We start from the raw sequence: 288,358 nt of genomic DNA on the forward strand, positions 1-288,358 counted from the left end.
CTTAAGTCATTACTAAGAGATGTATCGGTACCATTTTATTGGAGCTAAGATCAGTTTCTTAAGTCATTACTAAGAGATGTATCGGTACCATTTTGTTGGAGCTAAGATCAGTGTTCAACTCAGCTGTATTGCCTTTCATAATCATTCGTGTCTAAACGGAACGAAATGTACATATCCTTTGGCAGTAGCGTGATGACTGGGACAGCGGTACATGGACCACTAATTTTATGAATTTGCCATCATCAGGACGATTCAACTGTAAGGAAAGATCCATCGAAATTGTTTCTTGGCACGGTGGCGCTCATCATCTTTAAATGAAGGAAACTGGTCTGCAACAAGACTACGTAATGTTGCTTACCAGTTTTCTTCATTTGATGCAGTGCAGTAATGGTTTAAGAGTATTTCAGAGATACGCGCCATCTTCTTTAGACTCATTAGTTATTACTCATTATTTAGACTTAACAAAATTTTAATAGAAAAAAAATTAGTCGCCTTCATTCTATGAGATAGTATCAAGACCACTATTTTTTCCGCTGAAGGAAGAGCTGCTCGATTTTAAGTTCATTAATCTAATATTCTGGTGGGAGAGTGTATGGAGCCATCATAGAAAAATCATCTTAAAAATAAAATACAAAGTAGGAGTTCTTTGTTTTCTCCGACACTTCTCTCAGATGAAATACATATGGGATAGAACAAAACGTGGTATAGATATTGAGAGAAGTATTTAGGAAATACTCTTGCTTCTATACCTATAATCTATATATATTTTTCTGACAAATGCTGGCGTCAGCGATTCGTAAAACTAGCAGACTGTTGTTTTGTTGAGTATAACATTTCGAAGCAAAGATATATCCCCGAAATGCTATACTTAACAAAGCCACATATGACAGGAATCAGATAACCTTTCAAACAGGATTCTACTGTATAACTCAATTGGGCGATTTCATCTTCAGCTTGAAAATGTAAAATACAAGAAAGCTTTCAGAATTTTCACCAATGTGGAGCATTGAAATAAGTCCTTTCTGCAGGCTCCATACCAAGCTGCATACCAAGGATTGTGAACTAGGCAGAATGATTGCAAGCAAACTTGCGGAAAATATACATACTCAGCCGACTTTTGGTCTTGCTATAAAGTAGGCAGTGACGTAGCTGAGTCAGCCACACACTACGTTGAATATATTAAAGAATCTAAATTTACCAAAGCAATTCCTTCCAATAAACTTTCTATAAAGGATGTTTTTCCTTCGTGAAACCTCTAAATAGTTTAATTATCCTTAGTTCATTAGCACATAATCCGTTAAAGACTAAGCAGTTTAGTCCTCCAGTCAATATTACACAACATTAGACTGTTTAGTCATTACAATCTCGATTACTTGGACTAGTACCCAATTATAGGTGTAACTGCTTAGGGCAGTTGCCACACTAGCAGTTGATTGCTTCCGAAGCAGTCAAACAACGGGGTGGTTTGTTTGCTTACTTCATTAATATACTACACAAGGGCAGGAGACATCAACAGAACTACACAGTAAGGTTAATTGCTTAGCACCATTGCTATCATACAGCAGTTGATTGCCCGAAGAAGTAGCTATGCTGTATTACTCAGTTGCTCTGCCGGGTAGCTACATGTGTAGGGGCTGCCTGAGCTAGCTGAAGCGCTCTGCTAGAGGAATCGATTGGCAAGTGCAGCAGATACAATATATGGAACATTTGTTTGGATTTAACAATCCAACAGTACTCTAGGATGCCCTTTACAACAGAAAAGTCACAATATTTCTGATGTTATCAAGTATTTATCATATAAAGGGAACTCTCAGATTTCATCTACTTAAAGATATTTTTTTAAAACAAGAAAGGAATCGCCTGAAAACTCACTTGATGCATTTCGTGATAATACAGAGTACTGACGTCCAGTGTGCTTTTTATAAACGGATAATCCCATTAATATTAGTGCATTATTTACAGTGAAAGCTCAATTTATTAGACGAAAGATGTAGCGCTCCCCTCATTAGCACAGTGTACAAGTTATCTAAATAAGGACATTCTTTGATAAATACTTCGCCTAAGTGGTTTAATTATCTTCAGTTCATTAGCGTGTTTTCGTATTTTGCATTAAACAACCTCATATAATCCTTTAATAGCTAAGCTACTTAGTTCACTGGAAGATTAAGCAGCTTTCACCACCGAAATTGTCTTGCCCTGTCTCTCTCTCTCTCCTATTTGTAGCCACTTTAGTGGCTACAAAAACAAATACGCTTATAGCTTTCGTTCATCATGCAGTATGAAAGTTTCTGTATTTCAAGTAAATCAGATAACTTTATTTTTTGTCCGAAAATATACTGTTTAAACGTGGAAAGTAAGATGAAACCGGATGCGCTATAATAGAAAGCTCACATAAATAAATAGATAAAAATGTGGTGTAAGAATAGGGTTCGATGTCACGTGTACGTATCCATATATGATACACGAGCATCACAGCCAATTCCTGTATGGTGGGATTTTGGATTATCCATTGTATAGATCTCCTCCCCCTAGCTGTTACTAACAATTTTGCAGCAGCTAATAGATATTCTATACATTTGGTGATGACCTATAGCTACTTGATCTTTCTCCATCTGGGAACCTATAGAAGCCTCCAACAACAGAAACGTTTATTCAGAAAATTCGTGTGATGCCTGTACTCCATAAATAAATTAATATAAAACCATTATGTTTCTTTCGGTATGACAAAAAAAAAGATATCTCGTGATTAAATATGAAAATTAAGAAAGGGGCTGGAATCAACAATTAATTGTCCTTCAAAATTTTTTATAATAACTTAGACGTTAGCTTTTGAATTTTCACGCATTAGTGAGTCTTGATATTTATTAACCATCCTCCCCAACAAATGTCTGAGAAGGAAATCATCGTGATATTTCTAAGTTCGGAAAAATTACCGTTTCCTTAAATTGATTGTAGAAATGTATTTAGAAGTGACAAAAAAAACGAAATAATATGTTAAGGCACAGAATACATTACATTGCATCACCAACGTGAACTGTGGTGCGAAAGTTGCAGATGACGGAAAATGGGTCGTTTATTGATCCTTCTTAAAGCGACTGCAACAAAACGAATTCCTGCAAGAGACGTTCAGGCTTTTTGTTAATTTCCAATGCACACACACACAGGAACCTTCAGCTATTCCAAACCGTTGGATTTCTTAATATTTCGCTTGTCAAAGTAAATTAAAAACCGACATTTTAGCTTATATATCGCAAGATAATTTCTCCAGAGTAACAATTAATAAATATAGTTCATCATTTAATTAGGACAATTAAAGGGAGTGAGTATTTTAATTCTATGGCTAACATATCGGCATTTCTTAAAAAAAGTATTTGGAGAAATTTAATCTTATCTAAGAAAATGACAATCGTAAGTCTTGGCTGTTTGATTAATAAGCTTAGTATTGAACAAGACGTAAACCGGTATGACTTTCGAAGGATGCTCGGAGCGAAACGAATTTATGTCTGCTAAAAGTGAAATATCTTTAATGTGCTGGTGTCATATTGATTTATATAAAGTAAACGCAATGAATTTAGTAACCTGGTATGCGAGATGTGTTTCATAAGTGAACAGAATAAAGTGTTTTTTAAAGCTGCGAGTATATTATTAAACCAATTTATTTTTTAGCTCTCAATGAATTTGGTAATTATTCATCTACTTCTGATGAATACACTTTCCTCTAGTGGGTGCGGGAATAACAGACCCACCTCCCCGTGGTGTAGACGGTCATTGGGCAGGCTTTCCCGGTGACAAAGAGGCCAAAAACAACACACACACACTTCTGGGCTTTCACAGAGTTCTGTATCCATCAGTGTACCAAGGAAGAGATGAACTGACGTTCAGGTGGTGTCCTACACAAGATGTCACTGAAATTGATCCATCTTGAAGGAGCAAATGGTCTCTTTTGAAACCCGTAAGAAAAGGTTTAGCAATGTTACTTTTGGTCTCTAAAGTCTACTCAATTTTCCCTAGCGAAGTTAGGGAAAATGGATTTGAGTTTCATATCCCTTAAAGGATTTAGATATGCTTACTACAGGCGGCATACAAAATTTTCTTTTACCCTTGATTGTGTTCATATGGGTAGTGGTTATGATCACTGTGAAAAAGGCATGGGTTTGTGGAACTTAAGTGCTCTTTTTGTCATGCTATGGCTGAGCCAAGTACGGTTACGTGATTTCTCTTGGAAACTCAGGTTAAAACAGGAAAACCGACTAAAAAGACATGTGATTTTAAATTGTCACTATGGACAACTGGAGGATCAGATTAATAAACTCATCCCCGTCAATGTTGACATTCTAAATATCACTTTGTGTTTAGTGTCTATTATAATAAAAATTGTTTCTTTCTTTCAAGACTTCTGAGTGAGTGTAGTTGCGTTGGAATACTTCTGGAGACCTTGGAGTAGCAGAGCAGAATATAGGCTGCATCTGGAAAAATCCTGGGAATTGTTAAGCAGTTTTCTCTGATTCAGCTCAGATTGTACTCTACAAACAGGTACTGCTCCCGAACCTGGATTATGTAGATGTTGTTTGGTGACACTCCCAGTGGTACCTGTTCTCTATTACTGAAAGGGTTGAAATCAAATAAATCAGGTTCATTTTCGTTAGAAACCATATCGGATTTAACTATCTACTACGAGTCGTTGTTGAATAAATCTGACCTGATAGTTTAGTTGTGAGACGACCCTTTCCAATTCAGAAGGTATTAAACAAATCATTTGATTCACCCCCAATATAGAACAACTAGATATCAAATAATTGGTCAAGGGACAGTCATGATACCCACAGCCGGAACTCTTGACAAATGCAGTGCACCTATACACATTTTCTTTTAAATTAAGAGCACTCTCCTGAATTTAAAAGAAATTCCATGATGGCGGTTTGGTGTTTGTTGATTATCTATCCCTTACGTTGATGTGAATTTGCTGCCATAATTTACTATTTTTTTCAGCTCATTTAAATGTACTCTTTTGGTTTAAAAATGTTTTCCATCCCTTGTTTAGATAATTCTTTGAATTACTTGAACATTTTACAAATAAAATAAACTAATGGAAGAGAACTTTATAGTTCCAAAATTCGCCGTTAGGAACCACCAACCCCTTCCCCCCCCCCCCTCCACACGAAATTGAAAGCTACTCTGTCCATTGGCAGTAATGGATGATTGACAATAACATTTTAGGAATTAGAAAAGACTGTGCACTGACTGACTTCAAAAAACGCAGGTTCTCCAGGCATCATTACGGATACCATCTGGAGGATGTGCTGCTGCACTATATACGAAGATTTCTTTAATATTTACCGATACAAAAGTCCAACAACTCCCTGGTTATTCGTTAGGTTGAATTATTTCTGCAATGATGGAGAACAGATGGTCACAGAGTACTTGAAGAAAAGTGAGCAGCTGGAAATGTTGCCTTGGGTAATAAGAAACATTTACAGCTGCACCTCATCCATTTAACCACGCAGAAAGGACAACTTTTGAATATAAGTGATTTCCGATGTATGCATAAAGGCCACGGAATAGGCAAGACATTTTAAAAACACTCCTTTTAGAATATAGGAAGTGCATTCATAATTGTCTTATAATTTCAGTGTAACTAAGAGGACTGTTTCAAAAGTAAGGTAACAGTTGCTTTTTTGTTAAAAGACAGACACTTCTCCCACCATATCACGAACGTTAAGTAATACCTCTATTGTAAAATTCAATGCACTGTTTAATTCATAGTCACCAAATTGGTTCTCTGCAAAATATTTTCTTAAAGGGCCGAGCCGATGTAAGTCAGACTGCTATCATTGTATCGTGTGAAGAAGACGGTGGTTTATTTGACAATAAATTTACGTGAGGAAGTCCTTCAGGCATGCAGAACTAAGTAGGATACGCACTTGTAAATTTTTACATGTTTATTACAGTAGAAAGCCATTTTTGTTTAGTCAGCGAAGGTGTAGCATCCTTTAAGCAGAATTTTATATATTCGTTTGTCTTTTTACTCACGCGATATCTCAATATTAGAAAAAAAAACCCATCTGTTTCGTGCTTTGCTTCTGAGAGTATAATAAAGGATATAAAAAAGTATCTAATTAAATGGAAACAACTGCTGTTCTGTGAAACACCGACCAGACTCAGCGCCACAGTTCGGAGATAGAAATAGCTTAGAAACTTTAGATGTTTATGGGTTGTGAGCACCTCTTGTTATTTTAAACACATTAAATTCTTTCAACAAATTTCATAGAGTTAAAATGCTGTATATTACGATGGCTAAAAAGGAGTAGTTGGAAACTGTCTTTCTTCATCTCTGCGCGGAGACAAACTTAATTCATTTAATAATTAAATGTTCTCAAGTAAAGAGGCATCAACCTTCAAGAGTTACGGTTCACTGTCTCCTAAAGCTACCTTGGAGGCTTTAGATCGCAGCAGACTTCGACACAATAACAGAGAAATGGGAAAATATTTTTGGTTCTAGCTGAAGACTTTCTCCAAAAGTGCCAGTAATTCCACCTGGAACTCCTTTCTCAAAGTTTCATGCATTTATAATTCAAAAATTTATTACTTTGTCTTCTGTAATTCCCGTTCCTCTCTTCCAAAGCAGTCAACATCCTTTTTACTGAAAATTACAATCTACAAGAATTCAAGTATCTTCTTCTCAGCCCCTTCTCTTTAGTTAGAAATAAATAACTAATTTTAGTTTATTTAACACTAGCATTATGGAATTTCTGCTGATCCGTTGAGTTACCTCCCTTCCGGCTACTAAAAGAAACAAATAGCTACAACTTATGAATTCTATTCGTGGCATTAATGCATCTAATAAGTCTGTGAATAGTCCCATTTAAAGCTATCATTGCAGTTATATGCATTAAGATCAGTTTCACTTAATATTTTAGCATTAATATATTGCATTCGAAACCGAAGGGTGATGTTCTCTTTGTTTGTTTTTAAAATAAAGCGCCTGCATGTGTCATTCGATGCGGTTTCCATCTTTAAATCACGACAGAAAAGTCCCTGTGCTTTGCAATTTTAATGATTTCTTATTCATAAAGTGTCATATTTTGATTCCATCACTCATTTGCACGGTGTTTTCTCTCCAGTTTAATGTCCAGCTTATTTTTCCTTCAGTCCTTTTCTATAATGTAATCTGCTAACATCAAATAAACAGATGATGCGCACTGATTTCTTTAATACCGTATTAAAAACACATTCGATTTAATTCATTTAAAATGCGTGCTCTTCTGGAGAATTCAATGACCGGATTATCACAATCATTTATTCACCTTTTTCGTTAAGCTGAAAGGATTAGTAGAAATTAAAAAAAAATAAAGGTCCTCGATTAATCACCTCCTTATAGTTCCTAAAGTGACGAAGAATCCATAAAAAGTCTATCCAATAATTATTTCTTCTTTTTGCGGCGATCAACATCGAACTGAACTACCATCGAAAACAATTCTGTAAATCAAATCTCAGATTGCCTGCTCTTCTACTTCCATCAAACTCGTGTTTCTTACAAAGTTTCACAAGAACAATCAGCAGAACCACTGGAAGTCCAATCAAGATGTGTAACGTAGAGAAAACTGTGACAAGAAGAGAAAGAAAAGAAGTCTAATCTTCGACCAAACGCTAATGACGCACTGAGTTAGAAAAGAAACTACGTACAGACAAAATCCCTTAAAGGCGGTAGAAACTTTATACTTCTAATCCATGTTCTTGCAGTGACCTCTTTTAATGCTATTATTCTTTCTCTTAGAACACGACATGATTTTAAGGTAGGGAAATCTTCCTCGAGGATATGATATAAGCTACAGCGAGTTTTAAAACTCATTTGAGGTCTGGATGTCTATTGTATTCTCTTACAAATGGAGAAAATAACAGCTGAGTGAATTATTGAAATAACTCTTACTAGATAACACCGATGTATTGAAAATGTAGTTCCTCCTTTATATGATAAACTACTTAGAGAAAAACGTTCGTTTAAGAAAATTATTCTTCTCAGATAAAAAGATGCAAACCGATTATTTATAAAATTGATATTTAATTGTAAGAAGAATACAAAATCTTTATTTTGATATTTATAATTTCTTTTATTCATATTTTTAGGTCTTCTGAAATGCAGTGGATCAGGAAGATGCTGTTAACAGGCGATGTTTAATATTACCGGTTATTTCTCTGAGGACCAATAGTGGTGTCGAACGTATTTTTATAGCAGGACTGCGCTTCAGGAAACTATCGAATTTTGCATAAGAGGCGATGCAGAACGGAATATAAATAACCCCAGATATAGCAATGTTTGTTATACATAACTCTGACATGCTTCTTATTCGATGCAAATAGAAAATTATAGTGTTCAGACTGAGAGCGGCGACTACAATTTCGATGTGCAGAAAGTCATTTTTGGAGGACATACAGGCTCCCCATGTTGAATATATTGATTTTTCTAACGTATCAGGACAAGATCCCATCAACATTCACGGAAGACAGCGCATCTAGGATTCACCACTTCGGCCGTGGGCGTCTCAAATTATCATGATTCAGACCAACCAACATCTTGTGAAAACACAGCCCACAGCGTATTATTTCAGCTTTTTTCCCTGGTATTTGGCACACTTCGCTGAATTTTCTATAGACAATTTTTCTCCGCCGTTGGTGACTGTTCATTTAGGTGCCACATTAAATTCATCTTTGTCTCGAGATAAAACAACCAAACCTCCATTTTCCAATCCAATTAAGAATGACAATTTGTAATATTTTTTGCTCATAACTCGACTTATGTAAAGGAAAGTTTCCAAGTCAATTTATTGACATGAAGTTAGGTGTCAGCTACTCACACTTCTAAGAAAGAAGAAGATTGCAAATGCTCCAACTTAACATTTGTGATGATGTGGATTATAACAGTTCCATTACCTGTCATGCGAAAGTGGGGGATGCAGGCAAAGAACATTTGAGACCAGACTGATGTAAACTTGATAATGGAGAATTAACGGTTTCATTTTGTAGCATTTCTTTCTTTATTATATAATATTCCTCTCTGTTGTGTACTTGTCTATCTCACTAGCATGTATCGGAGTGAAACTGTATATCCAAATAGAGTAAATAAATAAAAATATTATTTATCTTTAGAGTGGTGTGGATGGGATTTCATTTTTGTTAATGGTCCATACACAAAAATAAAATCCCATCAGCATCACTCGGCAGAACTGTTTTACTTTTATGTAACAAAATATTTCAATCCAAATCACATTATCTTACTACTCCTTTACTATACGCATAATATAATAATCAGATTAACTTTTAAATAAAAAAAAAAACTCCACTAACCTGGTCACCGTCAAGGAGAGATCATCCACCCATTAATGGGTTGTATTTTACATTCTTTCCTCACTTTATCTCAGCATCTCCATTGATGTTTGGATTGTTCCAAATTTTATCAAACTGAAAAGATTTATAGATGCAACGAGTCTTCTTCACCTCCTATTAATTGTTGAGGAACTCTGCACAACTTTACTTTAAGAGTATTCGAATCTAAACAAACTCTTCCCACCAAATGTTTTTACTTGTGCTCCATAGAAACAGATTTATATCTCTTTTTCTTATTTAATAAATGTTTCTGCTTTGATATTAACCAAGTCCTTTACTTCTTCTGTATATTTATATCCTTGATATTTCTGTTAATTCTTTATTCCTAGTTTGTACATAATTTATTTCCATTTGGTATGGATCATAGTCTGTTCATTAACCGTTGTCAAATAGTTGGTATTATTTTATTCCACTTTATTTGTTAATTATGTCAACTTCTTTAGGGCCATATATATATATGCTTAATGTTTTCTTACGCAATATTCTATATTATAGGTACTACTTCTTTAGCAGCCCACTATATATTATCTTTCCCTTCCACGCTCCTACAGTTATTCCTTTTCTCTTATAGAGTTCCTCTAATCATTGTTTGTAGTCGAGAAAGGCGCTAGCTACAGTCTGTTTATGATTATTATGTTTTAATAATTTATTGTAGTCACTTAACCATCGGTTATATGATTTTAAAATTGCAATAAAGACTTCTTTATTAAAGTTGGTATTGTCATCACTAGGAAAGCTAAGTCGCATACTTTATCTGTTAACTCTGCATGTTTAAAATTTTTCTCACAGTTCTTGTATCATTACTATTAGACAACAAAATAAGAAATATTCATCTCAGAGCTCAACCACCGACCTACTTGTAAAATGATCTTGGACAGAACAATTTAAGAAATAGGATGCTCAATTGTGAAATTCATATTTAGTTACTGCGAAGATGCAAACTGAAATATACTATTGCGAAAGTTCACAGTAACAAAAGCTGTCTTATAACCACGATGGAAATTCATGTACCTTTCGGAACTCGTCGTTTACTTAATCTTATGTAATGTCGCGAGCTTCAGCACTCTCTTTGAGCTTGATCATTTAATCTATAAATCACCAAGAAGAAAAAGAAACTAAAATAGCATGCAATGTGTCGTTTACTGACATTGAGTAATAACTTGAACTGCTCAATGATATAATCTTACGGTACAATCTCGAAAATACTCCGCAAGGCAGAAGCAGTATTCCCTGAATTTGTTTGGCCTTCAGTATTATACCTAAGATCAAGTATATGTCATATAATGGGTTTTCCCTTGTGATGTTGATAGTTAAACTTTCAGTTACTCATGTGCGAGTAACTTGAGAGTTTATTTTCCCCAACGGAGAGAGAAGAGAAGGGATTACAGTTCAATGAAGAAAACGTTTAAGAAGAGGAATTCTTTAATAACATTTCTACCGTTAGTGATATGTAAAAGTGTGCTCTATTGTCTCCTAGAGAGATTTGTACAAGATGAAGAGACATCTCTTCTTCATATAAAACCGATTTTTTTACAGTCCATTTGGAATCTAGATTTCCACTGTATTAAAGAACCGTCACTTTCAGCTCGTCTAGAGAAGAACAGGACTCGTGTTCTGAGGGACGATCAGCAATAATCGGCTCAGGTTCTTTATCTTCCAAGTGGGTTTTGAGCAAGCTAGAACAAAGAATAGAAATAATTACACCGGTTATATAACTAAAGAAGGAAACGCTACGTTTACAATTTCGCAAATTTGGTGAACTGTATTCTGATGGAAAAATATTTTTTGATAAAAAGCACTTACCTAAAAATGGGTGATTCTGGTTGAGACCATCTGCTTCGCAAGATTCCATTCCTAGGATCGATTCTGAAAATAGAGACTAATTTTTAAAATGTTAATTGCTTCCACTTTAAAAAAAAGTAAACTAATGGAAAGAATGCTGTTCCAGTAAGTGGATTAAGTACAAAGAAAGTATTCTTAATAGACTATTTAGGAGCAAGAAACTTGGTTAAAAGGTTACTTAAAAGCGCTGTTTTCGAAACGACCTATTTTGCGGGAGTTGAGCTTCTTGGACTAGCCGCACAGCAGCGGTCTTAATGCTTTTATGCACAAGTAGAGTGCTGTAGATGAAACAAATGCAAATATGCAGTCTCCTAGAAGTATCTTGCGATTAATCTAGATAAATGAATAGAAATTGATGCGACACTTCGGCTGGCTGCTACTGTCTTGCAACAGAGAAAATGCTTTAACGAATATTCGCAAACTAGTTTTCATTAGAGATATTTTTATACCATAGACAATGGAGAAGGATTGAAAGAAATAATAAGGTGCTCTTGGATAAGCCATAACGAGCAGAATAGCGTTGATAACTGCACAGAACCTCAGACGTTTTTTGCACTTTGGCCACCAAGAAATGTTATTTCCACAGAAGACGTCATTTAATTGTGCATAGTCTGAATCACTCATGCAATTATTTTAGGGAAATTGCGAGAGAAATCATCTCTTGATAAATTTACAGAGATAAGAACTTTGTCTAGAACTAGACTAATATTGAGTAACCCACAGCTTGGCTATTTAATGAGATTAGTTGGTGACACTAATTTTCGCAATATAATAAGTAAGAATCTGGGATTAGCAATGGATAAGTGCACATGGAATGAGATTATCAAAAGACAGCGGTGAAGATCCAGTAACTTGCAGTTTATCAGATATCGTGGGTTTAAGTATTATATTCAGTCATTAAAATAAAAGAAAAAAGAGCTCGTATGGTATATTAAATAAACATTAATTACTGTGCTTAGATTATCGAAATATCAATGATTGATTTGTACACTCTACAAATCAGGCAGTTAGATGACAAAATCTAGTTCAACAATTGCTTTTCAGACACTTGAAATAGTTTACTAAAATTCTTTATTTTCATTCACTTAGTGCCCAATTAAGAAAGCTACTCATTTCCAGAAACATCTCACCATCTGTCAAGATTTCAATAAAATTCAGTTAAGGCATGCACATTGATAAATGAATAACTTATAAGCACAATGAACGTGCATGCCATGAAAGAATAGCCATACTAAAGAAAATATTTACACAAAGATTAAGAGTAATCATCCCCTCACACTGCCAACCATGTGAATTGAGAATGCGTCCCCCAAGCACTCAATGCATGTGCTGTAGAGTTCACGTCTGGGAACCTTGCAGGACACTTCGCTTTTGAGAAATTGAACAAAAAATTAACCTTATTAGGGAAGTGCATTATCATCCATAAGATGGAACTGCGAGCCAGCTGCATCCTAATATAGGACTAAAATTTCTTCTCTATATCGCTAAGCAGCCAAGATTTCACCATCGATGATAGGAAAGACTTTTCTCTTCAAACTGTCCATTCATATCGCACGTTATATTTTCTCGAGATGTAACACCGTCAAGTTCTTGACTCCATTGTTCAGCATCTCAAGGTAACTGGGCTCTCTTCATAGGATTTTAGAGGAGCAGAAAATCTGAACTAGTCTAGAATAGAATTCCCTTTGTTTAAACCTACGAGACATATCTTTGTATATAAGAACTTGCGTCCGATGCAAGATTATGTCATTCGGACATCTTTATTTTGATGTTAAGGCAAGATGTTTTTGTCTATAACTTTTCCTGTTAATGGAATTGTTTCCATAATCCCTGATATGACCAAGGCAACCTCAACCGATGATAATCCGAATGCTATCTCTATATTATGTTGTACAGTCCTGTTAATAAAACTGTCATATACCTTCTCTCACTTAGCAGTAAAAATATATTTAAACTGTCTTACGACTGTGAAAGATAACTCGACTGAAACAATCATCAAGACAGGTACTTAAAACGGCAAGGAAGTGGAATTAGCTGAAGTAAATCGATATAACACAAGATACCTGAAGAACCAACAGGATCCTACTAAAACCACACTTGTAAACTAATTAATTCTGCGCAAAGAGAGGTGTATCAATGAAACACAATTTAAACGTATCTTTTTCTTTTGACGGTTCAACAATAAAATATTTCATTTTTTCAAAGACTGTAATGTTTATCAGAATTTAATAATGTAGAAAGATCAGTAGCAGGATAAGAAATGAATATCTTCACATTTCAAACTGACAATTAGTAGTACAAGTCTTCTAAAATTTAATGCGCGCGATTTTAATAATGTCAAACACCGCTTTAGGATATTCTCCCGCCACTAGTGACCAATATTTCCTTCAGTTACCGAATCACAGTAATTTCAAATATAGGATGGCAGAGAATTATCAGCACCGAAAGTAAAGGGATATGAAGAAGCTGAATTTGTCCTGTGCCTACTCTAATAGGATTGTAACGTAATCCTATTTTCCTCTTAAATAATAAGTACAGGATACATATGAAACAAGACTTCAGTAGGTTTCTCTTTAAATATATATATATATATATATATATATATTTTTTTTTTTAAATTTTCATGACCTACCTTATCACACTCTTCCTCTGCAGGGAGATGTAAACATTCAGTCAAATCTTGAAACTGCTAGAACTTTGGACAACCCAAAAATTTTCCTACAATACCGGAGATCACATCTATTAGACCATTTCCTTCCAAAATCAACTTACGGGACAGAGTTCTGGTACCTCATCCACATCCAAAAAAACCTTCTGATATTAACGGCGTGCTCCCTAGTATTCTCCTATTCACACACCATCTCAGATACTATATTAAAAAGCTTGTGATGAGTGTCTATACCTTGCCGTGGATAAGTCCACATCTGTGGCCATGATGTACTATAGCTTCTTGCTGGATATTCGTCTCCTGTGAAGTGGTTTCTACATTAGGTCTCTGCAAATATCAATTAAATCTTCGAGCAATACGCCCAGAATCATTATCGTCAGTATAATAAGCTTATGATGTTATCCTACATCGAATAGCCAATTCCAAGCTGTTGTATAAACTGGTCTTATTAGCAATAACCCAAAATCTCACGACCATTTCATAGTACTCTTTATACTATAACTTGCATTTTTGAATGAGGCTAAAAGTCCACATTTCATCTAAAACGGACTAATGAAAATTTCTTCAAGTTAACAAAAGAATTGAGTAAATAATGAAGACATAACATTTCGATATGTTGTATTGAACTTTTGTAATCCTTTGAGCAATGTTTAAGTGTTTTAAAGGCCATATTCGATATAATTTAAATTCACTTGATAAAGTTAAAATAAATAGGTTTTACGTATCATCTTATAGCAAGTTTTAAGGATAAATAAATGTAGAAATCCAAGTTTCTTTGAAAAATTTTATAATGCAGTGCAGTACATTTTTTGGCTGACTTCAAAATGAAGTTTTAAATCTGTTGCTAGAGTGCTCAATTAATAATGAGCCATGAGATACTGGCGTACCGAATTTTATTGTAAAATGAGTACTTTTCGCTCTTTTATAACAAATTATTATTTCTACGTTGCTATACAATATAAGAATATCACTATATTGGAAAAGAAAATATTATTGCGTCTGTTATCTTTCGATGGACTTACTTTTCTGACTGATATCTAGCGCAGTTCCTACAGGACCACGATGATTCACACTGGCTTTCGCTCTCTATGGTTGGGGCTTTCAGAAAAGTGAGCTGATGAGTTTCTGGCAGTGCTAGAGCAACAAGACCCCCAAAGACATGAAGGGTTCCAATTAATGTGAGCGGCAGACTGTGTATTGTCCTTCCCTGAAAATAATACTTTTCTATTAATGCTTGCCATGCGTTAAAACTTTTATTTAAATAAATGTAGTGAATACATAAATTAGTACTCCATATTTTATGCATCATTTTATAGCAAGTTTTAAATTTTTCAAATAAATGTAGACATCCAAATGTCTTTGGAAACTTTCGAATGAAATTGTTTAACAATGCTACTTCACTGCATAGCAGCAAAGCTCTACGGGAAAGAGTTTTCTAGTTTAAAATTAGGCTGAAGAATAAGTACCTGGTATATGAGAAGAGGTAAAAATACTGGACATGAGAGGCTAATAGCTTCCATCAGATTAAGTCCTATATCCCTGACTACAGTAGGAAGTATCTCTGCTGTCCACGATGGGAGGACGAAGTAGGACGTAGAAACGCTCAGTTTGGTGGAAACGAACAGCGTTAATGAGGCAGTTTTACCTGTAAAATAAAAACAATCGTGTCAAAATACCAGTTTTAATAAGTTAGAATAAAGAGTTCGAGAAATTTATAATCAAAATGCAGCGACCAGGTCGTATGTTGATATCGTGTCAAAGTGCAAGGAGTACCCTTTAATATCACAAAGAATATTCTTGTCATGTACTGTGATTATGATTCTGTATGATAGATCTCCACTATACTGCTTTACAAGTGATTGAATATTCACACATTCTCATTTTGATTAGTCAGTTTCTTACAGCTAGTATCAGTGAAAGGAAAGCGAACACATCGAGCTTGAACTACACAAAGAGATGCTGGGAGGAAGCTTTCATCATCATCACTCTCTCGGTGACTGCTGAAAGTAAAGATGTGCATGAATCAAAGAGAACTTGCCAGCTAAACATGAGACTTCCATCAAGCTCTTCTAAGAATAGCGTGAAGAATTATCTTTCGTAACAACATAATAGATAATGAGCATTTCTGTTGCATGTACCTTGATGGACAATTCATAATCTAAATTATTTAATGTGCTATTAATAGAGTTGAAAGAGTCTATTGTATATCTTACACAAACAAAATTCTGCATTGTATAATGTTTGGGGTTGATGGCACAATATTCAAAATTGCTGCTTCAAGACCTCTTAGCTTTTGTTCTGGAAAAGATCGTCCAAGTGTTATAATGGCAAGCCTACAGTCAGCAAGTCTCTTAACATAATGATTGTACAGAAATTACCATCGAAATTCGTACGCGATGTGTTGACAAAAATTAAGAAGTTGAATCTTTGTTTATTTTCTCATAGTTTTAACTCAATCCTTAGCTAAAAGATTCTACAAACAAATGTTTGTTCTATATATATATATATCAAAAATGCGAATAGAAGATAAAACGTTGTTAATGTTCTATATGTCATTATGCAAATAATTTAAACTTTATTGTTTCCTTGCAAACGTCCAGCATTTAAATCGACATCTACAGGTAAAAATCAGCAGTCTTGCAGCATATCTTCGGTCATTTAAGAATTCCGCCACTAAATTTTTGTTTATCGGAAACAAGACATCTAAAGGAGTCTCTCTTTTTGTTGGTATTAGTCAGATCATCACAACGAATGTGATTCGGGAATTTATCACACTTAATCCTGCTTGTGCAACTACCTTTTATTTTTAAAAAATATATTACTTTAAGGAGTGGCATACCTCTTCGCCTTGTTGCCATAGTAATACACAACACTCCTCCTAAGGCACAACTGACGCAGTAGGAGCAACGACGGCCGCAGCACCGTAGTATCACGAGCGACAAAAGCCATCCGAAGACTTCGGTCACAGCAGAAAGAAGAAAATTAAGATAGATGTCTCCATGGAGTTCCATACAGTAATAGTTAAGTCCGATGAAGGCAGTGGTGTTGGTTAACCTAACAACAAAAACAGGCAAGAATTAATTACAAAATTTGACCAAATAATGAAACTAAAAACAAGCAATTGAAACACGTTAGCATTGATTAATTATAGGTGTGAGATAGTCGAGGGAATTTTAACAAGGAAAGAGTTTAATATTTCAAACACTCTGACCACTATCTGGAATTTATTTATATTAAAATATCGTAGTACATGCTCTTCTGGACGGTTCAAAGAGAATAATTATCGATTGATCCAGTGACCTGTGCAATTTTCTCCAACTTCGATCTCATGTAGTACAAGAAGAACATTAAGAGAAATTGCCTTTGGTGCCTAAACCTTAATCCATAAACAATGCTCAATTCTCTCAGACCTACCCAAGGAATTAATGATAGATATTAATTTCTCACCAAATTCCACCATCTATTTTTCCAATAGTCATTTATCTCGCATCTTTTGTCAAGAACTACACACGTCTTATCAGAAAACAATAAATGAACTGTTCATTATTCTTAGTAGCTTGGTTCGTAAACCATCAGTGTTTTTCTACCATATTTGGGATTGTCCTAAAATATGCAGAATCGAAGTTTATATAGGTGGAACTTTCCATGTAATTCGCTTTTTCAAGAGGAGTCTTGCAGTTAATACATACTATAGTAGCTATTACCCGCACCGCATGAGAAGACCAATATTCGAAATCCACGGGTCGCGGAAGAAAGATGCATGTTTTAATTCAAATTTACAGAGTCTAAAACTCAGATTTAGAGAAAAAGTTTACTTTTCTCGAAACCTTATCTGAAAAACCAAATTTTGTCTCTGATGACTTCAGCAGTTTAACTCCTCCGTACTGGCACACCCCCTCTCCACCAAACGCCTTTAAGTTTCTGGAGCCATCATATGCCCTGCGTACTCCTTTGTAATATGTTCCAATGGTTCTACGTCCCTTGTAACCTTTCTTGTCAGTTCTGTTTATATTAATTATATTTATTTTAGAGCTCACTTTTCCAAAGCGACAGATAAAATCACATCACCTCAGGGAGGAGACTGTGCACTATTCAGTTTAAAAACATCTATTATTCTGCATCAAAGTCCAGAATAAAATTCTTTCATTAGCCGGAAGGGGGGGGTGAGCTATGTTTTAGAGCGATTAATCTCCTTACTTCAGTCCTACCACAGTTCCATCTGATACTTATCGATTTGATTTCAACTACATTCAACTTTTTCATCTCTTAATGGAAACCCAAACAGACCAGTCAATTTTGGATTTCTATTTTCTTCAACTGCAGTTAACCTCGCAAAGATGTCGCACTACAGTAATTAAGGTCACAAAAGGAGGTTACAAAGTGTTTTTATGCACTTAACTATGATTATCTGTAGAGATTTCTGGTCTCTCATGTGAAACTAATACGACAATCCCCTCCCCCCTTAATCAGGAAAACTACTAATAATAACAAGTACTACCCTACGAAAAGTATTAGAATGCCATCAAGTTTGGAAACCCAAAGTTAATAAGACGCAGACCCACCAGGTGCGCCGTGCTAAATTTTCGACAGTTTTTATTATTATAAATCGGTTTATTGAAATATGCCTACCCCTTGGATGGCCCAAATTTGACCGAGTGGACAAGTAAAGTATAAATCATCAGGCAACAGATTTTCTGAGCATGCGCTTTTTGTATTCAGTCCATATTCGTTCCGTCCTAAGCCGGCTTACCAGTTCATCCCAAACATTTTTCAATCATATTCAGGTCTGGACTCTGGGAGAGTCAGTAACAGTATCGTTCAAGAATACAAGAGGGTCCATGTATGACTGTCAGAACCACAAAAGGTGTTGGTATTTTACCCGAAATTGATGATTTTCGACACGAGTCCTAACCACGAGAAGCAGTCCACACCATAACACTGCCTCCCAAGAACTTCATTGTGAATACAATAAACACTGTGGTAGCTTACATTCCTCGGGAATTTTGTAGTAGAGTACGTGTAGAGCGATATGTATTCTCCATAAGATCTTTTCCACAATACCATGACCACAAACCCAAGTGAACCGTATCGCGACAAAGTTAATATTGTTGAAAGATGTTAATGGTACCAGTTTGACGACAGAATATGAAACAGAGAAATTAAAAACTTTGATAACAATAAATGACCAAACTCAAAGACTAGCATTAATAATGCAGACGCTTACCAACTGATCAAGAGGACAATTGTTCTTTTGCGCATGCTCGCTGGATGAAACAAGTCTCTCGCATTCTGTAACTCCGACTTCGTCTTCGTTTCGTTGGTTCTCAGAGTGCTCTCAAGCTGAAATTTTCTCTGCAAGATATAAGGATTGAAAATCGCAAAGAAGATTAAACAGGAGCTAATGGAAACATTTCATTTAATCCCTCTGATCCCAACTCTAATTGAAGTGCCAGGCGTATTTTACTAATAATCTTACGTTAGAAAAAAAAATATCCCAACGCTTTTTATTGAGATCAAGCGATAGTAAATAAACTCTTCGTGATGTAAAATAAATGCTGACTATACTTCGTAGCATTTTTTACAATTAATCATCAAAATTTTCCCACTCGTTTCATGTTAGCTTTGAAAAATTTAAATCCATGAACCCAATTGCCATCATAAACAAAAGGGTGGATATTAGAGGAAATCTGCATTTACATAACATTATATTTTATTAAATTAATGAATACAAAGTGTTTGATAAGAAATATTATATAACAGACAGGAATACAGTCTTACAAAAGACGAAGTGCATATTAAAACTATTTGAATGTCAATAATCGAAGTCCATGAATAAATCTCAGGAACGGTTATTAATGTATATTACTCTGCCATCGTAAGATAAACATGCCTTATCTAGGGCAGCACAAGCCCATGCAGAAATCCTAAGAAGTACTTTAATATTTCCAAATTTTCCCCATGTCAACATAATTTCACGGTGCGTGCTGAGCATCCTGAACTTTTCCACTGACTCAAGAAAATAGAAGTTCGTTCCCCAAATTCCTAAACGAAGAAAATAAGGAACGATTTCGAACCATTAACAACCATTTGAAGGTTTAAGTTGGTCAATTAAGACAGTGCCTGGAATCTCGATACAAGTAAAAGTCATTATCAGTAGTATTGATTGTTTGGACTATCCCTACTGGTGTTACAAATTCATTCTTAATGACAAGGCCATTTGTTGTAGCATCATTAGTCATGGCTTAATGGCTAAAGTGCCTAGTCACTCTTTAAGACCTCGATCTGTCTCTGAGAGAATGCCAGGCTGAAATTACTAGCAAAAGATTGCGACTGTGTCAGTTATGCTAAGCGATATTTAGACTGAAAGAATGTATATATATTGCACTGCCAAATAATGTCATGAATTAAATTATACGCGTCTTAAAAGAAAGCAACACCTCCTCAAAATGCAGGCATCCCGATTTCTTTATTTTCCAATACGTAGTTTATGGCCATACGTCAGATTTCACTCACAACGTTCTCGAAAACTGTATTGCATTTAACAGCTTAGAAAGCATGTAATACTCCTGATAATCAATGGCAAAACAATCTATATTGCCTACAACGTATAGCTCTAAAATCTGTCATTCATTGAAATGAAAGATTCCTTGTTATTTCTGGTTGATCTGCTAATGCTATTAACTACAAAAGAATGCCTTTCAGAATAAATAATGCATCGTTAACTTCTTGTAAATCAGATTAATACTTAAAATATGTTTTACAACTCGCAGAAAACTAAGCTCCTTTTAAACGTTATGCTCGATCTCTTATTTTATATTCATATAAAAATTTAAAATTATATTTACCTTTGTGCTTATGATGTAATCAGGCGTTAGATGCTTCCCGTTCATCTGAGCAATTGACCGAAGAAGTCGGATAGTTTCTTCAAAACGCCTTCTTGCCAGTAGCCATTTTGGAGACTCTGGAAAAACCCTGACCGACTGTTGAATTATTGCATGCAGCAACAACACCTAAACATACTCTTAACTCTAATTAACAAATCGATATTTCATTAAAAAAAAGAGTTAAGTGACAATCTTTCCCCATTCCGACAAACATTTCGGTACATGACGCTACACGTAATTCAACTTTCACCATCTCTCTCTCTTAAGAGATGATAATGAAATTACCATCAAGTTGACCATCTCTCTTAAGAGAGATGGTCACCTCGATGGTAATTTCATTATCATCTCTTAAGAGAGAGATGGTAAAAGTTGAGTTGGATTACCATCTCTCTCCAACAATTATCATTCCTCTTAAGAGATTATAATGAAATTACCATCTTTTATAATTGTCTTAACAAATGAGAAGAAACTTTTAAAAGATGGTTATGTAATTGTTTACCACTTCTTCGATGGTAAACTTGTCAAACCGGGAGTAGCTAATATTTAATCATTTATTTTAAAAAAATTCAATTTTGTACGAATTCAGCAGGTTACCATAGCAACCAGCTGCTGACGTCAAAAAACTCGAGGGAGGGATACATTAGCATTTTTCAGACCATTTTTTTTCCCTTTATCAAATATATAAACATAGAATGAGCTTGCCAGTTTATTGGCCTAACCAAAAGGTCAAGACAACCTTTCTTCGTCTTATCCAGGATGTGGTTAGTCTTTAGCTGATTTAAGACAATTCCTACAGAAGATTTGTTAAAATTTATGCACTTTTTCTGACATGTGGCTATTTTTAAATCCCGCGTGAGCTAGGAATGGAGAAAGAGAAAAATAAGAAAATCAATTTTTCATGCCAAATGTTAATATTAAGAAATAACATTAATTTCACTCCCAATAACACAAAAAAACAGTACATCCCATCCTCGCCATGACCTGTAGGATTTTTCTCTACATATTCGGAGTAATAATGTTCATCTCTTACAACTTTCATCCATGAATAGACACGATAATGAAATCCATCCTCTTCTTAGTTCAGTATGAAAAAGATTTTACAACGTCATCACATCCCTATTCAAAGTTCTCTTTACAAAAAAAAGTCGAGAAACCTTAGAGTCTGCTTCTCCTCTCGCTGTTCCTCAAGTCCCCTCACCTTAAAGAATATATTACGCAGATAACTCCTACTCGTTTCCTTTCAATAATTTCTGAATTAGAGTTGGGCTGAGATGAGACTGCTCAACTGACATCACACATATGGAGGGAGGTGTAGCGAGGTGTGCTCTGGAACAGAGATAAGAATCTGCTGAAATAACGATAGGACAAAAGCGGAAGAAGATGAGAAAGCAAGTATATCAGGCGTGAAAGGTTTTTGCGAGGTAGATTTAAAGATAGCGTGCCGCCAGGTCATTTAGCTGGGGGGAGGGGGGAAGAGAATGAAGCGAAGGAGTTTAAATTTTTTTCCAAGCTTCGTAGGGCCCTCTTTTATTCTTCGTGTTACATTATTTTGTAATTGAGCTGAGAATTAAATTTTCCAAATTCTCGGTACAATTTCCTCCCTGAAATTATTGTGGATTACTATCACACACCGGGGCAAGTTTCGATTTAAGAACACCTGTTTTACTGACGTTTCCATTTTGTTCAACGTGGTACAAAGGAATTTAAAGTTGGCAAAGAAAATAAGAGGCGCTGTACAAGCGGAAATTTTTGATGAGCTCAATATGACTCAGTGCACGAAATAAAAGAGGATAAGATGTGTAATGGCACAAACGGATTGTCGAGAGAATCAGAATGTGTTTTGTTTTGTTTGATATCGGTATAAATTTTCAACTCTAGATAAATTTAATAATCTTTGGATCTAGTTTGTAGCAAAGAAAGTTTCTGATTCCACTCCAGCAGTTCATTTACAAATAAGGAAATAACAATCCAGACAAAATTATTATATTATTTCTCAGTGGACATCACTGAATCATCTCTCGGGAATTAAGCTAAGACCATTCAATAGAAGAGAATTGAAAACAGATTTCAAAAGAAATTGTCGAGGAGTATTTTTTTATATTAAAGGATTGTAACTATGGTATGTGAAGAAACAGTTTCTTCTCTTAAGTATAATATAGTGAGCAACAACCTTCGAAGAACTGAGAGTAGGCAGTCCGAGTTATTGGCACAATTTCAATGTGCCAATTTATAAGAATAAATAACTATTCTTGTTTTAAAAATGGCGCAGAGTATGAATTGTTTACGGCTAATCTGGAGTTGTTCCGAAGAAACTATCCTCAGAAACTGAGAAAGCTCCAGTTCTGATGTATCATCACCAGCACAGATTTTGTCTTATCTCAAGATCAGGATGTATTCGGCGTCTAGACGGGTTTTTTCCTCTCACGAGCCAGAGATTCAGATTTACTAGCACTGAAATCAGTAAATCTGTCAGATCGCGCCACAGCAGGGTGTTAACACACGATATTGGAGCAGTTTACGCAACAGGGATTTCCTTTGTTTATCAAATGACAAAGTAGCAGCTAAAGTCTTCTCAGAAGATCTATGAATGGTATTTTTAGACAATGAAAGAAGATCCTTGGCATAAAAAAAGAAAACAGTGGGCAAAACAACAGAACCTTACAGAAATTAGTTAAAAATGATAAGGAAATAAATCGTTCTTCCATTACACTCAATGCCCTGCTATCCATGTAGAAAAATAAAGGCATAACATCGATTATTAATACTGGAAAAATGAGGCATTGATTAGATATTCAGGTTTAAAACACTTGACCATGCACAATTGCTATTGTATACCTGCTTTAAATTAAATTTACTATTTTCGATCTCTAAAACGTAAATCAGGAGTTTATTCCAATACTGGACTGCAAAAAATGTTTAAAACTTTTAAAGTTCTACAAGGCAGAAATTAGTTCTATCTCAGGCGTAGGCAGCAGGAATTTTCCTACAGAGTTATTGCAAAAAAAAGTGTCTATAACCTTTTACAAATGGAGGCAGTCAAAAACACCGAATATTTGGAGAAATCAGCTATTTTGTCAAATCCTAAATGTGCAATCTTTTGCCACACATCATCGGGGACGTTTCCATGCATGCTCCGTACAAATCGGCCAACTTAAATGAAACCTTACGCCCGTAAAAATAATATGGCATCGAGTCAGCAGCGGCTCTTTCATCCTTCGTGATGTTTTTTACTCTGCCTCGATAGCATTTTGTCGACCTCTCTTTTCTGTTATCTCGGCCCTATGGCTAGTGACGTCATCATTGAGTTGCCTTAACACTTTTCCTTAATATCTGATGGAATGGCGATGCGCCTCTCGCTGGAGGCGTAATGCTCTTGTGTGCTCTCTTACTTGTAGCACCAAGCGAGTCCAAATAGGTTTGTTAGATCTCGTTGTCGGCCTAACTTGCCAAATCCCGGTCCTCCATAGAGAATGTGGCAGGAACCATAACACTGACAACACAGCGATAAAAGGATTTTTAGCTTTTCGAATGTGAGCGTAGCTTTGAGTGCACATCGAAATGCAATCTGCTGGAAGAGCAAGAGTTTGTCACAGTTTCTTTTGTCGAAGAGTAAAGTCAGGATTCTTGGAGCTATTTGCATATGGCCAATATATAACGACTGCGAAATTCTTTTAAAACGTCCTTATAGCTCCTCAAAAGGGATAAATAAGTTTTCTTAATAATAAAGATACTTTCTGCATTTATAGAAAAATACACACCGGCTTTGCCAAAGGACAGTGTAGTACATATATGCATAACCAAAAGTTACATGAACCTTCAGGTGACTTTGGAAGAAGAGTTCCAATTCCATCTATAGTAAATTTGAACGGTTTCCCCTTCCCCTCAAAGAAATACCATTTTTGTATACTGGTCTTCTACATAATATTTCTTAATAGCGAAAAGATCCGTACTTTTTATTGCAAGCCGGGAAGTCCGTTCTCACAATATAAGTTCATGTCTTGGCATTTTAGATAAGCGCATGAGCAACGAAAGTCATCAGACAGGTAACAGGTATTTTTCGAAAAAAAAAACATTCAATCACAGAACGATGAAAAGGCATAAATAATGGCACATCGACATAGCCACCCATTACATTCAGGAACTTGCCTCACCGTGTCACTAATGCACTCGCGCCTCTATCATAACTTCAGAGATATTCTCTTCCCACTCAACCACGTTTCGACGCACCATTTAACTTCATCGTCATCACCGAATCGGATCCCAGCCATGCGTTTCTTCAATGGCTCGAACAAGTGAAAGTTAAAAGAGTCAAACTCGGAACTGTGTAGTGGATGAGCACGCACCTCTCATCCGTAACTACTGCAGCTTTGAGTGTTGAATTTTCTTGAATAAAAGGTCTCGTCTACTTGCTTCTTATATATGACTGTTCGAACCATTCTCAGCTCGCTGTTGCTGATGGAATTCTGTGGAACGTAGTCCCTTTTTCCATGCAGAGATCGAATAACGTAAAGAAAAACAAAGCTGTTTTGTTTCACCTACAGAGGATTAAACCCGATTACCTTGGAAACTGCAGCTTTGAATCAATTCACGGTATTTGTTTCGTTATGTTGTGAATTCAGTAAACGTCAACATAATCGATGAAGTCGTTAATTTCTCTCTTCTACGCTCTCGCTCAATGGCATCGATCAATATCTGCCATACTCCCTTTTGCGTGTTGCAAGAACAGCATAAAGGGAATGACGGCTGGGTTGGAGTCAAATGCTGACGTCGTAGCTGTTTCAGAAATGACGCCAAGGTCACTGATGTGGTCCTTTCTGCCAGCGCATTCTTCTCGAACGTGTAACTGACGTTGGACGAGTTCTGCTCGTACTTGACGTGTAAAACAATAGATAATGTTAATTCCGAGGCCAGACAGCGAATTTGTTGATAGAATTTAGTTTTAGACAATCATCAGGCTTTGTGACTGTTGTAAAAAAGTGCTAAACTATTTGGGTTATCAAATACCTGAACAATATCGTTCGAAACACGCCGAAGAACTGTGTACGTGAGAGAAATCTCAGAAAGTCTCTAACCTATTCTTGAAATATACATTACAGATGGAGCCTGATTACATCCATTTAATTCTGGCATGGATGCAGTTCCTATATCTAGCTTTCTGTATAGTTGGTTTCACTTTATTCACGTGAGATCGATAAAAAAAAACTTCAGTAAAATATAGTTTAAACTTATTTGATGGACAGCATCTTTTCTGAACTGCCAATCGATAAAATGTCCACTCCTAAATACATTATTTTAATAAAAATTACGTCAATTTCTTATAAATTGTAAAGCTTTAAAAACAAAGTTTGTATTTACAAAAGGAAAAAGACTTTGATTTATGAAAATCGCGATCGCCTTGACTTATCTCATATTGAGGATCTAAACTCTCCCCCCTTCTTTAGGGCAGAGACGCTTGAAACAGAGTAGCCGCACTGTACTAACGATGAATACTTCTCGAAGTTGTTGTTGGGTTTTAAGAGCATGTCTGTAAATTGCGTGTGTTCTGAGGTCGATTTTCTGTTTTGCTCGACGAAAAACCACGCTACCCTCGCCTGAGACCGACTAACTCATCCACGTTGTGAAAACGGCCCATAAAAATTCCTCCCATCATCGATGGTATTCAAACTCAGGTCTTTTCCACCATGTGTGCTAAGGATGGCGATCCTTCCAACTGTGCTATCCACAAGGGCGAAAAAGAAGCAACAGATTCTTAGTGCAATACCAAGGCAGCCATGGCGATAAGGTCACAACATTGATATATCGGTGCCTTTAATTAAAACTTTTTTCAACCTTTAAAATATAAACTTTGTTCCTGAGGTCTTCCGATTTATAGAAAATGGATCTTGCTAGAGGGAGTACAGGATCTTCTTTATATTTATCGATACTAAATAAAAACAAACTTCAATTGAGATCTAAAAAACGCCTTCCTGTAGGCTTTTTGTTGTAAATGTCGACGGTCAATTTTCGCTGTCGTTCAAAATTGATTTTCTGGAACTGGCGAGAGGGTGCCACTGTTGAATATCGTGGACAGAAACCCAAACTGCGATGATAAATGAATTACATTTTATTGTTGAAAACAACGCCCACCAACACCGCACGAAAAGTCTGAAAAAATAAGAAAGCAATAAAGAGAGAAGTGTACTTACCACCAGTAAAGGTAGAAGGCAAGAAAAGGCAATGTTGAGACTAAGGCTATGTGTGACCAGTCACGCAGAAGGAAGACAGCTCCAGTCAAAAAAACGGCACCAAGACTGCGGTAGAGATAACTCAATATCAGCACTCTCCTTCGATAAGCGGGGCCCACTAACTCCTGTACTGTAGAGAAAATACGCACTTACTTTACACTGATTATTAATTTATGCGCAGTATTAGCTAATAGAATTAGGCATAATTTTATTCCATCCGAAACTTAAATCCTAAATTACTTTACTCAGCTCAAATGAAGAAAGGTATTGAAGCATTCAGCGCTTTTTTTTTCTGATATGTGCTGATAATCCTTCACATTAATAGATTTTAAAGTGAGTATTGCAAAAATAACAGGTTTTACTTTCAAATCGACTCAAAGCACTTTTTCAGAATATATTTGATCAAAATGAAGGAAGCATTCTGCACCTAGTTGATGTATAGTATATTACTATATTATAAAATGTTTTCATGCGGGAAACGTTCATAAATGGGGGGGGGCGAAAATATTAAACACGCCTGTGTTTATCTTCATGCATAAATAGTATAGAATTACTGAATAGACTTGATCTGTTTTATATGCGACTCAAACTGAGTCTTATCAACAAGAAAACCGAACTTATGAAGCTCTTAACAATAACCAGCCCACGTTACACTCTCCTAAACAGATAAAATTAACAGTGTGAGCATTTTGATTCTTAAAATTTAATCCGAAGTACAGAGTCCTACCATTAATATCTGGACACCTGCATATCTATACGTAACCATTATCTATAGAAAAACCAATAATGTGTACTGAAACCTTTAGACTTTATGACAACTGTATTCTTCGCGGAACACTGCTCACCAACGGACCGCAACCAGTTCAGCTATTTTTTTGAGAGGTCACACACGCACCCGCAGATCCAATTCATACCAGAAGTTCTCTATAGGATTCAGATTAGGACTCTGGTTTGCCCGTTCCAACTTTTCGAAGCCCATATCCTCAAACCAGTCTGTCACAATGCGAGCAGTGTGACATGGCGCGATATTCAAGGGATACAGGTATGGGTCTTCCCCGACGTGCTACTACCACAACGTAGATTTGCGTATTATTGACCAGGACTTCTAGATAGACCTCAGTATTCACGGTTTTGTCCAAAAACCAATGTCCCAAAATCCCAGGCCAAATAATGAAAACTTCATTATCGAGACGATATCAGGCAGTTAGCTTTCTTCGGGAATCAGGGAAAAGCTACGTTGCAATTCACAGGATATGGTCGACCATAGCTTTCCGATGGTTTTTGGTCCAAGATCGGCGAGCCTTACATCAAGCTAGACGGCAACTCGCAACAGTCGGGTAATTAGTGGATTGTGGATGGCTGTACGGCCATGGGAACCATTATCATGCATCGGAAGTGATGTTAATTGCCGATCTACGACCTGGCATAGCACTACACCAGATCGCCGGGGAACAAGAAATGAACAAATATTCGAGGAGTTTTTAGAAAACACATCCCTGGCTCCAATAAATCAACCACCAACTTCCAGCAACACTCTCTGGGAGACGACTATCGACGTCACTCTGGCCACCAATAACATAGCCGGGTACATCTCCGACTGGACGGTACAGAACTCCTGGATGACGTCCGACCGCAGAGTGATCCCCTTTCAAATCCTCAGAACTCCAATAATCAGACCGGCCCTGAATCGGTTTGATGTTAAAAGCGCAAAGTGGAAGCTCTTCGCGGATCATCTATCCATTGCAGCTAATGAACTTCTCCAGCAGGATCCCCAAAGGAAGGATCCCAATGCGCTTAACCAGGAAATCACAGAAATTATCACAATAGCAGCGAAAGTTGCAATAAAAAGAAAGAACCCAACACCAGGGGCAGTACCGTGGTGGACACCAGAAATCCAACTGCTAAGGAGAGAAGTAAATGCCCACCGGAGGCAGTTTCAGCGAGCCCATCGCAGCTGGCCTGAGGCTAGGGTCGCCCCTCTGAGGGAGCGATAAAGGGATGCCAGAAACCGTATGCCAAACTGATCAGGAAAAATAAAAGGAAGGCTTTGGAATACCTCGTCTCCACAAATGGTAATGAAAACCCCTCGCGAGTGGTGTACAAACTCTCCAGAGGTGAGGTGAAGTCATCGCCACAATGCAAACTGCGCAGGGTACATGTGGGAAGAATCAATAAATAATATCCTGAACGCAATCTTTCCGGAACCACTCTCACCCATCACACTGCAGCAGCACTAAATCCATCAAGCCAATGAAAACTATACCACCGAATAGCTAGAGGCTCCCTTCACGTAAGAGGAAATCCGTGCGGCAGTGGCTTAACTCTAAAACAAAAAGTGCCCAGATCTTCACCTCCTAGAGCCAAAAATCGTCAGAAAGGCTGTAGAAACTGTACCAAAACTATTATACAACAGATGCATCAACACAGGCACTTTTCCTGAAGACTGGAAAACTGCAAACATGAAACTGATATTGAAAAATCTCAAATAAACCCCAGACAGACCAGATTCATACCGGCCAATAGCCCTGCTAACGGTTGCGAGCAAACTCCTTAAAAGGATGTTGTTCAGAAGAAAACTATACCAGTGCGACACGGCCGGACTTGCGAGTACGAACCAGTTTGGGTTCAGGCCCGGAGTCTCCACCACCGACGTACTCAAACGTCTCTTAGACGCTGCTGCGGTATGCGATAAGAAGTATTTTCTAGTCCTTTCGATTGACTTTGTGGGGGCATTCGGTAGTCAAGCGCCCTCGCAAGACTGAGACAGACCTCTATACCAAGGAACCTCTATGACGTAATGAAAACTTACCTCTCAGGATGGGAAATAGCCGTATAGGCTATATGGAATCCTAACCAGACCAAACCGCAGCTGCCTCCAGGGTTCAGTCCTGGGGCCGCTCCTGTGGAATATGGTTCTCAACGAGTCCTCCTCCTGGACTTGGGTGATGCCCGCTCCCAAGCCTTTGCGAACGATCTCGTCCTTATGATATTGATAGACTCAAGAGCCCAATTTGGAGACCATTGCAAGCCAGGCAATAACAAAACTACAGGAATGGGCTTCGACCCACAAAGACTTGCACCTCCTCCTGAAAGGAAGACTGGATCCTCGACGGCCGCCACAAATAAAGATTGGATTTAAAACCCTCAAGCTCACCACGGAACTTAAATATCTAGGCGTAGTCCTGGACACCAACTTGATGTTCCAACCTCACTTGAAACATATAAGGAGTAAAATAAGAAATACGCGGCAGTAGTTGCAAGAATCACCAGAAGGGACTGGGGACTTAAACGCACCCTGTCGCTATATTACAAAACCAACTTCATCCCTGTAATCACATATGCCTCACCTGTGTGGTATCACAAAATCCACAACTGCTGTAAACAGAACAACCCTGGATACCATCCAAAGACTATACTTCTTTTTATCTCCCAAGTATGCCATGCGCTCTGCAAGTCCTCGAGGGAGCCGTCTCGCTGGAAGTAAAGACAGCCAGGCTATACCACCTTGCAAAGGGAGTCCCAATCACCTTTTCTGGATACAGAATAGATCCCACAAACAATCAGAAGACGGAGAAAGTCAACCTAATCCAACACCTGCAGCGGACATGGCAGAACAGATCGGCACATTCGACGAAAGAAGTGACAAGGGAATTCCTAACATATTGACAGCGTGTACCCCCAGCTTGTTTTGTTTGTTTGTTTGTATTGAGGTTTAATGGCGCATGGACTACGGGGGTCATAATGCGCCAGTTCATACGGTGTGATGTGTTTCAAGGGTGTTTACTTAAGATTTCAATTGTTCATTTTAACCTGATTTATACGTTCTTGTGTTGGTCTGTTGCTTATATTCATTTCCTTAGAGGAGGTGGTATAAATTGATAGCTTTAAGAAAGTTGAAAATATCTGTGTAGTCATGTTTATTTTTCAAGAGATCTGTTAGTGTAATGGCGTCATGTGTCTCATAAATATCTTTGAAGGCTTGTTTACGTTCATTTGTATATGTAGGACAGTCTATTAATACGTGTTTTACTGATTGAACGGTGTCACAAGTCTGGCATCGTGGTGGTTCCTCTGCTCGCAACAAAAATGAGTGCGTAAGATGGGTATGGCCGATTCTTAGCCTGGTGAGTGCTGTTTCTTCTTTTCTCGACCTTCGACTGCTAGAAATCCAGTTTTCAATATTCGGCTTTATTTGGTATAATTTGTTTGCAGTTTGCTGATTCCAGGTTTCCTGCCATTTCAACTGGCAAATACGCCATATCGCAGGCTTGTAATCTGAATACGGGACTGATATATCCTCTCCGATCTGTAGTACGGCTTCTTTGGCTGACTTGTCTGCTGCTTCGTTTCCCGCAATCCCTGTGTGTCCTGGGATCCAGCAGAAAAAAATATCCTGTTCATTTTTGGCGCAGTCTGTTAATATTTGCCGTATGTGCCAAAGGATTGGGTGTTTGGATGTACCTATGTTTTGCATGGATTGTAAGGAACTCAAGGAATCTGTATATATTACACTTCTCGTGTAATGCTTATCTTGTACATGAGTTAAGGCTATTTTTACTGCGTATAATTCTGCTGTGTATACACTGCACTCTTTCGGTAGCTGTTGTGTTAAAGTTATATCTGGGAATACAGCTGCTGCTCCCACTAAAGTGTCTGTTTTTGAACCATCTGTGTATATTGGAATATAGTCAGCAAATTGAATTCTGTGCTCTGCATGTAACTGTTGGAAGATTATTGACGGTATCGCTTTTTTATTCCATTTCTGAAAGGAGAAGTCGCATATCGGGATATGCGAATCCCATGGTGGAGGAGTATGAACTGGCATGTGTGCTATTTTGTCTATGTTAAGGTTATGTACTGCCAGAAAGTCTTGCATTCTAATTCCCAGGGGTCGGTTTGCTTGTTGGCGATTCTCATATATGTTTCTGCATCGTGGATCAAAGAGGGTCTCCCAAGTAGGGTGTCCATGCATAGATTTTATTTTAAATGTATAATACAATGCGAGTTGCTGTCGCCTAAGAGTTAAAGGTGGTTCGTTGGCTTCAGCATAGAGACTATATATGGGAGAGGTACGATAAGCGCCAGTAGCTATACGCAGTGCATTGTGATGAATTGGATCCAGCCATTTCAGAGCTGTTTTCCGTGCTGAATCGTAAACTGGGGCTCCATAGTCCAATTTTGATCTAATTAGTGCTTTGTATAGGTTTAGTAAGGAACATCTGTCTGCTCCCCATGCTGTTGACGAAAGGATTTTAAGTATGTTCATGTGTTTTGTACAGCTTTTACGCATCTCTCGGATATGCTCCACGAATGTGAGTTTCTTATCTAAGATTAGTCCGAGAAATTTTGCCTTCGGCTGTGTTGGTATATTTTTGCCTTCTAATTTTAGTTCGGGATCAGGATGGAGATTTCTTTTGCGACAAAAATGTACACATATTGTTTTTTGTGTTGAAAGTCTGAAACCGTTATCTAGTGCCCACTTACTTATATTGTTGATTGCGCATTGCAATTGTCTCTCGACAGTTCTCATGTTCTGTGCCTGACTAGAGATACTAAAGTCATCAACGTAAAGTGCATGTGAAACCGAAGGAGGGAGTTGACTTGTGATCGAATTAATCTTTATGGCAAACAAAGTGGCACTCAAGACTGAGCCCTGTGGAACGCCTTCTTCTTGTTGGTAGATTTTAGAGAAAGAAGTTTGTACTTTGACTTGGAAGGTTCTGTTCATAAGGAAGTTCTGGATAAACACAGGGAGATTGCCTCTCAGTCCAGCATGGTGCATATCTCGCAGGATCCCATATCTCCAAGTGGTATCGTAAGCTTTTTCGATGTCAAAAAATACTGTAACCATATGTTGTGATCTGATAAATGCATTTCTGATGTTGGCTTCTATCCTAACTAGATGATCCAGAGTAGATCTTTGATGTCTAAAACCACATTGCGTGTTTGTGTAGATGTTGTTTTCCTCTAGATACCAAATCAGTCTTTTGTTTATCATTTTTTCTAATAGTTTTCCTAAACAGCTGGTGAGGGCTATTGGTCGATAGTTGCATGGATTTGTCAGGTCTTTGTCAGGTTTCGGGAAAGCTAGCACTATTGCATGGCACCATGTGTTTGGAAATACATTTTCTTGGAATATTCTGTTATACAGTTTCAATAAATTTTCTAATTCAGTCTTGTTAAGGTGCTTGATCATGTCGTAATGTATATCGTCTGGGCCTACTGCACTTGGCCTGGCTGTGAACAAAACTTCGTGTAGTTCGTTTATTGTAAATGGTTTGTTGTAGGGTTCATTACCTTTTGATTTAAATTTGATCTTATGCTTTTCTGCTTTTTCCTTTTGGATCAGAAATTCCGGATGGTATGAATCTTTCGCTGATACTTTTGCGAAGGTCTCGCCTAATGTGTTTGCAATAACGGTAGGTTCAGTCAAACTAATTCCATTGCAGATCAGGATTGGTGATGGCCTATTTCTATATTTACCTGTCATTTTTCTTATTTTATTCCAGACTATATGTGCATTTGTTTTTTTGTTTATTGTAGATGTGAATTTTATCCATGCTGCTTTTCGACTCTGCTTCCTGGTAAATCGCGCTATGGCACGCATTCTTTTGAACTGAATCAGATTTTCTGTTGTGGGATACCTGCGAAAACGGTTCCATGCCCTATTCTGTTGTTTTCTTGTTTCTGTGCAGTCATCATTCCACCATGTTTTCGGACGGTTTGGAAAACGTGATGAAGTCTTAGGGATTGTTTGCTTGCCTGCGTTTTGTATGGTTTCTGTGACATGTGCTAGTGCAACAACTACTGTTTCCTGCTCAATGATAGTGGTGTTGAAAACAGCTTTCCTCCTGAATGCTTCCCAATTAGCTTTTTCTATTTTCCAACGAGGAGTCCTGCTGGTATGATATGGATATTCACTGACCAGTGTGGAAATTACTGGATAATGATCACTCCCAAGAGGATCCTCAAAAACTTCCCAATTAAATGCTGTGTAAAGTGTAGGGGTACATATGGTAAGATCTATAGCTGTGGTGGTCCGAGTTGGAAAATGGAAGTAAGTGTGGTTACCCCTGTTAAGAAGTAAGAGGTTATGATTATCTAGCAGTTGTTCAATGATGCGTCCTCTTCTGTTGTAGTCGGAGCATCCCCACAAAGGGTTATGTCCATTCATATCTCCCATCAGACAAATTGGGGGTGGTAGTTGTTGTAGTAATGCGTCTAGGTCTTCATAAGAGACATCATCTCCTGGTGGAATGTATAATGAACATATGGTTAATAGGGACCTTGCTATTGTACGAATTGCTACCGCTTCTAATGGGCTATTTAAATGCACCTGTTGTGTTGGTATTCTGTCATTTACTAATATAGCAACTCCTCCATGTGTTATACTTTGAGTTATTCGGTCTCTTCTGTACATTGAGTAGTTCCTGATATTCAGGGTATCTTGTTCTTTGAGGTACGTTTCCTGGAGACATATACAGATTGGTGTGTAATGGGTGATCAGATACTGTACGTCGTCAAAATTAGTACGTAATCCACGACAGTTCCACTGTATAATTTTATCCATTATTTGTATTTGTTCAGCCCCTCGAGCTGTTTTCGTTGTGTGACTGTCTTTTGTTTTTCTGTCCTTACTCTATCTCTTTTGGGAAATATCGGTTTTCCGGTATCCATATCTTCTTCTTCTGATTCTTCGGCATGGATTTCCAACGTATCGTCATCTATCTTTCCCGTTTTCTCAAATTCCATAAATTCTGAGTTAGGTTCGTGATTTCGTGGTCTGCTATTACTCTTACACTGTTGCAAGGTTGGAGAATCTGAGGGGATTGAGATGGGTGTGTTGACTGTTTTCTCTTGTTTATCTTGTTGCTTTGCTCGGAGTAAGTGTTTGACTTGTGGAGAAAACGATTCATTTGGAGGAACTGAGATTTCAGTTTGACATTCCACTGATTTAAATTTAGTTGTTACTTGTGCGTACGTTGGTCTATTGGTTATGGTTGGCTGGACCATTTTTCTTGCTTCTTGGTATGTAATATTGTGCTCTGTTTTGTATTTCTGTATTTCTTTTTCTTTTTTCCATCTATCACATGCTCTGGAGAATGCGGGATGTTCTCCTTTACAATTTGGACACTTTGGGGCTGTGGCTGGGCACTCATCAATCTGATGTTCTTTGGATCCACATTTCGCGCATGTCGGTGTGTTTCTACATGCTGTTTGCGAGTGTCCAAATTGTTGACACTTGAAACAGCGCAAAGGATTTGGAATATATACTTTTACTTGGCAGTTCAAATATCCTGCTTTTACAGTGCTTGGGATTTTTGGTGTGTTAAATGTCAGGATTAAGGTTTTGGTAGGTATTACATTTCCATCTCTCCGAATAGAAATCCGTCTTACATTTGTCACTCCTTGTTTTTGGAGTTCTTTGCTGATTTCCTCTTCAGTAACGTGTAAGAGATCCCATTCGGAGATTACTCCCCGCGAAGAGTTTAAAGTGTTATGGGGGGTGACCACTACTGGTATACCTCCAAAGTTCAATACATTCAGTAGCTTTTCTGAATGTCTAGTATTAGACGTTTCAACTAATAAATCCCCAGATCGGAGTCGCCTGACCGTTTTTGGTGTTCCGGCTAGTCCTTCCAAGACTTTTTGGATGAAAAATGGGGATTTCTTTCCTAATGTCTCCTCTCCAGTGGAGTGGATGATTAGGAACAAAGGAGTCGGTGATGGTTTGGAGCCGTCTATTCTTTGTCTTTTGGCAGTATTTTCTGGTTCTTCATCAAGCCGATTTGGTGGGGTCTTTTCTGAAGACCCTTGGGAAGTAGTAACTTTACTACTCATGATTTGCTCTTTTAGCCCTGGGAGCGTACCTTCCAACTCCCAGGTTTCCAGCCCCGCCACGAGGAGGCAAGAGCGGTGCCACCAAGTGACCAAGCAGCTGCTATAGGTTAGTAGAGTTGGTGGTTAGTTTGAGATAAGAGAAAAAAGAAAGGTGACTTTCCTTTCTGTTAGTTTGCTAGATCCTTTTAGCAAAACTTACTTATGAAGTACTAAAAAATTAAGATCGCTATAAATATAATAAACTAAGTATAATTGAGAAGCGCACTCTAGAATCACTTTAAATCACTTGATCACTTGGAAAACGCTTGGCACTCGGGGCCGTACCCCCAGCACCCTTCCTTGGTTTCAACCAGGACTGAATATAAATAACCTTGCATTCTGAATATAAATAACCTTCATTGCAGGATCATTTAAACAAGACTTCAGCTATAGCTCGGACACAGCATGGTTTTGTTAAGGGGAAGTCTTGTCTGACTAATTTGATTGGATACTATGATGCAGTCACAAAGGAACTGGATGCAGGGAATAACTTTGATATTATATACTTGGATCTTAGAAAGGCTTTTGATACTGTTGCACATGGAAGACTGCTACACAAATTGGAGCAGTGTGACATTGGAGGCAAATTGCTGCTATGGATAAAGGGGTGGTTGAGCGGGAGAAGACAGAGAGTGGTAATCAATGGACACTGCTCATCGTGGACTAATGTTATTAGTGGAGTCCCTCAGGGCTCAGTGTTGGGTCCATTATTGTTTTCTGTATTCATAAATGATATTGATGATGGTATATCAAGCTTAATGTCCAAGTTTGCAGATGATACAAAGGTTGGCAGGGTTGTCAAGGACACTACTGACACTATGCTGCTGCAACAGGATCTGGAAAGGTTGAGCAGATGGGCTGAGAGGTGGCAAATGAAGTTTAACATTGACAAATGTAAAGTACTACACATGGGAAACAGCAACCCCAGAGCAACGTATCAACTCTGTGGTACTACACTGACAGTGGTAGAGAATGAAAGGGACTTGGGGGTGGTTGTGCAGGCAGATATGAAGTTCTCTGAACAGTGCAGACGGGCTGCAAGAGTAGCTCATGGAGTATTGTCAATGATATATAGGAATTTTTCCAGCAGGGATAAGGAGGTGATTATCCCATTGTATAAGGCAATGGTCAGGCCACACCTAGAGTACTGTATACAGGTCTGGAGGCCTCATTTCAAGAAGGATGTAGAGCTGCTGGAACGAGTACAGAGAAGGGCAACAAGATTAGTGAATGGAACAAAGGGGTGCTCTTACGAAGAAAGGCTTAAGTTTTGCAAATTACAGTGTCTGGAGACTAGGCACCAGCGAGGTGATCTGATAGAGGTGTATAAAGCCCTGAATGGTTTTAAGCATGCTCAATGCTGATGGGATTCTTCCTCTAGCTCAAAAAAATCACCTGAGAGGACATAAATTCAAATTGAGGAAAGACGTGCGGAAATTTGCCTTTAGCCAGCGGGTGGTTGGTTGGTGGAACAGACTCCCATCCCTTGTGGTGGAGGTTGATAGCCTAAATAAGTTTAAGGCTCAGCTGGACAGGTATTTTGAACGAACAGAGGGGTGAAGTGGAAGTGGGTTTTTTTTTTTTTTTTTTTTTGGCTGATGCTGCATAAGCTTGCTTTCTACATCAAATGCCTCTACTAATGCTAATGCTAACCTTTCTAATCACAGGACATGGCCTACACAACGCCAAATTTACAGTATTTGACTTGGTTGATAGCCCACAATGCATTTGCGGGCAGGAGGAGACATGGTGCCCGCAGATGCACCGATGTAAACACTATGAGGACCTGCGATACCTACTAATAACAAGGACAAGATACTCGCCGTTGAACCAAGAGTTGCACCTACTCGAAACGGAGGAAGACAACAGAGCGCTCTCACGCTTCGCCCAGGACTTATCCACGGTACCAACTAAACACAACCCGAACTAGATGAAAAATAGGCAAAACACAAAGGAAATTCGCATATGGGACTTCCCACCCACTGGTTGGACACCCACACACACACACGTATAACCCGGCGAGTCACGTAAATTTAACCTTGAGTTGACCAAAAACCACCAACATCAAGACAACCTCACCGTGAGTCATTCATGGGGCTTTCCCCATGAATGGCTCAGAGCGGACCTCCGACAACTGATATGGACTAACACAGACTGTGAAAAATTCCAGCTATGCTGGCGCCATTGTCGATCTGTACCTCATTCTTTTGTGAGGTGTCCTATCTTTCCCCTTCTTGGGCGGGGGGAATAGACGAGCTGCAGTCCCCTTCTCTCCCCGCTACCCCACTCTTCGCCTGGTGAAGCATGGGCCTGCTTCAGTGATACTCTGGGGCCTCTTCTCTAGTGTCCACATGCTGCCTTTCCCCCCACTCTGCACTTACCCTTTTTTTTTTGTAAAACTTCAAACTACTGGGTACCTGGTCTGCCTCCACGAGGCTAAGTGTGGGCAACGGTGGGTCCTAATTAGGTGCCCAACGGCTAAATGGAGACACTTTTAAACTCTGGCCGGCCTAAACAGTGTGTACTACGCGGAGATGGAGGAAACCTCTGGTGCTGTTAGACATGAAAACACTTTATCATGCACTGTACAAGTGCTGACGTGTATCCTAATCATCTCACTGAGGACCTGTGTTTGTATGCGTTCCGAGGGGCGATTCTTTACCGAGCTGTCCTGTCGTGCTCCATCAGCGTCAGAAGCTTTCTGGATCGTTTCGTGACGGTTTCAGCACTAGTTGGCTTCCATTTGCAGATGACATCACTAATCTTGGGTGCCGCTGAAATGCCACGTACAGGGCGATAGTGCTTATGTGGCACCCTATTGTGGCACCCTATTACCATTCCGTGCTGGAAGTCTGTTAACTACGTCGACCGTGGCATCCATAATCTTACTACACCCTCCTCGAAGGCATACGAGCATATTTATAGTCGTGTATGGCACGTGACGCTTGGGTAGGATGTGACGAACTACCAACGGAGGGGTGTCCGGGTAGGGCAGTGTATACACACCCGTTTTATAACATCAGTGGAATACCTAGCCGTATATGCCACAGATCTTAATAGGTATTTGAAAAAAAAAAGAATTTTTGTTTTTTGAACTGTTCTTTGAATGTACTGTTTGACCATTTACTAGTATACTGCAATGCTTTTTAATTTTCTTCTTGTTTATACATATAATAACTGAAAATTTTGTTTTTGGCCATTAAATACACACACTGGCAAACAAATAAGAACCTTTATTCAGTGTCAAATCAAATCGCCTTTGTTTCGAATAACAGCAAGTGTACAGCACGGTATGGATTCTAAACGATGTTTTAATTCGTTTTGGTCTTATTGTAACCATCCTTCCAACAAAATATCGCGCAGCTGCAACAAAGTTGAGGGAAGAGGACTTCATTGCTGAATAGCTCTCTCTCTCTCTCTCTCTCTCTCGAGCATATCCTCAATAGGATCTGATCCGACGAATGTGGGGGCCAGGAAAGATGGTGGAGATCCATGTCATATTCTCCGAACCATTCTTGCACGATGCGCTGTTGCATTGTTATCCATAAAAATGCCATCACCTTCAGGATAAAAGTGAAACGTTTGATACAAAATTCAGATACTCCCTGAATGACATTCGAGCTTCTTCTGGTATCAACGGACCCAGACTGTGCTAATGAAATGTTTCCCATACCATGATACCACCTTCAGATGTTTGGGGTTGTCTTAACCAGGGAAGCATGGTCCATCACTTCGTGAGGTTCTTACCACACTCTCTGCCTACCATCAGTGCAAAAAAACGTGTCGCGATTTGTCTGACTACCTGGCTTTCTTCCATTGTTCCAGAGTCCGATCATGACATTCTAGCACTACGGCAAGAGGATTTTTCTGTTTTTCTCTGAAAACCGTGACTTCCGAAAAGGCAGTGACTGCCAATACTCAATTTCTTCAATTCCCTGCGCATAGTATTCCCTCCTACTTAAGGAGAATTTTCACATTCGAGGTGATATGCTGTGCTTTTTGGAATCACTTCTCAGTCACAGAATACTTATTCTCCATCGGCAGCAACATACCCTATCCTGCGACATTACTGCTGGAGTACCGCAGGGGGGTGTCCTGTCTGGTGTCCTGTTCACAGCCATCATCGTGCCCATTATTGCCTCAACGAATGGTCTCCTATGCTATGCCGATGACTTCAAACTGCTGACTCCAATTAACCCTGGCGACGACCCCGCCCAGCTTAGCAACAGGATCAATTCCCAACTTAAGGATCTAGAATTGTACCTGGCAAACTTCAATCTAAAAATCAACCCTCTGAAGTCTGCTCAGGTTATATTCTCCCTTAAATCCATGCCGACAGTACTCAACGTTTCACTCGCAGGGGTACGAATACCAAACGTACCCTCGCACACAGACCTTGGCGTTCTGTTCGACCAAAAGATGTCCTTTGTCCACCAGATCGACAAACTCAGTACCAGATTTTCTCGTCTACGGTGGATCTCAAAGCAGCAGCTGCTACACGTCCGACATCCTGCCACTGTTAAAAGGTTCATCACCTCCACCGTCTACCCTGCCATTCTCTATGGTGCAGAAATATGGGCCTCTGCTGCACATACAAACCTTAAGCGGGTGTACACTGCTGAATACTGGCTACTGAAATGGGCGAATAACAAGCTTCGGCTACCTCCCGCTACCACAACTACCATGATGGCACAAGCACTCGACATCCCGAGGTTGAAGTTCCTGATCGTTGAAAAGAGGCTGGTCTTCACAGCCAAACTCATCTCAGGCCAAATATCATCTCCAAATATTTGGAATGCTTGCTCTTGGAGGATTCCACAGCCAAGCCTAAGGTCGGTACCAGCACTTGTGGCTCACCACAACAGGCTTGTACTCACCGAAAGATTTCTGCCCAAGCAGATGCTCGCTGCCCTCAACCGTGTGGACGCCGACATCGACACCATAATAAGTAAAAAGAAGGACAGACACAAGTTTATCAAAGCTCTTGAAACCTGAATCACTGCCAACTTGTATTTGTTTTTCTTTATTTGTGTTCAGCTCCTTGTTTTTATGATGTATTTGTATTTCTTTTTGCATTTGTAATCTGTATTTTGTAGCCTTTTGTATGTGTTCGCTATATTTTGTAGCCATTTGAATTTGTACTTATGTTATCTATATGTGAACCCCTGGCGCTCGTCGCCGTGATGGGATATTGTGCTGTAAATCTACTTCACAATAAAGATTTATTTATTTATTTATTTATACACCCTTGTGATACACAAAAGTGTATCGGGAATACGCTATCTTCGTAATAGCATCGCCCTTTGTCAAACGGGGATAGTGCAATTTCTGTACCACCTCCACAATAGAGTGACCCATGCGTCGGGCACCCACTATCATCCCTCTTTCAAAGTCGGTTAACTGAAGACATTTGTCCATACTGACATCGAATTACCATCTACGTGAATGCAGTGTGCCTATATATACTGGACTCCAAAACAAAAAATGTTCTCTCCTTTAAAGAGAAATTGGAATTGTTGAATTGAAATCCGTATCGTCAACAATTTTCAAAAAAAAGAAAATATGAAAGGTCGAATAGCATTTTGTTATAATTATAATGTAACAAATTAAATACAGAATATTTCTGTCCATCTTTCCTTTCATAATACTTGGACTATTGATGAATTTTATAACATCACCGGCTATTGTTGGATGTTGACATCCAACAATAGCCGGTTATAGTGCACCAGACAGAAACGAAAAAAATGAAAACTAACTTCAGGTAGCACAGGCATGAAAAAACTTGGGTTTCCGAGCGATCAATCAGTGTCCGATACGACAATATTCTAACCAACAGCTGGGTGACATTTGACATTGTTAACCAATAGCTAAACACACTTGGCACTCTCCAAGTTGAATGCTTCATTTTAATTAATTTATTTTTTTAATTTAAAATTTTTTAAATGGATTTGATTACGAAAATCATAGATCGTTTGTGTAATTAGAGCTAAAAATACAGTAAAATTTCCACCTTATTGGCTGTATAGTCAGTCGATTTCAGACAATAGGCTCTGGGAATACTTGCTCACCTCCACGAATAATTATTCTGAGTTTCAACAATGTGAAAATCGGTTCGGGAACACACTTATCCACATGTTATAACCCTCTGAAATTTGGCACCATAAGAACTGACGCACTATAGCAAATTCCCATGGAACAATGGTCGTTCATTTAAAAATATTCAGATATCGCACTGTTGATCAATACTTTCACCAGACGATCTACAATGTACAATGATTTCAAAACCTTTAGATTACCAACACCTACCTAATATGTAATACCTTATGTGATCAACTTTCCCCTTAGTACAGCCAATACACGTCTTGGTATGGACTCCACAAGGTGTTTCATGGTGTCTTGTGGTAGAGCTAACCATGCATTTCACAATGTGTCCAATAAGGCCAGCGCATTGTCAGGTATATGGCCGTAGCATCGAACCTTCTTTTCCAGTAGATGCAAACATGCTCATTGGGTTGAAAAACTGTCATCCAAGTGCATCCTATCATGATGCGACGATAAAAGGGTTGGCGTTCCCATCGAGCCAATGATTAAAGGAGATCAGCGGACCCAGAGTATGCCATGGAAACAGTCTCCAACCTGCCAAATAGCAACAGCGCATCCAGGTGCCATATTGCTTTCTTCAAATGCAGATACGCCCATCAGCATGATAGAGTCGGAAACGGGATTCATGAGACCAGGGACAGATTTCCACATGGCGCTCCCGCGTTGGTGCTTACCTGCCCATGAAAGGCGCAGTTTCTTGTATCTCGTGGTACCCGTGACGGCCGTTGATTGCCATAGCACATACGAGCTAATGTCTAGCGCATAGTCCATATAGATTTGCAAGCAACCTTTTTATTAATAGGACACGGATCATTTCAGCAAAAACTCAACTCTATGGGTATCGAATCACATCCCTTCTGCCATTGTGAAAATGAGGAGTCCTGGACCCATATTATGTATGGATGCCCCTCCTATGAAAACCCCCGGTTACAACTGTTTATAATAATGCGAGGAATCCCAGCAATCAGGATAAATATCTACTGAATGACAAGGATACATAAATTGCATTCATTCGATTTGCCCAGGCTGTCTTCACCACAAGGCGTGCCAAAGTCACCGCTGCTAGGACAGTCCAGAATACTCTCCCACTCCACGCTTGCATTTTCATTTATCCTACTGCTTCAGGGGCAGGATAAATGAAAATCCGTGCTAAGGATAGTATGCTGCGAACCCTTAATAGGTAGGATACATGCTGGCACCCACTTTAGGGTGCGGAATCCACACACAGAGCACTTAGTAAATGGTGTTCGCGCAGGGGCACCTGCTTCTGGGACTTTTAATCCCCTTCCATACTCCCAATTCGCCTAAATCCATGGTGGACTGTCTTCACTTTTAGTCTATCTTTATTTCACCGAACCGTCTGACCTCCTCCTCTCTTGTTCCCTGTGAACTCTCTTCAACAAAAAGTTTTTTTTTTTTTTTATTGTGACCTGTGCCAGGAAGCTCTGGCGACCCTGGCAGAGACCACCCAGAGTGTGATGGACAGCCTGGCTCGCCTCCCAGTGGTGGTGGGGGCGGCGGCGGGAAACGTAGGGTCCCATTAGGAGCCCTGCGGCCAAGTAGCCAGAGAAACAACAGAACCCAACACAATACTATACACACACAACATGCCACACACACAGTTCTGGCATTTACAGAGTCCTGTACACTTCACAAAAGTACAGATGGCGCCTTACCCTAAACACTATTAGTCCCTGTAGATACTGGTCTTGTTATTCGTACGTTTGCCGAGCCGCTGTACAGCTTCGTTACTAGTCGAGGCACATGACGCTTACCACGGGCGTCAACTGTACGTGGTTGTCCTAAGTGTGACCATTGGCTGGTTGTTCAATTGCTGTTGAGCCAGTGACGATAGACTCCTGACACCACAGAATGGTAGCACTTAACCATGTTAGCTGTTGTCGAAATTCTTGTGCAGGTGCAAGTATCATTGCCATTATTGTCATTAGCAACCCTAAACAATTAGTGCCTTTCTTATGTTTAACTTTAACAATTTCTCTTCCACTTTTCTGTCGGTTATTACAACACCATTAAGCATCCTGTTATAGTTTGATAAACTTCTGGCATTTTCCTCCCTGAATAATTCCTCGTGTGTGAATGTAGAGGCAAAATACTCATTCAGTTTGTTTGCTATCTGAGCAGGATCATCAACAGTCGAACCATCGATGTCAAGTGGACCAATCTGATTCATCCCCTTCCTTCTAGAGTTTATATAAGTAAATAAGTCCTTGTTGTTTTTCTTAGCATTCTTTGCCAAAGATTTCTCGTAATCTGCCTTCGCCTACCTAACCTCCTTTGTGACCTGATTACAGACTAGCTTATATCTGCCATAGGCTTCTGTGTCACCTGATAATTTATATGCTTCCCACATATTTTTCTTCTCTGACATCAGTCTCATTAGTTCACTGACTCCATTTAAACTAAACCTTGAAGAGTATTTATTAATTGGTATGAAAAGCCTAGTAGCTTCCCACTTAGAATTTGCTACGAAAGCAAAAACTCTTCCCTTTACCCCTGATGGTAATTATATCTTTAAGTAAATCCCACATCAGTAAACACTAATCACTGCCACCTAGTAGTTCCTTTATCTGCAAATTCTTTATACACGAATAATCACTGCTGATAACCAGATCAAGGGTATTACCCACTCCCCCTCTGGTTTCCCACAGAAGTCTTACTAGTGTGCGAGTGACCAACCATAAGTTCCAGTTAATATCCACCATTATAATACAATCTGGTTTACTGGCCCATTCTATTTCTCTGCACAATTGTTCGTTGTACTCATCAGAGTCATTAAGCGTATAACACACTCCTACTCTCATTTAGGCCTCCTTCCACGATCATAGTCGGAAAGATGTCGACGCTGACCCATTCTTCCTCGCATATGCTCAAAAACCGATCGCCACCTGTGCGAACTACAATCTTATTCCAGCCGTTCCGACTCTGAGCCTCCAGCAGCATCACAGAGCAATCCAGTCCATTCATACTCAAGTGGAGTGCTGTTAACTGGAAAGCCAACTCAGTGTATAATAAACCCTACATATTTGAGCACCATAAGAGCTGACGTTCTATGGCTTGGTCAATCGATGCGCGAAAAGTCCCAAAGGACAATTATCCTCATTGAACTACCCCACCTTCATCATAACAGGGTCAGATATCCCACCGTTGATCAAAACTTCAAATGGACAACCTGAATATGCAGCGAAAAGTTGAGAAATGGGGGGGGGTGAAGAATACACTTTGAAATCATTAATCAATAAAGCATTAAATAAATCAAAATAAATGAAGTCTGCTTGGTAACCTCTAGACATCACCATAAGCCAACATCATTACTTAATTGAAAGAAATAATAAAGGCCTTTATCATTTATTTTTAAAGGAATTACGAATATGTTCTTTTACAAAGTAACTTTTTAATTTCCGATATTTATTGACTCAATATCAGTATGTATTTTTAAAAAGAGTCTGTTTAATCGCTTCCAAAATATGAAAGAAGTGTCATTAAAAACAATTTTACTCTTCTGTAATTTGTTAATGGCAGAATTCAGATCCTCCAAGGTGTTAATAACGTTTTAAGCACACAATAGTTTTTATACAGAACGCAGAAAGAGCATTTCTATGTGAAGCGAATACGAGATCGATGCCAGTTATAGGGAAAAACTTTCACGTTTTGGCTTTAACCATCCAATGAACGCTGATATCCTAAGTTCGAGAAAAATGGCATCTCGTTAAGAAGAATATTTCATTAAAAACTCTAATAATAAAACAATTTGCAAGTATTCAACGATAAACATTCAATAGGGTAAACAATACCTGATCCACCCACCTAATGCAGCAGGTGAAGCAACTGTGGCGGGTACTGTAATTCCAACCAAGAAACGTAATACGGTGAAGCAGATTATATTTGGAGACACTGCAGTCAGAGCTCCACAGAGGCACTGGGTGGTCAAAAACAGGAAGAAGGCGATGCGTCTTCCTTGTCTGTAAAGCATGGTTTCCTAAAGTAATGTTCATCTTCAGATAAACAGATTATCGTAACTTTTATCAGAATTTAAAAACTGCACCAGCATTCATTTGAACACGCATATACGGGGTATAAAATAAAGTCCATGTCCAGGAGAAATCTCGCGAACCTGTGATACTACAGGTGTATGTAGAAAAAGGCCTTTACGATGGCCTAACTGCAGCGCCATGTAGGGGATCATATAAATATTAACTCAGTAACTATGACAGGTTGGACAGAAATGCTAATTACAGTCCTGGGACCATGAAAATATGATAGAAAGCAACAATTGTTAGTCCTGTAAAAAGACAGATTCGAAATCCAGAAGAAAACAGACCAAAAGGCTGGGGTGTACATGTTTTCCTTTGAACATGTAGTTGTATCATGTTCAAAAGAATGACATATGTAATATAAAACAATAGTAATAAGCAAATGAATTTTCAAATCTTAAGTTTAAAAAGCCGGATATCCTCCCTCACTCCGTCCGTCTCCAAGATTGCTAAAATGCTAGCAACTAATCACCTTAATCAAAACCAGAAGCGTCCTCAAGGACTCAACAACAGATTTGAACTTTCAGAAGTTGGTCTGCAACCTCTACGTATTCTCCACCAACGCTGAGCGCAGGAAGTCCATCTTCTAAGAAGATACAGGAAGCTAAACGATGCTCTCGTCTTCTCCTTGTAATAACCTTGGTCTACAACCAAGACCCTGTGGCATGTTATCTGTTGTGATCAGTGATCACGGCAAGCACAGACCCCTCCCTCCCGAGTGTCCTAAACTGTACCTTGAGAGTCTTCGAACAATCATGTTATCATGATCTTCATTTACAGTTTCAATACACGTTTTATTACCATAGAAGTAAACACCACCAGATAAGGCTGTCTTTGATCTGATTTTTCTCTGAGAGCTCTAAGCCAGGAACCTTCTCCAAACTATGAAGAAATTATCTACGACTACATCCTGAGCCGAAGCCTTCCTACAATAGCGATTAACTTCTCCTATATATAATTCAATTATTTTATTCATTTATCTTTATAACCACACTATCTTTTCATGCTTAATTATTATCTTTTAAGTGCGCTGTGAGGGGTTGTTTTACTTATCCTTTGTACAATATTTATTTATTTATGAAATTTACCTTAGCCAGCGTTTTGTGGAACGTTGGAATAAGTTGTATTCAAGGGTGGCTAAGGTGCAAGGTCTCGCAAAATTCAAGGAAGAATTGGACAGGCGCTTTATGGCGATGGGAAGAGCAAGAGAGGAAGGGTTTTTTTTCGATAGACGCAAAACAACCTCGCTTATTTAATGAAGCTATTTTAATAGTAATATCAAAGCTATTACATGCACAGAGTAACATTTATATTACAACATGGACATGAATACAGTATGCTGCTGTAACCGTTTATAATAATAATAACAACATACGTAAGCGATAATGTGAAGAAAAATAAATACAATCACCATCTGCTTCATGGTTAAAGCTCATACAACAGTATTTCAAACAAGATTTCGTGTAGTTCCAGAAGCGTAAAGTCGATGACCTGAGTATCCATCGCAGAGGGAAATCGGTGCTGATCCAGTGCTATCCAAAGTGCATTTGGTCCTCTTGCAAACATAATGATTTGGGATTTTTATTAACCGCTGATGTTGCCAACTTTTCAACTTTAGAACTGACTTTTTGCGCTACGTATCACAGCTAAGGAATCAGTACTTCCAACTTAAGATACTCCACTAGTGGCGCTACAATATCGAAGAGTTCTTTCCAATACGCATCCGTTGCCTCACAGGTTCCTGAGATTTTCTCCTGGACAGGGACTTTACTTACCTCCCGTATAATGAAGACCGTTGACTTGAACTGATATCGCTCGCTCAAATGCGAATTAATTTTGGTGAACTAAAAATAAAATACAGTATCTTAATTTTCGTGCCATACGTGTTCAAGTCGTGGAATATTGAGACTGGTTATCTATCCGCCTCGGTTTGTCTCCAAAGTTACAATTAATCTGGTAAAAATTATATACTTTTTCAAATACATATATCATAAGGAATTTATTGACCACAAAATATTGCTAGAGAGAACTTGGAGATCGTTTAAAATTAATTTAGTTTTATTTAAAAAAATTCTCCAAGGACCGTAAGGTATGGAGAAAAGTGCACGATTAAAGTTAAAACGAAACAGGAAAAAATCCATAGAAATACTGGTTAAACTAATTTAGAAGCTTTCAATTCCTACTGTTAATAATAATTATTTTTAAAGATACACTAAATGTCTTAAAGCGATCAACTATTTTCATGCATGCATAAGTTCCAAACTACTTACCTCTGCATAATAAGAAAGTAGAGAGGCAGGCTTAAAAATTCTCCTGCTCCGAACAAGGCCAGAGCTACACTAGGAAGCCAGTCTTGCTCACACACTAAGTCCCACTAGAGAAAACATAAATGAAACACATTAATGCCTTTACCGTTATTGAACATTGCAATTACTTCTGCACAAATATTAACATCGGCATGCATGGACACACCTGTGATAAGGAAGATAAAAAGAGCTAAGATATCACTATAATAAGACTGAAATAATATATGAAGCACGCATAATCGTGGAAAACTTTAAATTAAGCACTCTCTAACCCTAGAGTAAAAAGGGGAAAAGAATATTGAATTATAAAGTCAATATGACGAAGTTGAAATTTTCATCCCGGTTGCGGCAACCAGATTTGGAAATTTCGTACGTGTTGTATTAATTAATAAGCAACTAATCTTGGATCAAATGAAAATATCCGTTATTTTACAATGTGGAAAATAAATTCAATTATTCAAACAGTGTCCAGTTCGCTTAATGAATATGCTGGTAATATTCGGATGCTTTCATTTTTCCCCACTTGGACACGGGAAACAAACAAAATGGAGTCATTAATCAGTTTGATAAATTAACTCGCCTTTCCGCTGCAATGATATCAATCACTCGTGCAATATTACTCTTTCATAACGCCCTTCTATGGCCAACATCTCTCGCTTGTTCAAACTAATGAATCGCTAATAAATTGTTCTTAATGGAAGTATACCGGCTTTGTTTCAAAAACATTATGCAGCTCAAATATACGTTTCTAGTAATTACTCTAATCAGTAGCAAATTCATCCAGATTGGACGTGCGATGTAAAATACGTATCCTCAGTCAGATTGTGTTGGCACAACGATCTTTAATGTGGATAGAAAATTAAATACCTTGCAGACACTCGAATACATTCCAAATTGGATAACACGCATGCGTTTTTCAATTTCAACGAACCAAATGTTTAACATTTAACTTCTGGACACAAAGCTGTAGATGATTTATATAATTAGAATAAAAACTGCACACATAAAAGCAATTTTCAACACAAAATGCCCTATTCACTTTTCTTTTGCATCTACTAGATAAACATCAAATTGGCATCGCTTTATAAAAAGTTCTTACCATAGTTTTGAGTGTTCTGAACCTTCCTTGGTGAGATAATGAAGTTTCAGCGCACCATATCAAAGACCCGAGTCGTAATTCTACACCAAAAAGCAGTTCCGTGTTCTCTTTAGAGCAAATAGGATTCCCAAATTCCCAGAGCGCTGACTTTTGCTTAGTAATAGTAAACAGAGTTAAATTCACTTTAGACACGTGTGGAAAGCAAGATCTGTTTCACAATAACTCAAATGTATTAACAGTTGTCTTTTGCATGAACGCCAAATCCCAAGTCAAAAGCATCCAACCATATAGAAAATAAATCTACAAGTAAGCCGTTCCTCCATCGGTAGTTATACAACAAAAGCTTTAGAGATATCAAATATACAGAAATAAATCAGATGATTATTGAATAAGAGGGTTAAAGCTCCAAAATATTTTTTGTTTTCCTAAGTGAAGGGGGATTTTCTGAAAATAGGTTCTTCACCTTTTTTTCTTGCTCGTTTAAGAGAAAAATCGATGTCTGCAGATAGAAGCTGAGTTGTGCGTTCGGAGATTGATCACGGTGGTGGTCGAAAACGGTATCTTGTCATTACTTGGCCGGGAGAGACAGTAAAGTTGCTGCACTTGGGCGAACGAAGGGCCTGCAATCTGTTCCTATTACAAAAGACGTTGTGAGATGCCAGACTTTCTTTACCATCTAAGCAGTATTGTAGCCAAGAATGGCAGGCGTGGTTGGGGCATTTATCGCCTCTCGCCATTCAATAGCTGACATAGATGCACAATTTGGCACCAAATCTAGTGAAATTAATTAATAGGCTGGTTTTTTTGTGTGTGTGTTCTTTTTCTGTATCGGAAAAAATAGTTCGGACAACTTTTGTGCTTAGTATACGACTTTGACGAATTTTTTTTTCTTCCTTTGGAAGATGGGAGAAGGTTAATATTTCTGCGCAATCATTAATCGATGGCTATTGCCATAATTTCTAACTTTTCCTTGCAGAACCGATACCCAGACTATGTGGGGATTATTTTAATAACTAAATACAATGCAAGGACTAAAATGAAACTAAGCAGATTTATTTACTATGTGATCCAATCTAAATTAGATTACATTTGTTCTGGTCCAGTTATTCTCACTACATTCAGCAAAATCCGCATATTCGAAGCCTGGCCATTAGTCAACAAAAGCATTCACAAGGTGAAGCTACAAGAAGTTGAATGAGTTGTTTAAAATTTTCGATTGAGGAACTAAGACCATTCGCGTCAGTACAACTGGTCTGCAAAATTTGTGTATTCTATGGTCGATCTGCCTGTTTTTTCGGAGTTAAAAACCATAAATTGTGCAACCCTTATATCGAGGGTTGAGAATTATTTTCGATGATGGTATTTCTCAAATTTTTGCAGCAATGGAATCAAACAGCAGCCTTTTCTATAAGATATGGGGGGAATAGGACTTTTTTCAAAATGTTAGTGATTATTGAAATACAAATAGGTAATTATTAACCAATTATTGATTATGATCGTGAAAATAAATAGCGGAATGGAATACAGAATTTGCTGTATGCTATAAAATATGATTAACGCGCATATTAAAATTGCCGATTATTAGTTCTATTTAACAATATAAAATGTTAAATCTATAAAATATTTAAAAATATACAATATAAAAATAAAACTATATGAACTACAGCTTGATCTACTGTTGATTTTAAGTTAATATTTTTAAACAGAGCTAATTAATCGGCCATTAATCAGATAACCCCTCTTTATCAACTGTTTAATTCTTCACGGGTCGTGTTATCCCGAATAAACACGATGAGAAACGAAGTGACCTTTGGCCAGCGCGAAGAACAAGCGATACGACATCGACGAAGCACAATTAATGCAAAGAAATCAGCGTAGTGATCTTTTTTTTTTATTAATAAACAGGATTTTAACCATTTAAGATTATTACTTGCTTATTAAACAATTTAGTTTGTTTTTTTTTCGAATATCGCCTTCTTAGCTCAGTTGGTGGGAGAAAGAAATGAAATGTAGGTTCCGAATATTTCAAATTAACTTTAAAAAAATTACTAGCTGTTTCTTATTCTCTAATAAAATTTGCGTGGGTAGCCAGAGATTAGAAAAAAAAAAAGCAAGTTGAAATTTCATACATCCCAGCGGAAAACCATTTAGGAATTAGGAAAAGGAAAGAAAAACTTACCTCGGTTAATTGATTTTCTTAATTCTGAGAATTGCGCCAGAATAGAGTACCGCTATGGAAGTCATTTACAAACACGATGCCGTAAGGTAAATTCTTTTTTTTTTTTAGGGAAAAAAAAAACATTAAGCTAGCAACAACAGCCATCGAATTAATCATGTTTTCAACTCTCGATGGCTACCTTACTAAATGATGACAGTTCTGCCTTTGATCTCCCATCAATCTTATTTCTCATCTCTCAATGGGTGGAGAGAAGGATTTTTATTGTGGTTAATAAATACGGGCATTTTTATTAAAGAAAGTATTATGAATTGTATCATCAGTTGAAAGATGTTGGCTTGATACCATAATGGTCCACAAAAATGTCCAGTTTCACCATAAACAAAAATTACCATCAAAATATTGACATCCAGACAGCATCAGTTGTGTGTCATGGTAGAATAACAGAACCACTCGTTCTGTTGCTAGGCGACCCGTTGGCAGTCTCGAATCTAGTACAAAGATGGGAACTAACGAACTAATGTAATGTGCTTATCAAGCAGGAGTGTGTGCTAATGGAAATATGGAGTGCACAAACTTGAAGGCGGTTATTGAGAGTCTCACCAATGCGTGATGATTCTGGTTTTGAATGGATTTAACCAGAGCTTAATTAAGCTAATGAATCTCACGATACGGATGGTCAAGATATATTCACGAAAATACAGCACGTCAGAAGCAATGCAGTGAAAGCACGCGTGTGCTTATGTATTCGATGCAAATGGCAAAACACAATCCTTAGCTTACGAATAAATCAGAAGTTTGAGATTACAGATACCCAAGCTTATGTATTACAAATCAAACCGACGAACCACCCCAATACTGAAAGAGTGTATTCTGATAAATATCAGAAATCGCGAAAATACTAGAAGCTCTTCGACTGTAAAAGAATTATCGTGTAGTACAAATGAATTGTACTTTACATTAACAAGTACAATGTGTTGAACAAATCTGGCATTTGTTGATATTAATCACTGGTTGCTTTATCTCTTTTCTGGAAGAATTAAATTATATTAGTACGCGGGATAATTAAAAGGGAATTAGCGTCACCTCTTATCACTCAGTGGCTATTTAATTAACTAATAATTTTTCTTCTTCCTCCGCTGCTAAGTAATGAGTGCTATAGATGAATTCACTACTTGGTATCATCTACCCAAGTTTACAATTACAGTGTGACAATCACGCTAATGAAATATGCGCGAGTTCTATTAACACGTGAAATTTAGAACGTGGCTTGTCTTTCAAATTGCATTTACTCGTGACTGTTCGCGCGCTGCTGCATTCGTCAAATATAAATGAAAAGCATCGAATTAACTGTTGATTTAATACTTCTAAAATTCAAGTATTATAAGATACTAAATATTTATTATTACAACATTTAAATATTATTTAAAAGCACTACTTTCATCGCGAAAATGAATAACTACGATAATTATATTGTAAAATGCACGTTGTTTGTTCTGAACGCAATTAATAGAAGGAATAAAAGAAAGTTATCCACGAAAGGAATTATTTATTAGAACAGGCCTCGCTGTACAGTTGTCTCCTTGGACGATACAACAAAGCTATCAGAGTACTTAGGCAACTCCCAGCATCTCTCTTGCTTACAGCTATTTGCACGCCCGAAGGAAAGTTGTGTAGCCAGTCGTTTGTATAAGATAGCGCTGTTATTACATTTCTCCTAGAAGGTCGACAGCAAACAGACTGAAGTCAGCGTAGGGTCGAGAATGAAAATATGAAGAAAAGAGTGTTTGAACAGCCATCCTGGAAATACGGTTACACTTCGCGGAGTGTCTCAACTCTGATTCACTAATGAAGTCTTGATTAATCAAAGCAGATTACTCACAGAAGCGTCAACGACCATTAACGTCCAGTAGGTCGAATAAAATCGTTTGTTAAGGCAGTGTCAATAGTAAAATAATGACTGACGAAAGCGCCACCTAACTGACACTATAACAATTAGCGAAGCAAAATTCGCATAGTTTGCACCAAAAAGTTATCATTTAATTTCTGTAATGCTGTCCATTGCTTCTTGTGCAAGAAAACAAAAAAAGAAGCTAGAGGCACAGTAATCAAACTTAGGACGCCATCTAAAGTCATCATTCGTTTTGTGTACACGTTAGAAATAGCTCGGAGAACTCCATCCAAGACGTTTTTAAACTTTCACCACCCATCGCCAGCTTTAAGAGAAATAAAATGCTCTGGAGACCACAAAATCTGATAAGAAATAAAACATTTATCCACTGCACTTGTGTAGAGTTCTGTCGTTACGTTATTTCAGTAATTGCAAACATACAAGTACTTCTCTAGAGGGTCTAAACTTTCTTCTTCCTGGACTTCTTCATTTTTCACTGTCACCAGTCAGCGTCTTAACTCGTTCGATTATAGAGAAGCTCGGACGCGCGCGCTGGCAGGGAATGAAAGTGAGACCACGCACTTTCTTCCAAGGGGATAAGGTAAAAAAAAATTGAAAGAAAGTAAAACACTTCCTTTTTAGAGAAGTAAAAAAAATAAAGCGACCATCATCAATCTGGAGATAGAGATTTCTTCTGTCTTAGCCAAACATCATTCATTATACTGTAGTCTACGCATGACTGACTGCTTTCTCCCAATATAGCTCAGCACAAAAACTACACTCCCAGTTTCAATAGAGTAGTCCAATTGGGAAACGTGTCTCCTTCAGAATCTCGGATACATACAAATTTTCCTTTTTTTCTCTCTATATTTTACTATTTCACACTAATTTAAACCGATTTTAAACTATAATAATCTGACAAGTGATTATCGTTGTCAGAAAGAGTGTTTATCTTTAAAAAAAAAGAAAACTATCAAAGTCATTTTAGGACGCCAGGTTACAAATGTTACAATGGTAACATTAGACTATAATTATAACCATTACAATACTAAAACAGCAAGCAAGTTTTATGGGACGTACACTACGTACCAAAAAAGTGAGACTGTCTTATGAAAACTTCTGAAGAACCCATTCAATGCATTAAATCAGATCGAGTCCATAACGACAAAATGGGAACTTGGACGGTCTTATTTTCTACCAATAAACAAATATAAGTAAATATTACTTCTATCCAATCAGATGAAACAAGTGACACTCCGCCCAGATGCCTTATTTATTTATGCACACGCGTTCTTTCACGCGTATTTTTCCAATAACTGATCGTACGTCCAAGGTTCACTCTTTGGAAACATAATCCAGTGACTAGAGTTGTACTTTTTTTTTCTCTCATTTTCTCATTCAATCTATAATCTCCATAAATCGCTACGGGAATTGAGCATACGAGGAACGCAAACTAAGAAAAGCAATTCAAAGATGCTGTTCCAGATTTTTTCTTTCTCTAACGAACTTCGTCGCAAGCGTCTGTTTAAATTTTATCAGCATTGATCCAGTTGCTAGACACCTCGAAGTATCAGTCAATTGTTTTTACGATGTTAAGTTTCACTATTACTTGTAGAAGTGTATTTTCCTTTTTTTTTTTTGTTTTGCCGTGTAATTTGTTCAATATGACACGATGATAAGGGTGTAAAAATAGCATGAGTAATAGGAAGAGCAGCATTTTGGTGTAAAAGAGATTTTCCGTTTTCTCGAGTTCAGCAATTAGATTTGTTCACTATAAATAGAAAAAGTAGTTTGCTCAGTGATGGTACACATAAGGCACGCTTCGGGAAGGTAATTTCACAAGGTAGGATTACTACTATAGACCTATCATTAATACTAGGCTGAATCTAATTCAAACGAGATCTCGCGTTTTTAAGTTACTCGTCGCCAGGTGTGTGTGCGTATAAGTACTTCGCAATAAAGATTATTTTATCTTAAATTCAGTGATTGGAACTAATTCTTCTACTGAACAAGGCGGGACATTGGCTGTTCTGTATGCGCGAGGAATGACGTGCAGCACAATATGGCGTTCAATGTGACTGGTGCATCCAAATTGGAGGCAGCTAAGGCTATGAGTTACTAGTATATAATATTTGTAAATTTCATTAAATTTATGGTTGGTTTGCATGTTTTCCTGGATTAAAAATCAGACTTTCCAGAGTGATAAACCAACCAAAACTTGGCTACAGTATAAAAGAAGCCCATAAATATTCCTCCACTGTCAACGAAATCCAAACCTAGGTCTTTGCCACAAGGTAGGAAAAGACAGCGATCGTAACTACTGTGCTAGTCACGATGGGATCATAGCCTCACTAGTCACGAGGACTGATGAGGTATGGTCCTATCTCAAATTTAGAGGAATGGCATAAACAAATGTCTGTGAGGATCCATGTGGGTCACAGAAGGTCAAATATCATTGCAGAATTTAAAAAAAGCGAAGGTTTATCATTAAATTTTTCAACAAGTCGTTGGTGGTCACATAAGGTCTCCAAAGCGAATCCATTCTGAAGTCCATTTTGCCAACCCTGATATTCAGATTGTACTTTAAATAATACAATTAAAGTAAAGCCCATCCTGAATGGGTCAACAAGGCATAGAAATCAATGGAAGAAAGTATTTTTCACTGAAGGATACTCAGTATAATGTTACAGCCCACTGTTCTAATGGAATTATTAAGACATAAGGCCTATAAGCAAGGCCAAGGGTCAAAAATTCTAGCCACTGTATAGAATAGCTTTAATCATAGAAATAGTATGTATTCGCGGCGTATTTTTCTTGTGTGGTTTGTTTACAAGATTGTTCATGGAAATGTTATGGATTTTCCTGTTAAATAAACATAAAACATTAATTTATTTTCATATTTTGAAAGTGTCGTATTATTTATTATTTTCATAGAAAAATAGTACATAAGCAAAACAATACCAAATCTTGTAATGATAGGAAAGTACAGTATAATGAATTTGTGTAAGGAGGGAGACTTAAAAATCCTATGAAACTCTGTGGCAGATGCAGGTGTACATCCTCTCAGACTTCTAAATCGAATGCAAACTTTTCAAACCTTTTACAAAGTTTTTGATCATTCACACGTTTCTTTCAGATTATTAGCATCACCATACATTAATATTCGTAAAAATGTTATAATTTTTACGAATATTAAATACAGGGATGTTAAATTCATTTCTTTATTCTATTCTCATAATTTTCGAGTTCCAAAAATTTTTCAGTTTCCTGAAACTTTAATTAAGCCGCTGCATATTTTATTAGAAATGAGATGAGCCGAAAAAAAATACATGCGTTCTTTTTACTGAGTAAGATTTGTTTAGATTTTCACTGGGCCTTAGTTCGTCTTAATTTAAATTACATTTCTTAGTTATATGCGAATCAAATATATACCTATTCTTAAAACTGCCCACGCTATAATCATGATTCGAGTTAAAGAAGTATTTTTAATTCAAAAAGTCGCAAAGAACTTTAATTGACATCACCACCTAAATTTACCTTTTCTTTCTCACTGATTCCGTTCTTAAGAGAAGTACATAGAAGGCAGTGGAAAATCTGCAGCCAGAAGCTCAAAAAAACTTTTAATTATTGTTCGTTTTTCAAGGAATAACCATTTAATATACAGGGAAAATTTTAATCATTTTCATTTTTGGTATATGAAACAGTTTCATCTGCTTTCTCTGAAGCTAAGCTAAGCTGAATTCCTAACAAAATATCTTGGATGTGTGCATAAAGGAGTGAAACTATTTTAACTAGTTGTTGATGAATATAAAAAATTAACTGTTGATTTAAGAAAAAAAGTTTAATTATCGTTGGATAAGCAATAAAATGTATTGTTTATTTTCGACTCTTCTAAAAATCCATTAATAAGTTATTGCCCAAAAGTCTATCAGCAATGATATATGGATTAGGTCGAAAAATGTTAAGCTGCGGTAGAAATGAACGAAGTTTATTACTAAAGAGAACACACACACACAGAGTAAGTTCATAATACACATCACGGTAAGATACCAGAGAGGAACAGGATATGTATACACACTATTTCAAAACTACGTAAATGCAATTGCTGTTACCATATTTAAAATTTTAATACTGACGCCAGGAGCAAGTTCACAGAGAATCGGTCAAAATCATTTGTTCGCCCCATATAATAATTTACCTCATCCTTTATTAAATTTAGTCAAACTGTCCACTTCCACAGCACCAGATGAAATTTTTTTCCCAACGGTTTCTCTCTAAAGATTTCAATCAGGTCTCCTAGCAGACATCCTAGCATCTGTTTTGCAAGCGCTGCAATTTAGAGAAACGTGGTCTTTCATGGTAATAGTACCCTTTTATGCCCCTGACTAATCATGCTGTCTTTTCTGCACCCGCTCCAACATGTCCACTTCCTTCCTACAGTGCTGCAGTAGCATACCCTGATTTGTATCATTACCCACCCCAAAAACCTATGTATCCTCTGCAAACTGTGTCAAAATAGCCTACTATGTTTTTTCCCTTAACAAAGCCATGTCTTGTTTCTTTCAGGATGCCATATTTATCTAAATGTCCCTGGATTGCACTCTTAATCATTGCCTCTAAGAATTTTCCTACCACTGAAGTCATACTAACCGGTCTGTAGTTACCAACTTCACTCTTAAAACAGCTTTTATATATTGACGATACATTGACACTTCTCCAGTCCAAAGATGCCCTCATAATTAACCTCAATGGTTCAAATGCATTCCCTCAAAACTACAGGGTATATGCCAGCGATTCTGGGAGTCTTATTTGCCTTTATAACTCAAACAAAAAATATAACTCAAACGTTTTTCTAATAAACGATCATCTGTAATTACGATATCGCTAATTAATTTCATATGGCTCAGCCTTTTTCTGCTCTATCTGACCAGGCAGTTCCGCCGTCATCCATTTCGGCAATATTTTCTTAGAGGTATATATGCGTTCATGGGGCGTGTGATTTTTGTTTTAAAAGTATTCCATAATTCAAATATATTCGCCATCCCTCGGCAATCCACCCAGTTCAGATATATAGAGCTTTAAACTGCCAAAGTCTCCCTCTTCTGAAGTTAAAACCCGTGCCCTTACCTTTAACTACTGCGAAATTTTTCTTCATCTTTAAACTGACGATAGCATGATCCCTTTCTGAAATGGTTCCTACAATTTAAGCCATGTGATATCGTCTGATTCGTAGTAATGAAGAAGTCAAGAATATTCTCGCCCCTAGTACTTTCTCTAACGTGCTGGTACAAATAATAATCATCTAGATTATGTTCAAATGTTTTTCCTCATCATAAGTTTCCCTCCCACTTATTCCAATCAATCTGGGGCACATTAAAGTCACCCATATTAAGACATTCACGCTCGTTTGCCTATTCTATCTGCATGTAAAGCCTCTCGTCACATTCCTCACAATACTTCTGGTCTGTAGATTACTCCCATTCTCATTGTTCCTTTGCTTCCGACTAACTCACACCACACAGAATCTATGCTGGCAGACGTAACTTCAGACTGAGCAAAAAGGTATTTTCGTGCTCAGGCTGCTTTTGATAAGAAGCATGACCCTTGCACCCCGTTTATCTTCTCTATCTTTCCTAATATACATTGAGTGAACAGAAATCATGGGATATCTACCTAGTAACGGATAGGCTCATATTTCCCCCGGATAAGGGCAGTCACACGGTGAGGTACTGAGTCCACTAGTTCACGAAAGGGTTCCACAGGTATTTCCATCCATGCTTACTGCATCGCTATGCATAATTCCGTCGCATTCCTGGGTTGAAAATCCCAAGCTCGAACGGACCTTTCCACAGCATACAAAGATGCTTCTCCCCAGGGTTCATGCCCGGTGAATGGGGGGGGGTGGCTTTCCATGGTGGTATAATCTGCGGAATGCTCTTCGAACCATGTTCTAGTCACCACGGCTCTGTGGGATGGCGTACTGTCCTGCCCCTAGTCCATTGCCCTGTGGGTGCACGATGACATTGAAGGGATGCAGATGGCCTGCAAGGAAGGACACGTAACCCTGGACCGTTCATATATGCGTGTAGACATACCAGAGGTCCCAACGTATGCCAGTTGAACACGACCCAGACCATTACCAACCGTCCATCTGCCTGAACAGTTCCTTGTTGATACGATGGGTGCATTGCTTCGAGCGGTTTCCGCCAGATACGCACCTTCCCATCTGCTCGAAATAACTGGAAACAGGACTCAGCGGACCAGGAGAGTTGTTTCGCCCAGTTGAGGTGTAGAGTCCTGTGTCGTGGTGTTAGCAATTGAGACTCTGGTGGGTCGGCGGCTCTCATAATCTATTGCAGCTAATGATCGCCTGACGGTCTTGGTGAAGACGTTTCTGGCACTTCCCTCGTTGAAGTCGGCGGTGATTTGTGCCACTATCGCTGTCCAGCTACAAATTTTGCGTAGCCAAACCAATACGGATTCCGATCGGGACGCTCCATCGCGGATGCCCACCTGATCCTTGATGAGTTCCTCACTCTTGACTTGCAGGGCATGCTTTCCCAAGCCTTTGCGGATGACTTGATCCTGATGGTTGCTGCTAATAACAGGGCCCACCTTGAAGAAAATAAGCAAACCAGGCAATGACTATGCTCGAAAACTGAGCTAGGATCCATGGCTTAAAAGTATCGTCGGAAAAGACTACATCCATTCTACTCAAGGGCAGACTTGACATCCGCAGGCCACCCCAAATTACGATTGACACCAAAACTTTCATTTTGTCGGTTAAGCCGACAAAATGAAATACCTTGGCGTTGTTCTTGATAACAATCTTTCTTTCAAGCATCACCTATCCTACATTCGCACAAAAATAAAAATATACGCTGGCCTACTAGCAAAAATCGCACGACGGGACTGAGAGTTATCAAAACATACTCTCAACCTATATAAAACAGTCTTCCTCCCAGCCATCTTGTACGCAGCTCCGGCTTGGTACACCAAAACAGCAATGGTTGTAAATCGGAGGACCCTGGATGCAATTCAAAGAACTGTTTTACTCACTATCACGCGAGCCTGTAGCACCACAAGCACTAACGCCCTGCAGGTTCTGGCAGGGGTCCTACCCCTAGACTTGGAAATTGCAAACAGTGGAATCAAATACCATATAGTGAAGGAACTCCCCTGCACCTTCCTAGATTACACACAGTTAACAACAGCACGCAGTGCAAAGAGAAAAATAATAGGCTTCAGAACCACCTCACACGGATCTGGCAACGTCGTTGGACTGAAACCATCAAAGTCTGCATCACCAAAATATTCATATAGGACCTGTGGAAACTATTCCCGCAAACGCCCACTTGGTTCAAACTAGGACTTCACACATCATATGTACTGACAGGCCATGGCGCCTTCAAAGAAAAACTGGCCCAGATGGGATTGTAAGAAGACCCAAGATGCGTGTGTGATGAAGTTGTTGGGCACACGTCATGTATAACTGCCCAAACTATGAAGACCTGCGATGTAGGTTAATGACTACAATAAAGTACTTCCAAAAAAATATGGAATCACACTTGCTGGACTCCAGTGAAGAATATGGAGCACTAACAAACTTTGCTCAGCAGCTTTTCACCAGGCGAAGAACACACATCGCGTTACACAGAGTGACATAAACATGGTGATACAGAACAACGCAACAAAATGCCTACGTTCTCACCAACCCTCCCAAGGTGAAACCAGACAAGACAACAACCAGAAAACTGGACTAGACAAAACGAGAAAACCGCAATGATTAAATGGAAACGACAAACGGTCTCTATCCCCGTGCACCACTGAGTGCTCCGCTGGTGTGATGACCCTGAAAGGACTACCTAAATACAAGGTCTGGAACGGACATCCTCTGAACCTGGGACGGTTGCCCTGAAAGCCGAGGAAGGCTATCTGACAAACGGGGCTGGATATCTGTTACAGTCTGCTTTTACCCCTTTCCCAGGTGAAGGGGGGCTACGCTTTCTCTGTCTACCCCCTTATGCCACCCCACTTTTCCTTCTGGTGCGGCATGGGCATGCCCACTGAAAAACGAGGGACTGCCTTCCCTATCTGTCCCTTTCTTCTACCTCTACCCCCCAGCCTTCTGCCTTCCCTCTCAAAACTTTTCCTATACAGCGTATTACCCCACAGGTCCAAATCTAATACACCAAAATTACTGCCTGAACTATTAGACCTCCAGAGAAACTCATTCAGCGAAAACCCCACTCTATGTTTAAACAAATCGTATTATTAAGCAAACGGCGAATATTTTGGTTTTTTTTTAGGTCCTAGCCACTGAAATCTCAGGAAAGTAAGTGGCAGGACCTGCCAGAGTACAATTAGTCTTATTGGTACACCCGGTCGGCGTCCCCGTCGCTGGATATGGTAACGTCGGGCCCCATTAGGGGCCCAGCGGCTGACAGGCCGGATGAACAATGGGCACTACATTCTACATGACTCACACACTGTCAAACCTCTGGCATTGACAGGGCACTGTCACTCGATACAGAGAACGTATGCGGAGATGGGAAAAATCTCAGGAGCTGTTAGACCCTCAACATACCCAATACCCACTTGAACCCCATCAACAGAGCCGGCAAAAGGATAACAAATACTTCTTGATGATCTCAATCGACTTCGTCGGGGCATTCGACACCCTATGGTAGCCGAGCCTTCCTCGCTCACATAAGTTTAGGCAACTTGCCAGAAGAGTTCATAACGGCTGTCCCCAGGGCTCCGTCCTTGGGCCACTGTTATGGAACATTGCAACACACGTCGACGGCCACGTTCATCTACAACCTTTCTCCGCCCACAGCTTCTTTGTCCAAGATAAGATGTATCCCGATACCCTCTTGGTATTATCAAACGGGGATAGTAAAATTTCTGTACCACGACCACCGCGATAGAGTGACCCATGCGTCGGGCACCCGCTATCATTCCTCTTTCAAAGTTGGTTAGCTCACGACGTTTATCCATACTGACATTGAATTATCATCTACGTGATTGCAGTGATCCAGTGTGCCTATATACCTGCCAAGCGGTGGGTTCGCCCAGCGAGAGGGGTGACAGCATCGCGTTGCCCAGGAACCCCATGAATTCTGTCTTTTCACTGTACATACCGTAAGGGAACTCGTCATCACCAATTTCCGGATGGCACCACGTTTTTGTTAGCCCTTTTATATCAGCATTAGTTGTCCTAACTAAGAGTTCAAATTCGCCATTTTATTGACAACGCTGCTGACATTACTGTAGACACAATCAAGACTAAGTAATTTTCTATAGTTTACTACCGTGACAAACCTCTTGAAGTTACACTATTTAGGTTTGTGTCCTAATCTTTATCTTCCCCCTCATTTGACACGTTGCTACCCTCAGTGCATCTTATCAACATCGGCTGTTGTGGCAACAAACAGGAATTCATGAGGTAAGTGCAAGCATTACTTTTACCCATACCAGTGGCGTATCTAGGAATCATCGTAAGGTGAGACACGGCGACCAGGTTTTTGAGTTTCTTTTTTATAACAACTCCTGCGTTCTTTTTCTTTAATTTCAAATTTTTGGTTAGGGGGTAATGTTCCCCTTCTCGCTGCCCCTGAATATGCCACTGACTCAATACCATCAGATAACGCGGATTTAAATTACCTTTCTTCCCTCTACCCTGCAGCTTCCCCGAACCCTTAGGGTACCCTCAATGATACGGCCAAAAATCCTTTCACCACTTTTTTCAAATTAATACCATCTCTACAAAATAGATTCCTTCTGTCTAAAATGTGGGCCACGCTGATAAAAATTTCCACCTCCCCCTAGAGCCTTGCAGATTCTCTCAAGTCTCAAGTTAATCCACAAGGCTTTCAGCATATAATCCCTCCTATCGTGTCTGGGCAGAATTGCAGACACATACAGATTTTGACCTAACTGGCATTTTTTCAGCATAATCTTATATTTATCCAACAAATAGTCATGTCGTGTACATTTATTATAGTTAGCCTCACACGAATAATAATTCTCTCTTTACCTCCCTTAAATCCTGACAATCTGTTGGTAACATCATCAATTATTTCTCTTCGCAAACACACTCAGGGTCTGGACTACCTATCTTTATTACAAAAAAAATAAATTTGACCTGTTTCCCTGACAATAGAGTATCCCAATAAAACTAGATCACTTTCTACAAGAGCAGTGTGCACTTGGAGATGTTAAATTTAATTTAAATTAAATTGCAGTGCTCAAGATGAAACCAGACCACTGCCTTATACAATGGGATAATCACCTCCTTATCTCTGCTAGCAAAATTCTTGTATATCTATGACAAAACCTTATGAGCTGTTTCTGGCAGCCTGTCTGCAGAGATCTTCATATCTGACTGCACAATTACCCCAGGACTTTTTCATTATTCAATATCCCTTAGTGTAGTATCACATAGTTAGTACTCTACTCTGAGATTACTGTTAGCCATATGCAGTATTTTGCATTTATCAATGTTAAACTTCAATTGCCATTTCTCAGCACACCTGCCTAACTTTTCTAGACCCTGTTGCAACATTACTGTCATTAACCACCCTGTCAACCTTTGTATAAACTACAAACTTGGACATTAAGCCCGATATGCCTTCATCAATAGCATCGATAAATATATAAAACAACAAGTGGGCCCAACACCGAACCCTGGTGGACTCCACTAATTACATTGGTCCATTTAGAGCAATATCCACTGATTACCACTCTGTCTTCTCCCACTCAACCGTCCCTTTATCCATAGCAGCAACTTGCCCTTAATGCCACACTGCACCAATTTGTACAGCAGACTTTTATGCAACAGTATCAAAAGATTCCCTGAAATCGAAGTATATGATATCAAAATTATTTTTTTGCATCCAGTTCCTTTGTTACCACATCATAGTATCCAATCAAATCGGTCATACAAGATTTCCACTTAACAAACCCATGCTGTGTCTGAAGTATAATTGCGGTCTTGTCAAGATGATCTTGCATTATTTCTTTTACCAGTGACTCCATTATTTTCCCCGGAACAGAAGTTAAACTGACATGTCTGTTACGCATGCAACATTTTGATCCCCTTTGTGAATTGGCATACTTTCGCACATCTTCAGTCCTCCGGGACCTCCCCTAAATCCAAAGATGTGCTCATAATTATGGCTAAGGGTTTGCTTACTTCCTTCTCTGCCTCCCTTAATTGGATAGATTCCATCTACCTCAGGTGCCATTCTTATGTTTAACTTTAACAATTTGTCTTCCACTTTCCTTTAGTTATTGCAAAGTTATTTAGCTCCCTATTAGATTTTGATAAACTTCCGGCATCCCCTTTCCTAAAACATTCGTCATGTGTGAATATAGATGCAAAATACTATTCAGTTTGTCAGCAACCTGAGCAGTATTATAAACAGTCTAACCATCAATATCGAGTGGACCAATTTGATTCATCCCCTTGCTTCTAGTGTTTACATAAGATCACAAACTAGCCTATGTCTACCATAGGTTTCTGTGTCGCCAGACAATTTATACGAATCCCATGCATTTTTCTTCTCTGCCACGAGTTTCATCAGTTAATCTGACATCCATTTAAGCTCACGCCCTGAAGATTATTTCTTAGTTGGTATGAATGGACTGGTAGCTTCTAAGATTAATTCGTTGAACGCTTCCCATTTAAATTTTTTGATGGTAACATCAGTTGTAGAGAATTTAAAAGAATGTCTGAGACTACTTTACCTTTACGAAAGAAAAACCTAGCCTTGATGGTAGTTACATCTTTAAGTAAATCCCAAATCAATACACTGTGATCTCTTCCATCTTTTGTGGAGCATATGGATAATTTGTTTGTGGTGGACCATTCAGAGAAATTCTGCATGGCTAAATTGACAGTAGTTTCAAGAGAGTCACAGGATTTGCCCTAAATCAGCAAAGTGAGACCATCCGCTTAAATCAATTTAGAAGTAGAAGGACAGGTTTAAGGAGCCATTCGTCAAGAACGATGTTCCAGACGACTAGTCCAAGAATAGAGACCCAGTAATAGAGCGGGACACGGAGTTAGACCGACCCATAAATAATAGAAAAATGTTCGATTTTCAACATAACTTCTTAGAATATTATAAAGAGAAAGAGGACGACAATCAGCAAAACGGAATCGCGCAAACAGACTAGACCACTATAACAGATCAATGGTCACAGAGAAATCAACAAAAATTGCAAAAATGTACTTAGAGTTTGCAGAATGAACTCGAACAAGGAATTCAGCGAGTGCCTCTTCAGTACATCGTCCAGGTTGCAAATCATACTGATCAAATGATACAAGAGTATCATTTGATACAAATACTGATTGCTCTTGTATCAAATGATACAAGAGCAATCAGTATTTCAAGTGTTTTGGCCAAATCAGACATCAGATCAATACGACGAAAGGACTGGCCATTCGAGATGTGATGTTGGAAGGTTTAGGAATTAATTTAAGAAGAGCCGTCTTCCACATAACAGGAAAAGTACTTTCATTCACACATTTGTTGAACAGAGTTGTAAGAACCATTGGATGGAGCTTGTGCAATTTCTTAATAAAGATGACTTCATGAAGGTCGAGGCCTCGGAAACCACAGTTATTAAATTTAGGACAGCTTGTCCACTTCCAGCTACGTAAGTTGCTGAGGTTCAGAAGTAGTAGCGTAGGAGTGGGTGAGCAGTCTTATTTGTTGATGAATAGTCAAGTCATGCTCTGAGAAATCAGAGGGAAGCTAAGTGTCCAAGGTAGTGTTAATGGTGTTCTTCCAGGTGATAGTTTCGGTACCGTTGGCAAGTAAGGAAAAATAAACAACATGAAAATGGAATTTGTTCCTGGTAAGGCAATAAACAAGGCCCCATTGGTCTCGGTTGCCAGTGGAAGTAATCAACTCCTGCAAATATTTGTTCTTATAGGGTGATGGTCTTTAATGTCTTTTAAGAACATAGTGTTCCGTTTTAAGATGTATGGTTGTTGGGAGCATCGGCGACTAAGGCCATGTTGCTCCGTGTGTATTGTCTGTAAATTGCATGTGCTCTGTAGTCGATTTCTGTTTGCTGGATGGAAAACCTGAGTTTCTGGGAGAAAAAACCATGCTACCTGAGACTGTTTCAAGCCTTTAGATGTCAGAAGTTATACTGATCAACTAAGGAATCTAATTCAAAAGCTATAAATTGATGAATGAAGTTTATGGTTTCAAGTGGGAAGTCAATGTTGATCGAGTCATCGAACCGGTTCCACATGATGCGTTGCAAAGAAAATCTTCTAAGGTGTCCTGTAATGGAGGATTATATATTTGTGCAGAGCAAGTCAAAGAGAATGTAATTGGGGTAAAAGAAGCAACAGCTAGTGTTGACGTTTAATGAATGCCAAAGGAAGCCAATCATCCTGTGCCAAGCGTCAAAAATAAAGGAGGACCAACAATGGTTTTAGAGGAATTTTTTGGTATTATTTAGGTCTTATTACCACTCTAAATGCGCGAATTACTGCCATTGTTTTCCACAAACGATGCTATGTTTTCAGACGATAATGCTCCAATTGTGTCCACTCTTCGTTTGAGGAACATAAAACTGAGGACAAGAATCTTTCATGACCTGCACAGTCGAAAAACTTAAATGTTATTTAGGCAATATTTGGAAAGGATATTGAGAAGTATATTTGCACTGCCTTCATCGCCCAAGGAACTTGAAATGTTGATAATGATCCAATTCCTCTTTAAGACAGTTCAAGATTTATTTGAATCTATTCCACGTAGAATACAAACTGTTTTAAAAGCAAAGGGTGATCCAAAGCCATATTAGTGCATACCTGTAACTGTTATCAGAGGTGTTTCCATTATTTTCCTCCCTTATATATTAAGTGAATTATATTCACTACCAAAAAACATTACTAGTATCTTCTACACGGTGATTTTTTAATCATGGTAATACGTATTTCAGTTTTGCAAGCTTCAAATTTTTCGTACCAATGAAATCATTACTCAGCAGGGAAATCTTTAGAGAATTGGTTGGAAACGTTCAATACTCTCCGTGCTATCGTATTAAGAGAGAAAATGGTGGTAAACAGCCACCTTAAGGAATACCAAAGACAATTTTTGTATAGCTTGAGTTTGGACCTGGATAACAATCCAGGTCAATACTGGATTGTCAGATCGTCGCAGATGGACTGGATTGTCAGTCCATCTGCGACGGATCTGAATAAATGTCTCTGCGGTCCGTATATCTGAACAGCAATTTTATTTCATTCTTTCACTTCGAAAGAACAATTTATTTCAGTTAAGCCGGCACGAATGAAACTTAAGTTATTTTTTTTAGTAGGTAGTCACATACCTCGCTTGTTTATTACCATACAATTTAAGAGAATAAATTACAGCAGTTACTTTCAAAGACGCTAGATGTGAAACTGAGATTTAAGAGCATAAAAGTAATCTGAATATGATAAAAGAGGTCTTTCAGACTTTAACAATAATTTTCCCCGCCTCCCTCTGCCCCTTACAAATGTTAGCTATAAAAGTCCTCGTTGGATAAAAATTCTGTCCGCGAATAATGTAATGCATCCACCGAGCAAACATTAATAGAGAAAAAGCAGTTTTAAATTGCTGACTTTGAACCTAATTCTGTAGTCGTAAAGCTGAAAGGAGTAACTGATATTTAATCACTTTTAATAATCCACGGTCACTTCTTTTTGCAATGTGGACGAAATTAATAGGGACCTAAAGTATAAAGAAAGTTGACCATTGCCTGGTACGTAGGAGTTTGTTTTTTTGTGGAAGATAAACGCTTAGGTAGATTTCCAAATACATGATCATTTATCAGTTTATAGACGCATGAATTGGTAAATGGAACAACAACCATATGGAAACAAATACTTAAACTGTGGCTGAAGGAAGAATGTCAAAGGAAAATGGCGAGCTCCTGAAACATAAAATCGTCACCATTAACAGAAAATTTTATTTAAATTGAAAGTTAAATGCATTGTCGTACTGGACTGTAGCTGATTCTTTTTCTATCTACAAGAATTGATATTGGTTTAGTTTTCCGGATTTTTCTATTTGCGCCAGAGAAACTAAGGCAATGAGGCATCAGTATATTACGTCTTCCTATAAAACCAAGGCGGGTTATACAGACATAATGTTGACGCAATATGGCCTAAAATGTGCTGTTGGGCCACGAATACCAGAAATCTTTGAAGTACTCTTGTTCTAGAAGCAAACAGCAGTCAATTTCATTTGTTTTATTTATTAATTAATTTCTTTTATTTGTTTAAACAAAACAGCATACCTTCCTGAATGAGCAAGGTATCGATCTTGCTCTAGGATAGCCTAGATTACGTATGATTGATTCAGTGACAAAGTTCCATTTCCGGTAGGATCATTTATGTATGTTCTGCTCCACTCATCGATGGAATTCAAGCCTGGGCTTATTAAAAAAAAATGGCGATACCACTACACGCTCCACAAAAAGACCTAAAACCTAAGTCCTAAAACAAGTGTATTAGGATCAGAATTATTAAGAAGTAAATTAAACATACAGCAGTGTGTCTGGAACATAAAATCGTGACTAAATATTGGAAGGCGTTAACATACGGCTTTGCAACAAACTAATAACAAGCACTCGTAACTGCCAACTGAAAGGAGAATTTAGTTTTTCTAAGCATTTCTCTGTAGAGAACTTCTGAAGCACCTTTAAATGCAAAATATTTATAAAACTCTTCCATACAGAGTAATTACGGATAACATGAAATAAAATTTTTGATGTGAAAACATCTATAGCTGCAGCTAACAATGGAATGTAACGGAAATTTAGCAATGACGTCACACTACCCACGCGACTGGTGAGAAACGTGTGTGAAATACTGAAATTAAAGCGATAGCATACGGGGCCACGGTGGCCTTGTGGCAACGTTGCCGGCGTGCTGAATAGCTGATCGAGGTTCGATTCCAGCACTACCCTCATGGGGATTTTCTCAGGGGCATTCAGCATTGAGTTTGGCGGTCTCAAACCGTGGTCGTGAGGTTTTTCACCGGGATTGACTCCGGTTTTCCCCTCACAACAGACAAACCGCCCTTCGCGCCGAGGGGTACACGAAAATTTGATAGGGCTAGGGACGCGAGTAGACTAAACTCCGCAGCGTTTTCGCTGCGGACTTTACTCTTGAGGGAAGGGGGTTAGTGGGGCAGCTGCGCCACCTTCATAAGGTGAGTTGCGGGCAGTCAATTTAATAGACACTTTCTGCTACTAGAAAGAATGCATTGCATAGGCTAAGGATTTCAACTGCAGCTAAAATCCATGGATTAAAATGCGAACAATTATGTCGTTCATCAAAAATAAATTTCTGTGGTTTGCACAAAAAAAAAGGTAGTTAATGTGCGCACAGCATTTCATTTCAGACTCGTTAGCAAATTTAATAACCCATGATTTATAGTAAAAAGCACTTTTTTTTTTTTTTTTTTTTTTTGCGCGAACAGAGAAAATTTCGTTTCTGCGCATGTCCAGTGTTTCAGAGTATATGGATAGCCCGTGTGGTATTACAGAAAAATAAAATAATAATAATTGCTGGAATTCTACTGGAGTGATTTTAATGAAACGTAGAAAGATCGACAAATCTTTCTCACAGAGCGAAATATAAAATTTCGTTAAAATCCATCCACTGGGAAGAGTTATTGCATGCAGACGGACGGACAAAGAAATAATAATTGTAGCATTTCTATTAGTTCGATTTTAATGATATTTGGAATGCTCAACAAATCATTCCAAAAGGTCCAAATATAAATTTCATGGAAATCCGTTCTCAGAGTTGAATTATTACATGCTAGCGGGGGAGGGGGGATGCGTGGTGAAGACAATAGGCTCATTACATTTCAAAGAACACCCGTACCGCTCTACGCTTCGGTACTCTGGTCAGGAGCCTCCTCTACTCAACTAAAGAGATTTCAGGGGGTTGAATATTGGCTCCTGAGATGGCTAAACAGGGAGATGGGCTACCTACCCAGAAGCTTCAGTCACCTGGACAGATGATTCTGGGTACTCGTCCACACCACGGGAAGGTGGGCCAGTCCCAGTAAAACACGTACCGTCTCAAAAGAGACTCTGACTCACCTGATGTTGTCAAAAGGTGGGCCAAGTTCCTCTGGGAGCCCATTCCAGAGGAAGAGAGGGAAAAAAATCCCATGGTGTAATTGGGAAAAAAAAAAAAAAAAGAAAGAGAGAGAATCTATACTAGTGGAAAGCGGGGTGAGGAATGAGGCGGGGGGAAAGTCGCTAGTGCAGAGCGCGAAGAGAAAATGAGAAAAAAAAATAATAATAAACAAAATAAATAAAAAATAATTAATAAAATAAAATAAAAGCAAATATAGATAATTAAAAACTTTAGATTAGTATAAAAAAAAACGTAAGCTGCCGTCTGGGGATCCCCATTCGTAGCCTGCGTTATTCTGTAGGAGGCTTTCCTGCGCATGAATACTTGCGTCGAGAATTCCTGGAAGGCAGCAAGGTTCTGTGGTGTCTGTAACAGAATGTCCAGTTGATTTTCAGTGAGAGGGATGGTATTTGCTAGGTCTTGCCTCAGGTCCTCAAAGATAAAATTAGGAATCATAAAATTAATCACAGCGCATGCATTATAATGCATGCGCCGTTTCGATCTTCCCTGGCGTAGCATTGCGCCTCAAATTTATTTGTCAGCAAGAAGACACTTTACGATACGACGAGCTGCTGGAGGTGAACTCCAATTTGGCCACAAAGCACTGGTTGAGGTGCGTTCTCGTGACTATAAACAGTGATACGTATAACACGAGGGCTGTTAAGTAAGTAACGGCAGCACTACTATTACCAAACAAAAAAAAAAGGGCGCTCTTTACAAAGATTTAACAGTTATAATCGTTCGAAGTAAACTCTGGTCTCCTGCATAACTCAATTTCGTTTGATTCAGACGTCACCAGATGCCTATAATCGAGCAGCAGTCTGGTTTTGTTGAGAAGGGATAAGGGTTTGTTTGTACATTCATTTCTTTAAGGATTTACCAGCGCATCAGCAGCTATGGCTATTGTGTGTCATGCATAGGGTGTGAGGGTACAAAGTAATAAAAAAAATGTGATGTGTTCTAAATACTCTTTAAAAATGGTTATATCTGCAAAGTATTTTTACAAAGGAAAAGACTTTCAGCTTTAGTTTTGGTTATCTAGGAATGATAAGATGGTGAAGGAATCCTGTGGTGTGAATTCTGAGTGGCATGCATGTTCATAGACTGGACAGCCCACTAGAACGTAATGAGCATTAAGAGCCAAATTACATCTACGCCAGATGACAGAGGAGGAATTTTGCCAATGGATTGTGACATATTACCAACTTCGAAAGTACATTTTATTTTACGACGAAACTCAAATCTTATCGAGAAAAATTCATATTTAATACACAGCCTTTAAATTTAATCGCTCAAATTTAATACACTGCCTATCGTCGATTACATAGCCCTCACAGTACGATGGAAACTAACTTTCAGAAATGATTTCCGTCAGTGGAAATTGGTTGACAGGATCAACTGTCATTGAAAATATTCATTATCGCATCTTCTTGGATAACTATCTGTATAAAAGCCATTTCCTACAAACAATGGCATGCCACATCATATTGATAAGCATGCAACAGAACATTTGAATCCGCTTAACCCTACTCGTTGCATTAGGTGTGGCGACCCACAAGCCTAAGGATCGAGGTCTCCGGAAGAAATCAATCCTTAATTTCTTCCTGTTGGAGTACACAATAAGAACTTCGCTTAACAGTAAAAATTCCAAACAAGGAAGAAGTTTTGTTTTGAATCGTGATGTTGCCCAAAAATTGTTTGGAAATTCCCAAGGCTGTACATAAAGAACAACAGTGGTCATTTTGAAGAGTGTCTAACATAAATTTACTTTAAGGATACAAAATACTTCTTTCTAAATCTACTTTAAGAAAACAAAATACATCAGTTTCCAAATATATATGTTGAGGAAGTCTTCCAGATATATATGTTCAGGATTGGTCTTTGAAGCTGTCGCAGGTATTCTCTCAGGTATGCCAAGCTTGGCTTGCTACCTGGGAGTCTAAAACGGGGATGGAACTGATATTCAGGTGACACTCGAGTCAAGTAGACCGAATTTCAGCGACATCCGGTCGTTCTGTGACAATAAAATTCTCGGCTTGCACCTTCACGATGGTGGGACTGTTAGTAATCCTGTATATAACTCCCACGTGCAAGTACTGAAATACGGCACCCAGCTCACTGTAGATGACCATCCAGGCGTGAGCCAACGTAAGCAGATGTCGAGGTGTGACATCCATACCACATGGAGAAATGCCAACTCTCTGTGTTACCAGGCAATATTAGTTGGTAGATGACTCTCCTCAACCGGTGCAATACCACCACTTGCTTACTGAAAACAAGAAGTGGTGGAAAATGTTTAGTCTCTGCCCCTCCCTCATCTCTTCCATTCAATCATGATGATGGGCACATCATTATTGAATGGAATCTTTCTGACATTTTGAATCTACAGCTCTAAAACGGTGTTCGCAGACTAGCCACCAGTTGGTCCACTGAACCGAACCTATTGATAACTCTCTAGGAGGCTTCCGGATCAGCTTGTGTATAATATCGCTGCCTTTACTCTGCCAGATAGCGACTGGAGTAGTCCGAGTAGTGGGTGTGCCGGGAGCGTTGTCTAGGCCACGTTATATCAAGGAGCTGGGTTGTTATTGCTGTGTGTACGCCATATCCAACAATTTCATCACTTCATACAGCATGTCCTCCCCACCTTTTATTACTACTGAATACATAATGAATGGTCAAAAGTAATATAACAAACTTATCTGCGAAAAGGCTTAAACCTCCAAAACACCAAAACACTTCCTCGTTCATTTCAAAATATATGTGGTCTCAGTGATGTCCATTTCCACTTACATTTTGCTAAGCCCCAAATAGTTTTTCTAACAGAATCCCAATTACCGGTTTATTCAACCACTACACATCTCAGTTGTCCTAATTTTCGCTGTACGATTCCTTTCGCTTCAAAGACGACACTTGTGCGTAGTTCCGATCCGGTATTCCCTGTCAGAGATTAAGTAATTTGGAATCTCCTCTTTTCGATGATCACAACTTGGTGATGGGCTCGTCTCCAACGAAACCTTTCTCTCGTGGCCATTTGAACCTCGTGCTGTTTGGCATTACAATAATGGAACATGGGATGTACGATTTCTATTCTTCTTTTCCTTGGTCGGATTACTCTTTCAAATCTTCCGATGTCAACGTGTGCTCAGATCGTATCAGTTAAATTATTCTTTTGGGAATAAAATCTTTTATACCATATTCCACCTTAAAATATCGCCCTTTATCTAAACCTTAATTTTACAATAAATGTGCTAAGGCTGTTCAAGATGAGAATGTTCCATATCGCAATTGGCTTGTATCCAAATCTTCGGCTTCATTTTCTGTCTACACCAAGAGCTCGCAACAATTGTAAAGCAGTTATTAATCCGCCCAAACTAGATTTTGAATTGGATAAGGGGAGAAAGAAAACTTGCTTCTTGTCCCAATAGTAGTCGAACATTTTGGTCTCTTGCCAAAGCTACTGGCCGCAAATTTTGCCCATCTCCATCCCAGCTATTGGCCGTAACATTTGCCCATCTCCCACTTCTGTCAAAACCGAAAGGTTCCATTAACACCTCAACTAAAAATAAAGCTGACGTGCTAGCATCCTACTTTTCTCATGTATTGATGACCTTGGAAAATCACCTCATTCAGTTTCCAATACACTCCATTCAAAGCCTCATGTGGTTTTCCATCAAAAGGATATCAGAAGAAGTTTGAACAGTCTTGATATAAAAAATGCGCTAGGTACTAATGGTATTTTTGCACTTGTTCTCAAAACCTGCACTCCTGAACTTACTCCTGTTCCGTGTCGCCTTTTAACACTTTCTTATTCGACTGGTATTTTCCCTTCTTCTTGGAAATTTGCTCATATCCTGCCAGTTCCTTAAAAGGGTGAGAAATCACTCCCATCCAATTACTTCTAATATTTCTAAAGCAACATAGAAATCCTGTACTATTTAGAAACCTTTCCTCTGATTAATGATTGCCAGTATGGATTCCTTCACTGTCGATTCACTGGTGATGTACTGACTTATGTTACCCATCTATGGAAAAATTCAATGGAAAAGTTTGGTGAAACTCAAGCAGTTGCTCTTAACATTTTAAAGGACTTTGAACGTTCCTGACATAAAGGTCTTCTAAATAAGCTTCCATTTTATGGTTTGCCAACTGTGATTGTAATTGGGTATCCATTTTTCCCTCTGACATCTCACTGTGGGTGACGACTCTGTCTCCTAATTTAGCTACTAATAGATTTAATCTCTATTAGATATTACCATGACTTCTTATCATAAGAACATAAGCAATATTGCTCCCTCTTCATCAAAAAAACTGGGTTTTCCTTTTCGCTCTTCTTTTCTTCCGAACAGCTGCTCACTCTTTACAAATTTCAAATCCGCCCTACCATTAAATATTGTTCCCACATCTGGGGTGGTTCTTCCAAAATCTCTGTCAAGCTTCCAGATTCCATTCAAAAGAGGTCAATTAGGTTAATTAATGACCTATCTCTAACTAAATCTCTTTAATCTCTGTCTCAATGACTTTCTGTTGCATGCCTTTTCTATAGATACTTCCATGGGCACTGTTCTTCTGAATTCGCTTCTGTAATTCCCGCTTTCATTTCCAAACTAGTCCGAACACGCGCCACCACCAGTCAGCATCCTTTTACCGTCCAACTTCAAACTCACAGAATCAACATTTCTTCTTCCTAATTTATTCCTTCAACACCCTTCCTGAAAATATACAGTCTACAGAAGTTCCAAGTCGGACATCAATAATTCATCATCTTTCATCTTCTCAACATTCACCTCATGGATTGTATGGTACTAATACTTCTCGTGCTTTGGAGTTTCATAAAAAAAAAACAGATGTATTTCAGTTGTAGTCGAATTAAGATATTTGTAATATTAACCGTAATTAAGTTATATTCAGTGTTGTACTACCTTGTCAGATTAGAATGTATTCTCGCTAGCTGATTCGCTGTTCATAGGTATGACTAATTGCAGTTCAGTCTTGATTACTGAATAATATAGTAATAATTAAAATATCGTGTTGGCACGTACCAAAAATTTTCCAAAAAATATCCCAAGAGATATTTCAACGTCAATATCTTTACAAACAGTAATATAAGTGCACAAATTAAACAAGAACAAAAAAATTAAGGAACTAAAGGGTTTGGGGGAACATAGTTTTAAAAACTGTTCGAAAAAAAAACAGTTTAAAGTTGAGATTGTGAAAGAGAAAAAATTGCGAATCTAATGGTAACCTAACTTTTTCCTCTTATAAATTAAGCTCACGTAATATAAAAAAAAAACGAAACTGTTCCTACATGAAGTACCAAGATAAACCTTATCTTGTTGCTTCTTTAATAAAGAAGGCAATGACGTAAAAAAGGGAGTAAGCGATTTTTAAACGAAGTCAGTGACCAACGAAAAACGACATATAAAAAATATTAAAGTAAAAATACAAGAAAAAGAGCCAGTTTCTGATATAAGAGACCGATAAATCTGGATATTATGGGCACTGATGCGGAAGGAAAACGTATAAAAAGTAAAAATGTGAAATTCCTAGGTGATACGCATTCTTTGGAACACCAATGTATCTTTAGAACCCTGGGTTTCAATTACATTGCACTGCATTGGTTTTGCAAGGATGGTCAAACAGGATGCGATGTCGATGTGATGTAAACCATGCTGTAAAAACAAAAACGTTCCTCCTTTCTCCTAGAATTTTGACCTTGTACACATTGTGTCAAAGGATGGCGTTTGAAACCACAGTATTAACTTAATGAGGATAACTTAAGGGTTCAGGGAACTACTAGTTAGACGGGAAGGGTAATACTGATCCGCGATTATCTGATGATATGGGCCAAAGCAATGCTTGCACTCACACTTCTAGAATTCTTGTTTGTTGCTGCAACAACAAATGTTGGCAAGACGTTCTCAGGGTAGCAACATTTCAAATGAGCGGGAAAATATTAGGAGTGTTATCAATAAAATGGCTGAAATTGAACTCCTGGTTAGGACATCTAATGCTGACATAATATGACCATCCGAAAATTGGGCAAGGCGAGTTCAACTACGGTATGTGCAATGTATTTAAGACAGCTAGAGAAAATAGAAGAAGTAGTGGAGTTATGCTAATTATCAAAAGTAGCCTGAGCGCGAAAAAAGCTTTTGTTGAGTCTAAAGTTACATCTACCAGCATAAAATTTGTGTGGCGTGAATTAGTTGGAAGCAAAGGTATAATGAAAGTGGGAGTAAGCTACAGACCAGAATAGACCAAGCAAAACAAGCGGAAAATGCAGCCTGCAAAGACAGGCTGCATTTTTCGCTTGTTTCCCTAGCTTTATCTATTAGAAAATGCAGCAAGTCAAGATCTCTGGTGCGCAACTGCCTTTAGTTACGCAAGCAAGGGTCTTAGGGGTCACTATTGACCACAAACTCTGCTCCTTTCCACGCGTCCCACCCCTCAGCACCAAAGTTAAAGGTTTTTCTGCCTCTATCCTCAGTCTCTCGAAGTGATTGGGGTTTGTCTAAGAGAACGTTATCACTATACTACAAAGCAGTATTCCTACCCATTGTAATTTATGCCACCGGTGTGTGGTTCCACCATGCATTTATTATAAAAATGAGAAACAAACTCGACTCAATTCAAAGAGGAATGATCCTGGCCACCCACCCACCGAATATGCAGGATTGTCTCCATGGCAGCTATTCAGGTAATTGCGGGAACTCTCCCGCTTGATTTGTTTACAATCTTCCGTGGGCTCTGCTTCAGAATCAGAAAGAAAATACCAACGTGTATTCTGGATATTGAACTTAATCTCATTGCAGATGATAAGCGTGAAAAAACAAGATGTTACAACCAACTGGTCAACATCTGGAAAACCAGGTGGAATACGTCGCCACAAGGCACAGTAACCAAAAGATTCCTCCCCGAGGTAAAGTTTGCAATGACCAACACTGCAAGATCCTGGTTCTCTCTCAGCCTTGAGACGTTCTTCTTGGTGACCGGCCACGGCTCCCTGAATGAAAAGCTATACCAACTGGGGCTTCTCGCTACCGACCTATGCTTTTGTGGAACCAAGGAAAAGTGGTACCATCTTATTTTTGATTGCGACTTGTACGAGGATCTCGGAGATCGAGATCCTCTTACGTTCTAGGTGTCGCCCTTACATATACACATGTCCACAATGCAGACTGGTTAATCTGGCTTCACTAGTAGGGAAAATCTTAGAGGCAATGATTAAGAGTGCAATCCAGTGACATTTAGATAGATATGTGATTCTGAAGGACACACAACATGGTTTTGTTAAGAGAAAATCATGTTTAACTAACTTAGCAGGTTTTTTGCACAGTTACTCACGAGCTGAATGGGTGACCAGGGCAGCAGACAAAGGGTTGTGATTAATGGATATTCTTCAGATTTTTGTAGCTTCAGGAGTGAAGCTACAAAAATCTACCTCCCCTCCTTAAGAATTGGTTCTTGGACCACTGTTGTTTCTGATTTTCATAAACGACATCGATGAAGGAATATAAGGCGTGATGTCAATATTTGCAGACGACGTAAAGATTGGTAGAGTCGATAATGATCGGTGCCAAGCAGCGCTCCTTCAAGATGACTTGAACAGACTTCAAAAATGGTCAAAAAGTGGCAAATACGTCTTAATGCGGCAAAAGGCAAGGTGGCACTTGAGAAATAACAATCCCAAAAATTAATTATACACTCGGTGAGGATGAATTAAAAACAGTAGAGGAAGAAAGGGATCTGAGGTTTACAATACGGACAGATATGAAGTTTTCGGAGCAGTAAACACCATGGTGTCCTATCGATGATTTGTCGAACCTTATCCTGTAGAAATATAGGGAGGTCATAATCCCACATAATGCAAGGCCACAATTGTAAGGCCAGATTTGGAATACTGCGTTCAAGTATGGAGACATCATCTGAAAAAAGACATTGAGCTTCTCGAAAGGGATCTAAATGCGGACAACTCTCATTGTGAGATCGGCAAAGTGGTGACCCTACGAGGAAAGACTCCAATTATGTAGGTTACAAAGCTTGGCAGCTAGGCACCTCAGAGGTGATCTGATTGAGGTTTATAAGGCTCTGAGAGGAGTTGGCAAAATAAATGAAGGTGGAATTTTCACTGCTATAAAGAATAACAGAACTCAAGGCCATAAATTCAAATTACAGGGGAAGAAGTTTAGACTAGATTGCAGGAAGCTTTCATTTAGAAGCGAGTCGTTGAATGCTGGAACAAGTATTTTGCAATCTACGTTTTTTACTTGCCAGTTCAGCAAAAGCATTTGGCTTCCTTGCGCTATATGGCGAATACTATTATTATTACAGTCAGAGAAGCATAGTTAAGTTGGAACAAGAACAACAGCTTTGCAAAGGACGGGATATCTAAAATCTTTGAAACAGTATATGTTCGTCTTGATAAATTTTATCGATTTTTAAGAGGTATAATTTTTAACTTTTCGGAAACTCTAGATGACACCAAAACCCTTTACCTGTTGGACTTTAATAATAAATAAATTTCTGTTTAATCTCTAAAATTCTTGAAACAGTATATGTTTCAAAGATGAGGCTAGAAGAGTTTACGTATTCATTGTGATTATACATACATACATATGGAATTAAGGGCATCGTGTAATTCTGGTGGCAGAATTATTGATTCTGCCACCAGAATTCTGCCCCCCTATTGATTAGCGTGCAAGGCCACACGAGGTTGTGGCCTTGCACGCTAATCAATAGGTCACAATCGGCCCAATATGTAAAGTCAAAATAGCGGATTCGTGTCAGTCGACAAACAAGCCAAATGGCGAGATGGTTAAAATAGAAGAGGGGTCCACAATTTGAAATGTTCACAACGGGACAAATATTCGTATAATATTTTCACCTCACAATCGCCTAATTATAACAAGCTCCCAAAATTTAGCTGTCGTTTCACACGCTCCAATAGTGTCCATCTATTACGCTTCCATCAGGCATTGCGGTGGTGTTTGTTAGTCCTGTATCTAAGTGGTAATGAATTGTTTACATACGTAATAAATGAATTTTGATATAGTTGCTGAACAGCACGTGAAAGATAAACTTGATGATAATGCCCTCGCTGCACCACGTCAGGAAGGACAATTTATTCTAACAATTATGAACTAAACCGCACATCTATTGAGTAGACCAAGGTTCATATTCCGCAGTCACGTTCCTGCTCGAATAATTGCAAACGCTGAAACCATTTACACGCATGCTATACACCGTTTATATCTGAAGACACAATGTACACGTAGACACTGTTTTGAAAAAGAAATTGTGCAACCGATTTCGAAACACGAGTCTTATTCTGTTAAAGGGGCTGTTGCATAGTTCGTTCGCTAATTGTCACGGTAGATTTTCCTTCTTAACGTGGTGCATAGTGTGATCTTTATCATCAAGATAATGATGAATACCTGATTGGAATAATATCTGTAGACGACACAGCAGTGCATGTTGAAAATCGTGGAATGATTTTCAACTGCCTCTAAAGCTAATGATTATTATAATTATCTAAAGCTAATAATTATTGTAGTCATTCATTACTCTAGATTTGTGAAACAGAAAACTAATCGCTCGATTTTTGTTTTAGAAAAAAAAGTTTTTACGTACAGCTGAATCGACGTAACAACTAAACACATCCAAAGACATTTTTGAAGATTATAGTTTCGAAGTTTGAAGATTAAGAATGAAGTGGGAAATTACCGGCCGGTTAGTCTAACTTCAGTAGTAGGGAAAATCATGGAGACTATAATAAAGGGTGGAATTCTGAAAGATACTCAGCATGGTTTTGTAAAGGGAAAATCATGTTTAACTAATCTGATTAGCTATTTTGACAGGGTCACTAAAGAGCTGGACTTAGGGGATAATATCGACAGGCTCATGTGGGACAAGCATTCCCACATAAGCGGTTACTTTATAACCTGGAACAGGTTGGAATCACAGGGAAAATCCTTAGATGAAGAGCTGGATGGCTTCAGGGCAGAAGGCAGAGGGTTTTGATAAATGGTTATTCCTCAGATTGTGTTGATGTAAGAAGTGGGATTCCCAAGGATCAGTATTAGGACCACTGTTGTTTTTTGATTTTCATAAATGACATCGATGAAGGGATAGAGGGCGTGATGTCTCAATTTGCAGATGATGTAAAAATTGGTAGAGTAGTTAATGATTGCCGCCAAGCAGAGTTTCTTCAGAGTGCCCTAGACAGACTTCAGAGATGGTCAGAAAAATGGCAGCAATGCTTTAATCTAGCAAAGTGTAAGGTATTGCATCTGGGGAACAGTAACCCCAAAATAACTTATACACTTGGCGGAGTTGAACTAAAGCCGGTAGGAAAGGAAAAGAACTTAGGTATTACGATACGGTCAGATATATAAAGCTCTCCGAGCATTGTAGACTGGTTGCAAGAAGGTCTCAGGCATAGATAGCAAGGTTTTTCCCCCAGAAATTGGCAAATCGACGAGAGAACACACGCAGTTAAGAGACAAAATAAATATATGCGTAGATGTAATCATTCACGGCGACCCTAATATCATATTTTTTGTTGTTGTTGTTGCAAGGAAGGCCCATGGTGTCCTATGGATGATTTATCAAACAATCGCTAGTAGAGATAAGGATCATAATCCCATTACATAAGGCTATTGTTAGACCACACTTGGAATACTATGTTCAAGTATGGAAACCGCACCTAAAGAAATACATTGTTCTTCTTGGAAGGGTCCAAAGATGAGTAACTCGCCTGGTGAAATCGGCAAAAGGGCGTCCATATGAGGAAAGACTTCGAATGTGTGGGTTACAGAACTTGGAAACTAGACACCTTAGAGGAGATTTGATTGAGGTGTAAAATGAATGAGGACGAAATTTTCAAGATTATAAATGATGCTAGAACTAGGGGACATAAATTAAAGTTACGGGGGGGGGGAGAAGTTTAAACTGGGATGCAGGAAGTTTTATTTTAGCCAGCGAGTTAAAAATTACTGGAATAAGTTACCTACATGGGTGGTAGAGGCTGACAGTCTGGGGAAATTCAAATGTCAGCTGGGTGAGGGAAATGCATAAGTTGTTCATATCCTTTTCTCTTACTAATTTTTATTATTATTATTATTTTTTAATTTCTTCTTATCATTATTAATTTGTTTTTATTCTTATTATTTTATTTCATTATATTTTTTTTTATTTTTGGCTGGTGCAGCATAAGCCATAGGCTTCGTTGCACCACGTGGCCATTGTTAATACTACTAATACTATTGGTTGGTTTCCAATTTTTAACACTGGCCAACAAAATGATGTTTTTAGGAACGTTAATACACATGCTCAATGCGTCTATTGTCTGCACTAAGTCCCTCCGTCCTATTGCACTAAGAACTCGTCTCCCAGTAGACAGATTTTCATGAAATGTTATTTGGACTTTATAAAATAATTGGTGGATTTATTGCAAATTTCATTAGAATTGGACCAACAGAAATGCTCTGGTTTGATGTTGCTGTTTTAGGTGCATAAGCAACATAGGCCATATTGCAACGGGTATAAAATGTCTGTCAATTACGCGTGGTCTGCGATCGGTTTGTTTATACGAAAAACCGAGTTTCCAAAATGAACGTCCTCGTCGTCCTCCCTACACCGGGTGGAAAATATTTGAGGAATTTTTATGGGTCTTTTTCACAAGGTGGCCGAGTTTTTCGTCCAGCAAATCGACCTCAGAACACACGCAGTTTACAGAAATATGCATGGAATAACATGGCCTTAGTCGCTGATGCACTTGAAACACTACAACGACAACAACATTCGAAAAAGCGGTAAAAATAACATGTGGTGTCCTCGCAAGTAGTAGTAGTATAGTTATAATCACCGTCTACACGGTGATTACAACCATCTGGGTTCGAATCCCCTCAAGGACACGTGGAACTTTTATCGATCTATTTCACAGCGAGGATAACAAGATTTTTTTCTCCCAGCAAAACAAGCAATCGACCAGAGGATGGATGAATTTGTTCTCTCAGGTAACCTTAATATGAAATATTTAATCATAAATAACGCGAGGGACCAACCCTTTATTCTGGTCAGCCAATGGACAGCAGAAGTATAATTGGTAATTTTTTTTAGAACTCGACAGGATCGTCCTATATTTCTATAGAAGAACAGTTTTTAATTAAAATTCCACAAAAACATATTCGAGATTGGTTGATGGACATTTTTTTTTTAATGTTATTGAGTAAATAACATTTGAACGCCAAAAAATTAAATTAACACAGACTAATTAATTAAGATTGAGACAACACTGTTTCTATCCGTATAAAAATGAATTGAGAAACATTTGTAAAAGCAAAAATACGCTAATTTCATCCGAGAATTATAATCTGATTCTGAACAAACATTTCTCGCTCAGTACTTTTTTTTTTTTTTTTTTTTTTTTGGAGAGCCTCACTCCGAATAGCTTCAGGCTTGTCACATCCACATGACAAATTGCTCGAAGTACGTGCATCGAGTAAGACCATAGTTTGTTTGATTAATAAATTTCCTTACTTTTTCGAGCAACTGTAATTTTTTTTAGGAATTTAAATAAAAATTAGTTTTCAAAATACGTACTAAAATTGCCCTCAATAATTATTGGAACACTGGCGTCCTTTACTGGTTAAAATTACTCGGCGTCTGAATATTAAATGCTAATGACTATCTGCCTTCATAACAGAAGCTGAAATATTTAATATTAAAGACAGAACCGCTCTTGGAATCCCAGTAATAATTCTTGCTAGCCGCCAATAACGTTAAGCACCAGCTTCAAAATACCTAATAGTACGTTTAAATTAACAAACCTGTTTACGTGAAATATTCAGGAAACATTTTAGAGAGAGAGAGAGAATTGGGCTGGCTGTTAAGGTGGAGCTTGGTTGTGCGATGTACTACGATATGCTGATTAGCGTTCTCTTCAAATTTTATGCTGAACGTGCCGGGTGTCGATTAATGAACTCTTATTTAAATTATGCAGAAACGTCAGCCACTGTTAAAACTTAAATTTTTATCATTTGAAATCAATTTAGCTGCGGTTGAAAAGCCAACCTATTTCATTATTAAAGTCCGACCACAGCTGGTTAATTGCGTGTGTTAGCTTAGTCCAGGAGAAATTTATTTCGTCCTCATCTACTTATATCTATCTTCGTAAAAGGGAATTAACATGCCGGGTTGTTCGTCATAATTATTTAAACTGTCAACTGAGAGATTTTAAACACACTAATGCAAAAATCAAATGTTTTAAGAAAATAATTACATAATAAGAACACAAACTTTTTTTGGATCGGAGATTGAAATGTACGAGGGCTGTTCAATAAAGAATGATCATAATTTTTCATGAAGAATCGTACTGCTTGCTATTTCTAGCTGAGCTGCGGAATTTAAGACAAAATCAAGCTAGCAACTGCGCAGTTGACTCGTGCATGACCTTGGAGGTCCTAAAAGTTTGTCTGTTCAGTTTCGTGACACGCGAAGAACAGTATGCTGCTCTCAGATTTCGTTTCCATCTCAATAAAATTAGGTTAATCTTAAAAGAGGCTTATGGTGAATCTATGCTTCCATATAGCACGGCTCGCGGAGGATTTAGAATGTTTAAAGATGGAAGTGATTTAATCACAAAATTTGGTGTTCCTGGAGTTCCATCCACTGCTGTCACCACAGAAACTATAAAGCTTCTGTAATCATGAGTGGATCGTCGTATAACTGTAACGTACTTGGCAGAGACGTTGAGAATATCGGTAGGAAGCGCATTCGGTATTCTCAATGACCATTTGCCCATGACACGTGTTTGTGCACGCTGTGTTCCAAGACTACTCACACTTGAACAACAGCAAGTTCGCATGGAGGTTTGCCAGGAACTGCTACGGATGGTTACTGAAGGCGGTAAGGTTCTGCGCAGGGTGATAACAGTAGATCAGACATGGCTTCATCATTTCGACTCAGAGTAAGCAACCGAGCTCTGTTCAGAAGTCTACATCATCACCAACACTGAAAAAAGCAAGTTATGGTTTCTGCAGGAAAGTTTATGGTAATTTCAACATGCTGGTAAACTATTCCTTGAATGTCAAATTCAAGGAATAGTTTACCAGCATGTTGTGCTACGTCATACAACTGTTATGGGGCCTTACTACAGAATTGTAATGCACACTTCGAGACACATTCGTCGTAAACGACCACAACTCCACGCAGATGGGGGGGATACTGAATCACGACAGTGTGAGACTTCACATGACCCATACTCTCATCGAATACTTAGCCAGCATTAATGTCAAATATGTTCCTCATGCGCCCTACAGCCCTGATCTTGCACCTGCGATTTTTTTTATTTCCAAAGTTAAAGAAGGAGCTGCGAGAAAAAAACATTTCCAGTCAGAAGAAGTTGTAAAGCCTTCGGAGGCGATTCTCAGAGAGATGTCAAAAAATGACTTCCACCATGTTTTTGAAGAATGGCAGAAACGTTGGAGTAAGTGCATTTCATTAAATGGAGACTACTTTGAAAAGGACCATCAAAATATGGATGATTAATAAAGGTTAAAAAAATATATATATATGATCATTCTTTATTGAACAGCCCTCGTATTAAAACACTAGAATATGATAAGACAATGGATCATTTAGGCTTTTACACGCAATTTGTGTACATCCCCCCCCCACTGCGAACAGTAACCATAAAACTCCTTATCGTTGGAGAGGATTATGTCCATGAATAATGTAAAGAATCCACCAAGCAAACATTAATAGCCAAAAGCATTTTAAAATGCTGACTTTGAGCCTAATTCTACAGTCATAAAGCTGAAAGGTGCAAGTTATGTTTGCTCATTTTAATGATCCACAGATACTTCTCTTTAAAACATGTTTCTGTGTAGGGAAAATTAATAGCGAAAACGATGCTTTCTCCTGAAGAATGGGTGGCGTTCTTATGATAAGAAGAGAAAACCAGCGAAGGGAATTACAGGAACGTTGAAAACATCTACATGTTACATCGCCTAGCTTATATATGCAAATTAGCAGAGCAGATGCTGAAAATATGCAGATACATTTAATGGTAAGGATAAATAGTTAACCACGCTATTTGTGGTTGCTGGTTTCCGTGAAGAAATTATAATTTAGGGCAAAAACTGTTGCGCGATCTTATTGTATTATTATTAAATATCAAGCCTTGAATTTATCATTTTGGATTCTTTCCGCTGTTTACCTGGGTCTTCATAATTAGTAAGGATTGATTTACTACCTATAATGGGAACTTATTAACACGTTATGTCTTTCAGAATCGACCCACGACTCCTCACTATATTTCTCACTGCATACTGCTAGTCTGACAGAGTTAACGCAAGTTTTGAATTAACAAACGAGTATTTATCAAACAGCATCATTCTCAATATTCGAAATCGTTATTTATTTGTAAAATCCTCTTACAGAATTTTGTTTTTCTCTTAGCCGTTAGCTTAAATTCTAATTACTTATTGATCAACATTCACGGAGTCCATTATTTGCTCTGCTAATATTGTTTGCTGATGTGATTATTAGACTTTCTTTTAGCTTGTAATAATTAAGACCATCATCGGAAATGCTTCCAGAAAATCAATAGCGAACATTTGATATTGCATTTGCAAAGTTAATGAAATCAAAGAGGCATGACTCAGATTACAGCTTTCTAAAATTGGAAAATTTACCACACTGTGGGATGGAAACGTCTGAAAGCGGGAATGACAAGTAAGTTCGGTCTTGGGAAAATTCTAGCGAGCTTGTAAAGGCTTTTAGACTATAAATTTGACAAGTACTATGAGAATACAGTGGTTTCAGCACTTGTCACTCGTTTGGACAGGAGTGGGATCGAGTCCCGTTGACTACTGGAGGAATTTCTAAAGTCCTCTTCAACCGAGGTAATACACATTTCTACAGACAGAATACACGGATGTGGGTTACGCCGGGGGATCGTTAACTGTGATGGTTCTGTGACGTTTTGCATGCGTAGGACTTTCCCCATTCATGGAGGGTGACCGGACAGGGCAGTGTAAATTTTGATATCCAAATTAAACTCTAATAATGTTTCATTCTTTAAGACAACATTGGATTCTTCTTTTTATTCTGCGTCGATTTCACTGCATATTTTTAAAACATTTCAAAAATAGCTTTTTTCATTTTAGTTATACGTCAGTTAAGACCACAAAATTGTTCGCATATAAGCATGGCTTGTTACAATTCCTGGAATGACTGCAGGTCTCATCCTAACGGTTGTAATATTGAGTTTTGTAGCTAATGCAGCCTTTGAAAACAGGAATCCGGTATTTAATCACAGGTCCTTCCACATTCCAGAAAGCTAATTAATTGGATTGTTTTATCGTCTACCATGGAATGACAATATTCTTAAGACAGCGAAATTCCGAACGCTAAACACGTAAGCAGTTCAACAAGAGTCAAGTCACATCTAATTCTACCGTTGATCGATGGGTTTCTATGATGGCTGGGCTTGGAGTCGTTTGTCACGAACGCTATCAAGACAACTGGTTAAAACTGTTTAAATCAGCCACCAGGATATTCAAGTCATTAGACGCGTGTATTCTAAATCCTGGTTTTCAATTTACGGATGAAAATGTGTTCATCTCAGTCCCACTTTAAAATGCATCATTTTTTTTTTTTAATGCGTCGTTTTAAACACAGAATTCGTGAGGAAGTTCGAACCCAGATCTTTTTGGACTAGTAGAAATTGATGCTTATACTATAATTTCTATTTTAATGTAAACTGAGCTAAGATTTTTACTATAGCTAGATGGACGCTATCTATACATTCGTATTCAATTTTCAGTATTTGTATTCTTTTGCACATTATGCATTTTATCTCATTAGGCTTAGCATTCTTGTGACCGCGTGATAATACGTTATGTCACGTACTGCTGTCATCGTAAACACGTGTAGCTTATCATTTTGACTATTTGCTGCTGGGGTGGCAAATGCTCATTCTCACACGTTAATAAATCCGTTGATATTAATGAATTACTCGTAGGATCTGAGTTTTTATCTGCTGAGTGAATCTCTTTAACGTGAATCTACTGAGAGTTATACGTTGAAGAGGAGAGATATTAATTTGTGGCAGAATTAAGCTGCCTGTAATTTACACCATTTTCATCTGTAGTGCTCTAAATTTCTCTAGTTTTGATCGCAGCCATATAACCACGGAATATGACTGCTCCACTTCTCAACGGTCTCAAACTTGTTAGGGTTGCCATAAATGGGCTCCGCACACTATTCTTTATACGCCCTACAAAAATACGTTTCTCTCAAAGCAACAGTAGGCTAGCACAATTAATAGAATCGCTGTCCTCTCCGCACCGGGTGGAAAAGACTCGAGTTCGAGTCCCGTCGATGAAGTGAGGAATTTTTATAGGCCTTTTTCACAACGTGGCTAAGTTAGTCAATCTCAGGCGAGGGTAGCATAGATTTTTCTGCAAAAAATCGGGTTTTTCATCCAGAAAACAGAAAATCTACCGCAGAACACGAAATTTACAGACAGCGTACACCAAGCAATATGGCCTTAGTTGCTGATGCTCCTAAAACCCCACTACAAGAACAACTAACTGAATGATACCGTTGAACTCAACGTAATGAGTGAGAATTTAAATTGCTCGATGACAGCCCTCTCAATTAATCTGCCTCTTAAGTATGACTACCCAGACCAAACCACGGCCTCTCCCATCGAGTGATCAAGAACAAAGAATTTTTTTTTTTTCGGAGGCTGGGAATCACGGTGAAAATGGTTGAGCAACTTATTCCTGAAACATCCATATGGGATTCATGCTTCTGGAGAATTCCTCTCCCAGTCTTGGAGACTGCTCCAAGTCGGCCTACCTCCACAAAACGAGACTTTTCCTGACGGATCGTTTCTTCCTCTTTCTTATTCTGTCTTAGGTCTATACACTTGATGATGACCTACACAATTTTGTATATGACAAAATCTATAGAAAGTCTTATTCATGCAACAACAACAGTTGGACTAAGCATATTAGCGGTTTTTTTTTTTTTTTTTTTGTCAGACTTGAAAACGTATCTGGTATTGCTGTATTGTGATAATGCTTCCTAAAAAGAATTAACTGTCATGTGATATAGAAACTGAATGTGTGGAGAGCTCTCTCTCTCATTGTTTCTTGGCATGTTAACCCCCTGGCCTGAATGCCATGACGGTTAGGTTGCAACATTAAGTGTAGTGGCCATCTTATAGGTGCACCGATAGAACAAAACAACTTGGATTTGTCGTAATTTGGATTCAATGAGGTGTCGAAAGCGTACCACACGAATTCTGGTCCATATTGACTGAACTGCTTCACAGAGTTATCATAAATTGGATGGTTTCAGCTCTCTACTCCAAAGAACTCGTTTCAACTCATTCCAGAGATGCTCAATTAGATTGAGATCTAAATGGGAGGCTACCCCAATAGTCTGAATTCACTCTCAAGTTTCTGAACTACTTCTCTACAATTGTGGTCTTATGATATGGCGCATTTTCCTCTTGGAAGAACTCATTCGCAGATAGGTACACTGCGACATGAAGGGTGCCTATAGTTGGGATAAAATTTCAGATAACCTGTGGAATGCTAATGTTGCTTGCTCTCTACTAACAAGGAGCCCAATGAGTACCATGAGACCCGCACTATTATGCCGTCACCACATGCTTGCATTGTTGAAGCAGAATGGGCCCACAGACTCATGAAGTTTTCATCATATTCTGATCCTCCTATCAGCTTGAAACTGAAGGAATCGGGATTCCTCAGACCAAGCAACGTTTTTCCAGTCCTCCGCTGTCCAGTATTGATATTTTTGTCCTCTGCTGTCCAGTATTGATTTTTTTTTTTTTTTTTTTGTGAGCAGAGTGGAACCCAGTTCGGTCGTCGGTTGCGATATGCTATCCGTGACAGAGTACGATGAGTTCTGCGTTCTGAAACGCCTCTTTGTTACTACTATTTTTCTGGATCGTTATCTGACTAACTGCGGCCTTTCTGTTAATCTGCACAAATCTTGCCAGTCTCCCATGGCCTCTCGTATCAGCGAGCTGTTGTCGGCCACAGCATTTCCGCTAACTGGGTGCCATTTGATTACTGGACCAATGCCGATACATCCGAGACAGTCATACTGAAAATCCCAGCAGGGTTGCAGTTTCTGAGATACTCGTAGCGGCGTGTCTAGCATTGACCACGATAAAAGTCGCTTAAATATTTCTTCTCGTCCATTCTGGCACTGAATTGGATACAGAGAATTCTTACGTATCTACCCACCTTCTTTACATCGCATGGTACAAGCGCATGATTCTATTACCAAAGGAACGTTCCATTTCATGAAAAGGACAGGTTTACTTAATAAAATGGCCACTCGGTGTACATCAGTCAAGTCCTATTCGTTATATTTGCTCTCACTTTTGAATTACTTAATATGAGTTTGCCATTAAAGTGAAGTATCATCCTAATTTTATAAGGCAGCTTCGCTGCTTGCAAAAAAAAATAGGATGAGACTACCGTTTAACTATAGCGGTATTGATCAACGAAGAAATTGTTCATAAGGATATTTTAATTTCATTTGCCGCTGTACATATTCAATTAAATTACTAATATTTAGGGCTGACATCACTTATGCTACCTATCAGCGCAAATTAAGTATGTCGGACAACTTCTTTTGAATACTCTAGTTAATATCAACGGATATTTTAAAAGCAGCCAATTTAGATCACAAAGCCATCTAATGGATTATTCCTTAAGTCCCAGAAAATGAGTCATCGTTGGGGACAGAGTGAGAGATTTTAACCCAAATTGGCCCTTAGCACATAATAACAAAAGATGTGATATACAAATTAACATCTACCAAACCGAGCATCACTTTATGAGTGGAAACTGTTTTTCCTCGGCAAGGTTAACGATAATTACATATCCGTAAGGTGTGGGATAATCTTGCAGTTACTCTCCATAATGGATCGAAAGTTTTTGTGACTCCTCTTGACAGAACAATGACTGACTCCATAATCCCAAGGAAACATGGACATGTGTTTTGTCTTTTCATGTATCCCGAGGAAACAAATTGCGGTGGATATCCACGCTAACAGTGACTATGATGATTTCGTCTAGCATTTACGTGAAAAAGATTCATAAAAACGATTTCAGTTAACCCCGCATTGTAAGACATGCGTAGCAGCAAGCGGTCCCACGAACTGGATTCTGTAATTTGCCTTCGTAACTAAATCATCCGATTTTAGCATTCATTCTAATCTACTATTGTGCCATCCCGAACCCACTTATCTTGAAAATTTTTCCTATTCATGCGATCACCATGGAAACAGAGAGATAACAATGCAAATTACGCAGATTCACCAGACATTAAAGTGCAATTCTTTATCGCGGAGAATGCAAATATTATCCCTTGTTAGAGCTGAAATATTCAACTAACTGGTAACAATAAGCGAACCTGCTCTTATCGAAATTCCTAACCAAGTAACGTTTTCTTTAATTAGGTTAACTTACCGTATTTTAGAGCGTGGGCTTCGACAGAAGTGCTCCTGATAGTCTCGAGACAAATCAACAAGGAAATGTTTTTTTCATTTATCGTGAAAATTATTCATTTTCGATATACCATATAGCTCCATCGCTTAAGATGTCGGACGTCCCACTCTTGTGCGCATGTCTGATCTTGTAGAGCGCCCCTTTTCCGTACAAAAGATTGCGTTCGTATATTCAATTACCGGAAGCTTATCTTCTACTGAATAAAATGAAAGTGCTGCCTAAAATTACAATAGTAAGAAAAGAAGTCCATTGCTTGGCTAAAACTATGAATTTCCAAGTATTTATGCTGGAATATTCAAAGAAATTAAGATGATATAGAGTCTAAGAAATTCATTCGCTGCGCGTGATACTGTTAAGAGTTTGTGGTGGATTATGATCATCGCGAGAACTGAAAAATACTGAAACTTCCGGAGTAAAGAATCCAGGCCTTGAACGTTTCAGTAGTCTGTTTATGAGATCCAAGATGATCGCTGCCGAGATGGTCGTTGACGAGTTTAAGAGTCTGAAACAAAACGAGAGGATGAATGCCATTTGTTGTGCAATGAACGAAACATTGGTAGAGTGAATATTCAGCAGAGGCAAGCAGTCCTGGAGTAGTTTCTACCTTTCATTGGATTGTATCTATGGAGCAGCCCAGATATCATAACAGAGTGACAGTTCAGGCATTTTCTACAGTTTAAGAAGGATGTGTGTTGTTGCAAATCTTCGGTGAGGAAGAATATTACAAAATGATGGAGGCCACTAGATTCTTGTTGTAATCTGCGTTTCTGCAATAAAACGAGTAGTAGTAGCAAGCTGAACATCAACAAGATATGTGCGGACTGACTGAAACAGGAATGGGAAACTGCAATCGGAAAGAGAAACAGAGCCTGAACGTACTCCTTGAAAGTGATGTGCAGGCACTCCACACAGTTGTCTGTGTGGAGTGCCTGCACATCAAACATGCCAAGATGACAATTTCTGGTTTCTAATTTACCTTTCATTTTGTAATATTTTTTGTTGAACAAATTCCGATCAAAAGTAACACGAAAGCAAGTTCGGATTTCTTTGATATCATATCTCCTAAGCATTAAAACGATTTTGGCTTAAAGTAGGATACAGATGAAGATAGGCGGAAACATGATGATACTGTTTTTGTTACTTGGTTTTAAATTCATTATTCGAAGCATCTGCTGTTGCATGGACGGTATTGCTTTGGTACAGGGCAGGCGTCATCAGCGCGATAAATTTTCTTGATAGAGTATGAAGGAGGCCACTTATGAAAATGTCGAACAAATTTGAGGCCAGTTCCGAATTCTTGAAGGAGGGCATTAAGTTTAAATTTGGGATTTCTGTGTCCCCATAGAAAAATTTAATTCTATTTAGAAGAAGAAATCTTTATTGTATACAAAATGCATATGCCGTACACAATACCCTTCACGGCTAGAAGCCAGGGGTTTACAGTAAAGGTTAACACAAGGTAAAAGTCTAATATAAAGGTTACAAAGGCTAATACACTGCAATAAACAAGGAACGTAAATACACAACAGCATGTTATCATGCTAATTTATCCTCCAGGGAGCAGTCCTCTTACAGTGTTGGAGTCATCTGAGCAGGCGCAGAAAGTTGGAGCAATGTAGTGAGAGATCCATGGGAATGATGGACAGGTCCTTGGGAGCAGGTTCTAATGCCCTGTGACATGGTCCTGAGAAGGAAGTCGATGGAGTAAGTTCTGCCTGTATTTTTTATCCACTGCGAACTTGTAGAGGTCGCCATCCAAGGAGTATACGTACTGCAGCATTTGCACGGGTATGAAGCGATCGGATAACTTTAACCGGTTTGGGGTGGCCTGGAGGACTGGATTGGCCCGAAGGCTTGGGACCGGGATCCTCCAACCGCAGTTGGCCCAGAAGTCTGGGTGCGAAATAATGCCAACCATCATTTTTACAGAAAAGACGAGCCTTCTCTCATGGATAATGGCAGGAAGACGTCTGATGTTTAGAGATGCTGCCATCTGGGTGGTCCTTCGTGCAGAGGGAAGTCGGAATTTCCATATGGCCCACTTCAATAGCCAAAATTCGCCCGCAAAAATCCGTCTTAGATGCGTTGCGGCAGTTGAGGTCCAGACTTCTGCTCCATAAAGAATGACCGGATAGACACACGTCTTAATATACCTGCACCCAACGGCCTGGTCATGGACATGCATAAGTTGTTGCTTAAGCATCCACCGGAGTCGACAGAATTTTTTTTGCAGGTGGTCTATGTGTGGTATAAAGGAGAGCTTCTGGTCAAAAATAACGCCCAGGTCGGTGTGTTGCTGCACAGCAGAAATCGCGGATCCTCTTATATTGGGTTGCACCATCGTTGGGTTCCGTTTGAGCGAGAAAGTGAGCTGTTTCGACTTCTCAGGATTGATGTGAAGGCCGAAACCGGAGAGGAAGGCCTCGAGGTTCTGGATTTTATGTTCGATTACTACATTTGTGTAGTCAGCAGTGTCTCCGGGGTTGATAACAGTGAACAGCTTTATATCATCGGCGAAAGTGATAATATCAGTTCGGCCCGTCACGAAAGGCAGAAGAACGGCTGAGAACAAAGTGCAGTTGTGAGGTCCAAAGGAACTGTTTCAATTTTTATTTTCTTTGTCCAGAATCGTTCTCTATATAAGTTTTAGGAGAATGTACCTGATTGCAGATAACCAGCCATCCTTCTTACCCTTAAATATGTTTTCAACAAACTTGGAGTAATAATCTGTGAAAACATGGGTAGGTGTTGTAATAGGGCTTTAGGGGCATCAGTAACTAAGGCCATATTGCTCCGTCGATTTTCTGTTTGCTAGACGAAAAAACCATGGTACCCTCGTTTGAGACCGACTAACTCAGCACGTTGTGAAAAAGCCCATAAAAATTCCTTGTCATCGACGGGACTAGAACTCGGACCTTTTCCACCCTGTGTGGGGAGGACGGCAATTCTACCAAATTTTCTACCACAAGGACGTAGAAACATGGGTCTTTTGAGAAGCTCGTAACAGTTTCTGAGCAAAGAGATAGACGGTAACTGGAAATTTACGGGCTTATTTTCTTTGGAAATGGAAAAAAAAAATGCTTATCATCTACTTGGAACGTTTTACCTCACAAAGATTCTTAATTCCATACGTAAGGGTTTTGTCCGTTTGGAAAAATGTAAAATTGCTGAATAATAGCACAGCAAAACTGTATGAAGTAAAGCATCATTATAAGAGGCTGGTGAACTGTGGCTGAGTAGCCGATTCACCACAAAATCCATCCCAAGAGCAAGGGCATGCACAAAATTACTGCTACTTTCTCTGTGATTGAGGCATCCCAGACAAAGAGGAAGTTGACTCATAATGACCCCTTCGAACAACTTTGATTTATTGATTTAAAAACAAAATCATATTGAACGGCGACCCCAAATCCATCTTTGTTTGACAGGAAATTTTGCGAAAACTACGAAAACAAATGGCGAATTATTTCTGGGTTTCAAAGAAAAATTTCCCCGAATCAGCGAAGCGAAGATGAAAGGAGAAATTTTGGTGGACCACTAAAAAAGATCATGCGAAAGACAGTTATTTCGATGAAGTAATGATCGATCCCTTCTGATCATGGGTGTGCCCTCTGTGCGAACATCAAATTCGTAAAGTGAGGGAAAAAAACGTTCCTAGGGAAATAGAAAATAAAGAAACAATTTTTAAGCAGTGGAAATATTTCTCTACGAATAACGATGATACGTGGAAAAAACAAAAGAAAAAAAAAACCTTCTTTCTCTGTAATTCTGGATCGCACGCACTGCCACATGCAACTTGAATGCTAGAAACTGTAGCAGAATTAACGCCTACCCTAATTTTAATCTCTGCCTTTTTGATGTAATGAGCAGGTGATCTTTAAAAAAGGCAGTCACGTGCAGTACCAAACGAACTATTTCCTCTATTTAATTTATCTCGTATAATGATCTTTCCTTCTAATGTGATACATTTTTCTTTTTGTGTTTTTTTGATAAAGTGATGTTACAACAAACCAAAAAAAAACATATCATATCTATTAGCAACACAACCACTTGTATTTTGTCTGCATTTCCATGATCGATGATATCTTTATGATAAAAAAATTAAAAGAGAACGCACTAACGGCCGAACATCACTTTAACCCTTTGAAAACTGCGTGGTTTCAAACAGAATTTCAAACACAGTTTCATACGCATGCTAGGCGATTCTCATTTATTAAGCGAATCCACGATAAACAGCATCACTGTCGGATACCTACACTTTTCTTCAATAAAAACATTTTAATCCATTCTTCACTGTTATTTGTGTCAAATTTTTGAAGGCACGTTTTCTGTCAGTTTCCCGGAATCAGTTCTCCAATTTGAAGTTTAAAACTTACAAAGAGATCAGTAAGTAGGTTATGAGGGTTTTGTTTCTGTAAATACTAGGATTTACTGCGTTTCTGCAGCTCCATTGCCATTGTGTTTCTTCTACATTTACCGCATTGATGAAATCGATTACGGATGAACAAAACGGAGCTGAATCACCCAGCCTGAGCGCCGATCCCTGGTGTAGACTCGCTTTGCTGTCAAGGCGTTGTAGTGCTTGCACTTTGAGCTTTAGAGCACCCAACAGGTGACATCTCTAAGTGCCATATCGTGTGTCTTTTCAAGATCTACGAAAAAAGAATGTTCTATCTTTTTCCAGTACTCTTCTTATGTCTGTCTGGCATCTTTAGCTCTTCCTTTGCATACTGAATGGTGTCAGTACTCACTGTCTTCCTCAATTTCTTTTGATGCATTTCACTATTAAATCAATTTATTTATAAACAAATTCTGCCCTGAACATCCTTTGACCAGAAGAGTGTACATAGGTAAGATCCAGATCAGTTGTAATCTATTATAGATTATCAAAACCAATCTTCACGATATTTGTCTCGACTTTTGCATCTACAAAGAATAATCATACATCATTTCAAAAGTCTCAACCAAGAATTGAGTTTGTGGTGTTAATCGGGATTTAATGGATCAATTTTTAAAAGTGAAATTAAATAATTGATGCATTTGAGCAAATATAACTGTCATTGTAAATCGGAATGTTGTAAGAACAAAATAACAACTGGTGTTTCTTTAGACAGAAAAACTGAACGAACTAATATATGAGATATATAATAAATAAACAAACAAACCTCTGTAACCGGGAAGGAAATTATTTAGGAATTAAATAAACTACCCACTGAACTTAAGGTTAAAGTAGAACCTTATTTTTGACCTTTGTAACAAACCACATGGCATTCTGCGGTCTACTTGGACGATAAATATCCCAGACAAGGAAGATTCAGACATCCATCAAGGAAAGTCTACGTCTAAAATATTTTCTGTCAAGAGGTTTTATAAAGTATTGCATTGTAGAGAAAGATGTGCTACATACCTATTTTCAAAAATAAAATAGTTCTGAAAATGCGATTTTACTAAAAGATATTGAAGAATATGTGTTGGTAAATGTTAGGTGTTAGTACTATATTTATATGTTTAGTATTCCTTTAAAAAATCGTATTCAAGACTATACGTGCCAAGGCGATATAGCGGTTAAGATTTAAAGTACTTCAGATCTTTGCAGATTACCCCATGGAATCAGATTATCGTCTGAAGACGATAATATGATTCCATCGGGTAATTTGAAGATTAGCAGACAAGACTGACTTTGATATTATAGGTGGATTAGGGTAAAATTGGTTAAGCCATCTTACGATTCAGTGTTCATTATTGGGGAATTTAGTAAGATACGTGAGAGGAGCAGAGGACCATATAACTGATACCGACAAGGAAACTAGTATTGCGCACTTCTGAGTGTAATGAGTAATCCAAATTGGGTTGTTGGTTCCAGTCAGCCCATGGTTTAGTTCTTATTTTCAATGAATGTTGAACAAAGGTGAGATCTTCATTCTTCATGATGGCCAAGGTCTTTATGGAATTTGACCTTATCAGTTTACTCATTGTTAACTGAAATTATATTCAGTCTTCTCTTGGTGAGGTGCATTTAGGCTGATTTGTTGTGATTTAAACCAAGGCTTATTGATTTAAGTAGTCTTTAGCATCGGTTATTATACGAAAAACTTGTCTGCTGATCTCATGCGCTTCACTTGAATTACCGGAATTTATAAATAGCTTTAGGTCATCAGTGTAAGATATCATTCTTACACTGATGACCTAAAGTGGACATTGCAAGTGAATGTTAAGGGGTCACTGATGACCCTTAACATTCACTTGCAATGTATGGGAGACCTCGCTTAACCTGGAAATGGTGGCGCCACTACGTGTTACAAAGAAGTTTGATTTCTTTTGAATTCTGTTTGGAGTACATCACTGCTTGACCTTTTACTAATGAACTGCAATTTCTTATATAATGTACGTCTGATTTTTTATTTGTTTCCATTTTTCAGCAAATATTGTATATTATTGACAACGTTATATAATAATTAAGCTTCAGCTTTCTATGATTGCAATAATTAGTTATATTTTATGAGTTTAAAATAACACTCAGCTATAAATGGCGCTGTACATATCAGATCAAGAACATTGTTTAAAACATTTTAGCAATATAACAAATTAACTTACATTTGACGAAAAGACTGAAACTTTATAGTTCTTTCGAGATTAACGAACAATAGGATTCAGTGTACAAGCCTTACACCATAATTCCCGTTAAATCGAGGTTTTACTAAACTTTGATATAAAAATATTCTCATGAGGTGTCATCTGGATTCACGAAGTGCTTTAGAAATTGGGTACAGTTTATTGTACCCTATTTCTAAATAGAGTACGAAATTTCATAAACAAATTTCAGCAGTTATGCTTAAATTTATGCATTCAGTATCATGAATACCGACAGATATGTTCATATTGAATATCTTAAAAGATAATCCATCTTCCAAACTGATACTAATTTTCTTTCATCTCCAGGTCGAAAAGATATATCAATTCAACAAAAATCTCTCCGAAATTACCTCCATTAATCTAACGTGTTTCTGCAGATGCTATTTTGGACACCATTGTGGAATGCAGAACGACTTTAATTCTGTAAGGAATCTTCCGACGCCAGTAACAATCAAATAATCTACTTCGAAGCTCTTATTGACAATCTCCAGGACAATATCAATCTTTCATCACCAAATCAAGAACTGCATATTACAGACCGATTCAATACTGCTCAGCTCAATCTTTTGACTAATCATCGGTCCGTTATTAACATGCTCCAAAGAGATCAGAATGTTAACTAAAATTAAAAGGATCTTTGGCAGTTATAGAAGGAAACCTAAACTCCAATTTACCTGCAAAGGTTTAATTTTACTAAACCTTCGGAGGTGAATTCGTCTGGCAATCCCGTTTCTGGGGCAGTTATTTCTGTTATTCCAAAACGCATTACGGCTAGTGTCTTGCTGTTTCACATACCCATTAACTTACACTTAGCTTGTGCTTCAAACTGAAACTGATCGATCAGATTCCACATCATTTCTTCCTAGTAATGGTCCTCAAGACATCAAATATCAATTGTTCTATCTTTCCTTCGTGTGTATACAAGTGCTGGTATGGAGCCCTGTGTGTCTTCATTTAATATCCTCCTCCCCAACTGCTTCAACGACCGGTTTTGAATGAGGGTTCCTTCCTGCATGTCGCTTTCTGTTTGCAATGATCTTTAGCTCTAACAACTACTTCAAGGTGGTCTTATTAAGTCTTTCAATTTGAGAAAGACACCTTGTGGTTAGATATACCACAGAGTGTCTTTCCTAAATTGAAATCCTTTCTTATCCTTCGTAACTGGCCCAGGTGCCAAATGATTTGTTGATTAGTTGGTCAAAACTTTATCATTGCGACTTGTTGGTCTTGTGATAGTGCGGCTGTTTGTTTGTTTGGATCCCTGAACAACAAATTGTTTGAAGAGGCTCTTCCTCCTAGTGGTCTGGGCTGGGCAGCTGAGGTGATTGATCCCTCAGCTGGCAGATAGAGCTTGTTTAGGACTGATTCTTTTTGTAATTTCATGTAATCAAAATTTTTGTGATTGGTTAAGAAAGTACTAGAGCATAATGCCAAGAACTAGGAAAAAGATTCCGGCCCCTCCAGTGGAAGAATCTTCCCAGGAAAGCTCGGAGTCGTCAGTTGAAGAAGTTACAGGAGAGGTCTCGAGTAGACCACCTGAAAAGAAAAGAATTCTAGATGGGAAGAGTTCAAGACAGAAGACACCTTTAGATTCACAGGAGAGTTCCTCGGAATTTGCACGGTGTATGTTAGAACCTACCACCTTGGAGAATTTGGTTCATTTTAGAAGTAAATTAAGACTTTTTGTATCGGCTTTGAAAAAGCCAAGTATATATGATTTGGATATCATAATGGGATACTGGGATAAAATGGCCGAGTTGGTGCAGTCTTTGGCAGTTCGGAATGTGTTCCTAGAGACCAAGTTGAACATTTAACGGAACAGAATGAACAAGAAGTGGCTGTTCAAAGATCATATGCAGAGACTGTTAGTTCCAGTGAGGTAAAGTCCAAGAATAAAATGATTATTGTGAAGGCAAAGGCGGACAAATATAGTACTAGTGACCAAGTTAAGAGTGAGTTGATGGGATGAGTTGCCCCTGTCTTAACTGACGTCAAGATAGTATCAATTCGACCTATAAGGAATAAAAGGGTGATGATCGAAACTGCTTCTGAAGTCGACGCCAAGAAAATCGAAGAGTGTACGGAGGTACAAAAGCTTGGGATGGAGGTTGAAAGGCCCCTTCGTCGATTACCAAGACTAGTAATTTTTGATGTTGATTCAGATGTGGATCGAGAGTCCCTAAAAACTGAATTGTGGGAAAGGAATTTGGTTGACGGATTTGTCAATAAAGACCAAGTTCTTTCCGAGATAAAAATACTCGCTAAAAATAAGGCAAGGAATTCTCCTGGGTATAATGTAGTGGTGGAGGTTTCCCCACGTGTAAGGAGATACCTTTTAAAATATTCAAGAGTGTTTTTGAATTGGAGCTCACACCGTGTTCGGGAGTTGTGGACTCCGACACAATGTTATAAATGTATGGCGTATGGCCATGTGGCCCGGTACTGTGATGCGGGCGAGTTCTGCAGTCACTGTGCCGGGAGTGGTCATACCTTTAAGTCCTGTACACAAAGAGCGGATGCTCCAAAATGTGTAAATTGCTGGAGGAGGAAGGTGCCCTCTGCACATGGTGCTAACAATCGAACTTGTCCTGAATATCTAAAGGCGGTTGACACTTTAAAGAGAAGGACTGAACAGGTTTAGTGGTATCATGGCGGGGTACCCCTTTCTCAGCAGTTGTAGGAAGACTTCTCCCGGTGGTGGCTGGGGGTCGTCGGTCACAGTAGCGTTCTGTGTTGGGGTTCGCAAGGACTGGACCGGTGTGAGTTTTGTATGATTAATTGTAATGATCAATTGTTATTATGAATTTATGAATGATCAATTGTTATTATTATTTAGTCTGACGGATATCAGACTGTGTTTCACTAGATAGGGCAACCTACCTCCTCATGGTGGGGACGCCAACTCCGCCGCGAGGCTAAAGGTTGTGCTATTTTTTGATTTGTCATTAGTCAAGTTAGACTTTTGTAATTGTTGTTGTTTTGTTAAATTGATTGACCAAGGTTGTTAACAAATAAAACAGTTATGATGTAAGTGGCAGATGAGCTGCGGCTCAGGTGGCCATTTGGTTTAGCTTGATTAAATGTATCCTTCGTAACTGCAGAAGTATTTCAGAGCATCTACACAAATTTAAGTCCTAGTCGACGAGAAAGAAGAAGGAAGATGTTTACTTAAACTACATTTCGAGGACTTGATTTATTTGAATTTTGGATTTATTAAAAAAAGTACTGTTAATAAAAATGCGCATTTTTATTAATTAGTATTATTTTTAGAGTTCGTTCACTAACGAGTTAATGTATAAGCCAAAAAACTTTATTTTTCCTTCAAAAAAAGTTCAAATAGGAAAGACATAACTACTATTTATTATTCCTTGGAGAGAGAGAGAGGAAGGAGAACAAATGAGAAGTCGCATTTGATTAGTCGTGGCCACAACAGAAACGACATAAATTGAAGGCAGTAGCATCACTAATCAGTACCTGGATATGATTATCTATAAGTGAAACAGTATTAACCAAGGCCACCGCGTATTTAAATTAATTTATTAAAACTCTCCCGTTAGTATAAAAAACCAGCTGGTTTGTTAGTTTTGCGTATTTTCTATGCTTCTTATAACCGATTTAAAATTAAATCGGAGAGTTTCCCTCCGGTACTCCTGTAAGTCCAGTGGCCATCTTCTGAACAGGCGCTGGAGACTCAACAAATATAAATATAGATTATATAGCTGTCACGTAGAACAGCCCCACTGCATTAATTATCTTTCGTTGCTAATGAACTCATTATAAGATAATGAATCTCATTCCAACGCATTATTGCCTCAACAGAATTATGAATGAAACACGATTTTCTTCGGACCAGATCTGAGAAAGCTGGTGACAATTTCAGTGCGCCAAATAAAGCATCGTCTTAGAGGTGAGAATTCGTCTGTAATCCCTGGAGGCCTTCGCGTTAGTGTTCGCATTAAGTATTTGTTCCGATAGCATCCCTTCCATTAAAGGCACAGACTACGGTTTGCAACGAAGGACTCGTCCTGTATTGATTTACGATGAAGAACAATAGAGAGTACAAACGCCTGATAAAGTGTACACCACCAAAGCCAGAAATCCTAACAATACGTTAACCCAGTACCATGGCGAAGCGCAAACAACACAACATCACGTCTTGAGCTTCGTTATTGAAAAACGCGGTAACTCTATAATATTGAGACGCTTCTATGGGTTTCCTATAAACCTCGAAATCCGAGTAACTTTTCTTAACTGCTATAAACAAGAAACATACTTTCCAGCTAGTGTGCGATGGGGATATCTTTAAAAGATGGGCAAATACACATCGGGGCTTACTTGATCTATTTTAGCCCTCTCTTTTAATGCGTCTCACGGAACATAAGATAGCGGATCTCACGTGATCGACGACTTTCTGCACTTTCAAATAAGACATTCAGGTAAGACGTCACGTCTTAAAGAACGTCTTAATCCGCGCACTTTTAGCTCTAAGATTAGGAATGTCACTTATCTCCTAAAAGATAACACAGAATGATTTAGAAGTTACCTCTTAATTAAAATAATTACTTATATCTAAAAAAAGAATGAAATTCCAGTAAAAACCAGCATATTTTTATAAAACTTAATAAGCTTATTAATGTGATATTCAGAAAATCACGCTTCTTATGTAGTCTCCCCCTGAAAAACACAAGTGGGGAGTAGGATCTTTAATTAAGAGTACGCTCGTTTCATAACCAACACTGACTAGGGAAAATCAACACTGATTAGGGGAAAAAAATCTGCCCTTCAGGCTAATTAACATTATTACCAACCTCGTTCATTTGAAGTTCCCTTGCTTTCTATTCATTAGTAAGAGAAAAGCTTTATAAAAAAAAAAGAATAAACCTTAATGATCTACCGGTCGTTTCGTCTCATCCATTTACCTAATAACTAGCCATTTCTTAATTTCTCCTCCTCTGGAAAATATCAAACACTTCATCCTGTTGTTGTAAAGAGGAACACCTCGAATAACCAGGAGCTACACTGCAGGGGCAAATGACGCTGGCAATAAACGCAGCTGTACGCTTTGTTATTTATTTTACTCTAATTACTAATGGAATTTTAAAGTTGCCAGCAATTAACGTGCAAAGTGATACATTCCAGCACTTTCATTGGCATCGATTTTTTATTGAACTATTTTTTTAGAACTGCAGAAAAATTTCAAAAAGGGCGGAGGAGGATGTAAATAATCCAACGTACTCCATAAGCCATAAAACTACTTAGGATTAGTTCTAACAGATCATAAATCAAACGGCTAGTTTTATAAATAAAATTAAAATCCATTATAAGGATTCCACGCATGGGTATGGCGACCAAAATACATGCAGGCAAGACCAAAATGAATATAAAGACCAAGGCATATAGAAAAACAAATATTCAACAGTCTGTTTCCAGTGTCTTCTGTAAACCCAATGCAAATTGGGAAACCATTTGAGAAATCAAACTTCTTTTCGGTCTGAATCCGAATGTTAACTTCGAATTAAGTACAATGTCTACCCTGTTGTGAACCCCAATTTCCAAAGTGGGCAGAAATGGTGTACTTAGATGGGCAGCGGCGTTAGCGGTAACATCATTCAACTGTCTAGAGCTTTTATCGACCTAAATCAAACTTATTATATCAAGAACATTTGTTTTAAGACGTCAGTTAAGGATTTTTAACTCCAAGGTCTTTATATTATTTCAGTGTAACTGAAAACCCCAGTCTATCTAAAGCTACCGCTGCTTGTCGACGGTGAACCTTATTTACGTAATCTGTACCCCGGCACTGAAAGAAGAAAAAGATAACGGAATTAGTTATTGAATAAATATTTCAAAAGAGAAAACCTGTGATGGATGAACGTTATTAAATTTTCATTAATTCTTCACTGCCGGTATATCTTATCCTTCCATGAAAGGCTCATAAATATCTGAGGGAAATTTTCCACCATTTGAATCACATGATTTATTTGCGTATTGAATAAGATTAAATTCTTAAACCCCACTCCCCTTCCAAGAGATATATATCAGCAACAACTTCAAGGTACGGAACATTTATAATGGATCATTCCATGGTTCCTAAATTTTGGGGAGAAAATATCCATTTCAGTTCCTCCTATGTGATGTGTCAAGTTTCTCCTGGTGATGTACCCAGCTGAGAAATGGCCAAATATTTCAGTGTTGGTTGAGGGACTTATTAATCAAGCTACGCTTTATTCAAAACCGCAAGAATTTTCCGAAACAAAGAGCTCATAAAATATTGCTTCGGTCTTCCACGAAGAGGAAGAAGATGAGGAGAATAAAATTTCGTAGACCACAAGAGAAAGATTCATTATTCAACGGGACAGTGAAGGACATCGAGTTTGTCTTACAGGGACATAGAAATATGTCTTGTTTATGATAAGAGTGCATGTGTTGGGGTATAAACCAGCATCCTAATAATGACAATTAAGAAACAAATTTGTATTGAAATTTTGGGATGCTTCATTTCATAAGCTCCAAATACTGTATAAAATTGCTTAAGAATCCATCTGCTAGGAGCCCAGATAAATTACGGATGAATATGATGAAGACAATGGACACATTACGCATATATGGTTATAAGCTTAATAACAAAAATTCAATATCACTCAAAGAACATGTACTTATACACTCTCGCGCTTGACTACTCAGCTACGACGAACTTTACTGTATTTGATTGAATGTAGGTGCTTCCTGATGGACTTCATTCAATCAGTTAGCGATCCAAGATAAATCGGCTAATGCTTTGTTTCCCAACGATATTCTGTTCCTTGTGGAAATGAACCTCGAGCAGCTAAAAATTGTGTTTTTAGGTATGAATAATTCGGAAGAGAAAGATGAACGCAATTCTGGGAGAAATCAAATTGTTAAATTTGTCATTTTCAACTGCCATACCTTCCGAAGATCTGTCGGAAGTACCTCTTTCGTTTAGAACTTTGGACATTTCAATTGTCCCCTCCATGTCACTGTCAATTAGTACAGCCTGCATCAAACACATTTCCACACAGGAGTTTATTATACTCCTGTGTGGAAGGGAAATGCCCATTTGCTTCATCCTTGCCATACAGTTTCGAGTTTAGTATGACCTTAATTTCCATCGTTAACCTAATGGTACAATGTTTCACCAGGGCACTGCATTGACATTAGGTTAATGCGTATCAGACTTCTGGTTCAAACAACAAGTTCGTTGAAAGAATGCACCTCTCGAATTTCCATCAGTTGCCTCTTTCGTTTTTGTTTTTTTTATTTCAAAAACAGAAATATTTCTTGGGATAATTAATAATGCGCACTTACAGAACGTGATTATGACCATTTGTCAATACTAATTAATAAATGACATTACTTGTTAATGAAGTATTCTTACTGTATCTTAGTAAGGTTACAGAAAAAAAAAAAAATCGGAGCTACAGTAAATTTCGATTCAAGACGGTGGGATCCCTCTCTTCCAACGTCCGGAAAAAAACTATCCATGTCTTTAATGACTACCTCCATTCGTTATACACGGAATACAATTAGTGTCTAATTTGGCTCAGAGATTCTACCTTTCTTACTCACATTATCGTTTCTTCTGCCTTCAAGGTTCGCTCTGCCCATCAATGGAAATTGGAAAAGACATAATAGCAAATCATAGTAAGACAGAATCCATTGAGCTTCACATTATCTGCAAGAGATCACTCTGAAGGAATCGTGATCGGAAATCTACTTTCATCATCTCCCCCCCCCCCCAAATGGCCGTTTTGAATGCATGAAGACCCCGTCGACTTTTACAATTACCTTCCAGAGACATCCTTTTAGATTTTATCATCCCCATAAACAATGAAATACTTTCGGCAATACCAAAAATTGTTTCCTTTCCTGGTGAAGCGTAAAACCCCTCTGTTGCTGTTCCTTCAGTGCACCCCTCTGTTGCTGTTCCTTCAGTGCAATGCACTGAAGGAACAGCAACAGAGGAACAGCGACGTGTATGTTGATCCTGTATCCTTCAGTGCAATGCACTGAAGGATACAGGATCAACATACACGTCGTAAGAAAAATTATATTTTAAAATTTGAAGAAATGTAACGTTCTTTGGTCAAGTTGTTATGTGATGTCATTTAGAAATCACTGGAATCTGGGCTTCTACAACCACTGAGGTCTTCGCTCCCAAATTTTCACATCGCCACCAGGACAGCCATGCCTAAGCAACTCAACTTTTTTTTTAAAGCGATTGCTTTAAAATGTGTAATCTTTTAGCAAAATCAGCCTCAAACATGATATTAATCACAGATAATCCTTAAAACTACGCAATATGCAATATATACTTCATCTCCAAAAAAGAAACGAATTCAAATATACTTCATCACCGACCTGGGGGAGGAGGAGTCCTTGTCGATAATCTCTTGTAGTTTTCAGTTCACATTATCGCTGCAAGGAAATTCAAATGTACTTCACGGCTACCTAACTTTTCCTCACAAGTCCGGGAGATCGTTCGCACTTCACAAGCTTCGGTGGTCTTCTACAGTCACTTCTGCAGAGAACAAATTCTTACAGTGATAGTTTCGTATCATGAAAGGCTATGCGTTGTTTTTACTCGAGGGAAAGGGGGGTGGGGAAGGAGCAGACATTGGAGCTCTTTCCCGAATGCAGCTGTTGAAGTTCCAAACCACTATCAAATGTTAGGCCAGTTATAATCAGCTTTTTAAATAATACTTTTGACTCTGGAGAAAAACAAGAAATTAATAAATAAATATTTTGGCCTACCAGGTTTAGGACATAACAAATATATCCTTTGCACTCGAGTTTCTTTTCCAATTAGATGAGGACGAATGATTCACATTTTAAATTATCCGGAAAGGAGTAAATATACGGAACTATAATGCGTGTTTGACATCAAGCTTATGATGTGAGAGTGACTACAAATGTGACTTCCCACACCAACCCCCTTGAATAGTCCGTTCTTAATGTAACTGACTGCGCAAGAAGCCCATACACCTAGTCATCATGGAGGATGGAGAATCCTTCCACTATGTTTCTTGTAAGAAATAGGTTTTCTGGGAGCAGTTCAATTATCAAGTGAATTTTTGTGTGCTAGTTGAACAATATCTGCTCATTTAACAGGTTTCTGTTGTGGTGTTTGAAATCTCGTACTTACCACACGGCTGTCAAAATCATTAACAAAATTGAAAGAGATGCGATTGTCCGAGAGATAACAAATATTTCAAAATTTGGGCATATCTTAAGCTGCTCAACAGTAATTCCGAATACTTGAGACGTTTAGGTATTGAGTACGTGCACTCATGGATAAAGCCACCAATGTCTGGTACCAATAACTCTAACTGTCCCATCTTTAAGAGTGAAATATAAAGTCGCATTCATTCTATTTGGCCAATTATATCAATAAAATAATAAACGTACCGCGTTACCAAGGATATTTATATTCCCACTACCAACTTAATAATTTTACATTTAGAATGGTACGACCAGTGATAGTAGTCGATTCTTTTTTTTCCTTGAGTTGTGAAATTTATAACTTTTTTTCAGCTTTTACTGAGAAGCTTTTTCAATAACCTGCCTTTTAATAAGAATGGAAGACGGCAAGAATCTATTCGATGGATTATCATCGAGAATATAAAACTTTTACCAACCTCGGTGTCAAATCTAAAGGGACGAAGAAGACTGCACTATGATTTCATGTAACGAATAACATTAAAGTTCTTTTATGTATGAAACCTCCCAAGAAAACTGTTTCCAGAACAGTAAGTGTCGTTATTGTCCTGAAAGCAGTTTTAACGACCAAATGAAAGCGCATATAAAGACTAAACAATCTTCGGAGGATAAGACAGTCAGAGCCTTTTGAAAGTGAAAATTCTTAAACAACAAAGGTGTAAATGTGATCGTAGAAAGTGAGTTATTAAATCTGAAAGCCATGTCCTGAACGTATATTCATCTTCTTTTCAGAATAGCTACCCATTTCTTTTTGTTGAAGTCTCCATAGAAATTTAATTGCCTCTCAGAGAATTTGAAAGGATTTGTTCGACAGGCTTCGTAATTGACATAAATTATTCATTTGAACTTCAATTTAAAAGAAATCAGCTGTTGTTCGTAAATATTGACAGAGGGTGTTCAAACGTTATTTTGCTACAGCTTAAACTGTCCAAAAAGACAGATGGTATTTAATTAAACGATAGTGTTGATCAAGAGCCGAATTATATTTTGTACGTTTAGTTTCAAAAGATTAGGCTCGTTTAAAAACTAAGGTAAGGTAACCGATATTTTATTCGGGGGGGGGGGGGATGTCTTCTTCATTGACAGCATAATAAATGTTGATTAATAATCCATCATGAACGTGTGTTCATGATGGATTTTCATCACGAACAAAGTGGTTATAATGGCTTTGTGTAAGTGTAACTAACAGCTACTATTTTGCATAAGGAGGTATATAATATTTCCATCGATGTGGTTTTCTAAGAAATGCGTATTATTAACAAAATAAGCCAAATTAGCTCTTTCATTTTGGGTTGTACGAATTTTGATCTTTATTTATACGGTATAATATGCACGATGATTAAAAAATAACTTCCGAAGTCTGACGTCTCATATCTCTCAAAGTACTAACTGGAAAGAGTTTAACATTTGGAATATTGCTAATTAAGTGTGGTAGGGATATTTAATTTTAGAATTACATAACTACATAGTTTGAGTATTCTACGGTTGATTATTTTTTGTTGGATGAAAAACCCAATTTTTATCCGGTGAAAAGACAGATCAAATTACAGAAAGCTTTGTTTTTGTCGTCTCACTTTACTAAGTAAGTCATCCTCGACCTGGTAGCATCAACTCGAACTACGCAATTATGTAAATATAAATTGATATCTATTTTACAGACTAAGGTGGTTCTCTTGTAATATTTGCCTCTAAGTCCAATAACCGACTTGGGAGTTTGGAAAAGAGTGAACAGAATTTCGTAAAAGAAAAGAAAGTTGTGTTCTTATAAATACCACCGTATTTTTCACCAGCAGCCAAACTTTTCGGTAACTGTGCTTGCTACGTGGAATTTTTCTATGGCCGATTTAACACGCCACCAATTTCGTTTGAACGTACACGGTGGTGGTGGTTGCAAATGGGCAACAGAAACGCTAATATAAACGTTAAACGACCTCACGTATATCATATGAAGATATTAATTATGCAAAGCACAGCATTAAAGGTAAACCGTGTCTTATTGCAGGCACGATCATTAGAAATGGCGAAGATATCAAAGCTAACTTAAGACATAAACAAGCAGATTCAATGTTCAGAGAAATTCACTTTATCATTAGGCATCTTACAAGACGCTAAATCCCAAATAGAACGGGAAATAATCCCCTTAATACCATCTGAAAAGCAAAATGGATTGCAACTGTTATAATGGACATTCGCTGTATTAATTGGCAGAATGCAATTAAAATGAGATAATCAAATTCCAGGCTCACGCACACCTATCAGACACAGCGCATTTATTTTACATAGGTTAACACGTTACGTGATTTTCCCTCGTCATGGGTGATTACACCGACTACCACCCAGTACGCACAAAATAAATATGATCGCTCAACCTATTTCTTGATCCCGTAATTCGTTACCTTTCAGAGTAATGAACTCATCACAGCAGCACGGATAGTTGGAGAGGGACCACAGCTATCTAATCCCGTTAAGTATTGAAATCCTAAAGTATTCTCGTAAACACAAAAGATATCAGAATAGAAATACGATATCCATCAAGATCTGTCTGCCCCAAACCGTATCCAATTCAATGTAATCAAATAAACTTTGGATAATAACACCAGTTGAATAGATTTGTAAAATTCCCTGGGCACCAATGTTTGGTATGCCTAATTAAATAGTAACTGTATTGCGAGGAATGCTTTTATCCTCTGCTTTGAAACTATATTGCTTCATCGATTATTAACTAGAACGTATGCTACTCCATTTAGCTGTTCACTGTGGCCGTACATTAACCAATATGAACTTATCGATAAAACATATGTGATGTATTCGCAGACTCCGCTTAAATTGTTTACAAAGTTTGGCGAAGCCAACCTTTATAAACAGTCCTGAAAAAAAGTCATTACCTTCATATAAACAATAGGCAATTTGAAGCGATTTTTCTCCTTCATGAGAAGCAACAATGGTCATGTTCAACTATTAAAAACATTCTAACAATAATGTAACAAATAGAAGTAAAACAAGTAATTCTCCAAGAATAATGTAACAAACAGATGTAAAACCAAATCCTCCAACAATAATGTAACAAACAGATGTAAAAACAAATCCTCCAACAATAATGTAACAAACTGATGTAAAAACAAATCCGTCAACAATAATGTAACAAACTGATGTAAAAACAAATCCGCCAACAATAATGTAACAAACTGATGTAAAAACAAATCCGCCAACAATAATGTAACGAACAGAGGTAAAACCAAATCCTTCAACAATAATGTAACAAGCAGATGCAAAAACAAATCCTCCAACAATAATGTAACAAACAGATGTAAAATAAATCCTCCAACAATGCCCAATATTTATTGTTTAAATTTTCTATAAAGCAAGCGTTGCATGTATTAAAGATTAAAAAACTTTAACCGTTTCCAAAAACTTTTAACAGTGGCCATTCTTTATACTTGAAAGATCCGTTCTTCTAACAAGAAGAAAAACCTTTTTTCTGCTTTGTTGAAACAAAACTGACATAAGACACGAAAGTTTATCAACTGGTTGCGAGTATACGTATTGGAGAGTGCAAGCAGAAGGATGGAAAACTAAGAGGATCGCCAAGAGGAACGATGCACCGTTGGTTTCAGAATACAATTCTAAAACTCCGGCAGAAAATTTATTCTTTTCTGAAATCGTGTGTGTTGCTACTATAAAATTTTGCATGCTCTCAAATATTTCACAGTCGAAATCCGCTTCGTGTTTAATATTTAACAGCATTATCCGCTTTCTCGGAAAGTTATGTACTTAGCTTCCGGGGGAGAGAGGAAGTAGCTACAACACACTGGAGTTTCGTCTTGTTATGCACGTCTGGCGACTTCAGCGTCCAGCCATATGAGATTCATCACTATCGACAGAGTTGCGGAATGGGATTTACACCCGGCTATAATAATTGGCATCGACAGTGATCGTATGTAACAACATGATAACCCTCAAAGGACTTCCTGTGCTGCTTGCTTCGATGCTAGAAATGAGTTTGTCCGTCAGAAGGTAATATTGATCACTTTGGCTACGGGTTGAGTACCAGCACTTAATAGGATTTTACTTTTAACCCGGAAGAGTGTAATATGATTTTGTACCGGGCCATCTAATGCCTTTAATAAATCGCGCCCTCTATTTATAAGAGTGTGACGAGATGGAAACTACAAAGGCTTTCTCTGTAGGGAGTTTTATCCCATTACCTTATATTTACTTAGCAAGAAGTTGGAAACATTCCCAGTACATGCAACATTCAGCTTTTCTCTTAAACTAAAAAAAAACAACCAGAAAGAAAGTATAAGCCAATTAGATAGAGAAAAACAAAGCTGCGCGCGCGCGCACACACACAGACAAAGAGAAAGTTCTAGTAAGTACAGAGAGAAAAGAAAAGCATCTTGAAATAATAATCAACTTCGTTAATAATTACTAAAAAAAATTCTCCAATTTGCAGTTATTTTAAATTATAATAAGATGCAAGCATCAGTAAACCATGCACCATCAGACAAAAAAGAAATCCCACATCACTCGTCCATCCAGTAAGTAAACACACTATTGGGGAGGGGGGGGGGATGGACAAGTGAGAGTTCATCTCGTTTAGTCAAAGTTATTAATTGGCAAAGTTTGGTAATCATTTATTCTCGATAAATCTGAAGTATTGCCTTTCGTCGTAGGCTCTTACAAAAAATAAGGAAAGACACGTCTTGCGATGTTCACACTCTACCAAACGAAGCACAAACTGTCTAAGATAGCGCCTAGAACGAATAGTAAGATCAATGACAAAAGCTGTAAAAATTCTATTCGATATTTCGAAGTCTTTTTTTCTCGGTTCACTATGACTGGTTTGTTATAAACTTATATTTTACGTTTTTACGTGTTTAATTATTAATAACGCAAAATACAGTATTTCTCCATCTGTATTAGGCGATTAAAAGTTCCGATATAAAGATTAAATTTGTCCATGAGGCTGTCACGAGCATTCTGTCATGTATATCACGCTGGGCTTGCTATTTGAGATCTACAATGTTTCACTTCCTCTTTTTGAAATTTGACTTTCTGCAGTCCAACTTTCCTAACAGTGAGGTAATTTTCCTTAGTGATTTTAATGTTCACAACTTCAGCTAATTTCCGTTTTCTTTTCGCAAGGACCCAGCAAGTCGAGATGCTGATCCTTTTGCCAATGAACAATGACCTCGCATAGATTGTTCACCTACTCACCAGAAAGCAGATAATCTTTTTCTCACAAACAACCCTTCTAAGTATATGGTCGAGGTGACTGGTCCTCTGGGTACCTCAGATCACAACTTGGTGATGATCTCTTCTCCAATGTTTCTCGTAGCGATTCTCAATCTCGTGTTGCTTGACATTACAAGAATGCAAAATGGGATGATCTGCGAGATTTATTTTATTCTTTCCCTTGGTCGGATTACTGTTTCAACTCTTCTGATGTTAACGTGTGCTCAGCTCGTGTTAGTGAAATTATTAATCTGATCAATTTTGCCAGTATGGATTTCGTAAATGTCTTATGGTCTGCCAACTGTTTTTTCGTAATTGGATATCTAGTTCTCTCTCTGATCGCTCACTGCAGGTAATGGGAGATGGCACTATGTCTTCTAACTTCTCCACTAATTCAGGTGTTCCCGAAGGTTTTGTTCTTTATCGCACTCTTTTTCTATTGTATATTAATAACCTTCTTCCATTAACCAGAAATCCCATCCATAGTTTTATTGACGATAGCATATTGCATTCCACCTTCCAGTTTGAGAAACGTTGCCCTGCACAAACAACTTCAACTTCTCGAATATCCACTACCAATTCTCTAAATGCTGATCTCCAAGAAATTCTCCAGTGGGAAAAAGATAACGTAGTTCCATTTCAATCCTTCTAAAACTCAGTCCTGTCTTACATCTCGCAAAAGGATTCTTCTGCTCCTATGCTTATCTTTGATTACACACTGGTTTCTAGTCTGCAGACTCCATATTGTGATTATTCTGTTTAATGCTGAAGTGTCGTTATCTGCCAGTGCAGTATATTAGGCAGTAGACAACATGTCATTCCATTTTATACGCTATTACTACTCTAGCTGTAGAGAAACATCATTATTCCGGTCAAATTTACTGTTGAATATTCAGTGACAGTACCCACTTTAAAGAATTCAGATTTCAATTATGATTTTTAGTTTCAATCTTTATTTTTCACTTTGTTATTTACACTGTTCGTGAAAAGTTGGGTATCCTCTGCTTCAAAGTATTTAGCTAAGTCCAATTTCTAAATAAATATTCATTTAAATAAACGACCAATGCCATTTTATTTTTGTACAGGTCAAATATAAAATTTGACCTGCACAAAATTAAAAATTTAATGTTTATGTTAATGTAGAGTTTTGATTTATTCTAGAAATCAAACACGATGTGTCGGTTTATGAAATATTTGTAAATCGTTAAAGGTTTTATCACTTCGCCATCATATCGGAAGTCTTAAATTTGAGGCGAGTTTGGGGTTACTGTAAATAAGCTTTGCTTTTTTCACTGTAGATATTGGGTCACAAATATTAGGCTGTCCATCTGGCCGTGAAAGAAAAAAAAGCTGCTGACCTCACGGCTTTTTTCTCCGATAAGGTATCTCGTCGATAAGCCATCACAAGTTGTCGGATTTCTTTCCAGCAGGCGGTGGAAGAATTTTCTTTTTGATAAGAGTTATAGGTACAAAAAAAGTGGTTAAGAAAAAAGACAATTTCGGGCTTAATTCACTCCTATCGATCGGTAGTTGTTGCACACTTTGAGGTGGAGGAGGTATCTTTTCTTCGCACTTTTACTAGACAGCAATCAGTTATCAAACCACTGTAGGGTTTGGGTTATATCCATCGATTCATAATTTGTTTCCATTATTTTTTACATTCATTGTAGTAATGAGCCTTTTATCAAGCTATATAAAAGATCCATTTGGTATTATGGATGAAGTTCAACCGTCCAATAAATAACAGGAAATTTACAAGGTTTTTCTAAAAAGGTGGAAATTATTTAATGAATAATGAGATGTGAGCAATTTTGTCGAGATTGGTATTCAGATTGCTGGGAACTATAATGTACGCATCAGCGAATCTCTATCTTTTAGGCACATAATTTACGAAAAGAAGGAGGAATTTATTAATAAATTATAAATGCTAGCGGATGGTGTTAAAGACATTATAAGTGACAATACATCAATATTAGTAGAGATGGTGCGTCCATGTACACTGCAAATTACTACGTGGGAGATTCGCATGTACTTTCCACCACTCTATTTCCTTTTTTAAACACTACAAAAGAACGAATTTATTTAAGCATTTATTCATTTAATATCCACTTAGAGAGATGAATATTGAAGCAATGTATTTAATATCATAACTTCGTAAGGAATCAAAAGATTATTTAATATCGTAACAATTATAGGACTCAAAGAAAGACACGACATGACTTCATCGCTATTACCAAATTCGGAAAAGATCAAAGGAAACGTTAGAACTGTGTGGTGGGTGAGCAAACATCTCCCTTCCAAAATGTTGTAACCACTGTCGTGTACAGATGGAATTGTGGGATTCAAAGACAGACGTTTTCGTGCAATTCTCAGTTGCTGGTGAATTTCTGTTGGTTTTGGCTTGCACAAATCGGATACAAACACGAAACTTTCCATTTTTAAGTAATGCAGCCATTTTGGTTTAGTCACTTAATATTGATAAAGGTGTACTGCATTTTGTAATAAGAATCGATACACGTGCCTTTACTGATACATTTCATTAATGAGGCACTGCAAATACCCATACCCAAAAGAAGAAACCTTAAGGAACCTAAGGACTTCAGACCGATCTCGGTGGGCTGCACTCTATTAAAAGTGTTTGAGAAAACTATCTTATCAGCACTGATCGAACAATGCTTCTCCCATAGACCCAAACATCTGCATACCGTGATCTCCAAAAGATCTACATATACAAACTTAATAGATACCCTGTTTAAAATTCAAACTGCTCTCAACAGTAAATCTCAGCTGGACGTCATCTTCCTTGATATTTCATCTGCTTATGATAAGCTCTCAATTCCCGCTCTCATCACATCCTGGAAAAATACTTTGGCATTACAGGAAGCCTGCTAAAAGCCATTAACCTCATCCTTACGACAAAACAACTCATCATCAGCCATAAATTCTTCAAACAGGAGCGTGTTATAACGCGGGGAGTACCGCAGGGAGGTGTCCTGTCCGGTTGATGGTTCGCCGCGGCCCTTGAACCTTTCCTCGCAAGGTACACTGATTTCTCATCATATGCAGATGACCTCAAATTATATATAAAATCAAATGATCCTGAACAAAAACCCTCCTGATCAACAGCCTTGTAACCTATCTACTGCAGATAGGTCTGGAGCTAAACATATCTAAATCAGGCCAAATCACATTTACAAAAAAGAGAATCAAAAATGATATCACAGCCTATCATAACGGAGTGCAGATAAGGAAAGCGAAGTCTCACACCGACCTGGGCTTGACTTGGAACGAGGGCCTCACTTTTCAAAACCATTTTTCGACCATGAAAACTAAGACTTTTTCGGCGATGTGGGCAATTCGACAAGAGCTGACGAGGTTATTCCACGTCGATGTAGTCGGAGGATACGTCCAGCGGTGCCTACAACCAATCGCACTATATGCATCACCAATCTGGTCTTCTGCCCCGACGTCGTACATAAACAGATTCCTGGCAATCGAGTACTGGGTAATGCGATGGATGAACAGAGTCACGGGCAACGTATTCACCATCTCCAGGGCTGTTTTATATACCAACTTAAATATCACTTCCTGGAGAGTTCACATTGCATCCAGGAATATTCTTCTTCTGTCTCAGATGCTAACTGGTGTGATTGACGCCCCCAGTCTTCACGGGGTTATCGCAACTCCACGTGCTGGACGCAGTAATGACAATCCCTACTTACCGTTGCATTCTACACTATCCAACCTGTGCTGTCTGAAGAACTTCTTTCCGAACAACGCAGCCCCCTTTTCAATACATTGGCAATAGATCCTGTGAAATACTGTGAAGGCGAGCAGTACAGAGTGAGGAGCCTCTCTGAAGCTTACAACTTGCTTGAACTATAGAAGTATGAAGAAGAAGCTTAAATAGAAAGGAATGACCAAAATATAAAATATCTGTTGGACATCTACTTTTAAATGGCACTGTGAATAATTTCCTCTCCTAAAGTTGTCGATAATTACATTCTGTAAATTATACTGTAAATGATTCGCACTTCTGTAAATATTGTAAACATGATTTGTAAATATTGCATTGTAAAAATTACCATTCTAGCATTTTTGTACACCCTTCTAGCCGGTTGGCTTTGTAAAAAGGGGTGAAAGCAATCACTTGCTATTAATAAACGGATTTAATAATATTCCCAAACATATCTGTTATTTTACTTACAAACAGTCTTCTGACCCACACGTTTCTCATCATAACAACTAACAAATATGGAATTGTGCAAAGAAAAAAAGTATTGCAATTTAGCAAGCTTAAGTGTTATTATTAATGATTATTATCTGAAATTCGATGTAATATGCCAAGACAAAGAACGAGTAATAAAAGCAACCATTTTTCTTTCGCGAAATAAAAAATGACACACTAAAATATCTCCTGGAAATGCCATTAGATAAAAATGATTTGTATTGCCTATTCCAACAACCGATTACGTGAATGCCACTTCTCTTCAATATACAACGAGAAATGGAAATCAATTCCAGATGAAGAGAATGGGAAAGAAAAGAATAGATTCTTTATTGGGCCCGTTTTAATCAAAATGAAATATTAAAAAACACTCAGTTATTCTTCTAAACATTTATATTTCAGCTTTTTTTTCTTTTCGTATCAATCCTTCGGTCATCCAGATGCAATGTGGAGATTATAAGCAAACGATGTTGAATCAATCCCAGTTCCAACTATTATTTGGCTAAAGATACTTTATAAATAGAGCTTTCTAAGTAGGAAGAATGCAATCGCAAATAGCTTCAAAACGATCAAAGAATACGAAATACATACAACGCTAACTTAAGTAAATATATATATATTTATTTAGCTTTAAATGATGTGTGCGAAAGGAAGTTGGTAGATTATTTTATGGAAGACACGACGACGCTAATACCATGCACCCGTTGAGGCCCACACCTTTTAACACCCAAGTGATGATAGGAGAAAAGTAAACATTGCTGAAACTATTTCGATAATGACATTCGTCCGTGTACGAAGTACAAAACAGGTAGAATGAATTCAATGTAATCAGCTGAAGAGGATTTTAACTCTTCTCCAAGGCTTGTGGCTTTGGTGCGATTAGTTCCAAATGCTGCTGAATCGATTCGTAAAAGAAACAAATATTGTTACTTCAGTCTGAATCAATAAACAGGTTGAATTACTTTTTTTCAGTAAAAAAATTAACTTATTTGCAAAACCCGATTCGCAAGAGAAGACCTTTTCTTATTCAGTAAAGCTTTTGCTTAGACTAGAACATTACAGGGACCAAGATAGAAATGCAATCAAAAACTTAATTCTTTCTTTGACATAACCATTTATATGTCAGGGCCTGAGAGGGGTGAGATGGGGTCCGTGGCAGTCATAAATACGAAGCTCCATCCCATTCAGAAAGTCATAAACATATACGAATGAAATCAATAAAACAAATATGAACAGATTTTTTACCATTTATGAAAAGGAACATATATTTGGTGTGAAATATCATTAGCATATTTCGGTTGTAATTTTTGAGCTGGAGCTTTCATGTGTTCATCTGTTAAATCATGAAAGTTCCATAGTATTCCAAATAAGTTACAGATTTCGCTCAAGGATTCAAAACTCCGTGTAAATCAAGATATTACCGAATGAATAATATCATTTCCAGTGAAATTCTTTTTAATCTAATAAACTTTCAGCTTTAATTACCTTATTAATCTATCTTAATGATGTAAAATTAAAATAGTCAATGCATATTTTGCTGGATGTTTCGTAGTTCGTGAAAAGTTAATACATTTCAAAGCGTATTTGAAATAACAAAAAATGGAGAATCGCCATAATGGATATATTAAAGTGTATTCTATATTTAAATAAAAGCTTTAAAAGTCATCTTTAGCATTTAGATACGAATCCCACCTTTACTAATCCACATACACGTACTGACCACTCCACACAGCGATTTTTAAATAGTAACCTTCCCCACACACAGCCAAAGTCTGTTACAATTTCTTATGGTTCTTACTTCAACAGTTAAAAGTGAAACCTTTTGGACACACCATCTATTTGAAATTCCATACGAAAATTACACAAACAACTGTAACAAAGAGCAAACAAAATGAAGCAGGTTATGAGCTGGCATGTCAACGTATTGGCTTTTAGCACATTCGTTTTTCTCATCCCGCTGGGAACGTGCAGTTGAACGTGTTTTTATTGGACAGTTCTCATATATTTAAATAAATTTATTTTAAACGCTTTTTTTCTCAGCATTTCTGTTCAAGAATTAACGTAGCGACATTTCAAAATCTCATCGCGATCCATCTTTAAGGGGCCCCGAAGTGGTCGCTTTTTATTAAAGATGGATTGCGATGAGAAGCATTACTAGTTTCGTTTCTAAAACAAAGGTTTTAAATCCTGCATAGTTACTGATATATATATATGTTGTGTCTTTAGTAGAGGATGTAAGTAAACAGCGTAAGAAAAAGGGTAGATAAGTTTTCCTGCAGCCAAACAAATATGAAATGTTTATAGTCAAATAGCAAAACCTGCTCACTTTGCGAAGAATGTTTTTCCCTTTGCCGTACAGCCGAGAGTTTCTAGATGTTTTGAAGGAACAGAAGCTGATATTTCATTCAACACACCTCCCTTGTTGAACGCTAGATAGGAATATGACGAATGCAGACCCATTCATATTTGATGAGAAAGTTGAATGCTTGGAAAGGACACCGCTGCTATCTAACACTTGCTTCTGTCGACGTACAAATATATCTTTCTAAGCTGCCTGTTATCGAACGCCATGTTGGGAGGCCATGTTTCCTATGGAGAAGTTTGTCGGTGTTAAAATTGCCTGGGAAAATTTTGCACAGTCTGTCTAGGAACCTGATTCAGCAACCCACTTGGGTAATTTAAAAATATCTAAAAAAAACCATAATTCCTACTGTCTCGTCGTGGTTCGAATCCCAGGCCCTTTCCACAAAGTACGTGAGAACAAGGATCATACAGCCGCCGAATTTTATGGGGTTTTTACAACGTGGCTGAGTTAGTCGGTCTTAGGTAGGGGTAACATGGTTTTTCTCCCGAAAGCTCGGGTTTTTCGTCCAGAAAACAGCAAATCGACCACATACTCACTCAATTTACAGACATATGTGGAGCAATATGATCTAAGTTTCTGATGCGTCTAAAACCCCACAACAAACAACCAACCACCCAACCGTTAAATATATTCAAATCTAAACACATTTGCAAAGAAACTGTTTACAAATTACGCCAAGATTTTTTTAAATATTTGAAAAAACAAAAACATTTAATGATGAAAGTATAGATATTAGGGATATAAATGAAAGAAGGCATATCAATAGGAATATAATCACTAATTAAACATATTAATTATTCAAGATTAGACTGTTGTAAGGATGTCCAATTTACGTATGCATTTAAGTGGATTTAAGTGCACTATCAGTTTCTGAATGTATTCGAATTATTTGGTGTTCTTTAGCTGGATGTCAATTTAATGTAAAGGACATGGTACAATCCCAGAATCTCTGACTCAATGGAATCACCAATCTGAAGGCTAAAGACAAAAGACACCACAAACCCGCAAAGGACACACCAATCACATGGCTTAAATATCGCTCTCAACGATTTGCGGAAGGGTTCCACTACTCGTAGATTACTTTGGTCATCGTGTACCAAGTTTCATTGGGTCCCCCGAAAGCGATGAAGACAACGAATTTTTCAGCTTTCTGAGCTCACAGAAAACTCGAACACTCCAATCCAAGTCACATTTTATTTTTCTTAAAAAACTGTACTTAACCGCCGTATCACTTCTCGCCCCAACCAATTCTAACATTTCATGGCCACGCCTCTCCTGGTCCCAAAAATAACTGTCATATTAGAAAAAAATTATTTGGACTTTAATCCTAGAATTCAAACTAGTCAATAACCGTTTGATCCCTAAAGACCTAACAATGAATCCGGGAGTCTATGAGAGGTCATATTTCGCAAGAATCCTCTTCTATTCAGCAACAAAACAGATTTCAGCAACAAATTATTGACAAGTAACGTGTATTCATAAAAAGATTCAAGATGCGCGTGTATTGCAAAGCATCTTTTGAACGTATTCAAAGAGAAAATTAAACATCAGACCTCATACTGAAGAAAATCAACACGATTCTTACAAAATTACGACAAGAATAAAGGGATTACTGTCTTTTCCTCCATGAGCACCTAGGCGCCTTGGAGGACCGGAAAAAAGATTCTTCTGCATACACGTAAATGCTATTATATAAACTTCATACCCTTCAGCTTATTAGCTCTATAATACTAATGAAAACTTAACTGAACGTAATTATTCCTGCTAGTCTCTGGATACTTTCTAAGCCTTTCATGGAGCATTATCAATATTAATGAAGGAGTTAGATTAGTGTATTGCTGGCTGCTGAAGTGAGAGGTGTCCTTAATTTATGTCCTAAAAATGAGTGATCGACTTTCACAATAAAGATTAAGTATTAAATTTGGCGTTTAAGTTTGGAAAATCTGAGCATGAGACAATTCATGTGTTAAATGAAGTTTACGATGGGGAAATTATGCCTAGAATTTTTAGCCTTGTTCGAAAGATTTAAAAAACAGCAAGGAAGGTGTTAATGCCGATGCAAACAATGAGTTCCAATTCACAAACACAGATCAAAATTTTCTAAGAATGAAAGGATTCTGTCTACCGACAGAATAATGACTTTACACTGTCCAAGCTTGAGAAGAGCAAAATCTTTCCTTCAGAATGTCAACTGGTGCTGAAGCACGAATGGTCTCAGCATAATCCAGACACAAAAAATCGCTCCAATGGCAATTATTCCAGGAAAGAAATTTAAGTGAACTATTAGAAGGCAAATTAACATGCACTGCCCTACCATTAATATCCGGTCACATGGATAGGGAAACAGGACCTGTGCAGGCAACACGTCATAGAACCTGCTATAAGTATGCACACTGGGCTTCGAACAGACAATTGCAAAAGTGGGCATGCAAGATGACACGTTCATGTGTAAGTAGCACGAATCCTGGACTGTACAGCAGTGGAAAACAGCCCTATGGACAGACGAGTCGAGGCTGTTCCAGGGTGTGGCGAATGCCAGGGGAACAGTTCCTTCCTGATTGAATCCTCCCAACAATGAAGTCTGGTGGAGGCAGTGTCATGGTATAGGGCTGCTTTTCATGGTTTAGCTTGGGCCCATTAGTCGTTATCGACAAAAACATGAACGTTGTGCAATACCAGGACAACCTGGACAAGTATGCACTTCCAACATTATGGCAATACTTCGGGGAAGGCCCATACCTGTATCCATGCCATACTGCTCGTGTTGTAACAGAGTAGTTTGAGGATATGGGTGTGGAAAAGTTGGATTGGCCAACCCAGAGGGGTGATCTGAACCCTATCGAGCATTTGGGATGTATTGGATTGTCGGGTATGTGCATGTCGAGATCGCCCAAAGAACAAGGCCGAGTGGAAGAACATATCACCTGACATTTATAAAGAGCTGGTTGAGAGCATGCCGCGAAGATTGAAGGCCGTCGTAAAAGCAAAAGGTTTCAGCACAAAATATTAAATGATACAATAAAAGCTCTTGTTTTGTCTAAAGGCTGGTGTCCAGATATTAATGGTAAGGCAGTGTATAGCATCTTTCTTGCTGCTCTCTGGTAGACTGTAACAGCTTTTGTGCGTGCAGTGTAATCTGGTTTTGTTTGTGTCTCCGTAAATAAGATCTCTGTTGCTCCTACACGACAATGCAACCAGGATTCACGACCAAAAACAAAAGTCTCTCTCTCGGATAAGGAGCGAGTCACAAGCTGCTCCATCTAGCGACCATAAAAGAAGGTTGCTGAATCCGAAATCATGTTATTGTAAACAAAGTCCGATTCTGCGGCTTTGGTAGACTGTATGACCGTTGAGAAATTTAAAGATAACGGGTAATTTTCATACAGTGAACATGCTAATAAAGGCCTAATAAAACAGCCATCGCAACCGAAGAGTATACCATTCCTTGAATAATGATTGAAGAACAAGATGTCACTTAGGACAGCTGTTTTATGAAGTTAACAACATTCTGACAGGTTGACTATAACTATCCACGTAGGAAGATACTCGTGTTCTCCTTCATTAAGACTTCGCTGCGAAATCATTCACGGGAAACCTTTTACGGGAAGAATAACTTTTGTGATCGCTAATGCAAACAGAGACGTGGCCTGTGTCGAGTTAAAACAATACATCAACCCTGGTGGCAGCCATTGCCCAATCTTCTAGGAAATCTATTCTAATACCGCGCTTTCAAAGGGCACCGTTCAATCACGGGACTCTTTGTCAAAATGACTTCGCAGGAACAAGGACCAACTCCCCGACAGCAACGCGTCACTTCCTCATACTTGCAATAACGTGTGCCTTTCACATTCTCGAACAGTAATGGCGAGAAATCTGCGTTTATAGTCCATCAATCAAGCGCTATTCTGGGCTGACAGAGTGAGTTCATTAAGTATCTTGCCAGTCCGTTTGTCCGCCTTTAAATGTTGTCCCCCCTCGAATTCCAATTCCAGTAAACAATGTTGCACAACAATGCTTAGCATTGTGAGTTCGTTCATCTTCTCACGCCACGTGCTCTTCTAATTGTTGCGCATCTCACGAGACATTGGCAGGATACAGAATCGTATAGTTAATGACCAAATTCGCATCAAGGGATTCTGTGATCAGCTGGATAGTTCCCAGGTAGCCAGTGTGCGAAGATTTGAGGAAAGAATTCTGGGAATTATGTGCGGCATTGATTCAAGATTAAGCTAGATAATTAATCTGGGATACTTATTAAAAAAAAATTGGAAGTGGGTTTCTGATCGATAAACGCAAAGCAAGGAGTATTGAGTATACAAATAGATTACTTGGTTGTGTTTTATTGGCGCATTAGCAACTAAGGCTATAGTGCGCCAAAACCTGGTCATAAAAAAAAGTAAAACTTTCAATGGCCTGATGAATTAGGTCACTAAATCAAGGTATAAAAACAAGTATACATTTTAAAAGACAAATATCAATAAACAAGTAACAATAACAAGTAGAAATATGAGTAAAAAGGTTTACTGATTTCAAAAGCTGAAAATAGCAGACACATGGTCATTGTCGGATAAAATCTGACTGAGTGTATACGGCTCAGTCAGATGGTTAAAAGCGGTAAAACGGATATTGCTAAAAACTGGACAGTCAATTAAAATGTGTCTGATTGATAAAATTGTGCCTCAGAACTCACTCATAGGAGGATCATCAGCCCTCAGCAAATACGGATGTGTCAAATGACTATGTCCTATGCGGGTCCGGGCAAGAACAACTTCCTCCTTACGATTCCTGCGCAGATTAGTCTGTATTAGAGACAACTGCTTGCGTCGGAGCGATAACGGTGGTTCGTTTGCTTCGACATATAAGCTCTGGACAGGAGATGTTCGATATGCTCCAATAGCGATGCGGAGAGCCTGATGATGGATAGGATCCAGCCATCGAAGTACACTGTCTCTGGCCGAATTGTATACCAGGGACCCGTAATCTAGTCTGGATCGTACAAACGCACGGTAAAGCCGTAGAAGGGTGCATCGGTCGGCACCCCAAGGTGTAGAGGAAAGAGAGCGGAGAATATTCAAGCCTCCTGTGCATTTTGTACGGAGTTGACGGATGTGATCCAGAAAGGTCAGCTTTTATCAAATACGAGTCCCAAAAATTTTGTGTCCGCCGCTACTGGAACAGCATTTTGTCCAAGCCTTAATTCAGGTTCAGGATGAAGATTACGCTTACGACAAAAGTGTACGCAAACGGTCTTCTGCGGCGAGAACCTGAATCCATTAGCCAGTGCCCACGAATTTAGGCGATCAATGGCTTTTTTCAGTTGTCTTTCAATAACCCTCATGTTGCATGACCGACAAAATATGCTCAAGTCATCAACATAGAGGGTACTGTGTACAGTTAGAGGAAGTTGTTCTGTGATGGAATTTACTTTGATAGCGAAAAGCGTGACACTTAATACCGATCCTTGTGGTACTCCCTCCTCTTGGCTGAAGAACGAGAGAGTGAGGATCCCACACGAACTTGGAAAGATCGATTGGCTAAAATGTTTTTAATAAAAATGGGGAGATGCCCTCTAAGACCAAGGCTATGCAAATCTTTTAAGATGCCAAATCTCCAAGTTGTGTCATACGCTTTCTCCATATCAAAGAATACAGACACCAAATCTTCACGTTTTCGGAAAGCATCCCGGATGGATGTTTCCAGTCTAACGAGATGGTCCAGAGTGGACCGGTTCCTTCGGAAGCCACACTGGATGTTGGAGAGAAGGTAATTTGATTCTAAATACCATATTAAACGAAAATTAACCATTCTGTCCAGGAATTTGCACAGACAGCTAGTCAGAGCAATAGGACGATAATTAGTAATGACTTTTGGATCCTCTCCTGGCTTAGCAAAGGCAGGAACGATTGTCTTGCGCCAAGAATCCGGAAACTGCCCTTCAATAAAGATTCTGTTATATAGAAGGAGCAGATGATCCATAGATTTTGGTGAAAGATGCTTAATCATTTCATAATGGATGCCATCTGGTCCAACAGCACTTGCTTTGGAAAGAATGAGAGCTATTTTCAGTTCCTGTATAGTGAATGACCCGTTGATACAGATAAGAAATCAGTTATTATCAAGGAATCCTAGAAACATTTAAGCTAATATTACTGTCACCCCCTCCTCGTTTTAATGGTTCTCTCCTCATCTATCTCTGCTCTGAAAACAAAATACAGTATCTGTGTTTATTTTCGCTCATAACTGAAGAGTGATACCTACATTTTATTCATAACAAATCTACGTAGAGCAGATAATCCATAGGAGAAATTAAAGAAATTATCGCTCTCCATCGTATTGAAACAAACTGGCGGCCATTTGTATTTTCTCGTTTGGTTACATTCAATTCAGTAATCAGTTTTAGGAGGCCATTTTGTTTCAAGATATGCAAGTGTGTGTGTATATATATACATACATACATACACTGAGTTGGCTTTCCATTAGGAACGCCCCTTGTGTAGAAAAATGGAGAGATCTGCGACTCTGGTGAAGGCTCAAAATCGGAAACGGTTCATATAAGATTGTAATTGGCGCACGTGGCAATCAGTTTTTGAGGGTGTACGAGGAAGAATGGGTCGGGGGTCGGCATCTAGATCTTTTCGACTTCGAAAGTGGAATGATTATGGGGGCAATATATCTCCATAATCATTCGTGCAAGTGCCATTATCTCGACAAAATCTGAAATAGTTAAGTACTCCCGTTTTGTGGTGCTCAATTCTACCGTGACTGGCTCAACAGCGGTTGAACAACCAGCCAAAAGTCATACGTGGGATCGACGCCTGGGGTTTGTGTCGTGTGTCTCGTCTCGTAACACAGCGCCAACGAGGCAGCACAGTGGCCCAGCTAACTGGACCCAGTTCCAATGTATGAACAGCAAGACCAACATCCAAATGGACTACGAGCTGGGAATTAGCATGTATAAGCTATGGCAGAGAACCTCACTGCGAGACATTAGAAACTGCGTCTTGCATGGACAAGTCAAAACAAACACTGGAACACCAATATGTGGAAATCTGTCGTTTGGTTCGATGAATCCTGTTTACAACTCTATTATGCTTATGAGCGGCTCCACATTTGAAGAAAGCAATAATAATAATAATAAAATTCTTTATTAACATAAATTTTATACACTAGTGATTCCTTACACAGAAAGCCAGAGGAATCTTACAATTTGTTGTTTATACAAGTGATTTTGATTTATAAAAAAAAATAATAAATAAATCAAATAAATAATAACTAAATAATAATTAATAGATCAAAGCAAAGATGATAATCGTGCGTCAAGAGCTCGTTGGTGTGCATCAGCCAGCGCTGCTTGTTCAGCACATCCTGAGGTGTATTACGCCGATTCCTCTCTATGCTTCAAAAATTTGGTCATCTGCCCCTGCCTCATACCTTCAGAAGTATCTCAGTTTAGAGTACTGGTTGCTTAGATGGATGAACAGGGTGGTAGGCCACCCCTTAACTATCTCCAGATCTATCCTACAAACGAATGTGGGCACCACTCCCTGGAGACATATCATCATGACAAAAAATGTCCTCACGCTTGCACGGCTTATAACGAGGCGAATTGATGCTCCGTCGGTATCCACATTAATCTCTGGCCCTAGGAGGGCAAGAGGGGAGCACCTCGGCTCCTGTCTCCCTCAACGTCTTACGCTGTCAAGCATTGATTCCCTGAGGAACATGTTTCCAGCCAATTGTCTTCGAATCTTCAATAAATTTAGGATCCACCCTGATAGGTTCTGTGAAGACAAGTCCTACAGGAAGGAAATCCTCAAGAACTGCTACCAGATTATGAAATTATAATACTCACCTGCTCCTGGACAGACTGTTTTTTTTTTAACTAACCCATTTGTATATGAAAAGACTTTTTGTCTTCATGCAATCATATATTTTGTATATTACTGTATATTTTGTACATTATTGTATATTTAATCCTGTAAAAGTCTCGGGTCGAGCACGCATGTACTCTTGTGTATTGTACATTGTGTTCCTCGCACCTTAGTCTGTAAATATTCACACCCTTCTGGCACAGAGCCGTCCCGGAGTGACCCAAGGTTTCTTGGGAAATAAACAGATTTTAATAATAATAATCAAAATGTAAAAATGATGTAGTAATTACAGCGAAAAAGGACTACAAGTTGAGTAGAACATGAAATGACATCGGTTAACTTACTAAGATCGACATTTACATAAATGTCCTGGCAGAGAATCTCACTGTGAGACACTAGAAACTGCGCCTTGCATGGACAAGTCAAAACAAACACTAGACACCTGGATGCGTTGTTGCTGTTTGGAAACTGTTTTCGCGGCATGCTCTGGGTCCTCTGACGACCTTTTAATCAACGGCTCGATGGGAACGCCAACCTTTCTATCGTCGCCGACCAGGTTCATCCTTTCATGATGACAGTGTATGCTGACAACTCCGGCGTCTATCAACAAGACAACGCGTCATGCCCAAAGGCATGACGCGTTCAGCAGGTTGCTAAACTGGTTTCAGGAACATGGCAATGAATTCATTCATTCGAATGAATTCGTTCTCTCTCTCTTGTAGCTGCCAAACTCACCCAGTCTCAACTTAATTGAGTACGTTGAGGACCTACTGAAAAAGGACATTCCATGTTATGACCATCCGCCTGATAATGTGCGGGCATTATTGAACATATTGTGAAACGCTTGGGTGGCACTATAACAGGACAGCCTGCAACACTTTCTGTGGAGGCCATGTACTGGCTGTATTATGGAAAGAGGTGGCCCACGAGGTATTAGGTAGGTGTTGTTAATGAAAAGCCCACTCAATGTACACACACACACTCTGAGTCGTTTATAAAGTCCTTTCCCACTTTTTAAAATGAATAACTCGAAAACAATAGTTCTTATCCAAAGACAGATTTTGCTTTGTAATCAGTATACGTGGACACGTATACTGATTAGATTGCAAAACATAAGGGTGGTGATAACGTTTTGACTGGACAATGCATACACATATTTGAATAAACATAAACTTCATTCCAATAGTGGAATCCCAACACAGCCGACAGGCTAGAGGGGTATATACATAAATCAGAGTAATACGCACAATACATCTTACATACAGATATGTTTCATATCCAATAACGTAATCGCCAATATTTCCTAAACATTACATTGATATTTATACATTTTGGGATCCATTATATTAAGTAATATAATCGCCCTCCCATACATATAACATATTCCACTACAATACTAAACGACAAATACAAGATTGGTACTATAGCACCGTATATCCATTGTTTTCAAGGAACAGCAGTTCATGGTTGCAGTTATATTCAATATCAGACGGACACCGGATAGATATCATTAGTTTATTCTTTCTTCATGGTTGGTATCATTCAGTGATGTGCTGGTACGTTACTATATTTGTTTCCTGCTATATTATACCAGAATTTCTCTGAAGTAATACTTAACTTTTTAAATATATCCAATACATTTAATGGAAACGTTCATTTGAGACACTTCACGTTTGTCAAGAAACTCTTCAAGAGGCAGGCATAAGCCAACTGATCTCCTCATTCCTCTCCGTGAACCAAAGATGGAGCACCTGTAATGTTTATAATCATTTCATCTAGCACTTTGGTGTTCTGGTAAGCAATCCTCACTCTCCAGGGGTTCAGATTAAGGTCGGAGAATAGGCTCCTCCTAGATATTGTAAATGGTTTCCTTACCACCGTGTTCATCCACCTCATTGTCCAATATTTAAATACCCGGAGTATATTCCCAAATGGTTAACGAATCCATGGATATCAGGACAACACAAGAGTGGACATACCATAGGCAGAGACCAGGGTTTCTGGCACCAATAAGCTTTTGCCAGGTCGCTGCATACGTTTTAGTTTTGGCGAAGTGTTGTTTGAAAGTTAGATCATCATGCCATATGAGTTGGTCTTTTATTAACCATCTTGAGTGTGTTTGTGTGATCTATCTCGTCGCCATCTTGAAACAAAATAACGATAATTTCGAATAATCATTTACAGTTATCGACCGATTACATTCATTGATACAATGGTAGACTGGTTACTGTCATCATCTTGAAAGAAAATGAATCACTTCTCTATAGCAAATCGAAATTAAATAGATCTAAAAGTTGGAATCGGGTTCAGAGTTAGGGGTAGAGTATGGCGATTTTCCTTTGGATAAGGTCTTGTCAGCATATTTTTTAATGGCTTGAGACAGTCTGTTAAACAGTGTTCTAGCTTTGGAGTACTGGATTCGGTCATATGCTGTACCAGACTTATTTATGGAGGGAACGTTTGCACTTGAAACTGTAATTTAGTTCCGAAGACCACCAAGCATTAGTTCTAGCAGAGATGGCGACCTGTTTAGCTGCTGAGAACATGGTAACAGTGTGCAACCATCTAGTTAATATGTCTAGGGCCAGTTCCGGGTCTCCTGTTTCAAGAACTCCCCAGGGAATTAATCTTGCTGCATCAATGCATCTGTTCTTAAAAATTAAACCATGCTTTGATTCTTAAATAACGTACAGATATCACCAAAATGGGCATAAGATAATATCATTTTATGCAAACCATTTAAAAACCGAGCAGTGAATTGGAAACCCTGCTAGTTGTGACAGAAATCAAAATTACTTTCTTATAACTTCGCAGTTAATTCCATTTGTTAGAAATTCCACGAGAATGCTTCATTTCCTTCCTCGAAACGCAGTACCTCTAGAAGGTACAGCTTATTTTAAAATATAGCAGCCTAGTGGTACTGGTATTAAAAGAAGGGCCATCCCGGTAAGGGAAACAATGATTAAAAAAAAACTGCGAACGACGAACTGATATTCGATAAAATGCCTAAATTTTCACGCATACTTTTTATGTGACTTACAAAACCTAAAATTTAATATTGTATGCCAAAATTGCTTCTTATATACATTTCCGCGCGGGTCGCCTATACGGCTGTTTAAAGCGATCTATAGCTGCTGCGAATCGATAAAGCTGTCTGCCAGAGACTGTAAATTAAAAGGGCACAATTTTGACGGAAAGAAAGAAAGAAAGAAAGGATTTAATATTTATCAGACTCGCGAATCTTCGCACTTTCCCCATGATAACACACAGACGCTCATCCCATAAAATATGAGAGCGAACTGGGGTTAATTAAAGGCGACGAAACGTCTCCGTGTCAAATGATGGCAGGTGAAATCGGAGGAGAGAAAGAGAATTTCTCGTATTATATCCGGAAGAAGGGGGAGGGAACTTTTAATATGCGCGTGCCGATTTCTTAAAAGTCGTCATTTACATTTTGACTCTTGCTCTCCGATGCCGAGAAGAAAATAATTTAATACTAAGCGGAACTATAAAGTTTATACAGTAAGAAACAAATGATGATTAATGCGTGGGTTAAAAACAGGTTTTCCGAGACTTAAACCCCTCCATCATGGTGTATCCATTGCTCCAAATTGTCTAAGAGAAAAAAAAAACACGCAAAATCTGGAGTAATACAGAACATAAAAATGAACCCAAATACCTCATCCGCGTCTCCTCCATACACTGGCGCAGTGACGTCATTGTGGATTAGACCGGGACTAAATTATCAACATAAATAGTGTGTCCTGTCAGGTAATTTCTCTGGAGAACTGTGCATGTACTCGCTGTTTCTACCCAAATATCTCCTCTCCTACGATAACCATAAGAAATTCCTTCTCTCCACCGTAGCCACTGTGTTCATTTCTGGCGCAGGAACGCCGTGTTACGCGAGACGTAGAGTGCACGAGGCATACATCAACCTGCTTCGATATCACATACCTCTAAGGTCGTAAAACACGTGGTCTTTTGCCGATGCATTTTCCAAAGCTATCTGTAGGCTCTACCTCTGACCAAAAGCCATCTGTCCACCCCCTTGAGAAATGTCAGCCTAGAGGAAGGCATATTGCCTCCTCACTGACATGCCTCGCTTCCTCGCGCCTTCGACAACCGTGAGAAATGACTCGGGGAATGTAAATATCCGAGTCACACATTCATCTTCGAACAACCCCAAGATACACAACCGCCCAATGGCAATGATGTTCTCCATCTGCATTCCTGACTCGCCGAAACTAATTTCAAGTGGTTGCGCCCGTACCTATGGCAGCATTCGGAGCATTTGAAGCAACTGTCTACTCCCTCTGTCTCTGTCAATTTATTAATTGATTAATGTACGATGTTAAATAACGCGTTACGTATTTTCGTCGATTCAACCTGAGATATTTTAGGAAGATGGTTGTTTAATCCACAGAAAATCCAGTTAATCAAGTACGCCAAGTATTTTTACTCTGCGTAATAAAGTACACCATCTCTTCGTCAGAAAATGATATTTATTTAATGTCATATGATGCGTTACAGATAAGTTACAATAGCTCTCTCTTACGGCAACAATAGCTCTCTCTTACAGCAGTAACACATCAAACTGAAAAGTGGACAAGAAATTTACAAGATTTAATCTAATCAACAACGACCTCACAGTTCATTTAAACTGTTATTGCGTTTATAATTAATTTTATATCCAAATACATAATTTATATAATTAATAAATATTCGCTGCTAAGTTGTGCGTGTAGGTGCGCGCATACAAAATATAAAGGCAGCATTCTATTCCATCCCAGCTCTCTGGCACGAGTTACAATGTAAGCATAATTCTTGTTTATCTTTGCAGTTTTGCCATCTAATGAGATAATCTATTGGATTTTCAGGTTAGTCATGCGCTATCATTGCTTTAAGTTCCTAATCGCTGTCCATCGTAGCCGAATTATCGGATTGTACATTAGGTTTCCAGCAGTCGCCTTGCTGGCAGCAACTGGTAATGCAATCAGCGCGTTGGCACTCCAGGGATAAACTGTTGTTAAGCCACTAAAGCGCAGACTCATTGGCAAGTGGAACTGGCTTACCATTGCAGAATGGCACAACAAAGGATTTACTGGCAATTGTTTATCCTAACTAAATGGAATGCTGGTTGCTTTCTTTAAGAACTTCCAGTTACTGAATGTTTGTTCTTCGAACTGACAACCACGAGCACTTACTCTAACCGTAGCTGACAATTAATTTTGAAAATTTCGTTCCTGAGAGAACTTTCTCCTGGTTTCATAGCAAAACACGCCATCTACGTATCCTCAAAGAAATGAAAAAGAATCATAATTTTGCAAACTTTCACACTTTTAAAAATAAAATCCAAACTATTCCGTGTTTGCAGCTGTGCAGCATTAAAGCGACGTTAATCAAGTCTTTTTCTTGTGTACCTCAAACTTAGGCATGAGGGCTCCGTAATGAAATGGTGCAAACAAGTCAGCTAGCTGTTTGCCAGCGTCACCCCACTTATGAGCGTAATCGCACATTTCCGTGACACGCATGGTCAACCCTTAATGAAACTTTTCGTTCCTCCACGCCACAGGTCACGGGAGAATATTAAAAAACAAACAGCCGCAGACATAACGAATATTTCAATAGTAGCGAGGTCAAAACTGCTACGCACAGAAGACAAGTAGAAACTTTATAGAAAATGATCAACAGAAAAAAAAACTTGGCGAGTGCAATTCTCTGCCTTTAAAATAACGCCGATTGTCAGAATTCCAAAAATGCATCGTTTGATATTTAGAAATAAAACTAACCTAAGAATCAATGAGTAGTAAAGAATGGGGGCTTTAGTAATAATAATAATAATACACTGCTCGACAAAATTAACAGAATAAAGCGTTTTTCATGAATATTGTATTGTGAACAGTATCGGGGAAGACAAATATTTGATATAGTAGGCATCCTGGCATGCAAATTTCGAGTATCCAATAGAAATCGATCTGCCAACTTACAAAGCCACGCAGGCGATCACCTGGAAAGCCTGCCCAGTGTCTCAGTGGGATGGTCTCATCTCCAGTTCTCAGGATGGTTGTTGTTTGGTTTTTAGGAGCATTAGCAACTAAGGCCATATTGCTCCGGGAATATGCGGTGGTCATTCCCTGACCTTTCCGCATCCTCCGTATTTGGTAGTGACGGGCTCGAACCCCGGTCTAATCAAGAAGCGTGTGCTACGCACTGCTGCTCCTTCCCACCTGGCTACGGAGGCGCCTTCTCAGGATGGCAAGTCATTGTCCTTTAGATGATTCTTTGAAATGGGGGACCGTTGGACTACTTGAAGCCCAGCATTTGCGAGATCTGCATAAGCGAGATTTGCTACATCAAAACATGGTTTCTGACCATTTTTGCAGCCTGTTCAAGTTATCCTGAAGAAGCACTGCTTGGCACTGATCACTCTACCAATTTTTACGTTGTCTGCAAATGTTTTCATCAAACCTTTTATCCCATTGTCGTTTATGAGAATCAGAAACAACGGTGGTCCAAGAATCGATCCTTGGAGGACCACACTTTTCACCAATCTGAAGAATATCCATTAACCACAACCCTCTGCCTTCTGCCCTGCAGCAATCCATGTTATAAATTTTCCAGCAATCCCAACATGTTCCAGCTTATACAATAACCTCTCATGAGGGACTGAGTCCAATGCCTTACTAAAATCCAAATAAACTATGTCGAAATTGTTCTCCACATTCATCTCGTGAGAAAAATAGCTTACTAAGTTAGTAAACCATGATTTTCCCTTAAGAAAACTATGTTGTGTATAATCCAGAATGCCATATCTATCTAAATGTCCCTGGATTGTACTGTTAATCATTGCTTCTAAGGTCTTCCCTAACACTGAAGTCAGACTAACTGGTCTGTAGTTATCAAATTTACTCTTAGAACCACTTTTATGTTGATGATACTTTGGCACTTCTCCAATCCATAGGAATTTCTCCTGAGTCCAAAAATGCCCTCATAATTAACTTCAGTGATTCAATACACTCCCTGGTGGCCTCCTTCAAAATTGAGTATATGCCATCAACTCCAGGAGCCTACCTGCCTTTTTGCTCGAAAGTTTTTCAAATAAATAATCGTCTGCAATTTCGAAATCTCTAATTTCATGTGACTCTGCCTCGCTTGCTTTACTTACTATCATTCATCGGAGGACCCAGAAACGCTTAAGAGTAACGGCATGTGACCGCACATCTATTAAAAATGGACGCCACAGGTCATTTCTCGATGGATATGGGTCTGTTGGCTGTACTGCCATGCTCAACACGAATAGGACTCAATAGGAGAAAATTTCACCTTCTCACCACTTTTTGATACCTCGTAGATTTTTTCCGAGTATAAAAATTGTTGGAGTATTGCAACAAGAAAGTATAATTTCAGATGCATTATGTGTTTTATTAAATTCACTTAGATGATTCACTTAATATCTGATTGGCAATTTTAAATTTAATTCATTCCTGCATAATAAATAAAGCACAATCATAGTACAAATTTAAACGGAATTTTGTTAAGATGCAGGAGTAATTTGTGTTTGGACAGATTCTATGATAAGTTGCTTGAAAAACAATTTAACACGGTTCGCATAATGCCACTTGGATCATGTAGGCGAGTAAATACGGTATTTCATTTTTCAAAAGAAGTCCATTTATTTTTCGTGAACTTTTTGCACAAAGAACGCTTATAATACATTTTCTGTTCGTTTTATTTGTTAAAAAAGAACCATTTAACTTTTTTTCCAAAATTTCTAGATTGTCAGAGGAAGGAAACACCAAGGGAGATCGAAGAAAGAAAGAAGTGTCGACACAAAGGAGCAGTGGGAACAAAAGTTCTGTAAGAAAGGACCAAGTTACTGATGCGTGTTCAGAAAAGATTTCTGAACTTGTAAGAGGAAGGAATCCCCCCACCCTTCTTCATAGGCAAGCCTATTGCTTAATATAAGGGATAACTCTCTACAACCATTCATCGGAGGACCCAGAAACGCTTAAGAGTAACGGCATGGGACCGCACATCCATTCAAAACGGACGCCGCAGGTCATTTCCCTACGGATATGGGTCTGTTGGCTGGCCTGCCACACTCAACACGAATACGGGATGGCTACTTTTAAAGCATCGCATTTCACCCTATGCGGCAGTTTTGAATAAGGGTTTGGCTACAAAAGATATCATTTAAGGAGCAGCCACAATAGTCAGGGATATACACGAATGTTTGCAGGTTAGGCGTTATTTTATCTTAGGTGGTAAATCTAATGAAAGTATCTTCAAGTTGAAATCCATTACTCTAATTCAAACCGCACTCGAAGAGTATCATTAATCAAAGTTCTGTAAAAAAAGAGTCGCCCTCTAGTGAACACAAATTTAATCCATTAATAAAAGTTGCAAATAACCTCCTCACTCTTCAGGTTTTAGTAATTCAAAACATAAATTCGAGAATTGTCTTAAATGGTAAGAGTAGCCATTTTATTTTGACAATTATAAAAGTGGCATTACTTTTCTACCAACCCTCTTTTAAAAAGATTGAAATTAGATTGAGAATTCGATCATAAACCCAAATAATGAACAACACGTGATATGTAACACGTGTTTGAAGCTCTCTGATTTTAAAAATTAAACAATCTTAGTATAGTGTCAACATTTTCCTAATGCAATTTACTTATTTTGTCCTGGATTTTTAACAACTGATATATAAACACTTATTTAACGTTATTGCTGTGATTAATATAATAAGAAAATAGTAATAATTCATGATCTAACTAACAGCGAGGAACATTCAACGACTTTTATGCGCAAGCCGAGTACATTTCGTTTCTGCGCATCCACCATATTGCCTGTTCATTCCTCCAATCAGGTCATGGCAACAGACATCTAGTACTTTAGCTACAGTATGCAGTATATGAATAGCCTGTAATATCTATGAAACTTTAATAATGAAATTTGGAAAAGCTCAACGTACTTGTATCTTTCTAAAAGAGCCAAATATAAAATTTAATGAACATCCTTCCACCGGGAGTAGAGTTATTACACAAAGACAGGCAAACGAACAGACATGGTGAGGACAATAGGTATTTTACGCATTATGCTAACGAGCATAAAAATGGAATAAGTTTGTAAAAGAGAGAAAGGATAATTACATAACTGACTCGTCCCTTTGAAACAGAAAAATTTTGAAAGTTTCGTGAGAATAATACTCTAAGCTGGGTCGGATTCGGTATTAGTATACAGCTAGTAGCTATTCCTATGGTCATTATTGTTGGCCATGTCCATGATGTGGTCTTTGTCGGGTGATCTCAAAGGAATAACTCTCACTTGATGGAATCCTCAGTAGGAGCAGTAGCTCGTGACATGGCTGAGTACAGCCTCACTATGAAAAGGCCTTTAAGAATCCTTCCAGTCTTTCATGGTATTTTAAATCTAGAATTCTAAAGAACAAAGGAAAAACGAACATTATACACTTAAGGAAGATAAAACGTTAAAGGGTATATTATTCGAATTCTATGCAGTGATGAATACAGGCAAAAAAAGATCTATTTTCTTAAAAGAATCTTGAATAGTATTGGAGAATAGCAAATCAAACTATAACGTCATTTGCTGGTTTCATACCAAAAGGCTTCAGGGAGATTTCTCCCTGTGAACTGAGAGTGTACTGCAACGTGTTGAAAACATTTGGGGTATTAAGAAAAGAGCTTCCCCTTTTGAGAGAACTAAGTATTATTGAACTACCAATTCTTAAACTTCAGATATGCTTTACCACCAAATGTCCTTATGGTCCGACTCCCTGCCTCCATCTCAATGTTATACAATCATGTGGGTTAAAGCTTAAGAACTATATATAGGATAATCAATGGTTCTATTAGCCAGGATAATCAATGGTTCTATGAGGACCTTATTGGATACCCTTAATAATTAAATCCAAAGCATACAATAATTTGCATTATTTTGTAATTCTTTTTCAAAGTACTCGAAGACTGCAAGCGTGTTTGCAGAGCATCAGAACGAATCTACCGTAACATCTACCATTCCAACGCACTTATATCATCATTACGAACCAGCAAAGGTACGGAGACTGCAATTAGCGCTTCTAATGATAAGACAAGCACGCCATTAATGTATTTATTTTTATCTTTTCGGCTCAATAATTTCATTGGGACAGCTCCCTGAGATTAAATAACATTTATTGTTAATCCTATTGTCTCATACATTTTAATCCTGTTCTTTGGTTAAATTTCGACCACCATATCGCAGCCAAAGCAATGGAAGTCCAGGATAAGGTGAGTAACATGAAGAGGGATGAAAACTTGTCATTTAATTGGTGTTTGTTCTGTACCACTTCAAACAATTCATTAGCTGTTTGCCTGGACATGTTTGTTTCAGAAAATACCATGATTTTTGGATATTTATTACGCAAAAGCATGCGAATACTTCTTTTTTCAGAATATGGAATAGAGAAGAGTCTTGGAGAAATTGATTATTTTTCCTCTTTTTTTACCGAGAACACAAAGAGGAAAGAGAATGCATATTTTGGTTGGACTATTGAACGGGGACGTTGGGGCACCATCATGTAAAAAAAATGTTTGATTTCAAACTCTGCACTCAGTATTGTAGATGACAATCTTAACGTCAAATCTATAAATCATCTCCAACATCTTCCGGGGCGCTGTGGTACGATGTTTCCGTGTGCTTGTCCAGACTTTCTGGAAGTTCAAAAATTAATGTACGCGATGACACTCTGCAAGATCTCAAAAAAAAAAAAAACAACGAAAAATCGTGTATTATTAAATTACACAACCAAAATGAAATTATTTTGATAACCACACGCCATTCTTACAAAACCACATTCGCAACAACACTGATGTGTGATTTTGAAAGAATTGCTTACAGTTATCAAATAGAGCTGAACACCTTTGCATGCAGAACAGCGGTTGTTGGGTTACACTTACACCAATTCATCCATGCCGGCTTATTCTTGATGGCGCGTGCCATCATGACAGAATTCCTTGTCTAAATCTGTGTTTATAATCGAATTATTTTGTTCAAAATCGTATGTGAACGTCAAAGCCGAATTTAAAGTTCCCCAGGACGATGTGCGGCTGCTATAACAGATAAAACCGATCCCTCAGTATTTATTATGGGAATTGGTGAAATAATGAACACTTAAATCCGCGAAAAGTGTAATCTGCCTTTAATTTCTTAATAAATTACAAATTATTCTCAGACATTTCATGGTACGTCCTGTGCCACTTCTTCAGTGACTACAAAGACAGCAGAACTGGTAAATTGTGATTACTTAATTTACGTATAATTGTTGACGTTAAAAATGTTTTTACTGGCGTTATTCCAAAAATTTTGCAATAAAAAACCATCACGCGAAAAGCGTTGAGGAAGTGACGTCATCTTCAGCTTCCGCCAGAAGCGAATTATTGTATTGTTGCAATAATATTTGTACGATGACAACAATAATTTATCTTCTACTGGACCAAATTTAATGAAATTTTGCAGGGAGCTTCATTTTAGCTCTATACTAGAAGAAAAACTTTCAAACCTCTGAAAATTGCAGTACTTTTTCCAGGATAGTGGAAAATATGAACATGTGATTGAGGAAATTTTATCGCGTAATAAATAGGATAATGTGGACGTATAGTTGGAAAGCTAAGGAATTTATAAACAGAAATATTAAGGTCTTTAAATATATCCTACTTTAGCCATCACAGTCCAATACTTTCAGTAACCGATATGTAATTATTATTAATAAAATAAAAACAGTGTTATATTATTATCCACGAATTTTATTAATATCTGAAAAGTAAAACGTTTTTAACGCCTGCCGATGACTCTTAAATGTAAAACACGTTAAATATGCTAGAGGAAGGACACATTATGTAACTGCTACAGAATTTAATTTTTTTTATTGTATAAAACCAATGGATGTTACGATTAAAAGTCAACATTCGACATCTTAATGATCCATTAAAACTAGAACTAACATTCTTCGGCCAGACATTATTATCCAGCTGAAAATGTCTCGTTTTTACCCCTCTCTTTTAATAAAATAGGCGAATCTGTAACTTTAACGAATTTCCTTCTGAAGTTTGGTAAACTTTCTTCTGCAGGAGTAGACGACAACGTAATATAAATAATGGGAGAGCGCCACGCTTTTTCCTCTTCTTTCCTGCTGTCGTGATTCGGGGAGTGAAGAAACATAATGACCCATCATTAAAAGTGTCCGTTCAAATTGCTTGGGGCGTATGTTTTCATTGCAGCTATAAGTAAACACGCGTAAGAGATAACTACACATTAAATGTGCGGTTTCTTGGAAAACGCCAAAACAGAAATGCGTGTGAACCAACAATTTCATCCTCTATTTACTACCAGGTCCTCCTCCTCCTCCTCCTCAAGCTATTATTCTGTCGGAAATTTAAGTGTGCACGGGATTGCTACGGGAGCATGACCTTTCGTTTCGGAAACGCGGCACGAAAGCGCTTATGATTTAGTCCACTCGGAGAATAAACTCCCATACACCAATGTCACTGTTAAGGAAAAAGAATAATGACCGAGAAGGAATGTTCTGAGATTAAATTCTGCTTTTCTTTTTATTTGAGGGAATAGTTTTTTTTTTTTTCTTAAGATCAAAAACATAAAAAAAGATCCGCTTACGGAGTTCCTCTTTGCAACAGCAACGGTTTCTTCGAAGGCAATCTACGGCCTGCATTAAATACAAAGTAAAACGCGACCGAAATAGCTGTCGATGAATAATAGATTCTGTGGATTGAATCGGTTTGCTTCGGAGGATTCGTACAGAACTGGCGTCTCTCGTACCAAGTCCCCCTCCCGCCCCCTTCCCCTCAATGCACGCTCTCAAATACTAATTACGTTTGGGAGTAGTTTGGCAAACAAACAAAAATATTCCTGGTGACCTCGCTCGGCGGAGGCTTTCGAAGCTAAGACGGAAGAGGTAGTACTTCAGTCTGTTAATCGCTTCTCAATTCCTCATCTGAATACCAAACACTGCGAGAATAATCGATTCAGGAAAACACCACGGAATTTTCTGGGGGAAAAATTTGGTTAGTAAACGGATACATTCGCCCGTCTGGTGAGCGTAGGTGGCGAGACTTTTCTGGTAAATAACTTGTCCGCTTCCTCTCAATTGACAGGGCATCCTGGAATTAGTCGCAAAATTCTTTTTGTTATCAAAAGTCATTGTAAAGAAAAACCAGCAGAGTATTATCGCGTATGAATTCCTTTGGTTAGGCTTGAAATGGCGTAAAACAAGTTTGTTGATGGATTTTGTTTATTTTTGGTTGAAATCTTAACAACACAACAACAGTTCTTGGATGCTTATTTCACATTCAGAATAATAGAATGTAAAGAACAAATCTAAGTATTGGTTTCTAAGGTCCGAATAGATAAAGCGCAGACAAACTTTCTTCTTTATATACAAAACGATCATTTCCGCTAGGAACTCGCTAGAATTTTTTTCATGGGCTATTTAAATGCATTTATTCAAAATTCTTAACGAATATTGTACAATAAAGCTAATAAGTCACGGCTGCCATGCTAACGCAAGTTCTGGTACATGCATCCAATTTAAAATTACCTTTACAATTACTCGTTGGCCTATTTAACAGTACCTTCATTATAACTGAAATAAATAATGGGAATGAAATGGAAATCACTCATTCTAAAACACTGGGCTTTCATGTATTATTATGTTAACGGTTCCCAAGCGTAACTTATATCAGTATAAATGTATTACGTCTATAGAAGTGTGTTCACAGGCTGATTTGAATATTGTGCGGGCTGAAAAACAAGAATTACTCACGGGAGAACTCTACGTTCCTCCCCTAAGATCGGCTAGCTACAGCCTCGATCGAAGAGGACTTCAGAAATTCCTCTAGTTGTCGACGGAAATCGAGCCCAGACCTCTCCAAACAATTGGCAAGTGGTATAACCACTGTACTGTCACGAGGAATTCACTGTTTTATATAAGACGGTTCAGAACTCCACTGCTAAACTTCGGCAGTTTAGCAATGGAAGAGAGGATAAATAATAAAGAACAAAACCTCGCCCAAATCGGTCAAAAAGTACTTTCTTGTTCAGTTAAAGCTTCTTAAAATTTAGTTAGTTTATAGACACCAGTTATTGCACCGTTTATTTTGATCAGCCACTTTTCGTAGAAGCAGATCTCAATGACCACGTCATAAAACCTGTTACTCAACCAGCTGCCTGCCAATTAACATTGTCAGATGAGCTAATAGTGTTTGATTTGTCCGTTCTGAATTATTCACATTTCCTTCTTAAAAAGTCGGATGTTCAAAGAATGAAAGTTTTGATTTTTTGCGTGGTTTTCGCAACAGTAACTTTGGAGCATCTAAAATGGAGTATCGCCACTGATATCCCAATGGGATGCAACTTGGAAGCTCCATTTTTAGTAATGCCTGTCGACAGCTTCCCGAAACGGGTAGTTCATCAACAATGTGCTGATCCCCAGAGAGCCAACTGGAAAAATCAAGAAAACCTTCTATATATGGTTGCTTCTGGGCCGTTAATCAAAAAATGAAGAATTGGTGGACACTGAGTCGTCTCGCAGTTCGCTCGAACTGCGTTGTATGCGAGGTGACAGATCACTTTCGCATTCAACATGATGTTCGGTAATGTCCAGCGTTGTGCACTTTTAGGTCATTGGCTGCTTCCAACTCTTAGTGATGAACCGAACTTAGAATCATGTCAAAGACAGACGAAGCACAATTCTCGAGAAATGAGGAATTTGTTACCTAACAAGCGCACACATTAGTTTAAGAAATTCCTCGTATCATTCATCCAACAATAATCCACCCGTAGTTTATCACTAGGTGGGTATATTCAATCGATACAGGGTCACCTTACGGCCAGCATGTATGCCGAGATTGGCAATGAATATGAGTTTATTCCGCCTGCTGCTTGTATGTTTAGAATTTACCCTGAACAGATACAAGTATACTTTGCCTGTAAATTTTATACCTTATTTCTGTTTTTAGGGATGAGAGTCACGAGTTTCCAGTAGAAACTAAGCAACCCTTGCCTGTGACTTATTAACTCGGCTACGATGTGAAAAAAACCCATATGAAAGTTTTTCAGCACTGGATTGAACGTGAAAAACCAGTTAAGTTGCTTCTCCATTCTGATATAAATCGATTAGCTTTTCACATGTGGGGACTCCTAAAATACGTGGTATATAGGCGTCAGATGCCGGCTGAAGACGATAAAGAGAGTTTCTGAAGGGAAAAAGCAGAATGTACAGGTTGCGAACTGTACGTCAGCAGAGGGTCAGGTCGTCAGGTCATTTGTTTGTCAATATAGTACGAGATATACACTGAGTGATCACTGAATTATGACCACCTACCTAATACTTCGCAGGTCCTCCTTTTGCCCTCAGTACAGCAGCTATCCGACGTGGCATTGATTCAACAAGATGGAGCGTTCGGGAGGTATAGCCAAACAAGCTGTGTGTAATTCGGTCAGCAATGCAGGTATGGAGGTGATTGGTGTATCCAGACGCCTGATATGCCTTTCCATAGTGTCCCACAAGTGCTCTATGGGATTGATACCGGTGGAGTTCTGAGGCCAATCGATATGCTGGAAGTCAGAACTGTGTTCCTCAAACCATTCCTGCATATGGCTTGACGTAGCCAAGTGGTCAGGAGCCAGAGTGAATAACACGCGTTCCTTGAGTGGACCGGGGTTCGAGCCCGTGACTACTAAATACGATAAATATTTGTATTGACGATTTATTGTAAACTCTACTGACTTGGTTGCCGTGCCGGAGTATAAACAGAAAATTATTATTATTATTATATCAAGTGCCCGATGGTTCGGCGCATTGTCATCTTGGAAGACACCATCGCCGTTCGGGAAAAAGTGTAACATAGCGGGGTGTACACAGTCAGCAAGCAGTTGACGATAGGGGAGACCACTGATACTTGTTCGACATGCGCCAGGGGTCCAAGTTCCTGCCAGTGAAACATGCTCCACACCATACAACCGCCTCCACCGGCCTACATTTTTGATACCATGCATGATGGATCAAGAGCCGCATGTTGTTGACGCCACGACCATCCACGGTGTGGAGTAAATAACGTGACTCATCCGACCAGCACACCTTCTTCCAGTCTTCTAACGTCCAACTTGCATGCTCTTTGCACCAGGGGAGTCCTTTACGCCGATGAACCTTGGTTAGGAGATGATGCCGTAGGGGCCGTCTGCTGTTATAGCCCATACGTGCGAGAGTGCAACGCATGGTCATGCCAGATATTGTTCCGGGTTGACCCATGTTGTATTGGGTAGTCAACTCTTCAACAGTGCTGCGCCTGTTCGCCTGTACGAGTCGTGGAACCGGCGCTCACCTTTAACATCAACTTTACGTTGACCTTTGCAGTTGTGCTGTCGGGTCGTTGTTTGACCATTTGGACGCCAGTCCTGGTACACTTTAACTACGGTGGCTCTCGAACACCCCACCAGTTCAGCCGTTTGGAAAATCGATGCACCAGCTCGCCGATCACCCACAATCTGTCCTTTATCAAAGCCCGATAAAGCCTTCCCTTAACCCATCACGCTCGGAATTTTCCTACCTACTGAACCACTGACACCTTATCGTAGGTCGACTAACTGCGCAATCTCGTACCTCACGTGGTCAACGGGTTGCATTCGGTTTTCATAGGGGTCATAATTCAGTGATCACTCAGTGTACATCAGAGCTGATGTATATATTTCGAGAACTTCAGAGTTCATGCTGAAATAGATTAATAAGTTGAGTTCTTACTAAATAAGAAAAAAAATAATAAGAATTCGACAACTAACGACCCTTTTCAAATAAATTACATTATGTGACCTACTCAAATTGCACCACCAAGATGGAACAAGAATGCAGAGCGGATACTTAAAATAATGATAGATAAAGAGTTAGGGAACACATGATAAATATTTCAGAGGCTAATGTATCTGTGAAACACATTTAATGATACAAAATGATGCTTAACAGTGGACAGATCAATATGATCTATATCAACCACGGTTGCGGATTCATTGATCTCAGAATCACTGCTTGTTTTTTTTTTTTTTTTTTTTGGTTTTTAGGAGCAACTAAGGCCATATTGCTCCGGGAATATACGGTGGTCATTCCCTGACCTTTCCGCATCCTCCATATTTGGTGGTGATGGGCTCGAACCCCGGTCTAATCAAGAAGCGTGTGCTACGCACTGTTGCTCCTTCCCACCTGGCTACGGAGGCGCCCAGAATCACTGCACTGAGTTATATACGGTGTCGAAGAGCCAGAGCCTCCTGTGGTATTTCTCACCAAGCCTCTTGCATCTGATCCCCAAGAACATCCACATTCAGTGCTGGATGCGAGCTATATAGATGGCGTCTAATCATGTCCCACACATGCTCGATGCGGGAGAAATCCGAGGACCTGTGTGACTAAGACAGTACACGTCCACACCAAGAAGACATTCAGAGGAAACCTCTGTGGTATGTACTCGGTCGTTGTCCTGCTGAGAAATGGTGTCGGACACACCAGTAAAAGGAGAAAGAGATGCGTTCCAAAATCCCGGCAACATAAGTGGCGAGCCATTGACGAGCACTAAAGACGACCGACTATCAAAACTGATCGCATCCCACACCATACCACTAGCAATACGTCGATCATCAATGGACCTAGGATCATTGCAGTCACCATGCTGTCGTCACATGTGTATGCGGCGTTAATCGGGCCCCAAGCAGAAACAGGATTCATCGCTGAAGACCACTTGACCATCTGTAACCAATGTGGCCTGCACGCAGCACCAATCCAGATGCTGTTGGCGTTGGGCAGTGGTCAAGGGTAATCGCCAATGGCCGGTATGCACCTGCAGCTTCTTTCTGCCAGTTGGCGTGCAATGATTCAATAGGTGATGGAGCGACAGCCAGCTGATGTTACAGCTCGTTAGATGGTAGCCAGCGTGGCTCTAGGTGTAATGGAAACCTGTTGGTGTATAAGACGATCCTCTCATTCTATAGTCTTCCGTCGTGCTCCACTGTCCATTAGACGAGCAGTCGTACCTTCCCGCAGCCATATGTGTACTGTAATATTGTCATGGTGCACATATTCTGCTACACAACGAAGCGACCATCCAGTCTCTCGAAGGCCGATAATTTTCGCCCTTTGTCGAAGTCTGTGGGTTGCTGATATCTATGTACAACATGACATGACAGCATCCTCGACAATCTCCTTGTACAATCTCATGTCAATTCCTTCGAAACAAGCTCGTTAACAGCATTATACTCTCATTGCTTTGAACTACACGTTCTCTACGTTCGTTTCTATATCAGCTGAAGCTTCCGCCCGATTGGTCCCGTATTTCAATCATTTACATATCTCGGCGAAACTCGCCTGCTGATTTGCATGCACTTCCGATCATTCCTTCTAGGTGCTGCAATGTCTATGTCACAGAACGTATTATGTACACACTGTGCACTTCCTCTCAAGACCAATATCCCTCTCAAGCTGCCCCAGCAAAATTCTAGAAAAAATTGTCCACTGTAGACTCGTCTGGATCATTGAGTCAGAACAGTTAATGAGCAATAGTCAGTATGGCTTTCGTCAAAACAGGTCATGCTTGGACCTTATCATTAAGGCTGAATTTGCCATTCATAATGCCTTTATTAAGCATGAACATCTAGTAATGGTTTCCATAGATATAGAAAAGGCTTTTGATACCACCTGGCGGCATGGCATACTAAGAGATCTTTACTCTCTTGGTCTGAGGGGCAACCTTCCTATATTTGTGAAGCATCTTCTACACACTAGATCGTTTCAAGTTCAATACCAACATGCCCTCTCTGAAACTTTCATTCAGGAAGAAGGTGTTCCACAGGGATCAGTACCGAGTACCACTCTCTTCGCCCTAAGAATAGATTCTATCACTAAACAACTTCCAAATAGCGTAGAAACTTACCTTCATGCAGATGGCCTTTCCATCTCCTGTCATTCCCAAAATATGAGATCTATTGAACGATAGCTTCAGATATCATTAAATAAAATACAGCAATGGGCCAGCCTTAACGGCTATAGGCTTTAGCAGCAGAAAACAGTTGCTTTAGATTTCTAGGTTTCATCATGGACAACAAGCTAAATTTCTTAGAGCACAATATAAAAGTACGTACCGCCTGCTTAAAAAAGATAAACATACTTAGAGCACTATCTGGCCTAATCTGGGGTGCAGATCGTACCTCCCTACTTCGATTATACAGGGCATTAATCACATGCCGTCTTGATTATTGAGCTCCAATTTAGGATTCTGCCAGAAAGAGTGCATTACGCTGGCTTGATCCAGTTCAACACAGTGCACTGAGGATTGCATTTGGCGCATCCAGAACATCGCCAGCACATTTCCTTTACATTGATGCTCACGAGCCGCCACTATCTTTACGTAGGAAATTGCTATTGCTGAAGTATTCTGTCAAGATACAAGGTTGCGCCTCGCATCCCATTCAGCCATATCTTTTCAATCCACCATTAGAAAATCTGTAGAGAAATAAACCTAGCATAGTAGAACCAGCTGGTCATCGCCTTCTTGAACTACTGCAGGTTTGGAATGTTTCCATCCATTCCGTACAACAGGTAGCAACTTGTACTCAACCACCGACCTGTGACACTTACCTCTGTCAGTGGGGAAAGAATATTTTGCAATCATCAAATATCAGACAAGTTCATGCTGTTCACACTCAAAAATAAATTGATTTTTTACCAATATACACAGATGGCTCTAAATCCAATTCAAAAGTTGGAGCAGCTGCAGTGTTGCCGAATACAATTATATCTGCAGCCCTTCCTTCTGAATTCAGTATCTTTTCAGCTGAATTATTCCCAATTAAACTGGCTTTAAAAATCTCTCTCTCTCCTGACTGCTCTTTAAAATCAGTAATTTACACTGATTCCCTCAGCAGAATCAAGGCATTGTGTAATTCCTCAGATAAATTTCACCCTGTTATAAACGAAATTAGAAACTTATTACTAAAGATTAAAGAACACCACCAACTGGTCACCTTCTGCTGAATACCAGCATATTCTGATATTTCAGGCAATGAACTGGCTGATAAATCTGCAAAAAAATCCAACCAGCTTAGATTTAATCAATATCCCTGTTCCAGCCTCAGACTATGCGCTAATGATTCATGCTGTATGCCTATCAGAATGGACAGCACTATGACATTCCCAAACGAATAATAAACTCTTTCAGATTAAACAGATTCCGAAAATCTGGCTCTCCAGTGTCCGGACATCAAGACGAGAAGAAGTAATTCTTTCAAGAGCAAGAATAGGTCATACTTACCTGACCCACCTTCATTTACTCACAGGAGATGATTGATCCACTACAGTGTCCACATTGCTATATAAATATGACTGTTAACCACATTGTCATTGACTGCCTCTATTATAAACAAGACAGCATTTCAACCCTGCAATCACTGGTTATCCTTCAACAACCAAGTAACCCTAGAGAATTTGATTGGTGACAAGGCCAATATATCTGAATTTTTCCGTTTTCTGAAGCAAACTAGAATTTTTAATCTTTTCTGATTAAGGACATTTCAGACAGTACGATTCTTTCTCTTTTCCTTTAATATAAACGAATAGGCGCATTATAGCCAAAGTAGCTTATGCGCCACGAAACCCCCCCCCCGACACACACAACAACAACAACAACCTTGCTGCCAGCCATGCGGTTGGCAGCAAGGCTATAGAAAGGCACCGATATAACGCGGTGGCCACGCTAGTACGCTGCAATTGGGTGCCACCCCACCAGTGTAGACCCGAGCTGGAAGACTGTTCCAACAAACTGTGCCTTCAATTGTGTAAAATTAACTTAAAAATATGTATTTAATGACTCCCCCCCACTATAGACTCTACAGGGTTTTTGGTTTCAACTTGTAAAGTATTTAACTTATGCAAATATAAGTGTCGCTAACGTCTCCAGCACCCTGAAATACCCCCAGAGAAATCTGCTCTGTGCTTCTGGGAACATTTCTTAATTTGGCTGCCCCCCCCCTCACATCTGTGTCAGTGGGGAATAGCCCAAATCTGCTACTATTATAGCTACGGACTTGTGGCAATTTCCATTCATCATCATCTTGGCAGTCCTTCCTAACTGCTGACCCAGTACCCGCTAATCCGTAGTTTCTCCGATTATCCGGAAAACCCCAAGAACTATAGAAGGAAAAATGGAAAAAAACACCTGCAGATGCCCAAATGGGACCGAGAATCGACCCAGCCTACGTGAACTTGCAGGAAAGCCCTGACAAGGTGAGGGCCACCCCAGCACCAAAACGCGACGCATAGCCAGGCAGAACAAAAAGAGCAGCAAGATCCTGCAGTCTCACAGATGGACCTGGCGGGTGATAGTAAAAAACAGGCCAAACATGTCCTGGACCCCAACATCCCTGAGGGCCCTGTTTTCCAACAAATACTTGTGCTCCGAACGGCACTCGAAACACTCTTTAAAGAACAAACAAATACAATAACAACAGTGCTTCGAGCCGACATAGTCACCATATGGAGCAAACTAGAGAGCATACTTCTTGACACTCAATCAAAGTATGAAATCGCAAACGCCAAACTGGAAGCCTATCAGGAAGGAAGGGAGAAAGAAATTTCACAGCGCGCCCTGTCCTACTCCGACGCGCTGAGGACCAAAACACAAGAACCGCAACTGTTAACCGCATAAAACATACCCAAATGAAAGGCTCTCCTACCAACACCATATTTGGTCATCCTCCGACCAACCTCCACAGAATAACATCCCACAAGCGAAAAGGTAAAAAATACTTTCATTACAAACCTCGCAGGCGATCTAAAGACAACTAAAATCAAGTCGGTCCGCAAAATGCGTAATATAGGTGTGATAATTGAGACACAGACAGCAGAGGATGCTAAAAAGATAATTACAAATGCAAAGATTCAAATCCTTGGCCTGGAAGCAGCGCCACCAAAAAGAAGAGGACCGAGCATCGTAATCTACGACACCGATAAAGATCTGACACCAGAAATGTTGCAGGATGAACTCTATACAAGAAACTTCCAGCGAGATCACCCAGACATGGAACCAACAAGCCTAATAACACCAAAACATCAAACGAGATCCAGATCAGGCATGGTCACAAATTGGGTCGTAGAACAATCGCCAGCTGCGTGGAAAACCATCAGTCAGCATAACAGAGTATTTATAAACTGGGGCAGCTACCGCTACAGGGATCACCTGTCTGTACCTAAATGCTTTAGATGTGGCCGCTTTGGGCACACTACACATACCTGTGTCCAAACCCAGCTACATGTGGCCATTGCGCTGAACGAGGCCACGAATTTAAATCATGCCCAAAAAAAGGACAAGCCCCCTATGTGTGCAAACTGCAAGTCACAAAAGCTACAGGCGGATCACTCCATCTGGGACAATAAGTGCCCTATATACCAAAATGCAAGGAGTACATACCAACTGAGACACGATTATGGGTACGCATCTTAGACCATATAATAACAACAGGTTACTATTTGCACAATTAAACGCCCAGAGGTCCAAGGCGGTTGCCGGGCAGCTGACCAGGAAAGCAAACGAGGAAAACCTGGATATCCTGCTCATCCAGGAACCATATACGCACAGTAAGAAGGTTAGGGGATATCCCCTGAAGTATAAAATCATGCAAACTGATGATGAAACGCCATGGGCGGCCATTCTAACCATAAATCTAGACTATACAGTCACCAAAATCAAAAATTAATGTCTCTCATGGGCTGTATGTGCCCACGTCATCACTGCACTGGGTGAATTTTATGCAGTATCGCTTTACTGTCGTCCAGGAGAAGATATCCTCCCAGCTATAACTTACCTGCAAAATGTTTTGGAGGAATTCCAGAACGCTAAAATCGTGGTGGGCGCCGATACAAACTGCCGTTTTCGCCGGCGTGGTTTAGTGAAACCACGGAACGACGTGGCGCTGTAAATGGACAACACCTGGAGGAGTATCTGGCAAACAGTTGCTATATGATCCTTAACAAACCAAATAACCTACCAACATTTTCAAACACGATGTGGGAGGTCACGATTGATGTTACTTTGGCTACCAGATCTCTAGCGGACCACATTGCATTCTGGACTGTCAGAGAAGACTGGACCTCATCTGATCACCGAACAATTACCTTTCACCTAAACCGGAAACTAAATAGACAAAACGGTACATAGACAAATGCAACACAGATACGCTGTTGAGAAGGCAGACTGGCCTCTCTTCCAGGAGTCATTACGTACAGCTGCTCAAGCACTTGATACAGAAGGACTAGACCCAGATAGACACCAAGCTAAAATTGTCAAGCTTATCACAGACACAGCAAACAATTCCATAAAGGGGAAAAAACCTACTCTGGTGGTCCCCAGAATTACAACAACTCAGACGTGTGGTAAACACCTGCCGAAAAACTTTTCAACGTGCCAGGCGTAGCTGGCCTGCAGTAGAGGTGGAAGCACTACGACAACAGTACCGAACGGCCAGAAATCAATATACAGCAAAGATCCGTGAACGAAAACAACGCTCCTGGGAGCACCTAGTATCCACAGTTGGAAACGACAAACCCCTGGGGAGTGATCTACACAGTGACCACAAACTCCCCAGAGGTGAAGTCATCCCCACAACCAAGAAGCCACAAGGGGAGTACACCAAAACGTGGCAAGAATCCATCAATAATATTCTAGATGCCACGTTCCAGAAACACCTGGATCCAACCACCTAAGAACAAACATCGCTCTGCATAAGAAATAGTACCTACACAACAATCGAAGAGGAGGAGCCCTTTACCAGGATCGATCTGGACATTGCAGCCGCCAAACTGAGAAACAGGAAATCACCAGGCGCAGACTTACTAGAGGCGGAAATCGTAAAAAAGGCAGTTGAGACTATCCCAGAAAAAATACTAAATTTATTTAACCAGTGCCTAAAAGAAGGCTATTTCCCACACACCCCGAAAACGGCAAAGCTTCGGCTCATCCTCAAAAATCCAACAAAGCAGCAGGACTTCCCGGGATCCTACAGACCTATAGCCTTACTGTCCGTACTGAGCAAGCTAATGGAACACCACCTACGAAATCGGATAGAAACTCACTACTCCAACGCTGGCCTTCAATCCCGAAATCAGTTCGGGTTCAGAAAAGGACACTCCACCTTAGATGCATTGGAAAATATTGTTAACGCCGCAACCACAACCAACCGGAAGTACTTCCTCGTCATCGCAGTAGATTTTGCTGGGTCGTTTGACACTCTCTGGTGGCCAAGTGTCCTCGGCAGGCTCCGGGAGGCTAACCTGCCAGCAAATCTATACAAATGCATCAGTACATGCCTCTCAGAGAGATCAGTCACAGTCACTACTCCATATTGCTCCGTATCACGGTTGATACACAGAGGATGCCCACAAGGTTCCGTTCTGGGCCCTCTTCTTTAGAATGTCGTCCTGGACGGCTACCTAAATCTCAACCTTGGAAACGTCACATCCCAGGCTTACGCAGACGATTTTATTCTGATGCTTGCTGAGGACTCCCGAGCACAATTAGAGAACTCCGCAAATAGAGCAGTCACTATCCTGCAAGACTGGGCTGACAATAACAAACTCACAATTTCTCCAACCAAGACATATTCAGTCCTACTCAGGGGGACCCTAGATATTAGGAGACCTCCCCAAATCAAAGTCCAGGGTAAAACCGTCAAACTCGCAACGAAATTAAAACATTTGGGAGTCATGCTCGATAGGAATCGATCCTTCATGCCACATCTGACATACATCAGGAATAAAATCAGAAACTATTCCGCTCTCTTTGCAAGAGTCACTCGTAAGGACTGGGGTTTGAGGAAAGGGACCCTCTCCCTCTTCTACACGACAGTATTCCTGCTAGCCATTTCATATGCCTCCGGAGTCTGGTACCACAAAGCGACCACCGCAGTCAACAGGAGAAAACTCGAGACGATACAAAGATACCCTGCTAACGATCTCCAGAATCTGCAGGACGGTGAGTACTTACGCGCTGCAGGTCCTTATGGGTCCCCCCCCCCCTGGACCTGGAGATCGTTCTTCGCGGAATCCTCCACTACCTCAGCAAAGGAAAAACGTCCTGCCTGAACTTCACGATTAACTTAGCCAACGACCCTAAAATGGAAAAGAAGCGACTCACACTGCATCTCCAGCAAACCTGGCAAACCCGCTGGGAAAATTCAATCAAAGGTGAAATCACCCGAAAATTCGTGCCGACAATCAGACAGTATATCCCAAATATCCCCACTGGCTCTCCAGGACTCCTGTTCACATACCTACTCACCGGACACGGTGCATTCAGACACAAGTTATCAGGCTTCGAACTCCGTCACACTCCTCTCTGCCACTGCGGCCAAACAGAAACATGGGAACACCTCATGTATCACTGTCACCTGTATGAAGATCTACGCTGCCGGCTCATCACTGAAATTCGATTCACACTGCAAAACCAGAAACACCTCATCCTGGAAGAAGACAGCTACAAAGCGCTAACAAAATTCGCTCAGGGCCTCTTCAGCAGAAGAAGGACCTTCCCCCAGCCGCAACCACCGCAATGAAGAGAATGTAAGTACCCATCAAAGCTACCCATAATCTGAAAAACAATTTGACACCACTAAGGACCATCAGAACAAATTAAACCCGCAGGGATCCGACTTCATAGCAGAAGGATCAGAATAAAATCACAAATGCACATCCAAACTGACTGGATTAAATAACCTCGGATGGGATCCTAACCAATGAATGGCTACAAAATAAACTGGACTTTTGGAAACTTCGGACAGGACAATGTCCCAGAAATGACATTCCACCGACTGAAGAAACTGCAGAGCCTCTCTGCACACTAGCTTTATTGGTGATCTGAGTTGGCGCCCTTGCCTGGCCCACTTTTTCTTCCCTTTCCCTGGCGGGGGGGGAGGTGACGGTCCCTCTGTCTCCTTCCCTCCTTGCCACCCACACTTTCTCTTCTGGTGGGGAATGGGCATGCCCCACCAAATCTTGGAGTCACCGCCCTATCGACTCCATCCTTCTGTCTGTCGCCCCCACCCAGCATTCAGTTTCCCTCCCACTCTACCTGCACGCAGGCGAAAGCCCCACATCCAGACTTAGTTACAGCCAAATTAGATTCGCCCACAATTTTCGGCCTCAATTCTAGCGCAACCACCACGCGATCACCTCTCAATGCTTTTATTTTTCACTTAGTTAATTTTTATTTATTTATTATTTTTTTTAATTTGTTTTTTTTTTTTGGGTCCTAGCCACTGAAATCTCAGGAAATTAGGTGGCAGGACCTGCCAGAGTACTTATTTAAAATACTGGTGTACCTGGTCTGCCTCCACGGGGCGAAGTGTGGGCAACGTCGGGCCTCAGCAGAGGCCTGGCGGCTAAATGGCCAGAAGAACAACGGTACACAACACTACTCATGTACAATATCCATACACTTTTAAATCTCTGGCCTTTACAGCGTACTGTATCACACGATAAAATGTAAACTACGCGGAGATGGGGGAAACCCCTTGTGCCGTTTGACCCCAAACGCACTTTTCTATAAGACTACATAAAAGCATTAAAAAGGAAATAGGATGTTTTGCACAGAATCCGTGTCCTTTATCAACTAACACCATTCGGAAGAGTGACTGCTTATAAAATACAAGAATCGTGTCCTGTGGCACTGGAAGACCACTAAGCGAGCACTTGCAAGCAGTATCAGCTACTTAAACGGAAAAGAAAGGAAGATAGGAAGGGGGTGAGGGAAGAACAAAATAAACAGATTTAGTCAGTGTACACAGACGTTCAATTAAGAATTTTTCTCCCGAGTTCCATTGTTCTTAAGTGCTTTTTCTTTATGATTAATCGCCCAACGCTTCCGATGTTTAGCAGGCGAGTCCCGAATCATCCGCACGCGTTTATATACGAAAACAGAGGAACGTTCACAAGCCGCAGTACATGGAAGTTCATTCCACCACATTGCTTTGTTCATACACTTAGGCCTATTTGTTTAAATGTACTACTTGTTGTTAATGGCCTTCATAATGTTTTCCAGGATCCAAGTGGGCGTATTACCGGTCGCCAAGCAGAGAAATCGCCTTATCCTAAGTGCTGTCTTCACACCAGTCGAGTGATGAATTCTTGTTCGTTCCCTCCGCTCTGAAGAGAGCGAGCTGCAATTGTTATTCTCCTACCATAGGCTGGACATCCACTTCTGGAAAGTACAAAACTCAATTTGCGAGGGTTTCTCTCCCCGACGTACATTTTCTGCTCATTGTTAAGAACTAAGGCTATCGATTAGGGTGTTTGCCGAACGCCACACTTTAAATGTAGTTAGTAACGGCGGAAAGCGAAGAACTTTTTTTTCTTGTTGTGTATTCTCCGATGACCAAACCACCGCCGGTATACCTTGAGAATCTTTGAAGAAAAATATTAACGAAATTTATCCGTTTTCAGGCCTTTGTTCGTAAATTCTTATTTTTCTTCGCTGGCTACTCTTAGTCAAAGGCTCTCAGGAAGTCGTGAGACGAGAGAGAGTAATTACTTTTTTTTTTCTCGATGGCTCCCAAAACTTGCCACTGTATTTCGTTGCTAGGCAACTATTAATAAGCAAACTATACGGAGGTTAAAGAACGAACTACTAAGTTAATTTTTTTATAGATTGTTATCGGAGGTAAACAGATATGCCACAAAATATTAGAGCACCACCTCGTGGCTGTCAACAAAACAGGAAAATGAGCGAACCGTCTGCTTCTTCTTTTTTTTTTTTTTTTTTGTTTACTAACTCGTCTGCTTTTTTTATTTTTCCTTTTTGTTTACTAACTCGTCTGCTTTTTTTATTTTTCTTTTTTTTTACCAACTCGTCTGCTTTTTTATTTTTCTTTTTTTTTTTTTTGTTCGTTTACTAAATCTTGCCCAACAAAAGACAAATATTTAGTCAAATAAGAGCTACCAAAGCTGATATCTGATAGATAGACGCCATTAGCCTTATTTTCTGGGTAACTCTTAACTGACAAATGAAGTATTGTTTCAGAATCGAGGTCCAGATCACATTCAATGAATGATGATCGCAGATCATTTCAAATAAATATGTATTATTAACACGAAGTTTAAAATACCATAAAGTACGTTTTAACACATACACGGTCCAAACATTTTTCTTCTTCTTGTAATTATATTTAACTTCCGGCCTTCACTTGAAAATTTGATAAAGCTCTAGTCCAAATAAGGCCAACAACCAACCCCCGCAGGAAAGTGACTCTCGCTGCTCTACCTGTGTTGCTTTGGGAACTCTGGTGCAGTTCTGGTGCTCGATACCGCTTCAGCAATCAGTAGGGGGATCCAGGTGCACGGCGAAGTTTCTCGTTCTATCAGTACAGAGAGAGAGAGAGAGAGAAGGAATAAGTGGAGGGATGGAATGAGAAAGTTTGGATCGTGCTAAAGTTAAAACGTTGATCCGCCACGTGCCGAATATCGATTGGAATAGCTCCCTGATATTTCGTCTTACTGGGGCGAGTGAATGACACGCGACTTCTCGAGTTGAGCTAAGGCTGCAAACGAAATTCTTATGAATATATATTCTGCCCCGCTGCCTACTTCTCGATATTGACGAGGTTGATGCGCTGGCGTAGGAAAAAAAAAAAATCTAAATCATGTGATAGAATAGGGAATGAATAACCCTCATCCAATTGAGATCCGGAAGATTGGAACAGTTAGAGGCAAGCAAAAAAAATCTGGAGTGCGAGTTTTATTTCGTTTGAATTCGCTGGGAAGTTCACACCGAGCACTTTTAATATGAGTAAGTTTTTAAGTAAACAGAGTGAAGGAGTGAATGACAACATATGGGGGCGATGATACAATTGTTGCGCGTGTTACTACTGGCTTCAGTGTCTCGACACGACGATCGTTTCCATGGAAACGTTATCCACCTAAATTCAGTTAAAAATTGCTTTGCCCGGGTTTTCAAATTTAGAATATTACGAAAATATATTTCTATACCAAACAAATTTCCAGTGAGAATACTTGGATCTTCGAATTTGTATTCGCATAATAGTTTTTCATATCGTCTGGCGACTACAGAAAATACAGAATTACGAAGAGTTTGCATTCAAGAATTTCTTTAAAGAATCCACACTCGATTGGTACAGTGAATCAATTAATTTCTGTCACACAATAGGCTGTCTAACTTTTAAAAATACAAAAACTACCATTTAATATGGCCGTGCTCTTCCCCTACGGCACCTCATCCTTAGGGAAGCGCTATCTAGTTATCAAAAACTTAAAAAGAAACATCTCCAACAACGATTTCTTATGTACGTTTGAAAAAGACTTTGGGAATCAATAAATTCCTAGAAACTTAAAAGTTTTAAGCTGCAATTTGTTAAAGATCTCATTGATTTCGGCAAGACATCTGTAACGGTTTCTTGCAGCCTCAACCGCTTATCCACGTCATGAACACTTGAGATGTGTAATGGATCCGTGACAGTGATCTATCTTCGTACCTCAAATTCTTTATTAAAAATATCGACATTATTTTCTTTAAGCCGGGAGCTTAAGACTTCTATTGTCTTTCTTGTTGTTGCTCACCAGTTCGTTTATCATGCGTTGGGTTTGGATGACTCTCTGGGACAGTTTTAGTAATTATTCCGTCGCTTGGTTTTTGTCACCACTGATCGCTTATTACTATTGTAACTTATTGTCTTCTGTACGAGCGACATTTGACAAGCTGGACGAAGATGAATGATGTTGAACTGTGTGATAATTCCCCCGGAGGAAACTACCCTGGGAATTCGTAATTAGGAACAGAAATTGCGCATCGAATTAGAACAAAGGACTGTGTTTTCTGCACCGAATACTCCTCTCAAGCGTTAAGATTCTCCCATTTGCGTGGAATGTTTATTGGACAAAATAAAAGCTAGTCTGAAATAAGGCAGACACAGGAAAAATTATGATTATTAATTCATCTCGGTTGTAGCGCTAGCTGTGTTTTACTGAATTTAAGTAAATCTATCTTTTCAACTTCTGTTATTACATACCAGCTCGTACCAATCGACTACCACCCTGATTATACAAGAACTTACCATGATGCAAGGATAGAGTGAAATAGATAAGCCTATTTCAATGATGGCAGCTGCTACACATCAACCACCTACTTTCTCTGTTTTAAAGTTCCAATTTAAGAAGGCAAAGCCAGTTAGTTTAACCATTAAGAACTTATAATCACGCCAGTGAATTTTTCAGTATGTGCATTCAGCTTTCTCAGAACTTCATATTTATTTATTCAGGTTACTTCATAAGTAAAGTTATTTGATGTCTAAATTATGCCTAATTATTGTACATAGGCTGCTGCCTAAATAACTATGATCAGTTATTTCAATTAATTATTGCCTATTTATATTCTAATGTTTTCGTTATCATATTCTGTTAGAATTTTACACGTTTTTTGAAGTTTATTAATCTTCATTTGGACTTTATTTCTTCGGAATAACAGTAGTCAAGAATGAATTCAGTTATTGGAAATATGTTGAACATTCCAATAGTAAAAGACGAACTAATTTTCTTATCATCTTTTAAGAAAAACTCTTTATTTTCAATATTCACGCGCTCCCGGCTCCAAGAGAACAATTATCGATTTTTCATCACGTGCTTAACTCGGTCCGAAAACAAAAATACCCGGGTTTTTCCCCCTTTAATGAGTTCTATCACTTGACTAGTCTATTTTCCATGCCTGAGAGTTGGATGCTGCTCGCAATTTTCATTTCGTATTCCAAAGCTCCAGTGTTTTGCCAGAAGCATTAAAAATATGACCAACGGGCTCTTTAGCTGTCTCATATTTTCTTGTTGTGATGCTGTCAAGTAAGTAAGCGTGCACTGATTACATTTTCCCGTCCTTTAATTCACTCACTAGCATTATAACGCCTCTTGAGATGACATTAGAGTAACGACAAAAATTCAGACAAATGAAGTCTCTCCTCGGCACGCCTGTATTTGAACTTTGTCACAAAGCTGCCGTAATTATTTCTGATTCGTTAATGATGTTGCTGTACACAGACTAAAGGACACGCTGTGGAATATTTTTAGTTGAATCCTGCACTATTCACGTTTCCTAATGAATGAAAGAGAGCGACAGATAAATCAATGCACTGGCGGGTTAGCATTAAGATTTTTGAAGAGTAAATCTTACACATAGTTATGCCCTTAGGCTAAACACGATGCCAGATATAATATTTCAAATTCTCATTAAAAATTCTGGAACCCGCGATTAATTTTCTCACATAAGCTAAGATTCGCAACAAAGCGAATTTTGACAAAACACAAACCAATAAAAAACTTAATTTTTAAAGATATAAAAAAAGGAAGCAGAAGGATGCCAATCCAGAATGTTCTGCATCTCATTAACATTAGCATTTCCCAGGGATTTATAGTACAGACTTTATTAAAATACATACTCTCCCGAAGGAATAAACTTAACCGGTTGTTTGCTATTCATGAGGAGGATTGTGACTCATTTTGTTCTCAAATTATTACGTCAAGTAACAAGATTGCCCAAAAACTAATTGTATCGCTGTTAGAAAGGAAACAGTGGCGTATTATTTAAAAAAAACTAATCTTGTCAAAATCAGGTTTGATTATTATGCATTTTAAACATCTATTCCACCCTTCATGTGCAAAAAAACAAAGAATTTATTCCAGATTTCTTCATGAATATTTAGTAATGTGCTTGATGGAGAAAAGGCAGAAAAAAGACGTCCGTGACATCCAAGGCTGGTGTCTAATGAAAGTAATTTGATAGAAACTTGACTGAGAAATTTTTATCACTGCTTTGGAGAAAGTACTCCAGTAAACAATCCGAGCTTAATGACGCTGTTTAAAACTTCAAAAGTTCAGAAGTGACAACCTGTTGATTAAAAATTTGGCTTGCAAACAACGGGGGAAAATATTGTCTATAAAAATATCAGCAGCAAATGGATATATAATTCAGTTATTTCAAAGGACATTAATGAATCTATAAATGACGCTTCCAAAACATCGCATAAGAGGCATTTAATTTTTATATTTGGAAAGCTGCAATGTAGGCCTTTATTAATCTACATTGAAATTATAATTACACAGGTAAAAAAAATAAGAAATTTTTTTTCTGCGTGTTAAAATTGATTCCTTCGTCTTTTTGAAATTGAACAGAAACCTCTGACATCATAAGAGCACTTAAATTACCTCCAATAGGTGTACCAGTTGGTGCTAGTTAGTACCACTTGACTCTAATTTCGACAAAATGAAAGAGGCAAATAATATTTTTCTTTCTAACTGCAAAACCAGCTAGAAGGGAAACTGCTAACGGCTTTTAAAGGGCCTTAGTTCGTCGATAATGCGAGGCATTTTTATGTTGTTTTTGGTGGTGTATATTTATTTTTTTAATGTGGCTACTACGTTAGTCTGTCTCAGACGAGGGTTACATGGCTTTTCCTTCTGAAAACTTGTTTTTCATTCGGCAAACAGCAATCCGACTGAAGAACACACGCAAAATATACGCCTGATAGTCTTAGTTGCTTTAGCGCTTCACCCAGGTTGAGAGTCATTATTTAAAAAGATTAATAGCCTCTAATTGCGTATAAATATTTTAATGTTGATATCGTCGACATATTTCGAAACCACCCTTCAGAGATGAGAAATGGGCATCCGGATTTGTAGCTTCCAAAGACAAGCTGGTCCATATGCTTGGTAAAGATGCAGCGAGGTTTACAAGTTGAGCTATTGCTGATGAATTCAAAGGTTCTGAAAGAATACACAAAGACCAACCTACCCATTACATGACGTGCTTGTTGTTAGCATCCCACATTATCCCACCTACCCATTACATGACGTGCTAACAACAAGCACGTCGTGTAATGGGTAGGTCAATGGGATAACAACGTTCCTGGGTCAGGAACATTGTTGTCCATTGAAAAATTACTATGCAAGGAAAACCTTATTTTTTATATACGGGGTCATCGAAAAAGGTGCTCGTGATTTCCCTTTTAATTATCTTGGGAAATATTTGATCGATTGCTGTGATCGTACCAGCAAACAGTGTCGTAATTCACTAAGTTTTCATTGACACCTCGACAATAATGACCTTGGCTGCGTTCTGAGTGTGCGCAGCCACCCAAGCTCATTTAACATGACACTAGCAAATTCAGTATGTCTGGGATGGTCTTCAGGTTTAATATCGTGTTTGAGTTGAATCCTGTATGCATGCAGTCTCAGTCGTTTATGAAGCACATTCTGAATGGTGGTCTTTGGAATGCCAAGCTCCAGGCTGCGACGAGCGATGGATTTCTTCGGACTATGTAAGCAAGACTGTCTCAAGCGCTCCACATTCTCTTCAGCCGTTGGTGGTCGGGCTGGAGATTTTTTAATGTCTACACCAAAGTACGTTGGTTTAATCCGTTTAAGGGAATTAGCAGTGTAGACATTAAGAAATCTCCAGGCAGATCACCAACGTCTGAAAATACGCTGGGACCTCGCCATAATAACGGACAAGACGACCCCACACAACAGACCAGACATAACCCTTATCGACAAGAAGGAAATTGCTACCTACATGAACGATATAGCGGTGCCCATCACCAGCAACCTCCAGAAAACCTAAGAGGAAGTACACAGACCTAAGATAGGAAATCAAAGAAATGTGGCATATAGAACAAGTAATGACCATTCCAATAATTATGTCAACCACCGGCATGCTTCGAAAAAGCCTTCATAAGAGCCCAGCAACAGGCCTCGCAGAGAACATTTATTTGGATCTCCAGAAAGTCGCAATCCTGAACACCTGCAGTCAGAGAGTTCGACAATAATTGTAACCAGACATAACAACCACCCCACGCACCTGGTACCAGTACCCTGCCGCTAGGTGGCGAGTTACGTAGTTGCGTGTTAATTTGTACTCTTAAATTTAACTGAAATTAATCAGTTCTAACGCTGTTTAGTGATGTGCAATAGCTCTAAGTGATTATTCAAGTTCATCCCTGCCGGCCGAGAACATTTTCAACGTTGGATCTGAAGATGCAGTTAAGTAATTTTTAATTTACATTTTGGATAGCAATTTGTACTGCAATACGTAATGGCGGATTCCACAATATTCTTACATAGACCTAGTCTCGCTGTACATTACACAGCGAGCCTAGCCTGCCAATGTGCTGTTGCCTACCTGCCAATGCGCACCATTTAGTCACGACCAAGCGCGCCTCCAGCTATACACCTGTTAGCATTCAGTTCTTCGAAAATAACCCACGTCCCTAGGGAACTTCTGGAACCCCTCTCTTGACTGACTATCATGTCAGTCTTTAGCCAAGCTGAAATATACAGCCAAACAATGTCAAGTGTAAACAAGCGTATTCGCTGTAATAACAAGACTGGTGTCTTTCACCTATAACCTTATCTGCCGTTCCTACAGCACGAATGCACACATAAATAAACTGCCAGCAAAATCCCGGAGTTCTTTTTTAGGGAAATGCTGCAAACCCACCAAACAATCGGTCGTATCTCTTGAAGAACTAACCTCCATTAATCTAGTTACTTCACGACCGCAAGTTTTAAATAACGGGAGTAGAAGGCGATACGTCAGTGACAGTCACGTATATGGAATCAGCCAGTTTGGTAAACATAGCCAAGCTGAAGCTGCCACTAAAGAAGAAAAGTACACAGTTCAGTTAAATATAAACCCCGACGATGACCCAGACAATAATGAAGATGCAAAGACAGGCACTGGCTGTAAGAGTGACAGAGAAACTAGGAGTGCTAGTGAAATGAAAGAAGGAACGTGGTAGTAAAGGGTCCAGAGGTGGACCCACCCCTGGACCCTTCACTACCAGAAGCTACCAACAGCTCTCGAACAGATGTTTGCGCTGCGCACTCAGCTAGAGAACTTAATGTCCAAATCAAACAATAGAATCACCACCGGTATCCGTTGTGAAATGGTGACAACGTGGGCAAAACTGGAGACTATACAAATTAGTAAATCAGCACGTAGACCAGGAAAAGGGTAAGGTCAAGTTGGAAGCCTACCTAGACGATTAGAGCAACAAAATGCCACAGCGCACCCCCTCGCATGCAGACGCGCTGAGGACTGCACCCAATGGAACACAGCTGCCAAAAGCAAGTGGATCCCCTTGGGGAAGAAGACATTGATTAAACAGCCAAACCTAGTCATTTTAAGGCTAACAACACAGGACACTGCGCAAACAAGCGAGAACATCAAAAACTACGTCATAAAAAATCTAAACGAACAACTGAAAAATACTAAAATCAAAAGTATAAGGAAAACCAGAAACGTGGGAGTGGTCATAGAGGCTGAAACCAGGGAGGAAACCCCAGAAATTATGGAAAACCCAAAGATCCAAACGCTAGGCCTCGTCGCTGCGGCCACCAAAAGAAAAGGGCCTTCAATTGTCATTTTCAACATAGATAAAAACATCACCCCCTCCAAGATCATTGATGAAATATCCCAACGTAATGTACAAGAACATCTCCCAAACCGGGACAAGAGTGACCTTATGATTTTAAGATACTCAACCAAGCCAAGAGTCGGAAATGGAGTAAACTGAATAGTGTAACTAGCGTCGAATGTCTTGGCTACCTTAAAAGATCAAACGAGGATCTATATTAACTGGGGCAGTCACCGCTTTAGGGAGCACGTGTCCCAAGATGCTATAAATGCTGCAAGTTCGGGCACACTTCACACACCTGTGCCCAGGCTGTTAGAACATGCGGCCACTGCGCTGAGAAAGGGCATGAATACAACACATGCCGTAACAAGGAATCTAAGCACGTCTGTGCAAATTGTAAAAGTAATAAAATAGACCACCACCACTCTATTCGGGACAATAAGTGTCCGTCCTATATAAAAGCCAAGAGTTTATACCAAATGAAAACAGATTATGTGCTCACAGCCTAAAAGATAAACTACGGAGTTAAACAAATTTTTAGAAATCAAAGCGCAGCGGGCCAGGGCCGTGGCTGATCAGATAAGAATCAAGGCCGAATCACACGTGGCAAGTCAGAGGTTACCCCCTGACCTACAAAATAATTCAAACGGACCAGGATATCCCCTGGGCTGCAATAGTTATACGAAATCCAGAAATCACAGCAACTAAAATCTCAGCACTGTGTACAGCCTGGGCTGCGTGTGCCCATCTGATTAGCTCCATGGGATCCTTTTACGTGATCTCCTTATACTGTAGACCAGGCGAAGAGATTACCTATGCTATCAGATACCTGGAAGATGTCCTAAGAACACTGTCATACGCAAAAATCATCATCGGGGCCGATGTCAATTGTCTATCATCGGTTTGGCAGTTTGACACCATAAAGGCAGGGCACTGCAAATGGACAACGCCTTGAAGACTTCCTGGCAAACTCGGCTATGACGGTCATCAACCAACCAAACAATCCTACCACCTTCTCAAACACCCTATGGGAGGCCACTATTGATATAACTATGGCCTCGAGGAACATAGTTGGCAACATTTCCAAATGGAAGGTCAACGAGGCGTGCACTACTTCGGACCACAGGGTTATTTCTTCCAGCTAAAAAGAACTCTGGCTAGATCCCCAGTCAGATGAATCATGTTAAAAAGATATGCAATTGGAAAGGCGAACCAGGACGCCTTCAAGACAACCCTAACCAATGAGAAGCAACCACACCTACTTTCTGACAATGCGGATGCCCTACAAAGACACGTCACTGATGTCACAACTCAACACAAGTCACAACTGCCTGCAACCTGGCAATCAAAAGGAAAAACTCTGCCCAGGGCACAGTGCCTTGGTGGTGTCCAGAGCCGAATAGGCTGCGCCGAGAAGTCATTATAAGAAGAAAGACTTTCCAGCGTTCCCGAAGGACCTGGCCGGTACGGGAGGTGGAAGCGCTCAGACAGAACTACAGGGAAGTGCGAAACCAGTACACGGCCCTGATTCGCAAATGAAAACAAGAATCCAGGCAACACTTGGTCACCATCACTCGTAACACTGACCCCCTGGGGAGTGGCATACAGGATCGCCACAAATAAACTACCCAGAGGAGAGGTCACCACTGCAACCAAGTCATTATTAGGTCGGAAGCAACCACCTGGCAGCAATCCATACCAAACATTTTGGACGCCATCCTACAACCGGCAACAAACCCAATCACTTAGGAACAAAAATCCCTCTGTGCAGAGAATGGGACTTACCATACTGAAGAGCAGGAACCCCCTTTGACTTAGGAGAACTACAAACTGCTGCGGCCCTAACCAAAGACAGAAAATGCCCAGGACCGGACCTGCTGGAGCTCTAGTAATAAGGCAAACAGTGGAGTGTGCCCCCGAGTTAATTCTTCATCTGTTCAATACAAATGAATAATACCTGCCTTGTTCAAAACCTTCCTACATGATTGTCACTAACCAACAGATTGGAAGTCGGTCAACGTAAAATTAATTCTGAAGAACCCGACGAAACCACTTCAACTCTCGAACTCCTGCTGTTCTATCGCTCTCCTGTCGGTACTTAGTAAACTGTAAAAGGCTACTCTACTATAGACTTCTCAAACATTACAATGTAAATATGGTTTCCTACAGACAATTTGGATTCGAAACGGGGCACTCCAGGGTGGACGCACTTCAGAATCTCCTTGACAGTAGGAATTACCCAAAAGGAAATCTTCTGGTCATCGCTGTCGACTTTGCTGGGGTGTTAGACTCACTTTGGTGGCCGAGAGTCCTGAGCACTGTTGCGCAAATCAAAGCTTCCAGTAAACCTATATAACTCAATCAAAAGCCAACAGGTCGATCATTGTCAATGCTCCATATAGGAAAATCACCAGACAGGTCTACAACGGATGCCCACAGGGCTCGGTTCTGGGCCCATTCTTGTAGAATCTTGTTCTTGAATTCCTCGACATGGGGCTGGGAGATGTCATTTCCCAGGCCTAAGCAGATGATCTTATTATCACCGCTACCGGCGATTCTAGGGCACGACTGGAGACTTTTGCCGAATAATGCACTACAGGACTTTGGTTAAACACCACAACCTTACCATCTCTGCCACCAAAACAGACTATTCTTTTTAAAGGAAGTCACAATGAAGCCAGGCCGCCACGGATAAAAAATTGACAACAGGACCATAAAATTCATCACTCAACTTAAGTATCTAGGAGTTATTCTTGACAGGAAACTAAATTTCCAGCCACATCTTAAATACCCAAGGAGAAAAATACGCAACTACACTGCCCTTGTCGCCAGGGTCTCCAGACGGGACTGGAAACTCAATAGGCACACACTGTCCTTATTCTATAAAGCAGTATTTACCTCGATTATAACGTACGCAGCAGGCATCTGGTAGAAGAATCCTCGACTCTGTGCAAAGGAACATCCTGCTCGCCACTGCTTGCGCCTGCTGCACTGTCAGTACCCATGCTCTGCAAATCTTGGCAGGCGCCATGCCACTGGACCTGGAGGTCGTTCGCTATGGACTGCTCTTCCAATTCTCCAAAGCAAATTCCAAGGGCATCCTCGACTTCACAACAGATCCCACAAACGACAGAAAAGCAGAAAAGAAGCGCCGTCTCCTCACAACTCTGCACCAGGTGTGGCAAGCGAGATGGAATACTTCCAAAAAAGGCGAAATGACTAGATGGTTCTTCCCTCACATCGCCAAGATGTTCCCAGTCTTCTCTCCTAGTTTTCACCTGGCCTATACGCTATATATTTATTAACTGGCCATGGATCATTCAAAGGCAAACCAACGTCCCTGGAAATCACCTATGACCCCACTTGCACCTGTGGTGGGACTGAGAGTTGATCCCACCTCATGTACAACTGCCCCTTGTGTGAGGATCTCCACTGCACCTTCATCACTTCCTTGACCTACATACCCAAAGATCAAGAAACGTACCTACCTGATAGTAGAGAGGAATATACAGCTTTTACGTGGTTCGCATAAGAGTTCTTCAACAAAAGGAAATCCTTATCTACAGCTCCTGTACCGGCATCACAACGATCCCAAGGAAGACAACAGACGGTTTGAGATCATGATGATCTACCACTACCAGACTAGACAGTCTTGAACTTGACCATCACATCACTAAACGGACAACTATCCGACAACTGGAGTTTGATAGCTACCATTGGATTGGACACCGTCAGGACTTGACAGAGGCGCTAAAAGGCGATCCTATCTGTGTTCCCTTGCACAGTCATTTTCGACCAAGTTCCTTCCCCTTTCTCCCTTTCTTCGCCTTCGCGTGATGGAACTGAGTGTTCATTGACCTCTTGGGGATGCCTTCGCCTACATCCCCTTATTCTTACTTTCATCCCCCCCCTCTTCTTCCATACACCCTGTACTACCGCACTCTATCGAATCGTTTTTTTTTTTTTTTTTTTTTTTTTTTAACTCGGTCTCCGCTCAGGAAGCTGAGCCGACCCTGACGGAGACCAGCCAGAGAATTATGGGCAGCCTGGCTACCTCCCAGTGGTGTGTGCGGACAGCGTGGGGTCCCACCAGAGGCCCTGCGGCAAAATGTCAGGAGACAACAGAACCCAACGCCATACTACACATTCAACATAACACTTTTCTGGCCTTTACAGTGTACATATGACGCAGGTGTGGGAAACCACAGGTGGTGCCTGATCCTCACATTATATAACCTCCTCCCTGTGATAATACCAAAATGCTACAAGTACGGTCACACCTCTCATGTCGGCAGCCAGAAAGAGGCCACGTGCGGCCACTACTGCTCAGGGAAAGGGTACGAATATAAAAATTGCCCAAACAACGAAAAAAACCCCATATGCGTCAACTGTAAATCCCAGGGAATGGAACACATGCATTCCATAGCGGATTCAAATTGCCCAACGTATCAAAAAAGTGAAGAGTGTATACCAACAACGAATTGATTATGAACACACCATAAGAAATATAACCACGGAGTCTTAAAGATACATCAGATCAACGGGCAGCGTGCCAGAGCAGTGGTTGACCAAGTGCGCCACAAAGCAGATGAATAAAATACATATATCATCCTCATTCAGCAGCCTTACACACAAAATCAGGTCATGGGTTACCCGACGAGGTACAAAATTATCCAGAGTGACGATGATACCCTGTGGGCAGCAGTGGTAGTACGTAACCTAGAAATAACGGCAACAAAAGTACCGCAGCTCTGTATGCCCTGGACCCCTTGTGCACATATTATCAGTACAGTCAGGAGCTTTTACGCAATAGCGCTGTACCGCAGACCCGGTGTAGAAATCGACTTTGCCATCACATACCTCCAAACTGTCCACAACACTAGCAGGACAGAGAGTAATAGTAGCAGCAGATGTGAACTGCCGCTCCTCCGTTTGGCACAGTGCCACACCGGACCAAAGCTGAACCAGAAATGGGCAAAGACTAGAGCAGTTCCTAGCAAACTCAAACCTCACTGTTAAAAACCAACCATTTAACTTACCTATGATCGCTTGCTCCAACCTTCTGCAAATGAGAAGCCACAATAGACATCACCCTGACCAAATGGAACGTAGAAACCTATGTGACCGATTGGACAGTACAAAATGCCTGGACCACATCGGATCACTGTACAATAACCTACCAAATTAGATGAATGACAAGGACAACTATCGACAGACAGCTGGTAAATAGATTCGCTGTCCAAATGGGAATTCTTCAGAGTGCAACTTACCAGCAGGGTACAAAAACTGCTGGAGTAGCTGACCGGACGGGAAGAGGGCAGTGGGATGAAAAAGGGAGAGGGCAGCTAGATTACTGCAGGAGGAAATCACCAATATCATACCCAGTGTAACGAAAACAGCAATAAAGAGAAAAAACTTCTTCATGCGGGCCATGTTCTGGTGTACACCGGAACTACAAAGATGAATTCCAAATAGCAAGGGGAACATGGCCACAGGAAAAGAAAGCAAGACGACGGCAGCAATACGAGGAAGTACGCAACATCTATATAGAAAAAATAAAATAACAAACGAACCTCATGGGAAAACCTGATATCCAGGACAGGGAATGAGAACCCCTGGGGCATAGTATATAAAATTACTACAAACAAGCTCCCCAGAAAGTAAGTTGCCACTGCAACGAGAATGCCCAATGGAAACCCGACTAAAACGTAGGAGGAATCGATAGCTAATATCCTGAGCGCCGTCATCCATGAGTCACCAGTTACCCTTAATAACCAACAACAGGCAAATCAAAGAGTTATTGCTGACAACACCCTTCTAGCCAAAGTAATCACTGGAACTTATGAAGCATCTGATATTCTCAATAAAATCAACTTCAATGCTCCTTGTAGACAAGTCAGGAACTTACACCGTTTAGCCTTAACTCTGCCACCACGGACTTGATAAAGTTCAGTCCACTGAACAGAATCTGAAAATCAGAAAATGACTCTCTCATTGACTTCTTTCACAACTCACAATCACTGATGAACTCCATCCACAAGTTTGCCTCTTCTCTTAAACTGAAAAGTGACTAGCTCTGATCTAATTATTTTAATTTATTATTATTATGTGTTTTATTATTTTTCTATTCTCTAACGGATTAATTATTACTTGTTTTACCAGTAACTTAACTTAATGCAATCCTCTTTTGTACATATGATTTTAATGTTTGAATCTATATCAATGTTTATCTTCCTGTTGGATTTCATATTTTTGTTATCAATTCTGTTCATTGTTTTGCTCTCAGATACACTGTTAATGGTTACCTGTTGTGTATCTTGTTGTTAATAAAATAAAAAAAAAAAAACATATAGGACCCAAGAAACAGAACCGCCCTTCACACAGTTGACGAAATGCATGTTGCGGCCCTACAAATGGGTAACAGGAAATACCCTGGTCTGGACCTCATAGAACCGAAGCTGGCTAAAAAATCCATGAAATATATACCGGATTTGATGTCAAACTCTTCAACCCAGAAACAGGGAACTTCCCGACAAAATGGAACACTACACACATGAAACTAATCGTGAAGAATCCGACAAAGCCAAAAGACCAACCTACTTCACATCATCCCGTAGCCCTACTTTCTAGCCTAAGTAAACCCTACGAAACTATGCTCCACAAAAGAATCATGAACCACTATAAAACCGCCAACCTTGAATCACCCAGGCAATATGGTTTCAAACCGGGCTCCTCAACAATAGAGGCAGTCCAGAACCTCATACCCAGGGCCACCCAAAGTAACAAAAAGTACTTCCTGGTAATAGCACTGCACTTTGCCAGGGCGTCGAGACCGTCTGGAAGCCGTGTGTTCCCGGCAGGCTATGAAAAGCGGTACTCCCAGAAAACTTGTACAACCAACAGTGTTTGGGCATATCTGACGAAAAGGAAAATTTAAGTTGTCACAACCTTCCGAAGAGCAGTTAGAAGCGCCCGCATGGATCTATCCTGGGGCAGCTGCTGTGGAACGTGGTGTTTGGTGAAATCTTGGCCCAGCACCTTGAGAATGTGGCTAGTTAGGCCTTTGCAGATGATCTGACCTTAACAGTGGAAGCGGACTCCAAAACAGGACTTGAAACACACGCTAATCAAGCACTACAAATCCTGCAAAACTGGGTGTTACTTAAAATCCCACTAACCAAAACAAGCTGAGTCTTACTAAGAGACTCATTAGAAAAACCCTGACTCAACGTAAAAATCCTGTCCCTGTACAACAAAACAATATTCATCCCAGCGACCACCTATGGATCACCAATTTGGTTCAAGAAAACGGAAACCGTAGTCAATAGAAGACTACTGGACACCATCCCACGAAACGTACTGTTAACTATCACTAGAGCATGCTCAACGATGAGCACCCGCACCCTTCAAGTCCTAGCGGGAGTCCTACCACTCGACCTTGAGGTGACTCGCTGTGGGCTGATGTATCTACTCTCAAAGTATCTACTCCCTGGCCAGCAACCGAAAAACAGAGAAGAAAAGAATCGGGGCTCACCTGTTGCAGATGTGGCAACACAGATGGGAAACATCTACCAAGGGACAAGTAATAACAAGACGATTCCCACCGATAGTTGCAAAGATGTATCCAAAAGTACCATCATGGTTCTCCCCAGGGTTAAATACAACCTTCTGACTGACAGGCTATGCCTCATTTACGGAAAAACTCAATGCACTTTGGATAACAGATGAGTTCACTTGCACCTGTAGGGAACTGGAATCTTGGCAGAATTTCATGTATGACTGTGAAAATTATGAAGAACAAAGATGCAGACTTATAACCAAGATCAAATACCTGCCAAAAATCAACAGCACCATCTCCTGGATTCAGAATATGAATACAAAGCCCTCAGCCGCTTCACAGTAGACGCCTTCAACAGAATACGAACAGAAATTACAATCCACAATGCCTGAATAGGTGCAGCAAATAAACAAAACAGAAATAAAGCAATAGCACAGAGGAAATGATGGAAAGCAATACTAAGGAGACAATGCATAAGGAATAGACACCAAATGAATATAATGCGACAAGGACTTGGAGTAACACTAGAACGTAAACACCGAAATGACTCAGAGAGGAAAGGGACGTGGAGCCCAACACCAACCATGGATGGGAATTCCCCACTAATAAGAAGAATTTCCACTGGGCATGACTCCGATCACCATAGTCAGGACAAGACTCGCATATGAGTGAACACCGAGTTGGACTTAGCAGAATTCACTTCCTATTGCCCTCTGGCAATCTGGGCTGGGCGCCCTTTTATGGCCCATTCTTTTTACTTAACCCCGGAGGGGGGGAGGCGACGGTCCCCTTGCCTCCTCCCCCACTCCACCTTTCTTCTCCTGGTGAAGCATGGGCATGCTCCACTGACCTCCTGGGGCCACATTCCCTATTGGCCCCATATTTCTGACTTTTCCTAGGCCTTCAGCCTCTCCCCACTCTGACTGAACCTCACAGCAAATGCCCCACACAACAAAAATATAAGTGTTCAAAATTACGCATCACCCCTTCTTGGTCTCTAATCTTTTAACATCTCACCCCATTAATCGCTCCCGCCTTCTATTTTTTCTTTTCTTTTTTAGGTCCTAGCCACTGAAATCTCAGGAAAATAATTGGCAGGACATGGCAGAGTATAGATTTCAAACTACTGGGTACCTAGTCTGTCTCTACAGGAAAAAGTGCGGGCAACTTGGGTCTCAGCAGGGGTCCTGTGGGTAAATGGCCAGGAGAACAACGATACATAACACTACATTTACATCTCTGGACTTCCCAGAGAACTGGTACACCTACAATGAAAGCAACGCGGAGATGGGGAAACCGCTGGTGCCGTTTGACACAAAATACACTTTAACCCTCTCGATTGGGAACAAAAACTCGGAAGGAGAAGAAGAAAGACAATAATAATAGCACTTCAATAGAATATTTGACTAGATGTGAGCTTTATAAAGTCTCCTTTTTTGAATCAATTTCTGGAGACTACATACGATTTGTTAAGAATTCGCATTGGATTGATTCTCATCATTCTTGTTAGAGGCAAGAGAAACGGCAGATGGTCTGTGATTAGGTTCGCATCACACTGTATTGAGAGAAACAGTCAGGGGATATACACCTGAAGAACAATGGCTTCCATGCATGTCTTACTGGTGAAAAGCTGTTTTCTATCTTTGGAAAATCATCTAAACAAGTTCGTCCTATTGCTTGGGAACATCGCATGGAAACACGCGAAGTGAGCAAGACTGGAATGCAATGGATTCCAAATTATACCAAGGTTTCGCCATTGACTCCAAAGGAGGGAGAAAATAATTCCAACAATGTAGGATGAAACTTCACTAGATATAAGAAATTTTGCTAATTTCTTGCGAGGTATTTGTTAGCCTGCCTCAGCTGCCATGCGTCATTAAAAACCAAATCAATCAGTCAACTTGTCAAGCAACCTCAGTGTCCCATACTCGACGCTCAGTATATTTTTCTGCTGAGTGTATGATTCTCAGGACCAAAATAACCCACGCATAGAAGAAAATTGGCAAAATACATATTCGTATATATTTCGTGAGCAGACGTGAGCAGTTAACGTCCATGATCGCTTGCTCACTCGCTACAGTGCAGTACAGAGTATAGTGCAGGGAGTACAGTACAGTGCAGATCGCTTGCTGCACTCGCTGGTGACTGCAAAGTAATTCTGAATGTCAGCTGTTAATCTCAGGCAAGCCCAAATTGTTTACGTTGTCGACTTTTTGGACTGGTAGTCCATTAAGGATATTGAACTTGGATATTGTTCAATACTCTAGGGTATTTTAACGCTGTTGCTGAAATAAAATCGCAATCCGTACGCTTTACCTGCGATCAATTTCAAGGAGAAACTTTCTGCTCTCCCCAAAGACTGAACACCGAATCCTCAGCTCTGAGCCGTGGGCTCAGAGCTTATGTTCAAGTTACAGACAAATACGTTATCCACTATTCTGCCTAAGTCGCTAATAGCTTTTCACATTGTATAGTACGTTTGGAATAGGTGAACGCAATATACATTTAAAAATGCGAGACCCGCGCCATACCGGCTGCTTAAAACTGACTGGCTTTGTTAATAAAAACCAACCACCGGCATTGGTTGGTAGGTGGTCTCTATTATCAAACATATGAAGAACTGTGAATAATGGGTATTTGGAAGTAAAATATCCATTCAAAATATAACTGTTATGTTTAAAAAGATATTAGGAATTTAGACAGAACCATCGATAATGGTATTTGTCTGGAAATTGAACATAAACGTTGGGAATTCTGTGCTTGGTCTTGAGAGAGAGAGAGAGAAATCAGGTAAGTTTCTCCATGATCGAAATCCAACACAAATTAAACATTCGGATTTAATTTCAATTACTAAATACCCTGATGGCAATTTCAACATACAGGAAACAGTAGCTGTTATACATAATTTGTAGCGAAATCCGACCAGCTTGACTGACTCTTATGAGAAATATATTGTCCGAATGTCGCACAGTTGGTATAATCACTGTCCTCCTACACCGAGTGGAAAGGATCAGAGTTCGAATCTCAAAGACGCGTGGAATTTCTATGGGCCATTTTCACAAAGTGGCTTAGTTAGTTGGTCTCGGGCGAGGGCAGCATGGTTTTTTCTCCCAGCAAACCGACCACATAGCGCTAGCAATGTAGCCTAAGTTGTTAATGTGCCTACAACAAACAAACAAGATATGTATTATGATTATAAATTTTATCAACTATAAATTGATAACACAAATCGTTGTCGGTTCACAACTGATAAAAACAAAACGACACACAGGTTGGAAGTTCATTTAAGATCAAAATGTGGTGATTAATCCAGTTATTTCTTTCTAAAGAGCAGTTACACAAGAAGTAGAAGTACTGGACAGAAGGGCATTTTTAATCATGTTCAAGTAGCTTCATACATTACTCTTTTTATTTGTCCCCCGATTGCGATATGATTGCTCCCGTAAACAAGAGCTCATCTGTAAACAGTGGCCAGCTTGTACTCACTAGGATATCAGTAGCATATTACTTGCTAATACTTTGGTTCCAATGACCATGGAGTCGGTAGACCGTACCGCTATCATTTAGGTCGTGGCTGGTATTGGACGTGAGGATATTAATAATCTAGAAGTTCACCTTGCGTTAGATTAATGTTTGCACTGAAATCCAGGGAGCGGGAAGTTATCTGCCTAATGGCTTGTGTTATTGACAGTGGCTGTGAAAAGAAAGTGCTCAGCGTAAGCCTTTCATGCAGCCTGATCAAAGCAAGGCGATATTCAAAGAGCAAATAAAATGAAAAGAACGAACTGCTTCTGCGCTCTTATACACTGATACAAAAATCTTTCGGGTGTTGGCTGTTTCTTAAGCGACGCGCATGTTGTTAATCTTGCGCTAGGAATATGGCAACTACTCATGAATTGTAATTACTCATTGATCGATGCTAATCTTTTCAATAATAATCACTTATTGTATAGTTAGATACGTTAAAAATTGTAGTGCGTGGAGGAAAACACACTCTGAGTTTAATAAGTCTTAATGAGGTTTGGTCTTTTGCCTTTTATTACCGATAGATACCATTAATGATGGACAGCTTTTAAGCAATGATCTAATAAGTATATTTTGTTTTTAATTAGTAGCTAATGGCTCTCCCATTTACCCTGTGTCACACCAAATACTCCCATTTACCCTGTGTCACACCAAACACTGCGTATCATTTTGATCTGCAAAATACCGTTCTCACAGATCACCTATCTCTTCGACTCTTGCGCAAGATAAAGTTCTTATCCCATAAGAGACAAAGTCTGAGTGGCATTAAATCATTGATGAATGTTATAAATATCGTATTATCGCTGCAGGTCTCCTTACTGGAGAAGAAATTGCAAGTGGGGATCCATACTCTAGTAGGAAATTATTAATGAGGAGAATTCGGCAGATATCGCTTAGAGTAGCCATTCAAGAGGAAGAATTAGAAATGCAACATTCTTCTCATGTGCAAGTTAACATTTTTTGAAAGTATCTGATCTTCAAATAGTTTATAGAAGGCTGCAAAACAAGTAGTGTTTCAGTGGCAGCCAAATTTTGTTAGGAACTCATTTATTGAGAAGACTAGAGTGAGAAGAGGTAATGGCATTTTTCTAGTGACTTCTTCTCTCACTTTTGGTTACCATAATAAATGTAGCCCTGCAGCTTAACAGCTACAACATTCTTAAAAGAAACATTTTCCAATTGACAATTGGTACTAGTAGAGAAATAGAGTATACATTTGAACGTTTATTATGAATTCTTAAAAATGTTCTGAACAAGAGCATGGATCCCAACTTGCAATTTCTTCTCCAGTAAGGAGACCTAAAGTTCGTTGTGTATTTTGCTCCAAAGGACATCTCTTCCTGCGGTTCGGTAAGCAAACAAACCGACCTTAAAACGCAAAAGTACTGCGGATTGCCCTTTTCTAAAATATGATTAAGAATACGAAGTGTCGAATGCTCCCAGAAATAATCCAAGCTTGGTGGTTGGTTGATTGTTGTAAGGTTTTAGGTACATCAGCGACTTAGACCAACCACCAAACTTGGAGTATTTCTGGGAGCATTTGACTCTCCATATTCTTAATCATATTCTGTTGTGTGGTCGATTTTCAGTTTGCTGGGCGAAAACCCAGATGTTACTCTCGCCTGAGACAGACTAACTTAGCCACGTTGTGCAAAAGGCCCAAAAAAAAGATTCCTTGCATCATGAAACAAACAGTCTTTCCAGAATTGTTCCTCTCGAACAATTCATGGAAAGGTCAAGACAGGGATCATTCGACTCCATGAAAATGCTCGGCCCTAGAAAATCATCGGGACATTCAACGTCTGAAAGAGATCCAGAAATGCAGGAATCTCTATTACCTTCCCTCGTACAGTCCAGACATGTTTCCTTCAGATTTACACGTCTTAAGACCATTAAAATAATTAAAATAATTTTGGGAGGTCAGACGTTGGACACGAAGAGAGAAGTGTAGGCATGTCTTATTCGTGTTTGCGAATTGTCATAAATAATTCTACCCCAAGGATGTAAGCAATCCCACAACTTACTGTAGGGATAAGCACCCCTGATAATCGGGGATAAAAAAGGGATAATCAGTTGAAACTGATTCTCCCTTTTTTTTAAGGCTTTGAATTTGAATGCTTTAAAAAGAATTAGAAACATGAATCAATAATTTGGTGTATTGTATGTGAAAGTTAAAAATGTGAAGAATTTCCGTTCTTAAATCTAATTTCACCACCACCACCATTACTAAGATTTTTGGGGATTGTGGGTGGCTCGGTCTTTTCATAATATGAATTCAAAGGATCAAAAATATATTATTTTAGATCTTTTTTTTGTCATGAAAGGATCTATTCAAACTTTATTTGCGTTAATCTGATTTTCTTTTCAACCAGTCGAAAAATACAAAAAAATTCCAGCGATGGAGCGCGAGAATCATTTTTTTTTTTCACTTATCAGTTAACCGATAACAACTTAACCTTTAAAAAGTTCCCTCGCCTTTCTTCCAGACGCATCCATTTTGGGAGATATCTTCGATTGAGGACACTGCAAATAGATATACAGAGCCTCGGGGCCCCTGCAAGCTGCCGTCAACTGCTTTCTTACTATGCAATGAAGATGAGAGTGAATTTCGTATCTAACTTCTAAGCTTGAATACTTGAACTCCTTATAAATCGGTCAGTGTCCTACTTTCTTATATGGCTGCACAAAAGATGCTGTCTGTCACCAAGTGCTTTAGATGAGCAGCAGGATATTGTAATCGGAATAAGGAAGTGTCATTTGCTACATCTGGATATAGAAGCAAATATTGCCTTTAGAAACACTGAAAAAATAATCCCCTTGTCTGATGATATAGGTCTGTTTGATCCAAGACAGTATAGAAGAGAATACAATGAACGCTGTAAATCATACACAAAGTAACGAAAGTTTAAACGAGTTTTGTAATGATTTAACCGTCATGTATGAAATTGATTGCAGAACTTCGAAAAACCAATCTTGTTTCAATCATTTTTACAACTGGTAAATTTATACAACTCGTAATTAGATATTTTGAATGTTTGTAGTCTTTTTAGAAGAGTTTATATCATTTATTGGACAGCCTAGATAAAGTAGAACATTAAAATTTCTTCTAACGATAAACCTGATATGATATCTGGAAAACATGAAATGGAAATTGAAGCATAAAAGTGAAAATTAGATGTGATAATCAAGACAACATTATCATTAAGAAATAAAATAAGAAGGTAGCAAAGCATTGTTTCAATTGAAATGTTAAAACACGCGAATAGTTTTCAATTACTTCAACGATTAAGTAACCTCAGTAATTGGAGATTTAATTACATTGGCCAAAGGAAAGGAAAACCTAACTTGCACATCTAGTTTAATGAGAACAGCCCTAAAACAACAAAAAAATGTCTCACTGAAAATTATTGTTGAAAGACCATTCTCTGTTAGAAAAGTATCTCGAATTGAATTATTATTTCTCTTTTAATTTTGAGTTTGTTTCCAACAAAGGCATAATTATCCAGATGGAGAAATTCAATCATTAGATTTTTAAATTAAAATAAGATAACTACAATTAAACTATTTATAAGTTGAAATTTCAGTGGTTAGAAAGTTAAAAAAAAAAAAAAGAAGCTCTTTCTGATTGGTTCTGTAAAATGATCCCAAGGATCAACTTAATAGTAGTTATCTTACTGAGATCTTAAGATATTAATAGCAAGTATCTCAATCATAAGATCTGGACTATCTTAAGTTCTCAATCTTAGGATCTCAAACTTAAGTTCTCAATCTTAGGATCTCAATTTTAGGATCTGGACTCAATCGTAGGATCTCAATCGTAGGATCTGGACTCAATCTTAAGTTCTCAATCTTAGGATATCAATAGCAATTATCTCAATCATAAGATAATTGCTATTAATATTTGGATATAGAAGCAAATATTAATAGCAATGAATAGCAAATAGTTCTATATCCAAATATTAATTAATATTTGGATATAGAACCAAGATCTGGACTATCTCAAGATCTGGATTATCTTAAGTTCTCAATCGTAGGATCTCAATTTTAGGATCTGGACTCAATCGTAGGATCTCGATTTTAGGATCTGTTGATATGTTGACCAGAATAGACAAACAAAAATCAATCGTAGGATCTCAATCTTAAGATCTGGACTCAATCTTAAGACACCGATCTATATCGTCGTTTACTGAAACTTAAAATTTCTAAGCAAATTTTAAAAGTACCCCTTTGTACGAAAGGCAAATAATGACCGAGAAAGAATATAAACTGTTGGTGTAATAAGCGTTAATTTGTTCTTTTTTACAGAAATCCCCCATTACCATTAAAACTAATTTTCACTTCCTCTAATGAAATGCAACAGCACACATCAGATTACCTATTAAGCAAACAACTTTTGTAAATAGAAAAGGGCAATCATAATTACCTTCTCCACTGCAGCTCATTGATAAAAATATTAACTGAAGGTGTCTCCTTCAAGAAACAAAATAAAAAAATAAGATGGTACGCTGATGACTTTATGCATTAGACTAGTCTATTCTATAGCAGACTGTAATACAGTAGATGTTCAATTTCAGCGATGAAGATGTTATAAATCCAAAAGAGGTAACAAAGGAAGTTCAGAGGAGAGCTGTAGGGCACAATGATCTCTATGGAAACAAATCACATTTTCGATAAATTATTTAAAGTGCTTTATCTGGAGAAAATGAAATTTAAGAAATTAAATTTCGTGGCTTTATTGGATTAATAGGCGGAACACACGCTGTAAAATAGAACTGGCTCACTCTGAATCCCAAATTTCAGCAACTACGCGGCGTTTCTTGTATTTTCTCTTGCTCACACTTAATGCTCACTCTTCCATCCTCCTACACGCCAAATCACCCAACTGCACAGCAGGATGTCCGTACACACACTCCACTACAGATAACGCGGATAATAAGAGAAACAGCGAAGCTCACTTATAAAGCAATCTCTGATGTTGCCGAACCATGCACTCAGCGTCGATTTGAAGTGACTTCCAAGAAAACAGCGCACATGTTAGGATAAGCCTTAATCTCAGAGGGAAAGAGAGAAGTCAGCGAAAATATCAGACAGCCCGATCATCAGATATGAACATAATGCTATTTGCTTTTCTTGTCGAAATGTAGCAGAATACACTTCGGGAGCTCTGGGGAGGGTTGTTGGAGTCTTTTAAATAGTTGGGAAAAGGCGTTCATCTACTCAGAGCTATCCGGGCAATTTTATACGTGACATTTTTTACAACAAAATATGACAACACTAAAGCTTAGTTAAAGCCTCTGATTATTAATCAATGCTTAAATTTATTTTGACAAACACTAGACTGAACAAAACTTTAATAAAAATAAGAATAATACTTGTTTAAATATTACTACAACACCCCCCCCCGGAAAGTCACAGGAGAGAGACATATATAAAGAAGAAGCTTTATATGGCTTCAATGGCAATATGACAAAGGAGCCTGAGTCGACCAACCAAGGTCGAGCCTGGAGCCTCGACCTTGGTTGGTTCAAATAAATGTTAACCTATTCTGTTGCATCTTCAGGAAAAAGGTTAACTGATGGAAAGTTTATATCCGAGAGAACAAAATGTAGGTGATTCGGACGACAGTCATTCAACGAAAACATTTAATTCCAGAAGTCGCTACAGGGGATGGTGTGGAGCAAATGAATAGCCATGAGGATATCTATATAGCAAAGCTAAGATACATATCTTAGCTTTGATGAGATAAGCTCTACGCGGCTGTTTCCTCCGGTCTACAGTGTGCCCGACTCAACTAGACATTCAACATTTTTTTCCAATGGGTTTGCGACAATAACGTGACTCTCAACATATCAAACTGTACTGTGGTAACCTATGCAGGCCCTAGAAAGAAAAAGAGTTTTCATCCTTATGGAATTAATAAAACATTTCATTGCACATAAATCCCATCACCAGGAATTAGGGGTGTTGTTTTCTTCCAACGCCTTTTCGTTCCTCATATTTTAGAAAATTTAAAAAATTCTTGGAATTGTTCTGGGCTCATATAGGCTGTCCCTATATGGACCCAGAATAGACAAACAATTGTTCAAGAGGATGAAAACATTCAAAAATGTGCATAAGGTTACTATTAACATTAGATGGTGCTAAATGTTTCCACGGGAAATATTATTCTACCTCCAATGTACCTCCAAAGATTTACCTTATCTTATTCATTAAACAGACGAACTCTGTTCAAGTTTAAATTTATTTATATACTTTTACATCATAAAATGTTTGATGGAGGCTGCGTATAAAATACAACTTATTCTGTTCCTTGCACTTCTTTTCCGTCTCACTCTCTCTTTTCAATCAACTAAAGTGTCTTAGCCCTTATCTTGCGGATACATTAACCACAATGCTAAATAAAATCCTCTCCTAGAACCACTTTCCCCTTCTGCAGAATCGATAAATAATAAAACCCATCGCAAAATATCAAACAGCAAACACCATCAGCCCTGAAGTTTCAAAGCTTTTGGAGAAAGTCTTGCTTCCCATGCTAACTTGCCAAAGTCTTCCACACTTGCCTCCACGGATATATTATTCTAGATCCACCATTACCAACCTAGCTACCACTGCATTTGCCATCCTTCCAGCTTTTCAGGATAACGCAGATATAGTCATCACCTACCTTGACCTCCAAGATGCCTTCGATGCTATCCACATCCCGAAACTCTTCTTGGAGAAATATTTTATTCACAGCCATCAACATACCTTTCATTGAGAAAGATCCGAAGTGATGTGCTATGCCGATGATCTAAAAATACTAACTAGAATCAGTCCTGGAGACAAGGTGACAGATATCAACCCTAACATTAGTGCAATTCTCAGCGACATCGAAAACTATCTTTAATACTTCAGGCTCTCCGTCAAAGCATCTACATTTATCCAGATTATCTTCTCAATGAAAAAATAATCCAACGCAGGCGGTAGCTATATTGGAGGATCCCAGTTCTAAATGCGCCCATGCACACCAACTTGGGCATTGTCTTTGACCCCAAGTTATATCAAAAATCGCTTACAAAATTCTGTCGGATACTGCGCTGGCTAGCAAAGTGCCAACTTCTTCACGTCCGTGAACCTGTGCTAACTCGCAAATAAATAACCATCTTCCTCTACGCTGGAATGTTGTTGAGTTGAAGTCTGCGGTTGGGGCCCCCAGCCTTAGTGAATTGCATCTATACCGAGGAATACTGGTGGTAAACTGGCTATCCAGAAATTTATCTTCCCCCTCTACAACGGATAACAGAAAAGGAACAAGAATTGGAAACTGGTTGAAGATAGAAAATTATTCAATGCTAAAATGGCCACCGGCATTATATCGAAATCCAATACATGGGACATATGCTCATGGCGCGTCACCCCTGCATGTCTAAGATCAACCTCAATTGTGTATTCCAACAGGCTTGCCTTATTATAGCGTTTCCTGCCCAATCGAATGCTTGAAAAAATCCCAAAACTCGATGCTGAATTCCATCTATTTCCTGCCAGTGAAGCTTAGGCATCATGTGCTCCTCACCGCAAGCTCCCCAACGGAGTCGTCATCATAACTGTGTGGACTGATCCATTCAACACTTGTCGATTTGCATCTCGCTTCAGCACCTCCAGCTGTGGATGGACAACTCGTCATATTCTCAAATATAACATATTTACACTGAAAGGACAATTCATGGGATACCTGGTTCCTGGGCAATGCGAAGCTGTCACATCTCTCGCTAGTGGACGACCCCACCACAGCAGGTAAATAGGTACATCACTACATTCACGTAAACGGCAATTCGATGTCAGTATGGATAATCGTCGTGAGTTAACCGACTTTCAAAGAGGGATGATAGTAAGTGCTCGACACATAGGTCATTCAATTGCGGAGGTGGTGCAGAAATTGCACTATCACCGTTCGACAGTATCAAGAGTGTATCGGGAACTGCATTTCCGAAATAACATCTCATCGTGGACAGCGCTGTGGGCGGAGAAAGGTGGTGAATGAACGTGGCCGTCGATGTCTGTTTCGCATTGTTTCAGCCAACTGGAGAGCGACAGTTGCACAAATCACTGTCTGCGTCAACGAGGGAGGTGCCAGAAACGTCTCCATCAAGGCCATCAGGCGACCATTAGCCGCAATACATTATGGGAGCCGCCGCCAACCGAACAGAGTCCCATTGCTAACACCACTACACAGGACTCTACGCTTCAACAGGGTGAAAGAACATCGGCACTGGACCTTGGATAATTGGAGACGGGTCTCCAGGTAGAATGGGTCTCGTTTCCAGTTATTTCGAGCGGACGGGAGGGTGCGTATCTGGCGTAAACCGCTCGAAGCTGTGCACTCGTCATGTCAACAAGGGACTGTTCAGGCAGGTAGACGGATAATGATCTGGGGCGTGTTCAACTGGCACACGTTGGGACCTTCAGTACGTCTAGACACATCTCTGAACGGTCCAGGTTACGTGTACATCCTTGCCGACCATCTGCATCCCTTCATTGTCATCTTGCACCCACAGGGCAATGGATTCTTCCAGCAGGACAATGCGCCACCCCACAGAGCCGTGATGGCTAGAACATGATTCGAAGAGCATTCCGCAGATTTTACCGCCATGGAATGGCCTCCCCGTTCACCGGACATGAACCATGCGGAGCATCTTTGGGATGCTGTGGAAAGGTCCGTTCGCGATTTGAATCCTCCACCCAGGAATGCAACGGAATGATGGACAGCGGTGCAGCAAGCATGGATGGAAATATCTGTGGAATGCTTTTGTGAACTAGTGGACTCAATGCCTCACCGTGTTATTGCCCTTATCCTGATGAAACGTGGGCCTACCCGTTACTTGGTAGATATCCCATGGTTTCTGTCCACTCAGTGTATATTATTGGTGTCTATCTATATACTATCTATACTAATTACTTCCATTTAATGTGTAAACCTCTGGCCACCTGCTGTGATGGGAATAAACATTATTGATTTATTTATTTATAAACGTGGATTAAAGGAAGGAATTTTTTTTAGAGTTGCCTTGAAGAGAGCATGAGTGTGGATAATCTTATACGTATAACATCTATAGAATTTGTTGCATTGATTTTTGAAGCATAACATGGAGCAAGTCAAAATGACATTCAAATACCTTGCTGTGTTTTGTGAATAAATCTCTGTGGCAACATCTTCTAACCTCACGTTCGAGGGCAAATTTCCGCCCATATCTTATGCTTGGAGAACCTGTTTTCTTCGACTTTTATTTTCCTACACCATTCATAAAAATCGGGCCTCAATTTCTAACCCTTTCAGGATGAACTCCTAAATGTAGCTGATGCATTTCTGTTATTCTAATAAAATTTATGTATGTGTGCGGTTTTTAATGGTACAACCAATGGACGTCTCGTAGCGTAATGGACGTCTCAAAGCCACGAGCACCCATTCTCTATGCCGGTTCACGATTCGCTTGCATCATATTCCTGATGGTGGTTTTTTTTTTTGGACTAACAGTTTAGTAATTCTTTTCTATATCGTGCATCTCCTCCTTCTTAAACATGAGCGCTTTCCATCAATTATTATAACCTTTTCTAGAGATAAATCAGAATGGAAAAACTTTAACCCATATTTCGACTCAATAACATCTCCTCTTTCCAGTTAAACTTCGAAAACTTGATGAACAGATTATGATTATAGCAACATCGTTCAAACAGCTGGTGGATACTTAAGAGATGCTAAAAACAAGAAAGCTTATCCTTTTCATACTGTTTCCATGGTTACTGAGCAAGGCGATGCAGGTCGGTCGAAATGACATATAATTTTACGAATACCTGGGATTGACATTGATCCACCATCTCATGACAAGAAAATGCCGAATGTATCAAACGGAATGACACGAGATATATTTTATCTGGTACAAACAGCGATTTTGCTTGATATAATTCTCATTCAAGCGACTCTCAGTTGCTTTCAGCAGGGGAGCACTAGAGAGACACCTGGTGAAATCGTGTGTCGTTTATCACACTTCGCAATGGCACATGATGGATTATAGCTTGGTAAATATACAAAAGCAGACACGCATCTCTTTGAGAATCGAGAATAAATTGGACAAGCTTTGTCGCATGCTGCCGCGTTCGGAAACAACCGCTGGACATGTCGCGCGCACTGGTATCAGTAGAGTGAACCTATTGAGCTCATTCAAGAACTTGTCTTCGATGAATAGAAGAGATACGGGGACACCACATCTCCCCATAGGCTTAAGAATTCGAGGAGGTGTCGCTCTTCTCGACGTTCTATCACAAAGAACACAAAGACCTTATTTGGAAGGACACACAATAGATTTGGTTCGCGCTAGCTTTTAATAAATCACACGACTATCTTGCACTGCGAATATTACCTGTTCTGAGAGACAGCTCTTCCTTGTCGAATAAATAGCAATTTTTAAGCATCAGTTTTTCTGCATAAGTAAACAGTAGGAGTTATAAATTGTTTCTTTTTATATACTTACAGTCCAGAAGAACATCTCCCCCCTACATATTGGGACACATCTATACATTGCACTTAACCTAACCTTGTTCCATTTCTAACATCAAGCTGCTTAATGGGGATGTAAAAGCATGCATAAATTCAGATTAAGATACTAAATCTGTAAAATCTAGAAGCTGAAGTTCTCCAGAAACAGAAGGCTTACAGCCAATCGAGAAAATCTGTTGACGTCGAAGACTTTAGCGTCTATCAAAAGGCAAGTTTGCAAACTAGTCTTCTTAAGTCAAAAAAGACTAGTCTGCAACCAACTTGCCCTGGATAAGCTGAAAAGATCTAAAAGACTCCAAAATCAGAGCCACCAGCAAACCACTATGAAGGAAGAAAAAGTTAAGGAATGCACTGAGCTCACTTTTCTTCAGACTGACCAATCACATTCACAACTTCCTGTTGTACTTTTAGAACATCCTTGCAAAACTCCAATATCACTCCTATCCATAACCCAAAGCCACCTGATGGAGATCGTCAAAAAACTACCTCTGAAAGCTGTAGTGTGTCCCAATCGGTTTCCTCTTTTTCTAATTAAAATCTGTAGTACATATATTATAGAGTTCCTAGTCCATATTTTCAATAAAATCCTAGAAAGTGGAAGGATTCCCAAAGATCTAGAACACGTATTTTGTTCGCCCAGTCCCTAAACGCAGAGACCTCAAGCGGCCGTAAGATATTTGAAAAAGCAATTCAGCCCGCCATTGCAGACCACTGTCACAATCACAGGCTCCTGCATCTCCATACCGTGATTAAGGGGAGATCTACTAATAGCAACCTCCTGGGCACCCTTATCAAAATCCAGAAAGCCCTCAGCAACAGGACACAGCTTGATGTTATTTTCTTTGACATAAAAGCGGCCTATGGCAAAACAGACATAGCAGTTCTAATCATCATCCTCCAGCATTACTTCAAATCGTAGGAAAAACTCTCAGCATCATTAAATCAATCCTGAATCATAGACATCTCACAGAGCAGCTTTCGGACAATATGCATTAGTAATAGGGGTGTCCCACAAGGGGGAAAGGGGGAGGCTTATCATAAACCCTATTTGCAGCAGCGCTGGAGCCCTTTCTGGCATCCCAAACTGATTTCCAATCATACGCTGATGACTGAAACTTTACATTACATCTGCGTACCAAAATCAGGTTCTTAGCACTACCTTGCAGGCAAATAAAAAGATCCATCACCTTGAACAATGTCTGGTTTCAGTCGGATTACAGATTAATCAAGCAAAGTCAGCTCAAATGCCTTGCACCTGTAAGAAGTCACGCAATGATATCAATCTTACCATTAGTAGATTTCCCATTCAAAAAGTTCAAGGATCTCGGATTAGTATGGGATGAGGGACTGCCTTTCCAGGCTCACATCCTGAACACAAAATCAAAAATGTACTCCGCTATGTGGGCGATCCGCCAAAAGCTAATGGGGATTCATGAGGCCTAATTGATAAATAAATATGTTCTTCGATGTCTCTGTGCCATACCTCTTTATGCAGCAACTATTTGGTCTTTTGCCCCTACAATACACTTCAAAAAAGTTTCTCAGCCTGGAATACTGCTTCCTGAAATGGCTCAGCTGGCGGACTGGCAACCAAAATACTATTTGTAGGGCCCAACTCTACATTAATAACGAACTCACCCCCATGGAAACAACAGATTGTCACAGCTAATCATCTTGCACTGGCCAGACTGATTACAGGACGACTTGACGCCCCTGACATCACTGCTCTGATAAAAACTCCCCGCATTGCCGGAAGAAATAAAGTTGACCCAAGGCTCCCACTCAGAATCAGTTTCAACAACCTCAAAGGCTTGAGACGCATATTCCCAGGAAACACGGTAGATTTGATCAGCAATCTAGCCATCGATCTGGATAAATTCTGCCAAGCATACATACAGACTACCGTTATGACACAAGCACACCACCACCAGAAGGAAAATAGCCACGACAATGCTTCCCATGACACGTAAATGTAAAATAAAATAAAGTGAAGCCATCACTGGTCTCCTCTCTTGGTTTCTATTACTCCAAAGACGCCTGGTAGAGAGTGCTAAGACAGTCAAGATTGAAAAGATACCACGGGCAACAACCGGTGATGGACTGCCTCAATCCTTTAGATTTTTGTACATTTTTCTCATGTTTTTGTACAGCACTTTTTGATAAATTAATATCTTGGGATATTAATTAGTGATATTAATTTATCTTAAGTGTTGTCCCAAATTATTAATAATTTGGGACAACACTTAAGTAATCCACAATTTTCAAGTAAGTAAAATAAAAAAATGTAAATTCTGTAACTTTACATGTGTTCCATGTAACCACCGAACACATGTCCCTGCCTTAACCTCTGAATGTAATTATCATCCCCCCCTAGCTTACTGCTGTCCAGGGGGGAGGGGTGGCTCTTTAGCAGAACAATAAACATATTTAATAAATTAATAAATAAATAATAAAAAATTATCCAAGAGTTCATCACTCTATAGCTATGATGGTAGTTGGCGAATTTCTCTCGCTAGCCGACTCAACCGTAATATTTGTTGTTAAAACCATTGCCGAACTATCTTCCCTAGACTTGTTGGAATAACGTGGTTCATTGAAAACTGATTATTCTCGTGTCAGCATATTTAAGGTCGTTCTATTATCAACATAATTCAATTTATCTGCGTAATATATGTGTATAGGTGGTGTGTTCACAGACTCATCTGGATGCTGTACGAATAATAAAACGCAGAATAACAGAGAAAACCATACCCCTTCTGGCCAAAATTAGCTAACATCAATTCTAATTAGAGAAGTCTAAGAATTCCTAAAGTCTCCGATAGTATTCTAATAAAATTGTGTCCATAAGTGGAAGTGCTGAATAATATGATTTCTTCTGTTTAATTTTGGAAGGGCAGCGAACCGATATTACTTGATTAAGAAGTCGTCATTCAGACAACAAATTACCACAGGTTAGTGTATATTAGCATGACTTTCTTCTTTCCAAACATGAATGTTTACTGAGGTTTAAAACTAGTTTCTTAACCATAAGATGGATCTAATAAACTCGCTTGAATAACTTGAATATTTTGTTTTCTAGGAAGTCTACTCACAGAATGGAACAAGGAATTCTATATGCTCGTCTATTCCAATGAATATTGAATAAGAAATCTTTGGCTTAAATTTCATGAACATCAGGTAGGCACAGGTTAGAATGACAGTTACAGAAGTTTACATATTTGATGACATTTGACAAAAGATGAAGGAAAATGATTATTCTTTCCTATCTAAAATGGGATGCTGAAAGCGATGCACCGTTGGTCATAAAGATGAGAAATAGATGGACCATTAAGGTTCTCCTCTCCCTTTCCCGAGATGTCTTCCAGATGTTTGCATAATAATTCATCCTTCGTGATTTCTACATTTCCAACTTTCAGCAAGTACTCGCCATGCATTTCAATAATAAACTGTGCCGATAAACAGAACTGGAACTCAGTTTATCGTACTGCGATGGAGTCAAATAAGATGAATTTCGTAAATCTCCAAAGCGGTTTATTCCAGAAACATTCGAAAACAGTATTTTTCAATATAATCACCTCCTGCTCTTTAAATTTATTCCAGCGACTGATGAGTTATTTGAATCCATTGAAAAAAGAAAGCGGCAATGCGAAATACCGCAAAACTAAGTACCGTGAAGTTCAAAATGCGGTACACCGTTTTGAACTTCACTAAATGGAATGCTCAAATTTCAGTTGCTGGATGCATTTGAAATGTTCCACTGTCAATATGGAGATAAGAATTTTCCTGCTGCCAGTGGCTTCTGTTGCTAGACCACGCCTATTTTCAACTGAATTAGTATTGCCTTTCTTCCAACTAAGAGTCAAATCTTTCTGAATAAGTTCATTTGGGCGTTGAGCACTATAAGATGGTATACAAAGTTGCTTTCTAATCCACTACATGTTAACTTTGTTGCCAGTTCTAAACAGCTAGCCCCACTTATAGACATACAGGCAACTGCCATTACAATGTTGACCTGTCATCATCTTTGACACAAACAAAAATCGGCTGGCTGTTCAACATGGGTTGCCATTATTGCCAGTTTAAAGTAAAAAGTTTTAGTCTTATATGAAATAAAATTAATGTCATGAAAAACACAATCGGACTGTTTCAGCCTACAGAAATCATTGGATATTTTAGTAATTAGGTATCCAACTTGATCAGATGCAATATGAAGCCTCCATATCTTAGATGGTACATCGGGGGATTAAAGTTACTTTATAAGATGAAAAAAAGTATACTTTTGATCAGCATTAAACATGTCATATTTTTCGATTTATAAATAAATCTATAAAAATTATTTACGAACAAGTTTTTACCTCTTTTATTTAAAATATTTTAATATGAAAATATTCTTTGTCCCCATCATGCTCATATGGAAAGACAACTTTCTAACAGAACCACGATCCTCCTTGCTTATTGCCAGTTGTGGAAATGAATCGACCTCCTATCAGCGCTTAAGTTTTGTCTTCGTACTTTTTTATTCCCATTAAACTCAGAAAACTTATTTCTCTCCGTCCTCCTTTTATCTATCCATCTATACTAATCTCTGTGAACGAAAAAACCTTTAGCTTCAAAAGACCCCATCCTCAACAGGCACCTGCAGCGGACATTTTCTACGATAAATGTACTTAGCAGTTCTACAAGATGATACTTTTCTCCGAGAGCTCTCCACTTCGCACGAGGACACATAAGCGATCAGGTGTGCCAGACACTAACAATGGCCAGTAGCCATGGTAACCGGAAGAAAAGCGACCCGTCTACCGACTACTCGCTTTGATCTTCTGTTCCTCTAAAGAGAATGAAAGAAGGGTTTAAACGCACTTTATTAAGGTTATGTTAGTCTTTTAAACTCTCGTGCAGCATCATTTAATACAATTAAAGGAAAGTTGTCGAGTAGGTCTACTTAGAAACCGCTACATTATCTTTAACTTCCATCGTTATATTCAGCAAGTGCATCAAAAGACGTATGTAGCTCTTAATCTGCATCTCTTATCTTTGGTTAAATTTAGACATTTTGTCAACGGAATAACAATGGTGTAAAGCGAGTTTTGACTATTTTAAGATATTTTACTGAAAAAACATTTTTATACTTCCTAGAGCAGATACTTCAACAATTCCAGGAAGTTCTTCCTTAAAAATTAGCCAAAAAAAAAAAAAGATTTTCTAGTCTCATCTTTTTAATTGTAAGTAAATTTTAAGACATTATCTTCAAAAGCGAAACAAGTTGGGAATGTGTTTGGTATTTAGAAATTTCAGCCCTCTCTCTCATACTTCACTTCTAATCCAATTCATGGTGATAGGACTTCTAGCTTTAAACCAAGTTTCATCAATAACACCAGTCCTCTTCAAAAATCATGCTCTTCGGCTTTTAGGAATTGGGCAATAGTTTTCAGAGTCATTGACTAGTCGTTGGAAGGCGGCGAGGAACCAAACTGGTCGCTTTTCTGGAAGATAGGAACAGGCTGCCATCTCAAGAAGTACAATTCACAGAATTGAACTTCTTGAGATGGCAGTCTATTCAGCAGTTTTCCACACGTATTCCATCAGAAAAGTGTTTATGATACCGCAGATATAGATAGAATTTTAATTTAGAAACTAAACGGTAATACTCAGTCCAATCTTAACAAGAAATTCGAAAATTTCAGCTCAAATATGACAAAAACGATCCAGATGATAAACAGCCTAAACTCAAAAATAAGCAAAATAGACCCCAGTTCCTTTTAGTTGAAACACCCCATGTAGTCTGCGATATGGTACAACTTATTCCGATATTACAGTTGCTTTATATACGATGTCCTAGGAGGAATCTGCCAAATCAAATTTCAGGGGTTTGATTTCAAGCAGAAAAGGTTCAAATAAACATGTATCAGATTCATAACGGTTATTACGGGAGCTTTGACTATTTGAACTTTAAAATGGCTAAGAAGCTTTTAATGAGAAAAACAATAAAAATAAGTAAATCAGTACCTAGTAATCTTTTTATTTATACTAGCTACATGTCCGCTTATTATTTTTATTATTTGATTTTTTTAAAACTTTACTACTATTTTCAAAATTCAAACAACCTCGCTACCTTCGTAACCATTGAGAATTGGATCCATGTTGATATGGATCTAACGACCCTCTAACCAACTCAGCTAATCAAACAAGTGACCGGTTCGCTACAGTTGATTAAACGACCTGCTAATAACGCGAAGGTCGTGGGTTCAATCCCATACTAGCCACTAACAAATCAATTTTTTTACGTTATCTACAAGGACATTACTAAGTCAGTACAGAATACAAAATCCTTTATTATTCTGGTTGATGAGCTATATCTCCTATCACAAACATTGGGTGATCATTAGACAGGAATTAGATCACGAGAGTTCCCGTCTAAAGGGATCAGCCCTTGGGCTTCTTTTATTCAGGATTTTTGTCCATGTCCTGCCGCACTTTGTAGAGAAGTGAGGAATAATATCAAAATATTAACGTTTGATGATGATGTGAAACTTGACTCGCTTATCAATAGTCAAATCGATAGAGAAAGCCTTCAAGCTACCATAAATTCTTTCCCCGATTGGGTTGCCTTATTTGGTCTTGACGACAATCCCAAGAAATGTTATTCATTTACCTTCACAGGATCAAGGAGAGTTGAATTCTTGGAAAACCAAAACTGCATGAATGGCAATTCCATTTCCCAAGGTTTATGATGCTAAAGATCCGAGAGTCACATATACCTCGGTATGTCATTTTGATAAACATATCCGAAATATGTCGGACCAAGAAAAAATAAATTGGCTTCATCAAACGTCACACATACAGATTCAAAGATCCTCTGTTCTTTGTGCTCCTGTTTAAAGTAACTGTCCTTCTGATATTTATAAATTAATGCTTTTAATCTTATGTATCTGCATGTACAGTTATACTTCTCTGTTGTGCACGTTAACTGGTCACATCCCTGTAGCTGCATATTTGATTTCATAATAATAATGAAAACTGCACATGGTGGTCGTTATGTCCAGTGTTGCTGTTGGTTGAGGAACTCTCTGACCGTCCTACAGGAGTTCAGGATTTCCACTTTCTGGAGTTCCTTGTAGGTGTTCTCTGGGAGACCTATTGCTTCTAGGCTCTTGTGTAGAGTCTTTGGCACCATACCGGTGGCTGACAGGATAATTGTTACTTGTTGCATTTGCCACATCTCTTTGTTATATAAGAGTATAAACTTTTTTTTAATTTAAAATCACTCAAAGAATCAACAACTGAAGTAACATTTCTCCTGGGACACCTTATATCCTTTTGGGTTTTTTCGATATCTTCGTCCAGTATGATGGAGGGGGGAGGTTCTGTAAAATACGCAGTGCACTGATCATGTAAATTTGAGTCCATATCTTTAGATGAATCCTGGTATTATAAATTCAAAAAGGAGACTATTATAACTTAGTAAAAACGGTATTATATCCTGTGTTCAGATCTTTTAGAGTCTTTAACAACTTAAAAGATCTTTACGTAGATTATAATAACGCGCTTCCAAAAGTTTATAATCACTTTGTTTATAAATCACTCTAGAAAGACAATCACTTTGTTTGCATTCAAAATGGAATATCACTGATGCAGTTCGTTGATTAGCAGGACTTCTGATGGCATGTATTGTTTGATAACTGATTACCTGACCATTTCAATGCGCCAAAACTTTCAAAATGTAGGGCAGAGAAAAGCAAGATTGCTCAAACATAAGAAGCCAAAATGCAATGGGTGCCATTGGATGATTCCACTTTAACCACACTAACCCAAGATGGCGCTTAGACAAGATTCTGATATAACATTGTTGAGTCCAGAAGTAACTTCAACTAGCACAAAAAATAGTGAGCAAGCGTGTAGTCATTCTGTATTAATATAATCCAGAAGTTGAGAGATGGTAGCATCCAGAAGAGACCTCGACACACTACTTAAATTTTAACCATCCATTTTAAGAAAGCGGCTTTTCCTTCACTCAGTTTACGTCAATTTACAAAAAAAAAAAAAAAAAAAAAAAAACATTTCTTTAGCCGGGTGGGCTTTTGAAACCCTAGTTCAATATGCTACCCGCACTAAGCATCCATCGATCAAATCTCGAACATCTGTCTAAATAAAATGTATTTGCCAGTGCTATGCAAAATCCCAACACGTCTGTGGAATACTCCACACAGTAAGATTACAATGGAGTAATTTACCATTCTGAAATCCTCTCAATCCTCCAAGAATTTCTAAAGAGTTTTTTCAATGATTTCATGAGTGCTGTGTGAAAGAATTACTATTCAAATATCTGCAGCACACAACCGTAATAAAGCGTCGCCCATGTCTACCCACACTGCTCTGTGCTAAAAAGCCTAAATACAAAGATTCTGAAGTTTGGGTTTTATTTGTTTGAACGAAGAGCACTGATCAATCAAGAACGCCATAGCTAACCCTATAAATTACTCGGAGCTATATAAAAGTCGAAGTATAAGAAGGTCTAGCTCGCTTAAAATAACAATAAAATTTATCTGCACCAAATACAGAGGAGAGATGTCAAAACTGTTGTTTTATGTTCCGGGATAAGGTCTCAGTGGAAGGCACACTCGGAACTCAACAGGGATGGGTCCAGATATAAAATACGGTCATTTTACTTTACCTCTACGTCTCTTGCATTTTTTAAGGAAGTCTTTAAGATTTTAAACTTACATCGAAAGCAGGAAAATGTGAACTTGTATTGAATGTTCCAGCAAAACATCTTTTGCTAGCTTTGTTGTTTTTATTCTTAAATCTGTAACTTCTTCCCGTCACAAGATGGCTATTTCTAAAGGTTTAATGGGTCAGCGAATCTTGAATTTACAGAGTATATATAAACCACGGGACAATCCTTTCTTGAACTTCAACAGTAAGTAAATCAAAATATGCTAATTTTTCAAGGTGATTTTAATACAAAAAAATCAAAACACGCGCATAATATATAGTAAATAAAAAGCTGTCATTAGTATTAGCAATGGAAAATGATGGAAGAAAGCAAGCTTATACAGCATCAGCAAAAATTTAAAAAAAAGAAACACGACACCTCTCATTCCACCTATTCATTCCCTCCAATAGTTTTTGTCTTTTTCTTCCTTGAATTTATTTAAGCTATAAACTTCCACAACAACAACAGATGGAAGTTTGTTCCAACAATCAACCACCCGTTGGCTAAAGGCAAACTTCCGCAAAACTATTCTGCAACCTTCTTCAATTTGAATTTATGCCCCCCCCCCCCCTCATGTGTGTGGTCAGAGCAAGAGGAAGAATCTCATCAGCACCGAGTTTGCTCAATCCATTCAAAGCCTTAAACAGCTCAATCAGATCATCTGGCAGGTGCCTACTCTCCAGACGCTGCAATTTGCAGAACTGAAGCCTTTCTTGATAACAGCATCTCTTTGTTCCGTTCCACTCACCAGTTTTACCCTTCTCTGGGCCCAATGTTGTTTTATATATTTATCAATGATATTGATGAAGGTATATCAGGCTTAAAATCCAAGTTTGCAGATGATACAAAGGATGGCAGGTTATTAAGGACAATAATGGCAGTGTACTACTTCAACAGGATCTAGAAAAGTTGGGCAGATGGGCTGAGAGGTAGCAGCTGAAAATTAACATTGACATATGCAAAGTACTGCATATCGGTAGAAATAACCCCACAGAAATGTACCAACTGTGTGGAACTAGACTTAGGGTGGTCGAAAATGAAAAAGATCTGAGAGTAATTGTGCAGTCAGATATGAAGTTTTATGAGCAATGCAGACAGGCAGCTAGAGCAGGTCCTGGGGTTTGTCAATGATATATACAGGAATTTTTCTAGTAGGGAAAATGAGGTGATTATCCCTTTGCATAAGGCAATGCCTTGCTTACAGGTCTGGAGACCTCATTTTAGGAAATATGTAAAGTTGCTTGAGTGAGTACAGGGAAGGGCTACAAGATTGATGGAGGAACGAAGGAGTAATCTTACCAAGAAAGGCTTAAGTTCTGAAAATTGCAGCATCTGGAGACTAGGCACCTGCGAGGTGATCTGATTGAGATGTATAACTCCTTGAATGGGTTGAGCTAAATTCTGGAGGGATTCTTCCTCTTGCGCAGATTACGAACCTGAGGGGTATAAATTCAAATTGAGAAAAGCCAGTTGCAGAGATTTGCCTTTAGCCAGCGGGTAGTTGATTGCTGGAATAAACTTCCATCTGTCGTTGTGGAAGTTGATAGCATAAATAAATGCAAGGAGGAAGTGGACCAAGTTTTAGAGGGAAGGGATATGTGAAATGGTTTTTTTTTTTTTTTTTTTTGGCTGATGCTACATAAAGTTGCTTTGTTGCATCACATTAATCTACTACTGTCCCCAGGTGGCTTTCTTATGTTTAACTTCAACAATTTCTCTTCCACTTTTCTCTCAGTTTTTAAGCTCACTATTAGAGCTTGATATACTTCCGGCATCCCTTCCCTACAGAATTGCTGATGTGTGAATATAGATCGTCAACAGTCGAACCCTCAATATCAAGTGGAATAGTTTGGTTTATCCCCTTCCTTCTAGTTCATAAGTAAAGAAGTCTTAGCTGTTTTCTTTGCATCCTTTGCCAAAGATTTGTCGTAATCTACCTTCGCTTTCTTGACCTCCTTTGTCACGTGATTGAGGTATGAGGTATATTGAGGGTCTAGCGGCTCCTGGGATTTCTCCCATCTCCGCGAGAACGTGATTACAGACTTTCTACCCATCATAGGCCTCTGTGTCGCCCGATAATTTATATGCATCCCATGCACTTTTCTTCTCTGCCACGAGTTTCGCCAGTTCAACTGATATTCATTCAGGCCTACACCTTCAAGAGTATTTCTCAGTTGGTATGAAATAGTTGGTTGATTTCTTAGTTGGTAAAAACACGCGGTGCTACGCTCATCTGAGACCGACTAACTGAGCCCAGTTGTGAAAGTTCCTCAGGTTATTGACCGGATTTGAATCCAGGCCTTGTCCACTCGGTGTGGGAGAGGGCGATGATTATAACTACTGTTGTAACCACGAAAACTCATAATAATATGATTGTTCAAAAGCAACTTCACAGATTGACATTCTAATAATGATGTTTCCTGATAGCTGGCGTGTAAGTTAAAAGCATGTAACCACAAAAATGACGAATTTTAGCAGAAAGAACTCATTGTATTTCCCTCTTTAATTAAAGTCTACGACGCAACTTTAATGAATTTTCCTCCAAAGTGAGACGAATCCTCCCAGTAAACCTTTTATAACTGGAATTTTATTCATAGGACCTGTTCTTTTTAAAATGTCAACAAAAAAAAAAAAAAAAATTGAAAGATCACACGTATTCGATAAAATTGTTTAAAACATGAGGATATTTTGGTTGAATATTTGGAGATAGACAACAAAGACTTTCTTCAGCCACATGTGCGCTTTTCATATGAACAAATTAGTGAATATACAAATTGTTGAATCTGAGGTGGAATGTGGGAATGATAATCCTAATTTGAATATTATATTGGAGCTCTCAATTATACGAAGGTTCTTGGTCCATTTTAGTTCGTGGAGAATATACCATTACCGAGGTTAGGCGTCTTGCCATGTTAGCGAACTTTTTTTCCACCAGAAGTCTTTTAATTTTTTTTACTAGCAAGATCGATATTATTAAAAATATCGATCAGTACAGAAATGAACCTTGTTGGTAAACCATGATATAATCTTCGACTCTATCAATAAACATAAGGGTTCTTAACCAATATATTTGGTTAATTTCCACATCCAGAAAGATGTGGAAATCAATTCAAAAATATGGAAACTATTATTCAGTTCCTTGGTTAATTCCCCATGGGAACTGAATCCTTTTCGCTCAAGAATTTTTTGTAGCTGCTTCATTAAGACGATGCACGAAATTCGGCGTCTTAATACAACAGCAAACTCGGTGGACGAACTACATCTAAATATTTCTGAAATACAAATTTCTTGATCGATAACTTCAAAAATCTCCTGAGAGAATGTAAAGTCTTCCTTTTGCATTCTAACTTTCCAGAGCAAGAGAATAGGGCAAAATCAGCTTCGCAGATTACGTGCATATTATATACATATATTGGAAAGTATTCCCTCCAGCTTGTCCATTTCGTTGATGCAACCTTTAAAAGATTTGGTGTTTCTATTTATAATAAATATGACTTTCGCCCAACAACATCAAACATTGATGATTGGCAAAATAAATGGCACCTAGGTGTAAATAGTAAATAATTAATAAGTGATAATAGAGAAGATGGAATTTCTGACTTTTTTTTTTTTAATTTTGAATAGGGCTCATAAAAAAAGATAGTATCCTGGAACCCATAGTCTTCTGTTGTTGTTTGTTCTTTAAATATTTTAAAACCAAGAAAGTCAAGAGATTCCTCTTATATTTCCCGCTGCCGAGTGCATCTTACTCTGTTTCCTGCACGCGCGCTGCGTCTATCACGTGAGAGAGAGAGAGAGAGAGAGAGAGAGAGAGAGAGAGAGAACAGAAGTACAGCTAAGCATAACGGATGTTATTCGTCCAGGTTTCCGAAAGTTGTAATAAATCAAGAAACAAGAAATACGTTAGGAAGAGTATAAGACGATACCAAAGTGCAGTAAGAAAGAAATATAAAAAGAGAGAAAAAAAAACATCCTAATCTTAAAAGACATTTCGTTATCTTTCCAAGTCACCTTTGGCATTTCAAACATTCTGGATTCTGAAAAAATAAACCTTTTTTACTTTGAAGTTCAAAGTTTAAAAGATTGTGCCACACAAGCCTCAAACATCTGATTGTTGGAAACCATCTAAGCATCTGCAGGTCGTATTAGAATTTGTTCTTCTGATAGTTGTTTTTAAAAAAAGGTTAAAATCTTTTAGAAGCCAAAAGGCAAAAAAAAAATACATTTTCTACGCTAAAGTTTTGCATGCTATTTACCTAATAGGAATTTAATGTATCTATAGCAACGCTTTCAGGTAATACTTCACGATTTGAATAATATAGTTTCCAAATAACATCTAGTAAATCTAAACTGGAGTAAGGAGTTCTAAAAATTTTAGAAATCTCTCTTTTCTTGTTCCATGATATCCATAGACGGCATTGCAATGAACTTACGAATTACACAGGAAACATTGATGACTGTAGATGATGGAACGAAGGTTGTTCCATCATCTATTCTATCAACAAACTTTTCAATCAAATCGTTCATCCATCTGATCATCATATCATTGTTATTAAAAATCTATTGAAGCTACATTGAATAATTAACCAACATTCCTTATAAAGGGGTGTCTAAAAATATATTCCGCATTTTTACATCCCTGCTGTTCCTCGTAATAGTGTTTACTAACAATATTTATCTTTAAACAACGCCAGCGCGTATTTCTCCAAAGAAAACATTCCTAAGAATTTTTTAAGTTTCTCTTTTTTGGTGGCAGAATTTCAGCTCTTTGAAATGTTTATTCCCCAAAGAGTATATACACCGTTTACTGATTGTTTCCACGCAAAACTACCTCAAAATATATTCCCCGCTAAGAACGAAACAGTGACAGGCATTTATACTTTTGATATTGTCTTTCCAAAGAGAATTTTCAAATAATATCTATTCTCTCCAGAAGAAATCATTATAATCGGTTCTGAAAGAAGAAAAACTTTACGTAGCAACCCATTTAAAGTAAGCGCCATTCATACATCATTTATCCTCTTTTTTTTTTCGCCGTCCCTTTTTAAAAGAGGGGCATTTTTAAGAAAAATAAGTTACTCCATGCGATGAGAAAATGCTGTAAATCTTGAAAAGAATTTACATCTGAAATCTTACATTAAGGAGATATTTCTTTTAAATTACCCACGGTGTCGTATAACAAGGTTCTGGTGATAAATCTAAATGTTTTCGTATAGTAAGGAGAGGAACAGAATGGCACGAGCTCCTTGATTCTTAACCACGCAAGAGAAAAAATGAGTTTAAGGAGTATTAAGTTTAATGGTAGGCCTTAAATTAATTTTATTCTTTTGGATTATTGTCTCGAACGATATAAGGGTAACCAAAAGATACAGAAACAAACTACGTTACCAAAAGTATTGGAAAGAACGGCTACTTGTGAGAAATTAACCGTTAGATTATAAGATGAGGGATTCATCTCATAACCGGCTCTGATATTCAGCTGCCAAATAGCCTGAAAGGCGTGGCTAAGAATCTGAAGGTTTGCCGAGTGTTAATATGCCCTTTATTGCGCTACCATGCACAATTAAATCAGCTTAAATATATGACTGGACCGTGCTTTAGCTCTACACATGTCACCTAATTCAATTCCAACCTACACTAATTATCGCTGGAGCTGCTGAACATAAATAAATTATTTTAGATTGCTCGTTACAAGCGCTGTGGTCCAGTTTGATTATCCCTTACGTAATATCGCTTCTCGCGTATTTTAAGTACTAATCACTGGATTCAAAGAGACATGTGGTGAATCCGAGAGATGTCTGACAAGTAAATCGAACAAGCATTAGTTTTACGAGTGACAATGAATCGATTAAGAATCTGTAACCGGCTCCTTTTTCTAGTTTGCCACTGATCTAAAACTGACTCCTGCACTTTGATAAGTTGTACTCCAAGAACACGTGCACCCAATACCTCCCCCTCCACTCACACACACAAAAGAAGTCAGCTAGTCTTGATCATAAAACCAAATAATACAAGTAAAGCAAAAGTACAAGTTCTGGGCACATAATGGGAAACGCTTGACAAATAACTTGAGCTAAGGAGTCACATAAGTCACTTCTGAACACAAGCTTCTTCCACACGACCAACCATTACATTGTCTGCTCGAAGTGTAGTTGCCAGAAATGACCCGTGTGAATGTATGGCTACCACTCATACTTGCCCATGGTTCACCGAAAATCACCCTCACTAAGACAGCGCAAGAAAAGACAAACGAGACAAGCTTTGACAGAGAAACAAGGAAGTTTAAGAAATAAGTTGAAAGGTCAGAAAGCCGCGAGTTACTGAAATTCCATCGGGATTGGGCTCTGTAATTCCAACCAGCTAAAACAGGAATTGTCGGTAGTATATAATCAGCAAAACAGCCTTTGTTCTTATCGGGATGATCAACTTTTGTGTGAAATCCTATCTTAATTTTTACTGTAATCGTATTAAAAGAAGCCAGATAACGCAATAACGAAGAAGTCTCTTTAAGTATTAAAAAAAAAAGCTGCTCGCTTTGATTGCAGTATTTCTTCGCAGAATTTAAGCCTAGAATGCTGATACATGGATTGAACAAAACATCATTTCTTTTCCCAATTTGAAAATACTAAAAATAACAAAAAAGAAAGAATAAAATTTAAAATATATCGTGTGACCACGTCTACATTATAAGACCAAGACAGTCCTCTACGAATATTGGCATACTTTGTAATGAGCTAGAATTCCCTTCCCCTTTCGCGCATGTGCATGTCTCAAACATAATCATAAGCTTAAATCTCATGAATCTGTCTGTGCAGCAGTAATAACATCATGTGGACTTGTGTCGTGTTTTATGGGGGGCGGCTCCTGAGTTAGGCATCCGTTTCTTGAGAAATGACTGTAATGCTGTGTGCGCTTTGTGTTTTTCAGTTGTTTCTGACTATTTTGCTACTAGCAGTAACAAGGAAGGTTGCTTCCAAATACCCATCCGCCCACACAAGGACGTGGCTCACAAAAATACACATATTATTCTTAGTGGACTAAGTCCTGCACCAATAGGTAGCAGTGCAATTTCTATGGATGCCAGCATTTTCGTACCATTGACGCCAACAAAAGATTTCGTCCAGCAGAAAAGTAAAGAGGGGAATCAAAAAAACGCACTACCAAGCAAGTGAGGAAGCAATCCACGACAACCTCGTGCTGTCTTACTATGAAGACCATAAGAAAAAATATTCCTGCACCCACAGTGGAAAGTGCAAAACCAGTGGGTGCCAATAATCTGCACCCATTAAAGCCAATGGATGCCTGAAATCCCGTGATATAGGGGGTTCAGTCCTGGGTAAAAACCTTACCTATTGTAAATAAAAGATGCTAGCAATTTCTATCTCCTAAAGGGCTGTAAAAATCACAATTAACTTCAACGTCCTTGAGATCCAAAAAATTACTCCGATCTATGAAGGAATAAGCATGTCCATATCACGTGTGTCAATCCAGAGAAGTCCAGTCAAGTGCGTCCAACCGGATATGTTGGACCAGTTGCATCCAAAAATGGTCGATGGTCCTAAACGCTAAGTCCAGTTAGAAGTCAGCCCATGTGAGACCAATTGAATCCAGTCCTGGGAAAAGAGAAGATCCAGCAAAGTATCAAACCTGGTACATCCTGTCAGGTAGGTCTATCTTATAAAATCAGCAATGGGCACGAAGAATCCACAAGTAATAATTTCAACAGAATCGGAAAGCCTAATTATGTATCAGATTGAGACTTCATCCAAGTTAAGTCTACGAATATATTTTCAAATTCGTTGCAAATCCTGCATTTTAAATTACAACTGCATATGTTGCTAGAATTGCAAGAGTTTGTACAAAAATGTGCAAAATTGAAAGTTTAAGAGGTAAGAGTCTATCAGAGGTCCAATAATTTTGAAGAAGCAAGAGATGATTCAGTTACATCGCCCGTTTTAGTTTTGTAAATACGTTTACTAAAACTCTTTGGAAAACCAAGCCAGTCTTCCTTTCTCATGAAGATAGCTTCATTTCCTTCGGCAAAATTAATAAAATATTATTTTAACGTTGATATTGTTTTTAGGTGCAAGCACACGTTTATTTTTAAAAAATAACCGTTTTACTATAAATACCTTTCACGGTTGAGGCCCGAACATTTCCTAATTCTGATGTCGGAATGGTTGATTTTAAATCTTTTAATGATAGAATTCCATCTCGAGTTTGGTATAAACAGTTGCGATTTCTGATGGAACCGTGTTCAGAGAAATCGGTGAAAGGATCATCATGTGGAAGTAGCTGTCCAATACAGAATTGGCAGTGCCCTGCCAATCTGTATTATTGCTAAAGGTTGTGATGTAAACCTCGGGAGATGAATTTTATTTTGAATAACTTTGTATTATAACCCCCCTTGGTTAAAGAGCTACCAACAGCCAAAAAAGATTTGTCATGAAGGGTGTTTCTAATTAACGCTAGCCTTTACGTCTTCAACTCACGATATACTCGTATCATTTTATGCTTTTGCACTTCAGGGTGAGGGCAGTTCCTTTCCCTCTATAGGCCTTGCTTTATGCACTTGCATAAATAAGAAATTTCTCAGTCCATCAAGGAAAAGTTTTAGAAACAACCTTCTTAGCAGAAATAAATTGCCAGCCTTAATTAGAGCGTTCTGCAGGTAATTGGCATATTCAGTTGCAGAAGAAAAATTCAGGAAGGAAAGGTATCTGAAGATATGTCATATTGAACAGACAAATAAAAACTACTCCACTTTTCTTGATGTATTCGATAAAGTAAAAAAAAATTTAAACTGTAGCCATTATCAATATCAATCCGCTGCAGGATGGAAGCCTCCTCAAGGATTCATGTTGAGAGAAAAGGACCATAATCTGCCAGTGCGAGTCAACAAATCGATCGCATAAAGCAGTCAGAGCTTGAACCCCTGTCTACTCAAAGAGCATGTGCTACTGCACTCCCGCTCCTCACCACTCGGCTGCGGAGGCCATATTCCGATAAAGTATATATCTCTATTCTGTAGGGAGATCAACGGAGGACTGATAATTCCCCAAGAGTATTGAAGATACTAGATTATATTAGATTCTCCGAGAGTATGCTTTTTATATGGCTGATTTTAGCAGACTACGAATAGTCAAAATGTGCGCAAAGGTAAACTCCTCAAAAATCTTCGATGGTTGCCAGCTTATTAGCTGCTGTGCCCTTCCTTTGTGCGTAGCATACTTGGTGTAATCACCGTCTTACCCACATCGGGTAGAAAAGACCTGAGTTCGAATTTATAGGTATCTTGGCATACAAATTCCGAGTATCCAATAGAAATTGATATAACACCTTACAGAGACGCACATTTTGCGAAATATTCATGTCTATAAAAACACCCTCGTGAATAGCACAGTTGGTAGAATCGCCTTCATCGCCACACCGAGTGGAAAAGGTTCAAATCCCGTCGATGACGAGAGGATTTTATGGGCCCTTTCACAACGTGGCTGAGTTAGTCGGTCTCGGCGAGGTAGCGTGGTTTTTTCCTTCTGGAACCTCGGGATTTTCATCCGGCAAACAGAAAATCGGTCACAGAACACACAATTTACAGACAGTATACATGGAGCAATATGGCCTTAGTCTCTAATGCTCGTAAAACCTAATAACAACAAACTATATATAAATACGGGTTGCGACCACAACACTTCATTCTCGTTTTTTTACTTTATTTTTGGCATCGCACACTAACGGAATGAGTTCCACGATCCATAAAGAGGGTGTTCCGTGTGTCATGCATTTCTGGGGCTTCTTGAAGTGCCTAGAACCCATAGAACATCCGTCAGTATGCCAAACATCCATAGAAACTGCATATCCTTGGGTTCAGTGACAGCTGCACATAACCCAGTATCTCTTTCTGATGCACATGTTTGGGTGTGGAGATTGTCCAGATAGCATTTCCTGTCGGATGGTATCATTGAGACCACGACGTTTGGCGTAGAGGAGCTAGTGGTATAAGGTGTTTTCACTTGGTTCGGACTTGGTCCGTTAGTGGATATCTGAAACCCTAAAATCCATTCTACTATAGAAGCAGCGTCAAGCAACGTCCATGTCATACAGCGAGGGTCGTTACGGACTTGTTTATGGACAATGAAGTAAAAAAGTTGGATTGCCCACTCACAGTTCGAATCTTAACCCACGAGGCTTAAGAGTCGAACTGAGAGCTGTGACACGAATTGGAGCGACAGATTAGCCTACGGTTATAAAGGCCTTCTTCAAAACTGGCTCTCACAGCTAGTTTTCAGAAGAAATGGAGTCCAAATCTGAAAACTCTTATTGGCAGTTAGTAGAAGGTATGTCCAGGAAAGTTTAGAATTTCACAAACCAAAGGTGGCTCTAATACATATTAGATTTTTTAATTAATCGATCTCTTCTCTTTTTGCGAATACTTTTGGTAGTATAATGTATGTTTTTTTTCTCAAATTAAGGCACAATATTCATTAATTTCAACAAAAATTTCAATAAAATTTATTTTTCCCTTGAGTACAGTTTCGCCTTCGTTTTGCAAAAACCACCAACGGCCATCAACATAGCTAGATGTCACTTTCCTTGATAATGTTCCGGCATACTTATATCCTAGCGGAACCCTACACCTCGTTCATTATCAACTGCTTCCAAGTTAACTGAGGAAAAAAATCGAAATGCGAATATAAAAAGGGTATTTTAAGAGACATCCAGCAACCTGAAATTTTGATAGCTACGCAACAGTTCTTAGACCACTTTTCTTTTCTTACCTAAAAATCGGTGAAGTAAAGATCTAAAAGACTGCCATATGCAGCTAATTAAATACAGTTTTTGCTCAAAATTAAGGTCGTTCAAGAGTGTCTAATTTGCGGTCGAACAAAGTTTCCTTCGAGTTTTACATCACTTAAGTTTGGAAATTTTTCCCCCCATTTGTTAAAACAATCACTTTTTTGTCCAACGCCTTGATAAAATTTTTCATGAAGCCCAATTTTGTTTGCAACTTTCCTTTATTCTAACAGAATGAGCTACAGGCATTGAAGTCTTTATTTCCTTTTTATTTTAGATGAATCAATACAAAGCAGTCATTCTTTGGTTTTGTGTTCAAATCCAAATTCTTCCATCTGTCCGTTCGTATCTAGGAACACGCAAAGGAAATTCAACAGATCATAAAATGCCAACATTTTTTTAAAATTTTTATTTTAAATACAGAAATCCTTGCTCCATCAGCTCTCAAATTCCACTTTGTAAGTCTTTATCCCAAAAGTTTTGCTTGTTGCTTCGAGAGCTTTAAATAAAATTTAAATCTATTCCTTTCATCCATTCCATGAGCCGTTCCATGCATTATCAAGAATGGAAAGTTATTAGTTAGGTCATTAGGAGGTACAGGAGTAAGACTTCTATGTGAAGGAACGGTTTCATTGCACAAGTTGTTTGGATATCCTATTTTAATATTTGCCTCTCTTCTTAAAACTTAATTTTTCTAAGACAGCAAGAAACAGTCTTCATTAATAACTGATTGGTTCGCGCCATACCATTGGAACAACGAATGGCTAGCAATTCTTTGCTTTCACCCATTCAGTAAGGTTTGCATTGCACAATATGGAACCTTCACAGTCCCCTACTCTGCCTTGATTTTCTTACTGGCATTCAAAGTAAAGGTAAGAAGCATGTCCATCCTTGTTGTTACAGATTTACTTTGCAAGTTTGCTGTATATTGTCCACACTCAATAAAAATTCCTTGTGAATTAACACAGCCACGGTGGATGTCTTTTCTCCATATTGATTTTATACAAAAAAAATAATAAAAAACAGATAATCGATTTCAAATGAACACAGGAAACCTTGGCACACTATAAAATGTCCACAATATTTTTAAATTTATCTTTTTAAAAATAGAAAGCCTTGTACCGTCAACTATTGACAACTAACGTGCATGAACTTGTTATAACAGGTTCTCGTAATAAATGGCTCATAATCAGGAGTCATTCTCCTTTTGGATTCAAGGTCCTTTTTTGCGTTAGTAGTTTCATTGTCACTAATAGCAACCTACTGCGTGGTTAACGGATATAGAAAGATTTCTTATCTATTGAAAACACAAATAAGATGATTCTTTCAGCAGGAAGGTGATGGTGGTACATTTTCGTTATTTTTGAAGTAAAATTGAGGCAAAGAGGATACTGTACGTCATTTGTGGTACTCCCAAAAGCAATGATGCAATTTAAGGCTGGAACAACCGTCCATGAATTTATTTTTCATAGAGAACTACAAAGACCGATAGCAACGAAATAGATAAAACATGGCCTTCCTAAGATGGCGAAAGAACTTTCTTTTACTTAGATAATTTTATAAAAAATAATAAAAAAAACCCAACTTAATAACCTCTTCGCAGAAATCATTACTTTTCTACATTATTCCAAAAACTCTCCGAATTAATCCACTTTAAGCCAATTATCTAAGTAAAATGAAGTCATTTCACAGAGCACTTTTTAGAAGTTACTACAATCAGGTATCAAGCATTTAAAACGTACATTACAGGTTAATTGTATCCGTCAAGATCTTTCTGTGGACTAATTATTGGAGCTTAATTTAAACTCGCACTCATTTGAAGCTACTGCTAAAGTAAGTGGTGAAATACGTTAAGAATTTTAATTATACACCAGGCTAGGAATAAAGTGACAATTTTTTACCCACCCACAAATACAACAGTAGATTTAAGTGTGGATTTTAGTTAAAAACTTTCATTTCAAAAGGGAAGATTTTAATAAAAATCTTCCATTTAAATTTGTAAGCGTCCTGATAGCCTATTCTTGTTTGTATTCATACTACCCCTCCCCCCAGTAATAAGCCCATAAAGGCTTCAACTGGTGACTAAAATCCACCGGGTAAACTTTCGTTTTTCAACGTAGAACAGCTCAGTTGGCAAATATGCTTAAGGCGGTACTAGCTTTTATATTAATGCACCAGACAACATTAGAGAACTTTTGTTTTTTTATATCAACCAAACAGAGGAGGGTCTAATGTACCTGCTACAAAATACTTACTTTAATTTGGCGTGAGACTATAAGTTTTATCATTAAATCTTCGTGTTCAAAAGTCTTTAGACAAAAACTACTTTTGAGATTGAGTCCACGAGATAACACCCTGCCGCAAATCGACAATGTGATGTATTATTACTCCTGACAAGACTTCCATCATCTAGATTGCCGAAGCCTCTTTTACCATCTACTGGTAGCTTTATTTATTTGTACTTTGTCAAAAATCCCATGTTCGCTGGCACTTTTCTCCCACCATCTCTTAAGCAATACGAATAAGAGATTGAAGCAGAAGACTCCTGTCTGGAATTCCACCAAACTGCCCAAGAGAACACAAAAGAAAATTCCATATCATCAGTACTGTCTGTGGGGACTAATTTCTTCTGCTGTTTTTACTCTAATGCTTGAGGTCTCTAAAGCAGCAGTAGCATCATCAATACTCACTAATAGCCATTTTCCATTTGTTCTTTCCCGAACGAAAGAATGTCGCAGAGCGCCCGTCACGCAAACTCCAACACGTATCGATTTTTTTTCCCTACTTCGGTGATGAAAATTGCGGGAAATCTTGCACTGAAGCACTTTGAGTGCAAGTTACCACGATAGATTTCCCACAAAACAACCGTAAAAGGATTTTATAGGCATGTACTATTACACCGAATGAATGCTGAGTGGGTCGTGATGTTTATGCACAAATTTATGGGAAAACCACACCGAACTGGCATTCACATAGTTTAATCTATCACTGATGAATGGATAATTGTGGTAGCCAACAGTGAAGAGAGATTGACAAATTAACCAGCTGCTTGATGAGTTCATCTCTTCCTACGTTAAATATTATTTTCTGTATGAAGTTATAACCAAGAATTATTTCTCAGTTCTTTTCGTCTTTATTCTATGGTTTTCAGACATTTATTTCAATGAATATCGTTGTGGTGTATATTAAGAGCGTACGGATTCTCAGCAGCAAACAAAGCTGAAACTTCTGAATGAAATGGCAGTCGTCATATCCCTTCTTCAAGACTTGGACATGAATAAAAATCCAGTGGGAAGACAGACTCAGTCAAGTCTGTTTCGGATCGGGAATTATCAAGTGATGACTTGAGTACTCCAACATAGTCAAGACTGAAGGAAAATTTTCTTACAATTCTGTCTACGATTGTCTTTTCTTAATCTATGTGCAGTTATTTACATTGTTCTAGAAGTAAGAATATGCAGTCATCGTTAAGGTTGCTCAACCCTTTTTATGACTGAAACACTTCAGGCGGATCCACACGCTGGTCTCCAAAAACAAGTCTGTAAATGGTGGGAAAATTCAACGAAGCGATTAGTTTTTTCGGATTTTCATCCGGCAAATGCACAAAATATACTAACGCCTCATAGCCTTATTTTCTTGGCGCTTAACATACGTATGCACCCACCCTCCAAGCATTACGGCTAACAGAACTGTGCACGTGGTGTTGGTATGCGAACACTGAAGTTTCTAATCTTAAAACAGACAAAATCAGGAGTCCAGAAAGAGACACGAAAAATAAAAAGATAAGAAAGAGAAATAGAATATTATAATGAACTCAGAACAACAAATTTTTATTCTTAAAATCATGGTATTATCGTACTCACCTGTATGGATCTTGTTGTTTGACAATAGTGTTAGGGTAGCCGGAGGTCTGGATTCTTTGGATTTCTTGATGTCCTGACCAATTAATAACCTAAATACGTTACCATACACACACAGGGTTATTACTTAATAACTCGTTCCATTGGCAGCACAGTAATCACTGACACTATGGTGGTTTCGCCACTTCTCACTCGTTTGGAGAGGTCTGGGTTCGAGTCCTGTCAATGAATGAAAAATTTCTAAAAACCGATTCAATCGAGGCTGTAGTTAGCCAAGACTGAATAGATCTCGATTGACTAATTCATGGAAAAGCCCTTCCTCAGGTGGAGGAGTAGGGTTTCGCCCCGAGTTATTTCGGATTTTTCAGCCCGCACAACATGAAAATCAGCAGCTGTGAACACACACTTGTATAGACAATTTACAATGAAGCAATATACTCACTACCTGGCTGAAGGTAGCCAAGTAGTGAATTACGTTGTCCAACTACTTTTTTCATTGCTGATTGACGTATGGGTTTCCACAGCAGTACTAAGTCTTTGACTATAATATCGCTAAGTTTTTCATTGATCATCGCTCACCGTAAACAAATATTAAAAATAAAATAAATATAATAAAATATTTCGTACCTTACCAGTTATCCCTTCAAAATAATTGCCTCGGGCTTATACACACTGCTCTATACGTTTCTTCCAGCACAGAAACATTTCTTGAAGTCAGCTTCTGTAAACACTTTTAAGACTACGGTCGTTTTTTTCTGAATGTGTTCAAATATACGAAAAATGGGTTCTCTTAAGTAAACTTTTCAGTTTAGGGAAGAAAAAAAGTCACAGGGAGGAGCTAGGTCTGGCGAGTAGGATGCATGTTCAGGGATTTGTTTTTTGCTAGAAACACGCGAACAGAGAGCGCATATGTGCTCGAGCATTGGCTTGATGGAGCATCCAACCATCCTTCCACAATTCAGGTCTCTTCCTTTGAATTTCTTCACGCAACCCTGCCAACTTCGAAGGAAGAGACATGAATTGGGGTTTCTTCTTCGAAGTTGACAACTACCCCCCTTGTCTCAACATTCGAAGTTGACAACAGGTGGTAGTATGTTTGATTGACAGTAATTTCGTGAGACGTATTCAACCATAATAATTCTTAAATCTCAGCATGATCATATGAACATCTGGAACACGGTTGGTTGGCGTTTGCCAGGAAGACACCTTCGCAGAACCCCCTCTTTGTGCTCAAGGCTTCAGTGTTTCAACTCCTCAACGTCGACCTGGACCTATAGTCGATTGACAAGTCATATCGAGATGACATCTTGGGCTATCTTACTGTATGCAAAGGACAGGTTTGCAAGTGCCGGTCCTAGTATGCCGATGTCTTTTTATAATATGCTTAATATGCTTGTTTTTTATTAAGATTAATTCCCTTGTTCAGATATTTTGTCTTTAATGGTTACTTCGTAGATGAACTTTGTATTTTGGTGATTGGTCACTTTTATAGTGAATGTTTTTTGTAAGATTCCTCTGGTTATCTGTGCAGGGAATCAAAAATGTATACCAGTTGATTTATTAAAGAATTTTATTATTATAAGCAGTATCGACTACGAATAGGCCATACGCACCTGACATCTTCATCTTCTTGCAGGCCACCACAGTGCACAGGATGCAACATTCAGCTCATTGTCCAGCATGTACTAGATGGACAAGCTATGTTTACCTCATTTTCCTCGTCAAACAAATAGGTAAATGAATTACGTATTTAAAATAAACATTTTTAGGTTAGGTAATTAAAGTAAAATTTGCATAAGTAATGAATGCTTATGAATTCTCGTATTGTCCCACCTTGGATGGGACAATACGAGTGACCACATCGTTGGGGAAACACCTTACCCCATACTACAAATTCATGTCGCACTGAGAACCCAACACGCAGAGTACACACCAATTGGTGTGTACTCTGCGTGTTGGGCTGAAGGCGGAAGAAGGGGGTGGAAGGGGGGAGACAGGAACCAATCTCCTCCTCCCAGCTAGGGAGAAGAGTAAAAGAAACCAGGCTAGAGTGCTCGGTTTGACTGCCAATCTGGCTTGTGGCAGAAAAGCTGGTGAGATCAGGTCCAGGTTGATCTTGCTTGCAAATTCAGTTGCAGATATCAGCCCGATGGAACCTGTATGAAGAAAGTGAATTTCATTTGAGCTTCGATGAGGTTGGCGGTTGATGCTACTGGAGATGGGTGCACGGAATCTGTCTCAAGTTATTGGTCTTGGTAGTTAGGCTCCTTAATGTCCTTCGTCTGTTGAAGACATCCTGTCAAAAGTGAAGTATTTATGATTGTCATGGGTATGAATTAGTATATGTTCTTGGTCCTTTGGCAAATTAATAATCTTTGTGATCAGAATAGATCTCAAGTCTTCATAGTCAGGACATTTATATGGTCCCAAGATTCTTCAGTGCCACAGTGGCAGCGTGGATCATCTGTGATGCTCAGAGACGTTAATTTTTCTTGTATCGACCCATGGCCTGTGAGGAGGTATGTTATGTACAGGCCAGGGGGAAAACCAGCTTGACGCTTTTGGGAACGCGAATGTTACTTCAGGGATGAATTTCTTTGAAATTCGTCCCTTAGTAGATGTCGTCCATCTGTCCTGCTGCAGGTGAATGAGAAGGAGCCTTTTCTCTGTCTTGCGATTGATTGCTGGGTTAGTGGTGAATCCAGTGGTGATAGTGGAGATTTCTTTGGACAGATGATACAACATGCCGCATCTAATTATTTCAAGGTCCAGAGGGAGGACTCCAGCGAGGACTTTGATGGTAATGGTAAGTAGTGGTGATGGTAAGTAGTATTGCTCTTTGAATGGTGGCTAATTTCTTCTGATTTGTAACAATAGTTGCCCAGTGATACCAGACCCCTGCAGCATATGAGATGGCTGGAATAAAGACTGCTTTGTAAAACAGGGCTGGGGTACGTCGGTTTTAACCCCAGTCCCTGCGGGTGACCCTTACCACCAATGCTGTGTAATTTCTTATCTTCTTTTGGATATACTGTAGGTGTGGGAGGAAGGACAGTTTTGAATGCTTGGTGCTTAAGCTGGGTGTGGTGCTTGATGGTTGTGGCATTGATCTTAATCTGCGGTGGTCTGGTTGAACTTAGGTTCCCATCAGGAAGATGCTGGAGGTTTTTTCAGACGAGATTGTCAGGTTGTGCTGGGTAGCCCACTCCTGGAGGAGTCAGAGTGCTCGGTTAGCAGAAATTCCAAGCTGTGCCCTTGAGCTGGCAGGCACGGAAAGGATCAAATCGTCTGCATAGGCTTGAGACTTAATATGCCCAAGATCTTGATTTAGGAACTCATCCAGGACCATGTTCCAGAAATTTGGTCCTCGGACTGAGCCCTGTGAGCATCCCCTGTGGATCTTTCTGATCACCCTTGAGTAGGGACTCTCTACACTGACAGATCTGTCACATGGATAGCTTTTAATGCAGGAGTATAGATTTTGAGCAATCTGTGCTTGCCTGAGCTGCCTTTGATGATATTTTAATCGTTTCCTGGCGCAGTATAACCTTAGTTGTTTTTGCGCCAATAAAACCAAAATCAAATCAAATCAAAAGCCTGAGCTGCCAAAGACGCTCGGCCACTAAAGTGAGCCAAACGCCCGGGCAAAGTCAACTGCAATTACAAGGAAGTATTTTTCAGGTGTGGATTGAGCAGATGTTATCAGGTTATTTAGTGCGTCTACTGTCAAGCGCCCCTGACGGAATCCATACTGGTTGTCGACCTGTAGGTTTGTGTTTGTATAATACCTGTGAATTCTGAAGATGAGTCTCTCAAAGAGTTTGCTGAGAACAGTTAGGAGGGCGATTGGTCTGTATGATTTTGGCTGTTGTGGCGGTTTATTAGGATTCTTGAGGAGAAGTCAAAGATTAGCTGTCTTCCAATCAAGTGGAAAGGATCCTTTTACCAGAGTGTGGTTAAAAAGGTTGAGCAGTAAGCATGGCTTGTAGTCTGCTACTCTCACGAGACAAAGTGTGTTAGTTGTCTGATGGCACCAGGGGTTTCCCTCATCTCCGCGTGTGTACTCTGCGTGTGTAGCACAGATCTCTGTGAAGGCCAGAGGTTTAAAAAGTGTGTGGGGATTGGACGGATGCGTAGTTTGTTTGTTTGTTTGTTATTTGGTTTTTTTTTTAGAAGCATTAGCAACTAAGGCCATATTGCTCCGAGATATGCGGTGGTCATTTCCTGACCTTTCCGCATCCTCCGTATTTGGTGGTGACGGGCTCGAACCCCGGTCTGATCAAGAAGCGTGTGCTACGCACTGCTGCTTCTTCCCACCTGGCTACGGAGGCGCCGGATGCGTAGTGTTTTGTACCGTTGTTCTTCTGACCATTTAGCCGTTGGGCCCCACCGTTACCGCACTTGGCCCCGGGGAGGCAGGTCAGGTACCCAGTAGATTTTTTGTACTCTGGCAGGCCCTGCCACCTAGTTTCCAAAGATTTCAGTGGCAAGGGCCTATGTGAAAAAAAATAATAATAATAAATAAAATAAAATAAAAAAGTGGGTTAACGTCAGAATATAAAATGTTTATGCAAGCATGGTTTAAATTTGGACGTTATTAATTGATAAGTTGTGTGGGGTTAGACAGAGTAGGGGGAGACTGAAGACCCCTTGCCGCCCCTGGAGGGGCAAAAGACAGGGGTATGGGGACAATAGAGAAGCCGACCCCAGAAATTCAGTGAGACACCCTCACGAGACATAAGGATAACTTCTTAATTGCAAGGGAATTCTCTTATCCAGTAAATTCTAAACTGTTCAGGGGTTTGCCAAATATTTTAAGGACTGAAACTAATCATAATAATAATACTAAGTATACTTGTTTCATTTCCTGATTTTACACTAAAGATGATACAACAACCTCCTCAACAACCTCTTGATCACTGCAGACAAACTCAGAATTGAAGAATATGAACAATAACTACACTAAAGGTCCTGACAATAACATGCCAACCTTATTTTGGAAAAAAAGACTGCTGCTACATTTAAACCAATCATACTTCTTATTTTTAACCTATATAAAAGACTGGACATTTACACGAAGAATTTCAAGCAAGTAAAAAACTTCCATTATTCAAGAAAGGCGAAAAGTGTCTATTCGATTATAGACCTATTTCTTTGAGAAACGGAGTTGCTAAACTCTGACACAGTAGCATATAAACATCTCTTCAAGCCTTTCATTAATCAGAATTAACATGGTTTCCGCCGTGGTAAGTCTGTGATCAATAATTTACTACCTTTTTGGAAATATGCATCCAAAGATCTTCAAGTAGACGCTGTTTACAGAGAAATTTCTAAGGCGTTTGACAAAGAATTCAGGATCATGTAAAACTAATTTAAATTCTGATTATTTATCCGTGGCCAATGCTTTCGTGGCTACGGGGTATATAATGCAACTTTCCCGCAGTGTTATCATCAACTAAGTGAACTCTAGCCCTTTTATCCCAAGTGGAGTCCAAAGAGAGAAGTCCAAAGAAGACCTCCGCGGGAATAGTGCCATACAACTCCTTCCTTGGTTCGTCCCAGGAGTGACACAACCACCAATACAGCTGAGATGCTGCCATTAGGCCTTTCTAGCCACGCTCCCTTGCCTCCATTTCCCCGGGTTGTTGTTGTTGTTGTTTGGTTTTTAGGAGCATTAGCAACTAAGGCCATATTGCTCCGGGATATGCGGTGGTCAGTCCCTGACCTTTCCGCATCCTCCGTATTTGGTGGTGACGGGCTCGAACCCCGGTCTAATCAAGAAGCGTGTGCTATGCACTGCTGCTTCTTCCCACCTGGCTACGGAGGCGCATTTTCCCCGGGTGAGAGGGGGAGGTAACCCCTGGTCTCCTCTCCCCTTGCCGCCCCTCTTTTCCCTTTGGTGGAGCATGGGCTGCTCCACTGTTTTGGGCATCATCTTCTCTTTGAAGATGACCCCCAAACACAGTACTCCTTTTGGCTGATCCCTATCTATAGCAGTTTTTTTTAGGTCATAGCCACTGAAATCTCAGGACATTAGGTGGCCGAAATCCATACCTTTACACCTTTAAACCTCTGGCATTGAGGGTGTGCTGTTTCACACCCACAATGTATAGTACGCGGAGATGGGGGAAACCCCTGGTGCCCTTTGACACGAAACACTCTACACTAAGTGGAGTACCTCAAGACTCGTTCCTTAAATTACCGGCAAAGCATAAAAAACACTTCGATTCATCAAAAGGAACACGTACAAGTTTAAAAACCGTATATATACGGTAATTTTATACATAAAACTATAGTACTGCCATAACTTGAATTGCTCACCATCCTATTAACTTTTGGTCCACAGACTAAAAGATGCTAATAAAATAGAAGAAGCCGAAAATAAATTTTGTCCGCTCTCTCACGTTCTGTAACTCTCTATTTTACCAATAAGCATATTATGAATCGATGCGCGATTACTTTGTCCAACACCTCTAAACACCAGAAGTATTGCTGAAATCACTTTCCTTGCCAAAGTAACCACTAGAATCCACAAAGCAATGGGCATCCTAAGAAAAATAGACATCCATACTCCTGCTAGACAAGTCAGGAATCTCACGCTGTTTCATCATGGCCGTGCCCACAAGGATAAAAGGTAAACTATAGCCATTGTAAATCCGCTGCAGGATGGAAGCCTCCTCAACGTTTCATGTTGAAGAAAATGGACCATAATCTGCAAGGCTGACCAGTGCGGCTTGGCAGATCGACTGTATTTAGCAGTCAGAGGCTTGAACCCCGGTCTACTCAAAGAGCGTGTGCTACTGCACTCCAACTCCTGACCACTCATCTAAGGAGCCCGTTCCACACGTATATTATGAAGTTAAGTCCACTAAACAGAATTGGCAGATCAGCAAATAACTCTCATTTTCTTGACAACTTTCCATCTTTGAGCTCCATCAACGAGTACTAAACTTACATTATTCTTTTCGTTTTTATTTATTTATTTTATATATTTTTATTATTTTTCCCTTCAGGAAAGTAAACTTAATGAACACTTCTTACTGTGCATATAATTTTACCGTTTGGAATTTCTTTTGGAACTCTAGATAAGATAGATGTTAGACTATTTTATCAACTCTGTTCCGCTCTTAGAAACACTGTTATTGGTTGCTTGAAGCACGTCTTGTTATCGATAAAAAATAAAATAAAATAAATAAATAATCTTCAGAGTTGGCTTCGATGGACTCGAAGTAGAAGAAATAGGATTTTCTCATATTTCTTTCCTTCGTGGAAGTCGGTGGCTGTTTTCCACGATAGAGGCCTGCCATCTAGTTACCTCCTGACATTTGATACCAACTAACTGCATCTTCCTTCCATATGCCGTATAGTTATGAGAAGACTGGCGCTGTTTGGAGTGCTGCATGCAACACTGAAATGAGGCGTGGTATGTTGCCATGTTGATGGTGCGGCCAATAGTTTTTGATTGTCAATTAGAATGCTTAAAATTTTACTCACGCTGTTTCACTAACAGAAAGATGAAAGTTCAATTCTTTCTTCAACTGATTTTTGAACTACAGCGATGTTAAACTTTCGATGTTTCCCAGTTACTCATCCAAATAATCTTGTAAACTTCTTAAAACTTACTTTGAGTGTTTTGTTGTTGTTTTAAGGTTGTTGTTGTTTAAAATAAAGAGATATTTTTGTTATTGTTTTAAGGGGATAGAGAGACGATTTTGTTGTTTTAAGGGGATAGAGAGAGAGATTTTTGTTGTTGTTGTTTTAAAGGGATAGAGAGAGAATAGACATTTTTAACATACTGTATTTTATTATAGATTTCTAAACTTACGATGATTTCGTTCAAGCCATCCGCATTAGATATAACAAAAATTTTACTCCGCACGTCTTACAAGAAATAAGATTAAAAAATCAAAAATATGGATATCCGAACAAAATAAATAGTTTAAAAAAATAATTCTCCCGCTAAGAAAATCACCACTCTCTTCCTGTTTATTAGTTTTTCGCTACTATAAATATTTCAAGCTGGTAGTGTACACTATTCCTCCAATCTCTCTCTCTCGAAAAAAAAAGGCGCATTATTCTGGCCTTCGAAATTTATTGGAGCATTCGTCTTGCTTCACTGGGATTTCTTTGGATAAATGGAGCTTTGCAAAAAAGGATAATTGGTAAGAAGGAGATTAAGACTAAGTCACATTAAGGCATCACTAACTGACTTAGTGATGAGGGAGTTTAGAGAGTAAACCACGCACTAACTCAACTGTGCAGCAGCGTTCGTAGTGCACTGAAGAATGCTTTGCACACGGAGCCTAACGAACCGAAAACAGGATCATTACTCAGTCAGGATTGACATGCAATCCCCGTAATGTCCTGCATACCATCATCACTGGCCAAAGATGTGCTCCTTGTGCCCATTCCGTAGGCAAAGAAATTGCCTCAACTCTTTAAGGAGGTGATTGATTTAAAGGCACTAATGTAAAAAGTTTGTGCGCTGGATTAACTTTTACCTTATTGTTAATCAGTACAGCAGTCTGTACTATCAGATTTGCGCCCCTCAATTCCTAATTACCTTAGCAGGTGCCATAGTGGATCCTCCTCCCCATACCGAATGAAAAACTCCCAGGTTCGAATCCCGTCAATGACACAAGGAATTTTTATCAGGGGTTTCACAACGTGACTGAGTTCTTCAGTGTCAAACGAGGGTTTCGTGATTTTTCCTACTGGAAACTCGAGCTTTTCGCCCCCCAAGCAAGCAAATCGACCACAGAATACACGCAATTTACAGATACAATATACTGTCGCCCAATACACATACCCCCTACTTAACAACTATTGCTAATTTTCAGAGCACTCGACTTGCTTAGATCAGAGCAAAGGACACTCATATCATCATGCCTCAGTAGCACAGAATCGTTTTCAAAAGGGCGGTTTTGTCTGTTTAACGGGAAGATGCCGGATTAAAAAAAAAAGACACTAGGAGAAAAGTCCCCTCAAATAACAAAGAGATCGAACCCTGGACCAATTAGGGACAAAGGCGTGGCTCACTGATTCAACGATTATTTTAAGAGATTAACATATTTACACTGAAGTTTTTGTTGAATACAGAATTAAGAGTTACTACGTTATTATTGTTATTGTAGTAGGGTTTTAAGAGTACTGGTGACTAAGGCCTTATTGCTCCGTGTATATTGCGTGTGTTCCGAGGTCGATTTTCTGTTTGCTGACGAAAAACCTTGAGTTTACGGGTGAAAAAACCATGCTACCTCGCCTGAGACCGACTAACTCAGCCACGTTGTGAAAATGGCCATTAAAAATTCCTCCCGTCATCGACGGACTCGAACTCAGGTCTCTGCCGCCCAGTGCAGGGACGAAGACGATCCTTCCCACTGTGGTAGGCTACCCACGAGGGCATTTCCGAAGCGTAAGACCTTACATTCTGCTGCATTAAAAAATAACTGTCACTTTCCTGACCATTCTTGAATGCCTGTTCAAGTCACCCTGAAGTAGCGCTACTTGGCGCTAATCATTAACGATTTTCATCGTTAATGAATATTGTTAATGATCTTTACGTCGCCTATAAACTGACACCACTATCTCTAACCCTTCGTCGATGTCGTGTATGAAATTCAAACACAATAGTGGTCCATGAACCGATCCTTGGGAGATTCCACTTCTGACGTGATACCAATCTGAAGAATATCCATTAATCACAACTCGCTGTCTTCTGCCCTGCAGCCCATCTTATAATCTTTTGAGTAATTCCAACGTGTTTTAGCTTATACAGTAACCTCTCATGAAGGACTAAGTCAAATTCCCTGCTAAAATCCAAATAAACTGTCAAAATTGTTCCCTACATCTAGATCATGAGTAACTGTGCCAAAATAGCTTACCAGGTCAGGTAAACATAACTTCCACTTAACAAAACCTTGTTGTGTGTTCTTCAGAATGCCATATCTAACTAAATGATCCTGGATTGCACACTTAATCACTGCCTCTAAGATTTTCCCTAACAGTTAAGGCAGACTAAACAGTCTGCAATTATAGACTTCACTCTTATACGCGCTTTTATGCATTCGCGATACACTGGCTCTTCTTCAATCAAAAGGAATCTCTCCTGAATACAGAGATACCCCCCATAATTAATCTCAATTGTAGAGATTGCGCCGACCGCCTGGCAAACACTGAAACATCAATCCAGGATCTACATAGAATGGGGAAGTCATAGCTTCCAGGAGCGCGTGGCCGTGCCCAAATGCTATAGATGCTGTCGGTATGGCCACACTTCCCATACATGCACCCAGGTTGCTGCCACCTGTGGCCACTGCTCAGAAAAAGGGCATGAATATAACAACTGTCCGAACAGGGCTAAACCACCGACCTGCGTAAACTGCAAAGCACTCAGACTCGAGCATAACCACTCAATCAGAGACCCTAAATGCCCTACCTATCTCAAAACAAAGAGTCTTTACCAACAAAGAATAAATTATGGGGACTAGGCCTAAACACTACAATACAGCTCTGCTAAAAATCATGCAAGTCAATGCACAACGAGCTCGAGCAGTGGTCGAGCAACTTCGAAATAAAGCCGACGAGGAAAACACAGACATACTGATCCTTCAGGAACCGTACACGCATGTTAAAAAAAGTACGAGGTTATTCAGCCAATTACAAGATCCTCCAAACTGACGAAGATACTCCCCTGGGCAGCAGTCATTATCCGAAACCCAGCCATTACAGTAACGCGAATATCTCAACTATGCACAGCCTAGGCTGCTCGTGCTCATATTATCTTCCCATTGGGCGCTTTCTTTGTAGTACTGCAGGCCATGGGAGGATATAACCCTCGCACCTAGATATCTCCAGACCCTCTTGGACACATTGCCTAATCAGAGAATCATCATAGGGGCAGATGTAAACTGCCGCTCCCCGGCCTGGCACGGCATGACCCCAGACAGGAGAGCCACGAGAAATGGCCAGATCCTGGAAAATCACCTGGCAAACACTACATTTGAGATCCTCAACTTGCCACACCAACTGCCAACTTTTTGTAACACTCTGTGGGAGGCCACAATAGATGTATCACTCGCAACTGCGAACGTCGCCCGATACATTAAACACTGGACGGTCCAAGACTCCTGGACCACGTCCGACCACAGAGTGATTACATACCAGATACAGAACCAACTCAGTAGAACCCCGATGATAAAAACATCACTAAACCGCTTCGCAGTTAATAAGGCAAATTGGGAAACCTTCAAGGAAAAACTCACTGCTGAGGTTGGGGAGCACTACCAGTCTGCGAGCCGACCCAGAGAAGCATATGACCTGCAAAGAAAAGTAACTGAAATCATCATAAAAGCTAGCGAACAGGCAATGAAAAGGAAAATCCCAAAGCCAGGCGCCATGCCCTGGTGGACCCCTGACATTGAAAACCTGAGATATGAAGTGATGAGACGACGAAAGGACTTCCAACGGGCCCGGCGATCTTGGCCGGTCGCTGAGGTCGCGGCCATGAGGGTTAGGTATAAAGACGCAAGGAATCGATACACAAAATTAATAAAGGACACCAAGTGCAAAACTCAGGAAAATCTTGTTTCCACAGCAGGGAACGCTAACCCCTGGGGAGTGGTTTATAAAGTAGCCACTAACAGACACCCCAGAGGAGAAGTCCCAGAAGCAACAATGACTCTGCTGGGTACCCTGACCACTACGTGGGATGACTCTGTGACCAATATCCTAAACCCCATCTTCCTGGAACAGTTAACTCCTACCCTCCCGGAACAACTGCGGATCTGTCAAGAAAATGACTCGTACTTCAGTGACCAACAAAAACACACTTCACTGTGGATGAGCTGCATGCGGCTGCCATGCAAATCAGAAGCAAAAAATGCCCTGGCTCAGACCTAACTGAACCGGAAATTGTGAAGAAAACGGTGGGATACACCCCGGATCTGTTACTCACGCTATATAACACCTGCCTCCAAGAAGGAACCTTTCCTAATGACTGGAAAATTGCCAACATCAAACTTAAATTGAAAAATCCATCAAAGCAGCCAGAAAAACCAGAGTCCTACCGTCCGATCGCCTTACTCCCAGTTGCAAGCAAACTATTCGAGAGAATGCTAAACAAGAGGCTCCTCCACTATTACGAAGGGGCAAACCTAACAAACACAATGCAATTTGGATTCAAACCTGGCCTATCCACGATCGAAGCTCTCAAGACACTGCTGGATAAAGTAGAAGTCTGTACTACCAAATATTTTCTTGTTATCAGTATTGACTTCGCGGGGGCATTTGACGACATCTGGTGGCCAAGCGTCCTCGCGAGACTTAGGCGGGCTGGAGTGCCTCTAAACCTGTATAACACAATCAGGAGTTACCTAACACAGAGAACGATCGAAGTACATGCACCGTATAGGAAGCTAACCAGACAAATCCACAGGGGGTTCCCGCAGGGCTCTGTCCTAGGACCTCTGTTGTGGAATATGATTTTGGATGAATTCCAGGCCCTTGATATTGGCGAGGTCGGCGCCCAGGCCTTCGCTGATCATTTGATAATAACTGTTGCTGCTGACTGACGAGCGCAGAAAAAGCCAACCACGCGATAGGTATTTTGCAAAACTGGGCCACAATCCATTGCCTGCGGATTTCTCCAAGTAAGACCTGCTCGGTACTCCTGAAGGGCAGACTCTACCTTGCCAGACCACCGCAAGTGAAAATCCAAGGCACCACAATAAAACTTGCTACAGAAATCAAATATCTCGGAATCATCATTGACAAAATCTTTTTAGTCTTTTCTGTCTTTTCAGCCCCATCTAAAGTACATAAAACAAAAGATACGGAAATATTCTGCATTGGTCGCAAGAGTGACCAGGAGGGATTGGGGGCTAAACAAGCGGACACTGTCCCTCTACTACAAATCTACCTTCATCCCGGTCATCATATATGCTTCACCAGTTTGGTACAAAAAGGTAACCACAGTGGTAAATAGAAGAACCTTGGACAGCATCCAGCGGTCATTAATTCTGACAATCACACGAGCTGTCTCCACAGTCAGCACGCACATACTCCAGGTTCTGGCTGGAGTCCTCCCGGCCAGAACTTGGAAATCATCAGATGCGCCCTGACATATAACATGGCAAAAGAAATACCGTGTACTATCCTGAACTTCACGTTGTATCTCGCCAACAACAACAGGAAGCTTGAAAAAAACCAGACTGCTCGACCACCTCCGACAGGAATGGCAGGATCGGTGGACAGAATCCACTAAAGGGGAAATCACCAAGAAGTTCCTCCCTAGCGTAAACAGAGTCTTTCCAAAACCCCCAAGTTGGTTCCAACCGGGGCTCCACGTCACCTTTTTGCTCACAGGGCACGGGCCATTTAATGCAAAACTATGTAGCTTCCGAATCACTGAGGATTCCCGTTGCCTCTGTGGCCGCGAGGAGACATGGCAACATCTCAGGTATGACTGCGACCACTATGAGGACCTGCGATGCATGCTCACCACTACTATCACCTACTTCCCGCAGAACATGGAACAGCATCTTCTCGACTCGAAACAAGAATACAAAGCCCTTACCATTTTTGCACAGAAACTCTTCGCTAGAAGGCGAGCACTTATAGCAAACCACCATGCACAGCACCCGGAAGCTGATGATGAATCCCAAAACTAGGACTAGAGAAAACCGGAATACACAAAAAAAACTGTACCAAATAACCCACAACCACGAACATGACCATCATTTAGCCTTCTTCACGAGGGAACTGACAACTAGGAAGACCTACGTCTGAACCAGACAAACTGACACAGGACTTCATATGAACTGGATACAAATTATTCGCACTGGACCACTAACTGGATGACTAAACCAAATGACCAACGCACGAACTAAGAAAGTTATATCACCAGGACCCAAGGCAGCATTATCATAACATGCACAATAGGCGACCTGAACAGGTTACATGACCAACCATAGGACGAGACTGCTCATGACCTTGCGACTGGGATTTGACTCCTACATTGAAAAAGACCACCAAAGAGGATCCGGTTCAGATCACTTGGACCCCCACGTGCTCACAACTGTCAATGCCTGATGGCGATCTGCACCGGGCTCCCTTGCCTGATACCTTTACTCCCTTTCCCCTGGTGGGGAGGAGGAGACAGTCTTGTTTCCTCTCCTCCCCTGCCAACCCTTATTCTTCTCCTGGTGGGGCACGGGCCTGCCTCACTGAAAATCCTGGGGTCGCCTTCTCTATCGTCCCCATACTTCTGTCTTTTCCCCCCAGTCTTCAGTCTCTCCCCCCTACTCTGCCTAATACGCCAGCGTATAACCCCACACAAACTGCAAAACTTTAACTTCGTCCAAATTAAACCGCATAAACCTCAATTAGCTTTTCTAATTCCAGCGCTCACCCCTACCGAGTTTTTTTTTTTTTTTAGGCCCTAGTCATTGAAATCTCAGGAAACTAGGTGGCAGGGCCTGCCAGAGTAAAAATTTCATTCTGTGTACCTGGTCTGCCTCCACGAGGCCAAGTGTGGACAACGTTGGGCCTCAGTAGGGGTCCAGCGGCTAAACGGCCAGATGAACAACGACACACAACACTACACATATACAAAATCCACACACTTTTAAATCTCTGGCCTTCCCAGTGAACTGGTACACCTACAATGAAAGCAACGCGGAGCTGGGGGAAACCCCTGGTGCCGTTAGACATCAATATACTTTACACTACACTCCTGGCAGCCTTCTTCAAAATTATTGGGTATATGCCATCAACTCCAGGAGCCTTACTTGCATTTATACTTAGAAAGCTTTTTCTAACAAACAGTCATTCGTAATTTCGAAATCACTAATTTCATATGTCTCAGCATAAAGTCTTTTTTGTCAGTAATGGAGGATGAAAAGTACCTATTCCATTCATTAAAACATCATCAAGGTTATCTAAGACTTCACCACACCCACTGCAAAAGGGTCCGCTCTGATTCGTTTTCTTCTTAACTGTATTCACATACATGAAAAACTCCTTGACCCCATTCTTTGCTCACCTAGCCGGGGCTACCACTCAGCCTTGGACTCTCTAACCTTAGTTGTGGTACTCTTACTGATCAACTTGTAGCTTTTGTAAGCTTTAGTACTTTTTATCGCTGTGAAACTTTCCCATACTGTCTTTTCTGCTCTATTAGACTGGCCAGCTCCGTATTTATCCATCCTGGCATCCTCCTTAAGGTTTTTTTTTTCTTAATGGTATTACAATTTTAAGAGGTGATGTACTTTCTTTGAACACTAATGTATACATCGATGAGCCAAAACATTATGACCAGCGAGTCGTTATGCCAATTGAATCAGCTGCAGGTGAACTACGGCGCGTACGCGGGTCGGGACACGGTATAAAATAGACCTCCGTTAATCAGTGCTACTCTTGTTCTTCAGATGGGAAAGACAGCGGATTTAAGCGAGTTTGACGAAGTTTAAATTGTAATGGTCAGAGGATATACGAAACGGCACGGCTGGTGGGATGCTCACAGTCAGCCGTGGTTAGTATCTACCGGAAGTGGTCCGAGGAGGGGAAACCCACGAACTGCAGGCGAGGTGTTGGACGACCACGGCTCATCGATGCTCGAGGTGAGAGAAGGCTCTCCCGGATGGTACGTGGCAACGGAACGACTGTGGCGCAGCTCGCCGGTAATTGGAATGCTGGTGACGGGAGTAATGTGTCAAAACACAGAACCCTGCTGAAAATGGGGCTGCAGGCCGCTTCGAGTGCCCATGCTAACCACGGGTTACCGGCAACAGCGCCTACAATGGGCACGCGAGCATCGAAACTGGACCTTGAGTAATTGGAAGAAGGTCGTCTAGTCCGATGAATCACGCTTCCTGTCGCACCTTGTGGACGACCGGGTACGTGTGCGTCATTTACCTGGGGAAGTGATGGCGCCTAGATGCACCGTGGGACGAAAACAAGCCAGTGGCGGCGGTTTCATGCTTTGTCTGATGTTCTGCTGGGATACCCTGGGTACAGTCATCCATGTGCCGGGCACTCTGACATCTATCACCTGCCTAAACATCATTGCTGACCAGGTAGATCCTTTCATGGCAATGGTCTTCCCCTCTGGCGATATCTTTCACCAGGATAATGCCATGCCACACCGCCCATATTGTTCGAGACTAGTTCGCGGAACATGAGGAAGAATTCCTGGTATTGCCTCGGCCTCCAGATTTCCCAGACATCAATGCCATCGAGCATCTGTTGTTTGTGTCGGAACAGCAACTCCGATCTGTGGCGTCTCAGCCACGGACCTTACAGAAGTTAAAGGATCTGCTGGTTCGTGTTGGTACCAGATACCACAAGACACATTTAGAAATCTTGTGGCATCCATGCCTCGCCGGGTACGAGCTGGTTTGGCTGCACGTGGAGGACCAACATCATATTTGGTAGGTGGTCATAATGTTTTGGTTCACCGGTATGTGTGTGTATATATATATATATATATATATTCATGGTTTCCGTGGTTATTGCTCTGAAGATAATTCACGATTCTAATGTAGTCGTCCTCCCTCTGAAATCAGCCGAATTAATAGATGTCATGTAGGGCCTTAAACTGACATAAAAAAAGAATTATATTAGAGTCACCTGGAAAGTTGCTTTCAATTACCCATGTGTATTGTGTCTGAAACTGTGTGTGTTCCCTGTTCGATTTGCTTGCTTTGCTGGACGAAAAACCCAGTTTTTCCAGGGGGGGGGGACAACCTTTCTTTCTAACCCTGAAACGGACTTACTCTGCCACGAAGTTAAAAAAAAAAAAAAAAAAAAAAGCCCATAAAAGTTCCTCGCATCGTCGACGGGGTTCGAATCTGAGCCTTTTCCACGTGGTGTGGGAAGGACGATGACGATACCACTGTGCTACTCGCGGAAAACTGCCATACATGTGGATCTGTAAAGAGCGGAGCCTGGAACGTCTGTTCAACTCCTCCTCGTATCGCTGTGAAGACTCAACAGAATCAACTGTAAAAGGGCCAGAAATGTGCTGGGTCTTAAACTGCCATAGTCCCCTTTTCTGAAATTAAAACCAGTGCCCTTTACCTTTAGCTACTGCAACATATTTCAGCTAACGACTGTGTGATCACTACCGCCAATGGTTCCTGTACTTTACGCATCTACGTTGAATACCATTTCATTCGTGAATAATGATATTCCTAATATTTTCTTTTACATGCTGGTAAATAATAATCATCTACTTTATTTAAAATTTTATTCCCAATTGCGAGTTTCCCACCCACTTATTCCAGTCAGTTAGGGACGGATCGAAGCCACACCTGCTTGGCCATTCCACCTGGATGCAGATATCTCGTTATATCCTTCGCAATCTTCTAGTCTGTAGATTACTCCCAATTAGTCGGTCTTAGGCAAAGGTTGTACGGTTTTGATCCGGGATCCCGAAATTTTCGTCCGGAAAACAGGCAAATCGACCACAAAATAGAAGCAATTTAGAGAATCAATATGCGGACGCCTCGTAGCCTTAGTTGCTTTGCCGCTTAACACACATGTGCTTTATATAATTTCAACAACACATCAATGCTTTCAAAAACTCATACTTCATTCCTATTTTTAAAAAACCTTAAGGAGTTAAATCTGATCCCTGTAATTACTGCTCTATCTCGATTATTAGCATTTCAGCCAGGTCATTTGAAATTAATACTTCAAGGATTTGAGTGCACACATCTATCCTTTTATCCACGAATTTCAATTTGAGTTTATGCAGCGGATCAACCTGTCCTATCTGGCTTTTTCTCCCGAACTTCACACGTTAATCTGGATCATAAACGTCACATTAACTCAATACTTTTAGAAATAACTCAGAACTTTTGACTGTTCATTTGCAGTGCTTCTTTCTAGTTACCGTCATATGGAATGCTTCCTCTTTACTTGATTCCATAATTCATTTGTTGAAAACAGATCAGCAAATGTTGTTCTCGATGGAATTTCATTTCTCTTGCTAAATGGCAACTGTCTTCTAATGATCTTAAAGTCTACAAGGCTGTCTCCGATGCTTTGGTGGTGAATGAGGAGAAATACCTTAATCATAGATGAGGACGATGTAGAAGTTCAAGAACAGTATTTAAATAGTCTGATACTTTGGCAGATCATAGAGTGAGGTGACTTCACATTAAAAAAGAAAACGTACTTAGTATAAGCAATGGCTCAACCCTAATAAAAATAATTTTAACGTCCTCGTTCTGTGAAAGGCAGACTGAAGGTCACTTCTGATGTAAACAGAACTGAGTGGAACCATTAAGAGAGCTATTAATATATGTCAATAAAAGAAAAGAAAATTTCTAAGACACTGCAGACAGTATCGGCCAGCATTCAATCGATACAATAATTCATTTATCAGCAAAGTCTATGTGAGAATGAATTTTAATAACAAGAAAAAACATAATTTACTTTGGAATCATTGGAGACACCAAAGGATGACTTTAATATAATTATTAACGTGCGATGGACTACTCAGCCGCCATCTAGCGAGATTTCGTTTTTAACTTAAAAAAGAAAACCCTCGATTTTGTCGAAAATGAATTTCCTCCATTTCTAACCACCACCACAGCTAACTATCATTGTAAGGTGTTTGAAATTTAATGGCTTACTAATGTCAGGACGTTTAGTTATGGCTGAAAAAAGACAATGAAAAGAAAATATCCTCCTTATTTCCCTCTTGTTAAATCTATCTATCAGCATTCGTGATCAATGCCCTCGGTAAGGGCAACTGCTTTGAAATTCATAAGATGCTAGTCCCGAAAAAGCAATATTTCAAAACTGGTATCTCGTGCCTAAAATTTATTTTATCCCGCTAAAGCCTGTTTTTCTCAACATTTATATCCTCCGTCTTTGGACTGGTGAAATATCGTCTCTTACAAACACCTTCCGCTTACGGCCCAGTGGTTGGTTTCGTAGGGGGCAGAGAGAGAGAGGAGGGGGAAGACTTCCTTTCACCGTGTCTTTGTAACTAGAAAGCACAGATTCGTTTGATTTCCCCCAAAATATTTGTGAACGTCAAAAGGATAAATTGACGTTTTTTTTTTTATTCACTCCCAGCCGAAAAAAAAATCAAAGCGATAACCAAGACCATAAGAAAACGAGGGAGGATTCGACGATATTTTATAACCTGCAGCCTCATCTTCTGATTACGTTTTTGTGACGCTATTATACCGCTTGTTTGGATTTTTTTAGGGTCACTGGAAGGGGAATATGAGATATGCAGAATCAAATTCGAATATACGACGTCTCCAAAATCTACCGATTGGAAACTAACACGCATCACAACTTTCCAATGCAATTTTCAAATACTAAGCGTGTGATTTTGGTGCAATTGGTGGGGAAAAAAAAAGGTTAAATAGTGATAAAAAATAAATTATTTTTGACTGAGAATAAGAGAAACTACTCATCCTTCCTTCTCCAGCAGTTGTCCATATTTTTAAAGTAAAAAATACGTCGAGATTTTACAAAACTGATTTCGCTAATCAAGATGGCTCAATACAAATTTGGTACAACCTGTGTTAGAAATGGGGTATCGAAGTAACAAAGTTTCAACCTTTTATTTTCCCATGGGCTGTGGTGAACTAAGAAACTATGGGAATTACTGCTGGTTTTGGTTACCGAAAGAGGAAGGTCATAACTCCAAAACTAAAAGGATATTTCGTATCGAAGTCTACCATAATGCCCATCGCGAATGGACCTAACTGTCTATATCTTCTCCACGAAATTACATTCAGAATCTTTGTGAGATTCTGAATGTAGTTCATATGCGACGGGTGGTGACTATTCCAGCATGAATTTGGTGAAAGATTTACGTCTTCCAAAATCTTCACAAGAGAATTCCATTTCAAGATTCCAAGCTAAAATTTAGCCTTTGTAAGGAATAATTTCTTACAAATACCGTGAGAAAATCATTGTGTACTTTTCTCGTTAAGATTCGTTTGTATATTTCAGCAATATTTTCGGATTAACAACTGCTTTGGGAACTCGAGTATATGAGAACCAGGTGATGCAAGACTATTCATTGATTTCTCCAATACTAACCGAAAGGCGTTCTCTTCCAGAGAGGAAATATTTAGGCTTCTATGCCAATAGCCGATGCAATCGGAATGTCTTAATAGCTTGTTTATAAAGGACATCATTGGCTAATTGGTGAAGGATCTATGTATGTTATTAGGTCGGTCGGAAATCAGGTTAAATTCAAATACAGTGTTCCATACACGAATGGGATCACGAGGTTCGCACTGTACAAAGAAGCAATGGATTCGAAGAGAGCATTCTTACAAGATTCGAAAAAGTATTGAAAGTGAAAATTGCGTAGACTCAATGACAGTTTGAATACCTCTGGTTGAAATCAAATTCGAATTAATGAAACAATCTTTAAAGGCTTTAGAAAGGATGGTAATTATTAGTATCTCCGCAATCATTCTCTCTGACGCAGCATTCAAAGAAAGCATTTTGGCTAGGCCACTATATAAAACAGGTTAGCTTCAGAAGAGCAATTTGAAGGAACGATTGCCTAATTTAAAAAAAGAAGCATAGACTGGCTTCAAGATGGGTTCAGCATGTTGCGAAAGCATCGTTGAAAATATACCCAATCAATTTAAAATATTATAATATGAGATGAACTTGAGGGTACATTTCTTGCACCTTTTTCAGGAAGAAACTTGGTTCCATCAGCGATGAAGAGGAATGAGCGATTTCAACAAGATACAAAGGAAATGGAAAAAAAGAAAGATACCAAGGAAAGGTGGAATGTAAACATGGGGAGTTGTTGCTGGTCTTTAAAGAGGGGGACGTTCTGGAGCACAAACGAAATAAAAATTGCTAAACGTTCATTTGAGACCAAAAATCCTATAATTTATTCCAAGAAATTAGTGAATATGAGTAAACGTTAACTTTTATATCAATATTCTTCTACATCGAATTCTACAGCGCATGACAACAGTTTTCGTTAATTTATTTTGAAATTACATATGACTTTTCAACAAAATATTCTCTACCAGATTTTATCTGCCTTACACAGACTTGTGATTCTGGTGAGTAATTTTATAATAGTATTATTGCAACTAACGTTATTCCAAGAGATCTGAAAAATCCCCCATACATTTTGTGAATGTGAGCGGATTCACGGACTTAAGATCTAGATGATTCCATAAAAGCTAGTGGACTTAATGCAATCACACGGTGAGGCATTGAGTCCACTAGTTCACGAAAGCGTTCCAGAGTTATTTCCATCCATGCTTGCTGCACGGCTGTCAATAATTCGGTCGCATTCCTGGGTGGAGGATCGAATGGACCTGTCCACAGCAGCCCAAAGATGCTCCACAGGGTTCATTTCCGGTGAACGAGGAGGCCATTCCATGGTAGTAAAATCTGCGGAATGCTCTTCGATCATGTTCTAGTTACTACGGCACTGTGGGGAAGCGCTTGTCCTGCTGAAAGAATACATTGCCCTGTGGGTGCACAATGACCATGAAGGGATGCAGATGGTCAAGAAGGATTGACACGTAAACCGGACCATTCAGAGATGCATCTAGACGTACCAGAGGTCCCAACGTGTGCCAGTCGAACACACCCCAGACTATTACCGACCGTCCACATACCTGAACAGTTCCTTTGTGACATGACTGGTGCATAGTGCGGTTTCCGCCAGTTACGCACCTTCCCTTCCACTCGAAATACTTGAAAATGGACTCATCGGATCACGAAAGCCATCTCCAATCATCCAAGGTCCAGTGCCGATATTCATTCGCCCAGTTGAGGCGTAGAGTCCTGTGTCAATGGGACTCTGGCTCCCATAACCTATTGGGGCTAATGATCGCCTGATGGTCTTAATGGAGACGATTCTGGCACCTCCTTCGTTAAAGTCGGCGGTGATTTGTGCCACCGTCGCTCTCCGATTGGCTGGAACAATGCGAGACAGACATCTACGGCTACGTTCATCCACCACCTTTCTCCGCCCACAGCGCTGTCCAAGATGAGATGTTATTCTGGAAATGGCGTATTCCAGATACACGTTGATACTATCGAACGGAGACAGTGCAACTTCTGTACCACCTCCGCAATAGAGTGACCCATGCGTCAGGCATCCACTATCATCTCTCTTTTAAAGTCGGTTAACTCACGACGTTTATCCATATTGACGTCGAATTACCGTCCACGTGAATGCAATGCACCCATATACCTGCCAAGCGGTGGGTTCGCCCACTAGCGAGACGAGTGACAGCGTGGCGTTGCCTAGGAATCAGATATCCCATGAATTCTGTCTTTCAGTGTATTATTGAAAACACTCTAGAATCATCTACAATCTTCTATAACATTGAAACACTAATCTCACTTTTTAGTATTATGTACAATGTTCAACCACATTCAGGAGTCTTTTTTTGGAATATTTTCGAATATTCTAAAAACTTCTTAAATATTCTTTAGCTTTTTTTTGTTTTTTTTATGCATGATATAAAATATTTTAATAAAAACTGGTAAGCACGTTGTCTTGTTTTAGCAAATACTTTGAAAATTAAGAAAATTTAAATGTGATTCCAAACTGTTAGGCGAGAGCGTATTTGGGAATGAATTACCACACTCATGAATTACCGTTTGTGGTCGTGTAATATTGCGCCGTATATAATCTTAGTATGTCTGTAAATTTTTCGTGTTCTGTGGTCAGTCCGTTGGACGAAAACGCAAAGTTTCAGGTAGTGCAAACCATGCCAACGCGGCCTGAGACCGGCGAACTCAATCGTGTTGTGAAATAAAACCCCCATAAAAATTCCTGCGTTGCTGAAAGGATATGAATTCGTGTCTTTTCCACCTGTTGCGGGAAGGACGGTGATTATATCCACCGCGCTATACGCGAGGGCAATTACTGCCATAACAACCATCTTATTTAAGTCACTTAAATAGTGGTGTGTGCTCTCACAGATCACAGTTGTTAGGATCGCTGTTCTCCCCACACCGGGTGAAAACACCTGAGTTCGAATCCTGTCGATGAGTAGAGGAATTTTTATGGGGGAGGGGAGGTTGACAACTTGGCTGAGTTAGTCGGTCTCAGGAGGCGGCACGGTTTTTTCTCCCGGAAACTTGGGTTTATATAAATATAAAAATATAATTTCATTTTAAAAAAAACGGGTAGTTAATATGCGCAGCACATTTCATTTCAGGCACGTTAGCAAGCTTTAATAATTTACGATTTACAGCAAAAAGCACTATTTATGCACTAACAGAGAAATTTTCGTTTCTGCGAATGTCAGCACGCATAATATCCAGTGCTTCAGCTACAGTATATGGATAGCCAGTGTGATACATATTCCAAAAAAAGAAAATAAGAATAAATGTTGGAATTCTATTGGCGTGATTTTAATGAAACAGGAACGGTCAATAAATCTTTCTAACAGAGCAAAATATAAATTTTCCTTAAAATCCATCGACTTGGAAGAGTTATTACATGCAGACGGACAGAAAAGGAAATAATAATTGTAGCATTTCTATTAGTTCGATTTTAATGATATTTGAGATGCTCAACAAATCTTTCTAAAAGGTCCAAACAAAAATGTCATGGAAATCCGTCCTGATAGTTGAATTGTTACATACTATCGGGAGGAGGGGAGGGGGCGTCGTGAAGGCAATAGGTGTATTACTCGTATATGCTAACGTTCTTAAACTTCATCCACATTTCAGAATTATTTCGCTGCTTTCATACTGCGTCGTCCGCATTCCATCATTTACTCTTAACTGAATCATCCCCCATTGAAGCATGAAAACATTTCTTCAATATATACTAAAGGGTAGAATGTGGACGACACAGGAGAAGGCCGTAAAAGGTCTTTCGGATGAATACCACGGTTAAAAAGCATTTAAATTTTGGCAACCAAAAAGGGGGAATTCGTTGCAAAAGTCTCTTTCTTCGCATAGAATGGCCAGTCGTTCATTGGCATGGCGTGTTGACAGTAACAAATGTCTCCATTACCTGATCACAAACAAAATTGTGTGAAATTTATTCAGTTGAGTTTTCTAAATATTATTAATGCGATATTTACTTACGATTAGCGTATTAAGCTAATACAAAATGTTATATACATGCATCTATTATTATTTTTTTTTTCTATACGATAATTTTTCTTTAGCTCTTTAGGACACAATAGCAAAAAATAAATAAAGAACTCTGTCCCTGTGCGCAATCCCATTCATTGAACTTTTATCAACCTGTGATTGATGCAGTTTTTTGTTCGAGTATAATTTCTTTCTTTCCAGGGTAAGAGGATGGGGGTAGGAGGGAGAAGAAATGGTAGAAATTATACACTTTATCACAATTACTAGATGTCTTAAAAGTCCATAAGAGTTTCCGAGAGCATTGTCAAGCAGTCGTTAATAATCCCTGAGTTAGTAATTAGCCAGCCAAGAAGATTCTTTCAAGCGAACATTATGAAAAATTATTTGGGGGGGGGGGAAATGATTAAATGTCTAATTATTCTCCTGTATTTTCCTTCAAATAACAGCAAAGAAAGATACCGGGCTGTGGTTTAATCAAATACTAAGAATTCTCAAGTCCTGCTCCATCTTAAAAATAAATCTCCAATTAGAGGTGTACACGGAGGCTGTAACTTATCCAAAAAGTAAATATCAGTGAGATTATTTCAGCGAATTCTAAATCTCTAGTTTATTCGCACGTGACGGGGTGCGTTTTAAAAGCGTTAGCTTTATTAAAAATGTTTCATTTTTATATAACTGCAAATCCCTCTGCGTTGTATTATTTATATTCACTCTCCTTTCATAATTATTCCGTTCACACACGTAGGAATTATGAGGGGTGGGGAGGGGAAAGGAGTGAGGAATACCCGGCGCGAATTTAGTGGCTAATAATGACGCTTTTTCTGTCGGGTGATTGCAGCAATCTTTAATTCGCACCAATTTGGATTTTGTAACCGAAATTTCGCTTCGACAGATAATAAACAGCAATAATTCAAATTATCTTTAAATATTTGCCAACGACAACGTCGTGCTAAGTCTTCATTAACTTCCGATGATAATGCGCGCAAATTTACGTAATTTGATTACATAATTAAATTATGTAAGCTTTAATAAATATCAAGAAACGCAAATGAATATTCATTGTAAAATAATCTCCAGTTGTATCTTATTAATTAAAAGTACCCATCGCCTTTGACACACTCTAAATGAGCATTTTCCAGGCGGCACTTAGGTGCAAGCAGCGACAAAAACATTCGGATTTTATTTATTAATTTTGGGAGAAAAAAGGTAAATAAACATTCTCGCTGTTTATTATTTCATATTAACTAATGTGTTTGCATCCGTAGCGACGTGATTATTAATGAGCACCGAGGGAATGCGTGACTTTTTTCAGAAGGAATGCGCAATATGAAGTTCGAAACCTCAAAGTTCCTGTAATATGCAATTCTTCAGCGATTAGAGATCTCCGAGTAAGTTCTCTTCATTTTCCTTCAACCCATTTTCCTACTCCTGTACTCTAATTAAACACTGCATTACGTTTATACCATAATTCGGTCTCCTGGGTAACAGCGAAATAAAAGTAGAATAAAGGAGGCGCGAGAAACAACACACGTGTCATTACGTTTAGAAAGAGCTGATGTCGCGAGCTTCTCTCTCTCGGGTGTGCAAATGCCGATCAACGAACAACATTCATTTTTTTCTATTCTGTAATAAACCAGAATAGCAGTTTAGTCGCTGTTAAGTAAACAATTGCATCTCACTGTACGCTTCTGATAAAGAGAAAATTAAAAATGTAACGAAGCAAAATTGAGATATTTACCGAATATAATCACACTCTGCACAAAAGAAACGTAATTTTCTTTAAGTAACGAACAAAAAGGTAATTTTCGTTCCCGCTGTCATCGTAACAAATTTTAATGGGTTATTTAAAGCGGGATTTCTTTCCTTTCGAAATTGTACTGCAGGAATTAGAATCGTTGTAATGAGATATCCAATAATGAGGGCGCAAGCTTTTTTCGGAGCCATCTCAGAAATATGTTAATCGCATTCTAAGAGCTGAATTAATGTCCAGTTCCTTTTAATCCGCATTGTTTCTATCTGAAGGTTCGTGTTTGATTTAAAGTAAAATCTGGACTGCTTACGCAATAAGGTGGTTGGATATGGTATCGGACTGGTCTCTGGAGAATGGGGCTTGCTGTCAGCTGAATGCATCTAGGGATCTCTGTTTCAGTTCTACGTCATTCTGTTTTCTCAGTAGCAGCTGCACCTCTGGGAGTCAGCAGTAAATGACAAGAGAAAATTTCTTGCTCTAAAAAAAAAAAAAAAAAAAAAAAAATACAGGACAGCCAAGATGGCGACTGTCGCAGACATTTGGATAATCGTTATAGTTGCAGCACTAAACAGTGGCGACATCCAATGTGTTCCAGTCAATTTATATACAATAAAACAAATTTATAAATAATCATTAGCTGTGCCTCCTGAATTTATTTTTTCTTTAAATGCGCTTAAGCCCGTCCTTTTTTTTATTCGTATTAATTACGGATGAAATTACTTTTGTCAAGGTAGAAAAACAACGATTTCAAGGAGGTTGAAAACGCGAAACAAAATTTTAATGCTACCATTAATAAGCGAGCGATGCCCAGTGGCGTCTTTATCCCATCCGAGTGCCTCCCCTCCCCTTTTTAAGAGCTACTCCACTGTACTAACGGGCATGCAGTTTTTTTATTTTATTTCCAGTGATAATTATTGTTATTTCTAAAAATAATCGTACGAATAATAATAGACATCAAAATTTGTGTGTAAAAGATCAGAAAGATTCCATTCAGAGGCGCACTGGTGGGAGGAGAATACGCAAAGAGAATATTATGGGTCCCTGAAATAATTGACCCCAGCATGGGCAGGCCGATGCGACTCTGAACGATGTAATAATAACATCTGTTCTTCTGCCGAAATGCTTTTTAAGAGGGTCTTAATTATTAAGAAAATGACATCTGTCTATACAACTATGACAATCGCCTAATTCCCATCAATGACAAAATCAATCGAACTCTTCTACGCACTGAAAATGCCATATCAATCCTCAAAGCAATATTACTTTGGACTGACATTATCATCTATACATGAACATAGCAAAATATGAGACTCGTCTCAACCGGCGAATAACCTGAAATGCGCATTTCTTTCAATCGTTTGGCAGCTGCCAATCAAACAGAATATCGCTTGCAACTCATTGGAAGCTTCTGGATATTATTAATATACAAGAACTGAAATTTACAGTAGACAAAGGGCTATAATAGCCATTTAAATTTGATAAGCAAACCTTTGGTTAAATGAAGCATTCATTAATAATAAGTATCTCCTTTTGACATCAAACTGTGCTCATATCTGTCAATATCACCAACTGACCAATAGGAGCAGACGACACTGTTTGATTGGCAGCCTGCCAGACAAATAAAGCGCAAGCATATTTCGGGAATGCGCGCAACCAAAGATTGTTATTTGGCTGCTTTCTGTAGTAACAGAGCATTGTTTTGACCTGTTAACAAGAATCAGCCCTCTTGCCACTGTTGAAACCCCGCTGAATTTCCTAAATTTGGACCATTTAAGGCGGGGACTCCTATTTTTTTTTTTTTTTTTTTCCAATTTGCAACCAGTCATAACTCATACACAAATAAATTAATATCACAGTGAATATCAGCGCGTCACAATCGAGCTCACGAGGAATTCAAAATATAAGAACAGTCTTCCGTCTCCCAAAAAAAGGCAGCAGTTACGAAGAGCAATGTACCGCGATGACATTTATGTACCCGTAAAAATATGACGGGGTGAAAAGGTTAAAGAGTTGTGGCATCGACAATATTCCTGCGCATTTGTCCTCTGTTACCACACCAATGAGCAACGATGCCGCAATATTGCTGACTGTTCACAAGTGCCATTTGCTTTCGTTTTCTGGGTACAAGTTGGAAACGACCTTTTGCATGCCAAAAATCGTTCGGAGCAACATTAACGCGCTTATTATGAAAACAGCCGAAGTTTCATACGGGCGTTTTGCTTTAACAAATACAGTTTCTCAAAAATTCCAAACAAAGAAGGATAGTCGTCGCCGGCACGCTTACGGTCTCGTGCATCGATTCACCAGAGAGGCATGTGTCGGATGCTTGCTTCTCAAAGTGCACCATTTGGCAGAGGGAAGATTTCTTTCATGGATCTTTAATAAACACTACGACCTTATGTAATAACTTTGCTGGAGCCCGGAACCGAACAGACACGCTTTCGATGCTATTTGATAGCACTGGACAAAATATTGGGAACACTTGTTCGGGATGCCGCGAGTTCGTAGGAATTTGAGAAGGAGCATCCTTTAACTTCTGTTCAACTTAAACAATGTGAACATAACTCGTGAATTGGATTGTTTAGATTAGCTCTAAGGCATCTCAGGCTACTGGATTCCGATGTCTGATGGACTGAGGTGCCTTGCATAACTTTAAAATTGCACCGGATGTTCCCAATCCGGATCTTTCCTTCCCAAACAGGTGGTGTGTGACAAACTTCCTGGACTCTAGCACCACCCCCCAACTCCCAAGAGCAATAAAGAGATGTTTCGAAATAAATTACTTTTACCGGAGATCAATGGGGCGTTTCCCTCTCTCTATCTCTCATCCTCTTTCTTTACAGAAACAAGAATTTGTTTATCTGTTTTTTTCTCTGTCGGCTTATTTGCAGCCTCTAATACGTTTTGCTGGTTAAAGTAAACAATTTCTAACTACCCACATTTCAAACGGTTAAACTCTTCCTGATCATGGCTATTATTTTACAACTATTGCATGTTCTGACAGCCTCTTCCACGCAGGAAACAATTTCCGGTTTTCTCCTACCCCTCATTTTGCTAGGAGATCTCTAACTTTATAAACTGAGCAAGATTCGCTATTACGGTGCACGCAGTTCATTAAGTGGAATCAAATCGTCCAACAAATAAGATCCGAGGGCGTTAATATTCATTACAAGAACACCATCTGTAAGAATGTCTAAAGTACGAGTTTAGCGGGTTGCGAAAGAGAAAACTGCATCCGGATAAATGAACTGGAAGTAACAAACAAACGAAAAATATCCGATTCCTATTCTTCTTTTTTCTCTCTCTTAGACCTCCACGGAAGGCGCTTCTAAATAACAAATGCGTTTCTGCAGGTGAACTTCTCGCAAATAAGCAATTATACATTAGAAAAACACGGCGAGCTTAGAAACCGTTTGGCCCGAGTCTAATTTACATTGATTGTTCCGCTTCTCTGTATCGGAGTACTTCGTCTCTTTCCATTAGCTCGGCTCTATAAACGAGCAGCGTTATTTCTTTTAACGATAGAGCGAATAACCAAAGAGATTTTGAATTGTTTAATATTTTCCGATAAAATGCAACCGTTCTTCTTCGAAAATGTGCGATAATTAATTTTCGTACTTTATTTATGGATTGTACATCTTTAAGTTTTCTAACCGATTCCCTAGCGTCGATTTTATTTTGATGCTTACAGTTCGTCCTCTTTCCTCCAGCTACAGTAAGTGAAATTTAAATAGCAGCAAACTAGCAGGCTTTGGTAAGCCAGTGCAGTTATTTAATATTCAAAGCACATCGGCCAAAGGCTTAACAGTCCACGCGCTGCGAAGCCAATGCTATTTGAAACGTGCAGCCTTCAACAATGAACATCACACAGCAATCCTTGAGACACGCACCAGCGCGTAAATACAACAAGTCTGATTGGATCTCGCTACTCGCAATAAAATGTTTATTCCGATTTTTTTTTTATTAAGTTAAGCCAAAAACCGGATTTTAAATTAAAAGAAATATCGGCCGCAGGACAGTAACAGTACGGATCAAAATTTGAATTTCTGAAATAAAATATTTATATCGAGAACATTATTTCCTATTAATTTCAAATTAAAAATCATGCAGAATATGAGAATATCCTACCTCGGACACAATAGTGTCGTCATTATCTAGTAAACTCCGATTGTATATGTAACCGTGTTGGCACACAGATGCGGGGGAAGAAAAGTTGGCCTGCCACAAAGATCCGAGTTCTTTAGCCAGCACCTGGCTATGGATGGTCTTATTAACATCACATTGGCTATGCAACAGTGTCCAATCTTTCACTTCTCTCGCAAGACCTATTCTTACACTGGTATAGAACGATCCGTTTAAGGAGTCCAACTCCGGTACGCGACACCAGTGATCAGGGGTCCAGGACATCAGCAACTGGCTGTAACCATGGGAACCGAAGAGTAGCTGAACTGGAAGAAACACGAGCCATAATAGAAGTTTCTGGTATTTTCCGTGTTCCCCAATATCCTCTAGTACCTCGTCCAAGTTCATATTGGCCCTCGCGCTTGCCCGCCACACCGCTACTTTTCAACTTACCGCGTCTTTGGCTGACGGAGAGTGAGCGGTGAGCTTCCCGCACGAACTCGTTTTAGAGGTGTGATTGACACGCAGCGCCACTGTTTTACGTGGCGTTGAAGACATCCAGCGTCTGGTGTCTCGATAACAGCGTGCACTGCATGCTGGAGGATGCTTTCTTTGTGTTCCCGCATGCAATTAGCCTTCGAAGCAGCCCTGTCTGCGATTTTCTACGCAAAACCTCTAATTTTTATACATTTCGCGATCAATTCGAACACTTGTTTTTATCCCGGCTCTCGAAGCTCATTAAGTGGAAATTACATTGAGCGCGATAATAAATTACCTCTGCGCGGTCTCCTTTCCTTCTTTAAGGAACACATTTCTTTACCGAAATGACGCGTTTCTCACATAATAAAACGGTATCAATTATGTGTAGATTGCATCGAACAGCTGTCAGAAGAGGATTTTTGGTTAATTTTTGTAAACCGAATGCGCAGTTTGGCCCCTAACCCCATCTCGGTATACGCTATAAAAAGGAACTAGAAAACAAACTTCAGTATTGTTATATCCGAAAGTTCTGTTATGCGCATGATCTAAATGGAATTCATCCTTCAATCAAGATGCCGCAGGTTAGAAACTGTGTTTATTAAATTTGGCTTTATGTTAGAAGTAGAGGACAGTCACCCTTCTTTCTTCTGCCCTTTGGAACAGCCTCCTTCCTTCGAATGCATTTCTAGAATACGAATGTGGAACAACCGAAATTTGCCCCTCTAGTGTTCCCATTCCTTTCCATGATGGCGAATACTCATATCGCGCAGTGTTCATAATTTAAACGTGATATGCCACTAACAGCAAGACAAAACCCACATTTGGAGTTGGTTTTATGACAAAACTGCATTGAACATTTCTTATAAAATATTTTCAGTGAGTTATGGGAGAGAAAAACAAGGGGCTTTATACGATCATCGTAGTAGACTGACCCCCATAAGGGATGGAAAAGAGATGGATAACAGAAGATGACAATGATGGGATCTATATTATGCGTAGTGAATATTTTACCATCAGTATTACCCGGCCTATAAACTTTGACGGCCATCTGCATTCTTCAAATACTTGCCACTTCCCATAGAATATTAGCGACGTCATTCGACCAACTAACGCGTGAAAGCAGGGCCGATTTCTGTTGTGCGTGGTGGTCGCGGTTCTTCCTTCTACTGCCATAAAAGCAAGAAATTAACGAACTTTTAATGACCTAAAAGTTCTGAGGAAAGTCATTACCTTTTTAATTCTGATGCGTGGTGTTCAATATGGCCAAGATCGTCATGCGGTTATTGTTCCTCAGCATTTTTCGAACTTCATTCGCTAATTACAATAAATAAATATTAACTTTATTGGCTTATGGATTGGGACAGAGAGAAACAAAAACTGATAAACTGATACGGTAAATGCAATTACTTTAGTTTATCTTTGACCTTCCAGTTCAAGAACACCAGGAATATCTGCGAAAAGAAACACGAGTCCGCAGAAGTCTGCGTTCGAGTCGAAGTTTAACTGACCAGGACTTGTTTTTAAAGGAGAGTACATCCTGTTGAAGCTGCAACAGATGGACATTGCCGGTCTTTAAATCATAGAAATAACAAGGTTGATTTGATTTGGTAGTTGTTGGCGCATCGGCTTCTGTGGCCATATTGCACCTCCCAAGGTTTTTGCAGTACTTTGATCCAAGCCCGAGGCGAGAATCGAACCCGCGACCTTTGGGTTGCCGGGCAGGTACTTTACCCACTCGGCTAGCCCGGTCGGCCAAATAACAAGGTGAAGTAGGAATCGAAATTGAAATCAATCGAAAGGAACAGGTCCCTTACTGAAAATGATATGGTGACAGATAAACCCAGCATGCAATCATCAGAATGCAGTCATCATAACTGTATTCCCCTTTACAATCACAGGAAACCCAAATTAATTCATTTGAATCCATTTGGTTCATTCTTCTTGAACGGAAGAATAAACGAAGTTGGTATTATCAAATGGATGATTATAAAACAACCAAATCCTCGCCATCGGAGTACTGAAGCTTTCAGGCTTCCGTGTTTAATTCCAGGAATAGTCCACCGAAATCTAAAGACTACAATTGGCTTGGTTTGATAGCTCTGGAAATAGGAATCGGCTGTCTCGCTGTATTAAAGGGAAGAAACATTAATTTTTAATTTCGGTGTACAAAAAGTGACACTTCTCCTATATTGTAAAATTTTTTGCTGAATTTCCTTCCGGAGATATTAAATATTAATTTATTGTCATCCTCGTCCTGACATTGTCTGTATTTCATACTGCTAACCCTGCGCTTTCTCTATGGCCAGCTACTGGCAAGAATCCAATTTCATTAATGCTACAAAGAGTGCAGCCAAGTGTAGAGAATGAACCAATGGATTCTCTCTCTCTCTCTCTCTCTCTCTCTCTCTGTGATATGTAAGCCAAGTTTACGTGGTCTGATTATCTGGCGGTTGGTTTCATTTGGAGAACAATATCTATTAACGTCACACTCGATTACTAGCCATACCATTATTTGAGTTCCAAAACCCTTTTGCATAAAAACTGCCATAACCACCTGTATGGCATTATGCGTGACACTATGAATTCACATCTATGGTTGTTAGGTCGCACTCTGCTGTTTGATTTATGGTATACTGTTTTTAAATAGATGGACGTTGACAAATAAAATCACAACCGCCTTTATTTGTCAATCACACATGTGATCTTCAGTATTATGGCTCTAATTATTTCAAAATAGGTATACAAAGCATGCACCAGTTCTTCCGTACCAGAAATGCTGCCTCACAGCATGTCTGGTACGGACAGAACTGGTGCAATATATGCACTGTCACGTGATGGTGAAAATGTGTTTGTTGAATCATGTTTATGTTCATCATTGAAAGCGGACAACTTGTAAACAAAGAGCCAACTTGGTTATGCATCCTGTGGATGCATATTGTTACATTCTACTGGATTCCTCAATTCTTCCTGAATTGACCGATGTACAGAACTGTCTGGAGTACTCCTTGAACTGTTTTGAAGTTCAAGAAGTACTCCAGACGTGCATTTTATCACTAAATCACTGAACTGAAGAACTGGATTCAAGTTATACTAGCCTGGACTGAAATAATAACCCAGTGAGTGACTCTGTTTAGAATTTTCAGGCCCAAAGAACCTCTATCAGTAACTGGATAAAGTCAAGATCGTGCCAACTGCTTCATATAATTTCAAAAGCGTCATTCTGTATCATGTTACACACAGCAGAACTGTGAATGTGCAATCTTGCCGTTTCTTTAACATATTTTACTGCTTATACTAAAATGACTCATATAGAAGGAAACGTGTCATAAAGAAAAGATCGAATGCATTCGATATTTTGGTAATAGCCGAGGTACACATCGATGGATATCGCTGACAACTTCCGACAGTCGCTTAACAAGCGCACACGGCAACACAAGGCAGTTTCCTGTTGGAAATACAGTCAGTCTATTCGTATCATGGCCACATCTTTGACGTCACGGAAGGAGGATTGTTTAGGCTCTGTCGGACAACGCATCTTCCAGGAAACAGAAAATAGATTGTGGTATAGAAAATTCCTTAGCACATCATTTCCTTACGAGGGAACATCTCGCAAATATTGTGTTATTCTGCGTAAGGCCGATCATTCAGCTGTAACTATATTTCACGGATGCTTTTTGCGCGTGTCATCTCAAATTCCGCTTTCACCAAGAAATAGAGATTTTTCTTTAAACCACAGTTCTTCGTAGTTGAGTCTGGTACAATCTCCATTACTTAAGACGAAAGGAAGCTTCGCGTTTCCGAAAGCCATTCTGTATATATTGGGAAAAAATCGCAAATTTCAAACTATATTGGATGGCGAGCAATCTTATTTCATAACGTCCCTACTCTGTAAACTCATAACACAGAAAATGCACACTGAAGAAGAAAGTGTACACTCCGATAATAAAAAATAAATAAAATAAAATATAAACTTACTAGACTTCCTTCAAAGTGTTTTTCATTCGCGGCAAAGATTCAAGACAGCGAATACACTCTTCAAATATAGGTTGAATAAAAGAAGAGAAAACTAAAAGGGAAGATAAAATAAGGAATTCGGGAAATATAACACCATTTATGTTCTTTTTTTCATCCAAAATTCAATGATGCTGATATTACTAAAAGGCATAAAAGATTTGTGATTTTTTGTTGCATTATTGCAAAATAATGCAAATATACACTGTCAACTCAATACATTATGACCACTCCCTTGTTTTAGCAATCAGCCGCTCCTCCCCCTCCCCACTGGAAGCATACATGTTGCGGTGAGAACCAACTTCAGGTCCGTGGAATGCCACGAACATAGTCAAGGAACCTGCTCTGACGGACTTTGAAAAGGGGATGATTATCGGGTACAGTTGAAAGGAGGCAGTGTTACGGAACCTTTTGGGTTCTTCACTGAGTGCTGTGACTAACGTGTTCTAAGAATGGATGAATATCTGGATGCTCCTTCGACATCTTCAAATTGTGTTGCAGACTACTTTTCTAGAAAAGTAAGTTACCATCAAAACAAAATTCATAGTATCACACGCCAGCTTACCAGCGACTGCCCCCAGGGCTCTATTCTGGAGCCCTGGGGGCAGCTGTTGAGCCCGTAAAACGTGCTGCACACTTTACTCAACACGAACCTTACATAATTCTTTACAGTTCTGTCGCCTTCATGGGTAACACAGTTGGTAGGATCATCGTCCTCCCCACACCGAGTGGAAAAGACCTGAGTTCGCGTCCCGACAATGACGTGAGGAAATTAAGAGTGTTTTGCACAACGTTGCTGAATTAGTCGGTCTTAGGCGAGAGTAGCGTAGTTTTATCTCCCGGAAACTCGGGTTCGTCCAGCAAACAGAAAATTGACCTCGGAACACATGCAATTTATAGATGATAAACATGGAGAAACATGGCCTTAGTTGCCATGCTCCTAAAAACCCAATAACAACAACAACAGTTCTGTCGGCAGGAGGTGGCTGTTCGACACCATTCTTTGTACACCTTAACTACAGTGGGTTATGGGTTATCGACAAGACATGCCGTTTCTGACATGGAAACGGCATGTAGTGCCCTAACTCTAACAGTATGAGTGTCCTCGGAATAATCTACATAATTTTATTGACGAATACGACTTGGAGGAAGAATAAAACTCTTCACATATTGATGAAGGCATCGATGTCAACAATATCAAAATAAGCTTCAATGGCTTAAATAAATAATGGCTACTCGAACTGATCCTGAAACACGTTGACATGGCCGTAATGGACAACAATTGCATCCATTACGGCCATGAAGTTAGTCGCTGGACTTACTTTCAATTTCAATTAAGAATTTCAATTATTTCTCTAAAAATATCCAGAATTGAAATGGAAAGACTCAATGAATGTTGAGAGAAGATGATATCAAATATCACTTCTGGTTTAGCAGGCGACAATGTTTTGTGTGATAATGTAACTGTGCTGCACTGAACAGAGAATTAGTGATGCTTATTTTTTGGGAGGGAAACCTCTTGTTAATATAAAATGATTATATAATAATCAAAGATCATTATGATTTGTCTGCTTTATCAGTTATCAATGAACACTCCTATTTCCATCTTATCGTACTTAATGATTTAATTTTTACAAATTATAAAAAAAAAAAAATTATCATAAGAAACAGAACTAGTGTGATTTGACTTAAATATTAAGAGATGATCCCATAACGGGCCCGAGTTGCGAAATCGAAATGTATTTATCTGTTCAGGTTCGGGAGGAAAAACAAAAACTCGATTTTGCCAGGGAGTGAAAGGGTGCACCCCCTCATCCGAGGCGGACGTACTTGGCTATGGCCGAGTTAAGTCAGTCTCGGGTGAGGACTGAAAATAGCCCATAAACGATCTTTGCGACCTGGTGGAAAGCAAGATTTGGCAGACTGACGACAGTATGTAGGCGCTACAGTACCCACAAATGTTTCTAAGCATTTATTAAAGATATCCATAAAATTTCGACTTCGCCCTGTGGTTAATGTACTGCTTCTATTTTAAGTGCAGTATTGGTGATAAACAAAACAGTCTTATTACGAATAAAATAGTAATAACAAAACAATATTTTTGCGTGCTTGTTACACTCTCTTAATCCCAGATTAGCAAAACGAAATCAATTGTCTATTAATTAAAATATGTTCTCGTTTATACCCCGGCGCGACCACCACTTCAGAGAAGTTTAGAATTAATTATCAATAGAAACATTAATCGTATTTAGCAGTCACGGCTTGAACCCCAGTAAGCTCAAAGAGCGCGTGCTTGCTGCACTCTTTTAATTGACCACTCGGCTATGTCAGACCGAAGACTCGCGACAATTTTTCTTTTGGTCAGCGGTTGTTAACGGTATATTAACATATTATTTGCAGCAAATATGGTCTTTGTGCGGTTCTTCTTATTAATGAAAAATATTTATTCATTTGAAAAATATTTATAGAGAAAATGAACAGTAGAAGGTCCCAAAGAAGATCTTTGGAGAACCCCATCTGTATAGTCACAAAATAAGATTTAATTTCATTCACCAGTATCCTGATAAAGATAATTATGTATCCCTCTCCATGCTGCATTTTGAACTCCACAAACTTGCAGCTACCCACTGAAAAGGTCACGAGACATTGAGTTCAAAACTCGTTTTAAGCCAGTATGCAAAGTATCCAATGTCCCAGCCTAATTATTTCCACAGCATAATACCAGTAGGCGCTTACAATCTATATCCTGAACAAAAGCTTCACTTCAAATAGTATTAGTAGTTGCACACCTGATGGATTGATAATAATCGATGGATACTTTATGATGGACTTTACAGGATCTGAGCATACATTAGAAACTTAGGCGGCTAATTCCCCTGAGCAACTAGGAAGCAAAGGATCTGTTGTCAGGAAACGGATTCATCAGTGTTCACATAACATTAACAGTGCAAAAGGGATTATTGCAAAGAAAAGAACCACAGAGTTCCAGTCACATCAGTAACTTTCTAATATAATAGTTCTTGGATTTTGTTTTATTAAGACACTCATTGCACATCATATAACCAAAAAAACAGAATGATTTCGTTGTAAAAATACGCCAATAAAAATGACATGCTCCCTACACAAAATGCCGGTGAACAGCGATTAACTTCTTCCATAGTAGCTAACGATATTAATTGTCGAATGGCTTCAGGAATCAGCAAACTACTTTATATTAGTGAAGATTAATACTAATGGTGTCTGTTAGAACTTATCAATCAGTGTGTACTGTTTGCCTTATTCGTGAGTTCATCCCACAGATTCTGTGGTGACAAAACAGACACGTTCTCAGTAAAAAATCCAAATAATGAAATGCACTAATAAATGCAGTACTGCCGTTCAAACAAGACTATTATCTCAATTAAACTGCCTTCTGCTACCTGCCTAAAAATCTCTCTTTCATATCCGGTGACATCAAGCGCTCGGTTGCCATAGTTACCTCCATGCATACAAATGGCCACTGGTTTCGTGATAAACAGATAATCTTGTACGTCACCGACATAAACAAACTGTATTCCTTGCTTTTTAAATCCTCTTGTTTTGGTTCATGCCGTAGAGAAAGTATCTTCTCTATTCCGGAGGCTATGGGCACTGAACATATTCTCCATAATACTACAACATAATCGTACGTAGTCCCCAGTAATGGCTCATGGTCAGATTAATATTTTTCAACCATCTGTTTTGGTTTGGACCAAATGGAGATGGTAAAATAATTATAAATTATTTAAAATTTCTTGGTTAGCTTCTATGACCTGCTATAAAGCAATTTAACTCACTGCCTAGGGTCATCCAGCCAAGCGTGGAGAGGTATATTCAATAAATTCTAGGCACAAAGAACCAAGCACAGCCTTACAGTTCAGTTGGGTTGGGTTGCAGAACGTTTGTAGCTCAGTAAATTCGTTTTTATGGAGTAACTTTATGAATACAGTTTAGTTTCAACTTTATAAATATTACTTACAACAGCAACTATAGTAATGATTTTTGAGACTAGAAAGATTCATAAATCAAAACACAGTTTTTAACCACTGCTTTCTTATACCACGAGTTCCAAGAAGTCACCAACCTCGGTTGTACAATACCTTCATTCTTAATTGTCAATTATCAAATTCAAACTGGATTTGGCAAAACATTAGCCATTAATAACTAATATTCATAATTTTCTTAATGTCCATAAGTTTATTCTGAAGCATGGAACCTACGTATTGTCAAGTGTGAGGACAGGATTTCTGTTCTGCTTTTCTTTGCCCACTATCGGCATCCTAGTTCAACCTTGTATCGACATAAGACAAAATCTGAGTAACACCTTCGTTCTCCAAGACGAAAAATAGATCCAAGGGTAGTTGGAACTCAAGAACTTCAGTCGGATGATTTCTTCGTTTGTTTGTAAAATTAATATACAATTTCTCTGATTTTTGTTAAGGTTTCATTCTTCCAATTTTATGTTTGACTTAGTTGGTTTAATCCGTTTAAAATCTCTGATTTTATCTTAGGATTTTCCAGGAAATGTTGTCGTGTAGTTTTTATTTGGTGGTATAAAGTAACGGGTTTCTTGTTTTGCCTGTCACACTTTTTTGGGCTTAACAACATACAATATATCTTCATTATCAATTAATCCCGGAAAGAAATGCTTGAAATAGTAAAGCCCTCCCTCTGGAGTCTTAAACAAGTTTATATATCACTCGATGTTCCTGTTATTTAACGGATTTGTCAATATAATTAAAATATACCCATTAACGAATGGTCTTTCTCTACTAGGGATAAGGAACGGATTAATGCGAACTGTTAATGTACTGTAAAAAATCTTTTTAGAATAAATTCAATATGTTAAGTGGCCTATGGTTATTAACCGGGGGCTTAGACTCAGCTCAAAAAAAATTCAAAGTGGGTGGAATGCTTTTAATCTGGAACCGAACAATTTTAACTGATTCATTTAGAAGCCTTAAATACAACCATTAATCTTAATAAACTGCATTATTGTAATAGTAGTTTCTAATTTGGTATTACTAAGTTCTGAATGGGCTCCAAAACATTTACCAAATCTTTCTTTGTTTAGGGTTGGTCAAAGTGGCAAAAGTTATGGAGTTCCATTGTTTTTTTAAAGACTTATGCCTGTAAAAAAACAATGAAACTCCATAACTTTGGCCCATAACCTCCAGTCCACTCCTGGACTGGAGGTCACATTGCGACAGTTATTGAGTACCTTCGCAATACACAAATACTTCTTAGAAAATAATATCGGATTCTAAAACAGTTTCATTTTATAAGTAACTTAATGTTTTAAAAACTCCTGAAGGTTCTTTTGACTATTACCTGTGAATTCAGTACAGGAACCTTTTTTTTTTCCTTTTCAGGCGTTATAATAACAACAACAACACTTTTTTTTTGTAATTTTTAAGTTAAAGAAAAGAATGTTTTTGTTACTGCAGAGGTCTGTTGTATTCCCTGGTTTCGTATGATGAAGCGATGCTCACAGTGCGTGAGTTCATTTTCTTGCCGATTGGTTGGCGTGAAGAAATTCTTTTCACTTTTATTGTCTAAATACCCTTGGGTAACCGATCGAAGTTCTCACCTAACGTTCAAGGGCCAGGCCGTACTGCGCTGTAAGCTATATGACATGTATTATGTGGAAGCTACGGAGAAAATGAATTGTGTTGTGCATCAGCAAGCTACTATCCCCCCCCCTCTCACATGCATCTCCCCCTTCTACTTCGATCACGTGGCATCTGTTAGAAACAGTGAGATGGCCTGGTTCTCTTAAAATTTTACTTCATCTCTGCCCTATGAAAATTTTAGCAACTAAAAGAATGCTGCGAAATTATATTGATCATCCTATGGAAATGAATCTACGTGGATCTGAATTTCCTCCAATATGAATACAGCAGTGTAGAAATATTGGAAATTCTGTTAATCTAACAAGGGAATCGCATGATAAATTAATAATACCACAGCGCAAAGAGGAACTCCGAACCTGAGACCACCGAACTACAAGATCTTCATCATCTTAACCATCTAAGAACTGATAACAGTAGCAGAACTAGGAACAAGGTAAAAATTCTCGTTTCATTTTCTTGAGACTTTCTGAATATAGGATTGTACTGTTTGGTAATTTTTCTTATTTCACGAAAATATTATCCTCACGAGGTTTCAAATAAATCGGGGATGACAGGATCTGCACTTCCCTTGCACTAAAGTAAATCAGTAATTCTCTGAGAAAGCTCAGCTTACACCATTCATCTTGAGACCACTGAAATGTCATTTTACAAGAAAACGTGAGGCAATAAATTTTTACTGCTTTTTCAGATTGACTGTCGAGGGACAGCAAAATTTAGACACGAAATCCTTGGAAGCTTCAAGAATCGAATAAATACAACCTAACTTTGAAAGTTGGAGGCATCATAGATTATGAAAAACAAGTTTTCATATGAGGAAGAGATGTTTCTAATAAACATTCAGTGCCCGTAATGCGTTGACAGATTTAATGGCCTCGGTATCTCCCAAAGAAGTATATGCGAGCAGAAAAAAACACCGTTAAGTGCAATAATTCAGTTCAAACCGGAAAATCTGTCTATCGTTTGTTCCACACTGGTTAAATCCATCTTCCCTTCTCTTCTCTTCTCCACATACTCCAGCTGTACTCGTTGTCAACAACCGACATTGTTGACAACGAGTACCACTCTCTTGGGGAAATTTTACGATTCTTGAACAGCTCCGAATATAAAGGGATAACCAATGGACATCAAGCTCTTTTATAGAACATTTTATTTTTGTTGTTTTTCGCATAATTCGATTTATTTGTTTTTATTTTCACTATCGTAATAGAGATATTTATTAAAGCTTTAATTATGAGATTTTAGAAATGATGCGCAAACTGTGGATCGCAAACATTTTCAAGGGGTTGAACATGCTGTAACTATGAGTTTCCTTTGAAGTCTGATGCAGTATAATTATACCCACTCTAAATGATTGTATGACATAAAGAAAGCACGTATTAGCTCTGCAAAGGTATGAGTAATAAGAATATATTATGTATCTTAATTTTATCATTGCCAGTTCACCTTTATACGTTGTAATTGGAATTTCTGTTCATGTGAACTGATTAAAAAATAAAACTTAATAAAAATGCAAAATACAAGTATAATTCAAAAAGTACGTTCAATATTTTTTTTGTTTGTCTGTCAGTGCCAGTTTTCATACATTTAAAGTAGATATATGACTGAATAAAATGTTTAAATTTACCAACTAAGGCATTATCAGACAAAGTATTCTGCATAAATTTTAAAACAAAAAAACTAATTCTGGAATTGACAAAAAGCAAGATAGGTGATGTAGGAACAGCGTTATATTTCAGGCACTTTCGATTACTGAAACATGCTGTGCTCAGCAATGGTCAGTAGTGAGGTGGAATTTGTTTAGAAATTCATTTTAAAGGCTGAGGACGGGAAGGAGGGGGATATAGGTGCATTGGTCTGCAAGAAATATGGATTAACTTAACGACATGAATTTGGTACAAAGGAATATAAATCCCGAATATTTGAAAATGAGATGCCGTGCCAAATTTATCAGTATTTATATTGGGAGAGGAACTGGGGGACAAAGGAACCGAGCCTAAAATCCCTTCAGGGGACAAATAATAATACGCTGAAAATATGGCGCCCATCTGACCTCTCTTCGTCGAACATCAGAAACTAGTATAGATTTCTGTATAGATTTCTGTAGGGACGAACTGGGAACCTACTGAATTGGGATTGATTCTAAAAGCTTCCCAAGGACTAACAGCACATACGCTAAAAATTTGGTATGGACCTGACTTTTCCAAATCGAGTAATGTCCGAAAAGCAGAAGCAAACTTTCATTTATATGCATAACTCGTAATTTTGTTTTACAAAAGTGACTAATTTTTATTGCTCCAATTATAATTAAATTTGGGACATCTCGGCAAATCTTTCTAGAAGACCCAAATATAAAACTTAATGAAAATCCGTCCAATGGGAGTTGTTGCATGCGGACGGACTTGATGAAGACAATAGGCGCTTATATATATGCGAATCCGCCTAAAAATCTTACTTTCGCTATTGTTTATTATTATGTGCATAACGTCTAACACCGTATTAGGTCGTTGTGTAGTATGTTTGAACACGTGTATGCTCAGGGGTTCGATTTGTATGTTTATGCTCGCTGAAAAACCCGGAATAACCCACGTACAAAATCCTACTCCTTCATCCTGAAATTGGCTGACCACAGCTGATTGAAGAAGCCTTTAAAACCTCCAGTCTCTGAACTGGACTCCAACTAAGATAAGTGACAAGGGGTGAAACCACTACACTGCCACGGAAGACCGTATTGAGACTTTAAAACCAATAAACAGTCAACATCACAACTTCAGTTATACATCACTCAATTCTCTTTCATCTGTTACGGAATTTTTATTGATACATGAAAGTTATTTAAATATACGGGTAAACTACCTTTGCTTCTAATTAAAACCAGATGGTGATTTTTTTCTTCATCTTAAATAAATTACTTTAATTTGTTGATAGACCCTCATAACAGAAAGTGGATCATTAATATATTTACAAGTTTACAACCTGGACTTGCATCTAAAAGTTCTCAGTCAATGTCATTGTTTTTTTCTGCACACATTTCGTTAGGGCCTTTCACAACAGAACTACAATCCTCCAGGTCAACGAACTATCATAAGATCTCAAGAACGACTACAACAGGAGGGTGGGTTATGGACCTTTTTTCACAGCCATCATCAAACCCTTCAATGAGAACAGACCCAACGTCATATGCTATGCCGATTATTTAAAAGTACTAACCAGAATCAATCCAGGAGACAATGTAACAGATAGTAACGCTAAGATCAGTGTAAATCTTAGCGACCTCGAAAACTATACTAAAATGCTTCAAGCTCTCCATCAATGCATCTGAATCAGCCCAGATTATCTTTTCACAGAAACATAATCAAACACAGGTCGTAGGTACTAGTAGAGGATCTCACCAAAGCTGATTCGTGACAGAATCCAAGAACTCGATGCTGACCTCCATCTATTTGTGACGAACGCAGCTTATAGGTACCACGCGCTTCTCACTGAAAGATTTCCAGCTGACTGGTCATCATAACTGTGCAGACTGATCCATTCAAATATTGCCACTTTGCTTTTGGCTTCAGCACCACACGGTACGGATGGACAACCCGTTATCATCTCTAGCTGGACTACCTACATCTGCCCCAGTGCTCCATAAGACTATTTAGGTCTTCCCGTACACAAATTCATGCCTTACTGTCATTAAAGGAAATGTCATTTTGCTTCTTTTTTTTCTTATATATTAGTTTTTTACGTGTACCATTTTTTTTTTTTTTCTATGAAATATTCATTTACTTTGCAAACCCCTGGCAACTTGTCGCGATAGGAATGAAGATTATTTATTTGTGTTCTATGGCCGTAATGAACTAAAAATAATCTCCAGAATTAGTTAATATACAATATGCGTTATCAATACGTTTAAATCAATAGACAGGACACCTGAGAATTTTCCGCATAGAAACCATTTAAATCAAATATTACTCAATACCGTTGTTTGATAATTGGGAAATGGAAACATTCAATCAGAAGACATTTCTCATTACGAAGTTTCTGCGTGAAACCCAGAAGCCAACCAATTTCTACGTTATCTGTTCGAACGAGAATATTATTAGAATTGGCTGCTGCGGCGCAAATAATGAAATATTACCAATATGGATCAAGCCAATGAGACATTTAATATGGTAGACCGTCTCTAGCGAATGTCACTTTAGTTTCAGTTGAAGTTAGAGAATTAACAAACTTTATTGACATTCTAAATTGAACGGACATTTAGGAATTCGATTATAATGGAGCAAATCCGATAGCTTATCATGACGATACCAATTCAATGCTTCAGAATAGTAAGCTAAAGGCAAAAGCTGTTCGTTCTATTTAAGTACTGTAAACAAAACAGTTTGTACGCATCGTTAGATGCGATGGGAGCAAAATGCATTGTACACACTTCGTCCGATGTGATCAGGTCTTTCGAATGAAACCAACTCTAACTTCTGTTTCTTTTATTCGCTGCAAATATATTCACAGCTATATATTATGCACTCTAGTAATAATACCGTCTCCCTATTTCTAGAGGGGGGGGTCTAAGATTACCTCTGCGTCTTACAGCCCAAAGTAAGAAGTTACCGAAGTAAAATATAGACGTTCCGCTTGACGCATTCTCTGCGCTTAGTACCATCAATCAATTTCAAAAAGTCTGGTGATACACGCGGGGCGTTACGCTTAGCCGTTCGATTTTTCCCTTAAATTTATTTTCTCTGATTAACAGTAAATAACTTATGAACTTGTTACTAATTAATTACTAATTAGTTAGCTAATAATATATAAAAGTAATTATTTTATATTCGCTTCGCCGCTCCACATAATATTTGCTCAAAGTTCGTAAAATTATTTATTTCCTCCTAGATTTGTAATAAATGTTGAAATATAACACTTATTTGAAGTACAGGTTATGATTATTACGATAACAAATAGTATAATTTATTATTTATACATTTAGTAAACTGATAACAAAAAACAATCTCATCAAAAGCACCGATTTTCAAATGGGCAGTGCTTAAACAGGGAACTTTTCTGTTCTGCGCATTCTCCAAATAGGCGCATGGCAACAAAGATAACATCAATACTCTGCAACAATATATAAATAAAATAGCGTACAAGTTAGTATATAAATGAACTCCATTGATATGTATTAAAAAAATAAATAAATAATTGCTGGATTTCTATTTTTCCGATTTTAATAAAACTTGGGGAGGTTGTACAATCTTTTTTAAAAGAGATTAATATAAAATTTCGTTAAAATGCATCCACAGAGACTTGAGTTATGTGCGGATGGACGTGGTGAGAAGATAATAGACGCTTGACGCACTTGGGATCTGCCTAAAACACAACCTAGAACCAGGTCTGGGCACATGTTGAAAACGCCAGCTTCTGTACGGAAAAGGCGAAATTTTCTAAACTTTCTACCATTTCATTGTTGGTTTCAACACGATTTGGTGATGTCGACTGGAGAACCGTCTTCAGCAAGCTACTGACTTCTTGTTTAGATCCACGTGTGTATGTCGTAGATTTGTAGTAGTTCTTTGTAGTCTTAGATTGTAAATGATTGTAGATTACATATACAAGTTTGTTGCAGTCAGATTGTAGATGGTTATAGATTAGATGTAGATTTGTAGTAGTTTATTGTAGTCTTTGATGACTGTAGATTTGTAGCAGTTTGTTATAAGTCTTATCTGATCGTAGATTTGTTTTAGATTTGTAGATTAGATGTAGAAGTTTGTTTCAGTCAGATTGTATGTGGTTATAGATTAGATGTAGAAGTTTTTTGTAGTCTTAGATGACTGTAGATTTGTTATAGTCTTAGATGACTGTAGATTTGTTATAGTCTTAGATGACTGTAGATTTGTTATAGTCTTAGATGACTGTAGATTTCTTATAGTCTCAGATTGTAGATTTGTAGTACTAGTCTTAGATTGTAGATTTGTAGTAGTCTTAGATTGTCGATTTGTAGTAGTCTTAGATTGTAGATTTGTAGTAGTCTTAGATGTTGTAGATTTGTAGTAGTCTTAGATTGTAGATTTGTAGTAGTCTTAGATTGTAGATTTGTAGTAGTCTTAGATTGTAGATTTGTAGTAGTCTTAGATGTTGTAGATTTGTAGTAGTCTTAGATTGTAGATTAGATGTTGTAGATTTGTAGTAGTCTTAGATTGTAGATTAGATGTTGTAGATTTGTAGTAGTCTTAGATTGTAGATTAGATGTTGTAGATTTGTAGTAGTCTTAGATTGTAGATTAGATGTTGTAGATTTGTAGTAGTCTTAGATTGTAGATTAGATGTTGTAGATTTGTAGTAGTCTTAGATTGTAGATTAGATGTTGTAGATTTGTAGTAGTCTTAGATTGTAGATTAGATGTTGTAGATTAGATGTTGTAGATTATATGTTGTAGATTATATGTAGATGATTGTAGATTATATGTAGATGTGTAGTAGTTTTTTGTAGTCTTTTATGCAGATACTGTTTCTCTAACTGCAGGAATTAAACTAGGAATGGTAATGATATAAGAGCAAACACAAAACACTCAGCCGAATAAAATGTTAAAAATTGTAACTACATCGTGTAAACTGTCAATTCTCTCAGAGCCTTTATTCTCTATCGTGTAAACTGTCAATTCTCTCAGATAGTTTTGTGATAACTGGACAAATAAAATTGTAGGCGCAGCATTTTCTGCTTCTCTAACTTCATATCTGCGAAAACGACCACTTCAGCGTATTTTGACTAAAAACACTATCAGAAAGATGTTTATGTAATCCCTTTGAATCGATAAAATCAGAACCTTTGTTCGCTGTGGCAGAAACCCAAGAGATTAGCTGTCACGTGAGACTCCAAACCCTCTAACTTAGTAAATAACATCACCCGTGGAAATGCCAGCATCGCTTTCTTCTATACTGTTTGAAAACAGCCTATAACAAGATCGTTATCTCCACTTATCCAGACTTTTTCCTCCCGATAATGTTCTCACGCGAGCACCTGACAGCGCATCCAACACAGGACAGCATCTATGTTACATAATAAAAAAGAAAATAATAATAATAAAAAAAAATACTGGACATTTTCGTTCAGTCTAAAAGGATATTGTGGAGAGGGTCACATTTTGAATTCCAAAGTATCAATGTAATCTGGGATTTAAATTCTGAAGAACAAATCTGGTTGTCTAACAGGTAGAGCAAAGTGTAACGATTGCGTCGGAATCCACTGTTTGGTTTCTTCTGCTCCGAAACTATGGCAGTTGTCCTTAAAGGTTCTACGTCTACCTTTCCAGACAATCTTAACACAATATTCAATCAAAAGATACAAAAGGACAGTCAACAAGATAGATACATTCAACCTAAAGTCCCGGTTATTCTAAGCAGATCAGTGGGAAGTTTGTTTACTTGTATTGAGATTAAGCAAACATCAGTTAATTGTTGAACAATGATATTATGCAGGAAAGGCGAGAATTATCCGTGTCAGGAGAGAGAGAGAGAGAGAGAGAGAGAGAGAGAGAGAGAGAGAGAGAGAGAGAGAGAGAGAGAGAGAGTTTTGACACCCACAGACATATGCAAATCATTTATTTCTCTTTGTAAACACGAGTTTTCAAAGAGGAATGGGTGTATCGTTGTTGTTTTAAGAAATTTGATGAATAAATAATGGCCATAAATAAATGATTGAATAAAGTAGAGAATGTTGGCTAATTCAATGAATTATATCCAAACAGCCACGATGCAAGACATAAAAAAAGTTTCATAAAGTGACGCCATAAATCCCTGGCGTTAAATGAAGTTCGATAAATCCCTGTACTCAGTAGGTATGCAAATCAAAAACATGAGGACAGAGCATTGACATACAGAGGACTATGAAAGAGGCAGTAACCTAGAGTCAACACTGTATTCAACCTAAACAGGAACACTAATGCTGAGAGCGTTTTTACAAACGAGAAGTCCACAGTTAACCTCTAATATTCTAGAAACAAAGAAGAAACCTGTTGATATTGGTCGTTAATTCCACAGGTTGCAATTTTCAGGAAATAAATATTCAAAACCGTTATTCCAAATAGCAAAATAAATGGGGAAAAAAAGGGCAGCTGCAAAAATTGGTTGCACAAAATGCAGAAATTTGGGATAATGATCCATATCCCATCACAGTGGACAGTTGGTCGCGCTGCCTGATGTTATTGAAAGGGCGTAGTTGTGGAAAACCACCTATGGCGCCTCACCCCAAACACTAATTACCTCGGAATTCTGACCTCATGACCGCCTCTTTTCTGCTGACATCTGCTTACTTTGTGTGGAGAATAAGCAGATGTCAGCAGAAATTCAACAAAAGGAGATACTGTATGGAAGAACTCAACTGTTACCCAGCAAATGAGAACGTACATCCAGAGAATGGATGTGAATTAAACTGATATCTGTACTGTGAAAAGCAAAATCAAATCGGAGCCCACTTGGGAGGGGGAGTGAGACCTTTCCGACATTTCTGGGAAGGATCACACCAACATGCTGAGTGCAGCCTTGAGAAACACCAGGGTTCCAGAAAGGAGGATAAAGCAGTAGATGAGAACCTAATTAACACTCCACAATGTGCTGGTACAGATGATAACCAGCACGTTGTGGTAGTCTTTCTACTGTGTCACTGAACTGGTCATGCAGTTCAGTGACACAGTAGAAACATTCACAATCAAATTCCACCAAGAAATGAAGTAATAAAATCCGCAAAAGTGCTAGAAATAAGACCGATAAGCAGAATTGAGCATGATAGAATATCACGTCGTTGGAAACGAAAAATTGAAGATTAAGCCCCTCTCTCCAGGGCGCAACACTCCGCTGTGTAGCCTACAATAGTTTTGTTGTTCAAGCACGGATAAAGTGTTTGAGTCCAGACTGAATCCGTCAACAAAGGGGTCGGATATTAAGTTCCTGTTTGCATTAGAATATGGAATACAGGTGGAGACGAGACATCCAGCTTATACCCCTTTCATTATTTCATGTACCGCTGACAAAAATTGTATCGTGCTAGACTTCCAGCGGTGGTTTCCGGACGAATCAAAAAAATTCGGCGAATCAAAGTCGTATAGATCGAAAAAAACTGCATCGACGATTCAGCAATGACATCAGAATGGAATTTGGACTACACAATTGCAAGACTCAGAGATTGTATCACGGCAATCCAGTCGATCGAAACTACCAGCTGCAGACTGGTAAAGACATTGAAGACATGACAGGAAAATACACCTACAAATACCAGTTGCAAGAGTACAAGGATATCAAGGCCTGCCTGACCGGAAAATACCATCAGAAATTCAGAAGCCTGCTCAAAGCAAAACTGAAGGGAGGAACACAGTTAAAACCATATACACACCTTTTCGGTCCCAGTGCTACTCCTTCGGGATCACAGAATGACGAGCTGACGGTGGTAAAGAGAAAGACAAGGATAATTATGACTAAGATCCACCAGTACTACTCGAAATCGGCAGTGGAGAGACTGACCACAGGCCTCATCGAGACGGAAGAAACGAAGCTAGAAAGATGGCCAAAGAAGACACTCCACAGAAAACACTACAATGATCTCCATTAAGACTACATAGATAAAAAAGGGTTCCAATGTATAGCTCATGACGATACTTTCTTCCCTGAGACTGAAGGATTCATGCTCGCCATCAAAGACCAGGTAATCAACACTAGAAACTACAGAAAATACACTACCAAGGGTACTGGGATGACGGATGACACATGTCGACGATGCCACCTGGCCTCAGAAACAATCCATCACATCACCGCAGAATGTAGAGTGATCACCAGACGGAGTACGCTCAGAGACACGACTAGGTCACTGTCGAGGAAATACCAGTTTATTAAAAAAAGTGTGCCATATTAGAGACCACAACCTACAAGCTGTACTGGACTACGCCATAAGAACTAACAAGATGATCCCGTATATAACCCTCACTGATAGGAAGAAAAAGACTGTACCTGATCGACAGAACGGTGTCCAACACTAGAAACCTCCGAAAAACCTCTTAAAAGATCATGAAATACACAGACCTAAGGAAAGAAGCCGAAGAAATTTGGCATATAGAACAAGTAATTTGGCATATATACCATCCCGAGTGCCGGAATGGCAGCCATCGGCATGTTGCCAAAGAGACTCCACTAGAACCATAGGCCTCCCAGAGAACAACTACAAGGAACTCCAGAAAGCCGCGATCTTAAGCACCTGCAAGATAGTCAGAGTTCTTCGACCAATAATAGTAACCGGACATAACAACGTCCTCACTCCTCTGGTATGATCACCCGTTTCGGGATAGGGAGAACTCATGAGGGAAGAAAGAGATAATAATAACATGACAATGACTACCTAAAACTTCTTATGCACAAAACGTCTAGTGTTTCTGTACAATATGGGTTTACCGCTGATTTCGTCACTGGATCATTTTTCTTTCTAGGAGGGCGAACGTTATGATCCCATGATATGTTCAATGACAGGTGATACGTACTGTAACCCGTAGGGCCGATCCTTAGGGGGAGGAGAGGGGACAACGGATGTAATATATCCATGCTCCGGACTGATAGGAAGCCCAACAAAAGACCTCTTCAATCCAAGGAGAACTGATTTTTAAGAGCACAGTGGACTCAAATAGACAAATTTCTGCGCGTTGTTCAAGCACAGTTCATCAATATCTCTGTCGAAGTGGTCTTGACCTTTCGGATCGTTTCTTGACTGTTGCATCACCTTTTTTCCTTTGGCTTACAGCTGACTTTGGAATATTCAAAGAGATTGCAGTAGCACGCAGTGACAAATGACACTTATGTCAGATGTCAATGAAACCTGTCGAAACTCCGTAAGCTCCGAATTGCCAACGAAAACGGGTACTACTGATATGTGCGTGGTTTACTTCCCTTGACATTTTTAAAACTGTTGTTGCTATCTATACAGCCAACCAGAATTTTCCAGAGTACTTGGGGAAAAAAGGGTTCGATTTACCTCAAATACGCATCAAATTTTATATTTTACTGACTCTTTAAGAGGGAACTGCATAGGAAATCGGCGAGATTTTAATTTAGAAATAAATAAAAGCTTAAAACATAAAATGTTTTAAGCTTTTATTTATGGGGGGATGGACGTCCCCCCCCCCGATTCTAACTGTCCTTATAAATCATACGAGTCACTCGTGAAACACTCGTTAAAATTAACAACCAACTGTGGTAGCAATAATGTCGTTTGGCAAGTTTTCAAGTCCAAATATTTCATAAGAATAACCACGATGCCTTTTTGTTTCAGCAATTTTCTCCGCCACGATCACATGCCCACTAAATGGATGTCGTTTATTTCAGGTTGTTAAATTCGGGCAATTAAGTTGGCACATCTCTAGTTCATAGCTTGGTTGGTATTAGGGCTAACTGGTACTAAATCACACTAATACTGAGAGAAAATCACTAAATTGTAACAGAAGCGCATAAAAGAAGGCCAGTCCCATTAGCAACAATGCTCGAGGCGAGCGAATGTACAGCTCGGTTAACTGAGCACATTTCAAGGGGGCATGACCAATCCTTGAGTACTGGAAATATTTAGAACACATCTTACACCATCTTCGTTTCCCCCTCCAAGGAAACAAAACATTTCAAACTTTTGTAAATGAAATTGAAATTCAAACTGTGTTATGCAAAGAAGAAAGATACGCCAACAACGGTAAATAAATAAAAAAATGGCGCGAGTGCCGAGCACGCGCGCTAGATGGTTTTATTCGAAACATCCTTCGCGTTTCTTTTAGGTATTTTGATTTGTATAAATTGATTACGAAATAAGAATGGAATGTAACGAAAATGAGAGACGAAAAAATAAATTGTTGACAAATACTTGTATTGTTGCAACCAACTGCAGTAGTAATTGTAGGACGTGTGATTGGGACGTCATTATTCAACTAATGACTACAATCAAACGAGTAATTAGGCTATTGGCTTGGACCTTGCGCCTCTGGTGGAAGCCGCGGATGACGTCACTTCCGTGACACATTTTTCGTGACCGATAAGACTTACTCGGTTGTAGGCGTCTCCAAGGATGTTTCACATCAAAAAATATATAAATATGCATTGCTATTTTCTGTTACTGGAATCTAAAGTTCAATATGCCATATTTATATACACGAATATCCGCTAATGGACTGCCTCTTTCATATTGGACATCTTGCTTGATAGCCTGAAACAGGGAATAAAGCTAAGCAGAAAATCTAGCGATCATCACTCCCCTTTTTCAAGGGAGTGATGCTATGGTAACTGTTAGCATACGTTAAAAATAACCACTTAGAATGTTATTACATTCCCTAAGCCTACCTCTGAATGTTACAGAAATCAAGTCATTCTGTAACATCGAACCATGAAACTAGTTGTAAACAAGATAATCTAGCCAGTAATTTTCTGCGCCTTTTTAACTTGCGCATAACGTGAAACGAATACTACTATCTCGAGCAAGGAAACTCAGGGCATTCAAGAGGATCCGTTACAATCGAACTTTGAGTAACCACTCGTTAAAAAAAAACGAAACAAAAGAAGTGCACTCAGCTTTGATCGTGTTTATCGCCCGCAAGAGAATAACGCCGAAAATAGCAGATGCAAGTGAGTGTGTGCTGCGCAGCATTTAAACTCATGACTTCAAGCGGCGCGTGAAGAATTTACACCGAAATCGGAAACGAGGTTCTGGTCTGTTGTTCTTGTTTTCTTTCTGTTTTGTTTACTGTAGTTGAGGACGTGACGAGAGAGTGGAATTATTGAAACAACTGCTTTATTCCCGAGGATCTCATTTGCGAACAACTCACTCTCTCCTTTTGTGTTGTTTATCCACAGCATGCATTATAAAAGTGGCTGCCTGAATCTAAACAGTGCAGTTCCTTCTCATATTTTGCCATACAACGAATGTTAGGGCTGATATCACTTCCAGTTAGCACTATTTTCATTGATGTGGCTGTTACTTCCACGGCGCATCTGAGTATTTTGTATTGGACAATGCTAATTTTTAATTGTAGAACAAGACTGAGATGAATATCATCGAGTTTTTAAAAGGTCTATCGAAAGAATCTTTAATCAGAAACACGTACTGCAATTGAAGGTTCAGTTTTTGTTGCCATCCTCCCATTAGTGGACCTCCCCAGTGGAACGGGAAGCCTTTTGGCTTAGGCGTTGGCTACAACTGGTTAAGCACATCGCCATGTCCATGATTTGCGATATTACTTTCAATTGTGGCATCTCCAATCTTGACAGACCTCGGTGTTTAATGAATGCGTTTCATGTCTTACGTGAATCCAAGAAGATATTCCTTGGATTCGCTACTTTTCCATTAAACGAAACCTTATATCGGCAATGTTTGTACTTGTTCTACGCTGCTTGAACTTAAGAACCGGTAGTTGGATTACTTTCAGTTTGGGGACCTTACTTTCCCCATTTCTAAGGTGGGAAGCAAAGCGAAGTTAATTGCTCAGTAAATTCAGATTAATAAAAAAAAAAACCGTAAGAATTATTTACTAAACTAGACTATGCTACTTCTGCATCCTCGTGTCCAGAGTGGCATTGAGGAAGATGCATAAGAACACGTTTCGCTAAACTAGATTAAAGACTGTGTGTGTGTCTGATGCTGATCTTTGGATCTTCAGTGAGAAGGCCATCGTAGCAGATTGGTCAGGTACGAAGGTGAATTAGTACACGTGCTTTGAGTGAGCGGGGTTCAAGCTCGTGTGACTGCTAAATACCGTGCTGTTTCTTGATTTCTCTCTCTCCCTCTCTGTCTGACCGTATTATGGTCATCCCGAATGTACACAGAATATCTTGCTGAGCGGCCATTATGAATTGCATGAATAAAATATCTTCGTACGTGTTTGTAAGGTATTATTCTTTTTTATAACTCTCGATCCATCGTTAATAGGGTTATTATTTTATGCCCGTATTATTTAGCTAATAAAGGGTTTCATTCGAAGAGAAGTCCAGTGCACCATCTTCCTTGAGCCCCACATTCTCAGATCTGAAGCTCTAACTGTCAGATAGTTTTAAAAATGCATCAGAAAGAGAAATAACCACTGCCAATGAATATGAGAATCCTGAATGGGGTAATGTCACCAGGTAAACTTGTACACACGTTTTAGAAGAATCAATGCCAAGGAAGACTGCTTCGGTAATCAACAAATGAAGGACCGATTCGCTATTCACTGGGCTCTCTAATATTTTGGCACGGCAGTGTAGTTTGAGCACTTTAAATAATCAACAACTTTGAAATTAGTGATGAGCATAATCGAGGGAATTTCAATAAACGAATGATAAATGGTTATTACTAATCATTCAGATTAAACAATCCAATGAATGATATATGATAATCGAATGATTTGCTATAATCTAAATAATCGATTATAGCAAATCATTGGTTTGATGATTTGACCTCGCGTGTCTGCGGTATTGCTTACAATTACAATTAAATTAAGAGATCTCAAAATTGAAATAATAGTGGAAAGATAAACAAAGATATAAAATGAGATGCAGACAGAGGAATGGCATAGATACGCGAGCAGGTCAAATGATCAAAAAATGAATATAAACGAAGTACATGCAGAGGGATGGGATCGGAGATATCGAAAGAGAAACCATATGGGCACGTACCTTCAATTCCTCTACTTTAAGACAATTTAATACGGCGTAGTAACATGTCCAGCCTTCCGCCTCGTTTTGTATTTTACCTTACTCCACTTATCGCGAAAATTTTCCGCAGTCGTAGCAAGACTAATGATTTCTTACAGCATCTTAAACATCAGGAGGCCCGCTCGCAAAATCTGCGATCGAAAAGGGGCAGCAAAAGAATCTGGTTTCTTCTCCAGTATTGCGTATAAGCTCGTGATGTTTTGCTTTGAAGCTCCGCCAAATGCTGCAGTGTATCGATGCCGAAAAAAAGCAGAGAACAGAGTGCAAAGCTTCATTGCGGCGTCATCCCTAATCTTTGATCTATCTCGTGATTTATAGCAGTCTCGTTATAAGGGCCGGTGATTTTTTCACTTCGCAGCATCGTATGGATACTCACATGCACGGAAAAAAATCTTGATGTTCCTCCATCGATGTCAGACTGGCAATGTTGAAGATAGATGGGATTTACTCACTTCGCTTAAACGTTTCTAGACCACGCCTAGCATTCAGGTGAGGGCGGGGGGTGGGGGTAGGAAGGAAGGTAAAATTCTGGGTATGGAATATTTTCCTGCGCTAAAATAGCGTCTTACAATAATAAAGAGAAATCGTGTTTGAGCGTGCGCTTCCAGTTTCCGGAATAAAACATTAAAAAATTGAGAGCACGCGGAGTTTTAAAAAATGATGGGCCTTATGGTCCGTTTCTTATTTATAACTTCAGTACGAAAGTTTGATTATAATTCCCGATGTCCTTAAGGACAACGATTTATGAATAAACAACTCTGTGCGTTTGATTTCTGAAATTATCTGCGAAGCATTGGTGAATCTCTCGAAGTGGATCTCGCAAGATTTTTTTTGCCATTAAATTGTAGAAGGAAACATTTGGACCACTTGGACAGGTTAATGTGTTTTTGAAATCAATGAGCACAGTGATGATATGGCACACTACAGATATGTGTGTGCATACAAACATAAGAAATCCATTATTGGATCAATATTCTTCTTTTGCGCTTTCCGATAGGATGAACGCAAAGTTACTTGTAGTATAAAGTCAGCGACTTCTTTATGGAGGCGTAAAATAGATCGCTCACCTTGTACTTTTCTTAAGAAATATAAATTGGTATAAATGAAAAATCGGTTATCGTAATTAATAGTTAAATTTATTCTATAGATATGGAATATGACGTACAAGCAGAATGAATGAACAAATGTTCTGTTAAATTCTGAGTTATTTCTGCTTGGCCTAGATGGCTGAAATGTTATATGTGCGCGGGAACCAACAAGAGAGATGAAAAGGAAGTTTCCCGGGACTGGGGTCATTGAGGAACGTCATTATGTACAGAAGGAAGTGGAAAGTTGCTGGACAGGCCTTCATCCTACAGTGGATTGAAAATGGCTGATGATGATGAACGCGGGATCCAACAAGGGAGAGGAAAAGAAAGTTTCCAGAGACTAGGATCCAGGGACAAGAAACGCCATTTGGCAAGCGAACCGTCTCGTTTGAAGCAAAACCTAATTATACACTACCTTAGAAGGTTTGAAGCCGAACTGAACTTTGGGTCCATAAATTCATGATATGATTCGCTGTGGTTTTGTGGGATGCCCAAAAAAAGAACAGTACTTTTATATTACACGTCCCTATGATTCAAACTGCAAAACAAACCATTGAAGGCTTGTTTTGCAATCACTTTTAATAATGCCCAAGTTAAACATTTAAAAACTGGTGTAGATTTTCTGCGTATTGCTTGTTGTTATGGGAGTTTAATGGCGCATAAGCTGCTATGGCTATAATGCGTCTATTCATTTATGATATAAGGGAAGGAGAAATTTTTGTAAAATCAGAAATGATAAATGGCTGGTAAATCATCTCCTTTGAGTAAATAAAGGTGGATCAGATGAGTATGACCTATTCTTACCCTTGAAAGGACTATTTCTTCTCGTCTTGATGTACAGACACTGGAGCGCCAAATTTTCGGAGCCTGTTTAAACTGCAAGAGTTTATTAATAGTTTGAGAGTGCCAGATTGTTGTCCATTCTGATAGGCATGCAGCATGAATGATTTGTGCATAGTCTGACGCTGGAACAGGGATATTCGTTAAATCTAAATTGGTTGGATTTTTTGCAGCTTTGTCAGCAATTTCATTGTCCAAAATACCAAAATGTGCTGGAATTCAATAGAAGATGACTAGTTGGTGGCGTTTTCAATCTGTAGTAACAAGTTTCTAATTTCATCAAGAACAGGGTGAACTTTTATCTGAAGAATTACATAATGCTAAGATTGAGCTGAGGGAATCCGTGTAAATGTATTGAAGATTTATTGTAAACTCTACTGACTTGGTTGTCGTGCAGGAGTATAAACAGAAAATTTATTTTTTTATTTTTAAATAACAGATTTTAAAGAACAGTCAGAACAGAGATTTTCTAAAGCCAATGTAATTGCATCTAATTCGGCTGAGAAGATGCTGAATTCAGATGGAAGGGATGCTGAAATAGTGGCATTCGGAAACACTGCGGCTGCTACAATATTTGAATTAGATTTAGAGCCATCTGTATATATTGGAAAAAAATCAATATATCTTTGATTGTGAACAGCATGAAGTTGTCTGACATTTGAAACTTGCAAAATAATCTTTCCCCATTGATAAAGATAAGTGTCACAGGTTGGTATAGGAGGTGGAACCCATGGTGGTTGAGTACAAGTTGCTACCTGTTGTACGGAATGGATGGAAGCATTCCAAACCTGCATCAGTTCAAGAAGGCGAAGACCAGCTGGTTTTACTATGCTAGGTTTATTTCTGCTGAGATTTTTTAATGGTGGATTGAAAAGGTATGACTGAATGGGATGCGAGGCACAGCTTTGTATCTTGACAGCGTACTTTAGCAATGATTTCCTACGTAAAGATAGTGTGGGCTCATGAGCATTAATGTAAAGGCTATGTGCTAGCGATGTTCTGAATGCGTCAAGTGCAATCCTCAGTGCACTGTGTTGAACTGGATCAAGCCAGCGTAATGCACTCATTCTGGCAGAATCATAGATGGGAGCTCCGTAATCAAGACGGGATCTGATTAATGCCTTGTATAATCGAAGTAGGAAGTTACAATCTGCACCCCATGTCAGGGCAGGTAGTGCTCTAAGTGTGTTTATCTTTTTTAGACAATCAGTACGTACTTTTTTTTTAATATGCTCTAAGAGATTTAGCTTGTTGTCTATAACTAATCCTAAAAATCTGATATTATTAGTGACTGGGATGGAGATATTAGAGATTTGAAGTTCAGGATCCAGATGAAACTTGTGCTGTCTACAAAAATGGATAGCAACTATTTTCTGTTGCGAAAGTCGATAGCCGTTGATGCTGGCCCATTGCTACATTTTATTTAGTGATATCTACAGCTATCGTTCAACAGATCTATTTCATTTTTTGGGAATCAGTGGAGATGGAAATGTCATCTGCGTATAGGTAAGTTTCTACACTATTTGGAAGTTGTTTAGTGATAGAATCTATTCTAAGAGCAAAACGAATGGCACTCAGTACTTATCTCTTGCAGAAAGGACATTTTGGTATCGAACTTGGAACGATCTAGTATGTAGAAAATTCTTCACAAATATAGGAAGGTTGCCCAGCAGACCAAGAGAGTAAAGATCTCTCGGTATACTATGGCACCAGATGGTGTCAAAAGCCTTTTCTATATCTATGGAAACCATTACTAGATGTTCGTCATTAACAAAGGCATTACGAATGGCAAATTCAGCCTTAACCATAAGATGCAAACATGACCTGTTTTGACGAAAGCCATATGGACTATGGCTCATTAACTGTTCCGAATCAATGATACAGACGAGTCTACTGTGGACAATGTTTTCTAGGATTTTGCTGAGGCAGCTTGAGAGGGATATTGGTCTATAGGTATGGGGATTCGGTGAATCTTTTCGATGCTTTAGGAACGCCAAAACAATAGAATGAAGCCAAGAAGTTGGATAAACATTTTCTAGAAAAATTCGGTTGTGTTTTTTTGCTTTTGTGCAGTCCTCGTTCCACCAATAATTATAATGCTTTCGGCTCGGGAGTTTTTGATAGCGGTATTATTTCTTTAGCCACATTTAGGAGATGCAACGTGATTTATTCTGTCACGTCATCAATAGGATGGAGACGGATTTTCCTCATCGAAAAGATATTGATGACTGGAATTTTGCTCAGTTTTCTGGGGAAAATTTCCATTTTCTGCAGGGTTCAGCTAGAGGAGTCTGTGCGATTAAAAGGTTGCATACAATTTACAATTGGGAAGTGATCACTGCCCATAGGTTCATTAATAACATACCACTCTATGGTCGGAAATAGTTCTGGAGATTGCGTATTGCTTTTCTCAGCCAGGTTTACCTAGGGTGCTCAAAAGTAAACAAGCGAAATAATTTGGATATCCTTGCACCAAGTGGAAAGAATGTCAAAGTCCACTCTTTTTTTTCTTTACAAAATTATGGGGATCGAATAACTGTAATATACAACCCAGCAAAGTCCATCAGATATGATTGGGTAAAATCATATGATTGGTACATGAGCTAAAAATGAAAGACAGAAGGGATACACCTGTTTAAAAAAGAAAACAAAAGGGTTGAAAACCTCCGCAATAGAATACAAAGTAACCAACGATGGGAAAATATAACTGAGCAAAAGATAGGAAGAATTGAAGAGAGAAGAAGAAAATTAAATTAGCAGTTAAAAGAAGCGGAAATATGTACGCCTCTATAAACAGTAAAGAAGATGAATTTGTGTTTTTGTTTTTCAGCGTCATTCTATGAAGACTTCCAGGCCACGGAGGTGCTGCTCAACAAAGAATTCTTAATCTAAAGCATCCATGAAAAATCTGCTTAAGTAAGATATTAGTAGCTATTAATAACAACTGACACTGCCAAAATCGATGCGATCAAGTGCCAAGGTTGTGCTGCCGCTAGGATTTTAGTCACCTTCTCTTAAACACAAACTTAACGTGGATAGTAATCCTTTTACAATTAAAATTTTTATCGCATTGTCCCATTTACACCAAAGTTACTCTGAATGCTGAAGAAAAAACACTTCATTCTCCTCCTGGTGGCAACCCATTGAACTAAACAGCCGGTTCTGGAAATTTCCGCTTGTGTATTTACTTAACGAAGGTGCGCGTACCAGTTATGATAATTAATTTTACGTGGTGCGGCCATGTCCACTTTGCAGACCTCGTACGATACCTTCCCAGCACGAGACGACCTCCGTCTTTATCGTCCTCGGTTACGCAGGAATTCTTTCTTCCTCGTTATTTAGCAGTGTATTCTTGAAAAGCGACACCGGCAACAAAGCAAAAGACACTTCGCCGTCACATACTGCCTTGGGTTTCCAAGAGTCCACAATGCTGAAGAAGAATTTTCTTCTTAAAACTTGTCACATCTTTTGTCAGAGTGCCAAGACAGTAGACTTCAAGGAAGGTATTTGCAGACGCATGTTTCACATTGTTTAAGGATCCTATTAGGTGCTGACATTCCGTTTAATGAATTGCACGCGAGTGAAATGCTCGCTGCAATGAGAGCTGTCGTGCAAGAGGCTGTCTGTGACACGTTTCTTGTAATTAGACACGTAAGACGCTTTAAGAAAAGTCATACGGCAGCAGCAGCAGCAACAGAAGGGCGCCGTCCCTGGCCTTAAAAGAGAAACGAGAACGAATGGATTGAAATACGTTTGTCATCTGTGTAAGGACGCAGTCTTATTAGATTTGTTCGAAAAATAACGCGATAACTGTAATTACGTAGCTGTTGTAGCCCTTTGGTTCGAGGTTACAATAAGAAAAGCTAGACCATCCCCCACTTCGAAACAGTAACTTTATTTTTATTTGTAGCCTTCGGTCTCGTTTCCATACATTCAACTAGGTTTATCCGTGAAAGCCTGGACTGCGCATGCGCCAATTTAAACTTTTGAGCGTGCGCAGTATTTTTAATGGGAACTATCGATGGATACAAAGTTATCTGAGTAACTTTGAGTCAGCGCAGAACTAAAAGGAAACAAAAAAAAATGTTTTTTGTTCTTTTTCTCGGGGCAACAAAGGCAGCCATTTTGTGGTCGCCAAAACAATCCACGATAAGTAACTGGATAACAGTCCTTACAAGGGTAGGCGAACAGCGCGCTGATGTTCTTCCTTTGTGTCTTTCATTACGATCTCCCCCCCTCCCCTTCTCCTCTTTCCCTACACGGTCTTTCCGCTATCTTTTTGCTTCTAATGCGCCTTCCGTCTCTTTCTTCCGCTTCACCCCATTCATTTTTTGACTCACTCTCGATTTCTTTGTGAGTTCGCCTCGCCTTTGCGCAGTTCAGATTTATTACTCAACGCTAGAAATTCATTAAATGCAGTAGCGTGAATCTGATCACTATCGCAAAAGTCCACTTCTTAAATTGCGTTATTCAAAAAGAGAAATTCATTTAGTTCGGAGAGTACGAGATTTTTTTTTTTTTTTTTTTTTTGCCAAACGAACCTCGCAAAAACAAGTTACATATTTTGCTCACGAGAATTAATAAATGTCAAAAAAAATCTTAATTTCCTGACAGCGATAAACATTCGTATAAAATCAAACCCTCAAGGATTCTCTTCTGCGCATGTCATTTAACCATCTCTGATTAAATACGCAATTTTAACTGCGAGGGGCGTGCGCTAACTTCATAACAATCAGCCAGATGGCACTGTAGTCTACACTTGCGTATTGTCTATCAATATTATAACGCAAAATTCTTACTTTTTTTTTATTGTGAAGCCAGAATTAATTAACAGGAAACAATTAACAAACGGTCCTGTCATGACGCAACTTTATTTAAAATAATTACCGAGCTTAAGGCCAGTTTATTAACGGGTATAAAACATGGGAGATTATCGGTGTTTATAACGAAGAAAATTAATTGATGCATACCTAATTTCATAGATGGACATCATTAGCGCAATTAAAAACGTTAAAGCCTACTTTTTTTAATTGTGGTGGCTCGGCCTGATTAGGGTGCCGACATCTGGAAGATGGCTCGAATCTGGAGCGTCACTAAAAAAATTGTTTTGCCAGCCACCTGGAGTGAGGATACATTTTAATAAGAGAAAACAACAAGAGAACTTCATAATCGTTGTTCTTTTTTTTTACATAATTATCGAGTTGAAATTTAATTAATGGAAGATGAGTACACGGATCCTTGTGGTTTGTTAAACCAAATCACGTGATTCGGCTGTTGTTCTCTGCCTAATTGCAGCAATTGAACAGACCCCGAATTATTCTGTAGTTCTACTGGGGCGTAGTTGTTTATTCTGAGCGAGTACACGAGGAGGAAAAAAAAAATTCCAAGAACCGCAGCTAAAAGTCTAAAGAACAGTGCAGACAGTTTTATTGTCAATCTATTCTCAACAGGTCAGGACATGTTTTTATTTATTCCCCGGGTTACAAATGGTGCCGTAAAAAAACAAGCCGGCTTCTTCAAACAAACTTGTTATCTATCAGCGAACCCAAGTCTCGGAACGGCACGGGTGGCAGGGGGTTGCAGAGGAAACTATCAGTGAGTCTCTGAGGAACAAACTTGTCTACACGGCAGACTTACTCCGAAACACGAAGAAAATAAAAAATTTACCCTAAACCAATCAATAGTTTCCAAAGATGCAGTAGACATACCCTTTCACTGGACGAGCAGAAATGGATCCTCCGGAGATTCTTTGAGCGATAAATAAGGGAGTAGAACTCGCTTATACACGGAAGTTATTTGTCAATTTGCAGAAAGAAATCCGCGAAAAAAAATAATATTCCAATTTGAAATCGTTCAGGTTGATGAAAAATCATTTGAATCTTTCGCAGAAATTTTGGAGGATTATTTAGGACTCTTGGATCCATGGAGCATTATCCTATAGACAAAAAAAGACATCTGCCTAGGGCCCTAATCAGAGGGGGCCCCAAAATCACTGTTTCAAAAACTCATTACTGTTTTTTACTAATATCTTTAAGTGATTTTTTTTTTTTTTTTTTTTTTAATCGAAAACAGCTTTCTATCTGCCAAGCTCGATGAACTTTGCTTGAAGTTCATTAATCTTGGCAGGTCAATGAACCTTGACCATTTTGGAAGAAAAACGTAATTTGAAAACTACTTTTTTTTTTTTAAATGGTTTTACCAATTTGATAAAATTTTATATTTTAGTTCTTATGATATATAATTTGTTTGTTTTGTTGTCACAATAAAATGAAAGCTTTATTAGTTTTTTTTTTAGATGAGGTCCCAAATTTTATTTTTCCTTGGGTCCGATGAAGGTATAACGCGTCTTCAAGCATTGATAATTCAAACATCTCTAATTATTTATAATAATTTATACGAGCCTCACTTGAAAAATGTTGTTAGCAGATCGCCGAAAAGTATAATATTTTTATTTTCTAAAATATAAACATAAGCATTCAAAATTATTCCAAAAATTGCCCAAACCTAATGGAAATGCAGTGATGAAACTTGCAAAAACCACGAAGGGTAAAATACCTTGGGGTTCAATCGGCTTGCGAATAAATAGAGATGAATATGGTTAAGTACTCTACGAGAAGTTTCAAATTTCAGAAAGGATACAATAATCGAGATGAACAGACTCTCCTCTAACAACACAAACATGCCTCTTCATTATCTTTGTAATGCAACAAAAATCATAATCCTGCTGAGAAGGAACGAATTGCATCTGTGCCCTAACGAGACACATAAGAGAGAAAACAGTAACGCGTACTGTTATAACTTTAATGAAATGCGAAATATCTGGGGTCCAGAATTGCTGATAGAACATCTCGGACTAACGACGTTGTTACTGTAAATGCAAATAAGGTTATTAAACCAAACTGATGCATGTAAGAGATGAGATATTTCTCTGATGAAAGCTGAGCTAATGCTCAGCTTTCATCAGAGAAATATCTCGTTTCTTACGAAGAAATACGCCACCCTTTTGAAAGGCTCAACTAATGACAGACAAAGCTTTCAAAATACTGGTGAAGTACTTTGGAACTAAGAAATTACATCATCTTGTGCTGCATAACACGACGCCTTCTGTATATTGCTGCAATGTCTGCTGATTACTGCGGAGATTACAATAATTCACGGGAATCAGGAACGGCAATCGAAAGCGATCGCCCTGTCTCTGTACTCAATTGATTGACAAAGTATTGGCCAATAGTCAAGAGTCAAAGATATTAGGGGTTGACTACAACTCATAAAGAGATTTCTGTGGCCTCGCTGGGTGATTTGATGTGTCGCGCGAACGACAGTTCTGTGATTCGTAACTTCTCTAGCGACTTCTATTTGTCAGCTGTCAGGCGCGCGAGACAGGGAAAGCGGACCACAAACGCCCATTTTATACGGAGTAAATATTTGTGCTAAAGACACAGGTCTTCGTTTTTTTTAAGGGCCGTATTGGGTCCGAAAACGAAAATTAAAAACCTGTCGTCACGAAGAAAACTGCCGCTCGGGGGCGCTGCGAAACCCGCACGATTTTTTAAAGTCGGCTACGGATTTTTTTCTTTTATTTTGATTGAATCCTTTAAATATTTTAATCTTAACGAATTTTCCAGTTTCCAAACCTCGTTTTATCTTAATATATATCAGGCTCTTATTCGATTTAAATTCGAAATTAAAAGTTTAAAGTAATTCACGATGAAACGAATGAAAACCGGGAGAAAATAAATTATCCACAAAAACGATTGTCAAAGAGAGAGATAATAAAAGTAATTCCACGAACAATGAGAATGGAAAATGGCTAATTGAATGAGCCAAGTCTTCTTCCATATTTCGGCTCTTTTTTCAATAATGAAATAATCGCCTCCTAAATCTAGAAATGCAACAAAGACGTTAACAATTTGTGACGAGAAGAGAACGCGGCAAACCTCACGAATCTCATCTTGCCGTAAGTCTGACAGCTCTTTTATAAATATGACGGAGTGGGTGAAAACAAAACTTGTTATTTAGAAACTTCGTACTCTCGAGCAAACTTCGGTTGTAAAACTGCTCGTTGCTTTTGTCGAACTGTAGGACGTCTGTTGCAATAACTTTCGGATAACTCGTGTGGCCAAAGTACAGTAAATGTTCCCCGAGTCCCTTGATGGGTGTCACTTGGGACCACGTGTCAGGCCTTTGGCAGACAAGAGGCTAAATCCAATGTCGGTCGTAAATACATGGCACAACTTATAGGTAAGCGCCCGTCTTGTGGTTGATGGATGGGTGAAGCTAATTCCTAGAAATTTCTTCGAACGAATGTCCGCAAGGTGGCGTGCACTTGGAAAAATAACGATATTTACTCGAAGGTCTAAGAAATCAGAAAGTTTTGACGAACGTCATTAAGCTGAAGCTGATTTGTTTGAATTGGCAGAAAGGAGGATCGTGTTGTGGTACGTATTAAAGTAGTCTGTCTGCAATGTGTTCTAAGGCCAGTTTCATATCTGCGTGTGACGATTAAAAGTCACTTTCAGTCACTTCTGACTGAAATCAACCGAGTCCAATTGAATGTGGACTAATAATTTCACCCTCATTTGCTGTGGAATCATTCCTGGAGCTGTGATTTTTTAATGAAGTGAAGCGCGCATGTGCAAACGACAGCTTACCAAAGCACTCGTACCAATTCAAGCTGCGGCTTTATTCTAGTAAAGTGCAACACGCCCTTCACTCTGGACTACTGAAATGGGGCCCTCTCTTACCCTATGCATTATGGATAATACTTTAAAACAGTTAGAAAAACCCCATAAATACATCTTCGACTCATCCATTTAGAACTGTTGCGTGTTTCCCAAAACGAAGGCCGTTTCCTCTTGTGCCGCCATCTTTGTTTATATTCCCATGATGCATCGCCATCTCGCTTACGTTCTTGTAATTAGCAGCGTTTGTCTTTGAGTACTGGCGCTGGACCTACGGGTCTCAAGCGTTTCTTCGCTGTTTTTAATCAATTCGTGCTTTGCGTCCTCACAATGAGAAAGGGGAATCTGTTCTTTTCCGAGCCATCGTTTTGTCCAAACGCAAAGTCTAGCGAGTACCATTCTTTACAGAATAGTTTATCTCTTTCTGATCTTTCACTGACTTCTTTCCAAATATTCTTTTAAGGCAGATGTGGCCCACAGCATAAACACCTTTACTCCTCCTGGGTTCGTGTTTCATTGGTCCTTCCTTTTTTGGGTGAAAATTTAACTCCCCATAAAAACAAAAAACAATATTTATCCCTTATTTATTTAAAAACAACAGTAATGCTTCATTCTGGGAATTGGTTTAAATATCCACCATAACTAACCTATTAATTCTGAGAGGAAAGTCAGCATAAATTGTATACTTCTTATTTCCATGAGGAAATTTGAGACATTCGATAATTCGTTAAGAAAACTGCGGGTATTCAGATCAATCCTTTACCCTTTACAGTGACAAAGCTACCACATACCTTAGCCAACCACGAACTTGATCAATAGCGCTTTATTCGAAATGGATCTCCAACTTCAACCGCTACCCTTACCTAAAATCTTATAAGCAAGACGAGTCACCCAGCGTTCGAAATAATTGCTTGCCAGCGTGTCAGTGTCGTGCCAACAGATCTATCCATCACCTGATGGATGAAGTATTTAGGTGTTCCGAAATATGCATCTCAGACTCCGAAATAGTCGATCGAAAGACCGTCTATCTGTCGAAGGACAGTCATTGACCTCTTGACCTTTCCGATAAGGTGTGTTCAAAAAATGAAACGAAGAAGAAGAGTTATATTAATGGAAATAAAAGAAGATAAATTCCACACCTGCCCGAAAGGAGTACTCGGGCTAATAGCGATTGCCTTTCCGCTTAACTAAAGATTTTTTCTTTCTTTTCTTTTTTTTTTTTTTTCGTTTTTAGCCGCACTCAATTCTTTATCCTGACAACTACATGTTTCGTTCATCAAGAAGTCACTTATGTAGATATGGGTTTAAATAAGTAAGAAGTTTTTCTTTCTTATATATCAAACGGGGTGACTATAATGGCTCCGACAATGTTACCAGATTATCGATACTATCTTTAGGGCTCCACGCTTGTAATCATCTGTAATGGACAGATGATCTTCGAGAATTTCCATCAGTTCAGCTAAGTTCCTCGTAATATTCCACCGCAAATATTTCTTTTAAATAATACACTCGTAAAGAATCCCCTCCCCAGTTCCCAACAACATTTGGCAGTCGCTAACGCCACCTATCGTAAGCTAAAATACTTCTGCGCATGCGCTAATTCCTCAAAATTATACACTGTTATGCGTATTGGGCTCTTTCTTTCCAAGACTGCATCAACTGGTTGAGAAGCAGGACTGTTGTGCAGTAACCCATGACTGGAACAATAAGACAATTTTTGGCAGACGACATGCCTCATTGAACGAGATCTCGCGACCTACTTGTCATAAACGAACAACTTTCTGCCGTGTTCTCCTATAACAAGCTCTGATAACTGTTCAACTTATAAATAGCAGCTCGATTACTTTCTAATGGCTGTTCTATAAATCTTCCCCTTATGTAGACCGTGCCGAGAAAGTTGCAATAACTACAGCAATTTCAAAAAAGAAATTTTTACTTCACTTCTAAACTTTTTTTTTTTTTTTTTTTTTTTTGAAGATAACTGCAATGAAAATTTAACAGAAAATCGATTTTTTACAAATACGCCATATTCGAATGGTTTTCGAATGGTTTATGTATCGCCACAATCTAAATATCGTTTAACTTGACTTTAAGAGCAGATGGTTTCATAACCTGTACAAATAATATTGCCTTATTTGAAAAATTTTAACCGGATAATTTAATATTTTTTTTATATAAATTATCTTTTCGGAAAATATTCTAATTAGATTTTCTTTATCATGTGTCTGGTGATCGATATCGAATAAAGTATTCCAGCGCGAACTGAAGTGTCACAATTTCATTCGTGATGTATAACTTCAACAAAATACAATATTTTACTGGCGACCCACCCTTTTCCGACTGTGTGCATCTGTCATGCCGCTTCAGTAACATTTTGTGTTGTTCTGACAGATGCACAAACTTTGCTTAACAAAAGAAAATATACGTCCATTTGTTCAGGTATGATTTCGAAGAAGAAAACCGATTATATTCTGAAATAACATCATGTTTGACAAAGGTTTTTTATGCATCAGAACGCACTCTGCTCATTTGTATTCGGGAAAGCAGAGCGCAGCATCCCGATATTCCATTGCATTTCAGAAGATACGCTCTCGTTTGCTACAGCTTTGTAATAAAGAAGACTATTTTTACGTGGAAGTACAGTCAAAAATAAATAAATAAATAAACGAATGATGGGATATGAACCCTGGCTAATACACTGCTGGTCAAAATTAAGAGAAGACGTCGAAAAAGCGTTGTAACTGGTGCAGCTTGCAGTGATACGGGACAAAATTTGGTATGGTGGTGTACCATAGAATAACGATGAAATGAGGAGACAGCGGGAAACTTTGGACAGGTATAAGGAGCATTTATAGGGGTTGTATGACAATTACAAACGATCACATTACAGAAGCCGATACAAAATACTCAAAGATAGGGTCACATGACATCAGTACGGCGTATGATCCCCTCAAACGGCTAAACACGCCGGACCTCGATGAGTCTATAAGATTCTTTGGCAACAAATCCCATTCTTCCATCAGAAAGTGATTGAGGAGTTGGTGGTAGGCGTGCTATGTGACGCCCAATAGCACCCCACACATATTTGATCGGATTTAAGTCTGGTGATCCGTGCTGCACACGGCAGTCGTTGAATATCTTCACTTCCATGATATTCCTCCACCACTTGAGCTCTATGAACATGAAGAGGGGTGCCACCGTTGATCATTATTCCATCCCACACGAGAACAACGCCTCCACCACAAATTACCCTTTCTCTGATGTTGAAGGAGTGGTACCGCATTCCTCATTGTCTCCAGATGAAATAAAATCTAGAATCTGTTTGTAGGCTAAAACAGGACTCGTCAGAGAAGAGAATTGTACCCCATTTCTCAGGGCTCGAAGTCACATGTTCATGGCACCAGTTTCCACGAGCTCCGCGGTAGGTTGGGGTTAATGGGAGACAAACAACTGGCTTCCTTGCGTAGAGTCCACTTGAATTGAGCCTTCTTAACACAGTCAGGTTGGAAATGGTTTTACTTGTGGCAGCAGCAACCTCAAGAGACAGCTTATGAGAGGACACTGCACGGTTCCACCTTGCTGTCAGAGCCAGGCAGCGGTCTGTTCTGGTTGACGCAGCCCTCAGGCGACATTGGCCAGTTCTTCTTGTAATGGTTTTGTCTCCTCAAGCTGCTTCCATATTGCCCAAGACGACACTGCGTGACATATTAAGCCAAGGTGCCACCTTCGCCTGCGACTGCCCGGCTTCAAGTCGTCCAGCGTCCCCCATCTCAAAGAATCATCTAAACGACGATGAGTTGCCATTCTGACTACTGGGGCAACTGAGCAAGAACGGGAATGAAGTGATGTGGTTGCAACACGTGTTTTTACATGCACGAATAATTTGCATAATGTGCGTCTCTGTAAGGCGATGGATCGATTTCTTTTAGATACTCGGAATTTTCGTGCCAGGTTTTGGCATGAAATATTCAGGGCATCAATAAAATATTCAGAAAAACATTTTGTTCTGTAATTCTGTCAAGCAGAGTGCATAAATAATCCTGTTTGCTCTTCGTCACTGCCGTGAAAGGAAGCTTCAGTGGAACCTTTCAAAGAAACACGCCACCGACGAAATTGTATCAAAAGAATAGTACTCTTCATTAAAACAAAATTAAATACACAATTTCGCTTCAGTAATCATGGTTGTAGTTGTAAATGTACGACAGTTGCGCAATAAAAGAAAAAATATCTATTTAAACTGACAGTGTTACTTCTCTGTTAAACAAATTAAAACTGTTTGATAAATATCCAACAACAATAAAAATGCTTTAAAAAAATAATGTTCACTGCAGCAGACGACACTCTAAAATTAACAATGCCATGGTAACTGAAAGAAACATTATGTATTATTGTCACAGATTGTATCCAACAATGCCTTACGACAATCAACATACCGCCAAACGAAAAGACAAAAATATGATTCGTTGATTTTTTAAATGGTAATGAGCAAGAATAAATGTTCATAAAAATTATGAACAGTAAAGAGAGGTAGGGACAAGAGAAACGGACTTCAAATCATATCTTGGATAAACCTATTACTGTATTGTGATGTTGGGGACCCTCGGAATAAATAAAGATGCGGCTGCAGTTTACTGCCAAGTTCCAAGATCAACATTCGTTCCAAAAGTTAAACAAGCCCGTTTTATCCAACCTCTTTGTGCCATGCCGGGCATCGAGAGGGAAATGAGGCAAACAAAGTCAAAAAGAACAAGGAAATGGTCTTATCTTGAAGACAACTGCGGGTGTTGTGTTGACAGTATGGCTGGCAATATTGCTGACGTCAATCTCATCGTCTGTGTTAAGAGCGTCAGCAGCGGGAGAAATGAGGGGCACCTAAAGAAAAACTAACGCGGCCAGTGGCAAATGCGATAATACTGGTAAACAAAGTTTAAGGAATGCTTCAAGTTTTATAAATAAAATATCTTACACACGGGGTGGTTCAGACCTAGCTGAAAAACTTATAATAACTCCCACAAAGTTCCCACTGTAATTCCCTTTCATGATAAATTTATATTTATTTATTTAATATTTATATAATTTTCTGATGCCTAAAATAAAAGTCCGAAATATTCAAATAAATATGATTTTTTTGTCAAAAAGGGCCTTTTCGGCCATGTATTCACGAAAACTTCCCTTTATTGCCGACCCCCGATACGCTCTGCATCTCTGAACCACTCCGTATACTGAATAAACGTTCGTTAGACTGTCCGTATGCAAATGAGTCTTTCTAGCAGAACTGGTTTTAATGAAAATTGATCAACGTGCAAAAGAAACAGAACTACATTTTACCTCCTTTTTTTTTATTATTATTAAACACTGCCGAGTCGGTTCGGATTCAGCGTCTCATTTCCACCGCCCGACTGAGCATTTGCTTCCTCGCGCAATAAAACGAGTTCGCAACCCGTAAAAATCTCATTCGAAATCATCTCATCCTTCCAAATCTGGTTTATTGCCTTTGGCGAATGTAACGCATTTTTCGTCAAGTGCCGACATCCCCCTCCTCGTCTTATTTCAGAAGTTACGAACAACTCAAACTCAGGTTTCAACTCCCGAATTTGAAGCGCTTCAGACAGTTTGTTAATAGCATCGCCGACTATGTAGGTGAGCCGGACACCAGATTACATCCGCTTTCTATTTCTCTGAGGGGCGACAGAAAAAGTCGCCTTCAAGTGGGTCACTCTGCGGAATATATTACATCCCACTTTCGCCGCTACTGTTCGCCAATTCCTCGCTTTCCGAAATCTCCATATGCATACAGCTCCCTTTCTTTTATCAACCATTCGGAGGAAAGAAGGGGCCCTCCAAACAGACCGAATATTTCTGCTCGGCAAAGAAAAGGTGGAATAATGATGCGACTTCTATTAAAATCCTATGTTGGCCTTAAATATTTCCTTCCCGAGTGCGTCGGCTGAAATTTGAGACGACAACTGGAAACTTCGACTTGGAAACTTCCTCGGTACAAAGCAAAAACAACGCAGAATAAGCACCGATACTGCGAATTATTTTAGCATATATTAACTAAAGAAATTCATTATTAGCGTCTGGTTTTTAACCGTTTATTTAAAGAGAAAAAATTAGCAGACGATTATCGAAGGTGACGTATTTTGGAGACGTATGCCAGAGGTCACAAAATGTTTGATCATTCAAGGCTTCGGGTTGAGAAGCTTATGGTAAACGGCACACCACAAAATATATTCGTGTAAATTGGGAGGGAAAGCTCGAGTTTTAGGAAGAGTCCCCCAACTGAATTGACTGACTTTAATCCCTACTAAAAGGACTTTCACTGAGGAGTTTCCATTCTTCAACGGAATCAACCCACGGAACTTTTCCAAACAGCTAGAAGAGCGCCGTATCCATTATGAGCCAAAGTGGCTTGTCATTCGAGACACCATCTAAATTAAAACCACTATATTTGCAGCGCCCTTATTCTGATTGTTGCTGATGTGAATGGAATTTTCCCTTAACGAAGGCACTGTTAGCAATCGCTGAACTAAACAATCAGGTGACATCCAAGGTTGGCTGTTGTTGGGTTTTAGGAACATCGGCGACTAAGGCCATGTTACCCGGGTATATCGTCGGTAAATTGCGTGTGTTCTAAGATCGATTTTCTGTTTTGTGGATGAAAAACCCTAGTTTCCGGGAGTAAAAACCATGTTACCCTCGCCTGAGACAAACTAACTCAACCACGTTGTGAAAATCCCTTACAAATTCCTCACGTCATCGACAGGATTCGAACTCAGGTCTTTTCCAGCCAGTGTGGGGAGGATGGCGATCCTACCAACTCTTGTCTTGGAATATATTAGCTATGGCCTGTGATATGACTTTTGATTCTAAGCTCATTCGATCGATCTGGCAGCACCCATCCACCAGTAACTAATTTATAAAGAAGCGCATCCCCCCCCTCAATCTTGAAGTAGACCAGATACGATCGATACGCATTATTAATGAAGACATCCGATGTTTTAAACATTAATTCAATTAACATTTTCAAGTTAGGAAGACCAAATTGATTAATCGATAAGCGATCAGATAAAACTGAGATAAAAGATGGAGGATAACATCCTTCCGGGTAGCTTACAAAACACTTGAGCAGCATTCAAGATCCTAATTACCAATCACGCGTTTTAAACTTACAAAAGTACTCTGGCAAATGTATTTCTTAATCTTGATCCGTTAATATTTCCAATAAAACTGTGAGAACCAGCCATCTGCGACACAAAATAATATTAGTATTTCTCTTTCAACAAACTTTCTGTTTTACCCGAATTCCTCCAGAGTCTAGCGTTACTAGACTAAATAAACAGACCTCGTGGGACAGCGCTCTGCGCATGTACGGTCGCCCTGGATACACGCTGTTCTTCAGATAGGTCTGGTGGACAGCAAATAGAACTTTGTGTACAACGATAGTTTTCACTCGCTTGAAAACTCTTTCCGTGTCTCCCTCTTTCTTTCTATTTCAATCATACCAGTCGTTAACTATAAAAAAATCTAATAAAATCATGTACTTGCGTGACGTATGGATTAAAACCAAAGGCGACCCTCGGAAACAATGTCTAAATAGACGCACTGAGACAGAAAGAATTCGGAGGATAAACAGAGACAGCTGTTATTCGATGTACTTTCTTAATGGCAACCTAGAATAAAGGATAAATTTTCTTGGGATTCTTTCAGAAGCGATTAAGGCTTCATCCACATGAGAATCCTTCATTGTTTCGAATTATTTACTGCGATGTTGCTACTGGAACCCGTCATTGTCGGTGGGAATTCACCAAATAACATTCCAGCTGTATGCGTTCGCAATTAGTGGTTTGATAGCACAGTCTGAGTGGAATACAATAAAACATGCAGTTCTTTTGCGTGTTAACACTTGCGGTGGAAATCTAATTAATATTTCTTTTTGAACTTAATAATAGGAGGATGAATACTAAAACGTAAATTCGAAATAGCAATAATAGTGAAGATGAAAACAAAAGCTTTCCATTTTCACTTTCTAAATGCATTTAATTGGATCTAGATTATGGAATAATCTGTAGTTGGCAAGAGGGCTAACACCTAAACCTTGTATGCCGATCATCTATACTAGATATTGAGTTCTATGCCGATCCTGAGCTTTATGATTTCCTTCGATTATTCATCTAACCCATGAGAGGAAAAATTGGGGAAGTCAGCTAGAAATATATGAAATTTCAATATAAAATATACACCATATTGTTGGCTTATTTGGAAAATGGCAGAGTAAGTTACCACCTCTAATATGAAAAGGCAGACAGAGCAGTTTATGCTAAACCCAGCCCTTGATTCACTGTGTTGTTTTCGTGTCCAGAGCAACAATAAATTACATAACTTCGAGTTTTCTGCAATCCAGGGTTAAATATTCGCCAAAATACGACAGCTCAAGTATTCAGTACACGATCAAAATGCGAAAACAACCGATTTCCATGCTCGAGGCAGTTATTTAACAAACGGTGCGCAGGTCAATGAAGGACACATTCGTCTTCACCAATGGTGACCTCAATAACCGCGTGTATTGTAACGAGTAAGCGTCTACGCACTTCCTGAGCAACTATTCCACTGTGTTATGGACTTCCGGAAAGCATTTACCGAAGATCCTCTGGCGTCAGAATAACAGCCAGTCTCAACATCCTTTCCACCCCCTCACCCTGTGTGTTCAGCAAACGGAAAAGATTAATAGCGGACACCAGTGTGAGGGTATGGATCATGCCACGTGTTCCCCGTCTCAGAACTCGCACGCAAGACACTAAAGAAGTTCCTGCTCCCAACGACGATGGCCCATTAATATCGGGTGTCGGCTCCAGCCACGTGCTACGCCAATCTTTCTCTCTCTCCTTCTTGATATCCATCACTCTCTATCGTCCTCTATTTCTCCTCTTCTATACTTTCCAGCCTCTCTCTTTCTACTCTTTCCTTCCCTCCCCGTATAAAATGTTAGGATGACATTTTCTAGAAACGTTCCTCGAAATTCCCACAAAAATATAATCGTCGACTCGTTAGTAAATATCATGTGATGATACCAAACATGGACTGTTATGATTTTGGTGGGAGCCAATGGAATTACCTGAAATCTAAGGGATTTTTTGTAATTGCTGGAGGGATGGATGCTAGAGAGAAAAAGAGCTTATAGCTCTTCTTCTCCCTACAAGACGCGACAATAATGCCCCTCTCTAAATCAATCATCTCTGCCCTACATACGATTATGAAAACAACTAACTTGTGTAGCTTATGCGCCTTCCTTACATACTAATCTCACTCGCTTGTTTATCTGGAAAGCTCCAATGGACAACCCATGCTAAACAAATGGCGGCTGTTTATGTTGATATTTTGCGTCAAAGTAACTAAGGCTATGTGGCGTTAGAGTACTGTGTCTTTTGGGTATTCCATAGTCGGTTTGCGGGATGAAAAGCTATAAATCTGAGGAGAGATCATCACCTCGACTAACTCGGCCACGGTGTCAAAAATGCTCATAAAACCAATGCCTTGTTCTATGAGTGTCTTAAAACAGCAGTTGCAACCCTGCAGAGTTTGAGTCCAGTCGATGAAGTGAGGAATTTATGGGCTTTTTTCGCAACGTGGCTGAATTATTCTCAGGTGAGAGTAGCGTGGTTTTTCCTCCCGAAACTCGAGGTTTTGGTCCAGCAAACAGAAAATCGACCACATAACCAACAAAATTTACAGACAGTATACAAGGGTCAATATGGCCTTAGTCGTTGATGCTCCTAAAACGCTACTACAACAACATCAACCTTGTTCTGTTTGCGAAGGAAGAGATGGTAGCAGTCCCTAGTTAGAATTCAATACATCTTCGAGGAAGAAATGTTATTATTAAAGATCTTATTAAAATATAGCCTCGCTGCATGGTTTTTTAAACAAACCTTTGAGGAGACGTTGATGCAATTTAGAAAGTTGACTTTTCTAGATTTTCCATAAAAACGTGCACTTAGTAACCACTCGTGAACATAAGAGGACACAAGCAGAAGGCCGTAACAAAGGACCCATCTTCTTCCGGGCTAATGAGCTAACCTTATGCGAAAAGATTAGAATGACTTTACAATGCCCGAAGGCTGAAAGACAATCAGAAAAGTCAAGCAACTTATTTTAACATTAATTAATCTCGACGTTGCAGATACCGCGAAAGAAATAAAAATTCATAAAATACACGTAAACACCAATATTTGAAACTCGCTTCTGCTTCGAGCAAAATTTCACATTAATGCCGACTAATCAATAAGTAAAGGCTGCGTTCTCATCGAATATTTAATAACGAAATAGAGAACCGTTACCCAAAAAACCAGAAGGATTTAAGTTATTAATCTTTCGATGTTTGCTCAAGAGTTCTTTGTGAGAAGCAAATGCGAAATAGCTGAATACATCTATTTTGCATTTGTTTACCAACCGGTAGTCGATAAACAAATGCAAAATAGATGTTTCCAGCTGCAGAACATTTTCAGAAACCACACAAGCACAACATCCATTTGAAATGGATTTCGCAAAATATCCCGGAACCATATATAGCGGTACATTTAAATGTTAAATGTCAAACGCGAGAAATGTAGTCCATCGAACATGCAATTTCCGTTGTCTTTCAAAAGTTGGATAAATTGAGAATTAGAGCGTAATGTGATCTCTCCCAGACTGCTAACAAGCAAGCAGAGAGCGAGAATGACACGTGACTAACCATGCATATAGTTTAATGGACGAATAGGACTTAAGTCACGTGACCACGTTTCTATTGCGCTAGTTACGTGGCCCTTTTGTATTCAACTGTCCTTCCACTGCTATCGCGAGAGTGTCACGTTTGATGCCAAACTACTGTACCAATTCCCCCTCCCTCCACCCCCAAAGATTTTGAAATGCATTCCACTTGTCCTTTTCTGATAACAATGCATAAGAACAAAGACTCGTATTTCCGATTAAGGGGCTCCTTTGTAGTCCAGCAGCTTTAAGAATAACGGATTCCATCAGAAAGGCTGGAACTGAATGCAAAGGATTAATAAAAGCGTTCTTCTGCTCTAGTGGGAGTGTGGTAAAGAAAATCGAATGGAATCGAGTGCAACTGCGTACAAAATACTTCATTTTCCTTGTTAAGCTGAGACTAACATGGCACGACAACAATAACTGTCCACGCTCTGTACTTCTGTTAATGCTGTTCAATAAAAAAATTATAAAAGATCACTGATAGAAGTAGCATAAAATTTTTATTTTCTTCCCTTCTGTTTGGCAAAAAAAAAAATCTCAGGGTTTCACAGAACCTTGAAAGAATCCTAATCTGGACCAGATTGTAGCCAAAGTAAATACCGACATGTCACAGCACTCTCGACATGTCACGTGACAAAGGATGTCAAATTTTTGTTACTTCTCAGATCCAAGGATTACGTGAGAACAGAGGGTCCCATGGTAACCAAATCTAATGCGTTCTTCGTATTTCTGTTTGAATATCAATCCCAAAAACAAGATGCTGGACAAGTTACTCGACACAAAATTAAAAATCATAATCTTCCTGCGCTCCTGGAACAAAGAGACCGGCACACATCAAAGTCGTGCTAAAATGCGACTCTCTCAGCAGTTGGATTTGTAGCCATGGAAACATAGTTCGAATTGCAGTCCAAGATACAAGAAAAAAACGAGATAATGAGAATCTGAAAGTTGAGAAGGAACACGTAATTGCGCACTATCATTGCTGGTAAACCAGTACGCCCGGCATCAACAAATCTTTCCTGTTTTGCTCAGATTTCCGCACCAGTATAAGATTACGCCTGTCCGTAAATTGGATCTTTACCTTATTCGCTTAAGGATGGTATGGAAAACTTGTGACGAGAGTGAAGTCGCACGAGTTGCCGACTTCAACATACTGCTGACATGCTTGTCAGCGTGCAGTGCCTTTGTTGGATCCAATATGTTCTCTCATTGCTTGTGTAGTAATTAACTGCAAATATGTTTCCAAGACCTTGAATCCGGACTTAACTTTATCCGTGATGGAAGTGGTATTCAGGAAATATGGCCGTTGGAGTGTTTCAAGTAACTTTTTGAGCACGGAGTACACATTCTGTTTTGTTTCCGTTTAGAATTTCAGCAGTTTTCATATTATGCATTACCTGCATTCAAAATGACCTGCTGTATACGATTGATACTTTCAGATCTACAACCAGCAGTAATCTAGCCGCCTTTAGATGTTTTCATGTATATCGCATTACGCATCAACTCACTTGAAGAAGCTTTTCTCATTCTATCCCACAACTGAAAGTCGATTACGATCAAGTCATCTTTGCCACAGATACGTTCTGATTGTAAAATCCGTCATCCTCAAGAAATCCCATCTTGTTTAAATTTCTTCAAAGCCATCCAAGATTGGTTCTCCATTCTTACTAAGCTCACATAAATAAAGCAGAATTCTTCGAACGTTTTTACTGAAAATTCGTAGTAGAATAGAAGACTTCTGTACCTGAAAATATGGACTTTATGAATTGAGGATTTTTATGTCCGAAATGCTGATTTCTTATCTGAAAGGCGATTTATTCAAAAGGATTTTGTCTTATTGTGGTAGCTAAAGAAATCACAAAATATCTCGTTCAGTTTTTTGATTCCTTTCTTACTTTTATTCTTGAAATCAAATGCATATATCTCTTCAAAGAATTCTATAAATTCTTTAACGATAAATTATGTATATTAGTAAAAAAAAATGTTGCTTTTTAAGACAACGCAGAAGGAATAATCTGTTGAAGAAGAAATAAATGCATGCCAATTAAGCCGTTAATTATAAGAAGGAATAATCTGTTGAAGAAGAAATAAATGCATGCCAATTAAGCCGTTAATTATAATTTCATTTTTCTCTTGAGTCTTTCCGGACATCCTCAATCATCCAACAACCTTCCCTTACGTCATATGACACGTCTAACCTTAGCGATAATTCTTTAATGCCCCAATTTAGAAGTATACCACCACCACTAGAAGTATAAAAATCCTTAAAGAACTGAGTCTTGAAGACGAGATACAATAAAAAGCCACAGTATATAAACCATAATATCGGAGCACATTATTATTATTTCTTCAAATAAATTGGCACTAAATTATTATTTTGCCAGAAAAATGCTCGCACGTACCTCAAAAGTTTAGTTTCGCCTCATTGATCGTCTTTTGGGCCCCTTTCCTATTCGAGATCCTTCGATTACCGATATATGCCCATTCACTTCCACTTCGGGATGGGGAAATAATAGAGACAGATGATAAAACCGATGGAGCATTTTCTTGAAGAGATATGTACATTGTAGGCCACTCTTCCATAAATAGCTTTCTCTCTCCAAACATCTGTGCTTGAAACCGGGAAGTATAGCTATTGGAAAAGATGAATTTTTATTTAAAAACTTTTCCTATTTGAGAATCAATATACACCCAAAATTGCTCAACGCTTTCAAAATCTTGGAACTGGAATTAATTTTAAAACATTATATATTTAAAGAATACACTAGTTTCCAAATTTATAAACGTAAAAAACAGGTACACACAGTTGAGGATTTTAATAAATACTGCCATCTGATTGCAAAACAAATTAAATAAAGGATAGAAAGATTCGCAGTAAAAGATAACAAAAAATGGATCCAAAGACGTACCGTCGTATAATGTCACCAAATTCACCATGAACTGTAACCTAATGCAGATGTCAGAGCGTTGCTGTATACGTTTAACAATATGGGTCACTGATACTAGAGTAGTTCTTATTCTCTCGTAGGACCAGGGGAGAGCTCTCAGGATAGAACATCTTCCGTTCAGGTCTAGAGAATGCAATAAATTCATAGACCATTTAAGAATAAGATGCGATAAAATTGTACAACTCTGCTGGTCACTACATACATTATGAAAGAGCAGATTTTGTGCGCTTTGGCATGTAAGAGGATAAAAAACCCTGGCCCAGCTACTCTTGCCTAGGGACGATCGTTAGGCAGCAGCTGCCCAGGTGTTGGCTACTGCTTTGCAGAGGTCCTGCATTCAATACAGTCCACTAGTTGGAGATCGGTTATACCTAGGGGCCACCCTTGATATCAGGACACACACATGAGTTTTGTACTGTGTTTCCTAAAAACTGTATCACTTAAGGAAGGGAGTTCCAACCCAACTGCTTAATCTTCAACTTGACTTTACAAACGACCCCAGGCAAGAAAGAAAATGGATAACCCAACATCTACAAGAGATATGGCAACATTACTGGGACACCGCAGCAAAGGGGCCATCACAAAACGATTTATTGCATCTATAGGTACAGCTTACCCAGAACCTCCACTCTGGTTTTCGCCTAGTCTCCATGTGACCTGTATCATCACCGGGCGTGGATCCTTCCAACAAAATCTGACGGCCATGGGAATCGAGAATGAGCCACGTTGCCACTGCGGCGAAGAGGAGTCCTGAAGGCACCTCATGTACGAGTGCCCCAGCTACGACAACGTTAGGCTTAAATTCCTCACCACAATACAGAGGAACCCTCGCAATCAAGAATTCACTCTGCTACTCGATGAAGATACCTATAAGGCATTAAACACCTACGCGTAGGTGGTTAATTTGCACTTAGGCGAGCTAAGATTGCAGAACTCAGAGCCCAAGAACTAAACCAGACCGACGTGGGATAACTCTCCATCCCCCCAGAACAACACAGACATGATCATGCTAACCGTAATAGGGTAGGATTTATTGCCGGCACCATCCAAGGTGCGGGATGCTGGCACTCCTCGGAGTGCGGGATTTAAAAGTTATTGTAAACCCAAAAGAAATGGATAGGATATACTGCTGGCACCGATCTAAATGCGGGATTGCTGGCAGTCAACCACAATGTGGGATCTACAACTACTATGCCAATGGTAATTACACAGGGGCGCCTGTCCCCTGTGACTTTAAAACCCTCACCCTTTCCTTTAATTCCTCTAAACTAGGGTGGATTAATTCTCCCCTGTCAAACCACCCATATTCATTCCCCCTTTCAATCCTCTCTTCTTCTATACCCCTCTTTTCTTGCTTTTTTTTTTTTTTTAACTTGGTCTCCCGTCAAGAAGCTCAGGCAACTGTGGCGGAGGCCAGCCAGAGTATAATGGGCAGCCTGACTCACCTCCCAGTGTCGGTGGCGGGCAACTTAGAGTTCCCCTAGGGGCCCTACGGCCAAGCAGCCAGAGACAGAACACGCACTACTCTGACACAAACCAGACATTACATTATTTCTGGCTTTTACAAATTCTGTGGAATTCTTCACAAAGTACCATGGCGCAGATGTGGGAAACCACCGGTGGCGCCTTCCACAGAACATTATGACACGAGCCAATCTAGAAGTAATGCCACCCCGAATAGAAGTATCAGTTTTATGAGGGAGAAAAAGATGAACCGGTTGTCTTCGCTTAGTATAAAGGCCGTTTCGGATTCGAAACTGCCTTCACAATAAGAGCGCCCTCTTCGTATACATCCATGAGACTTTTGTGGATTATTATTGAATTCCACCTCAACTGTTCTTGTAGCTATCCAACATATCCGCCACTTTCGAATGACACGTACAAATACCCTTGTTGCTGTTTTTTGTTTTTAGAAGCATTAGTAACTAAGGCCATATTGCTCCGGGGATATATGCGGTGGTCATTCTCTGACCT

General features: G+C 39.1%; 2 protein-coding genes across 2 annotated transcripts; both read right to left on the minus strand.

Annotated features, from left to right (window-relative positions):
- Positions 1 to 10,845: 10,845 nt before the first annotated feature.
- LOC150079088 (beta-alanine transporter-like) lies at positions 10,846 to 19,223 on the minus strand. Its single transcript, XM_090383898.1, has 6 exons — positions 19,116 to 19,223; positions 16,731 to 16,945; positions 15,358 to 15,536; positions 14,914 to 15,098; positions 11,185 to 11,247; positions 10,846 to 11,057 (listed from the first exon to the last, which is right to left on the minus strand). Exons 1-6 carry the CDS (start codon positions 19,148 to 19,150, stop codon positions 10,946 to 10,948), a joined length of 789 nt encoding a protein of 262 aa, XP_090240024.1. The 5' UTR covers positions 19,151 to 19,223; the 3' UTR covers positions 10,846 to 10,945.
- A 7,776-nt stretch (positions 19,224 to 26,999) lies between these two features.
- On the minus strand, positions 27,000 to 237,664 carry LOC150079089 (beta-alanine transporter-like). Its single transcript, XM_090382946.1, has 4 exons — positions 237,263 to 237,664; positions 48,304 to 48,407; positions 45,794 to 45,961; positions 27,000 to 27,129 (listed from the first exon to the last, which is right to left on the minus strand). The coding sequence occupies exons 1-4, from the start codon at positions 237,662 to 237,664 to the stop codon at positions 27,021 to 27,023; spliced, it is 783 nt and encodes a 260-aa protein (XP_090239072.1). The 3' UTR covers positions 27,000 to 27,020.
- Between the last annotated feature and the right edge of the window lie 50,694 nt (positions 237,665 to 288,358).

This window comes from Mastigoproctus giganteus, chromosome 10 (genome assembly GCF_048544385.1).
Source record: "Mastigoproctus giganteus isolate SK-2022 chromosome 10, ASM4854438v1, whole genome shotgun sequence".
NCBI lineage: Eukaryota > Metazoa > Arthropoda > Arachnida > Uropygi > Thelyphonidae > Mastigoproctus > Mastigoproctus giganteus.

Bases quoted from the DNA above. Each gene is read 5' to 3' on its own strand.
- LOC150079089 (XM_090382946.1), bottom strand. From the start codon at position 237,664: ATGAACTTGGACGAGGTACTAGAGGATATTGGGGAACACGGAAAATAC. The intron at 45,962-48,303 runs GTAAGTAGTTTG...CATGCTTTACAG, and splicing joins TACTTTCTTATTATGCAGAG to ACAAGGAAGACGCATCGCCT. The intron at 27,130-45,793 runs GTATTGTTTACC...TTTTCTCTACAG, and splicing joins GCATTAGGTGGGTGGATCAG to TACAGGAGTTAGTGGGCCCC.
- LOC150079088 (XM_090383898.1), bottom strand. From the start codon at position 19,150: ATGCGCAAAAGAACAATTGTCCTCTTGATCAGTTG. The intron at 15,537-16,730 runs GTATGCCACTCC...TTTATTTTACAG, and splicing joins TATGGCAACAAGGCGAAGAG to GTAAAACTGCCTCATTAACG. The intron at 11,248-14,913 runs GTAAGTCCATCG...CTCTATTTTCAG, and splicing joins GCTAGATATCAGTCAGAAAA to AATCGATCCTAGGAATGGAA.